Source organism: Ochotona princeps, chromosome 28, assembly GCF_030435755.1.
Source record: "Ochotona princeps isolate mOchPri1 chromosome 28, mOchPri1.hap1, whole genome shotgun sequence".
NCBI classification, from domain to species: Eukaryota; Metazoa; Chordata; class Mammalia; order Lagomorpha; family Ochotonidae; genus Ochotona; species Ochotona princeps.
The window spans coordinates 11,128,405-11,415,333 of record NC_080859.1 but is presented as its reverse complement, the minus strand read 5'-3'; the positions used below and the strand labels follow the sequence as shown (position 1 = coordinate 11,415,333).

The 286,929-nt window shown below is 43.7% G+C and overlaps 7 protein-coding genes, 1 non-coding gene and 1 pseudogene across 15 annotated transcripts; 2 read left to right on the top strand and 7 right to left on the bottom strand.

Moving 5' to 3' along the window:
- Positions 1-8,297: 8,297 nt before the first annotated feature.
- On the bottom strand, positions 8,298-45,467 carry RHOBTB3 (Rho related BTB domain containing 3). The gene is made up of 12 exons (XM_058656226.1): positions 45,072-45,467; positions 44,660-44,885; positions 40,390-40,576; positions 29,424-29,578; positions 28,867-28,978; positions 26,408-26,779; positions 22,466-22,578; positions 19,293-19,413; positions 15,466-15,639; positions 14,633-14,799; positions 11,130-11,226; positions 8,298-8,626 (listed from the first exon to the last, which is right to left on the bottom strand). Coding segments are annotated over exons 1-12 (1,842 nt in total). The 5' UTR covers positions 45,074-45,467; the 3' UTR covers positions 8,298-8,510.
- A 24,061-nt stretch (positions 45,468-69,528) lies between these two features.
- On the top strand, positions 69,529-89,104 carry SPATA9 (spermatogenesis associated 9). 3 transcript variants are annotated; one of them, XM_004586194.4, is made up of 5 exons: positions 69,532-69,730; positions 69,906-69,994; positions 76,886-77,113; positions 87,124-87,219; positions 88,619-89,104. In XM_004586194.4, the coding sequence occupies exons 1-5, from the start codon at positions 69,670-69,672 to the stop codon at positions 88,904-88,906; spliced, it is 762 nt and encodes a 253-aa protein (XP_004586251.2). In that variant the 5' UTR covers positions 69,532-69,669; the 3' UTR covers positions 88,907-89,104. The 3 variants fall into 3 exon arrangements, with proteins under 3 accessions (XP_058512210.1, XP_004586251.2, XP_012782763.2); XM_012927309.3 differs by having other exon boundaries at positions 69,548-69,705; XM_058656227.1 differs by lacking the exon at positions 69,906-69,994 and having other exon boundaries at positions 69,529-69,705.
- Positions 89,105-91,714: 2,610 nt separating this feature from the next.
- RFESD (Rieske Fe-S domain containing) lies at positions 91,715-96,985 on the bottom strand. Its single transcript, XM_058656228.1, has 4 exons — positions 96,856-96,985; positions 94,779-94,958; positions 94,645-94,679; positions 91,715-92,141 (listed from the first exon to the last, which is right to left on the bottom strand). The coding sequence occupies exons 2-4, from the start codon at positions 94,951-94,953 to the stop codon at positions 91,878-91,880; spliced, it is 474 nt and encodes a 157-aa protein (XP_058512211.1). The 5' UTR covers positions 94,954-94,958; positions 96,856-96,985; the 3' UTR covers positions 91,715-91,877.
- A 15,160-nt stretch (positions 96,986-112,145) lies between these two features.
- Positions 112,146-113,697, bottom strand: GPR150 (G protein-coupled receptor 150). The gene has a single exon (XM_004586196.2). The coding sequence runs from the start codon at positions 113,469-113,471 to the stop codon at positions 112,146-112,148; it is 1,326 nt and encodes a 441-aa protein (XP_004586253.2). The 5' UTR covers positions 113,472-113,697.
- A 6,817-nt stretch (positions 113,698-120,514) lies between these two features.
- ARSK (arylsulfatase family member K) lies at positions 120,515-143,967 on the bottom strand. The gene is made up of 8 exons (XM_058656423.1): positions 143,525-143,967; positions 139,182-139,311; positions 137,951-138,110; positions 129,157-129,439; positions 128,030-128,201; positions 126,539-126,763; positions 122,835-123,059; positions 120,515-120,865 (listed from the first exon to the last, which is right to left on the bottom strand). The coding sequence occupies exons 1-8, from the start codon at positions 143,822-143,824 to the stop codon at positions 120,567-120,569; spliced, it is 1,794 nt and encodes a 597-aa protein (XP_058512406.1). The 5' UTR covers positions 143,825-143,967; the 3' UTR covers positions 120,515-120,566.
- On the top strand, positions 143,896-214,417 carry SKIC3 (SKI3 subunit of superkiller complex). Of its 3 annotated transcripts, none has more exons than XM_058656421.1 (43): positions 143,896-143,983; positions 146,165-146,231; positions 147,618-147,751; positions 149,500-149,590; positions 152,388-152,531; positions 153,965-154,056; positions 154,470-154,545; positions 155,142-155,282; positions 156,816-156,914; positions 157,030-157,138; positions 157,461-157,601; positions 158,479-158,580; positions 160,428-160,567; positions 163,864-163,950; positions 164,046-164,149; positions 165,416-165,542; positions 166,366-166,545; positions 166,870-166,994; positions 168,992-169,245; positions 170,213-170,315; positions 173,058-173,234; positions 173,323-173,467; positions 173,637-173,712; positions 173,809-173,870; positions 173,979-174,035; positions 175,990-176,058; positions 177,181-177,255; positions 178,287-178,428; positions 180,759-180,852; positions 183,124-183,195; positions 184,332-184,456; positions 185,338-185,461; positions 188,684-188,905; positions 189,735-189,807; positions 192,821-192,874; positions 193,043-193,154; positions 195,344-195,472; positions 199,810-199,931; positions 201,977-202,135; positions 205,266-205,418; positions 209,951-210,081; positions 211,813-211,936; positions 213,897-214,417. In XM_058656421.1, exons 4-43 carry the CDS (start codon positions 149,501-149,503, stop codon positions 213,969-213,971), a joined length of 4,686 nt encoding a protein of 1,561 aa, XP_058512404.1. In that variant the 5' UTR covers positions 143,896-143,983; positions 146,165-146,231; positions 147,618-147,751; position 149,500; the 3' UTR covers positions 213,972-214,417. The 3 variants fall into 3 exon arrangements, with proteins under 3 accessions (XP_058512404.1, XP_004586254.2, XP_058512405.1); XM_004586197.4 differs by having other exon boundaries at positions 143,897-143,983; positions 173,637-173,715; XM_058656422.1 differs by lacking the exons at positions 143,896-143,983; positions 146,165-146,231; positions 147,618-147,751; positions 154,470-154,545 and having other exon boundaries at positions 152,392-152,531; positions 173,637-173,715.
- LOC118760367 (U6 spliceosomal RNA) lies at positions 202,959-203,065 on the bottom strand. The gene has a single exon (XR_004996742.1). It is a non-coding gene; the product is annotated as a U6 spliceosomal RNA (small nuclear RNA).
- Positions 214,418-221,054: 6,637 nt separating the features above from the next.
- On the bottom strand, positions 221,055-223,470 carry LOC131478155 (ubiquitin-conjugating enzyme E2 E3-like; annotated as a pseudogene).
- A 2,470-nt stretch (positions 223,471-225,940) lies between these two features.
- FAM81B (family with sequence similarity 81 member B) lies at positions 225,941-270,688 on the bottom strand. Of its 4 annotated transcripts, none has more exons than XM_058656370.1 (10): positions 270,538-270,688; positions 269,791-269,909; positions 266,736-266,800; positions 254,413-254,656; positions 252,179-252,297; positions 243,885-244,014; positions 237,300-237,406; positions 231,924-232,059; positions 228,707-228,902; positions 225,941-226,252 (listed from the first exon to the last, which is right to left on the bottom strand). In XM_058656370.1, the coding sequence occupies exons 1-10, from the start codon at positions 270,545-270,547 to the stop codon at positions 226,119-226,121; spliced, it is 1,260 nt and encodes a 419-aa protein (XP_058512353.1). In that variant the 5' UTR covers positions 270,548-270,688; the 3' UTR covers positions 225,941-226,118. The 4 variants fall into 4 exon arrangements, with proteins under 4 accessions (XP_058512353.1, XP_012782757.1, XP_058512354.1 ...); XM_012927303.3 differs by having other exon boundaries at positions 269,806-269,909; XM_058656371.1 differs by having other exon boundaries at positions 269,791-269,903; positions 270,538-270,681.
- Between the last annotated feature and the right edge of the window lie 16,241 nt (positions 270,689-286,929).

Sequence of the window (286,929 nt, the reverse complement as noted above, 5' to 3'; positions counted from 1 at the left end):
CCATTCAGTGCATTTTCTGCTACTGTAACAGGATAGCACAGACTGGGCAACTTTCTTCACGGAGCATGTTCTAGAAGTTAAGAGCCTCAGGCATGGAGCCTGTATTGTGGCCCAACAGGTTCAGCAGCCATTTGCCACGGCAGCACCCCATACCAGGGTGCTGATCCAAGTCCTGGCTACTCTGCTTCCAATCTAGCTGCCTGGCCAGGCACCTGAGTAGGCAATGAAAAGAGGACTCAAGGACTTGGGCCCCTGTCACCCATGTGGGAGATCTGGATGGAGTCCCAGGCTCCTGGCCTCAACTTAGCTCAGTCCTGGCTGTTGTGGCCATGTAGGGAGTGAATTAGTGCATGGAAGATCTTTCTTCTCTCTACTTGTCCCTTTCTCTGTATTCTGCCTTTTAGATCAATTAATCTTAAGAAAAAATAGTCACACGCTTTAGAAATGGAGGTGTGTTCCTCTTTTCCTTTCTCTCCCCTAATTCATGTTGGCATTGGCTGCAATGATTGGAATATCTGAGTCTCCAAAAACTTGTGCATTGGAACCCTAATCCAAGGTGAGGATGGAACTGGGCCTTCTGGAAGACAGCACCCTCGGGAGTGGGACGGGTCCCCTTTGGGAGAGGGCCCGGGGAGGGTGAGGCACTGAGCATGCCTCACCTGGTGCTGTCTGTGAAGCCGGAAGCAGGGCTCTAATCGTGGACTTCCCGGCCTCCAAGTCTTTAGACTTATTTTATTTGAAGTAGTGACACGGAGAGAGAGAAAGAAAACCTACCTGCCACCAGCTAACTCCCTAAATGGGTCTAAGCCTGGAGCCAGGAGCCAGGAGCCATCCTGGCCTCCATGAATCTCCCAGGGCCCAAGCATATGGACCATCTTCTGCTGCCTTCCCAGGCTGCTTTAGCAGAGAGCTGGATCAGAAGTGGAGCAGCCCGGATTTAAGACAGAGCTCCAACATGCGATGCCAACATCACAGGTGGTGGCTTAACTCACTGAGCCACAGTGCCGCCCAGTAAAACACACTGAATATGGTGTTTCATGAAAGCACCACAACAGATCAAGCCAGACCCTGCAGGTGCTCGTCACTGAGGTCTGGCATTCTCTCTGTGGCCATCCCTTCTGGCAGACTGACATCTTTTTAAGATTGATTTATTTATTTTTATTGGAAAGTTAGATTACAGAGAGAAGGAGAGACTGAAAGATCTTCCATCTGTTGATTTACTCCTCAAATGGCCGCAATGGCCCGAACTGAGCCAATCTGAAACCAAGAGCCAGGAGATTCCTTCGGGTCTCCCACACACGGGTACAGAATCCCAAGGCCTTGGGCCATCCTCTAGTGCTTTCCCAGAGCGCGAGCAGTGAGTTGGATGGGAAGTAGAGCAGCAGAGACATAAACTGGCACTCATATTTTCAGCTGACAACCTGTTATGAGTTCCAATGTTCTCTATAATGATTCAAGCTTCATCAAAGCCTCTCTCTTCCAGATCAGTTCAAGTGCCATGCTGACCCCAAGACTGTTTCAAGAGTTGTTAGTGTGGATGAATTGACGTAGGCCCAAGCAACTGGGAAATGGCATTCTTTAGACTGAATTGTCTTGCCTCTAACTGCCATAGGCCTGCCAGTGCCAAAACCACACACATGAAAGTCTTTACACCCACGCAGGATGGGAGGCAGACTCCCTCGGTCACAAGCATGCATTGTGGGGGGTCACGTGGAGGGTGAGTAAGAGATTCACGCAGGGCTGCGTGAAGAAGCAGTTTCCCACAAGCAAAAGGTTTCTTCTCCTCTAGTCCCGTTGGCCTTCGCTGAACCCCGTCAGCGGGTCCGCAGCGGCTGCCTAGTCAGGCAGACTTTGGAGTAGCACCCCACGCTCTTCCTCCTTCGGGTCTTGTTTCTCTCTCTTTTAAAAAAATATTTGAAGGAGAGACTTCTGCCATCCCTTAGTTTTCTTCCCAAAAGGCACATAATAGGCAGGGCTCGGCTGGGCCAAAGCTGGGAGCTGGAAACTCAGTTAGGGTGTCCCACACGGGGGTGAGGGTCTAACCACTCGAGCCATTCCTTGCTCCCAGGGTCTTGTTAGCTGGAAGCTGGAATCAGAGTCAGGGCCAGGAGCCGAACCCAGGTATCCGGTCAGGATTGTGAGTGTATTAACCACTAGACCAAGTGCCTGCTCCTTCCCTCTTTTTATACAACTTTATTAAGTCGTACTTTGAAGCACTAGTCATTCACTCATTTCAATGGTACAATTTAGGGCAGAAAGCAGCCCGAGAACCCTGAAATCACAGAATAGATTCTCACGGTGTGGAAGCCACAGGCACCAAACCCAGACCCTGGCTCGGCTATTTTTCTGGCTGTGTGAGTGCAGGCAGACAAATCTTTTCAGCTTGGGTTCTTACTATGAGAATTAAAATGAAATCAACTAATTAAGCTAAAATTGATTAAAACTAAAGAGGATTAGCTGACAAACCTCTCTCCCTGGCTCCCAGCTGAACAGGCCCTGCGGCCAGCCTATGTTCCTCCGCCCACTTGTCCCGGGGCCCACTGGCCACAGGTCTGTCTCCACAGACTCAACCAACATGGAGCGGAAGTATTTGAAAAATGCTATCTGCACTGAACAGACCTTTTTTCTTGTCACCATTCCTTACATAACACAGTATAACAACTGCTTCCACAGCATTTGCCTTGTATCACGTATATTAAGCAGTCTAGTGATTCTTTGAAGTGTATGGGAGGACACGCATTGATCTTTGTGTCTTCTAATATACAAAAATCTACCCTGTGGCCTGCAGCTGAGGCATAACAGGTTGAAACTCTGAGTGGGATGCTGGTACCTCTTATGAGCACTGGCTCATACATGGCTGCTCCACTTCCAGTTCAGCTAGCTGCCTGCTAATGCAACTTGGGAAAGCAGAAGATGGCCCGGTACTTGGCCCTTTGCACCCTCCTGGGAGACCTGGATAAAATGTATGGCCCCTGGCTTTGGCCTGGCCCAGCCCTGGCCGCTGCGGCCACTAAGGGAGTGAACCAATAGATCAAAGATCTCTCTTTCTCTCTCCTCCTCTGTCTGTAACTCTGCCTTTCAGAGAACTCAAAAAATAATAAATCTTTAAAATAATCTCTTGGAACAGCAATCTCAGGTCTGGGCAGGCTGAAGCCAGGAGCCAGGAACCCTGCTGTATCTTCCTTAGCCAGGAGACAGCTCACCTGCAGAGCTTGGTCTCCACATGCGGGGGGTGGGGGAAGGTGTGATATGTTGTTTACCCCGTGATCTGCTTCAGATTACTTGTCTCAACTAGGAACACAAGGTTGGTTCATGACCTTGGAACAGTTTCCTTGGTAAGGGGAGGGGAGGAAAGAGTTGGCATGAGACCAGGGGAGGGGACCGGCCTGGATGGTTCCTGGACTTTGAAATCAGCCTTGGCAAACCCACTGAGTGTGCCCGTCTCCCAGGGGCACGCCGGCATTGATTCCTCTCATGGCCGGAGGCAGCAGGTACAGGGCAGGCAGGTTGCAGGGTGCGCGGTGCAGGGTGCACTCTTGTTGGGAATGCTTGGAGTCGGGGAGTGGAGGAGGGCTGCTAGCTTGTTGGTGGAGCCTGCAGGCATTGGAGTCAGAGCAGAGCTCTTCCCAGCTCTGCCAATCACTGACCACGTGGCCATCAGCCCTTACTCAGGAGGTAGATGGCAACTGCTGTTGGCCGTGAGGGCCGCTGGGGTAACGGTCATGCCAGCGATGGCCGTGATCTGGGCACTGAGTCATTCTTCCCGTAAGGACACAGCCACGCTCTCAGCACTTCTGGCAATAGCCTCGTGCCCCTCCCCCAACCATACGAGGAGGTGGGTGTGTCCCCTAAGCCCATTTTTCAAGTCCAGAGGGCGACAGAGGCAACTTACACATCACATGAGGTGCAGCCAAGATGTGAATCAGCTGGGCCGTTTGGCATCATTGCCAGTCTGGCTGGGCCTCCCATGGGACACGGTATCTTCTAATGGAAATAGCACAGCAGGCGACTGGCATGCTGTAAGAACCCCATGAACGATAATGGTGAAATAAGAATGAGTAGGTCCATTTTCTCAACAGCTGTGCCTGTGAGATCTCCCCAAGTTATTCCTGGGGTGTCCTGAGTACTCCTGACTTGACACTTGCCCCTCCTTGCAGGCTCTGCTCTGCTCCTGGAGGCCCCCAGTGGGTGCAGTTTTCTCTGTCCCTGACAGTGCCGTCCCCTGCTCAGGCTCCCTGGGCCCCAACTGTCAGCACTGCGGACTCAGGAGCCAGGACATCTGGCACTGTCCCCGGCCTTCCCACCTGCTGGGGTTCCGCAGCACCCACTCCACCCTCAGAGGAAGTCACTGCAAACTGAGAAAGCCAACCCTGCTCATCTTCCACCTAAGGGGATAGAAGCTCTAAGAACCACGGCTGGCTTGGGGCCCAGGCCACAGTGAGGCAGGGTTTCTAGGGTGCTTTCCATTGTGCCACCAAATTTTAATTTTATGACAATGAGCCTGCAGACATTGCATTTGTTTCTGGGTGGCAAGGATCTAAACACTTGAGCCATCTTCTGTTGTCCCCAGGGTGAGTACCCACAGAAAGAAAGAACAGAAGCCACAGAGCCAGAACTCGAATCAGGAACTCCAACACAGCATGCAGGCAGGGTACCAAATGCCAACTTTTTTTTTAATCAGAAAATAAAATGAACAACTTGGATGGGGAGGGGGGTGGTGAGAATATGTTCTGAAATACTAGCAAACCCTATCATTGAAATAAAACTACCTGGGAAATCAAATTTCCTGTTCAAACCCCCTATTCAAGCATGCACACAGACGGGTCTAAGGCCTCTCAGAATCCAACTGTAATTCCATGAGAAGCCATGCCTTGCCCCATCAGCTGAGCAAAAAGCCAAAGACCTAGTGTGCCCAGTGTGACCCTGAGCTCCCTGCACCTGGAGGAGACGAGACAGTGAGGGGAGGATTGCAGGGAGTCCAGCCACCACCTCTTGATCAAGAGAAAACCTCAGGGGCCAGCCGAGTGACTCAACAGGTTAATTCTTTGACTTACAGTGCCAGTGTCCCATGTGGGTGCCAGTTCTAGTCCTGGCTGCTCCACGTCCTATCCAGTTCCTGTTTGTGGCCAGGCAGGGGAGTGGCATAGGATGCCTTAGGTGCTTGGATCCCTGTGTTCATGTGGGAGCCCCAGAAGAAGCTTCTGGTTCCAGGCTTTGGATTGGCTTAGCTCAAAAGCTCAGCTCCTATAAACCAGTGGACGGACAGAGGATCTTTGTCTCTCCTTCTCTCTATAAATCTGCCTTTCCAATAAAAAAATATCTTTAGAGAGAGACAGAATTCTCAGGTCTTCCCTGGCTGCTCCAGCGGTAGGGTTAGGGGAAGAACTTTGAGTCTTTTAGTTCAATGGTTGTAAAGTGCAGTAACCTAGCTGCTCAAGTCCTTGCCTTGCACGCGCCAGGATCCCATATGGGCACCAGTTCTAATCCCGGCAGCCCAGCTTCCCATCCAGCTCCCTGCTTGTAGCCTGGGAAAGCAGCAGAGGATGGCCCAAGGCCTTGGGATTCTGTACCCGTGTGTGGGAGACTCAGAGGAGACTCCTGGCTCCTGGCTTCAGATCGGCTCAGCTCTGGTCACTGCAGCCACTTAGGGAGTGAATCAGTGGATGGAAATCTTCCTCTCTCTCTCTCTCCTCCTCTCTGTACATCTGACTTTAGAGTAGTTTTTTTTCCTAAATAAAGGGAGTAATTTTGCTATGAAGAACCCTGATGGACTATTAAGGGTAACATAATTTAACTCATCACTTGAGCCATCTCCAATATGAACATTCTAAATATTTAACACACAATGGAAATTATGCTTGAGAAAGGTGACAGTATTCCTCAAATCATTTCAGCATTTCCATGGCCAAGGCAAAATAACCACAGAACACTTCCCTTAAACCTGTTTTAAGAAAGGTTTATTTGTTACAAAATGTTAAATACTAAAAGCTAAAAACATACAAATTTGGGTCAGGCTATATTAAAATACATACATACCCTTTCCAAAATTATTAAAGGTTGAATTAAACAGACACTTTAAATAAAATAAGGTACTCTTTAAGGACCCTTTTTTTTTTTTTTTTTTTTTTTGTCTAATAAGCTGTGTCACTGTAGTGTAGTGTCTAAGATGATAGTTGCCTTTACTTGTCTTGGAAGAACAATTCAGCCGACTCTCTAGTGCCTTCTGCTGCTAGCCGTGTGCAGCCTTCGTGCTGGCCTGGACAGAGCTCATTCCAGTTATGACAGTGAAAGTTCCAGATTACAAATCAGGTCTCCCATGATGGGAACATGGCATAATCAGACGGATATAAAGGGTTCAACAGGGAGAGCTGGCCTAGAGGGAAGAGGCCTGCGTTCTGCCACAGTCTCTTCCCCGGCACAAATGGCTGCAAAATATATGAGAGCAGAGATCTACACAAAGCACACATCCGTCACGAAGTCATGGTTCAATTACAAAAAAAAAAAAAAAAAACCTCAAAACCAGCATTCGTCGCTCCACTTCTAAATATTTTTAAATTTGTTATTTCAAATCAAGTTAATTCGAAGGGACTGAAGCAACACCCACCCAGGTGGGTTTAAAATCCCCCCATCCCCCAAGCCGAGTGGTCCAACTAGCCCTGGCCAGTGGTGACTGCTGGCTGGAGGCACTCACGCAGGTGGAGGGAACCGGGCATCACAGCGGCCACCTGCTCAGCGCCCACATGGCATCATCTTCCAAACCCAGCTGTGGCCAAACAGCTAGGAAGAACCGTCCCCATCCATCAGAATGACAGATAATGTCTTCAGGAAAATGTTTTGCTCTGCTGCTACAAAACATTTTGCTTTGTATTCCCTAGAGTTGGAGTGACTGAGAATTGAGAATGCCTAATACAGATGGGGCAAACAGGTGCTGTGGAGAGAGCAAAAGGCCAAGTTCTTGAATGGGACTGGAATTCTAGAAAACCACAATGGGTACATCTTCCCAAGGCTAATGCGAGCCAAATGGGAGTTGCCAACAGTTGGTTAACTCAAGTCACTAAAATACATAAAAAGCAAAAGGCAATCCAGTACTCTCTTACAGCCTCAGTAAACTCAGATCTCCTGGAATACATCTCTAGGGGATTCTTCGTTGTTTACCTGCAATAGTGTCCGTATACACATGAAGGCTAACTGGGTGTGGGATCCTAATACTAGAAGATTAAACTTATAACCCACCCTGTGAAAAGCTGGACAACCTACATGTATCCTCAAGTCAGTGGGAATTAAAAATACATTCCCATGTTGAATTATAGATGAAAAAAACACTGACAATACACAGTAACCTGTATTTCCATCTCTAGTTGTGTTGGCTTCTGATAGCATGATTTCTGAATATAGGAGATTCGGGAGAAACTAGAATACTGCCCTCTACCCACTGCCACTCTCTGTACATGTAACACATCTCTGATTTTAGCTTCTCTTTTAACTTTCTGTGCCACCTTGCAACACAAGCTTCATGCCATTCCGCACTAAATAACTGTGATGCTCAAAAAAACCATTCAATCCATGACATCCAAATTCCAAGCAAACATACTTGAAAAGTCTGGAGTCTTTCATAGCACATTCTCTAGAAAGCGTCTGTGCCTTGTGGTCCACCCATGATGGAGCAAGGACTGTGAGCCTTTTAAAAATAAAACAACACAACACACGCTTCTCTTGCCCCCAATGGTGGCGGAGGTCCCCAAAGGGAGCACCTTCTCTTGATCTCGGCCCCTTTCCTACTTTTAGGGGAAAACAATCTTGGAACAAGAAAATATGGTATATTTCCTGCCGAGAGATGCAAAGAAGGTAGTGGGAGCAAGGGGAGAGGACCCTTCTTCAAACAGGAACATTCCGAGATGCTGGTAACAAGAGTTGCAGCAAGCGTGCGGGCCTCGAGCGGTCCCGATCCCAACAGGCTGCACATTGACCAAGCAAGCCCTGCACAGGGTTCCCGCCTCGTCCCCGACCCTGGGAGCACGCGGGTGATTCGGCTGGCCTGTCTGGGTGAGATGCACAATTGTTGGGACGATTATTTGAACAGTTCACATCCCAAATCCTGGAAATTGCCTGTGGCACGACGAGTCTTCCCTTCGTCCCCAGTAGGAACAGTTAACGCTGAGTCTTGCAACGATCCTTCTTTTAAATAGAGCAATTCACCAGATAGGCCCTGAAATGAGCCTTGTGTGATAGTTTGAAAAGGCAGAAAGAATTCTTAACTGGGAGGGGGAGCAGCAGGTTATCCTAAGGGAAGGAGCTGCTTGGGAAGCCTTAGCCGTATCTACCTTATACACAGTTTGTTCCCTTTTAGATCACAATAATTGTTTTTTTCTTTTTCCAAAGAGAACTAGCAGATGCACTGAGCTGTGCAATTTTTGTTTTGGACACCTGCACTAGTTTCCATGGTAAGAATTTTCAGGAATTCAGTGGGTTCCCATTTTTCCTAACAGTAATAAAAGTAGTAAAACCCCCGGTTACATTATCAGGCAGCGACACTTCCGGGAGTGAATATACTTCCTGTATTCCGCAAGCTGCTTCAAGTACAGATTCGACGGCCATCTGTGCTTTTCCACAAAACTGCGCTCCTCCACTGCAATTGTAAGCAGAAGAATGTGAGTTGAATATATTTCATTTTGCATGAAAATGTGAACTACCCACTTTCCATTCAGTATGAGGGCACTTCAAAGAGCTGATGGAAAATGCAATGAAAAGAGAAGGTTGCATTGCTGAAAAAAAAAAAGAATCGAAGCAGTGTTTTGACAATACGGATTTACACGAACGTTCTGAAGATTCCTTTGTGTGAAATCCAAGCTGCTACACACCCACCACCATTTCAAAATCATCCAGCATAATTTTGATGAAATCAGTCAACAGGATTGATGCTGTGATGAACAATTATATTCACTCAGCACTGACTCATCAAGTAATGGTTGATTATTTTCTTTTTCTTTCTCAAGAAAACTGACTTTTCCTGCTGGTAACCGACCGGTTATTTCCATTGAGTTTTCTTTGTAGTCAACTCAACCTTCCAAAGTCTTTTTTTTTTCTAATTTACTTTATCTATTTGAGATACAGAGATGCAGAAAGCGCTTCCACCTGCTACTGCAGGCTCCACAGCCAGCGACAAGCATCAGAAACCAAAAACTCCATCCAGCTCCCTCCTGTGGGTGATAGAAGGTAATTTCTCCAGCCATCACTGCTGTCTCCCAGGGGCCATACTGGCAGGAAACTGGGACTGGCAGGGAACCTGAGACGCGACAAGCGATGGCCCCAGGTGCCCCCAAGGGGTGCCCAGTGCTCCCATCCTCTCTGATCTGTTTCAAGAAACAAAAGCCTCCGCCATCCCGTGATGATACAAAAGCAGCTGGCTGGTGTGCAAGTGTGCCCAACAGCCAACCAGATCAATGCTGTCAGCCCCATCCCTGCTTCTGCAACACCTGGCGCACCGAACTCTGGCTCTGGGGGAGTCAGCCGAGGTATCCCCGGCATCCCCTTCTGTGGGAGCAGAGGTCTCCTCCTGCTGCATCAGTGTCCACCTCTCCACACACTGTGTACCCTTGGCCTTGGCCGCAGGCCCAGGGTAGGAAGAAATGGGCCAGTTTGTACAGGAGCATGAAGTCCAGAGTTCCTGGAGAATACAGGGAACCCGAGGCGAACACCCTTGGGTGGGATAAAACACGCAGTGTGCATGGTGCCGTGGCACAACAGCCTCAGCTGCTGCTTGGGGTGCTGGCACCCCAATAAAAGAGTGGCTGCATCCTGGCTGTTCCCCTTCTGATCCAGCTTCCCATGAACGCATCTGGGAAAGCAACACAAGATGGCCTGGGTCCCTGACTGCCTTCGTGGGAGACCCGGATGGAGTGCTGGGCCCCCAGCTCTGGCCTAAGCCAGCCTGGACGATCACAGCCATTTGGTATGTGAACCAGCAGGTGGAAGTTCTCTCCCTTTCTCTCTCCTTGCCTGTCCACATTCTGAATAAATAAATCTTATGTGGGGAAAAAAAGAACCAACCAGAAAAGTTATTGCACTTGAGCTCTGGCAGCCAGCCAGCTAGCTACCTGCCTTCTCCCCCACCCCACAGAGAGACACAAGCTCTCATATGTAACACATAATACCAACTGGAGGTACATATTGTAAATGTATGTACAAAGAGCTCCACCTGCGTGCCAACGGCCCCTCTGCCAGGACATGCTGCCTTTCAGGGGGCACGCCCCTTCCCGAGAGCCCAGAAAGCCAGACCCCGAGGAGGGGCCATCTCTCTTCCTGGGGACACAGGGTGGGCGACAGAAGCATTTCCCGTCTCTCGCCCCTCCTCCCATACCCTTGACCCCAGGCATGTCCCACATGCACCTGTGAGCTCCTCGCCTGTTAAATACACTCGTTTTAAAAAGGAAAACTTTATGCAGAATTCTTTGTCTTCTTAGCTTAATTTTTTCTTGAATGCACACGAGGTAAACTCCAAGCCAGCTCCTGGACCTGACCTGTTCACTGTGACACAAATCCTTTCATTTGTGGTAAACTTTGTAATTTACCGGAGAAATCATTTTCCGTATACTCTACCCTTCACTCTGTCCAGCACAAGCTGTTACTCCAGTGTAATACGATGGACTCTGACACGTTTATACTCAACTACATATTTGGTAGAATAAAACCATAACAAATAACAGTAGTTAAATTCCCTTGTAAGAAAAAAAAAGTTTTAAAAATCTATACTGTTTAAACTTTGCTTCTGGCTCAGAGTCAAAACCAAGATTTCATTTGCCACAAATTAATGCCACCCGAAGACATACTTGGCCACCTTATCTACTTCTGATATTAAAAAAATACATTTAAATATGAATAGCTACAATAGAACAATGATTAGAAAATTTCCTGTGTTAACACAGTGCAGCTTAATACTGGAACACAAGGTGGCTGTAAGTTAAAGTCCTCAGTTACCACGCTGCATAATTTAGAAGGACGTATTACATGGACTCCGCTCATTTTGTTAAAACGCTCATTTCTGCCAACAAACCTCTGTAACCTGACAACCAAGAACATCCAAGTGTTTTTTTGTTAGTTTATTTTTTCCAGAAGAGAGACAGGCAGTGTACCTGACAGATCCTGAAATTCAGGCTTCTGGCTGAAGATGAGGTAGTTGGTGGCGATGAAATGAAGCAGCCAGGCCGACAGGCAGTCTGAGTGGTGGAACTGCAAGACAAGCAACAGGAGACACTGTATGGCCCCTTCCCGCCAGGAGCCGGGCCGGGCCGAAAGGGGCCGTCACTAGCAGGTCACAGTGCAACTGCCCCGGTCGGGGAGGAAGCCCCACCGACACAAGTACAAGCGCCCGCACGCACCACTGTGACCGCAGCGGCCCAAGGCCATAGGCCTGCGGCTGGCGGATGCAGTTCCTGAGGATTCGATTTTCTGCCCACACATCAGGGCCCTCCCTGACTGTACCTGTTCTCCGCACAAGCGGAAGAGTGGCATAAGCAGCATCTAAGCAGGTTAACCTAAAGACCAAACCAAACCCTGCCTGAAGAGGAAACACCAGCAACCCCAGGGGGATGCCTGACTATTTCTATGAGAATGTTCCGTCTGAATAGCTGTGCTTCGAGGGATACACTGTCACGCCTAGCAGGAGTCCCAACACAGCTCTGCATCTGAGTTCTGACACCTGCTGTTGGACAGGCACTTGGCAACTTGGCTGCTAACATAATTGCCTTGGTGCCAATCCCAGGACCCTGGCTGGCCCATCCAACTGCCAATTCAGAGCACAGAAACTTGTGGGCTGGAGAGCCTGGCGTGTGAGTGTGGCTCTTTGAGGATGGCTCTAACACATTAAATGGAACAAGACACTTACCATCTTCGCCGTCGATGAGCCTAATGGCATTACGCACGCTCGCATAAATGCTCAACCCAGCTGCTATCCATTGCCAGAACGGCTTTTATCACTCCAAAATGAAACTCTACATCCATTAAACAATAGCGCCCCCTTTCCCTTCTCCTAGCCCTTATAACCACTGTTTTACTTTCTCTCAATCTATTATTTAAGTGAAGTCATACATTATTTAACCTTTGCTACCTAGCCTTTTCTTTAAAAAAAAAAATTATTTTACAGAGGAGGAGAGAGACAGGGAGAATGATCTTCTGTCCACTGGTTCACTTCCCAAGTGTCTACAATGGCCAGAGCACAGCCAATTGGAAGCCAGGTACCAGGAGCTTCCTCCAGGTCTCCCACGTGGTTACAGGCAGAGGTTCCAGCTGGCAGGCCCTGATTACATTCTTTTACATTATTTCTTTTTATTATTTATTTCAGAGGCAGAGGCGGATGGAGAGAGATCTTCAACCTGCTGGCTCACTCCTCAGATGCCTGCAGCAGCCGGGCAGGAAGTGAGGAGCCCGCAGGACCTGCAGGTGCATGGCAGGGACCCACACACTTCAGGCGGCACCTGCTGCTTCCTCGGCGTGCATCGGCACGAGTCAGAAAGGAGATGGAGCAGAACCGCATGGCAGGATGCTGGTGCTCCAGGTGGATTTGAATGCCTGTGGCAAACGCCCACCCATGAATGACAACGTTTAGCCCGAGCGTGAATATGAGTTCACAGGAATTAGCCAAGTTTGGAAGAACAGGGTAGAAACGAGAGAAGGAAGTCCCACACCTCAGGCTGAGGGATGGATGGGATGAACTGATGTAAGCAGCCCCCCAGCCACCTGCCCACACTCCCGCCACCTCGACAGAAGTGGATGAGGCTGCAGGTGCACTCATGGTGGAGACGCAAGAACGCCCAGAGATGGAACCTGGGAGCTGCTCCCGGCACCCGGAAGGGCAGGAAGTGCAGAGAATGCTGATGACTCTGTGAAGATTCTGGAGTGAATTCTGCTGGCAGTTGGTGAGGGACAAGCCCACCAAAACCCACCCAGTAGGGGAAACCCTCGGTGAAGTGGAGCCATCAACTACAGACTTCTGGGGGAAGGTGGGAGAAAAGCTTTCCTGCTGTCTGGGAGTCCAAACTGCCAAATTCAGGTCACCAGGAAGAGAAGAGGCAGTAAATTTAAGCTTAATCAAAAGCAAATAATAATAATAATAATAATAATAATAATAATAAAAAAGATGTCAGAGACGAAGTGGGCATTGGGGAGCAGCAGCGACGCCTGCGTCCCACACGGGGGTGAGTGCGTCACTCCAAGGCTCGGTGCCACTTCTGATCCAGCTTCCTGCCAACATGCACTCAACGAGTCAGCAGGATGGCTCAGGTCCTGGGGTCCCTGCGACCCACGTGGCAGACCAGGGTTGAGTCCAGTGCCTGGCTTCAGGTGGACCCAGCCCCAGCAGTTGGTGGGGCATCTGAGGGGTGAGCCAGTGGGTGGAAGATCTCTGTGTGTCGCTTTGCCTTTCAAATAATAATAACACCAAGCTTTCAGAACCAAAATAACACAGAAAGAGCTGGTGTCCTAGAGGAAGGAAAGTTAGATGGTCACGTTGGAAGAAACCAGTCAGGTATATCTGAGTGGGCAGTGGCGAACACTCCTGATGAGAAACAGGTGGTCCCCAGCAGGGCGCATCACTGGGGCCAGGGCTGGGAGGGCAGGCTACACATGGTGGCATGGGAGAAACACGGCCATGTCTGACGGGGACTGCAGCTGGGGGTTGGAAGCAGACCTCCACGGAGCACGCCTAGCTTCTCCCCAGAGCTGGCCTAGCCTCCTGTGAGCTGCAGGCCCTAGGGCCTGGACACTGCCATTCCCCACAACCGTCTGTCTGTCCCCTAGAATGAGGCACATTCCAGTTCAGAAACAGAAAGAGGCACCAACTGGGAAGCCCAGAAGTGCAGGGTCTCCCGCAGATCCTGCCAAGCCACATTCTGAACCCAGTGACTCAGGCCTCCTAAGGGCGTTTTGCAAGCATTACTGAAATGCACCCACACCTGCTCCACCAACCAGAACTGCAGTGTGTTCACACAATGCAGATACGCTGAAGGAAGGAACAGCCGAGCCTAGCCAACTGTGTCTGTCTGTGCACACCAACCCTGTCACTTCCCATTCCTTTGGGGTGAGCTTAAGACCCTATGATGCCCACGGGAGCCAGGGCAGCACCACTGCCGGGGGTCACCACTAGGCGGAGACATTTCATGTCCGTGCAGCCTACCTCCTTAGGGACTGCAGAAAACCCCACCGCATCTCCTTCACACGTGGGAGCTAATGTGCCAAAAGAGGAGGGGAAAGGCGGTGACAGCAGAAGGGCGGAGGAAGAGACGCCTACACCTGTCACTTCTGCTGCAAACAAGGTGTTCTGTCAGATTTGGTCTTAAATATTTACCCAACACATTGATAGGAAGTATACAAGTATACGAGTAAAAATGAGCCTCTTATTGGAATGCTGTTCACAGCCCTTGCCTGTCTGCCTGCTGGGCTGGGGTCTCCTTACTTTTTATTTGGCCGACCTGTATGTAGTAGGGTCACTAAGATGTTGCCTATAATGTAAATTAACTAATGTTATCTCAGAATAAATAAGTAAATACATGAACAAATAAAAAGAACTGGAGATTGTCCTTGGGACTCTGTACTTGTGAGAACTCCGAACGGTGGCCGCCACCCCGGGAGGACCCCTCACCTTGGCCTTCTTGAGCAGGTCCACGATGTCGAGGTTCATGGAGGCCAGCTCACGGCTGGGCATGCTCTGAAGCTGCGTGATGATGAAGAGCTCACAGATGTGCTGCAGCCGGGACACCTGGTACATCTCGGCACAGATGAGCAGACACATGGCCTGGAAGATGCCAGCTGCCGGGTGGGGGGCAAACAGGGGCGAGAGTGTGAGGAGAGCCACAGCCAGCAGATTCACTCCCCAGATGCCTGCGACGCTATGGGCTGAACCCGGCTGCAGCGGGTGCCTAGGGGCATCTGTACCCAGTTCTCTCCCAGTGGGCGGCAGCAACGCAGGCGGTGCACATCAGCAGGAAGAGCTGCGATGGGGGCTGGAGCCTGCACTGGAACCCAGGACACTGCCTTCTGTTACCTGCTCAGGCTCCTGAGATCAGGCGGCTTGCGCTTGTGGAGGGCGCCACCTGGTGGCCATCACAGTGTGGAGCCCAATCAAAGGGCCTTCCGTGCCTCCCTTCCTGGCTGGGGGGGGGGGCGGTGTTCCCGCCTTTCTCCAAGGAGGTCCCTCACCGGGGCTCCCATCTATGGCTCCCAGTCAAACACAGTCCTGGGTCAGGGAGTTTGGAAGGAATTCCCCTCAGTGAACTGGGCTGCCACGTCTTAGGAAAAGTTCCCGAGAAGCCTGTGTGTAACACATGTCAACAAGCAATCAGATCAGACGCCTCCATTTCCGGGGTGCCCACAGGCACCGGCTGGGGCGTGGGGTCTCAGCACCCCTCCCGGGCTCCCAGCCTCACAGACAGCTGCTACAAGGACAGGCAGCAGGCCAGAGAGACCGGCGCTCACCTGGGCAGCACGAGTCTGTGTACAGGTACTCTAGGAACGACAGGAACGTCTCCTTGGAAACGCCATAAACAGGGATCAAGACGCTCTTGGCTTCCATGTAGTTACCATTGAACATGGCGGCCATCACCTCACACCGCGCCACCAGGATGGCCCTGTGGGCGGGCACCGTCGTACCTGCAGAGGGCACAAAAGGGACAAACAGCTGCTGGTGAGACATCCTGGCAGTGTGGTAACACAGACCCTTCTGGCGAGGCACAGCGTGGGGGCACCCGCACCAGACAGACAGGACCCTAACATGACCAGCCCCTCACACATGGTGGTGGGGATGGCACTGCAGCAGGCACTGGGGCACTGCCAAGCATGCTGTCCTGACCCCCAAGGAGACACCTGCTCCGGGGAAGAGCAGGCGGGCTCCCCTTTGACTGGCCAGGACATCGTGGCCCACGACCTACACGGAGTTCCTTAGGGCAAAGTGACTCTGGGCATGCGGAGCCCTCCAGTCCCCGCCCCACCGCACCAAGACAGCATCTGAGGATATGGGGACACAGTTCCCATGGCCCCCACGCCTCAGGCAATCTTACGTCCACCTGACATCCATGCAGCATGGTCTGTGCAGGGCTGGCAGGGCGTCACGAGGATGAGCAGGCGCAAGCTGGTAGTCACAGGTGGGATCCTGTGACCTGGCGGTAGGTGGGAGGGACAGGGAGGGCCAGCAGCAAAGCTGCAGCTCCAACCCAGGCACTCCCATAGCAAAGGAAGGTTTTCCAACCAGCCTCTTCACTGTTGGTCCGGACACCTGCACCAGCGTTACCTTTTTTTTTTTTTAAAGATTTATTTGATTTTTATTACAAAGTCAGATATACTGAGAGGAGGAGAGATAGAGAGGAAGTGGAGCTGCCGGGATTAGAACCAGCGGCCATATGGGATCAAGGCAAGGATCTTAGCCACTAGGCCACGCTGCCGAGCCCCAGCGTTACCTTTTAATTCCATTTTTCCATGAACTTTCTGTAATACCCTCCTAATTGCATATACTTAGTGTAATCTGACCCATAAAAGTAAAACAGGGTATCATTAAAAAAATTTTTAGAAAGAAAATAAAAAGCAAGAGCATGGTTTGACGAGATGGGTATTGTGGTCACTTGGGGACACTGGCTGTGGGCGCAAAGTGACTAGGTGCTAAGACAGCAATCCCCGTGGACCAAGCCAGCACACAGCAGAGCCTTCTCACTTCTGTGCCCATTTCAGGCACGGGTTTAGGGTGGAAAATCATAACAGTTCAGTTAGGAAAACGTCCACTTCTGCTTCTCCCTTCTGTCTACTGTTCTGGCGTCACCACCGTTCCACTGTGGAGCTAGCACAGCAGCTGCTACAGTCACATTCATACTGCATTTTCCACGTGCCGGAAGGACAAAGCGTGAGCACGCAGGGCAAGAACCAGGGGGATAAGACGCCGATTTTCCAGGCAGAAGATACTCCTGTTCTTTGAAAATGTCACGGCCAGGCCCCAGCCCTGGCCATGGGGTAATGGTTAAGTCACCAGCTGGGATGCTGGCATCCTGTATCCCATGGCCTCAGCTCTGGCTCCTGACTCCAGCTTGGAAGCAGCAGGTGGTGCCCACGTCACTGGATCCTTGCCATTCACCGGGATTGGGTTCCTGGTGAACCCCAGGCCATGGCAGGTATTTGGAGAGAGATGGATACAATCTCTCATCCTCTTTCTAGTATCAATCGAAAACATCAAAACACAAACTCTTTTTTATGTATTTGATATTATAATCGTGACTTATTTTAAGGAAAAAACTGTTACAGTGAAACCAAATTTAACGGCTCAAGTCTTCTAATCAATTAAAAGAGATTATCAAAGATCTTGGTTTTCAAACATTTCATACTTCTACGCCAGCCCTGCTGTGTTCATCATGCATTCCAGATTTCAAAAGTGCAAACATCTACAACTGTGTTTTGTTTCATCCCAAGAGAAGACAATTGTGCAACTGAGGAAGGCTCAGACAAGTAGACAGGAAAGCAATATCATTTTATAAGAGGAATTCTCCTGTAACACAAATTCAAGTCTCAAGGAAAACATCTATCTTTTCTTCCTTTTATTTTTAATCTATTTATTTGGGAGGCAGAGTTACATGGAGAGACAGAGGTCACTTTCCATCTGCCTGGCTCGCTCCCCAAATGGCCGCCATCACCACGGCGGGGCTAGCTGGAAGCCAGGCATTGCTTCCATGTCTCCCACCTGGGTGCAGGGGCCCAAGCACTTGGGTCATCTTCAGAGAGCTGGATCCCCACACGGGGTGTCGGTACCACACGTGGTGTCTTCACCCACTGCTGTACTGCATGGCCCAGCACCTATTTCTCTATACCACATACAGAGTTCCCAAGATTAATTTTAGAACTTCCATAGCAACTTGAAAAACAAAACCCAAACAAATTCTGATGGATGGTAATAGGATATCCACCAATGATAAGAATTATACACCATGCCAGGGTTTTATATCCCATGTCAACTCTTGCTGCTGATGGCCTGGAATATTTTTAAAGAAGGATCTGCCTAAGCAAGGAGGCACACCAAAATCTACTAGTGGTTGTCGCCGAGGGATATTTTTTCTTCCATCCTCCCTCCTCCCACGACTGTTCCGCAATGCGCACGGTGTGCTCTGACCCCCAGCCCCCGGCTTGTATTCTACAGAAGCCTGCTCTTCCCAACACAACCAGAGCCAAAGAGAACGGGCTTCATGGACAACACGGATTTTCCCCGAAATGGGACCATTCTGGACATGAGGTTATGTGAGTCCTATGTGACTTTCATAAATGCAGACCTGTCTACCTTTTGTTCATAGACCTGTATCTCCAGCGAGCTGTCACTCAAGGCAACAACTGCCTATGTCCCCTGACTGTTCCTTCCTTCAAAGGGCTTCTGTTCACTTTCTTCTCATATAAAAATACATGTCAAGGTCACCCCAGCTGTCCCATTTCAGTGTACCAGGCTCATTCTGTTTTGTACTGACCACAGCTTATCAGAGGGAACTTTGGAAAGTCTCCAACTTGCTCTCTTGGCAGGTGAGCAAAGTCAAAAGTAAAACAAATCTTGCTGGAGACAGAGAATAGTGTGACCCATTCAACACTTACACGAGACTTGCACCTTCCTCTCTTAAGAGCTGCCTTCCAAAGTTCTCCTTGATTGATCTGGAACCGAACTGACGGTCTCTGACAGGTCATTTTTAAGACCGTGTGTGTATCTACCCAAGTGAGAAGATGAAGCTTGGGAGGAAATGGGTGGCAGCTCCACCCCCTGCCCCCCACCCGGAGATAAGCAGCCACTCTGGCACTCCGGTGATGGCATTCAGAGTGCAGCGAAAACTAAACGCAGCAGGATGGGTGTCTGGTGCTGGCCGGGCACAGCCCCGACCAAGGCTCAGCTCCCTGTGCCCAAACTACTGGAGAGCAAGCTGAACACTACAAGCCAGAAGCCACGTGGCTTTCAGGGAACTGGTTTCAGAGCGAGATTAAGAACCAGAGCCATACAGATACAACACAAACAAACCTCCATAATCATGTCTCTGAGATCACCCATCCGTCAGTGGTACCTCCAAGTAAATGCAGCCCATAGTTCGAGCAGACGATGCTAAGGGCAATGTTAACTTGTTTTCTTATTATTCATTTCCCTGAAAGATCTGGTGTGAAATTTGGATAGTAGTAATGTATGTCCCCCAACAGAGAAGTTGTTTCTGTGTCCCAGATAATCCAAGCGGAAAGAAAGAATGAGAACAACAAGCTGGAATTAAGCACGAGCAATGACGGGCAGGAACGCGGAGCCATACCTTGTATTTCGAAGACCACGTCAGCGAGCATCGGTTTGTTGAGGAAAAACTTGAGGGAAGTGTTGTAGAACCACAGAGGCTTCTTGGCTTGATAGGTTTTGCAGTTCCGTAGGCAATTAATCTAGCAGGGAAACAGAAACATGATGGTAATGTACCCAGGGGCTGTTTGAGGACTTGGAGTCTAAAGGAATATTAAAGCTTTCCTGCTCTGGGGCCTCTCTGGACAGCTTTCACACTGACTCACCCAGCTGCTAAGATGCCCAAGAGCTACTCACGGCCGGCAAGCAGGGGGATCTGAGTGAACACTCAACCCTCCAGCGAGCAGCTGGAATGAGTAGTCAACCTCAGACAAATGCCTAATAACCCGTGTCTGCACATACGAGCTACTCTGTCCACTACAGAAAAGCACACAGGGCAGGTGAGGTCACTGCCCGTGAGCCTGCACCCCACGTCTGAGCGTGTGGTTGCAGGCCCAGCTATTCCGGTTCCCATGTGGCTGCCTGGGAAGCAGCAGGTAACAGCTCAGTGATCTGGGCCCCTGCCACCCGCATGCAGACCTGGACTGAGTTATGGCTTCCTGGCTTGGGTCTGGCCCAGCCCTCGCTGCTACAGTCATCAGTGGTAGCAAACAGAAGACCTCGCTCTACCTTTCAAGTAAAACGCATTTTAAAGGAAACTGCACAGACAACAACATCATCTGTAACCAAGAAAAAGGACATTTTCCCTTCTCATGTCATGCTCCTCCTGCTGCTGACTGGCTCAACATATTCTAAAGGAATGAGCATCTCAAAACCACCTCTCGGGAACAGGTGCTTTGCTGGAGTGGGTGAAGCCGCAGCCTCGGCCACCTGTAGCCCATCTCAGTTCCAGCTATGCTGCTTCTGATCCAGTTTCCCACTAACAGGTCTGGAAAAGCAGACGATGGCTCCAGGGTTTAGGCTCCTGCCACCCACCCGGGATGGAGTTCCTACTCATGATGTTGGCCTGGCCCAGTCCCTGCTGCTGTGGGCATATGGGGGAGTGAACCACAAGACACAAGATTCTGTTTTTCCTCCTCTCTCCCTCTCTTTCTGCACTCTGTCTTTCCAACAAAAGCAAAACCAAACAAATACTTTTCAAAATGAATAATACCCGTCTCTCTCCCTCCCAAATATACTTCTTTTAAGAATGTATTTTACTTGAAAGGCAGACTTACAGAGAGAAAGGAAGAGGTAGAAATAGATAAGTAGACAGATAGGCATACAGGCAGATGCAACACACATAGAGGTCTCTATCTACTGGTTCCCTTCCCTAAATGGCTACAACAGCTGGGTCTGGGCCAGGCTGGAGTCAGGAGCCAGGAACAAGGTCTCCTAGGTGACTCTCAGGGGCCCAGGCACTTGGACCATTCTCCGCTGCCCTCCCAGGCACATTAGCAGGAAGCCAGATCAGAGGCAGGGCAGCCAGGACTTGAACCCACGTTCATACAGGATACCTGCATCACAGCGACAGCTCCACCCGCTGCACCACAGGCCAGCCCCTGCCCATCCTTTCCTGGGCTTTTCAGATACTCTCTTGCTGGAACCCTAGCAGTCCAGCCAGCCTCCATTTCCTGCACCTCTGCCCACTTGGCTTCCTTTGTACTGCCCTAATTTGTGTGCAGTGGATATATTAAGACAAGCCTCAACAACATCTTCAGGCAGAGATGCTTAGAATATGAAAAATTCTACATCATTAAAAATACTAGGCTAGATTAGGACTGAAAGCTTCTATTATATGAATGTTGCTATACCTTCTCATTCCAACTGACTTAGGGCTTTTGTTGAAATCTTGCATTTTACTCATTGCTCGGGGCTCTGTCCCCTTGGCTCATGGGTCCTGGACAGAACCAGGACCCTCGCCCAACCTGCCAGACAACTCAGAAAGCTTTCGTCCTAAGAAATACACACAACATTAGCAGTCCGTCCCGAGAATCAACACCACCAGCATTTCACTCTGCGACACGCGTGACAGTGGGAAGCAGGCCACCCCAGGGAGAGGGAGTCAGCGCACAGGGTCACTTCTGGTTGGTCCTGGAGCCACCTGTACACGGTGCCGCCTTGCCAATCAAGTGGTCCTTGAAGGAGCTACTCCAGAACACAAAGACACCTGCTTTGGCAAAGAGAATGCAGGGAGAAGTACACCTTCACCAAAGGAAGGTTCGGCTGAATCAGACGGCCAGGGCGCTGCAGGCCTGCCGTCCGCACGGGCAGCTGACAGCTGCTCCAGCCCCTCTCCCCTGAAGCCTGGAAACTGTCCACCCCGTCAATGCCACGGCATGTTTTGTTTTTTTAAATCATTTGCTCTATTAAGGAAGAGTCAGCTCATGTGGCAAGGGGTATTTCGCCTTTTTAAATCACCTCTAGAACGAGGCTGGCGAGCTGGCCAAGTCATCAGTACAGAGAGATGGGAAAATATTTTTTCCTGACATTTCTGTTTTATGCTAAGCATTGCACACAACCTACTCTTTTTATCTGCCGCAGCCAATCTTTCTCATGGCATGTGAGACAAACACTGTCCAAGGCTTAAACTTTTTACCAAAAATTAACAAATCTACTTTTAAAGCCTTTCCCGGATATACACACAGATTAAGTCAGTGCAGCCTGAGTGTGTTGGAGTTTATGGGCACGGACACATCTGTATTTGCATAACCTTGAACCTCATCTCCACGGAGCCCTCGAGAAGGAGAGAAGCCTTCATTGTCCACCTGGTTACACAGGCTTCTCCCAAGTCTCACAAAAGGGCGGCTTCTGAGGGCGCCTCCTGAAAAACGGGACACAGAGCAGCAGCCTTGCTCCAGAAGAAGATGTGGGCCAAGACGGGGAGCCGCAAAAACACCCTTCCTGAGAAACCTAACTGCAGCTGGAAACATTACCCAGACTTCCATTCCTTGCATGGTGCGTGTCTCCTGGAACGTTCCAGAAGACAGCATTCACAAATAAACATTCTGAAGACACGACTCGCACGTATCTGAGCTCTTACATAAGTTAGACATAACACAAGCTGATGCTTAAAATATCCAAATGGCAGGGATACACTTCAGGCAGGCATTTCTACTCATATATCATACGGCTTCTGCAGGGGACTCAGCACCATATTCATCATAGCACAGGAGTTACAACTTACAGTCAACCGAAACTCATCTACTAACTCACCTTCCCTGGGGTTTTCAAAATGCATTTAACTTTCTCGATCACATTGGAAACGTCTCCAGAATCTTTCAACTTCTTCCTGATATCTTCCTCTAGTTCTTCCCACTGAAAAGCACCTGTAAACAAATGTGTGCATGTGAGACTGTTCTGCTAAGGCGAGAGGGGAGAGACGCAGACGCCATCAGATCTCCATGTTCCTCCCCCCCAGCCCTCCCCCATTTTTTTTTAGTATTTTCTATCAAATATATATCTCTCCAATCATGGTAAAATTTTCATAGCTCCCATATCTAAAAAGATTTTTTAAAAAACATTAGTAGACACATGCAAACTATACATATTTATGGGGTACCCTATGATTGGGGTAAACATACTTGCTAATTTAATTAATAATGTGAAACATTTAACATTCTTTATGATCGTAAAGTTCAATTTTTTTAAAAGATTTATTTATTTTTATTGGAAAGTCAGATATACACAGAGGAGAAGAGACAGAGAGGAAGATCTTCCGTCCGTTGGTTCACTCCCCAAGTGGCCGCAACGGCCAGAACTGAGCTGATCCGAAGCCAGAAGCCAGGAGACTCTTCCAGGTCTCCCACGCGGGTGCAGGGTCCCAAGGCTTTAGGCCGTCCTCAACTGCTTTCCCAGGCTACAAGCAGGGAGCTGGATGGAAAGTGGGGCTGCCGGGATTAGAACCGGTGCCTTTACGGGATCCCAGACTGTGCAAGGTGAGGATTTCGGCTGATAGGTTACCATGCCAGGCCCTGTAACTTGCTTTTTTTTTTTAAACCATTATCATTTGAAAAGCAAACAGACACAAAGTTCTATCTCCTGGGTCACTTCCCCAAATGCCTGCCACAGCCAGGACTGGGTCAGCCTGCAGCCAGGAACCCAGAACTCCTTCTGGGCCTCCCATGTGGGTGGCAGGAACCTCAGCCATCCCCAGATGCCTCCCCCAGTATGCATGGTGGCCCGAGACACCAGTACCCCCTACATGGTGGCAGGTGTGAGTCCTGGCTGCTCCACTTCCGATCCAGCTCCCTGGTAACGGCCTGGGAAGGGAGCGGAAGATGGTCCAAGAGCTTGGGTCCTTGTCATACATTTGGGAAACCCAAATGGAGATCCTTGTTGCTGGCTTCAGCTGGGGAGTCATTTAGGGCAATGAACCAGTCAATGGAAGGTTCTTTGAGAGAGAGAGAGAGAGAAAGAGAGAGAGTAAGGCTGAGCCAGGACTCAAACCTAGGCACTCTATTATGGGAAGTGGACCACCGCTCACCCCTAATGTCGAACACCTGACCCTGCTTCTCTCCAACTCCCCAAACTGTCTTTACTGTGTAAGTATATCTTCCACATCATCTTAAATATAACAAACAGAACTTCTGCTGGAGTCAGAGGTTACAATCTGCAAGGAATTAAAGAAAATTACTAGACCCCAGTAGGAACAGCTATTTCACATCCTCCTCAACCAGGAGCCATGGTTCCTGCAGCCCCTAGACCCTTGCTCACACCCGATACCACCTCCGGCCTGGGCTGTGACAGACAGGCAGGCATCAGAGCAGAAATGTGCCAATCTCGTGCCAGGCCTAGAGGTGTGGCCGTGAACTGCTCCCCGTGACCTGGAGAGGCTCTCGGTGCTGTCCTCCAATCTCTCCTCCCTGATTCACTGTAAGTTCCCACACAGGTCCTGAACCTCCATCATCCACAGGCCCTGACAGCCTTGGCTCTCAGCCCTGCACTTAACCCAATCTTGACTTTGTCCCCTCCCGGGCTTCTGCTTTGAAACCCAATAGCAGCAGCTGGTCCTCAGCTCTCATCATGGCGGTAATGCCACCCGGCAGAAGCAAAACTGCACACTCTCAGGCACACCACCAATAACAGCCCCAACAACGTGGGCTGCTTGCAGCTCGGGAAGGTCTAGGCGACAGATGGCCAACAGTGACAACCTCCCTGGCGTCCACAGGTCCAAAGTACCACGGCCTCCTTGTCGGATGTCTATCTAGCCTCCTCTGCCTGGCCCCAAGCATCGCTGCAGATGAGATTTCTGAAGCCCAGCATGACAGAGCTGGACCTTCCAGCACAGCCTGCAAGGACAGCAGGAGCAGAGACCACAGGCCAAGTTACGACAAGCCCCTGGAAAACAGCAACCACGCAGGGCGACCTTATAATCCCCAGGATAGGAGTATCCATGCAGCAGTTGCGGGGTAAATGCTTCAAGTACTTGTAAGAGGTGACTGAACTGGGGATGGGCCCGGAATGTGGGGGTACTTTTCTTTCCCAGCCCCTGTTCTTTCTATTAGTGTGCATTCATTATTCAATTAAAAAAAAATCATTGCTTATCAAGAACCGGGCAGCTTCAGTCCGTGGAGATACATCCAGCTATTTCACTGCCAGCACATTACAAAGGGTATAGCTGATTGCAGGATGTTTACGTACCTTTGAAAGTCCTCAATGGATGTTGTGGGAAACTCAATGAATAATTCAGATAATGTCAACAGTTAAAATCACTGCCAAGTCAAACATTCCCTTCCCATTCCAACGAATCACTGAAAACACAGTTTACTTTACTGTTTCCAAAATCAGGCTTGCATTTTGAATTGTGAGGCGTGTGTGATCCTCCACCACAGCGGGGGGAGGAAGCCACTGGAACACTCACAAAGTCTATGAGGGTGCCTGGAACTCACTCCTGGGCCTGCTCCCCCAGTTGGGGGAATGGTGGCTGTACGAACAAGCACAGAAATCACCTCTTATTAGGGAGGCGTAAATCAAAACTACAGGATACCGCCTCACACCCACTAAAGTGGCTACCAGTGAAACCCAGAGAGCAGCAACTGTCGGCAAGCATCTGGACAAAGGAGAAACTCGTGTACCGTTGGCAGAAACGTACCGTGGTGGAAACCATGAAAAACAACCCGGAAGCGCCTTTCCAAATCAGAATTAACCAGATGATCCAGAAAATCCACCTCTGAATGAACACCAAAAAACCTAGAAACAGGTGGGTGGGCCCGGCACCGTGGCCTAGCAGCTAAAGTCCTCACCTTGAACGCCCCAGGATCCCATATGGGAACCGGTTCTAATCCTGGCAGCTCCACTTCCCATCCAGCTCCCTGCTTGTGTCCTGGGAAAGCAGTGCAGGACAGTCCAAAGCTTTGGGACCCTGCACCCATGTGGGAGACCCTGAAGAGCTCCTGGTTCCTGGCTTTGGATGGGCTCAGTTCCGGCCGTTGCAGTCACTTGGGAAGTGAATCATCAGACGGAAGATATTTCTCTCTGTCTCTCCTCCTCTATATATATATCTAACTAAAAAAAAAAAAAAAAAAGAACTGGAAACAGGTTTTCAACACAGACTCTTGCGCCCAGGGTTATAGCAGCTCAATTCTCAACAGCTAACGGATGTCCACCAATGGATGAGTCACTAAACAAAAGGCAGGTCGGATACCCCAGGGCTGCAGCTCAGCCTGAGAGAAGGGATTCTAACAGGTGCCACATGAAACAAGCCTGCCTCAAAGAGACTGATTCTTTACGGCTACAACTCAGGTGTGGCACTCGGTCAAGATCACAGAGACAGAAACAAGAATGGCGATGGGCCGGGCTGGGGAACTGCCAGGAAGGACTGATGGCTACACAGATGCCGTCTGTAAGATCATAGAGTTATGGAGCGAGGCAGTGGTGCCAGCTGCCCACCATCAGGAATATATTCCTGCTGCTGAGGGCCTGGCAGACAAGTGGGCAAGACGGTTAACTGTTTAGTATGTATTTTTGACAGAATTTAAAAAAAAAAAAAAACTTGGACATGGGGTGGGAAAAGAACCAAGGTCAATCTGAAAGGAAGAGACGGAGTTGGGTCTAGTTTCAGGCATCGAGGAAGGCGGACTCCATCTCCTGCACCATGTTCATCTGCGAACAGCACTGCCCTTGCCCCACTCTCCCAGCGTCCCCCGCAGGAAGTACCCGAGTAAATGAAACGCAGGATGTCGGAGAGGCAAGAGCAGAAGAGGGCGTCCTTGACGTAGACGCGCAGCGGCGGGTTGCCGGCCGCCTCGTGGCCCGCGCTGCCCGAGAAGGGCGGCGTGTCCCGGGTGACCGCGAAGAGGTCCTGGGCAGTGCGCACGATGCTGGCATCCTGGATATCGGCGGGGCTCTTGACGTTGAAGAGCAGCATGAAGACGTGGCTCACGGCGCACAGCACAATCTTGTGCGCCTCCACGACGTCGCTCAGGTCCGGGTGGTAGAAGACCACGTCCACACACTGGCAGCACAGCCGCAGGCTGTTGAGGTCCGCGTTGTAGTGCGACGCCTCCGCCTTCAGGACCGGCATTTTCTCTGTTTGAGGAAAGAGAAGGGGGCCCTTGGTCAGTGACGCTCTGGGTCTACAGTCCCAGCAATTGCGGGGCGGTGTGGAACACAGAGAAGCGGTACTTTTTTAACATCAGGCTGATACGTGGCCAGTATCCGAGCATTTCTGATCTACCAAAACAGCCATCTTGTGCAACTGGACTTGACTGAACAGAGGTGCACGGGTCAGGAGCTGCAGAATTTCCCAGCATGGACGCCCGCCCTTTGCAGGAGTGCCAATGGAAAACAGCAGTTAACACCCTCTTCCCATGACTTGGACAGCACTATTTGGGTAGTCGTTATTTTACTCCTCAGCCAACAATCTTCACATCGGAAGTCCTCGCTGACCGGCCACCACGCCCAGCAGCAGCTGAGACGCCTCACCTCTTAGGGCACACAGACTGACATCCCACTATCCCAAACCATGTTATTTCTGTTTTATTGTTGCTGGTTTGGTTATCCATCAAGTGCACTCAGCCCTCAACCCATTGGAAACACCGACAGGGTCCAGTCCCTCCCTACAGATAGTGTCTGTCCAACGTCCCCAGGCTCAGCTTGGGGGATGTGGGGATAGCAAAGGGCACCTGAAGAACTGCAACCCTGCAAGTCCATGGAATTCAACTTCTAATTCTTAACTAAATCAAAAAGCAGCCTGTTGGACGGGTAACTACAGGAACACCTGGTGCCCAAAGTCATCCTCCCTCCCACTAGCCGTGGCGCCCAGCCACAGACCCCCAATGCTAGGAACACTCTGGAAACCAGAGCCAGGGATCCAGCCTGGTGCCAAGGCATCCCCGGAAGCAGCAGGCACCCAGGCGGCCTCATGCAGGCCCAGTGTGGAGTTTCGTGTCCTGCTCGCCGCTCGCTGGCAGGAGGCCACCCGAACAAGCCTGGGAAAGCTGAGCCACAATGGCAGAAGGGTCTCTTTGGACGGCCCGCCCCTCTCCCACCGGGTGTCCCCAGAAGAGCCACACAAGAACTCCCACGGTGAGTGCTGGGCGGTGCTGTGAAGTTCCCGCTTCCTCTGAGGAACTGCTGTGTGTTCTCTTCTGGATCCTTGTGGACTAAGGCCTACCAGCTGGCCCACGGGCTGTGTGGTCATTTCCCTCACAGCTTTCACTCTAGAAAGTATTTAAGGCCCCAGGGTTTGCTCCATAACAGGTCTTTGGGCTTTATACATCAGGAAGTTCAAAGCCAAGTGTGTGCCTTATTAATGGTCTCTGTGTGTATGTGCACACATATGCCTTTTTTAAATCTGGGAATGACCTCTGCTCTCATAAAATTCTCTTGATTTTTACTTATAGTCACTGATCCATCCCACACATATCTATCAAGTGCCTACTTTTTAGATAATCCTAACCAACTGATCCAAGATTCTACAACTTTTATGATCCAACTGTGCTCCAAATACTAAAAACACTGTTTCTATTTATCTGTAACCTTGTTTTTCTCTAACTTTGTGAACATTTTTAGATTAACAGAATGAATATACACACATTCTTCATTTAGATTCTGCAGTTACTAACATTTTAACATTTTTTTTTCCATATCTTTTGATATGCATACACAGAGACACACACACAGAGCTAAACTATTTAAAAGTAAGCCGCAGTCCTCATGGCACTTCAAATCGGAATGGTTTCAAATTCACCATTTAAGAAAACGGATATTTCTCTATGAGTCACCACACTTTATCACACATTAAAAAAAACAATCCTAGACTCTGCTTTACCTGAAGTGTCTCAAGAACATCCATCAGATTTTGTTGATCCAATATCTTATTGCGGTTCATGCATCACACCTAAAGTTACTGCTCCACTGGACTTTAATCCAGAACAGCTCCTATTATACCCACTAGGGGCCCAAACTCTTTAGAGACGCCTCAAACTATGGTCCAAGTCTCACTGGCAGTTCACTTAAGAAGTAAATTCCAGGTTCCATCGTGGGCTGAATGAATCAGAATGTCCAGGAATCTAGAACAGGCTGCAGTCTGAGAACCGCATCACTCTACGAGCAGTGAGAGAGGATGGGTAGCACACACCCGCGAATGTCTAGACACTGGTTAATAAACGGACCTGGCTGTTCAAGCTGAGGTGGTCTAATTCCGTGGAAGGAGCTGCTCATTTTTCTTTTCTTCATTTTCTCACTTGTCTTCTGATTCAAGGTTTGAATCATAAAATACTCCAACTGAAACAGGAATGAAATTTCAATTAAAGAGACAACACTATGAAATATCTGACATGACGATTGCACTCCACATCACATATGGCATATTTTTTTATGTCAGTGCTATGTATATGTATTAGCAAAATTTTCCTAGTTGAAAACATACCTGCTGGAACAGACTGTCCCTGTGCTCTCAAACTGCAAAAACACCATGACAATCTGTGTCACAGGTGTCACGGGTAAACATGCTTCTGGGGTGAACAACAGCCATTCACATTTATGCCACAGAATACCCAAAAATGCCACCAAATGACAAGCTCCAAAATGTCACACCGGACAGAAAAAAATCAAAAAGTATAACTCTACTCTGATACACCCGTGGCTACTTCCCTCTCATTCTGTGTCTCAAGTTGAAACTCATCATGTCCTTAAAATGAAAGCCAGCCTGGGTGCCACAGTGACTCACCACTCCCCCGAAGTACTTCCCGATGTAGAAGTCGTCGAGACTGTGCAGCTCGAGGTAGGTGGCTCCGAGCTCCTTAGCCAGCTGGATCCCCTCGGTGGTGGTGACGCAGCTGCCTCGGTCCGAGGTGCACAGCGGGCAGGTGCAAGGTAGTTCTTCTAGGGGAAAGAAGGTGAATGCAAAGGGCTTTGAAATTAAACAGGAAAGGAGAAGCATACACAGACGCTGTGAATGAGCGAGAGCCAGTGGGAAGCCGACACCAAGACCACTTGCCACACGGCTCAACAGAAACCAGCAACGGGCACAGGAGAGTCCCCGTGCACACCAGCTGTGACTGAGAGAACAATGAACGGCATCTGCGACAAGAGGGCACTATTAAGAGTGGGCAGGTGGGTATTACCTACACCACCAGTACAGGAATTAAGCAGCCTGCTTTTTAAAATCTAACGTTACCATGCTCTTATATATCATTATGTCTAGGCTAACAGAAAAGAACAGAAACTAAACATACTGATTCCTCATAGAATCCTGGCTGTAAAAACATTCCCCAGGGAGCTTGCCGAATTGCCCTCTTCAGCAGTGCCTTCCTTGGCTAGTCTGTTTCCATCACCACAACAGATGCACCCCTGGCCAAAAGGTGGCTGGCCTCAGGGGACAGTGAGCTCACACTGGCACAGCACACTGCTCAGGGCTAGGCCCCAGAAGGTCTCCGGGGGGCTCAGGGATGCAGGACTGAGCTCAGGAGAATCTGAACTACAATACAGCTGCTGCCAAGACCACAGCCTCTGACAAGGGGCACTGGAGTGGAGCTGGCCTTTGTATCCTAGGTCTAAATCCCCCAGGAAATAGGTGAGAGCTGTGCCTGTGGAGCAAACCTAACTATGGGCACAGCAGCATCCAGCGGCAAGGAGTCATACCTAGAAACAGATTTACCCATAAGCCCCACAGGCCTGGTCAGTGAGGGAACAGGTGCATGGCAGCATCTCCTGGCAGCCCACACGACAGACTTCCTCCCAAGGGGTTACCGAGAGATGGGGCACATGGAGGAGGTCCCCGTGGGCTGTGCTCTAAGGATGTGTCGTGTGTATGAATTCTCTGCGGGTCACAAGACATGTAACACTGCCCACATGTGCGTGCGTGCACACACACACACACACACACACTGTTTGGAGCTCAATCTTTATATTTCATTTTTATTCCTTTGGAAGCCAGGCAGACAGAGAGAGAGAGAGAGAGAGAGAGAGAGAGAGAGAGAGAGATCTTTCATTTATTCATGGTTCACTCCCCCAAATGCCTGGAACATCAGGCCATGGCCAGAAGCGTGGACCTCCATCTGGGCCTCCCACATGGGTGGGAAGCAATCCAAGTATTTAAGCCTCCTGGAATGGGCATTAGCAGGTATTCCTAAGTGGCTGTCCCAAGCCTTACCTTAAACCATTGTAGCTATCTGAGAATGCAGTAAAGCCAGCTACTCATACCCTTGGTTCACTGGGAGGAGAGTGAGGGGATCATGGAGGGGATGGGCCTGCACCAAAACTCTCTGTGAGTTCAAAATGCTACTGGCTCCACCTAGCAAAAGTAGCATCCAAAAAGAACATCAAAATTTAGTTTGGAGGATAGCATCGTAGCACAGCAAGTTAATCCACTGCCTGCAACACTGGCATCCCATAAGACCAGTTTGTGAATCCTGGCTGCTCCACTTCCAATCCAGCTCCCTGTTGATACACTTGGCACAAGATGGCCAAAGTCCTGGGCTCAGGCCCCAGCCACCCATGTGGGAGACCCTGATGAAGCTCCTGGCTCCTAGTCTTGGCCTGGTCCTGCCCTAGCTGTTGTAGCCATCTGGGGAATGAACCCTAGAAGGGAATGTCTCTCTCTGTCCCTGTCTCTATAATCCTGCCTTGAGTAAACAAATAAATCCTTAAATCATTGTTGGTCTGAGTAAAGAACCACTGATATCAGAGAAAACCGGCATTTACAGAGTTCAGTCTCGGCTCTGCACGATGCCTTCTGTCCCAAGCTGGGGTCTGTCTGCCATTACTGTCCAGATCATCTCCGGTTTGGAACCGAGCAGGTGCTCATGAGGATCCGGCCTATCTTGGAAGCAGCACACTGACAGCACATCCTCCGAGAACACAGCCTTGGCTTCTCCAGAGCAAAGGTCTCCTTGTGCCGACAGAATGGGGTGTGAAGGCAGACCGTCCCGGTGGACAGAAGCCGAGCCACGCCAGAAGCACTTCAAGGGAAAAATGAAGTGAACTTGATGCGGAACCATTTTCTAACAGACACTCTCGATTGGAGGGAAGGAGCAGGAGCACCGGCTTGAGGTTGCCGCCAGCCCGCTGGGCAGCCAGGGCCAGGAGCTGTGAGCATCTTCCCAACACCCGTGGCCAGCCCGCTGGGCAGCCAGGGCCAGGAGCTGTGAGCATCTTCCCAACACCCGTGGCCAGCCCGCCCGGCTTCCCCAGTCTTTCCGTCACCAAAGGAGGCTGCTTTGCGTTCACTCACAACCAGGGAAAAGAGCGCCTCCTATTGTCCGGCACAGTAGGCTGTTGTCAGCTGCCACGTGGCTACCCTACCTTTGCTCGAGATTCTAAGATAGTGTTTCTTTCTCTTTTTCTAAGATTTATATTATCTATTTGACAGGCAGAATCACCAACAGAAGGGACAGACAGAGAGCCATCTTCAATGGCAGGGGCCCAAGTATTCAGGCCACCTTTTTTCCACGTGGGTGCAGGGTTCTGAAGCTTCGGGCTGTCCTCCACTGCCTTCCCAGGCCACAGGCAGGGAACTGGAGGGGAAGTGGAGCAGCCAGGATTAGAATTGCTGCCCACATGGGATCCTGATGTGTGCAAGGCAAAGACTCCAGCTACTAGGCTACTGCGCTGGGCCCATTTTTTCCGAACTCCTAAAAATCTGAGAGACAGACAGCCATAACAGACATAAAGAGGGAGAGAGATTCACCAAGCCACTTGCAAAAGCTGGGGTTGCACTAGGTCAAAGCCAGGAGTCAAGAGCTGAAAGCAGGTGTCCCACGTGGGTGGGGAAGACTCAACTACTTGAGTCATGCCATGCTGCCCCGAGAGCTGCGTATCAGTCGAAAGCTGGAGAAGAGCTAAGATGTGGCTCCACTAACACCAGTTCCCTATGGACTTGTTAAAGCACCCTCATAGAACTCGGAGTCTGAGTAACAGCCCAACTTCTGATAATAGTAGGAGACCCAACAAAACATTACTGGATTCAATAGGTTGCGGCATAGCTTCCACCTGCAGTGCTGAAATCCCATATGGGGATCCATTTGAATTCGCGCTACGTCATTTCCGATTTAACTCTGTGCTGATGTGCCTGGCAAAGCAGCAAAAGATAGTGCAGTGCTTGGCCACGATGCCCAGGTGGGAGACCCAGAAGAGACCCTGACTGCTGGCCATGTGGCCATATGGGGAGTGGACCACAGGTGGAAATGATCTCTGTGGGTGTCTTTCCTTCTCTCTCTGTAATTCTGGCTTTCACATAAAAATAAATCAATCCTTCTTTTTTAAGCAGGGGGTGGAGCTGGGGACAGGTAGCACAGGGTAGAGGTTTGCCCTGTGATGCCAGAGTGCCGGCCTTGCCCTGTGGCACCAGCATCCAATGTGAATACTGGTTTACGTCCCAGCTGCTCTATATCCTTTAAAAAAAGATTTATTATTATTTTTTTATTGCAAAGTCAGATATACAGAGAGAAGAAGAGACAGAGAGGAAGATCTTCCATCCAATGATTCTCTCCCCCAAGTGCCACAATGGCCGGAGCTGCGCCACTCTCAAGCCAGGAGCCCGGAGCTTCTTCCAGGTCTCTCATGTGGGTGTAGGGTCCCAAGGCTTTGGGCCATCCTCGACTGCTTTCCCAGGCCACAGACTGGATGGGAAGTGGGGCTGCCAGGATTAGAACCAGAGCCCATATGGGATCCCGGACTTTAGCCACTAGGCTACCGTGCTGGGCCCACAACTGCTCTACTTCTTATCCATCTACCTGCTTATGGCCTGAGAAAGCAGCAGAGAATGGATCAATCCCCCTGGGCCCTGCCACCCATGTGGGAAACCTAGGAGAAGCTGCAGATTCCTGATTTTGGACTGACTCAGCTCTGGTCCTGGTGGCCATGTGGGGAGTGAACCAGCAGATCAAAGAGCTGTGCCTGTGTCCTCTCTTTCTGTAAAATCTGCCTTTCAAAGAAAAATAACTAAATCTTTTTGAAGAACAATGTTGTCAGGCCAGAGGACTCCTGACAGTCACTGTGGGCCCATGAATCCTGTGCAGACCACCCCACGCCCCTTCACATGTGGCCCTAGCATGTTATCTCACAATACCTGGAGTTTAAAACAATCAGACACAGGGTAGCTCTGGCATTCCTGTGAAGGGCATTTCCGTCAAAGCAGGCTGCAGCTGGCGAGCTGGGGTGGGAGGCGGGGGGTGGGCGGATGGGTAGGTGAGGGTACTGGCACAGGGTTACCATGGCTTGAAAGGTTAGAAATTCTTGTCCCAAATGCAAGCTGAGCAATGTACCCGGCACCCTCACAGCTTCAAAAATAACCCAGAGATAGGATATGCCTGTCTGTGGGAACAGGAGGATGTGAATTCATTTCTCATTTTAGGCAAGTTCTGGAAAAAGATCTCTGCTTTAAAGACAGATTCAATATTTAGTCACAGCCACTAATGTATTCGGAGCCAGGAACAATGAAGACATCCACACAGTCACGCTTGTCACCAACAGCTGTAACAAGGGAAGAGACGAGCGTGACAGTGCTGGCTGAACTAAGTCTAGAAGGAGTTCTAGAATCACCAGCACGCAGCACGGTCACGTAAGATGAGGGGCTGGCGAGGCGACAGTCAGGGTCCTCTAAGTAACAGCCACATTCAGCTCTGATGGCTTTTTGTAATCGCATCTGACTTGGTGTATTCATTTCATCTTATAAGTAAAATTATTTTTTTTCACGAGTTTAGATCATCCACAAAATCATTTCATTCACTTACAGAATGAAACATCCGCTGAGAGCCCACCACACATCCATAGCAGAACACTGCTGTCTATACTCCTAACAGGTGCACACAGAGGAAGTGAACTCCGCTGAGGCGGGATTAGGAAAGGCCTCACTGAAAAGGCCATGCCTTGGAGGGTGAGAGTGAAATGGATGGCAGCTGTGCCAAACAGACCTGGAACGCGAACAGACAGCCTGGGTGAAAAAAAAAAAAAAAAAAAAGCCCGCCTGCACGTCCGTTTTCCCGAGGGCTGGGCAGCAGTAGCCCGCGCTGCGGGCACCTGACCCTGCTGCATCTCAGAAACCAGGAGATCTCCTCAGGCCAGAGTTCAGCAAGAACACAGGCAGGGTCAGCAGCACCGGGACCAAAGGGCAGCCCGAAAGTGGCCACTCCTCAGCGCCCCACTGATGGGAGACCAGCAGGAGGGGCCCAGGGGCCACAGGCAGGACTGTAGACCCTGAGTGTGTTCCCACCCCCCTAGCCCAGGCCCCAGGGAGCAGTGGGCAGGGTTAAGTGAAGCCCCCACTCACCAGGCCAAGGAAAGTGGCCAAGTCGGCGAACTGGGGATTAGCCAGTGTTGAAGAAAGTGTCATCAAGTGGAAAGATCCAGAAGAATACTCAGACTGAATGGACCAATCAAAATACAACTATTAGGTGTCATTATCCGGGGGCAGGGTGAGTGGGGTAGGGTTGTTTTGTTTCATTTTTTTTTGGTGTTTGTACTCTAAGAGCAAGAAATAATGAAAGGAAATTATTAGCGCTCTTAGATAGGATAAAGTAATAAAATAACCAATTGAAGAAGGCAGAGCAGATAGAGCAGCACTCCTCTGTCAGCTGAGGAGGCAAGGCCGAGGGATTCTCCCACAATGCACCACAGATGAGTAGCAAACATCACAGAAATCCCAGAGGGTTGCAGAGCCCTGGGTATCAGCATGTGCCCTCTAAAGTGTCCCCAAAGGAGAAAACACAGAGCATGGAGGCCAAATGGCAGAGGGCTGAGACTTCCAGACCTAAGCGAAGACAGTAAGTCCTCCGTAGCTCGGTAGGACTGCTATCCAAGACATGGGGGACTGTGCCGACACGGTTCTACCAGACTTCGGGGGGCTGGGTCATGATGGATCCGGTATTTCAGGTAAGGCCTCTATCATGCGCAGTTATAGACATGACATGCACACACTGGACTGGAGTAAGGGTACATTAGTAGCCCAGGACTTAAAAAAATGCATCATCTCTGGCTCTATCCAACAGCAAGTTCTATCAGCAAGAACATAAAGCAACGGATACCCTGGAGAATCACATCTTGGTCTCTAACTAGCACTACCCACTCAAGCGATCCAGTGATCCAGGAGAAATGGCTGCCTCTTGGGCTGGGACGGGAAGAGTGTAAACTAAGCCTCCCATGACTTCCATCGGGAAGTAGGACAGAGCTTTGGAGCCGGCACTGGGCTTTTACGTTGCTATTGCAAATGCTGGCATCCAACACTGGAGCTCAGTTGGGAGATCTGCCTACTCTACTTCCGATCTAGCTTCCTGCTAAGATGGATTCTGGAAGTCAGTGGATGACGGTTCAAGTACTTGTGTTCCTGCCACCCACACAGAAGATTCAGATTGAGTTTCTGGCTCCTTGCTTTTGCCTGGCTCAAACCTGGATGCTGCAGACATTTGGGACGTGATCTAGTGATTGTACTGCCTTTGTCTCTTTCAAACAAAATGAAAAGGGACCGGCACTGTGGCACAGCACACGAAGATGCTGCCAGCAGTGCTGGAATGCCAAACGGGTGTCAATTCAAGCCCCAGCTGTTCCACTTCCAATCTAGCTCCCTGTAAAAGTGCCTGGGAAAGCAGAGGGTGGCCTAAGCCCTTGGGCCCCTGTACTGCAAGGGACATACAGAAGAAGCTCCTGGCTCCTGACTTCAACCTGACTCTCTGTGATTTCAAAGCCTGATTTCAAAGCCTGGTATTTGTGGCCATTTAGTAGTAAACCAGTGAATATATATCTGTCATCTCTCTCTTTTTAACTTTCCAAGTAAAAAAATCTTTGCTTAAAATACAAAATGAATCAAAATTTCTAAAAAGAAAACAAAGGAATACATTATAAAATGTAAAATTTTAAGAAGTAAATCCATGAATCAATGATTCTAAAAGCATCATCACAGACAACCCTCACTCCTCACCCTCTACCAGGAAATGTTCTGAACTAGAAGAGATTAGAGAGGCAGGATTACTAAATACATTGTATAAGCCTTTGTCTCATCCCGGACTGGAAAACAAAAATAGCTACACAGCACAACATGGGAACAAGCAAGCCGATGTGAACATGGGCCACATCATTAAGGGAAGTGTAGTGGATCCAAGGGGTGACCTTGAGGGTCTGGAGATCCACCAACAAGATGAGATTGCAAAGGACACACCCCAAAACCTCGGCCCCATCTTGACCTCAGATCTGATCATTAAGGGTGGATAATCCATTTGTATGGTTGTCAAGAATTTGGGTTGCAAAGATTTTGTGATGTTCCATGTCAATGTTCAGTAGAGAATAAATATATGTATATAGAAGCTTAGGTGGTTTTTTTTTTTTAGATTTACTTATTTTTTTTGAAAAGGCAGATATACAAGAGAAGCAGAGACAAAGATCTTCCATCTGATGTTTTACTCCCTAAATGGCTGCAACAGTCAGAGTTGAGCCAATCAGAAGCCAGGAGCTTCTTCCAGGTCTCCCATGCAGCTGCAGGTTCCCAAGTCTTTGGACCATCCTCTACGGCTTTCCCAGACCACAGCCAAGGAGCTGGTTGGGAAGTGGAGCAGCTGGGACATGAACTGGCACCCATATGGGATCCTCATGCATGCAAGGCAAGGACTTTAGCCACCAGGCTACCATGCCAGGCTGTGGAAGCTTAGTCTAGTCAACCACTTGGCAAGCAGTGTCCTAAGTAACGACTGCCCAGTGGCTATTAGAACAGGCAAAAATGATGAGGGGATGAGAAATCCCATACTGTGCAGAATTTAGTCTCCAGTAGTTCAGACCAAAAACCCACATGCATGTGTTTGTGCCTATGGGTGTGTGTTTATCAATTTTAGGGTTCAACATCCCATTCTCCTCGATTTTTCAAAGTTTGAAAGTCTTCAAACTACAACTTAGGAGACCAAGAGGAAAGTTTGTGAAGAACCCCCAAACTGCGGGGACCCTTATCTGGCTTGCTTTCCAGAATGATTCTTCTGAGAGAAATCTACTTCAGAAATAAGGGTTGACCTGGGATGGGAGACTTCAAGCCAGTGGACCACAAGGCTGGAAAGTTCCAGCGCCCAGGCTCCCTGTTCTGTGTGGGCCCTTTCCAAAGCTCGGGGATGGCTCGGTCATCTACTGTCTTGTACAGGCTTAGGCTTTTTCTATAAGGCACTTTCGCTCGACCTGGTTATGACACTGTCTCATGACACTGACACATGACTCATTTCACCTGGGTCAGGTAAGTTGGAAGTAACCAGGGGCATCCTGAGAATGCTGCTAAGGGGATTCTGGCCTGAAGGAGCCAGTGCCTGTGGTTTGCAGTCACTTCCTCATGCAGCTAAGCGCCTGGTAACTACCTTAGCCCAGGAACGACTTTCAGGAATGTTCCTGCTGCCCATGGTACAGACTGACCTGAGCTCAGGTCAAAGGATGCTGAGCTTGGACAACAACATGAGCCCTCTGCCTGGTACATGAGGCCAGCGACACCAGAGAGAGAGGCAACCTGCTGGGAGAACAGACAATCCTCCCCATCACTTGACCGAAAATGTGACAAAGTGGCTATCACATGATGACATCATCAAAGATGAAGCAGCCCGAGAGATAAAGTTACAGAAGGGCCTGACTGTTCTGTAACAAACATTCTGTCAATGTCGTGGTGCCTAACAGCTTCAAAAAATACCATGGAAAGGCAGATTACTAAGAAAAGTGCACATGGCTTTCAGAACTTTTTGCCCCTAGATAAGCTTATCAATTCCATTCTTCTACAAACTCTCTAAAGTTCCCCGATATGTACCTGTGATTGTATGATTTATTTTTTTCCTTGCAAAGAACCTCTACAGGCCTACATGGGCATGCATCACTCTCAACTATAAAAGCAATGCTCAAAAAAAAAATTAAAACCAAACAATAACAAAAGCAAAAATGAACCTCTAGAACTATGCAAGTTTGAGGCTCTACAAAATCTGAAACTGCCAAAAGGAATACCATTATGATCAACAACTAACTGATTAGGATCTGCAATCCAATGGCGATCCAGAGAAGGCACAGAGTTTGAAATGTACCTAAAATACGCATCCAAGAGAGTTTCTTCCTCAAGCGGACATGGCACATAGAAGAGAACAGCCTGGCCTGGGATGATTCCAATTGGATTCTGGTTGGATGATTCTGCATCATTTCCCAAAGCAGGGGACTGTGGCTATATGGGTCAGAAGAGAGAGCCAGACTGGAGAGTCATTGGGGTGTGAACCAGGGAGGTCAAGGTTGGCAGGTTCATGGTCTAGGTAAAGAGCAAGGGCGGGGTTTAATAATAACAACAACAAAAGCCTTGTGCTGTGAAACAACTTGTGCTGTGCCGAAAGGTGGAAGGAACCGTATGGCAGAGAATTCGAGAGCCGGCACAGGGAGTGTAGCTTTACAAAGAAAGGGCAGAGGCATGTCTGAGGCATCTCAAAGACAGCACTGTGACTGGAATATGCTATACCTGATTGACCAGGCTGGGTGTGTGTGAACTTGGGAGTCATTGTGAAAGTACAAGTCAGACCGAAGAATGACTAGGAAGTGGTTTCAGGCAGTATGGATAACGATTTCAAGAGCCATGACCAGAAATAAAACAGAGGGAAGCAGAGGGGATGTGGGGTCAAGGGTGGGTCAGGTTGACTTCATTTGTACTTACTAATGAGAAACACATACCTACCCTACCGTCCAATAGCCCAACTCCTGGGACACAACTCCTGGGACACAATCATCAAAAACAGAAGGGATAAATAACCAATGGCAAAGACACATGATGGAATAACACAGCAATCAAAAGGTAAACTAATGACAAGCGCAGCGTAGACAGATCTCAAAAGCATTGTGCTCCCTGAAATTAGCCAAACACAACATGCTACATATTGTGTAATTCAAGTGGCATGAGGTTCAAGAATGGGTAAAACCTCCCTTTGCTGCTCTAAATCATAGCAGTCACCCATAAGGAGAGGTGTTATTACCTGGGAAGAGGCCTGTGGGAGCCTTCTAGCATGCTGAGAAAGCTCCAGCCTTTGACGTGTGGCCAATGGATACTTGGACAAGTACATGTACATGTGCAAAGGGTATTAGGCTGTGTTCTTAACGACCTTGAGGTCCCTTCCTTAGCTCTGCCTCAACGACAAAGTCGGAAAAAAAGAATGAATAGAAGCAAACTTTTTAGGGCCGCTTTGTTGATGAGATACCACTACGATCTGTCAGAGAGTTCTGAGAAACTGACAGCCACAGACACAATGGCCAAAGCCAGATCCACCTGGCAGGCACGCGGCCAGCAGCTGCGGAGTCGGCACTCTGCCCTCGCTGAAGTCCTGCTCCCACGCCAACATCTCTGGGTGGCTAATGTCTTTCCTTCCCAACTGGGTGACCTTCAGACTGTCAGAAGGAGCTCTCTGGGGCACAGTGTCAGTCTGATAACTCACACGCATCAGACGCAAAGCTGCCGTGACCACCACACAACGCCAGAGAGATGACACACTGACACCCTCTGGCCTCGCAGCAGAATCCCACACCCTCTCCTTGCCCATCTCACCAGCACGTCAAACCAGGAGGCAATCCCAACCGCCACGCAAACCCACAGTCATTTTAGTTCCTAGAAACTACGACTGTTATCAATCATGAGTAAAGGTGTTCCATCCAAAATGAATACGGTAACTCCATGCTCATTACTAAGAAAAAGAAAGGAAGAAAGAAAATGAAATAGTTACCATTTTGCCTGGTGCCAACAGCAGCGATGATTACTGGAACCGAATTCAGTGCTCTTTTGATCACTGGAATATAATTATCTTTGACCTCATGGAACGAAAACTTGTCATTGACGTTGTACTTGATCACAATGATGTCAGCGGTCCCGATCAGATTGCGAGAGGTGTACCAGTCACTGTCGAAAATGTCCTATGCCAAAACGCAGACAGCAGGCTTGAGTCTTGGCCCTTCTGCTCAAGCGTGCCCTGAATAATGACATTTACATTTTTTGCTAGATCTGAATTTGGGTGTTGTCACGAGAAGAAACACACTTTTAAATGAATGACCACGTCCAGTTTAAAAGTCTGCCAACTCCATTTTTGAAGCGTCATTCACCTAGCCTAGGCAATCGTGCAGTGGTTTCACAAGCTGAAGAATCCTTGGGGGATGAAGAACTTCAGAAAATGACTGTCATTAAACGTAAGTCCTTTGTCTTCAACATGAACACATACACACACACAACGTGGCAAGAGGGCATTACATGCAAGCACACTGCTACAAATAACTCCCCAAAGAACTAGCTGTGATATGCATGCACACTGCAGGGCTTTGCCAGCATAGTTTGCATTCCACCCTTGAGGTCCAGGGAATTTTGCTTGTTTTACTCATATTTGCAAAATCCATACATCCTCCAGACAGTATGTGTGTGTGTGTGTGTGTGGCGGGTGGGGATTCCTTTGGAAAGATGCTGCATTTTAATTGCAAGGTGTTTTCATGCTCAGGAAGGGGTTTGCAGTTCATGTCATTTGCTCATATCCTTCCAGATCTGAGACCTTTGCTCCTGCGATGTCGGTAGCAATGTTTATATTCAGGATGAGGCCATAAGTAATCTGTCATATGAAATCTTCCTTAAAAAGTCAGTGCCCTTGTATTTTTTATAGTTTTTCAAAGTTTCTGTGTGAAGACCAGTATAAGGAAATTATGTGTCTTAATTCCATCACTAACTATGTACAAGTAGCCTTCTTCCCATATTCTAATAAACCATGAATCACCATTTGTCCTTTCATGCGGCCTTTGGCATGTATGTCTTGGATGTCATTAAACTGGGTTAAGGCAACAGATCGCTAGAGGTGGCAGGCACATCCAAAACTGCAGGATTATGGAAGGTTGCTCTTTGAAACAAGCTTACAATAGGGTTCACTGCATTGGAATCAACCCATGCAAATCTATGGGACAGGGCTGTTCCATTACGATGGGAGCATTCTGGAGTGCACAGCACACCTGTTCCCTGAGAGAGGGTTGCTCACCAGCATCCCTCCCACCATTCCCTGGAGCCTCCCAGTCCACTTGGTGTGCTCTGAGTGCCCAGAACTGCAGAGTTCAGGAGTACGAATAGCCTAGTGAAAAGTGGGAAGGCCAGAGTAATTTTGAAATAAATTTAAAACAGTCAAAAAGTGTGTGTGTGGAGAGAGGGGGGGGGACTACACATGCCAAAGGCAATGGCTTGAACTTGGTGGTGTGCATTAAGGAGATGGAGAAAAGGAGCGGAGTGGGAACAGTAGGAGACAAAGCAAGCACTTCGCAGCACAGCTGGGCCACTAATTCCCAAATCCCAAACCACAAAATTCATCCAGTCCCCGCAGTATCGGACAGAGCGCTCAAGTCCAGAGTTAAGAGAAGTACAACAGACTCTCACAAATACACAGTCGGATGAACCTAAATATAAGCAGGACAGCAAGCATGAATGCCAAGAAAATAAATCACAGGCAGCTGTTTTGTCTTGCAAATAGTTCAAAATTCCATACATAGTTCAAAATTCCAGAGTCCCTGGAGAGGTATGGGGCGGGGAGAGGGAAACAGAAACATTTAAGGAAAAGCACCATGAAAAAAACACATGTGAGCATCACTGTGTATGTGTGTGGGAGTGGGATGCGAAGAATACACATACTTTTTAATTTATAATACAAATCAGAGCTTCCCACCATACTGCACAAGAAAGTAACAAATGTATGACCTCACTGCTTTACAGAGAATAGTTCTGGTAAACAGGAAAAGAACTACAAGTGTGAAGTTCATATTGAGTAACTCCACAAAAATGTGGTGGGTAAGAGGCCCAAGGAAGGAGTTACTTCTACTACCTCTCAAGCACGTTTGTTTGACAAGTGCCAGCGACACACAACAAGGGACCAGGCTCTACAGAAACAAACCAGGATCGGGAAGCCAGATTTCCTTCATGGCCATCCATGGCCAGGACAACACATTCCACCTCAAGTTGTGTCAAAAGGCAAATGCCCCACTGATTTCCAGAATGATGAAGGAAATCAAATGCTCCCACTCCTTGCAAATCACTTCCAAGACTTCCTCTGGGAAATTGTGCAACACAAGGCTTGGAGCCACATTTGGAGAACTGAATTCATTTTTTTTAAAATCTGAATTTCTGCTTGATTGTAGGGCTGCAAATATGGTGCCTACTGAGTGCTAACATGTCCTAAGGCACCTTGAGCTTTGCTCAGTGTGACCTGCAGCAGGCCGGCCCCTACACTTAGAACCTGACTTTTCCTACTTCCTTTATAAGGCACAGTTCTAGGGAACAGGGTTCTCAATGACTGTCCAGATAGGAAAATTAAGACTGAAAGAAAGGAAACTAACATTGACCATGACCAACTAAGGTCTAGGAGGGATAAAATGGCTGCATGGTGACCCGAAATCATGTCCTCTTGGTATCAAAACCAGTGCTCCATGTGCTCTGTTATAAAAATCATTTTCTGATTCACAGCTGTTTGATAACATCAACTTTGGCTGTCTCTGATGGGTTACACTGGAATTACTCTGTAAATCTCATCTCCTATGTCAGAAAGCCATTACAACCAGAAAATCCCCCTGGGTTACAAACGTGGTGTCGCCAGCATCTAATCCAAGAAGGAGTGACCAGTGTCATGAGCCATGACACCGCAAGCACCCAGAGACACGAGTCCTATCTCCTCCACTGCAATGATTCCACCTCACCACACACTACGGGATCACAGAGCTCAAGGCCCACATACATGAAAGGGTTAACGGCTCAGCTTGGGGGGGAGGAGTCTTAAAATCTGAATTTAGCTGATAGCACTCCCCACTCCTTGCAACGTATTTACTCTAGTCACTGAATATTGGTCCAAGTGCACGGTAACCGTCCCATCTTTCACAATGACAGAAGGGTTGCATTTACTCAGTGGCAGCTGCCAGCCAGTGAGTTCCTCTTGCACGTTTGCTCTGAACAGCACGACCACTGGCACCACCAGCAGTGTGGGAGCATCCTTTCCACGTCAGAGGCCTGTTTTTGCTTTATTTGAGCAGATCACCATAACTTCTCTGCAACTGAAAGTTGTTCACAGGAAAGTAATCTTTTCCTTCCATAAGCTGGTATGTGCAATGTGTGCAAGCACATTCTACTCCTTTCTCAAGAAAGGTGTGTGAGCTCCCTATTGGCCTGGTCCAGTTTTACGTGTAAAATCTCACACCATCACTGGGACTTTCTGTTTCTGATACAAAATATTCTTTCATCAGAAACCGTGGTTTCTAGAAGAAATACAAGCAACTCCTCCTGTTCCAGTAAGATGAAAACACTAACCATCTAATGCTATTGTGAATTTTAAAAATGTCTGTGTTTGAGGAGCGGTAGGCCCCTTTCTCCTTTGATCCAGCTCTCACACATCAGGCTACAGTTGAAATTTCAACTTATTGATCCCAGATTCTAAAGATTAAAAAAAATAAATTCCCAGTGACAGTAATACCCTGTCTGGTGCCGGAGTCACCCCGACAGCAGATGGCTAAAGGATGAAGAGTATTTGCAATGACTAAGATTAAAAACAGCAGCGGGGAATGGCAGAAGTTGGGAGCGCTGGGGGAGAAAGGGCTATAATTAATTTCCCTCTCCCGCCCCTTGCCAGGGGTCCTATTTCTGAACCGTCCTGGGGCCAAGTATTTTTGCGTGGCGAGGGTTGTATTTTTAGAACACCGATATTATCCACAGCCCAGCGGGCTGGAGATGGCAATCACTGCCCTCTGTCGCTGCCCACACGGGGACCCCGTCTCCCGAGATGGGCTCGTCCCCAGTGGCAAAGCCATGGCTCGGGGTGCTCCCACCCCACCCCACCCGCTGAAACCAAGCCTCCCCCCTCCACATGCTTCCAAAGTGCAGCCTAGGAATGCAGACCCGCCGCCACAGTCACGCAAAGCAGAAAAAGAAAGGTGGGGGGGGGGGGGAGAAAAGAAGCCCCTAGGGCCTCAGCACGGGCAGCTGACTCCCCTTACCCAGACGGGGCAGTCGTGGACCACGAGCCTGACGTTCCCAAACGCGCTGGCCTGGTACTCGGTGAACACGGGACGCGCAACTGTGCCGGCAGCGTTCAGCAACAAGCTGCTTTCGTCCCCCGAGACCAGCGGGCTCCTCCCCAGGTAGGTGCGGATGAGCCCCGACGGCCGGTTGTCCTGGTGGAACGTGTCCCCCTCGTTCCCCAGCGCCACGATGTGGATGGACCTGCATGGGCAGAGCGGGCCGAGGGCAGAGAGGAAGCGGGGGGGTCAGCGTCCAGAGCCTCCTCCCCTCTAGGTCGTCCCCGGGAGCAGGAAGCGTGGGGCGCGGCCAGGATGGGTACGAGTCCCCCAGGGGCGCACGGCACGCGCGCCGGCAGAGACAATGGCAGGACGGCCACGCGCTACGTACATGATCTCCAGGCGCCGGGCAGGGCGGCGCAACGGGGAGAGGGGCGCGGCTGCTCACAGTGTCTCGGGGCCCGGTGGCGTGTTGACCCGCAGTCGGCTCATCCCCGCCGCGGCCCCTCGTGCACCGTCTCCACCGCGGGCGCGGCCGACGCAGAGCGGGCCCGCGCGGCGAGCCGCAGCCAGGGCCGGGGTTGGGGCGGGAGACGAGCGGGTCGGGGGTGTGCGGTGCGCGCGCAGCCCTCCGTCAGGAAGTGCCCGGGGACACCCCGGGCCAACAACGCCGCGAGTCACCTCCGCTACAGCCGCCGCCGGGTGCGGGCCGTTCTGGTGCCTGCAGTTGACCGCGCCTCCCGCGGGCTAGCTGCGCCGCCTCCTCCGCCTCCTCCTCCTCTCAGGCTGCTGCTCCGCCTCCTTTTCCTCCTCCTCCGGGCCAAGAGCTGGTAGGGAAGCCACCGGGGCCTCCGCCCCCTCAGGGCGCAGCGCGTGCCGGCCCCCGGGGGGTTGGGGTGAGGGGACACGCTCCCCGCCGCCAGCGCGCCCGCCTCAACTTGGCAGCCCTCGGACACCCAGAGGCCACCCCCCTCTTCCCGCCGTCCCGGGGACGCCAGGGACGCGCGCCCGTTGGCCCCGCCGGCCGCCAGTCCCCCCTGGTGGCCCGGCCCACAGGGTTTGACCACGTCGGCCGCTCGGTCGTTTGTCCACACGGACTACAGCTGTTTTCTAAAGTCACCCTGGTGGTGGTGGTGTGGGACGGGGGAATAAAAGCCACATTCAGGCGGTCGCAGAAAAGGGGCTCTTTGTTCCCACACTGATTAATTCTCTCCTGTGGCTGCAAGGAGATTAAGAACTGTTTCAAGCTACACTGGACAGATTTTTTTGGTGGTGGGGGGGAGGGATGAGATGCGCAGGGATTTGGAGCGTGATCGTTCCTCTGAAGGGCAGTGGCGCCGGAGCGGCTGCTGACAGGGAAGTTTGCCCGTGTTCCCCACCCCCACCCCTGCCCATGATAGTTCCGCAGAACCAAGAAGAAAGAGAAATAACTATCGTGTGAATGCGGGAGACTGTAGATTCCTCCGGAATAGCGCGCGGGACTGAAGGTTATGGAGTTCCCTGAGGGGCTTCAAGTTATCTCCAGCCAGTGAGCGCGGGGTGCCTGCTGAGGCCGGAAATCAGCTAGGAGCTCCCCAGGCTAGGGCTCAGCAGAGCCCTGAACAAGCCCATGCTTACCAGTTCTCTGGATTGGTGGAATTCTTGTGCATCCTTCTGTGTACCGGCTTTGTCCTCCTTTAAAATGAGGTCGTGTCTTTTCCACATAAAGCTACTCTGAGGGCATGACACAGGACGCACTGGGCTGGGTAGTGCCAAGACCAAGGTAAGAAGCTGTTGGAAATACAACAGTTTTTTCTTAGGGGCTCCTTGCTGTTCTGTGGAAAGTAGTGCCATGGTGTCTCATGCTCATATAGGGTGTGCTTCAATCCAGTAGAATCTCCACTGTCAGGAAGCTTGCAAGCCTCCTGGATCACCTTTGGAGTCAAGAGGAAACAAACATTTTCCCCCAATAACCTCCTCCAATAACCCCCAGGTCCAAAATAGAGACTCCAGAATGGGCTCAAGAATGCAGAGAAAAGGTGATGGATGCATTGTTATTTAAAACAGTTGGAGTTCTAGTTCATATGTTGTTACGATATTATTATGATATTATTACGCACAGCTAATTCCCTCAACCTGGTTCTTTACCATGAGCTGAAAACACCAGACGCAATGAGGTATCTTAGGAGGTTTATTTAAGCGGGGAAGGAACAGCACCGGATGGTGGTTAGGCGAGAAGGAAGGGGAGGAAGAGGGGGCAAGCAGGAAGGAGAAGAGAGACAGAGCCGCACCTGGGGGCCTGCAAGGTGTGGGGACGGGGATTGGGAGGGCTTGAGGGCAGGCCCCAGGGGATTGGTGCCTAAGAATGATTGGTAAGCAGGCGGAGCTAGGGAAGTGGCTGGAAGATTGGGGGTGGGATTCTCAGGTGAGATGCTGGGTTATATCTGATTGGTGGACGACTAGCCTGGCGCGAATTTCGTGAGCTGTGAGGAAGATGAAATGGCACCAGGTCCAGGGTGGGATATTCGATAACTCCTTACATGCATTAAATAGAATAGTAACCCGTTTTTAAAGACGGAAGTCTGCAACATGGAGGGAAACATTTCTGTGAAGTATTCCAGCCACACGAGACAGGTAAAATACTGCATGCTTCCATTTTGATGGCATGTTTAACATGGACACATGGCAGAAACAGGAAGTAGAAGAATGTTTGCTCTCAGGGGTCCCCGGAGAGAGAGGAAGAGGAGAGTTGTTCAGTGGTTATAGAGTTTGAGCTTTGCAAGATGAAAATGTTACAGAGATCTGTGGAATGTGTCTTACTACAATTTAAAAAAAAAAAAAAAAGCAAAGCTAGAAGACACCAGATGTGTGACAATGTGGCAGGGATGGGAAAGCAGAGAGCACCCATTGTTTCTCCGGGCCTCTGCTTAGCTAGGCAGGTCTGGAAGCCTCAGACCTCATCCGTGAGAATCTGGACTGTTCACAGTGACCAGGTGTGTAGGTGAACACACGCAGTCCGTGGAGTTGTACTACAGACTGCTGGACTCAGCAGTCGGGCTGTCACATAGTGCAAGCATGGAGTTCAAGGAAGGTGACAACACCTGTCTGCGTTCCCTGTCACCAGAGAGAAGTTCATGGAGGAAGTAAATATTGTCCTAGGTCTTTGAAGATGAGAAAGAGCTTGCTAGATTTGGAGAAAAGTGGGGGAGGGATTGGAAAAGAATTTTAACAAGAACTGGACAGACGTTGACATTCAAGCCACATGCCAGAGTATAAAGATGTGGAAGATGGTGACTTGTTCAAGGAACAGCAAGACGCAAAGCTAGAGCTGGTGTGCTCCTCCCATGAGGGCAGGCCGAGGAGCAGAGTGGGAGTCTTCCCAAGACTCTTCTAAAGTGGACCTGGGAATGCTGCGGCTGTGGCCTAAGCATGCCCTGTCCAGAGCCGTGAAACTGCTAACTGTGACAGAGCCTAACTGGATGCTCAGCAAGGCCAGTTTCTCTTTCCCAGATAGTCAGATCACATTCCCCGGACCATTTGCATGATGACAGGGCTCTTCCACTCTGGAATCTGATCCCCACTGGGCAGTTAGGAGAAGGCAGGTGTCCTCAGCTCTCCTGAATCCTCCCGCCTGGTGCCCTAGCTCCCGCACCCACTTCCCCTGCACGCCCCCCCCCCCCAGGGCCTCACCCGTGCACCAGGGCGACCTTGAAGCCCTGTCTTTGAAGATGGCAGCCCTGCAGGCTCACCTACTGCAGTGTGCTGTGAAAGGAGAGAGAAATGGATGTATCCTCTGGGAAGCCGGACATTTTGAGGTCAGTTCTTGCAGCAGCTAGTGTTCCTTGTCTTGGCCAGTCGAACATCCCCGAGGGTCCATTTCCTGGTGTTATCTTGATGCTGTCTCTGATTCTCTTAAGGCTACTTTTTAAATAGTTGATTCCCTTTCATTTCGTTTCATTTGTTTATGGGTTTCCGTATTCATAGAATTTACACTTTGTAATTGTTTTTTTTAAACAGATTCAATGTATTCCGTGCACACAATTCTAGGAATATAAAGGTATTCTCTTCTTTCCTCTCCCTGTTACTGCCGCTGTCTTCCCATCAGCCACACTCTTTAAAAACCATGACTTTCACCAGGACAAACGATAACAAACTAGCACATGGATTATCATTGTCCTCCAGGCTCAAGGTGACTGAGGAACATGCAGAAAGGCTTCTAAGCCAAACCATATATTAATATTTTTTCTACTTCAGTAGCTAAAACCCCACCATTGTAGATTCAGAGATGTTTTTATCCCAGAGTGAGATGCAGTGTCAGGGGCAGTGAGGTGGCACAGTGAGCTAACCTTGACCTGTCGATCCTGAAAACCCGCCTGCCAGTGTCTGCAGAACAAGCAGAGCCCCTAATGACTAGCAGAGGAAGCAGCTTTGCCAAGGCAGCCTGCAGAGCAAGGCCTGGCCTGAGGTTTTTCCAGCTGTGCACTTGGAGCCTGTTTCTAAAACCTCCAGGTTGGCACCAGGAACTAACAGAAAATGCCTATGAGGTGCAAAGGATCCATGACATTGGACTAAGGTCCGTGAAGTTTTACCCACAAGCATTTATCGTTACTAAAAGTTGGGGGGTGGGGGTTGTACATTGTGCTGCAGCAGGTAAAGCTGCCGCCTGGGATGCTGCATCCCTTATGGGCACAGGTTCATGTTCTGGCTGCTCTGCTTCTCATCCAGCTCCCTACTGATGGCCTGGGAAAAGCAGCAGAAAGCAACCCAGGTGTTTGGTCCCCTTTCGTGCACATGGTAGACCTGGAAGAAGTTCCTGGCTTTGACTCAGGCTGTCTATTTATGGGCAGTTGCACAGTGTTTGTGTTGGGTGGAAGGGCAGGAGACAGCACAGTGCACAGTGGTCGGGATTTCTTCCATGCACTAGTAACACACAGTGGCATGTTGCAACATCTGTATCTCATTAAGGATATTGTGTGAATGATCTTCAAGTGGGAGCGACAGGCATAAGATGGTGGGGATAGTGCTAAAAACACAAGAACAAGCCAACCTTACTGGCCAAGCTGACTCTTCAGGATTAGTTTATTTGGAAAGCAAAATGACAGAGAGTGAGGACCAAAATGACCAAGAGAGGAAGGGTGATATTCTCTGCATGGGCTTACTCTCAGCAACAGCCTCAACTAGGCAAAGCCAAAGCCGGAAGCCAGGAATTCCATCTGGTCTCCAGTGTGAGTGTCAGCAACCCCGGCACTCAGACTAACGTCTACTTCCTCCTGTGCACATTAGCAGGAAACTGAATGGAAAGTAAGGAGTAGCCAGGACTTGACCCAGCACGTCGATATGGGCTGCGAATGTCCTAAGCAGTGGCCTAACTTACTGTGCTACAGTGTCAGCTCCAATAACTTTTGCTAACATTGAGTTTACCCTAAGTACACATTGGTTAATAGATAATAAGATTGTAAGACTGTTCCAATTAGCTAATCACTTAAAAACTAAGCATTGAAACACGACGGCCAAACACGAGAATATTTCCAGCGTGTATAAGAATTGAAGTAGTCAGGGTCAATGCATTGACTCAAGTGGTTAATCCTCCACCTGTAAATGCCAGCATCACAAATGGACATCAGTTCCTGTCCCCGCTGCTCCACACCCCACCAGCTCCTTGCTTGTGGACTGGGAAAGCAGTTGAGGATGGCCCAAAGCCTTGGGACCCTGCACCCATGTGGGAGACCCCCAAAGAAAATTAGCTTGAGTCAGTGCAATCATCTGGGGAGTGAGTCAGTGGATGAAAGAGCTTTCTCATTGTCTTGCCTTTTCTCTGTAAAATCTGCCTTTCCAATAAGAAACAAGTAAGTATTTTTAAAAATGGAAATTAGAAAGCAGCCCTCAAGTGGGGAAACTGCCTTGTTTCTACCAAGATAGGAATGTGTGCCAGAATACAAACAAAAGAGCTGCTTCCGTCTTCAGTGAATACCTTGAGCTTAGGCCCGGAGCACACTGCTCGACACCCCAGGCATGGCTGATAAACAAGTCACATGGTGTGGGACGCTTGCTGTGAGGTTGAACTGGAATCACAGATGTTTTTAATGTGTTCTGCTTTATGGGGCCTGATCAGATCTCTCAGGGCAGTGTTTGCAAGATTATGTTTCAGTAGTACAGTCCATTTTGGAGTGACTTTTGTGAGCCACTCAAGGAAAACTTCCTGAAGGAGATAACTGTGCGCTTCTAACATCTTCCCACTGAACTGTAAATTTAAATTGACTTTTTTTTTTAAGATAAAATGTATAATTGATTTAGGCAAAGGTTTTGTAAGTGTAAGTCCACTGGTAGACTGTTTTAACCAAAATGATTTGTAAAAGTAAGGAAGGATCTCAAGCTAAGGTTACAGTAAGGGAGACCACGTGAAATTCATCCATGGCATATCTCAGAAGCAGTGTTTCCAGCTAGCAGCTGGAGCCTCAGCAGGTTGGTGTCAGTGTGGATGATCTTAAGGAAATGAGGCCTCTGATAGCCTCATTTTGTTTACTTTGTGAAGTGTAAAGCACAGAGAAAGCTACATAAAATCAATGCTTAAGGGCCGCCCCAGGGCCTCCCACGCTGGTGCTGGTTCCCAAGGTGTTGGGCCATCCTCCAATGCTTTCCCAGGCCAGGAGCAGGGAGCCGGATGGGAAGTGGGACTGCTGGGGTACAAGCCAGTGCCCATATGGGATCCCAGAGCGTGCAAGGTGAGGACTTTTAGCTGCTAGGCTACCACACTGGGCCCACTTGCTTTTGTTTTTAAAGTTTATGTATTTATTTAAAGTACAGTTAGAAAGAGAGAGACTCCATCTACTAGTTCATTCCCCAAATGGTCATGATGACTGGAATTAAGCTGATCCGAAGGCGAGAGCCAGAAGCTTTTTCCAGGGTGAGTGCAGGGACCCAAGCACTTGGGCCATCTTCCACTGCATTCCCAGGGGCGTGAGCAGGGAGCTGAATCAGAAGTGGAACAGCTGGAACTCAGATTGTTGCTCATAAGGGATGTCAGTGCCTCAGTGACTTCACTGCACCACTGGGGTTCCCTGGAAGGTTGTTGTAAGAGGAACAAGCCTGCCCCTCCTCCACCCGCCCTCTTACCCGCTCTCGCCTCCCATCCCCATCCTTGGGCTTTCCACTTACAATGTGACAACCTGGGTAACTTGCCCACAGCTCTCCAAGTAGTGAGTGAAAGAACCCGGATTGCAAATCACAGCTGGCCCCAAGTTCTGTGCGTTTAGACTATAGGGTATGGACTATATTATTTTCTTCATGATATTAGGTATATATATATATATATATATATATATATATATATATATATATATATATATATATAGTGTGGTTCAGAATTATGTATGCAACCCACAAAAACTCTTAACTTCTGACTCACTCAAGCATTTTCAAACTACAGTTTCAGTGGGTTTTGCAACCAGGTGCTGAAAACACAAAGATGAACTACACCTTCTGAGTAGTTTTCAGGAAAAAAAAAAATGAGCAACATTAGGCAAAAATAGAATGTATCCACAGATTTCAACCCAAACCTTTACGTAAGGGGTGATGGGGTTGAAACATTAGTATCCTGACTTAGGAAGCCAGCTCCTGACAGGGCCCAGCCCCTAAAGCAGCTCTTCCAAACATAGCCATTTCTCTTTGTGAGTTATTTTCAGAGAGCTTTGAAGTAAACTGAATATAAAAAAGGCATCTGCACTGTTGTATCTCAAAGACTTAGAGCAGTGACCAAAGCAGTTAGGAGGGATGGGTCTCTAATTAGACAGTTAGGTGCTGCACAGGATCCACATAGCAACAGGAAACACCTGCTTCAACTTCTGGCTCCACTTCTAATCCAACTTCCCATCGACAGGCACCTTAGGAGGCAGTCGCTAAATGGCTCAAGTTCTTGGGTACCTGCCGCTCCCTGGGAAGCTCAGACTGATTGCCTGGCTCCTCTGGCCTGCAGCTGCTGCGAACATTTAGGGGGTGAACCAAGGGGTGGAAGATCTCGTATATCTATCTTCCTTTCAAATAAAGTGAAGGTACATTTTTCATTAACAAATGTGGGGACTAGCCGCTGTGCTTTGGTCAGTACTCTGGTGGGCAGGCAGTGAAGGACACCATAGTGAAACTGTGCTTCCAGGAAGCAGAACCAGGCAGTAGGGCCGGCTCTCGGGTTCAGAGAGGCTGCCAGACAGGATGTGAGGAGGAGAGAGATGAAGACCACAAAGATTATGCATAGATGTACTTGCCTAGAAATTAGCTGTGCAGAAAGTGTGCTTGTTCCGTTCTGAATAATCTAATGAGAAAATTTGCCAATTTATACAAAAAATCAGAATATTCAGGCTCAGTTTGCTTGCTTTTTTTTTTTTTTTAACCATGAGCCTTGCATGTACTTCACATAGAGTTCAGTCACTCGTAAGGAGAGTTGGCTGAACTTGTCTTGTTAATGGGTGACTGTTCCCAGAGGAACAGACTGTGGTTGTTGTCTTTTGCCCCTGAATTATGGATCTCTTCCAAAATAACAAAGCTGCCACATTGTCACTTGAGTTTGGAGAAGCCAAAATGAGAATAACAGAATGCTATGTACGTGCAAAATCCAACTACGTGAAGCTCTCTCAAAAAAAGTCTAACACATTTGTGTCTTGGCCTATTCGAAAGTCTATTATCCACCCACCTCTATCACTGTACTCTGTGGTTTCCAAACAACTTTTCTGTTTTCCAGTTAAAATGTTACTTAAAAATCCCAGAACATATGTTCCTTTGAATCAGAACTGTGTGTTTCTGCCAACAGTTTTCAGAGTTGAACTTGGAAGAAATCGACTTGCTTGGCCTTGAATATGCCTGCTCTGTTGTTTAGTCCTTGAAATGCTGTGAGATGATTTGGACTTTAAAAATTTCCACCCCCAAGGATTTTTGTAAATACTAGCATCAATATCAAGGACTGTTGATTGTGTGTCATTTGTGTGTATGCAATAATTTTGTGGAGTTTTGCATTTGGAGCCATGTAGATATATAGGTGTTAGATTTAAAGGCAAATACACTGATAGGCCTTCTTTTCAGAGAATTCCTATATATTAAAAATAGATTTTTTTCCATATAATATTACTATACCCTGCTAAACTTTTTATGTTTATTTTTTTGAAAGGCTAAGTAACAGAAAGGAGATACAGAGAGAGAGAGAGAAGTCTTCCGTCTGCTTATTCATTCCCCAAAAGCCCATAACAGCTGGTGCTGGGTCAGGTTGGAGACAAGATCCAGGAAATCCATTCTAGTCTCCCACATGCGTGCAGGGACTCAGCACTTGAGCCATTACCCGCTGCCTCTCAAGCACATTAACAGGAAACTGGATCAGAAGCAGTGATGGAGGCAGATCTGTGTTCCAGGCATCCCAAGCGTGGGCTACCTCACTATGCTACAAATCCTTCCCCCACACTCTTGTTTCAGTGTATTCAAAGCTGTGTCATTTTGAATGGTAAGTTCCTGGGAAGACACTCACCTCTGCTGCTATCTTCCACTCCTTGAGTTTGAGGTTCCTGTGCTATTTATTTCACAAGTGTGCTTTCAAGTATTCTGCAGACATGGCCACCAACCTCTTTGCCTGACCTCTTCTCTGTCCCAGACAATTTCTGATCTTGATTTTTTTTCCCAGCATGATTTTCCCTTTCCAGTCCCAAATCTGTCATCCTGTCTACAGTTTAAAGTTCTACTTTCGAATGAGCATCCACTGACATTTTTCTTCAAGATCTTGTTCTCCAAAGAAAGCCCCCCCACTGCCATTACATGGAAGCCAGCACTGAGAGTCTTGGTGAACAGGCAGTGCCGTTGACATTTTGCCAGATCACCCAGCAGGGGCAGGTATGGTTTCAGCTCGTGTTAAAGACAGGCTTTCACTCTGTTGCTCTCTTTCTGGTCATCTCCTTGGGTAGTTCTTGCTGGCATTGATCTTCACCTTCCTCTTCAGAGCACATTCATCTCTTCAAGAAAGGAGGCTGAGGCTTCAGCGTTATCTTTGGTTGATACGCTCTCCTCTCTTAGCTTCAGGTTAAAACAACTGCACTTGGATAGTCATTGTCACCTCTCTAGTAATACTCTTCCCCTGACCCCAAGCCACTTGCCAACCAGCGAGTGCCAGTACTTCACACAGAACCAGAGCCATCACACCAAAGGAAGGGGCAACTCGGTGTTCTTCAGGAGGCTCCAGGCCCCAAGCCCTCCCTGGCTTCGGACCAGGGTTGGACAAGGGCAACGTCCACCTGTAGCAAGAGGCGTGCTAAGTGGGGGCAGCTGGCAACCCTATGGCAGAACTTATCCCAGTAGCAAACAGAGCTTGTCAGGCTTTTGCATCAAAATTTTCCCAAATAACGTACCTCCAACATCCCCATTCCAAATCTCTCACCCTAGTTGCCATGCAAGTTACACACTGCAATCCCAGACTTCTCTGAGACCCTTTTAAGCATAGCCTTGAAATCATCCTCATTGATTCAATATTAAAAAAACAAGGATCAAATTTCCCTTGGCACAATGAAGGGATATGCCAAACTTATTCTGTGATTTCCTCCCCCACTTCTACACACCTTGGTTTACTGCTGTGGAAATTGGCAAGTTGTAAGGAAAACTTACTAAAATTATGAGGGCCTAGAAAATTGTTTTCTCCTGGGTAAGTCTAACGGCAAATCACGAGAAATTGATATGACTGTTGAGGTATATCTTTTCGTACGTGAACAGAAACACAAGAATAATCCGTAACAGTCATATTAGAAAAAAAATTCTACTCTTGCTGATAATTATGATTAATTACTGGGGGGGGAGGAGGACTTATGAGACCATCTCTGAACAAAAAACAAAAGAAGCTCAGAAATGTGCCTCCTGCAGTGACGCAAGAAGCAGTGAAGTATAATGCAATAAAAGCAGAACAAAATAGAACTCCAAAGATTTGCTTACTTCTGCTTCAAAACATGTTATTTCAGTGCTTGCGGCTACAGCCTTAAAATGGATCAGTCCGATACTGAGAGGCTTCCCATGAATGTCTCCAAATTGTACTCTTAGGAACTCCGCACGCTAGACTCTAGAATTAGGAGGCCTTTTCCACCACTGTGTTTTATTAACTCACTATGATCTCATCAATTACACAGTCCTCTTGTATTAACGGGCAAGCACAACAGTGTTTTCACTAACGATCCTCACCATGATCTCAGAGAATTCTATTGTTGGAAGTCCAGTTGATATCGATAGAGATGCTGTTTTAAATAACCCAGCTAGACAAGGCCCGGGGAGAGGCCAGAAGGGTTGTGTGACTTGGCTTCAGTGAAGTCACATGTCCCCTGACTCCTTCCTTAGGTGTTTGCAAGTCCAGAAAGGTTATTTTGTCTCTATGCCCAAAGCTGATCACTTGTAGGCTATTAGGCCCGTGCAAACCCACTGCCTAAGTGGCCAGCATTCAAACCAGAATGGCAGTTTGCTCTTTTATCATGAGAAGGGAAACTATCAAAGGACCTAAAACTCAACAATAGGCAGCCAATATCGAATTTCCATGGTGGGCTGTTCCACCTGGGAAACCTGTTATTGTCTTTCCAGTTCAACAAGCATTTATGAATCCTCCCGGTATAGGACGTTTTTGACCATGAGCATGGTTTTGTGTATATGAACAGATTCATTAGAATTATACCCATGTTGGGCCCGGCGGCGTGGCCTAGCGGCTAAAGTCCTCACCTTGAACGCACCCGGGATCCCATATGGGCGCCGGTTCTAATCCCGGCAGCTCCACTTCCCATCCAGCTCCCTGCTTGTGGCCTGGGAAAGCAGTTGAGGACGGCCCAAAGCCTTGGGACACTGCACCCGCGTGGGAAACCCAGAAGAGGTTCCTGGTTCCCGGCTTCGGATCGGCGCGCATTGGCCCGTTGAGGCTCAGTTGGGGAGTGAAACATCGGATGGAAGATCTTCCTCTCTGTCTCTCCTCCTCTCTGTATATCCGGCTCCAATAATAATAAATAAACCTTAAAGAAAAAAAAGAATTATACCCATGTTGAGTTGTCATAGTGACATTATTTGGGGGACAGATTGTGTTCAGCCAATTTATGCCTTGCTCAAATCTCCCAAGCTTACTCATGAGCAGTTTTGGCCATTTAAGGAAGATTGGTCTCATTTGGGTTCAGTGCCACAGAGTAAAAGCAAGCAGGCAAGGGCACTTCCCACTAGAGTGTAGCCACCAGCATTCTTTTCCTCCTTATGTATTCACAGTGTATTCAGAAACCCAGGTCACCTTTAAGGCTGGCCCCCTGGGAGGGCTGTGTGTGCCTCTCAGTCTCCTGTATCCACTGTTTATCTCTCTCCTACTCTTTGCTATTCACATTGAAATCTATGCAAATCTGCTGCTATCATTCTTTGTTCCTAAACTGACCAAAAACACTGTTGTTGTTTTTTTTGTTCCAAGTTGTATACTTTTTTGTTTGCTTGTCAGGACTTGTGCCACTTTATAATGTGTGTTCTAGTGTTTTAGTCAGCTTTGAAATGCTAGAAACTTGTTCACCTGGAAAATTATTATGATTTTTAGAATTCAAGTATTAGACAGCCTATTATTGTTCAGCATTGTTTCTGCTTTAAAGTTTTACATTATGAAATATACAAAAGGTAAAAGATATAAACACGTACTTTAATGAATAATTATAGTGTTCTATAGTGGGTATTTGTTAACACCCACTGAGCTGTCTTTCAGATTCAGGAAATAACCTCTGCTGGATGTTATTGCCTAACTTGATTTTCTTACCTTCCTAGAAGTGACCACCATCCTGGACCTTGTGATAACAACTTCCCGGCTTTCTGTTGGGTTTAACTCTTTCTTTGGCTCTCCAGGCTTACTTTTTCCACCTGACTATGCATACTGGGAAGGTGGGGAGACTAGATGAGCTATACCAACAAACTCCTTTAGCTTCTGGCCTCCTGCTGGCTTTAGTTCATGGTGAGAACAGAGGGAGGAGAATGAGACAGGAGCTTTCCCTTCCCCGATTGCGCCTCTGCCAAGTCACCCAGGCCAGCTGTCACCTGTGCTAGTTGGAATCTCCAGAAGGCACAGTATACGTGCTGATGCAGAATCACTTTAAGGGATTGCTCACATGATGGGGAGACGCAAACAATCTGAACCCTGCAGGATGGACTGGTAGGCTGGACATGGAGGCAAGAATTGTAACTGGAGTGCAAAGGTTCTCTTCTGGTTGAATTCCTTCCTGCTGAGGGTCAGGTCAGTCTTTAATCTCTCAAGGCCTTTCAACATATTGAGCGATGCTGTCCCCTGTCACGGAGGTGTTCTTTCTTGACTACAAGTCTGTTGATTTGTGTGACAATCTCATGAAAAAAAAAATGCCTTTAATTAACTTTTAATCGAATATATGGATACCATGACCCAACGAAATTGACCAACAACATTAGCCACCAAGCAAAGGCAAGACCAAACCCACATTGACCTGCTGCCCAGGTAACTTGACAAGACTTGTCTATTGTCATCAGTAATCTTATTGTCTGTTTAACTGTGGAGCAGAAATATCAAGCAAAAAAATGTACTCTTTACATATAAGATGTGTGAGTGTGTGTGTGTGTATGTGTAACAAAATAAACACTACTGAAAGTTTATACTCAGAGCGTCTATTCAGATAAGACAGCAAAGCAGGGAGATGAAAAAACATACATTAAGATTTAAGGATTTATTTAAGTGAACCAGAAACCAAAGTAGCTTAATTTCCCTTTGTTTTGTAAAGCAGAACTACTGGACATTACCTGCTGGGTGGTCCTTCAGGACGATATGGAAGACTTCATACTTTCACAGCCTTACAGGGGTCCTCAGAGGAGCTCTTATTGATAAACCTCAGAGAAATTGTGGACACGGACTTCCCTTCCCCTCACTTACTTTTCCAGTTTTCTTTTTTGAAGGAGGTGGGAGGAGGTCTAAGGGTATGTTTCAGGACTTTCTGAGCTCCCCAACATTATAGGTAATATTTTGTCTTCCCTCCACTATTCTTTCCCTATATACTTTACTTTCTTTACAGAATTAGAAAAGTAAGCAGATATAAAACCAGTTCCTTTGGAGTAGCAGCAAAAGAAAATCTGTCATGGTTTCTGAGTAATAGAAACCCTAAACTGTTTGTAGAAATCATAGACAAACGGGCCCGGCGGCGTGGCCTAGCGGCTAAAGTCCTCGCCTTGAAAGCCTCGGGATCCCATATGGGTGCTGGTTCTAATCCCGGCAGCTCCACTTCCCATCCAGCTCCCTGCTTGTGGCCTGGGAAAGCAGTTGAGGACGGCCCAAAGCCTTGGGACCCTGTACCCGTATGGGAGACCTGGAAGAGGTTCCTGGTTCCTGGCATCTGATTGGCGCGCACTGGCCCGTTGTGGCTCACTTGGGGAGTGAATCATCGGACGGAAGATCTTCCTGTCTGTCTCTCCTCCTCTCTGTATATCTGACTTTGTAATAAAAATAAATCTTTAAAAAAAAAAAGAAATCATAGACAAACATAATAATGCTCTCAAGATAGGTTTGACCAGCTCTTGGTTGCATAAGATGCCAGTTAATGTTTGTGTGGTCCTTGTCAGTTGTTTAAAAAAAAATCATTCAAATGAAATGGCAAAAATAAGTAAAATTCTTTTAAAAAAAAGTATATCCTCTGCAAACTTTTAGTTAACTTTTAAAACAAAAATGATTTCTTTTTCTTGGAAAGGCAGATTTACAGAGAGAAGGAGTGACAGAGGGAAAAATCTTCCAACTACTGGTTCACTTCCCAAGTGGCCTCAACAGCCGAAGATGAGCCGATTCAAAGCCAGGAGTCAGAGCTTCTTCCAGCACAGGTGCAAGATCCCAAGGCTTTGGGCCATCCTCTATTGCTTTTCCAGGCCACAAGCTGGAAGAGCAGTGGAGCAGCTGGGATACAAACCGGTACCCATAATGGGATCCTGGCAGATGCAAAGCAAGGACTTTAGCCACTAGACTACTGTGCCAGGCCTGTCAGGTTACACCTCTGCCTGTTGTGCCACCATTCCATATACGCATCAGTTGGATTTCCAGTAGCTCCATTTCCAACCCAGCTCCTTGTCAATGGCCTGGGAGAGCATCTGAGGATGAGCCAAGTCCTTGGGCCCCTACACTCATGTGGGAGACCTGGAAGAGGCCCCAGGCTGCTGTTTTCAGCCTAGTTCGATTTGGCTGTTGTGACCATTTGGGAGGTGAACCATGAGGTAAGGGTCCCCCTCTCCATCTCATCTTTTACCTACAAAACTCTGATTTTTAAATAATAAATAAATAAATAAGTAAATCTATAAATGATTTTAAACTCATTTAAAGTTACATTGTAGAAATTCACTTCACAAACTCTATTACCAGCTGGCCTTAACTGAGTTTTTAAAGAAAAATCTTATCATTACGCTGTATAAACATTTATAAGCCTGAAGGATGTAAGCCTCAGAGAACTTGTCATTATCTCTGAACTGTTCAGACTCTTCGGAATGGCCACTGACATGGACTGACGTGGGCTCACTGCCTTTCCTGCATAAAGACAGTGTCCACTCCAGAACTCCCACGCAGCAGTGTGAAGAGATGTGAGCTTTGGGCTGGGATGCTGTGACAGCATTTTGCCCTCATGAATGGCATCGACTTGAGGTTGAGAGACATCCTTTCTTGACCTTCAGTCCCTCTGCCCAGGGAAGACACCACCTTCTTTGCCTCCCTTTGGAGGACCCAGCCCCGAGCATGTCATCTTGGAAGTAGACAGTAAGCCCTCATCACACACCAAGTACAGGGTCCTGATCTTGAACTTCCCAGCCTCCTGAACCCAGGAGCCAAGAGCAGGACAGCAAGCCATGGCTTGATCTGGTGCCCATAGGGGATGTTGGTATGAAGTGGCAACTTGACCCATTATGTTACAGGGCTGGCCTCTGTTTGGAACATATTGTAGGAGTTGCTCTTTATATCTTCTGTATACAATAAAATTAATCAATATCCACATTTTACATAAAACTTATTTCCTATACACAATATGTAGCCATCTACACGTGATTCTTGACAAAATAATTTTTTTAATTAAGTGAAAAAATTGCTCCTGCCTATTAACTATTTTGTGTTAATTTGTTTTAATAGGCAAGGCTCTGAACCATCTCCTCACAATGACATCTGCTGTGGCCACATGGCTGTTACCCGTTTCAGGGTCAGTCAGAGAGTTAGTTAGTTAGTTAGGGATGTGGGTATCCCAAATAGCAATTAATTACTGGGCTAGATACCCACCCTGAGAAATGTAAACTATTGAGAGACCAAGAAAACCATCATCAGCTCTTTGAGAAAAGTGCTTCCTGGGCCTCGTTCTGATGGGACTCCATGTGTTCCTGTGTGTTTCTGTGCCGGGTGCACGTATGTCTGCTGAGTAAAAGACCATCTCATGTCCATGTATTTGCATCTCAACATGCATGTCAGCTGTCAGGGACTGTGTATCTGTTGCATCTTGTGTGTAGGAAACAGAAATGACATTTTAGTGGCATAAGAGGAAGGAAAAATTTCACTTCTACTAAAATCCATCTTTCCTCTGCATAAGGGATGTATATGTTTATTATCAAAAATCTAGGCAATCAGGATAATTGAATAATTTCATCATCTATAGTTTTTTTTTAAAATTTCATTAGAAAATAAACACATGGTTATTGTTTTATAAATTTCAAATAAAACAATCTACCTCACACATTAATAATGGTTTGATATCCTTAAAATGTTCTGAGCTCGTATGCCTACAAATTTGTGCAAAATAAAGATAGGGCAAATTCTGTAACAGGCTGGCACGAAGTCAGTGATTATTTCATTCTGTCCCAAACACAACACAGTGCAGCGTGCATGGCAGACATTCAGAAAAAAATCTGCTTTCAGTAAGTGCAGAAATCCTATGGCTTATGCCTGGAGATGCTTTTGCTCCACCCCCTTTGGCATATTTGTGTGTTTATTTCTGAGAAATGGTTTTAAACCTCTACTAGATGTGATACAAATGCTTTTTTTTCCATATTTAGACTTAATTTGAGCTTTGCTTTACCAAAAGCATAGAATATCCTAGCATATAGTTTGATTCAATTGAAGAAAAAAGAGGGGATATTAGATTTAACGCAAACGGTGCTTTATAATGAATTTGTAAGAAATAAGTGGAGTAAGAAATGCTACCAGTGGGCGCTCTATTCACACCAACATTCAGGAGTCCGTTGTAGAGAGAAGTGCAGAATGCCCAAGAGGAGCCTGTTTGTGAGTCAGGTGGTTTCCTTCTCTCACTCCTGCCCCTCAGCAGCTGTGACTAGGGAAAGTCCGCTAATCCATCAGTGTCTGTGATGGGGAGAGATCAGAATCCATGCCAAAGTTAATGCCTGGGGGCACCCATGTGAACACCGCTGAGAGCAGCCATGTGAACACCACTGAGAGGGCCGCCTTCTTTTTTCATGTGTTTGAAGACGTCTATTTGTTTTTAAATACTTTCACATACTTGAAACACAGAGAAACAGGGAAAGGAGAGAGGGAGATCTTCCATCTAATGGTTCCCCCCACAGGTGCCTACAACATCCAGGGCTGATGCAAGCTGAAGCCAGAAGCCTGGAGTTCAGGTCAGCTGCTCCATGTGCAGGCAGAGGCATAAGCTCAGTCCAGGATGTTGGAAGGCAGTAGCCAGGATTTATAGCAGCATGCAGATGTGGGATACAGACATCCAGGGTCATGGCTTAACCCACGGCATCACAGTTCTTATCCCTGGAGGCATGTTCTTCAGTGTGAGGACAGGCAAGTTCTAGAGCCCAGTTTGGACTGAGATTCTATGCCAAAAATGTGGAGATAGCATTGAAAACAGAGTTCTGTTTCGGTTTTGCCAGTTTGGTTTTTTTTTACATCAGAGTTCTGTTGTATAATGTTTTATACTTCATGGAGGAAAGATTTATTTTTCTTTCTTCTTTTCTTTTTATGCTCCAGTTTGGTTGATTATAAGCAAGGATTAAATGATCTTCAGTGTTCCCCTGAGGACATTCTTGATCTCATGGAATGGAACTGCCAGTACAGCTTACAGGGGGACAGGCTCCTGGCCAGCCTTTTAAGTAGCTGAGTGTACTCCATTAGCTTCAGTTCAGTGAACGTAGCATCACCAAGTGCTTTAGTCCACTGTTGTTTTTCTAGAACATCCCTGGATTAGAGGTATGGCTTTATGGTTGCGTGTGTCACTGTCAAACAAATGAAGCCGCGTCAGGCTTTCTGCTGTTAACTGTTGTCCGAAGTCTCATGGCAACTTTCACCAACTGGTATTTTCTCAGCCTGCAAATATTTACTCTGTCACCGATCTTGCTTTCAGGGATCCTCGAACATTTTCTTCAAATGCAAAAGCTTTCACTGTTTTCATGAAATGAATGACAGGCCTTTTCAGAGGGGATCCAGTTTACAAATAGTGTTCCTGGCAATCAGCCTAATACTGGTTTCTCCCTAGGCAGAAATGCTTCCTCCTTGGCTAACCCAGATTAAAGTTTCACAAATTGTGATCTAATGGAGTAGGAGTGAAACTTAGTGGTTAATATGCTCTCGGTGCGGCCAAAACAGAAATGGGTCATGATGTTTCACTTAGCGAGGTACTAAAGACGGTAAGATAAACATGCTTGCATTCAAAGCCGGGGAGTTATTAGAACAATGACTGATGTATTTATTCTCCCATCACCTAAGGTGTGCAGTCCTTCTTGAGAAAAGCAGCTCCCACCCATCCCCACCCCACCCCCTATGGAAGCTGTGTTCTGCCGTCCAGGCTCCCAGGATGTTGTTTACGGCCATAAAACAGGGGCGGGCTGTGCCCTCACTGGCCCCGGCCTGATAAGGTAAGAAGCTGACCTTGATTCAAAGCATGAATGCAGCTGCCACAAGTCTCTGCCTTGTGTCAAAGACCAAGGGCCCTCAGAATAAGAATTCTAGAGATGTAGGATTTCAAGTTACAAAGCACTGTAGAAATCATAACTCACATTTTACTGGCAAGCCACTTTGGGAGCAGTGAGTGACCAGGGAGAGGTCTTGGAAGAAAATAGTTTAGTTTAGTTAATAGTGTAACTTATGTAACAGTTCCTGGGGCCATCTTCTACTGCCTTCCACAGCTCCCTAGCAAGGAGCTGGGATGTAAGTGGAGTAGCCTGAATAACTGATGCCCATGGGAAGTGCTGGTGTCCCCAGTCATGGCTTAACTATGGCATCAAGTTGCCACTCCCTTCAGTACATTTTTTAAACATTCAGCTTCCTTTTTTTTTTCTTCCTTCTTCTTTAATCTACTGTGTATTTTTAAGCAGTTAACTTTCTTCTCAAATATCTCTTCTATTTTGTTTCTGTAGCTACCACGGTGGCCTCATTTTGTTATTCAGTGCTTCTAATTTTTCTACCTGCTCCCCGTCTTGATTCACCTTCAGTCCGTCTTGCAGGATAATGCTTGAAAATTTTTCCCAAAGTCTTGTTTTTGCCGGGTCATTAGACCTAGCGTGATCACAACGGTCATTGTCACTGTCTCCGTCACTGAGTGCTTGCTGTAGACCAGGCACTGTGCTATTGCATGGGCTTTACCTCATGGGCTTTTAGCAGCTCTGTGAAACAGGCATCATCCACCCCCATTACACAGATGAGGAAACAGAGTCAGATTCACAATGTGTCAGATTTTTCAAGTAGCAGAACTGGGATATGAACTTTGGCTAGCCTGCTTCCAGTCACTGTAAAATGTCAGTCTGCTGAACATACTCAGCAGAATTTCAGCCTAGGAAACACAGAAGGTGCTCAACAGATAGTAGTTATCATAAGTACTTGATTAAAGGAGTTGAGATGAGCAGGATACTTGCAAAAGTCACAGTGCTTTTTCTCCATCGCTGCCCTGCAACCTTGTGCTGCTGATGTGTCCCAGCCAACAGTGATCTTCTTCCACCCGTTTGATATCTCGGGTGAATTTGGTAGTTTGGTGGTTACTCCCAGTTAATAAGTGCTTTTTGTATTTGAAAGGCAGAACAACAGAGACAGAAGGAGAGGGGAAAGAAAGAAAGAAAGAGACAGATACATCTTCTGTCTGCTGGTTCATCCTCCACATCATTGCCACAGCCAGCTGTGGCCCAAGCTGAGGCCAGCAGCCAGGAATTCCAAGTCTCCCAGATCAACAGGAGTTCAAGCCCCTGGACCAGGCACTTGAGCTGAACGCTGAATTGGAAGTAATGTTGGTGGAACTCAAACAAGCACTCCGATATTGGATGCCAGCATTGTAGGCAATGGCTTAAATTGCTGTGCCACTCAATGTCCCCTGATTCGTGTTTTTACAGAAACTATAGTCCCTTGGTGACAAATGATGTAGCAGTTAAGTCTCTGTTTGGGACATATGTATTCCGTTTTAGAGTGCCTGGTTCAAGTCCCAGCTCCCCTGCTTCTAATGCCAGCTTTCTGCTGGCACATTGTCTTAACAGCAAATAATGGCTCATGTGCTTGTGTCCCAGTCACCCCGTTGGGAGATGCTAATGAAGTCCCTGGCTCCTGCCTTTGATCTGACAAGCACAGACATTTGGGGAGTGAATCAGCAGACAGAGGACCTCTTCATCTCTGCCTCCCCTTCAAATAAAATGAAAATGAATGAAGGCATGAGTGAGTGAATAGATGAATAAGGAAATAGAGTCCCATTCATGTAATAACAAGCTCCAGTCCCCTTCAGAGCCCTTCCCAGCTGAGTTTTGTTCCAGGCTTGGGAGTCGTCAATGGCGGACGCAGGATGTTTTCCTCAGCTGCTTTTCTTCTTCTAAGCAGCATCTGTGACTGCTTTGGGCCTTCGCAAAGCTAATAGAGGGGTGATGGTAAGGACAGGTGCACAGCTCTTCCTTAGTCCCAGGCTTGCAATTGACCCTGGCGCCCTTCTGGCTGGCAAGAAGCCCAAGGTGACTGTCTCATGAGAACCTGCTGGAAATTGCTACTGCATTTCTGATTTTCTGGTGTTTTTTTTCTTTCATATTTACTTATTTTTATTTGCTAGGCAGAGTAACAGAGAGGTAAGGATAGACAGGGATCTTCCATCCATTGAGTCACTCCCCCTGTGCCTGCATCAGCCAAAGCTAACCGTAGCTGAAGCGGGGTTGGGAACTCAGTCCCATCTCCTATGTGGATGGCTACTTGAGCTGTTTACCACTGCTGCTGAGGAGGTGACACTGGGGTCTGGAGCTGTGACTCACACCCAGGCACTTGCACAGAACACAGCCTCACAACTGGAGACCCAAAAATTAGGCCAAATGGCTGTCCCCAAATGTTCACTTTATTTTCTTTTGTTTTGTTGTGTTTTGTGGGGGAGAAGGAGGAGGAAGGACTTGTTATATAATCGTGTCAATCATATACCTCTATAGCTCAGAAGACCAGAGTTATCCAAATAATCAAAGCATTATGTTACGAAACCATGTAAAAGAGCCATGCAAAGGGCAAGATAGATCAAGGCACTTTAGTTAAATTAGAATCCCACTAAGTCTGAAAAGTTTATTTATATGGCTTCACATTTAAGACACTGCCTCAGGTTGAATGCTGAGATAGGGTCAGAGAATAATTTTCACATTTATGTAGAAAGCCTGTTAAAATACTCCTTTCTTTTATAGCTATATATCTGTTCAAGACAGGATGTTATTTTTGTATTTCCTACAAAACACCACACTTACTGCAACAGATTAAATTTAGAAAGCAGGTGTGAGAAACTAAATTTCTTCTGTGAAACAAGACAGTAAAGAGATAAGGAAAAATAGGGCCTGGTATGATGGCTCAATGAGCTAATCCTTCCCTTGCAAGCCCTGGCATCACACAGGGATGCTGGTTCATGTCCTGGCTGCTCCACTTCCCATCCAGCTCCCTGTTTATGGCCTGGGAAAGCAATAGAGGACAGCCCAAAGCCTTGGGACTGTGCACCCACATGGGAGACCTGGAAGAAGCTCCTGGCTCCTGGCTTCAGATCAGTTCAGCCCTGGGTCTTGCGCCCACTTGAGGAATGAACCAGCAGATGGAAGATCTTTCTTTCTGTCCCTCCTTCTCTCTGTAAATCTGCCTTTCCAATAAAAAAATTTTTTAATATTTTTATTGCATTTTTGAATTAATTTATACATTAATTACATTGTATTACGTGACAGTTTCATAGGTACTGGGATTTTCCCCACCCTTCCCCAAACCCTCCCCCCATGGTGGATTTTTCCACCCAGTTGCATAACCACAGCTCAAGTTCATTTGGGATTCCCTCATTGCCAGCATATAATAAACATATAGTCCAGCGTCCCATTGTCCAGTCAAGTTCAACATTCAATAAAAATTTTTAAATCTTTAAAAAAGAGAGAAATTGGGAAAATAATCACAATATCACTGTGTTCACTACAGTTTTTCATTTTGTAAAACATTGTTATTTTTCATAGAAAATACAATTGTAAGTTTTAATAGATTAGGAACAGGTTGTTATGTGCATATTACCCCCAAAGCTGAGATCTTAAAAGTAATAGCGTCCTCTGGCCCATTCTGTGGGTCAGGAATCCAGGTGCAGCATAGCTGGCTACCTTGACGCAGGGTCCCTTGCCAGCAGCGTTGGTGTTGGTGGGCGGGTCCTCTGAGGGCCCAGTTAAGGGAGGTCCCGCCTCTGAGCTCTTGGCAGGTCCTCACTGCTATTGGCCAGACATTGGTTCTTGCCACATCTCTTTAACAGGCAAAGAGACAGACACACACAGAAAGTTCCTATCTGCTCTTTCACTCCTTAAATACTCCAAACAACCAGAGCTGGGATCAAGCCAAAGCCAGGAACTTGGAACTTCATCCAGGTCTCCTATTGTGGTTTTTAGGGACCTAAGTACTTGCCATTACTTGCTATCTGCCAGAATGTATTATCAGGAAACTGGAGTTAAGAACTGGAGCTCAGACTCAGACCTGGTACTGGAATGTTAAACACAAGTGCATTAACTGGCATCTTAACTCTAAGGCGAAATGCCTTCTTCTGTTGCCTTCTTTGTGGAGGGAGTCAGTTCCCTGCCAAGTGTGCTGGAATGCTGGATTCAGTTCCCAGTTTCCAGCTCCCAGCTCCAGGCCTGGCCTGGACCAGCCCAGGCTGTTTGGAGCATTTTGAGGAGTGAGCCAGTTGATGGGTGCTCTCCCCCTGTCTGACTGTTCTTATAGCCATGTCTGTGTTTCTCTACTTCACAAATAAAAGCAAAAAAAAAAAAAAAAAAAAAGTCCAGAAATAGTTCCCTGTATTTATGAACGTATGTATTAGATTTGCAAACATACGTAAAGACAAAAATGGCATTACATGTCAACATGAAAAAAATTAGTTTAATCAAGAGTAGTAAAGCAATTGGGTATTCATATGGGTGAAAATAAAACCCATTGATGCGAAGCATAAATGGCTTGACAAGTTTAAAATAATTATCCTTTTTAAAAAGTAAATATTTGGGGGAGTCTCCGGGGGCATCTCATTATCAGGAAAATCCTTGATCATCACCATCTTTTTTTGTTTTGAATCACCCCTTTCCTGGGAGGGGTTCATTATGGAAGAGAGGACAAAAGAATTTTTGAAGTGCATATCTCAAGTCACTTTTAAGTGTGCCAGCTATTAGCTTGAAAAGCATTTTTCCTTTATTAGTTTTTTTTTAACTTATTAAAAGGCTAAAGATCCAGATGACGCTAAATGTTATTATGCTCCATCCACTGATTCACTTCCCCCAGTGCCTACAATGACGACAGCGGGGCCCAAGTCAAAGCTGGGGACTCATACATGAGCCATCACCACTGCCTCCCAGCTTAACATCAGCAGGGAGCTGGAGTCAGGAGCAGAAGCAGGAACTTGAACCCAGGCTCTTGGACATGAAGCACAGGCATCCCAACTGGCTCTTAACTTCTAACCTACATGCTTGATAGCGTAGGACACATAGGTGGGAGAGAAGAAAACTGAACCAAACAATAGGTAGTGAGGACATCCAAGTGTGCTGACAGACCAAATGGACTTAGGGTGAGTGGGAGACCAGATAATCCTCAAGGCCGACTCCGATGGCCAAATGTCCTGAAAGGGCAAAGAGTGGATCCAGCCTTACAGGCTCCGTGTTTGTGTGTGTGTGTGTGTGTGTGTGTGCGCTCAGACCTGTGTAACAGATTTTTTTTCTGGCAATAGGTTGCACTTTCACAGTGTGAAGGGCGTATTAACTTGTGGGGTCTTGGTGGAGGAAGCAGGAAGCTGGAAGACACAAACAGCTACAAACCCAAGCACTCTGATGTGGGATACAGTCATCTTAGTAAAAATGAGATTTTAGCTGATCCAATCTTGACTCCCACATACTAAAACATTAACCAGGCAGTCCATCAAACGCATGTACTACCAAGTTTTTCCCAAGTTGCTACAGGGGACAACATGGTCCTTTGAAGTGGGGAGATGGTTGGACTAGGAAAGCAAAAGAGGAAGAAAATGGTTTATAGTCAAAGGAAACAAAGGAAAGACCTGACAGTTTTGCCTGGGCCTGACGTGGTGGACCTCACTTAGGCAAAGGGGGAAGCAATGTGCTCAGAAATCTTCCTGAATGAACCTCCCACTTGGCATCGTGTGTGAAGCATTTCTCTTCAAGCACTCCCTAGCTCTTGTTCAAGGGACGCTTTGTTCTCAGTAGATCCGATCATTGCAGTCTCCCTGTAGAATTTGGGACAAAATTCAGCTTTTCCCTCTCCCCCCTCCTTTTTTTTTATGCAGAACTCCTTAGTGCGGCTCAATTCTCAATCCCTTCCTTCCTCCCTTGATGCCGCTAAGCACACTCTTTGGCTATCACTCCAGTAGGATTCCAGCAGATTCTACAGCTGGTTCTCAGAAGCCCATTGTGCAGTCACGGAGAGTTCCTTGCAGTCTTTGCAGCTCTGGGTTCCACGCCTGCCCACTCTCATGGGCGGAAAGGCTCCGGGCACCGCCACCCACAGCCTTGCCCAGGACTGAGTGGCTGCCGAACACTGGAAAACCACACTGAAACTCATCATGCCCATCAAGCCTGTTGGGTGGATATGTGGGCAGGTGCTGAAGAACTTTTCTGGAAGAAGTACACACAGTCTTGTTGTAAAGGGAATATGGGTGTGGGAACACGGGGGGTCAGTTCCTGAGGGTCTGTCTGCTCTCCTCTTCACCTAGGCACTGGACTTGCTGTGCTGCGTTCCTCTTTAATCACACAGAGGATATTTCTTAAGTTTTTCTTCTTCTCCTAACCTCTTTCTTAGTCGAGGGAATCCAAAAAGTAATCATGGACCTTGTAGATGAGTTTAAAGATGATTTCCCAGCCATCCTCAGAATGTCGCAGTCCAATCAGGTATGTGGCTTCATAATGTCCAACAGGAATTCAAAAAAGATGTTGCAGCACTGCAGTAACTTCATGGTTGATTTCTTTTGTTTGTTATTGTTTAGTGTTTGTTACTCAGAGGTGAACAGCTCTTTATGAGAATGAGTGACTCAGCAGTTTGGACCACAGTTAGAACAGGTCAGGCTGTGCAGAACACAGCACAGTGACGGTTTGGAAAACATGCTTTAGGCACAACTGCATGATGTACTGGGCTTAAACATGGAAGCAAACAAAGAAGCACTCTAACACAGTAATTGTGCAGTCGTATAATTCATTCCAAAGGAGAGATATTAGAGGTACCTTAAGTATTGCTCCCAATACCCAGTCACTAGCCACTGACTAAATGCCTCAGTATTCCTTGGAATTAGGAAGAGGGAATATAGTGACCAACTAGATGTGATCTAATGGAAATAGTTCAACTAGTATTGGTGCTAAATGTGCAAAGTGGTAGAGCTACATCCGGGTTAGCCAAGTGAGTAACTCTGCATAGGCTGGGAGAGAAGGCATCGGGAAGGAACGGGGCATAGATCAGGTCTCGGAGGACCAACTAATCATGATTGATTTGAGTGTGGAAATGACATGTAATTGGCACTTACTGGTAAGGAAGGCTGACCAGATGCCGAGGGTCTGAGAAGAATCTATTAAAATGACAGACAAAAACAAGAACATTAACAATGAAGACAGCATATGTTGGATGCAAGAGTTACTGAGCAGAGTTTGAAACTGACGGGGTAGAAAGAAAGGAATGTGCAGGAGCTGAGGAAGACCGTGGTTACTTGAGTGGCTAAAAGAGACACGATCCTATCATCTAGGATGGAGGACAGTATGAAGGAGAACAGGCTTACAGATCATCTAACTGGGTCATGGTTTAAGACATGGAGTTGAGTTGCAAACTGTATATGTAGATGTGAAGTTCAGAAGAAGTCTGGGATGAAGGTGTATGCTTAGGAGTCATGGGTGTGTTGTGTAGGTAACTGTGAATATGTAACTCCAGCACATAGTTAAATCTGAGAAATATTATTGCTTGCCATGTAGGAGAAATACTGGACACAGCAGTTAAGACACTGTTTGGAAAGCCTGTGTTGCAGGGTGTGAGAGAGATCACACTGGACCCAAGGGTAGGATGTTAGGAGTAGTCTTTACTTCCCAAGCTTGGTGGCAGCAGCTCCCGCTGCACTCCAGGAGCCACGGCAGCAAGTAGCAAAAATCAGGGGTTTTTAAGCTCTCATCTTCCAATCAGATTGAGAGACACACAGTACAAAGAGTTTCAGGCAGGAAGGAAGTTACCAGAGTTTAAAGTCTTCTTTATAGTCTTCTTATAGTTAACTAACGTAATACAACAGGAGGCAGGAGGGGCCAGGTGTGCGGAACCTCCAAAGTAATTTCCGCAATGTCAGTTATTCTGAATGGTGTGGAAGGCAGGAGTGGCAGTGGGATTTTTGCACCTTCAGTTAACTTGAATGGCATGAGAAGAGGTAGGAAGGGCATGTGGAAACCCTTGTTTCCGCGTCCTGTCCACTGTTGGGCGGGTGCAAGCCACCAATGGCTGCACCCCATAACAGCCTGCATGCCCTCCTAGGTGCCTGGGGTCTGGTCCTACCCAGCTTTGTTCTTACTAACCAATCATGCTGTTGTCTTCAAACTCATACTGAGCAAATACATGTATATATATATATACACACACACACACATATATACCATATAATATAAATACCTTATATAACATATACACATTTAAATACCTTATATAACATATATACATTTATATGTGATATATTTTATATTATATGAATTTATATTTAATATACAATTATATAAAACATATATATATAGTTTTTTATCTGAATAGTGGCTGATGCCTGTATATGTCAGTGATTGAATGTATTAAATCCATACATTTCTGAACGCGAATGGACAGGCATGGCTGTCTATCATTGACTCACGTGTGAGTTTAACTGTGAGGACTTGCAGAACCGACTCTTGGAAGACCCCAGCAGCATGTCAGCTGGGGACTGACAACTGTGTCATTGTACAAGTGAATTCCCTGATTGTTTCGAAGAGAGATAGACTTCGCTGGAGCTAATGAGGGGAGAATACTGGTGGACCTCTAAGATAATACTTCTAACGTGACACACATTCACGCTGTCACTTATCATTTGAAAGAGGCAGGACACAGAGGAAAAGGAAAAAGGCTGGCATGATACAGGTAGGGGAGTAAACTCTTTGTTGTTGTTGTTGTAACACCCTCTCTCAGGTCTCAACACTGAGCAAGAGCAGAGCTGAAGTGTAGGCATAGTGGTGAGATGATGGCGTTAAATGGTGGTCAGCTGAGAGGCAGAGGCTAAGGAGGGATCCAGAGGGGATGCTGAGTTTTCTAGGTCCACGTCTTGCATTTGGGGTCTAATTGGTTCTCTGTTTTTGTGTTCCCCTGGCTTGGTACCCTGGAGACTTTCCTTGGCTATGTTCTGGAGTAGGGGAAAGAGAACAAGGGGCCAGGTCTAATCTAGGATGTCACGTGGTTAAGGGCAACACAGTGGCGGCAGGAATGACAGCAAAATCCTCGAGGAGGATTCTGAGTAGCCAAAGGCAGGCCTGGCAAGTCCACAAATCCCTTCCAAGTTGTGATTCTCCCACCATGGTGGAGGTTAGGAAAGCCTGGCTTTTGTTTAACCTAAGAAGTTGCAGCTTTTTTTTACAGTTCCCTTCATCTCTTTGTACTCATCATCAACAGGGGTTCTGGAGAAATAGATTGGCTGAATGATACCTGAGGAACTCTGAGTTTTTATTTCCAACTCACTGAAGCCATTGGCTGTTAACAGCTTTATATCATTCAGAGAAGAGCATAAACATAATTAAGGTTATTTTATCATTTTGAAAACAATTACATTTGCCTTTTCCCACCATTTACTTTGAAGAATGTGTTGCTGAGATTGGCAAGAAATCTGAGTAGTCTGGAGATATTATCATGCATTTGAAGTCATTTGCTCTTCAAGGGGAAATTATGCAGAAAATGTTATTATTTATTAGTCATTAACTAGATAAATTTTTGTAAAGGCCAAATTGTAAGTTCTGCAGTGTTTTAAAACATTTCTATAGGTAGGTTCCTAGTTATGTAACGCTCTGAAAGGAATGGTTTTAAAAATACTTAGGAATACTTAGAGGGATTTCTTCATTGGATTAAATTTTAAGTCTTTAAGTTTTGTGATTTGCATTGAAGTCTTTTCCCCTCCCCCCAGGCACTTAATTATTCAACAAGAGGCTGTCTTGCTAAGCCTGCAACAAAGAACTATTTGCTGGGAACGATGAGGAATTTTTATAGAGGAATATTTCAGAATAATGACTATTGAGTAATTCTCTTCATAGATGAAGGTTTTAAATGAAATGTCCTTTTTGAGGCTGGGGAGGTTAATTTTGGCATCTTGGATGGAAACTGTGGCCTCCACAATCCAGACCTTTAAGCTGCTCTGTCCCAGCCAGCCCAGACCCCAATGTACTCCATTTCTTTACTGAAGAGTAACTTTTTTTTTCACAGCTAACACTTGCAAATTACAAATGATTTCCATGTGAGAGCTTTTGAAAATAATAAAACTTTCATCTGAGCAAAGAAATGTGTACTACAACTAGCAAATTACTTAATCTGATCTGCACCTAGACTGAGAGTCACATTTTGTGAAAATTATGGTGCGCTTTCCCACTGAAACTACACGAGTGTCGGTAACCAGGGGCTCCGAGACGTGGTCAAATCCTGGCACTCTGCAGAGAAAACAATTGAGTAAGATTTGCTGACAGGCCGGCTTTACGGATGGAGGATAGTAAAAAGCTGAGGCCATAACAATTGGGAGTTGAGCATTAAAACTGCTGATGACAAAGAAATGAGTGTGGCTCTAGGAAAAAAGAAACGGAAAGGAAAAATAGAATAGTATATACTTCAAGAGTGATTTCAAATGGAGAAACCTGAGGTAGGATACTAGACCCAACTTTATAAACTGATGCTCTTTTTGTCAAGACTTCTAAGTTTCCTTCTGGTGCCCTTAAGTTTTGGAGAAAGGAGCTGGAATATCTTTTCTGACGATGATATCTGCCCCCCTCCCAAAAAATGATTATCCAGATTTGCACAGTTGGCAGCCAGTTCCAGGATGTTCAGGCTAAGAATCAAAAAACAAAAAAATAAAAAGAAGAAGAAGAAGAAAAAGAAGTGAGATCAACATCAGGATGCACACAGTTGGTTTGATAAGAAAACATACAGGGCAGCCAGTAAACAAAAGGGAGACACTGACAGCTCAAGGAAACCTTTAACGACGTTTCACTAGGGCTGATTGAGAAATCCACTTACTAAGAATGAGTTAAAATCATTACAGCGAGGCAACTGTCCTGGAAAAGCGTAGGCTCGTTCTGCATCGAGAGGATCACAGTTGTTTCTCCTCAGTTGTCACCTGCCCATCGCCTTAGCCGCAGAGAACTCCTGAAAACAAAGCCCAGGGCCTGGGTTTACCATTCTTACTCTGTCCTCAGGAGCAAAGAGGGGACCTTCTCAGGAAAGACTTGAATCCCTGGTTAGTGGCCGGGAAAAAGCAAGGTGATCAGAAACACCTGGTTGTCAGAAATAGCCCTTCCTTTGCTGGCGTTATCAAGAGAGTAAAGCACTGGAAAAGCCTTGAGGGGAAGGACGGGGATCTGATGGTAGCAGGGCGAGCACCGAAGGAAAACAGCTGATACGATGGCTCTAGTCCCAAAGAGCCGCGCGCTCACAATGCCACCAACATGGGAAAAAAACAGGAGGCACACGGAACATTAGTGTAATGCACACTAGAATTTTAAAAATATCATTTATAGCAAATGGCCGTGTGCGTGCTCAAGTGTTATGAACTCCACATGAGGCGTAACAGATGATAAAAAACAACCTTACTATTTTTAGAAGTACAGTATTTGGACAATGTCAAAGAGAGAAAGTGGAATGCATTCGTGTACTGTAGGTTTGAGGAAGCAATTCAGGCTGGTTAGTACGAAGAGATGGGTGACGGCCGCTGATGAATCCAGCATAATGTGTACGGGACGCCAAGAATTTGTAAAGAAAAACTAGAAAATAAACAAGGGGAAACTACAGAATGTTTACAATTTTGCAACTGCAAAAGTGAGAATTCCCCCAAACACAGAATCCTGAACCAATAGACAAGGCTTTAGAAAACATGAAACTGCATCTTAACCCACTTCCTGTTTGCTGTGGCATTGTGAATCCTCTCTTCATGGTAAATATCGAAGAGAGAAAAACACTCGCCAATTGCAGTCAGGTGCTGAGTCAATCTTATTCCACCCCGGGAGTTGGAGTCCGATAGAGATGGCCTTGGATGTGCAGGGGCTGCTGATACTGTGGGCGATTCGCAGCTGGGATAGACAGAGCAAATGGTTGCACCTGCCTCTTATTTTCTGTGTGCTGCCTGCGAATGAACAGCTGGCAGGATTGCGCTCCTGTTATCATGACTTGGACCTGTAGCCAGTGCAACAGCTCACAGTCGGATGGTATTCTACTGTGTTAGCTAAGGCAAGGGTGGCATGGCTAATGGACTTTCTCAGTAAAGCGCACTGAGTAAACCACAGCAGAACACCAAATGCAGCAGAAATAATCCTGCTTGGCAGTTCAGAACAACTGTGCTTTTCTCCAGCGCCAAGCACCTAACAGTAACAGAAGTGCTGAACTTGGAGGACGAAACAGCAGCCATGAGGTGATCTCAGGGTGAAGACAATGCATTTGAAATACGTATGCAGTGTGTTCGATCTTAAGACAAATACACAGTATTCATCATTGGCAAAACATCCACTTTGAAGTTATTTTGGATTTACATATTTCGATGAAATGACTATGTAGAGCTACAGAGTTGCTCATTCGTGTTATTAGCCAGGACTTCTCCCCAAGGTGTATAGGGAAAGGCCTGGAGAGCCTGTAAAATCACCTCTGTGCTTCAGGGGAAGCACACTGCCTGGTGCCTGGAATGTGGTCTGACCGCATTGTGGGTAGTTTTGCCTTTGTTCCTTTTCTGATGGAGCAGAGAAAGACCTGCAGGTCACGGGTGTGGGTAATGCCACGTGTTTCCCCTCCACCACCGTAAAAAACCAATCGTGTTTCTGGCCTTTTGAAATAAAAACCTCTTCAGCTTGTTCAGTAGTATATGAGATATTTGTATTCTTTTCTCAAAAGAATGTATTTTGTGGCTATGCTCTTGTGTTCTATTTAATGTAAAAAAATTGAAGTTTTTATGCAATTGAAAATAATAATGCAAATGATCCTGGCTGTGCCAATGGATTTTCGTTCAGTAAAAAAATATAAATCTCTGTAGGTCACATTCTGTAATGAGACCATTTTAACTTCTTACTGGTTTCCTCATTAATTGATAACTACAATAGGACCTTTGACAGCATTTTTGACTCGGGTTCTGTTTGATTTTACAGGAGTCACGATTTTACTGTTTTGGAAATCATAGTTTAATATTTGCCTACTTTTATAATAGTGAGTGTTAAAAAGTAATAAAACATTTTTTTTAAACAGAAAAATTCTAAAGTAAACTGAATATATGTGTTATTGTTGGGGTAAGAAGTTTTTACTAAATTCTGAAAGTGCTCTTTGAAAATCAAGGGAAAGGACACAAATCCAGGGGAAAGTCTCAAGCACATTTACCCTTGGCCAGTCACTTCAGTTCTGGAGATTTACCCTAAGGGAATAAATGCCACATAAAGGTGTTAGTGCTGAATACATACGCACAGCCCCACGCACCATGAAGTTCAAGGGCAGCAGTCTCTGCCAGAGGGGACTTTAATGAACACATCAGATGAGCGCGCCAGTGACTCTTCCAAAACTTGTTTTTTCAGAAAAGAGAGCCTGTGCAGAAAACATCCAGAATCCGAATGGCGCTGGCGTTAGCTAGGATCAATCGGGGGACGTTGATCCGAGGCCTGAGCAGCCTCTCCAGATCCTCCAAGTCCCTGGCCAGGCTCCTGCAGCCTCAACTCACCTGCCGAATTGTGGAGCTGAGAACGCTCGCCCGCCGGCTGCTGCGGGAGGTGAACCTGCCCCGGCATCCCCTCTACCACACTCAGGTACGCGAGCACTGTCTCTATACACAATGTGAACACTGAAAGGACACTTTTAAGTTTGCAGGTTGTGGAAAATAATGATGCAATGAACTGGGTTGACCCACATGTAAAATAGATAAACTTGGGTAAGAGAAATGAGTGGTGGGACCTTAACCAATATAGTGTATTAGCAGGCTTGAATAACTCTGAAAAGTGGAAGTCATGGGGACTTTGCTTCTACCTGATTAGTATTTTTTAAACATTTATTTGAGGAGCAGAGAGACAGGTGGGCACAGAAATCTTCCTTCCGTTGGTTCACTCTGCACGAGCTGGACACTGAGTCTGGTCTTCCCCATGGGCGGCAGGGGCCGAGGACTTGAGCCATTACTGGCTCCTGCCTGGCATGGCAGCTGAGCTTCAACAGCAGGGGTTCCAGCGTAGGATGCGGGTGTCCTTGGCCATGCCTCTGCTGGCATCTACCTCACTGAATTACACCAGGTAGTCAGTGTCGCAGGGTTCCACCTAAACATAAGCGTGCAAATTGCCATGCAAATCAAACAAAAAAAGAAATTTCACAAAGAATCCTAGAGGTCCTTTTATTCCTTTCTCCCCATGACTTTGTAACGCTTCCGTGATAATCTTTGCTTGACATAATGTGAGTGTTCTCAGCTGTAAATCCATTAGATGGACCCATCAATAACTTGGCATGTTTTGGATTACGTCTTCTGTGTTGTTTCCCTGAGACTCAGCTATGTTTAGTTTGGTTGTTTTGTTTTGTTTAATTCTTTTTTAGTTATATTTAGTTAAGGACAGCAGCTCTCGAGACACTTTTAGAACTGATTTTGTTTTTGTTTTTCTGTTCCAAATGTTATGGTACAAAACTCTGGGCTGTCTCTGCCTCCTAACTTTTCATGACAAAGCATTCAGAAATCTGGCAGGTCTGCCTTCGAAAACCCAGTGACTCCATTTGCATTCTTTTATTGGAGAGAAGGAAAACCAGGCTTAATCTGGAGCTCAGAAAGCAGAGCTTCCCTGTCTGATGTAAGCTGGCAGAGCTGTTAGGGGTAAGGACAGGTCCTCAGGTGGTGTCGTCTGGCTCCTGGTGCTTTTTCTCCATCACTTGTTTCCACTTCCCCAGGCTGGCTCATATGGCAGGTTTATTTGCAATTTTCCAAGCACTCTCCATACGGATTTCCACAATGATTGTAAAGCTCTCAAATTCTGTGATATTCTTTGATGTGTGACTTTAAATTATTACTTCAGTCTTATTACATGCCATGTGTCTGTTTTAGATTGTATGTGTCTTCTTAGATTTAATCTTGGTAGCTTGTGTATATCCAGGAATTTATCAATTTCTTATAGGTTTTCAATTTGTTAGCACACAGTTTTTCATAGTGATGTTTTAGGAACCTTTGTAATGTGTTTTTAGGAATCTTTGTAAAGTGTGTATTTAATTGGAAAAGCAGATTTACAGAAAGAAAGAGAGAGAAATGCCTTTCATCCTTGGTTCACTCCCAAAATGGCTACAGTGGCCAGAGCCGAACTGGTCTGAATCCAGGAGCCAGGGCTTTCTTATTGGATCTCCCACATGGGTGCAGGGTCCCAAGACTCTGGACCATCCTCCGCTACTTTCCCAGGTCACAGGCAGGGAGCTGGATGGGAAGCAGAGTAGTCGGGACACAAACTGGTGCCCATATGGAATGCTAGCACTCTTAGGTGGAGCACTGGTCAATCGAGCCATGCTGCATTTCAATGAATTTCCTTAAGATCATTATTTTAGATGTGTTTTGGGCATTTCAATGACATTCTGCAGATACTTCAGGTATCTATTTCTGGAGACTTCCTTGCCTCTGATCCTCTGGGCTATATATCGATGTCAACAGCTGCTCACGAGCCCTCAGCAGCAGACAGAACGTCCCCACCAGGCATCACAGAGCATGTGACTTGGGCACAGTTATTCCTCGGCTGCAGGTGCCAAGGGGCCTGCTTACTGCCTGCTAAAGAACCCTGGCTCTCGCTCCAAGTAATCCTAGGAGCCACAGAGCTGCTTCCTGTTCTCTAAGAAGCAGCAGCAACTCAGGCTTTAGAGGTAGACGGAGGCAGCATGGATTCCTTTGGAAGAGCAGCATTGTCTCTTGGACCTTCGGACCTCAGTCGGATTTCTGATTCAATGCCAGTGAAGACTGTGGGATTCTCCTGTGGTTAGGGCTGCCAGGATGCAGTGATGGTGGACATTATGGGAACTTAGCACTTGCTTTCCCAACAAGACAGTGTCCCCAACCAGCCAGCAGGGGCAGGAGCTGTACCCTGCTTTCTTCCTCTCTTTCTCTCTTTGCTGCTTTTGGAGCCTCTGCGTTGTCACTCCGTTACTGAGTGTCCGCCTGGTTTGTCTCCTGGTAATGTGGTCCTCCCTTTCAGGCTCTGGTTCTCCTTGGCGGGTGGAGGCAAGCAGAGGCTCTGACTGCTCGGCCGGCTTTGATCTTGTCCGCCATGTGATCTCCCCAGCAACTGTTCTTTGCAATGTTGCAGGGATGCTATTGTTCCTGACAATGGTAGTCTGTTTTGCATCTCTCCTTGTGGGTAATTGACTTGTTTTGCTTAATATATATATATATTTGTTTACTTGCTTGAAAGGTAGAGTAACTGACCAAGATGAAGATATTCCATCCATAGGCTCAGTGGCCACAACAACCTGAGCTGGGCCAAGCTGGAGCCAGGAGCTCCATCCGGGTCTCCCACAAAAATTTACTGAGAAGCTGATCTGTGAGAGCCCAGCTTAGCCCTGGAGTTGTAGGGCTCATGAATAAAGAAGCAAATGGTGTCAGTGATTTGAAGCAACTACACGAAGTGTGCAAAAGCACATGGAAGCACCATGAAGTGGCGCGTAAGTCCAAAGAATTGGGGCTGCGCTTAAAACACCACTTGCAATGTCCGCACCCCCTGATCAGAATGCTTTGATTCCTGGCTCCACTTCCGATGTCAGGCTTCCTGCGGGCAGCAGGTGATGGCTCAAGTGATTGGGTTCCGCCAGTCACCTGGGAGGTCCACTTGTACTTCAGTCTTTTCGTCCTCTGCCTGGCCCAGTCCCTGCTATTGTGGATATTTATGGAAGGACTCAATGGATGGTTGCTATTGCTGTCTGTCTTTTTATCTTTCAAACAGAGGAATGCAAACTAAGACTCCCAAGAGGAGTCAGCGGTGGCTTTCTAGCTGTAGCCCAGATTGAGGGGCAGGGAACCGACCCAGTGAAGGTATGGGGGAATCCTTCAAGAAAGGGAATGCCACATGTTAAGAAACAGATGGGAGCCTGTCAGTTGTTTCATGTGACTGCAGTGAGACATGTGGAGGCTGGGCCAGAGGTCCCCGGGTCACCATGGGCTGAGGAGAAGATACGTAGCACCTTGCCTAGTAGACAGTACCTGGGGCGGAGAATCTGAGCTGCCGTGGGGAGGAAACCAGGACACAGCAAGGGCGAAAGCAACACACGTCAGAGCTGCAGGGCTCAGTGAGAAAGAAGACATAGCTGACTATCAAGACACAGGCCAGGCCTGAGCTAGTGTTCTGGCACTGTGGGTTAAGTTGCTACCTACCACACTGGTATCTCCTACCAGTGCAGCTCGTGTTCCAGCTGCTCTGCTTCCAGTCTAGCTCCCTGCTGCTGGCCTGGGAAAAGCAGCTGAATATGGCTCAAGGTGGCCATGTGCGTGGGCCTTGCATCCACATGGAAGACTTTGAAGAAGCTCCTGGGTTTGCTGTGGCCCAGCCTGGCCATTGAGGCCATTTGGGGAGTGAATTAGCAGATGGAAGATCTCTCTGTCCCTCTCTCTCTCTTTCTGTAACTCTGCCTTTCAAATAAATAAAGTTCAAACAACAAAAATACTTGGGCCCAAAAAGTCAACCCCGGGGCTGGAGTGCAGGCGCAGTACTACCAGCATGCTATGGCTCCTGGGAGCTGAGGGGTGGGCATCACATCCCCGAGAAGGGATGGCTGAGGGATGCTTCCCAGAGTGCATTTCAGGAGGCCAGGCTACCCTGGTCAAGGTGCACTTTGTGGCATGGGTGCAACAAGAGGGGTGAAAACAAGACTGTGATCACATGCTGGATGTGATGGTGGCTATGTGGCAGGTATTGCCGTAACTGTGGGGAGCTAAGGGGCCGGTCTGGAGGCATGAAGCAGGTTAACCCGGTTCCCAGCTCCTCTTGGCATGCTGTCATGTGTCACAGCTCTGGGGCTGATGAACATTGGAATGACACATTGCTACCTGAGGCATTGGAAGAGGTCCCAGCCCAAATGCTCTCTGATGATTTTGTGATATCATCATAGTTCTGCTGTCTTCTCACTTGCCTCAGGGTAGGGGAGGCACACAGCTTCCGCCAAGGATAGGGGAACAGAGGAGCATGGCTGTAGGACCCCGGACGACAATGTTGGCTTCTGACATGGGGGCGTCTGAGATTAAGCATGTAGTTGGTGGTGGGCACAGGAAGGTCAGGCCACAGCAGATGCTGGGCCCCTCGGGGGCTCCCTGGACAAGGCTGGCCCTTTCTGGGTACACCCTCAGCTCCAGAGCACTCCCATGCCACACACATTGGAAAGGTGCCGAGAATGTACTACCCTAACCCTGCCGTCGCCATTGGACACCCGTCATCCACAGAGATTCCGGCCACCCCTGGTGCAGGGGCCCAGAACTCCACTGGCCAGCCTGCAGCCTGAGAGGCCCTTGGCAGCTGCTGACTCAGGCTGCTCCCCATGCCTCCCTGCGCGAGCCGCTGGGGCCTCAGCAGGGCTGAGGCGGCTGTTATGGAATCAGAAGCACCTTCTAGGAGAGGCCTCAGTCCTGGGAAGCCGAGTGAGTTGTGTTGGCAGATGGCTTCACACCCTGGCAATACTGCACACTCACAGAGCAGTGCCTGTACTCAGCCCTGCGCGCCGCCTGGCCAGCTGAGTGCAGCCTGCAGCTGCCATCCCTGCCCTACATCATGGGCTGTGGGGCCCAGCTCCAGCCAAGACACGTCAGCTCCCAGACAGGCTTGTTGATTCTGGCAGATCACGTTGGGCCATAGGATCCAAGGCGCTTCCTGTGATGGGCTCACAGCCCTACACTCGCACACATCAGGAATGCAGACTGGCCCTCAGTGGCTGTCTCAAGGTTAATTTGGGAGAAGTGGACATTTCCTAGAAAGTGGACACCCTGGGATGTCCTCTTTGGCTAAGATCTGGGGATGACCCGATGAGAGGCTTTTTCATGAATACCTAGGATGTTAGTGTAGGGGTTACTAACAAGCAAGCAAACAGCCCAATGGTTTTCCTATGTATTCGTATAAGTGCAAAGACAAGGTTGTGTAGCTCTTACAGAAGCATAGGGAGGACTTGTGTGAGCAGCTTACCACACTTCTTTGTGGATCATGGAGTTAGGTGCCCCCTGGGACTCCCTGCTAGCCCTCCTGCCCTCGGTGTATGGGACAACATGCCTCCTAGTTGACCTCATATTTCCCCAACCCTCAGGTCATGAAAAAAGGTTCTTCCAGACGTCTGTGGGAAATGGAGTGAAAAGGTGTAAAGGTGAAAAGGTGTATTTTGGTGTAAAACAATTTCTGGAACCCATGCATGTTTTTTAATAGGTGTTTTTTAAGAATCCCCATATGCATAGATTTCCAAATTTGCACTGAAATAAATTTATATTTTCATTGTATTCTCCACAAAGGTTTTGAAATCTTTTTTGTTTTGTTGTTGTTGTTGTTGTTTTAAAAAGATTCATTTATTTTTATTGGGACAGCATATTTACAGAGAGAGGGGGAGAGGCAGAGAAAAGGATCTTCTGCCTGCTGGTTCACTCCCCAAGTAGCCACAAGAGCCGGAGCTGAGCCGATCCGAAGCCTGGAGCCAGGAGCTTCTTCCAAGACTCCCACGCGGGTGCAGGGTCCCAAGGCTTTGGGCTGTCCTCTGTTGCTTTCCCAGGCCACAAGCAGGGAGGATGTGAACTGACACCCATATGGTGGACGCAAAGGGAGGAGGATTGCTTAGTTTGCTGACCCAAGGTGCCAGACCCTGAGGTATCCTTCTGTAAGCAACTCTTTTTTTTTTTTTTCTGAACTATCATGGTTGACTTTTTGTGATATATTTTCATTAATGAAAAAAAAAATGAACACAGCAACTTATTTTATCAGATGAGGCAGTTAAAATTGTGTGGGAGTTTAGCTAAAGGTTGGAATGTTTTTAATCTTCACATAGCCATATATTTTATCAGTTAACATTACCAAATTAAAAAAAAAACTACATGGATGTAACATTGAGACCAAGGCATTTCCAACTCAGACGTGCAAATAAATTAAAATTAATAAAATAAGGTTAAGTCAAGGTTTTTGAAATAGGCCAAGACAATCTAAATAAAGACCCTCATTTACATTTCTCTGATTTAATCTGTTTTTTTTTTTTTAACTGCACAAGAGTCCCACTCAAAGAGAGCCAGAAATGAAACAGGGTGGCTTTTAATATGAAAAACATGGATTGCAAGTTCGTCATAAAATGGAAAGATGGCTACTTGCCAGTAACCACATAAATTTTGGAAGTGGTATATTTTCTACCAGGATAATTTGTTACAGGAATAGAAAGTGTTTACTAAAAGCATTTAAAAAATAGTGAGAAAGTATCCCCTTAGGCAATAGATGGTCTAATTATTCAGATGCATAACATGAATCAAACACACAGGCTTTGAAATTCATCAGTTTTAGTGGCTTTCAGGCCAAGGACAAAATCTGAGAAAGAAATGTGGGGGGTAGAAACAGTGTATTTTCTCACGCCGGCAAGCCTTTCGTTTGTCCGTGTGGCCTGGCCTGCCAAGGCCCTAGGCCTGGGTGCCTCCAGCGACTCAACAACCTTGTCACTCTGGGCAGTACCTGCCTCTCCTCCCTCCCCACCTTTGCCAATAGCAGGATCTAATGGCACACAATGGTTTCCATTCTTCCAGCCAAGAAGGCATTAAAAAAAAAAAAAAAAAAAAAAAAGCAGCGGCTCCATTTCCTGGAAGCGCTTTCTAGAAGCCAAGAACTCTAGGAAATTTTCCAGGTTAACTTAATGGAGGGATTGGGGTTAAACCTGCCCACGACCACGACGTGGAGCAGTTGGGATGGCCGGAAAAGGAACGGAGGAGAGAGGAGACACCAGCCAGCACGCCCATCCTTGCCGCCCCGCGAGCCCGGCCCCCAAGCCTGGCTCCTAGCTGCCCTCAGCTCGTTGGCCAAGCCATCCCCTGGGTTTCAGCTTCTCATCAGTAGGTTAGCATGGGAAAACGCCTAGTTAAGCAAGAAGTTAAACGGAGCTGACTGCCCTACACTCTGGTCTTCAAATGTTGTTTAGGAAACACGCCTCACGCTCTCTCCACTGACCTGGGAAAGCAGAGAAAACAAGCAAGAATTTCATCTCCCTGAACCCAACATAGGTTTGTTAGAAGATAAAAGGAAACCGTGTTAATTAAGCCATTAGAATAGAATTTAGCTTGTAACGAGTATCCTATGTTATTGATGCAAAGCCTTATAGGTCTGTATATGTCAGCCATACAAATCTCTTGTACTTTCAGTGGATTTTTGTCCAAACTTTTTCCTATAGAGTGGTATGTTTGTGTCAATCATAAGAACACTGGACATAAAACATTTTCTTTACAAAATGAAGCATGAAGAACAGCACATAGATTTAGTGTACAGCTCAATACATTTTCTCTTTTAAAAAGATTAATTTATTTTAACTGAAAGAGTTACAGAAAGAGAAAGATTGCAGAGAGAGATTCTGCCTCCATCCGTTGGTGCACCGCTGAATTGGCCACAACCGTAGGAGCTGGGCGGGTCTGAAGCTGGGAACCAAGGGCTTCCTCCAGGCCCAAGGCCTTGGACCATCCTCCACCACTGTTCCAGGCCATCAACAAGAAGCTGGAGCAGAAGCGGAACAGCCAGGACTCAAACTAGAGCCCCTATGGGATGCTGGCTCTGTAGGCAGCAGATTAGCCAGCCACGCAGCTCTCAGTTCAGTACGTTTTCAAAGATTGAACACACTTCAAATTCTCCTCGAGGTGCCTTCTAGTCACCAGTCCCATTTTTGCCAGGACGCTCATTTTGTCACCTTCCACTGGTATTACTTTAGTTGGTCCCCTGCATGCAATGGGAATTGCTATGCTCACAGTTTTGAATCTTGTTCTTTCTCACATGTAGTAGAGTACTAATAATGCTGCCATGTACCGCCATCCTCTTAAGCACTTTACCAGAACTTTCTGATTTATATTCCTGGCAAACCTATGAGATAAATAAGATAGCAGCCATTACAGCACTTCCTCTGTTGTTCCTTCTCCAGAGTGTAGTCCGAGGCAAGACAGTATCATGGTCAGGTGAAACACTTCGCCCTGATGTGTATGGCCCCGGGTTTAATTCTCACTTTGCTACTGTCCCTTGTATTTCCATGGGCAAGTTACCTGTTTCACCTTTTCCTTTTCTCCAATGTAGAATGGGGATAATAACAATAGCAGTGTCATGAATGTCTTAAGAAAGAAGTGTGGTGGTTGGCACCAGGGTGTGCTAAGTTTGGCCTCTGCCTGCAGTGCCAGGATCCCATATGTGTGCTAGTTCGAGTCCTGTTTACTCCACTTCCAATCCAGCTCCCTGCTAATGTGCCTGGGAAAGTGCTTGGGCCCCTGCACCCACCTGGGAGACTTGGAGGAAGCTCTAGGCTTCTAGTTTCAGCTCAGCTCAGCTCCTGCCATTGCAACCACATGGAGAGTGAACCAGGGAATGGAAGATCTCTCTCTGTCTCTCCTCTCTGTAACTCGCCTTGCAAATAAAAATAAATAAATCTTTAGAGAAGAGAATGAGGTGAGAATGTTGATAAAAGCACAGAGAACCAAGCTGGGCCAGAATGGCAGGGCAGCGTTTATTCAAGGATCAGATTTTGAAATGTTGTTCAGGTTGCGTCATCAGCCACTGGCAGTCGGGGCCCCGTTTTCCCAACTTCTCTCTTGTTGACTGTTGGTGTTTCAGTGTTGTAAACAGCGTCCTAGGAAATGTGCAGGGCTGTGTACGTGATTGAGTCTGCCCTCACACGACTCCATTAGCTTTAGCCCGTACCTCCTTGAAGTCCACTGGAGCCATTGAGTGGCTGGCTGTTCTTTCAGAGCAGCGGGGCTCCGTGCCACCCACCTTCCTGCCCAGTAGGGAAGAGGTGTTGCCTTGGCGTCTCCAGTTCACCCATGCCAGGCCACCAGGGTGGTGCTTGTAGGCCAGGATGGTTCCCTTAAAACTGAGGCTGCACCTGGAGACAACATCTGTGATCAGCAACCAGAAGCCACTCTGAGGCCAATCCTCTTTGTCTGAAAAGCAGGGCCTGAAACTGCATGTGCACCTAAGGTGACCTCTGGCCTGCAGCAGCCTCATGCTTAACATTCCCAGCAGGCGTTAATCTCCAGGACACGCTTAGCCTTCAGATGGCTGTTTGCTTCACTGAGGTTGTGAATAATTTAGGAAAGAATCAATACCTGAATTTGTGAAGTTTTTCTCATGCGCACAGCAGCCCCTCCTAGTGGACACGGTTGGCAGCTGGAGAAAACAAGTTCTAGTAGTTTGAATTTGTGAATGCTTTTCTACAAGGGGACTTGGGAAGTTTTCTGGAAAGTGAAATTAGAAGGTTAATTTATTTTGGTGCAAGAGAATTTTGAAATCCATGCATCTTGTTCATAGTTCGTATGTCCATGAACTTTTTTAAGCCTTCACACTCCGCCCCCCAACCTTGGGTGCATGGATTTCCAAATTTTTCCATCAAGACAAACATCTAATTCCATTTTCCATAAACTTTTCGAAGTGCTGCTTTAGATTTGGGTGCAAGTTTTCATGAGCGAAAGAAGATGTCTTCTTGTTAAAAGCAGAAAATTAAGCCAGTTCATTTCCACAGTGTACAGGGAGCAAAGCATTTAAATTCTTATGCTACAACAAAATTGTAAAATACCAAAGAAATTCTGGACATTTTTGTTTTGTTGAAACAATCTCTTCTGTGCTTGCAGGCCCGGAACAGTTCTCTCTTTGAAATCCTTTCCTTTCCAGCAAAGACAGCGCTAACCAGCATAATGTACGCCTCCTATGCAGCCCTCATTTATCTGGTAAGTTGGGGAAATTGCTAGCATCTACATAGGAATTTCTTTTTCTAATGTGAGTGATGACACTGTGCAGTGGTGTGCTGTACAGTTGTTAATACCACGCACAAGTGAGGGTATTATTCTCCGGTTACCTTCGTCTTCAACACATACCCTTCTGAAAAGCCAAGTAGGCCCACAAAAGAAATTTGTAAATGACAATTTTTTATATTTGATCGCAGGATTTTCCAGGCGCTGGTATGAGCAGGGTGGGGCCTCTGCTAGAACCCCCCACCCCCCGATTAGGATCTGTGCCCTGTGTGTGGCCCCAGAGAGCTGCACCATCCCTGCCACACCTCAGGAGGACACAAGTGGAAGTGTCCGCTAAGAGACCAAAAAGCTGGCCGCCCCAGGAGCCAGGTGTGCCACTGTCTCGGGCTTCGTGGCCTCCAGCGCCAGGGAAACACAGATCCGTGCCTTGGACACTGCTCCGCAGTGGCATGGTAGTAACGCAGCCTGCAGGAAGTGAAGACCTGGGGCCTTCCCAGAGTTTTCTTCTGCAAACTTGGTCTGAGTCCCTCACACTGGTCACTGCACCGGTCCCATTGTCCCACTGGCCCCAAGCAGTGCCTTTGTCCTTGTGCAGGGAGAACGACTTGTGCAAGCTTTCTCCCTGACCTCCTCCCCCTTGGCACATGAACCATTCATTGCCTGGGCACGCTCACTGCACACTCCGTAGCCAGAGGCAGGTGGGAGAGGAGGGCAGGAGGAGCAGGTGCAGCAGCTGAGGCCGATGGAGCGCTAGACTCCGCATCCTTTTACTGGAAACCCCTCAAGTGTGCACAGGCCATAATTACTTGAAATATCGCTTTTGTAAAAAATTTTCATGGACTTGTCTTAAACACGTTGTGTCCCAAATACGTACACAGTGAGTTTAATAAAGTCATGTTTCTATTTTGACACTCTTCTCCTGTTCTATTGAACAGTGTTGGGTGGGGGAGTGGATCACATGTTTGCTTAGCAGTTCTCCATCTACTGGTTTCTCAAAATCTTAACCTAAAGCGATTACTACATCCTTCCCATTGTGCACTGGGGTGTAAGCCAACTCCCAGGGAGAGGCAATTGAAAGCCGAAACTCGCTTTCAGATATTGATATTTTGGGGGGCAAATCTCACTACTCAGAAAAGGGTTTGTTTAATCAAGCCAGGTGAATGAAGATGTAAGCCTTGTGTAAAAACACATCTTTACTAATACATGTGAGGTTTTTGAGTTACTCTCTCGGTCGTGTCATATTAGAACCAGGAACCAATCTCCAGTGTGCATCAGGAGTGCTACCTCCATGCCATGATACCCAGCACTGCATGGCTCATCTGTAGTTAGGAGCTTAAAGGGAAACTTGACTTCCGGTAACTTTTCTGTTACCCAGGCAGTCTGTGTTAACGCTGTGCTGGAGAAGGTGAAGACCATTTTCCAAGAAGAAGAGTCCTTCAGGGAAACCAGAGAGCAAGAGGAACGTTCTAGAAGAGCCTTTTCCGAGCCCACACTCACAGAACCTGGGTTTTCTGAAAGTGGAATCAAACTGAAACCTTACAGGTCACTGCCGGAGAATCCAGACCACATCGCACCTCGCCCCAAGCTTCCTGCTAGCAAGCAGAATAACAAGATCCAGGTCTTACATTCGGTGTTCGACCAGGCGGCTGAACTGGACGAGTGAGCTGGTCTGAGCAAAGATACCCCTCCGCAGAGCCCAGGGCTTGTCCATCGAGTGGCACCCTTCACCTGCCGGAACTCCAAGGTGGGTCTGCATTCACTGAGTGCTCTCCCATTTACCACGAGAGGCTGGGGAGCGGGAAGAGCATCATTCTCTAGTGTTTATATAGTAGAGAAAATAAACTGAAGTTGATGCAGAATATACATATGTATGGCTGTATGATTTATCAAGAAGGAAAGTCACCCTATTGTGGGTTTCACGGTTGTTTATAAAAAGGGTGTGTTTACGTTTTTATTAAAGACCTGTTTCACTTATCTATTATTTGGGAGGAAGAAAAAAATCCTATTAAAAATTATATATCTTTATAGGAAATTAAAAAAACAGGATACATATGCAGTTTGAAGGCCTGTTGAAAAGGAAACGTAGTAATTCGTGGCTAGGGGCTCAGCCAGCACAGCTTTCCCGTTCCATTGCTCATCCACTCACTGTCTTTTTGCAAACCCAAAGGGGAGGGTTTCCAGGCGGGGGTCTTAGAACCCTCAGTCTAAGGTGTACATTCTTTCATAAACTCCTGTGCTACTGAGATGACTGTACGTTGGCACCAGGGTTTCCATCTTGACCGACAGCTCTTCTCTGAATTCTAAGTTTATGTTCACCCTATTTGTTTCTGGTGCTGTTTAGTCTTTGAACATAAGCTGCTGAGGGTCTTTATTTATTTTTTTAACAATTTGAGGTGTTTTAAAAATTTTTATTTATTTTTATTGCAAAATCAGATATACAAAGAGACAGAGAGGAAGATCCTCTGTCCGATGATTCACTCCCCAGCTGACTGCAACGGCTGGAGCTGAGCTGATCTGAAGTCAGGAGCTTCTTGTGGGTCTCCCACAAGAGTGCAGGATCCCAAGGCTTTGGGCCATCCTCGATTGCTTTCCCAGGCCACAAGCAGGGAGCTGAATGGGAAACAGGGTTGCCAGGATTAGAACTGGCATCCATATAGGATCCCCGCCCATTCAAGGTGAGGACTTTAGCCACTAGGCCACTGCACCGGGCCCTTATTGAGATCTTTTATCCACTGGTCCACTTCTGAAATAGCCACAAGACAAGGCTGGATAGTTTAGGCCAAAGCATAGGATTCCAGCTAGTCTCCCACATGGGTGACAGGGTCCCAAGCACGTGGGCCATCTTCTGATGCCTTCCCAGGTGTATCAGCAAGGAGTAGGGTCAACAGCCAAGCAGCTGGGACTGGAGCCAGTGCTCTGATGAGGGGTGCCGGCATTACAAACAGAGGCTTAACTTGTTGTGCTGCTGGGTTTTGCATGACCTGTACCCAGCACAGTAATCTAGGTACTTAACGACAAATACAGCTAATGTGGGCATCAGGCAACCAGAACCATGCTAGCCATAAATAATTGGCATGGTAAAACCAGCTGAACCAAGTGAGCATCCACCCTGCCCATCAACTCTTAAGGTTGAAAACCCCAGCTCTCCTCTCAGTAACCTTGGTGGGGAACTCAGCTGTGCACACATGAACAGAGTTGTCTAAAAACGTTTTTAAAAACGTCTTGACACTTGCACATTGAAACCCAAGCTGCTTGGCTGTATGAGACTTTGCCATCTCGCAAGGCTAGGCAGCCGCTGTGTGCAGCGTCTCAACATCTGGGATGTGCGTTGGCCACAGACACTGAGCCAGCCTTTGGGTTTCACGTCTAGCATACTGGTCAGGATCTCACTTCTGAGGCTTTTTCTTTTTTTTTAATCTGAGAGGCAGAGACAAAGGTGATTTTATAAACATGAAAAGTCTGTTATATGTTTAGGAAAACTGGGTCAATAAAATTTGAGCACCTGAACTGTATAAGAATAATGTCAAGGGCCTGGCGTAATGATCCAACTGGCTAATCCTCTGGGATCCCATATGGGCACAGGTTCGTGTCCCAGCTGTTCCACTTCCCATCCAGCTCCCTGCTTGTGGCCTGGGAAAGCAGTGGAAGATGACCCAAAGCCTTGGGACCCTGCACCCTCGTGGGAGACCTGGAGGAAGCTCCTGGCTCCTGAGTGGTTCAGCTCTGGCCGTTGTGGTCACTTGAATGAACCAGCAGATGAAGCATCTTTCTGTCTCTGTGAATCTGCCTTTCCAATAAAAATAGATCTTGAAAAAAAGTTCTTCCTACTAAATCTTTCTTCTCCCTACTACTCAACTTACTTTTCTCTAAAACCAGACAGCCCAAACCCTCAGGTTCTATTTGGCTCAGAGAACTGCAGGAGATGTATTCTGTGGATCCTGATCATCTTTATGATGTGGGATAAATAGGCAGGCAGTTAGTTAGGTCTGTGGAGCTGAAAGTAACAAGCCACCCTAAACTCCCACCCCCGGTCCATGTCCATGCCTATTTGTTAATCATGGTGCCTGCCTTGCCAGGATGCATCTGTTGCATCTGGGTCATGCGAGGTAAAAGGAAGCAGGGGATAGGAGGGCACCTCCCCCAACCCCTGGACCTTGCTTGGTGGTACTGTGCCAAGATTCCAGGGGCTCAGATGTTGCTTTTGCACTTTCCCACCTTGCCTCCTTGAACACGCCTTCCCAACCACAGGAACTACAATATGGGCAGCTCTTCGGCCCACCACTGTTGTGTGTTTCTCTGTACAGGCTGGCTCCCACACACATGTGAATGTATGTTGATCCCCCCACTGCCAAGTAACCTTTCTTCCTATTTGCACACAATTCCGGTTTGTGCTTAGTGTTTTCAATCTGAGGGGTACAAGACCCTGGATTAAAAATTACTCCATTCATGGCTCACCATCACTCACATCACACCAAGTACCCAAGCACTTTACTATCTCTGTTTTCTGTGATTTTTTTTAAAAAGTAAGTTACAGTTGTGCCTATGTTGGAAAAAAAGAACTCTGGTGTTGAAACAAAGTAATCCTAACATTTCAAACATACACATTTCTCCTTGTCACACTTTTTTTTTTTTAATCAGGAAGAGCTCCGAATTACTTTGAAATCTCCAGTGGCATAAAAGTCAGAGTCACATTTAAAAGGTTCCTTGGAAAGTGTCACATAAATCTTCCCCTGGTCCACCGTCACCAGGTGAATCCTCTGCTTTATTCCTTTGGAGCACCACTTGGGTTTAGCTGTGGGATCTTTGGGGTTTATCGACTGGTACAGTCCTTCTCCTGTTGCCAGAGTGATCTTGTATTTATGCCAGGGACAGACTATGCATGGTCGCCCGTCAAAGTCCTGCAGGGGGAGAGAGATGCTTTAGGAGTTGGAATTTCGAATGTTCATGACAAACCTCAGACTCAGAATCGACTGTGGAAGAACCAGGTCTGAGAAAGTGGCCTCTCCTGTCCCCTCCCCCCTGCAAAGTCCTCCGTGCCAAGTGGAGCTCAGTCTGAGGACAGCCAGCTCCAGCCCTCTTAGCAGCCCTCGAAGACATGGCAACCACACGGGATGACTGTGGCTGTGCTGCAATCTGTTGTAATGTCACTTGCTTGACAGAAGTGGGGCAAGGGCTGCAGGTGCCGCTCAGGGAAAGCTGAGCTCCAGGTACAAAGTCTGCAGCAATTACTAAAGGCGCCAGTGTCTACATTAATGGAAGAGCAAACTTTTTTTTTTAAAGATATTTATTTTACTTGAAAATAAGATACTGAGAGAGGGAGGGAGAGACAGATGCATTCCCTAAACAGTTGCTACAGCCCAGAGCTGGGCAGGTCTGGAGCTGGGAGCCAGGAGCTTCTGGGTCTACCATGAAGGTGCACAAGCCCAAAGACGTGGGCCATCCCCTACTGCTATGCCAGGTGCATCAGCAGGGAGCTGGATTGGAAATGGAGTGACCAGGACTGGAACCGGTGTCCATAAGGCACGCTGGAGCCACAGGCTGAGGGTTAGCCTGCAACCAGAGCCACCACGGAGGGGGGTTGGGGCGTGAGGGCAGTACCAAACTGTTATTTTAACTGTGTTAATGAAGTGCTTCAGAAAGTTTATTTATTTATTTTAAACAGCAGAACCTCGGGGCATATTTTAAAATGCAAACCTGTTTTAACTCAGTAAAGGCCAACTGCAGAGGAAGGCAGGGATGGAGGGGAAGGGGAGAAAAGAAATGGGGTGGGGGATGGGGAGGTGACAGGTGGTCTAGGAGTCTGTCAGTCTGAGAAGCTCCCCAAGACACTCAGGCTGCTGATCTAAGGACCCCACTTTGCGCACTGCGGGCCCAAAGCTCTCCTTATGGACCAGAATGGGGCAAGTCTGTGACCCCATCATCAGCCGGTACTGGCATTCTCCCTCCACACCAGGGGCACAGCACAAGCCCTGACATCTTCATAACTCATACACGTCCCCCAACAGAAGGGTGGGGGTGGAAACCAGCAGATGTCAAGTAGGAAGAGAATGAAATGCCAACTTCAAGCCTTGTACTTCCCAGCTAAGCAGGAGGAGAGAGGAATGGGGGGAAGAAAGAAGGGCAAGAGGTGAGGGGGCAGAGAGGGATCAATGTCTAGTTCTGGCCATTGGCCATCCGTTCTCAGGTAAGACGTCAAAGTGTGGCTTCTTTCTTCAAAAGTATATTGACATTTTTATTAAAATGTAGACTCGTTATAAAAATGAAAATTGGGCCCGGCGGCATGGCCTAGCGGCTAAAGTCCTCGCCTTGAATGCACCCGGGATCCCATATGGGCGCCGGTTCTAATCCTGGCAGCTCCACTTCCCATCCAGCTCCCTGCTTGTGGCCTGGGAAAGCAGTCGAGGACAGCCCAAAGCCTTGGGACACTGCACCCGCGTGGGAGACCCGGAAGAGGTTCCAGGTTCCCGGCTTCGGATTGGCGCGTACCGGCCCATTGCGGCTCAGTTGGGGAGTGAAACATCGGACGGAAGATCTTCCTCTCTGTCTCTCCTCCTCTGTGTATATCTGGCTGTAATAAAATGAATAAATCTTTAAAAAAAAATGAAAATTATGCAATGTGTTCAAAATAAAATTGTGTTGTTTGATGCCAAGATGGAATCTCATTAGCACTCTTATTCTTGATCTGTTTCTTCCACTCATAGATACGTGGCTGCCATCCCTCCATCCCAGCACCCATGTCCCACCACACAGACATTCAGGTCGGGCTGGCATTGTGGTACAGTGGGTTAGGATTCTGCCTGTGGTGGTGACACTCTGTCACAGCACCAGCTTGAGTCCTGGCTGCCTGGCTTCTGATCCAGTTCCCTGCTAACGCACCTGGGAGAACAGCAAAGGATGGCCCAAGTGGTTGGGTGCTAGGCAATCATGTCAGAGACCAGGATGGAGTTCCCGGCTCCTGGCTCTGGCCTGGCTGTGGTAGGCATTTGAGGAATGAACCAGCAGATGGAAGACAATCTTTCTCACTCTCATTCTTTCTTCCTCTAAAATAATGTTGCCTCATTTTGCCTCTAAAATAAATATGTATTTTTTTTAAAATGTAGGTTGCCTTCAAGTTTCCTTCTAATGAACAATGCTACAACAAATCATTCCTATACATATTAAGTATTTGTGCAACTGTATCCATAGGCTACACATCTAGTCAAAAGACATAAATATTCTTATATTTATCTATACAGTGGTTTTTCTTTCTCTTTTATAAGGCTATAAAGAACACTGGCAATTGTATTCGGAACCAATAAAATATAGCTGCTAAACCTAAACAAAAATTATTTTTGAGACAAGAGTAAAAGAACTTAAGCAGGAAGCATCGAGCTGGTTGGGAATGAGGGTGAAGGCACGTACCTCTATGTCCCCCAAGTGCAGAGGCCCTCCTGAATCTGAAAGGGAACGCAACACCACATCCGTCACCGAGGGCACTGAGAGGGGAGCCGCCTGCAGGGGAGGAACACAGCTCTATGGGAACAGTAAGGCCTTACGGTAGCAGCGAATGTCCATGGCGTGGTACTCTCCTTTGTGGTAGAAAATGACCACCTCCCTGTCATGGACGACAGCCGTCATCCGTTCCCGTCTCTGGAGGTCGACTTCTGTGCCCACGCAGACGGGCGAGGACTCCGTCTGTTCGGGACCTTGCTCAGTGCCATCAGGATCCATGCTGGCTGAACAAACAGGAAAAGAAAATGGTTCAGCTACACACTGAATGTGATCAAGCAGGCATGATCACAAGGGCAGGCTGGATGTCCTGAGATGAATGGATGTGAGTTTCTGTAGCTGGAGCAAATACAACGTTTATAAACACTGGACTGTTGGCATTACCTTGTGTTCCAGGTGCTTAAAGCCTGCCCAAATCAGGACCAATTCCCCATGCTTCAGGCAGGGCATGTCCTAGATTCATTTACAGGCGTAAGATGGAAATGTGTGAATTTCTGAGGCAATCCATTGTCCCACACTAGACATAGGCCAGAAAATACACACAGGTGGCCAGCAGACATGCTCAAGAAGAGTCACAGCAGCAGAAGACACGGACAGCTCAGAACACAGCAGCAGAGCAGAGGACTGGGAGGTCTGGCGGCATGGTCACTGGGAAATGCTTCACTATATCAAGTTGCATTTGTTCAAAAACAGAAACAAAACCCAGCTTCCTGGGCCAGGCCTTCATCCTGGAGGCAACGATGCTGTTTGGGACACGCTCATGCTACATCCCGAGGTCTGGGCTGTCTCCCAGCGGGGCTCCGCATTCCTGCCACCTGCCCGGGTGCACCCAGGGGCAGCAGGTGGCAGCCCAAGGAGTCAAGGCTCTGATGGGCACCCCGGAGGCCGGGATTCAGTTCTCTGGCTGGCCAAGCCCCAGCAGTTGTGGCCATTTGAGACTAAACCTGAAGAAAGGTTTTTCTCTCTCCCTCTCCAGAAAGAAGGAATAATAATAATAAAACACCACAATGTAGCTTTAAATGAAAAAGATTTCAAAAGAATTCAAAGTATGCTTTTTTTTCCCAGTGCAAAAACAGGCAAACCAAACACCATGAATATATGTCCACAGCATAAATGAGTGTAGAAAAGATGACAGGAAATATGACATTTCTTAAGTATCTCAAAATACCTAGTTCATTCTTATATTTAAAATTGCTCTTTTCAATATTTTACTTTCAGTAAAAGTATTAGCTTCTAAGTTGCATCTTACTTTACAATCATGCAGCAAAGGATCCAAAACTCCAGAAAAAGAGATGCAATTGCACTTTCTATCAGCAAATGTGCCTACGTAGAGATCCTGAATGAGCTCCCTGAGAACCGGGTATGGCAACTCCAAACCTGGCATTCAAGGAGGAAGAGATAAATAGCTCTGTTTTCCCTCTGCGGTCAATTAGACTCATGGCAAGCAAGTAACAAAACAGAGGAGGCACAGACTAACACTGAAACTCATTAACCTCTCCCAACTCCCACACAGAAACCAAATTCAGTCCTTCCTCAGAGTTCAGCCTCCTACCGAGAGAGCCTGGAACCCCTGAAGGGGCTGATAAGAAGTGACCAGGGCAGGTTGGGCTCAGCGATAGAGCTCAGACAGCGCTGGCCATGGCCCTGCCTTTTGCTGTGGAACATACTATCTCACCCTTCCAAGGCCCGTGCCGCCACGCCCCCCACACGGCACTGTTTGTGCTATTTGGTGACTATTCCCAATTCAACTGGGGATGTTACAGTTCTTTCCGACTTGGCCACATGGCGCATTGTAACGACTGCATCTTTGGTGAATTACCCATACACTCCCACACATGTCCTCTGTATGAGTACAATCTTTTAAAAAAAAGTTGTTAACACTGACAGATAAAATGGTAGGCATTTACAGTGTGCACATGATGCTTTCAAATACACACACAGGAGACGTGAGTAAGTCCAGCTGAACAGCCTATGCTTCCCTCACCGAGGGGAATTTTCTGCGGTGAGTACACTTGATAAACGTCCCGGGCACTTTTCAGGAACACGCGTGATTGTAAGTTTTACAACAGCTTGAGACCAGCAGAAGCTTAAGAAAAATGGAAACAGACAAACAAAAAAACTTACCTGGTTTGGGGATTAGATGAAAACTTTCTCCTGAAAATGTCAGTTGTTCTGTTCCACAACTGTCTTCCAGAAAAACGTCTATTCTATCCCTGAAGTTTCATAAAGAATTTATTCCACGAAAACTATAAATGAGCAGATTCGGGCACTACCAGATACTTATCCAACACGGACTGAATTAAAAAAAAAAAGACCCCATTATTGGAACTCAGTGGAGTTTCTGTAAGACACTGGACAGAACAGATACGAAATTAAAGGTACTTACACGGTTCTCCCCTTGAGCAATGACTGAGGCGCTCTGACTAGGTTTCAGGACTGCGCCTGGGCATTATCACAACGCTTATCTGCAGGGTGACAGTGTCCCATTTAGTTTCCGGAACAGAAACAGCCTCACAAGTACCAGTTCTTGTTTAGCTGTGGAAATAATAATAATAAATAAAAGTGATTTAAAAATAAGTAGTAACAGCTAACAGTAGCTGTCAGATGAGATACTAATGGGACCCATTTCATCTATTAGCTTATTAATCTTCATAAGAACCATCACGGACGAAGCCAGTCCGTTCACACACTGAGCTTATAAGAACAGGTGGCCCCAAGCCAACCATCCTGAAGACACAGCCACCTGCTAGCAAGCAATGGCACAGGCGATGGCCTGCGACATCTACGCTGGTGTGTACCAATCTGTCAGACAGGGGGCCCTCGATATTTTTGCAAAGAACACTCATGTGCATAAGTTGTATCCACAGATATTTAAAATTGGATACTTGCCGAATATCTTAAAAACAATCACGGAGCTGTCCTGAAAACCGTCATCATGGCCTGATTATAAAAGTTCCGTGGTCACTGGAGGGAGTGCCACCTGGGCTCGATTCCCGGCTTTGTGCGACTTGGGAGAAACAGCTTCATTTCTGAGCCGCAGGTCTCTACCAAGGGTCTGCCACCCTGGTGTGCTGGGGAGGCAACGCGTGGGACTCGCTCCCACCAGGGTCGCCGTCACCCCAGGTGACCCCTGGCAGGTTCCAGGGCCCTGAGGGACCGCGCGTTCGTTAACGGGACAGATCCAACTTAGCCGAGCAGGTGGCGGCCGAAGCTCCACGGTGGAAGCATCGCTGGACACGCGCCCGGGAGCGCAGAGCCGCTCCCAGCACCTCAGGCACAAGCTGGGAGACCACAGCCACCCAAAGTGCCCGCCACCGCCGGAAGCCCGGCCTGCCACTCGGCAGGAAGCGGCTGGCGCCGAGAGCCCGCCCCCCACTCCCGGCTGGCCAATCGTACGCGATGAAAAGGCAATTTTACCGTTCTCGAGTTCTCGCTCCGCCTCCGGTGCCCGCCCACCGCGGCCTCCGGTTGCTGCGGCTGCGCGAACCAGGGAGCCCAGGGGAACTTCCGAGGGGCGGGGCGGAGTGGAACACGTGACCGTGTAACCCCGCCCACCCAGCTGCCCCTGCGCGAACCAGGACGGCGTTCCGCGAGGGGCCTTCGAGGGGCGGAGCACGTGACCGTATACCCCGCCCCCTATTCCCGCCCACCGTGCCCTTCATAGCTGCGGCTGCGCGAACTAGGAGGATGGTGCCGCGGTGTGCCTCTGGTGGGCGGAGCGGAGCGGAGCACGTGACCGTATACCCCGCCCCCGGCGTCCGTCTCTCAGGCTCTGGTGACCCGCCGTGACGCTGACCCTGTGTCCGCTGCGTTCTTGTGGCCTCTCGGAATTGGTTGATTTAACGGTGGGTTTGACAAAATATAGTTGTTAAGAGTGTCATAATGCACAGAATCCCTTATACAGAAACATCTGTGGCGAGGAAACGCTGAAATAATGGCTGGAAGGACCCTCAGCACGGGCCGGGTTCGAGAGCGAACTACCGAGCAAGCGTGAGGGGCCCCAGTGGACACCGAGGTTTGAGTCTTAAAAGGCACGATGTAGGATGAGGTACCCGGTGTGCTCGCTGCAGTGTGAACCCACAGTATTCCTGCAGCTAGAGATGTGCATTAAGTTTTTCTTTAAAAATCTGGTGGAACCTCACAGCAGCTCTTTTAAGAAGAGTGAGGGCTTTAACTTTCTAATTTTTCTTCCTCTTTATAACTCCTTGAAATAAAAAAAAAACAAATCCTTCATACTTATGTTCAGAGCTCAAAGTATGTGATTGTCATGAGTTTTAGCAGATATGTATTTGTTTATTTGAGAGTGAAGGGGCCCAGCGCAGTAGGCTAGTAGCTAAACCCTCACCTTGCATATGCTGGGATCCCATATGGGTGCTGGTTCCTGTCCTGGCAGCCCCACTTCCCATCCAGCTCCCTGCCTGTGTCCTGGGAAAGCAGTCGAGGTCGGCCCAAAGCGTTGGGACCCTGCACCCGCGTGGGAGACCTGGAAGAAGCTCCTGGCTTCTGATTGGCTCAGCTCTGGCGATTGTGGCCACTTGGGGAGTGAACCAACAGATAAAAGATCTCCCTCTGTCTCTCCTCTCTGAATCTGACTTTCCAATAAAATAAATGTTAAAATAAAAAAAAATAAGGTGGGAGAGCAGTCTTAGCCCAGTGGGTCTTAGAGAGAGGGAGAGAGACTCATCTGTTACAAGCACCTGGCGAGAGCCTGGAGCCTGGGCCTCACTCTGGGGCGCCCACTGGGATGGCAGGGCCCCAAGCATTTGAGCCATCGCCACTGCCGGCTAGGGTCTGCATTAGCAGGGTGCTGCAGTCAGAATGTGCGTGGCTGGGGTCAAACCCAGATCCTCCGATGTGGATACAGGCATGCTAACAGGCAAGCCAAACACATAGGTTGAAAGGTTTTTGAAGTTTACCGTCTTCTTTTTTTTTTTTTAAGATCTATTTTTATTACAAAGTTAGACATACAGAGAGGAGGAGAGACAGAGAGGAAGATCCTCCGTCCGATGATTCACTCCCCAAGTGAGCCGCAACGGCCAGTGCTGTGCCGATCCGAAGCCGGGAACCAGGAACCTCCTCCGGGTCTCCCACGCAACGGCCAGTGCTGTGCTGATCCGAAGCCAGGAGCCAGGAACCTCTTCCAGGTCTCCCACACGGGTGCAGGGTCCCAAAGCATTGGGCCGTCCTCAACTGCTTTCCAAGGCCACAAGCAGGGAGCTGGACGGGAAGTGGAGCTGCCGGGACTAGAACCGGCGCCCATATGGGATCCCGGGGCGTTCAAAGCGAGGACTTTAGCCGCTAGGCCACGCCGCCGGGCCCGAAGTTTACCGTCTTCTAACAGTAACTTTCCAGGCTAATCCAGCCCTGGTTCCCTGTGGAATCATGACAGAAGTCATGATCCCAGTGCCACAGCAGTGAAGGGACCTATTGGAGCGGGGAAGGAGGGCGACTCTTCTGTCCCGAGGAGTTCCGGTGTGAACCTCACGTGGCAAACTGCAGTGTTGTTGAGTGGATTTCAGGGTCCCAGGCGACCCACAGACCCCGGGCAGCTGGAGCCCAGGAGCTTTGCCCATTGGCTCATGGTGCCTTCACATGGAAGACATTGGGAAGCTTCATGGAAAGTGGATTTGCCTCCAGTTATAAGTCATATATATAATTATAGCAGTGAGCGAGCTTCCATCTACCGGTTCACTCCCCAGATGATCACTAATGGCCACAACTGGATCAATTCAAAGCCAGGAGCCAGGAGCTTCTTCGGGGTCTCCCTCATGCGTACAGGACCCCAAGGGTTTGGGCCATCCTCCGCTGCTTTCCCAGGCCACAAGCAGGGAGCTGGGTGGGAAGTGGAGTGGCTGAGATTCAGAGCAGACCTTATGGGGGGGTGTTGGCATGAAGGGCTAGTGGTTCAACCCACGGTACCACAGGGCCAGCCCCGCCCTTTGACTGTTTCACAGACGAACCAGCTGCCCCGCTCCGCTGGCTGGTTGCCCCTACGCAAACGCATGGAGCCGCAGAGGCATGCCGGGTAACAGAAAGAACTCTGTAGTTTGGGGGTTGGTACGGTTCAGACTAAAACTCATGATTCCCACTGCTGCTGCTTGTGTTCTTTACTGTCTTTTAAATAAAACAGGCTGCTTGGGCAGTACTGCCACCAGGACCTGCTTGTAGTCATCTCAGGGCAGTTTCTTGTCTTCTCTCCTCAACAACCCAACTGCATCTTGGTCCTTTACTGCTTTCTTGTGCTGTTCCTTTCCCGGGCTTCTAACCTTGACCTACCAGCGACACTTAGCGGTAGCAATGGCATGCTGCAGTTGCAGCTGTGTTTTCTGGATCTTTTCACGCTTGCCAGTGCAGCTTCTTACCAATGTGTGCACAGCCTGTCAGCTCTATCTGGCCTTTCAAGAACCTGTCCCTTCCTGTAAGAGATTTAAAAAAAAAACAAACCTGGAGATCCAGAGAAGACACCTGTGTGCTGCTAGGTTCCCTGAACAAGGTAGACACTTGGGTTTTACACAGATAGGATAGCGATGATGGCATTATCTTTGGGATGCCTCTGGGATTCAGGTCAGAGAAAGTGAGGGTGACTGGGAACTCTCAGTGGGTGTCCCCAGCCACTGTACTGTGAGTGGTGAACATGTCTAGTCATCTCCACCTGGATAGTATGGTGTTCCCCAAGCATGTTCCCTGCTGCCCCATGCTTTTCAGCCCTGCTTCCTTTCTTGAGGCCACATGGGTGTTTCTGGTCCATCAGGTCATGGGTGAAAATGCAATGAGTCACTCCTAAGTGGATACATCAAAGAACAGGCCACACTTTTTTTTTCCTGTGGCAGGAGTTCACAGTGTTCTCAAATTGACGTCCTGGGCAAGGATTCCTCCCAAACGAGTCTACCCTTGCAGGTAGCAGAATCAGAGTCCTCAATAGCAGGGGCTGCTGAGGAGACAACATGGCCTGGAGGTTGCTCTGGGGACAGGGAATCGGTTGCTTCCTGACTTCAGTAGGTGGATGAGAAATCCATGATGTCACAATGTTCGGATTCTTCCTTAGACTTGGAACTCTTGGCATAAGGCTCATGAGGAAATGGAACCTGGACAGACTGAGCCTCAGAGCTCCTAAAGGACTGACCTGTGCCAGAGAGAGACAGGAAGAAGGCGAGGCTGGCAGGGCCCATCACCCGTGTTTCAGGACCCTTCTGCAGCTGCGACTGTGCATGGTCAGAAGTTGGGAAGAGCTTCAATGTCTTTTTCATAGAAGGGCCAAAACTTCTGAATTTCCAAGTTGGGTTCTCTAGATTCTAATATCTTTGAGTTTAGCCTTGCAAGATAATCTCTGAACCTCATTTTCATTCTAGACATGGATTTAGAACCTGGGTATGGAGAAGGTGTGGGGTGTGTGTGTGTGTGTGTGTGTGTGTGTGTTGGTGGTGGTGATGGTCTTTACTTAGGACCCTCCATCCTCAGCAGCGGTGGGTGTGTGAGTCTAACTGAAGTCCCTTGGGGTGAAGCCCATGTGGCATGCTGCTATGGCAGGTGATTCTGGCACGGGTGGGCTCTGTAATGGAGGGCCCAGATCTCCACATCTCTTTGGGCAGCCCTTTCAGGCTGGAACACCGTGGCTGCCTTCCTGTCCAGCTGTGGGATCCTTTAGGCTCAGGGGCCCCAGCTGCTAGAAATGACTCCCCAGGACTGTTGATGCTTACTCCACCTCGGCCACACCTCCTATGGTGCCGTTGACACTCCTGGATCTCAGGGAGCTTGAGTAGCCTCAGATCTTAGGGAGCAACTGCCATTCTGCCACATGCTCTTATTTGTAATAGTTTTATATTAAGTTTTTACTGGTTTGATAGACGGACATGCACACATACAGAGGAAGGGAGCTGGGAGACTATCTCCCATCTCCTGGTTTACTCTCAAATGCCTGGGGCACACCCACGTCAGGAGTCCCATGTGGGTGGCCAGAGCCCGGTACTGTTGTTGGGCAGCTAGAGTTGGAAACACAGCTGGAGTTTGAACCCAGTCTGTGATAAGGAGAGGAAGGTCTTGCTCCGTATGCACACAGGTCCCGTGTTTCTGTGACAGAATGGATCTGTGGTGCTGTGGTTTCCTCTGCCGCACTTCTGGTCCTTCCAGGCAGACATGACTAACTGGGCTTCTCTCAGTGTAGCTGGCTCCAGGCAGTGGCCCTTCTCTGCCACATGCACTGTGCATCAAAGCTGAGTGTCATTTTCTTTCCTTTTACTTCTTTTTTGAATTATTAAAAAAGACTTGTTGATTTGAAAGGCAGAGTTAAAGAGAGAGTAGGTGAAACAGAGAGATCTTCCATCCCCTAGTTCACTCCCCAAAAGCCCACAATCACCAAAGCTGGGCCAGGAAGAAGCCAGGAGCCTGGAAATCTCTCTCTCTTTTTTAAAAGATTTATTTTATTTTTATTAGAAAGTCAGATGTACAGAGAAGAAGATCTTCTGTCCAATTATTCACTCCCCAGTGGTTACAACTGCCAGAGCTATGCTAATCCAAAGCCAGGAGCCAGGATCTTGTTCTGGGTCTCCCTCGTGGGTGCAGGGTCCCAAAGCTTTCGGCCATCTTCCACTGCTTTCCCAGGCCACAAGTAGGGATCTGGATGGGAAGCAGGGCTTCCGGGATTAGAATCGGCACCCATATGAGATCCCAGTATGTGTAAGGTGAGAACTTTAGTTGCTAGGCTACAATACTGCACCCAAGAGCTGGAAACTCTGTCCAGAAATCCCACATAGATGACACGGACTCAAGTTCTTGGGCACCATCTGATGCCTTCCCAGTTATATTAGCAGGGAGCTGAGTGAAAGCAGATGTCTGGGACTCAAAGTGGTGCTTATCTATGGCATTCCAAGCAGTGGTTTAACCTGTTGTAGCCTAACACTGGACACAGGAGCTTCACTAAGGAAAGGGTTACTAGGAAGACAGCAGAGGTTCCTAAAAGGTGTCTTCTTGAGAGGTACTTCCAAAGAGATCCTGTTCAGAAGGCGTTAGAAGATACCGTGAAGAAATACTCGGAAGTACAGAGTACTGGCTTGGGCTCCTTAAAAAGTACAAAATTGTTTTTAAAGTGGCCTGGGAGACCATTTTAGGATTCCAGGAGACCACAGAGACATCAGTCAATGTGACAAAGGAGCTGCAATTAGATATTGGTTCAAAAGGATAAGTCTACATGCGTTGTATTGACAACAAAGGGACAGTTTGGAATGTGATGGGGTGTGAGAGGTGGCTAGGGAAACATTGTTAATTCTCTTAAATGTTGAGACTTGGCTGGTTATGTAAGAGGCTTTTAGGAGGTGTTTGTACAAGTGTTTAGAGGTGAATCCTGATGACTTTCAAATTATTCGCTGCCAGCAACAATACACATAGAAAAGCAAAGGTGGTAAAAATGTTAACAACTGTCGTATTTTCAAGATGAATATGTGGGTGGGTTTTTTTTTTTTTGTATTATCCTTTCAGCCTTTTCTGTGTAGTTTATAATACAAAGTGGAGAAAAGAAAGAAGCCTATTTAACCTAGTGTTCCAAACATTTGAGTGTGAACCTTATTTTTTTTCCTCTCGTACTAACAGCATCTGCTGCCTCGCGGGGTAGCTCTGCAAGCTGCTTGCCCAGGAGACGCTCCTAGAGGCTATGTTAAAAATATATGCAACAGTGGGAGACGTTCTGTGAAAAAAAAAAATCTTTTTAGAAATCATAATGTGCTGCTCTTAATACAGTGGTGGGGTGGTTGGGAGGGAATGTGTGGGCTACGGGGATCAAGTTCAAAGCTTGTGTAGTGACTTGGAGCATCTAGAGCGCAGCGTCCAATTCCCGTCTCTGGGACGGTGAATCAGTCTGCATTTCCGATTCTCTGTACTCATCTGTGCTAAGTCATGGATCTGGCTCTGTCCGAAGCTGCTTGATAGTCCCAGACTTTTTAGTTTCCTGGACTTTGGATGTCCTTTGGGTCAAGCCAGTTTAAGTGAATTTCTCTGTCCATGACAACTCAACAGTGGGTCATCAGCATCTTTTTTTTTTTTTTTATTAAGATTTATTTAGAGAGAAGGAGAAACACAAAAAGAGTGGTTCTTGGTTCACTCCCCAGATGGCTCCAAGGTTCGAACTGGACCCATCTGGAGCCAGGAGCCAGGAGCTGCTTCTGGGTCTCCCATGCACAATAGCAGGAAGATGGACAGGGAGTGGAGCAGCTGGAACTTGAACTGGTGTCCATGGGAGGTACTGGCACTGCAGGTGGAGGCTAACCTGATATGCCATGGTGCCAGCCCCTAACCTTGGATCATCGTCTTACCTGCCTCTGTTTTCCCTTCCTTAGGATGAACTTGGCATCCTCACTGCCTGGAGTTTGGCAGTTGAAGGCGTTCCTCCACGTGGGAAAACGTGGTTCACTGTGGACGCTTACTGTCTAGTGACATGGACCTTGTACTGAGTGCTGTCTTGTTTCAGTGCTGGTGTGAAAGCTCGTCAGGTTGCATACTACGCAGCTAAGCATTCAGCAAGTCCTTGGAGACCAGAATTCAAGTCACTCTAAAGCTTGGGTTTCTGTTTTTAATTTTTAATACATCCAATACCATTTTATCTGCCTAATCCCTATCTGTGAAACCGATCAGCCCAAAACTCAATACCTGTGCCTATAATAAGGGCTAGACATCTGTGAGGTCCATTCAAATGGTGGATCTTTAATGAATGTTACAAACAAATGCCTTTAGAAATGAAGAAGTTATCAATAGAGCTTGCAAATAATGCTTTCTAACAGTTAAACTGCAGATTGAAGTTTCTCAAAAAAGTGTTTGCTGTAAAAGTGTTAGTTCTTTGGGCCTGGCAAGGTAGCCTAGTGGCTAAAGTCTTTGCTTTGGATGTGCCAGAGTCCCTTATGGGTGCCGGTTTGTATCCTGGCTGTTCCACTTCCCATCCAGCTCTCTGCTGGTGGCCTGAGAAAGCAGTCGTGGATGGCCCAAAGCCTTGGGACCCTGCATGGGAGACCTGGAAGAAGCTCCTGGCTCCTGGCTTTGGATCAGCTCAGCTCTGGTCATTGCAGTCATTTGGGGAGTGAACCAGCAGATGGAAGATCTTCTCTGTCTCTCTTTCTATAAATCTCTGTAACTCTGACTTTCCAACAAAAAATAAATAAAATTTTAGAAAAAGTGATAGTCCTTTATGGAATATGTTTTTTTTTAAGCATGAGTTACTACATGGACTTTCTCTGATTTATCCCACTGTGCCAGATACAGAGTCCAGGAGTGTCCCTCAGCACATATTGGTTAATGGGCTAAATGGAAATGCACTCGAAATGGTCTGATTTCTTTGATGCAGAACATATGTCATTATGTAATAGACTAAAACAGGATTGTCCTTTCACTGCCAAACTTCTTCAGAGACTGTTTGCTGCTGCAAATACCAGAAAACTCAAGTGTTTGAAGCAATTAGAAAACATATTGGCTTATGTACCAGGGCATGCCGTGACCAGGCTTTGGTGGTGTTCCGTCTGACAGCTTGGAAAGGTCTTTAGGGCCTGGGTTCTTCTCATCTCCCTAGCCTCCCAGGGCCATGGTGTGGGCTACAGCTTAATGTTGACGCCTGTCATGGCAGAGGTGGCCGCCCAGAGCCGTGGGAGCCACCTGCTCCCTCATTTGCTGTCAGTGTAAGGGAGACAGAGCCTGCTGACTCCCAGTGCTCCCCAAAGGGGTAAGAGCTTCCTTCCCTGATGCCCACCCAAAATCTCTCCTCACTCTGTTGGCCTTAATTGGGTCCTCTGAGCTCTGTGGGGAAGATATGACAGTGGGGACATGGAATACCTTCAATGGGCTTGAGCTCACCCAGTCCCGGTGGTGGAGGGCGCCAGGGATTCTCTCAAAGCCGCCGAGAGACAGAGATGGCCCAGTGAGACTCAGAGGACTGCTACAGAAGGGGAAACACATGCTGGGAAGGCAGGGGGCAAGGCCATTCCCCTGTCCCTAAGCCACCATGATGGCTCCCTGGAGCTTTTTGTTTCCTTTCATAGTTTGTCCCTCAACTGGGCTTCTAGCTCTCACAGCCCAGGGTTAAACAATCACAGTAGCTATCATGTATGGGAGGAATATAGAGAGATAAATCAGCAAGTATTCTCCTATCCCAATCCAATAAAGAAATTAATATCTGTTCATTTCAAGAAGGAGGTATGGATGATGAAACTAGGACTTAGAAATAGGGACTGGTACAGTAGCTCAATTAACTAATTCTTCACCTGCGAACACCGGCATCTATTTGGAACCAATCCTGGATGCTCCACTTCTCTTCTGGCTCCCTGCTTGTGGCCTGGGAAAGCAGTGAAGGACAGCCCAAATCCTTGGGAACCTGTACCTGTGTGGGAGACCTGAAAGAGGCTCCAGGCTTTGGATTGGCTCAGTTCAGCTGTTGTGGCCATTTGGGGGAATGAACCAGCAGATGGAATATCTTTCTTCATTTCTGTCCTTCTCTTTGTAAAATCTGCCTTTCCATTAACATTTTTTAATAAAAAAGAAAAATAGCAAATTGCTGAAGTCCCACCACCACTACATATAGAGATGAGGGTCACGTTCAGCTCTCTAGACTCTGAAGTCTGCAAGTCTCACTCTGTTACACAGCCTCCCAACAAAACAGATGTTTAGTTGTAACCAGAAACTTTCACTTTATTTTAATATTTCACCTCTGATCAAGTCAGAGCATTTTTTGAAATGGAAACTTCTGTATTTCCTAGGAAGTGACTTAGGAAAAAGAAAAATGCAGTCTAGTCTTCCGCAAACAAGCTGGGCTATGCTATTTTTAGTATATGATTTGCAGTTAGTCACTAGTTGTGGCTTACTGAGCTATGTTCTTGGCTGTTTCCTATATGTTTGCTGTCCCAAATTACATCATAGATCATGCCGACTTAGTTTAGCTGTTTCTTAGTGGACAGGTAATTTTTTTAAAGCTATATGATTATTTGTGTGTAGCCTTTAAAGGCCTACTGAAATGGGGACTGCCATGCTGCTTGCCTTTGGTGTTCCCAGGCTCCCCTCTAGAGTGCCCCCGGAGTCCTGCATGGTTAACATCCACCCCAAGGTGAGTGCACTGTGCGCAGGGGGTCAGTGTTTCTCTTTTCCAAGGACCCTTTTGCTTCTTTCCAAACCGCAGCTCTGCAGGGCTTGGCCTGTCCTCTGGTCATTGCCTATTTGTGGGGAGGGGTCACCTAGAAGCCAGAGTCCCCACTGGTTTGTCCTGGCTGTGTATCCTTCTCCAGCAAGGAGCTGCATCTAAGTGAATGCAAGGCCCTCCCTGACTGGGGTCCAGCTTGATCTGTGGATTGCCCTGAGGTGCATGGATTCCTGGGAGCAATACCAACAGGGTGACCCATCCGAGGGGATGCTTCAAATTTCCTATCCATGACATCAGAGATGGAAACCAAGTCATTTAGCTCTACTTCATATTTCATATCTAGTTAAAACAGTGACAGAAGCATTTCTGCAATTGGCTTACCTAAATCTTCACAAAAACTATTTGAAAGGGACTGTTAGAGAGAAAGAGGAAGAGACAAAAAAGAGGGCTCTTTCATCTGCTGATTTGCTTCCCAAATGCCTGTCATAGTCAGACGCTGGGCCAGTCTGAGACCAGAAGCCTGGAACTCCATCCAGGTCTCCTATCTAAGTGGCAGGGGCCTAAGCACCTGGGCCATCCTCTGATGACTTTCCCACGCACTATAGCAGGGATCTGGGTCAGACGTGGAGCATCTGTGACTCAAACCAGTATTCATACCAGGTGCAGGCTTTGCAGGCAGTGGCTTAACCCTCCATGCCACAGTGCCAGCTCTCTGAGACAACTTCATGAGGTGGTATTTAGTGTTTCCAATGTAGCTGGAGATTTCCCGAAGCGCCAAGCTGTCAGTCAGCTGAAAAGCCCATTAATGGAGGAAAATCAGTCTCTTGGGCACTTTGGCAGCTTCTGAAAGGTGGGGGTTCAGCCTTGCCTAGAAGAATTTCCTCTTGTTTCTGTCCTGTGGAGCCTCATGTTTCCCAGTTTGTCCCCTTGCCACCCCAGTCACTTCATGTCTGCAGGTCCATGTCTAAGCTAATCATGGTGGCTCCATTTCCCTTACAATATCTGGTTCAGACATGGACGAATGGGACTATCTGGTCAATGAATACTGTAGGAAAAAAAAATCAGCTGGGAATTTGTGAGAAATGCTTCCTCACTCTTATGAAAAGTATAAAAAGAAGACAATGTGCTCCTTCCTGGACATTGATTGTGATGCAGCAATCATTTTGTGATCTCGTAGAGAACAGGCCTGAAGGTCAAATGTAGCCACCAGGATGGTAGACTAGAAACATACAATGGACCCGAATCTCTGTACTGGTCACCAATCGTTAATACGCAGATGTCAGAGGACACCCAGTATGGGAACTGGTGTGTGCTGTTAGGCAGGCTGACAAGCCTCACAAAGCTGGTGGCCCAAATCAGTCCCAGCCCAAAGAAGGCCTGAACAGCAGGCTGGGGAGCTGAGACGCTGGTGCTGAGAACAGAACACAAAAACCCAAGGGCAGGAGAAGATGGGTGTTCCTGCTGAAGCAGAGAGAGTAGCATCACTCCCTTGGCCTTTGGGCGTGCCCTGGAGGATGCATGCCACCACTGGGGGGCATCTTCTTGACATGGTCTGCTGACATGTGAGCATCTGCTGGAAATACCCTCACAAGAACCCCAGGGGTAACATTTTCCCAACTATCTGGGCATCAACTTCACACAGTCAAGTTGATCCCCCAAAATTACTCATCACAGCCCTTGAACTAGGAAGTTGAGCTAATCCATTGAACAGTTGTGGGACCTTCCCAGCACTGAACTTCTTGTTAGGTAAAAGAGTAAATTTCAGCAAGCTAAGTTTGCCTGTTAAGGTGACCTCAACTACACCTAAGAGAAAGCCCAACTCAGCTGGCTCCAATCTTCCTTGTCAGTGGCAAGCATCCCAAGTGGGCCAGTATTGCCAACACTATCCTGAGGGCTCTCTGAGCATCTGCCTTGGTTCCTACCTCTTGGCACTCTCACCCTTTCAATCCATTGCTTCTTCATGTCATGGTTAAGATGACCTCTCCAAGCTTCACACTTGATCTTGTTAGCACTCTGATCAAACCAAAGGCTACATCCTGGTTGTGTGTTGGCCTGGCTCAGAAACCGTTCTTCCCTGACCCATGGGCCCCCCAGGAACCCTGATGCTAGGCATCTCAGCTGATGGCATTGCTTGACTACCATGTCTTCTGGCGCCTATATGTTTTCTAAGTGCAGTGGTGTTCTCCTGGCTTCCCCTCCCCATGAGTCACACCCAATGTGAACTCTTCTGAGTTCCCCCATGGGTAGCTTAGCATCTCCAATGCCTTGCATTTAAAAGCTGGCAAAAAAAAAAAAATAAGCATGCAATCAGTGTTTATTAATGAATAAAATAATACACTCACCCAGACAAGAGTTCACTTTCTTTGTCTGACTTATTAATTCTTGGTGTTTTGCAGGCCATAGTATCTTCAGCAGGGAAGTGGGGAAGCAAAGGTAAGAAGGAAACCTTGTAACTCTATCTGTTGCCAAAATCATGGTGGATGGTAAGTCACACTTGGAGTTCCTCTTGTCTGTCTGTATTCTACCCACACCTGATAGATGTGCTGACCCATGCAATGAGCAGTTCAACAAGTATGTGTGGAGTTCGTATATCAAGCACTGCTTAAGCATTCAAGACATACCAACTGAACAGAGCAGAGAGCTCTGGTTCTGCCAGTAAGCTCGAATCTGCCTGCATCCCAGTCCTGTTCTTTTTGTGTGTGTGACCAGGAAACCCTAGGATGCACAGCCTCAGATCCTTAGATAAAAGCCTTTGGTCAGCATCTGGTTATATCATCTGTAAATACTGCTGCCTTGGAAAATCAACCTATTCATTATTGCTGCCACTTCTTTCTAGGACCAAGGGCAGTTAAGAGGACATCACAGATCCCCTCTGCCTCCTTAGCTTTGTTCTCAGCCACTCACACCAACAGGCATCAAATTCATTTCCTAGATGGGAGTGCCAGGTCAGCATGCATGTGCCCAGGTCCCGCCTTGCTACGCGTGTCTCACAGGCTGCACACTGGATGGGGAGTCTCCACCCAGGGCTTCCCCTGCCGCGGTCTGTGCACTGACCAGGTACAACTTGGCACCGTTGGATGTTGTGGACTGGGCAGTGGAACAGCTTCCTACAGAGATCAGGCATTTCAGAGGAATTAAAGGCAGCTTTCATGTTGCCTTCTTTTTTTTTTTTTTTAAAGATTTATTTTTATTGCAAAGTCAGATATACAGAGAGAGGAGGAGAGACAGAGAGGAAGATCTTCCGTCCGATGATTCACTCCCCAAGTGAGCCGCAACGGGCCGATACGATGCCGGGAACCAGGAACCTCTTCCAGGTCTCCCACGCGGGTGCAGTGTCCCAAAACATTGGGCCGTCCTCAACTGCTTTCCCAGGCCACAAGCAGGGAGCTGGATGGGAAGTGGAGCTGCCGAGATTAGAACCGGCGCCCATATGGGATCCCGGGGCTTTCAAGGCGAGGACTTTAGCTGCTAGGCCACGCCACCGGGCCCCATGTTGGCTTCTTAATCCCGCCCCCTCCCAGCTTCTTCCCAAGTGGAAGCTAGACTGGAAAGAAAGACCACTGAGACTTTTTTTTTTCTGAAAAAACATATCCTGATTTTTTAAAAAGATGCAAATTGCTGCGTGGGAAATGTTTTTATTTTACAAAAACCGTGTGTGTGCAGTGACAGCATGATTACATTTCTGAAAGCATTTACTGGAAGGGCTCCCCGTCTCTCCTGGGAGAGCAAAGTGAGGACTTTCCTCCTGGAAACAGCCTGGCTGTCTCTGCAGGTCCGCTGGCGTTCAGCAAGAGGTGGCAGCAGCAGAAAATCAAAGGCTGGCAGTTTCACTCCAATAAGTGGTCCTATTCAGGACCCCGTGGGCACCTGAAGAACTGCAGAAGTAATAACTCTTTTTTTTTTTTAAAGATTTATTTGATTTTTATTACAAAGTCAGATATACTGAGAGGAGGAGAGATAGAGAGGAAGTGGAGCTGCCGGGATTAGAACCACCAGCCATATGGGATCAAGGCGAGGACCTTAGCCACTAGGCCACACTGCCAAGCCCAGAAGTAATAACTCTTAAGTTCCACTGTTACAGCTTCCCCCTGGGGGGAGTCTCGCTTGCTCGCGTTCTTTAACTGGAAATGGGTATGAACACGGAAACATCACAAGAAACAGAAGGGGAGCGCTGAGCAAGGAGCAAGGAGCACAGGGCAGGGGGGAGGGTGGGGTGGGTAAAACGGGATGGAGTTCCAGTGTCCCTGCCCACCCACCCCCGCCCACAGTGACCGCGACAGCCCCCTGCGGCTTCGAGTCCATGTGCCTGGCGCTAGAAGGCGCTTTCGCAGGAGCAGGGCAGCGGCCTGGGGCGCGGCGGGGGTGGGCGGCCGCAGCCCTCGTCCGCCTGCGCCCGGCGGGCGTGGTGATAGTGCGGGTGCGGCCAGCGGTGGCGGTGGAGTGCCTGGTGACCGTGGGCATCCTCGCTCCCCTCCAAGACGGCTTCCCGTGCGCCGCAGACGGCGCCCAGGCGTCTCCGCAGCCGCCGCCGGAGCTGGCCGTCCTCTGCCTGGAAGAAGAGGTAGACGAAGGGATTGAGGGCACTAGTGGCCGCTCCCAGGACGCGCAGCGTCGCCGCCAGACCCTCTCCCTCCCAGTCTCCGGCGGGTTGGGCCGACCAAGCGGCCGCAAGCCGGGCTGCGAAGTAGGGCAGCTCGCAGCCGGCGAACAGCAGCGCCAATGCCAGGCTCATCTTCAGGCTCTGCACCTTGGCGCGGGGCAGTGTGTTGGGTACGGGGACTCGGGCCGGGCTCGCTGACCAGGGCACTGCCGCCGCCGCTGCTGCCGGGGCCTGGGGCTGGCGCTGTCGCCAGATGTGGAGCAGGCGGCCGCAGGCGACGCCCATAACCGCGACGGGCGCCACGAAGCCCACGACAGCCTCATAGAGGGCGTAAACCTGCAGGTGCCAGCGTGGCAGTACCGTGAAGATGCCGTGGCAACGATGCACTCCGATCCGGGCATGGGTGTCTGGGGACTCCGAGGGCGGTGGCCTGGGCGAGGGGTCGCCCGCGCGCACCACGAAGGCCGCGGGCAGTGCCAGCAGCAGCGCCAGCAGCCAGCCCAGGATGGTGAAGGCTCGTGCGGCCAGTGGCGGACCCTGTGGATGGCGCACGGCGCGCTGGCGCTCGAGGGCGATGAGGGCCACGAGGTGGGCCGAGGCGCCGCGGCCGGACGCCTGCAGCAGGTGCACGAAGCGGCAGGGCAGGTCTCCGGTGGTCGGGCGGGGACCGCCCAGTAGTTCCCAGACCAGCCGCGCCAGCACTGCACCCCCGCACGCGTACAGGTCGGCCAGGGCCAGTTGCACCAGCAAGAAGTCCATCTTGCGGCGCTTGGGACCCACCCAGGGACCGCTGCCGCCACCGCACAGGCGCCACAGCACCGTGCTGTTACCGGCCACTGCCACCACCAGAATGGCTCCCAGCAAGACTAGGCGGACGCGGCGGCTGGAGATTCCGGGCGTTGGAGGTGGTGTTGGCGGTGGTGGCCCCGGAGCTGGGGCCGCCTGCCCGGCCGTCAGGTTGAGAGCCCAGTCCGGCGAATTGGGCACGGAGAGGTTGGGTGCTGGCGGCAGAGTGGAGGGAAGGAAAGGGTTCTCCATCCTTGGTTCGGCCGAGGTGCTGTGGGCGGGGGACCAGCCCAAGTGGCGACGAGGTGGCGCGGGGTCCAAGAGTTCTCAAAGTTAGTTGGAAAGGCGCTGGCGTGGAGAGGGAGACGAGTTCGAACACTCAGTTGTTCTTGTAGTTGGCGTTCGTCGTCTGTCACTCAAACGTGGGTTGTACACTCGAGGAGCACGCGCGATCCCCATTCTCCACCTCCGTGTCTTGCCTGCGGATCCCGGTCAATCTCCTTTCCATAGCCGCCGTCGCTTCTGCCACCGGTGTGGCCGTACCCCAGGCTGCCAGAGAGCGAGTAGTGGTTTTCGGGTCTGGCCGCCTCACGCGCAGAGCGCAGAGGCGGGCAACTAGTCGGTTCGCTGGGCCGTTTGGAAAGGCTCGTATCGTCCCTGCGTCGCTGCGCGCCAACGCACGGGAGGATCGCCAGGAGCAAAACTCGCGAAGATGCTAGTTTTGACTTTAAGTAAATAAAAAGTTTGAGATGTTAGGGATCAGCCCTTTCGTAAGACAGACAGATCCCGGGAACCCTAATTTCGAAGTGAACCGAGAGAAAGACCAGGCTGGAGCTTGGGGGTGGCGGCGCCTTGCAGGTTGTTTTGGGTAGATGATGGGGTCTCTGTAGGTTCGCTGTATTGTTCGTTTCTCCCCTCACATTCTTACCTGGGGAGGGGAGATTGTGCTATCAAGGCCCCTCCTGCTGCTGCTTCTGTTTTCCAGCAGATGGGAGGCTGCGAGGAGCCACGACGCCTCCAATCAGCCTTGAGAACAGGTGACTAAGACCGTGATGACGGCCAACTTTTTATTTTTTAAAGTAAAAAAACCCAAGTCGCTGGAAATGGCTTTAATGAAATTCTTCTGCTTTTGTTGTAGTCCTGCCTCCTCACAGACATATTTTGGTTTTCCTGTTGGGAGCATCAATTTACCTTTTATGCACTACCCCCCTACAAACACCCACACCTCACGCGCACCCCATACAGCATAAGTGAAGATAAAGGTAGAATTTGCTCTGCTTCCTGGAAGTGTGGCAGCGTCTGCAGGGTTCCCACCTACTGAAGGCGTGGCCTCTGCAGGGTTCCCACCCCTGGAAGGCTGGGTGCCTTCTGAGTCACTCCCCCAGGAGGTGTGGCATCTGTTGGAGCTCACACACCCAGGCCTAGGAAACATTTGGAACTTCAGTTGCCTGGTATAAGAGGTTTGAGGGGTACAGATGTTTACCCTGCTGGTTGCTGTTAGGATCCCATTTTCCCTGTTGTTGTCTTTTTACCATGACTGTTGGCATTTTCTTCTTCCTCTTCACCATCCTGGTTGTCATCATCTTTATTATTATCATCATATCTCCAGTGCTGCGTACTAGGCCTGATACATGGTAATTGATTCCGTGAATTAATTACTGTATGATACATTTCAAATAATGTAGTGAGAAATTCCCAATTTGACTATACAACCATCATCTAAGAAAAATGGACCAGGAGTCATTCAATGATTCTCCTAGCCAATATCAACTCAGTAGTCTCAAAACAATTCTACAGTTTGTCTCAGATTTGTTAAAATGCTTCTGTGTGTTACAAAGCAAAAAAAATCTACCAGCGAAATGACATTCTATAAAACCTACAGTAAGCTTTACTAATGCCTGATAAAACTTTGATTTGACAACTAATTCTAATCAAAAGTGATACCTGCCCACAGTTTTGAAAGGCAAACAGAACTAGAAGGCTGAGTGTAGATCACGCCTTGTTCCACAGGTGTCTTCTGCATTTAGATTCAATTTGCAGGCTTTCTGACATTCATTTAATTCCGCAATTGTCAGAACTATTCATTAATTCAGCAGCCTTACCAGGGAAAGGTCTGGCTGTTAACACCTTTGTCTCCTTTCCCATCCTGTATGTATGTGAATCCTGTAATTTTTGGATACATCTATATTCAGTAGTTACATTATTATGAATCAAAGTATTCTCTGCTCAGTGTTGTGTTATGAATATTATTTTCTTTTCTTTTTAAAAGTTAATAGTTGCCTTTTCTTAATTTTCATTGTTACTGTAGCTAATTCTTTCCTCCAGATGGTCTTCCTGTACAATTTCTATAAGGCCAGTTTCACAATACAGTCTAGCCTCTGATTTTTTTTTCTTAGAAATCTCCTTACCAAATAACTCCATTTTTTTTCTGTTTTAAGCCAGTTTTTCTCCAGGCCTGCTGCCTAATTATCCTCTGTTTATATTTTGGGCAAAAGTTTTCTACAGCTTACTTTATAAATAACTCTGTAGCGGATAGCTCTTCACATACATCCTAGCGTACAGATAATGATTATTCTCTTCCAAAAAAGTCCTCCATTTAGAATAGCTACAGCAGGGATGCAGTGGCTAGTCCCCAGCCTGCAGGCTAATCCTCCTCCTGCAGTACTGGCGTTCAATATGGGTACCATTTCAAGTCCCAGCAACTCTACTTCTAACCCAGTTCCCTACTTAGGCCTGGGAAAGCAGCAGAAGATGGTCTAAGTCTTTGGGCTGCTGCACCTGCATAGGCAGTCTGGAGAGAAGCTCCTGGCTGTGGATCAGCTCAGCTCAGCTCCACTCACTGCGGCCATTTGGGGAGTGAACCAGCAGACAGAAGGTCTTTCTCAGTGTCTCCTCTCTCCATACCCATTCCCTTCTCCTCCTACTGCCTAGAACCACTACTTTCACTCTGGATTTGCTTATTCTGCACATTTAATAAAACAAAATCATGCAAATCTTGTGTGTGATTGTGTTTATAAATGTGTGTGTCTGCCCTCTCATAGAATACTATATTTTTAAAAATATATTTTTTTATTGAAAGAGTGAGAAAGAGAGATCTTCCTTTGACTTGTTAACTCCCTAAGTGACCGCAGTGGCTAAGACTGAGTCAGGCTGGAGCCAGGAGCCAGGAACTACACTCTGATCTCCCATGTGGGTGATTGGGGCCCAAGTACTGCTGCTGCTTTCCCAGGAGTGCTAACAGGAAGACCGAATGGGAGCCAAGCAGCTAGGATTGAATAGGATTTCTGACATGGTGGGATGCAGGTGTTATGCTAACCCACTGAGCCACCATTCTGGTTCCAGTGTGTTTTTAAAGTTCATCTGTAGCGTGGCATTGCTGTTTGTAGCTAGCTATTAATTCCATTGCTGCCTCAGCCATCTGGGGGAGTGAACCAGTGGAAGAAAGATGTTTCTCTATTTCTCCTTTTCTGTTACTCTGCCTTTCAAATCAATAAAAACATAGACCTTTTAAAAAGTCAAGTTTTTTTTTGAAAAATGTCCATTTCCTATATTCAAGTCCACCAGTTCATCTTCTGTGTTATTTTAATAGGGCAATTAAATTCTTCATCTACAAAAGCATTTCTAGTAGATTTGTTTATTCTTTTCTGTAATCTTTATTGCTGTATCTGTGAGTATACATTGTTCATGTTTTCCTCTAGATTCCTAAACTATTTAGTAGCTTGATTTTTTTACAGAGAAAGATGAAGAGTGATAGCTCATTCTCCAGCTCTTTTGTAAAAGCAAGCTTCTGCTTAAAATTCTGGAAAGCTCAGTGTTTTAAGAGCTACTCCCCTTTCCTCCCTCCCCACGGCCTGATGTGTTGGTTTACTCCATCAGTGGGAAATCTAAAATCTCTATTTCCCAATTAATTCATTAAACATGTATTTATTAAACTTCAGGTGGATACCAGGTACTTCCAGGGAGCAAAATGTACAAAAGGCCATGCCTTATTGAAGTGTCTGCTGTGGGGATGAGAGAGAGAGAGAGAGAATATTGGATTGTTGTTTATTTTTTAAAAAGATGTATTTCATTTTTTTTTTTTATTGAGAAGGCAGATTTACAGAGAAGGAGAGGCAGAGAGAAAGACCTTTCATTCACTGGTCCACTCCCTAAGTGGTTGCAACGACCAGAGCTGAGCTGAGCCAAAGCCAGGAGCCAGGAGCTTCTTCCAGATCTGTCATGTGGGTACAGGGTCCCAAAGCCTTGGGCCATCCTCTACTGCCCTCGCAGGCCACCAGCAGGAAGCTGGATGGGAAATGGAGCAGTTCCATATTGGAACCTGGCACATGCAAGGCAAGGATTTAGCCACTAGGCTATTGTGCCAGGCCCTGCTGTTCTGCTTCTGATCAAGCTCCTTGCTAGTATGACTAGGAAAGCAGTGGAAAATGGCTCAAGTGCTTATGTCCTTGGACCTTTTGTATTGCAGACATGGACGGAATTCTTGGCTCGTGGCTTTGGGTTGGCCCAGACTCATGGCTGTTATGGCCATTTGGGGAGTGAACCAATGGGGGAAAGATTTTTTTTTTCCGTCACTCTGCCTTTCAAATAAATAAGTATCGTGTAAAAATCCAAAGATAGTAAGGATGCTTGGCAGGTTCTTGAGGCTTTGGGTAGAAAAGGGTGATTATATTTATCTCCCAAAAGCTGTGTTTTCAGAAGCATACTATCATTATTGCCTTTTTAACCTTATTTGATGACAACAAGCTAGCAGGTAGAATGAAGGACTCACTTAAATGACAACTACAGGGCTCGGCAGCGTGGCCTAGTGGCTAAGGTCCTCACCTTGGTCCCATATGGCCGCTGGTTCTAATCCCGGCAGCTCCACTTCCTCTCTGTCTCTCCTCCTCTCAGTATATCTGACTTTGTAATAAAAATAAAATAAATCTAAAAAAAAAAAAAAAGATGTAATCAAAAAAAAAAAAAATGACAACTACAAGAAAGGACAAACCAACAGGGAACAAAGTCACCTGGCACTGCACCCGGGCTCATTGGCTGGAGGGCTCACAAAGGCCATGGTGAAGCTGGCCCAAGCGCCTTCCTGCAAATTCTAATCCTCTTAGAGTGCAATGGGACCTAGGTGGGATTTTTTTTTAAACCAGCCTTACTTTGCAGAAGTCTCTAGGGAGGAGCTGGGGGGAAGAAAAAGGCTTGAACAGAGAGCAGCAGACTGTGTTCTTTGGAATAAGGAATTTGAGTCTCTCTAAATGAGGCTGTAAGTGTAATGATTTCATAGAAAAGACTAAGGATTTTTCATTTTTATACCAAGATACACTTTATATTTGTATTGTAAAAAGAACAAGAATAGCTAGGGCTAATTGTGAAAAAGCAAGCTCTTGTCTCAGGACAAGTCCTACCAGAAAACTGATAACCAAATTAATAAATCAAATAGTACAGAAAAATTCCCAGAAAAGGGTAGAACTTTTGGGTAAATGACAAAATGGAGGAAAGGATAATTTATTCAACCAAAGGGGCCATGTAACTAAATGACATTTTTAACCACTGGGACAAGACAGTTCTTAAGAAAGTGTCAGTAAGGTAGCCATTTAAAAAACACGCTATAGTTATATGTCTGATGTGTGAACTGTTTCAGTTACACCCAAGTTTGAAGGGTGAAAATCAAAACTCTAGAGGAAAATGAGTGGGAGGGACCAGTCCAAATAAGACACAATGCCAAAGCTACAAAAGAATACAACATGTAGGTTTTTTTTTATTAATATTGTGTAAATTCACAAATCATAATTGAATATGAGGGTAGTTCAGAAAGTTCATGAAAAGTGTGCACTATCTTTTAATTCCATTTTTTCTTTGAACTTTATAAAACTTCCATGTATACTTTTGGGGTACAAAGATTCATAAATTTGAATAGATGAAAATATAAATTTCTGTATGTTAAAAACCAGCAGGACAAAGTCAAAGGAAAAATGACAGTGACAGGCCAGGAAAAATATTTACAAGATCTCTTTTTAAACATTTTCTTTTGTTATAATTATTATTTTTTGATACAGTTCCATAGGCTCCTGGATTTCCCCTATAGGATCTCTTATAAACAGTTAATATCTAAGGCATGCCTATAATTTTAAAAAGATCAATAATCATCAGGAAAATAGGCAAGGACTAGAACCAGAAAGGGCAAATTCCTGTAACTGTGAAGTGTGTGCAGGGTCTATGGTACTCATGATAAAAAGAAGAGCTTTTATTGATTATTCTGGGGTAGGATGTGAGGACAGGTGCTGCTGGTGAAATACCAATGAGTACCACTTCTGTGGAGGTCCTTGGGAGGGTCCTGAGCAAGCCTGAGTTCTAGGTGTCTACTCATGAGTGAGAGTAAGCAGCAGCCACAGATGGAGAGCAGTGTGGTTGGCACGCTCCCTTCTGTGTGCGGGGAAGTACCGACACCTCTGTGGTTTGCAGAGGGTGTGGCCAGTTTCTAGAGGGATACTGGAGAAGGTACCTTCTGGAATCGTCTGTCAGAAGAGCAGTTGGGTGGCAGGAGAATGGGAAGAAGGGAGACTTCCTGCTGGTAACGCCTCTGTTCTGTTGGCAGTCTTTACCTTGTGCCTGCATTATCTGCCTTTTAAAAACAGAAATGAAATGTTCCAAAATCTTCCATCAGAACATGTAAATGGTCCCAGCAGCTCCTAGTAACTCACCAGACACCATAAGAACTATTTTATAGCTCCTAAGTAATGAAATAGTGTATATTCTGGCCTGGTGCAGTGCTTAGTAGCTAAACCTTGCACACACCGGGATCCCATATCGGCGCTGGTTCTAATCCCGGCAGCCCAGCTTCCCATCCAGCTCCCTGCTTGTGGCCTGGGAAAGCAGTTGAGGATGGCCCAAAGCCTTGGGATCCTGCACCCATGTAGGAGACCCAGAAGAGCTCCTGGCTCCTGGCTTCGGATCGGTGCAGCACAGCTCTGGCCATTGCAGCCACTTGGGGAGTGATTTAGCAAATGAAAGATCTTCTCTGTCTCTCCTTCTCTCTGTATGTCTGACTTTACAATAAAAAAATAATCTTTTTAAAAATAGTTTATATTCTGTATTATTCAGGGAACACAACCTTTATATTGTAGGATTTGTTCTGATTCTCTCTGTGCCTCCATGAACTTGATGGAACTTGGTGACAATCGGTCTTAATAACAATTTTTTTGTTGAAAATATGTGATTAATCATGGGCATTTTGAAGCATAAAAGCAAAAAAGCATAAAAGATCCTAAATGCAGTAATTATTGAAAATGCTTCAAATAAAATATAAAAAAAGTCATGATATCTTAACATATTTCCATGCAGGTCTGGAACATTATTTTCTCAATTTTGTTTCAGGGGCTTTTGGGTTGCTGTGGGTTTCAGCCACCGGTCGATTGCACGTTCATACTTCCTCGGTTTTTTCAGCCAGTCCTGGTGCCACCTGAGGTTAGCTATCACGGCTGAGTAATTCTGCCCTACGCTCTGCTTCCACCGGATAAACTGCTCTTTGTTGTACTGGTGGACTGAAGCAGAAACTCTGGGGTAGTTGAGGATGGAACGAAGCTTCTGATCCAAAGAAGAAGTGATTTCTGGAAATTTTGTAGCTACATTGGTTAGTTCATCGGGATCCGAGGAGAGATCTGAAAGAAGAACATGTGCAAATAGTTACCTGCTCTAAAGGTCTTTTAGGATATCATTCGATCAGTGCCATTTATATGAGAGATGATATATCTCTCTATGTCTGTATCTATCTATCTATCTATATATGGGGGGGAGAGAAAGAGACATATTCATGTGCTGGTTCATTCTTCAAGTGGCTGCAATAACCAGCGAGGGACCAGGCTGAAACCAGGGACTAGAACTCCATCCAGGTTTCCCACATGGGTGACAGGGACACAAATAGTTGGGCCATTGTCCACTGCCTTCCTGGGCACGTTAAGGGGAAGCAGAATTGGCAGCAGATGAGCTGGGTCTGACTGGGAACTCCAACACGGGATGTGGGCATCCCAGGCAGCGCCTTAATCCGCTGCACTACTGTTGTTATGCTCCCAGATTTTATTTCTATTCCTGTTTCTTATAGTAAACTGAAGAATAGAATGTGTGATAAACTAATATAATTATACCAAAAGTCAGTGCTTGTTTTGGCAGTACATACAGTAAAACTGGAACAAGACCTAAAGCTAATAATAGTATTTATATACAGTATATTTACGTAAAGCTAATATAGAGTATATATAAAAAAATAATATAGTGATGCCCCAAATTAAACAGCCCTGAAATGTATGCCCAAATTATCCTCTTACTGTCATTAACAAATCTTAGATGTTAGAAACAATGAAATCTCCACATTAAGAAGCTGGTTTGGACCTAATTCTTCCCGTTTTTGATGCCTTGCCATTTCCATAGCCCTAAATCCTCCAGCATTAAGAATTTTGTGTGCAGACACGTCATGTTCTGGCAACTTCACAGAACCCTGGTTTTCTTTGTGCATGGACACCTTCTGCTTAGAGTTTTGAATGTTAGCATCAGTGTTAGAATTCATTTGAGCAGCCAGCCGTCCTTGGAAATACAAACATGTCAATCACTCATAGGAAAAAAACAGTGATAAGTATCTCAGATCTAAACCCAAACTTTCACGCGTGGAGTGGGAAGACAGGATGTGCCTGGGTGGCAATCGGCTGGGAAAAGCAGCAGCTCAACAATCTTGTGACAGTCACCTGCAGAGCAACAGTGAGCTCCATGTGTGGAGGGAGCCCCGCTCTGGGCCAGGATGAGGGCACTGGCCGGAGGCCTCTGCAGAAGGACACAGTGTGGAGTGTGAGTGAAAAGGCCCGGAGATACAGGAAAGGGCTGGCTCTTTCCCTGAACTTGGCCAGTCACCTCTGCTTTTGGCAGAACCCAGTGGACACATTCAATTGAAAGACTGAACTGGCCATTACTTAGTGGGCCATGAGTGAGTAACATCTCATGGAAAGGCTTAGAAAAGGGCTCTGATGAGCTGACCGTGGAGGCGGGCTTTATAGCAGAAAGAGGCTGAAGGATGAAGCCAAGTGGCTGGGCCATTGCAGTCACTTTCCCAATGATCGCGTTTTAAGAGAGGGTATTTGGATGATATGGCAGCACAGGCATCCTGGGCCCCTTCTGATTAGTCACGGGGAATCCTGACTTTTGGGCAACTGGTGTGTTGGAAGGCTCAGCTTCCACAGGCAGTGCCTGGCATGAGTGACAAAGTTCTGCTGTGGTCTGTTCTGCTAGGTGCAGTGCACACAATGGCTCCCACATATTTCACATGTTGCTGACAGCTGATCAGGAAAGATGACCATGGACAAGCACAGACACTTTATCAGAGAAAACAGTTGTCTCAACCACGAGACCTGGACCAAAAAGGCCTGTCATACTTCAAAGTCCACACCATTGGGCCCGGCGCCATGGCCTAGTGGCTAAAATCCACACCATAGCCAGGAAGTTAGCTGCTCATGTGGGCAACCTTTTGCAAACCCTTCCCCAGCATGAAAAGCAGCAGGTAAGCCCTGGGATAACTTGAGTAAGGCCACGCCAGTGAGCTCATTACACAAAGCGTCACACCCAACACCAGATGGACCCACTTACCAAAGAGCTGAGGCAACACTGCCACCCCGTCAGCATAGGCGATGTACTTCCACTGGTTGGTTCGAAGCATGTAGGTGGAAGCGTTCACGTTACAGCCGTGGAACTCGCTCAGAATCCAGGGTGGACGCAGGGGTCCGCACCCGCCGTTGTTCCTTGGTGTCTCGGATGATAACGGCAGCAAAGAGTATCCGCTCAGATTCTGAGACAGAGGTAGGCCGGCAATATCTGCAGCACAAAGCAAGCACCTGTTCACAGTTGGACATTCGTAATGACATCAAGTATGTTTCCCTCTATCAGTAACGGTGCAGGGACTACCGATGGCACTTGGGTTCTAGAAAGACTACCAGACTCAAATGCTTCTTGGAGCAAGGTATTAACTTCTCTAAACTTCATCTGCCTTGATCTCACAGGTTCATTTCAGGCATAAATAAGATAACTTGTGTAAAATCTTGAGCTTGCACTGCTTGGCCCATAAGACTGTTCATCCAATATTAGTTCACATCAGTTCTTCTTGTCCTCAATATTTAAATAATCATAGTTGTTACTCAACATTTGTTCCATTTAAAATTTTAAATTTCAACACACTGTTGATAAGTAGGTATAGTGAAGTAGGAATCCCAATTGGTTTTCCAAGCCAGTGAGGGGTTTTGGAGTCACCATCTTTGCTGTGGTATTTTAAAGACCCAGGGAGTGGAAAGGAAAAGGAAGCCTGGCCAGGGGCTGTGATTTGAGAAGTTTAATCTGATGTTCTGTGTATAAATTGAATTTATACCAAATAAACAGCCACAGGTAAGCTGATGTGAAGAGACTTGTACTTTTACACATAGGTCATGGTTCACATCTATTTTGAATTCCTAATTGGCTAGAAGAATCATAAAATAAGGCTTTTCTTTGTAGATATTTTTTTCCCATTTTTAAATATCATTATCATTTTATGATACAGTTCCACAGGCCCTGGGATTTCCCTTAACCCTCCTGAAAACCCCTCCCTATACTCTTTTCCAACTAGGCAGCCATTTGGTAAGTGGAGGTGCAATAGAACCCAGCGCCCACAGGTGGCGCTGTAGAGTTCCAGGGTCATAGACTCACACACCTTCTGAGGATATTGGTACTTAAGTCACAGTTTGGGTTTAGTTTATAAACAGAGGTGAGCTAATCACCACTGAAGCAGCAGTAAGCTCTCCCAGAACGAAGGGACTTCATTGAAAAAGGATAAATTAAACGGTAAATTAAACATGGACCATGAAAGCATTATGTTTGCTGGGTTGGCCAGTGCTGTTAAGGCAACAGATTGACATACGCCAGTGAGTCCTGGTGTAACTGTTGACAGTGTTCTTTTATTGTGATCAAGAGCACTCATGGGAAGTTAGACGGATACCCTATCATAACACACAAGCAAAACCAAAAAAAGTCATAATGACAACACGTACATTTTCTTAATAATACATATGGACTATTTGCAGGCATTAGTTAAACTTTTAAAAAATAGAATTCATTATTATTTACCCAAGCAATTACAAGTGCACATTCATGTTGCTTCTAACTCTTTAGTTTTACAATAACTGTCCATGGAGGTAAATGATGATATTAATAGGTTATTTCCTGCAGTTAGAATTTCTCAGTCAAAATGTATGCATATTTTAAAGAAATATGGCCTCCAGATTCCTTAGAACACAGGTGCCTTAGAATACAGCATTTAATTTTTAAATACCAATGTTTAAAGTGCTCAGCTACATTAGAAATTGGCAGTTGGTTGCATATAATTTTCTCTGAATGTGATGATGTTATTATTCTGGTATCTTCAAATACAATCAAATACAAGTTAACCTAAATCCAAAGGTTGCTTTTCTAGTCCTGCGGCTACGCTTGTAGGCATGAAGAAGCTACTAAAGCAAACACACAGCACTCTTTTTTTTTTTTTTTTGCGAGATCTTAACCACCTTCTGTGACCACCTCATTGACATTTCAATTTTAGTTTATACACAACATATAACATACATAACATGTTATACATAACATCATATCATCTTAAATTAAGGGAAACGTGGTATTTAACCTTTTGGGATTGGCTCATTTCCCTTAGCATTATGGATTCCAGTTTGGCCCATTTGGCCACAAAGAACTGCATTTTGTTTTTTTTAATAGCTGAGTAGTATTCCATGGAGTAGATGAACCATAGCTTTCTTATCCAATCCTCTGCTGAGGGGCATTTTGGCTGCTTCCATGTTTTTGCAATTACTGATTGTGCTGCTATGAACATAGGAGTGCATGTTGGTTTCTCATAAAACAAGTGTTCTGGATATATTCCTAGGAATGCTGTTGCCGGATCATACGGTGTGTTGATTTTGAGTTGTTTGAATATTCTCCATACTGATTTCCATAGAGGCTGTACCAACCTGCAGCCCCACCAGCAGTGGAGTAGGTTTCCCTTTTCCCTGCAACCTCACCAGCAAGTGTTGTTGGTGCTTTTATTCATGTGGGCCAGTCTTACTGGCGTTAGGTGGTACCTCATTGATGTTTTAATTTGGATTTCCCTTATTGCCAGGGAACTTGAGCATTTTTTCATGTTTATTTGCCATTTGGGTTTGTTCCTTTGTGAAGTGTCTGACCATTTCCCGTGCCCATTTCTTGAGTGGCTTGTTTGTTTTGACATTTTGGCTGTTTTGTAGTTCTTTGTTCTTGGAGATTAGCCCTCTATCACCTACGTAGTGTGCGAAGATCTTCTCCCATTCTGTGGGTTGCTTTTTTACTTTGTTGATTATTTCCCTTGCTGTACAGAAGCTTCTTAGTTTGATGAGGTCCCATTTGTTTATTCTGGTCTTGATTGCTATTGCCTCTGGTGTCCTTTTTAGGAAGTCGGAACCTACCACTAGATCTAATAATACACAGAGTATTTCCAACATTTTCTTCCAAAAGTTTGAGAGTTTCTGGATGTAGGTTTAGATCTGTTATCCATTTAGATTTGATCTTGGTGTATGGTGAGAGATGTGGGTCTGTCTGTTTGTTTCTGCAGGCTATTAACCAGTTGTCCCAACAGCATTTATTGAACAGACCTTCCCATTTGCCTAGATTGTTGTTTGTCTTTTTGTCAAAGATTATTTGGCTGTATCTGTGTGGGTTCCCTTCTGGTGTTTCTGTTCTGCTCCATTGATCTTTCTCTCTATCTTTGTGCCAGTACCAGGCTGTTTTGATAACCACTGCCCTATAATATGTCCAGAGGTCCGGAACTGTGATTCCCCCTGCTAACTTCCTGTTCTTCAGGATGGTTCTAGCTATTCGTGGTTTTTTGAAACACACAGCACTCTTGAAAGGAGATTATGTTCATACGATCAGTTTAAAGGAGTTGGATTCTAACACTGACATAAGTTAGTAGTTTCAGAGTAGACAGATTAATCCAGAAAGTCAACATTTCTATTTTAGGGAGGTGGTGGTAGAGAATCAAATGACGTACAAATAATTTCTGGAAACCAATGAGCTTATCTTAGGTGATTTACTTGATAATCACATCCTGATTGTTGAGTCTTTGGAAGGGGACATGCTGGTGCTAAATGAAAGCCACAGGAGGGTGGGGAGGAGTCTATGTGTTTTTCAGAATATGGGTTGACTCACAGTTAAAAGAATCGCTCAGTTATTGGTCAGTTAGCAGGACCTGTGATTCCTTTGCTTGTTCATTCTCCAGCAGTACCACAAATCACAGTACTTACCCAGCATGGTAGGGTAAATATCCACAAGGGAAACCACATCTTTGACTTGGAGGTTGGCCTGAATTCCCGGTCCCATGATCAAAAGTGGCACATGGGCGCTGGCTTCATACATGCTCATTTTGTAAAACTGTCGATGTTCCATGGCCAGTTCCCCATGGTCTGAGGTATAGATCACGATAGTTTTCTGAAGAAGGTCTAACTGGGCAAGAGCCAAAATAATTTTACCTGCAGTAGAAACCAAGAGAGATCTTGTAGCGTTTTTTTTTTTTCATTTTTTTTCATTTCATTTTTTCATTTTTTCCTTTTATTTTTGACAATCTTTACATAGTTAATTAGGGCACAAAGATTCAAGGGCTACAGGAAAGTGGGTAAGACTATTATTTCCACATTTTTTTTCTGTATCTGGGGTGAAGGCGGAGATAAAGGGAGAAGCCCCACCCAGACTCCCACCCATCTCAGGTCCCCAATGTGGGGCATTGCATGATGTTTTATTCTATTGCATGAGTATATAACAACTCTACCCTACAGAAGTTCATCTTAACATCTGAATATTATCAAGCTTCATATCCATGCTTGCCAGTTGACAATGGAGAGAAGAGAAAATGCACTATCCCGGGGGATGCTGGCACCTCTGGGGAGCATGCTTTATATGCTCTGTCTTTACAACAGTGTGTCGGGATGTCTTCTGCCCAAGTCAGGTTTGACCTTCCACCTTATGCATGTCTCCAGTGCTACAAAGACTGGAGCACAGTCTCCGTGCAACAGCAGATGGAAAGAGCAGGCCTAGTCGCCACCAGAGCTCATGCACTTGGCTGAGGGGTATGGGAATTCTACCCTGGGAGCTGGGCTGCAGGCAGGGTAGAGACTACGAGAGGGTGATTGGGCACATTCTTGGCTACAGAGTAACTGGATAGTCAAGTTCCTCTGACCAGTCCCTGACTCTGTCTCCAGATTTGCTCCCCACTGTAATGACGAGAGGCCCAGTAGAGCACAGTCCAGTTTGGCTTGCACCTTGGGTGCCAGTCTTTATTGGTTTAGGAAACCCAGTGGATTCTGAGTCTTGTGAAAACCTGACAGCCACTGCTCTGTGGAATGAGTCATGGATGTGGGACCACTGAGGCCTTCCAACTGGACAACTGCAATTGCTTCCTAACTGGTCTTCTCGTGCCTCGTCCCTTTCCTCTCCACAGCATCCTTGTAGCACACTAGTAGCCTCACTTGCTAAAATATCATATATTTGAACAAATATGAGCACTTAGAAATATGAGCCTTAATAACTAAGAAAGGGTACTGTATTCTGCTAATACCGTAAGCTACCTACTTTTAGACATGTCCAGATTCTGAAAGACTTCTAACTCTGAAGCATTTAAGCCGCTGTTGCAAGGGGGTATTGAGTTTGCTCATGCAAGTCACCAACAAGCACAAACACAGTTTGTTGGTGAAAGAGGATCTGTTTTTTTCAGGTAATGGCTTATTAGTTAGACCACGTACCAAGCATGGCGTCTGCTTCAGCACACATAGCGTAATAAAATGCTCGAATGTTCCTTATTTCCTTCTCGGTAAACTTCCCGGTGCAGTTTTTTGTGTAGGAAGAATAATAGTCTACAGGGTGCATTTCTGACAGGGGCGGCCACTTTGGGATTTTGATGGCGTCATGATATACCTACAAAGGGAGAACAAACTTAGTTATTTTAGCAAATCAGAAATATTCTTCGGCTTCTCCCACGTACGCACAGTGAAATATATATATGGTTTAATTACTTAGAGCGATAGGAAAAAGTATACATGTCACTGAACAGTGTGAGCTGTGTTAGTCCTGCAGTCCAGGAAAGCCGGAACCAGTCCAAGCTCGCCTTCTCTATGAGAATTCATTCCTTCAGGAGAGTGGGGCACTGTAACACAAGGGTGTGTGCCCGATTCAGAACCTCAAAGTCAACAGCCCAAGAAGTTGAACTCCCTTAGCACAGTATTACATTAGCAAAAATGGCAGTATCTAACCACCTTGCCAACTGACTGTTAGAAACAAATATAACTTGGAGATCTATCTATCTATCTATCTATCTATCTATCTATCTATCTACAGTGTTGACAAAATATTTGAGACTAGATCTTTGATTATATATATATTATATACACACACACACACACACACACACACACACACACACACACACACATATACACTTTAGGATCTATTTAAAGAGAGAGAGAGAGATCCACTGGTTTACTCCCCAAATGGCCAGGAGGCAGGAGCTTCTTCAGGATCTCCCACATGACAGTAGAGACCCAAGTACTCGGGCGATCGCCCCCTGCTTTCCCAGGCAGGAAAGACTGCATAGCAAGGAATCCCTGTATCACCGAAAGAATGGCTCTCATCTTCACTTCCTAGATACATCACATACATTTTAGTCAGTTCAGAAGCATGTGTCTGCGTCTTAACATTTATTTTAGTTTTCTAAAACTGCCACTTTAACCAAACCTGTCTGTTATTGGCCAACTTTGAATATAAAATTTTTAGATTTTCTTTAAAAGTGATAATAAAGAAATGAATTCATACCAGAAACACACACACACACACAATGTTAACCTGCATGTTGGAGCACACATACCACACTTACTTTTTCAAGCCAATAAAGGGATGTGCGAAATGTTGAAGCTCCAAAATTTTCTCCTGAAGACGGCGAAGGGTAAGGGTGTGGTAAGTTCAAGCCCAGGTAAAGAACGAAGGGGTGAGTGTGGTTGACAGCCTCCCTTCTTAACCAGTCTACTGCTCTGTCTGTTGTCTTCCAGTCCTTGTCCATCACTCTTACTCTAGTCTTGTCAGCTATGAGGTTAACCATGGGCCTGCCTTCCTGTCTGAGTAAGAAAGCGACATCTCTTGTCCAGGCTTCCACACGATTACTGAAGGGGGAAAAAGACAGGAGGACTGTAAGGTGATCAGAATGGTGTGAAAACACATTAATTTTTAAATTCAATAATTTAGTTTATTTTTACTTAGAGGAAAGAGAGAAAGGAGAGAGACCTTCACCCATCTACTCCTTCACTTCCCAGATGTGTTCAACAACCAGGCTGAAGCTAGGAGCCAGGAACTCAATCGGGTCTCCCTCCTGGATGGCAGGACCACCTTTCCTTACAAAAGGATGTTTAGTGAAAGAATGTTTCTTTTCTAGCCTTTCCCCTTAGAAGAAAACAATGTTTCTAACCAAAGCTGCCACAATCTCCTTTTGCTTCTAAATGTTTATATTTTGAAGATCCTACTTCTCTTGTATACTTTGTAGTTCTGCAGTCTCAGGTATTACATTGTTTCCAGCTTTTTTTTTTTTCTCATTGAAAGAACCATTTTCACTATAAGTTACCTAAGTTACAGCTGCTAATTTCTTCTTCAATTGTAAATGAGAGACACCTTCTTTTTATTAGAGGATTCGCAAGCTAAATGAATTAATTCAAGTCTCTCAATCTTTTTTTTAAACACTTATTTTTATTTGAAATAAAGAGAGCAGAAGAGGGAGAACTCTTCCATCTGCTAGTTCACCCCCCACCCTACTTCCTTGTCCAAGCATTTTCTTTTTTCCTCCATGAGTAATGGCTACAACTTCCTCCAAATGTAAGCTTTCTAACTGATCACTGCGGATATATCTATATCTATATCTATATCTATATCTATATCTATATCTATATCTATATCTATATCTATATCTATATCTATATATCTATATCTATATCTATATATCTGTATCTATGTCTGTCTATCTATCTATCTATCTATCTATCTATATAAAAGGCAGTTTTACAGAGAGAAGGAGAGAAAGATCTTCCATCCACTGGTTCACTCCCCAAGTGGCCGTAACAGCTGGAGCTGAGCTGATCCAAACCAGGAGCTAGGAGCTTCTTCTGGGTCTCCCACACAAGTGCAGGGTCCCAAGGCTTTGGGCTGTCCTCTACTGCTTTCCCAGGCCACAAGTACGGAGCTGGAAGGGAAGTGGAGCAGCTGTGATATGATCCAGCACCCATATGGGACCATGGCACATGCAAGGCGAGGACTTTAGTCACTAGGCTATCATGCCAGGCCTGACTGGGGGATATTTTGAACTCATTTCTTTCTATTTTATTTTTATGTGTTTAGTGAAGATTATACTTTTAATCAGACTATTAAAAAGAGCTTGGGCCTGGTGTAATGACTGAATTGGCTAATCCAGTTCTGAAAAGTGGCCTTGTGAATTTCAGTCCTGGCCTAATACAAATTTGAGAGTACACACACATACTCATCTTCATTAAATGTTCTTTTCTCAAAGTTGTGAGAAACAATACTATTTTTATACAGACATGCAAGGCTGTCAGCTGCTTTCGCTGTGTCTGATCACTCATGGAAACAGTCTGATCACTCATGGAAACAGTCTGTTTTAGTTGAATGAGTCACAGAATGCTGAAAAACTCAGGTTGGAACATCACTGTTCAACATACACTTCATTATGTGTTCACTACACATCTTATTTTAATCATTAATGTTATTAGTTCAAACTATTTTTTTTGTGGAATTATAGTAGCTTCTACTACTCAATCTTTTTTACTCATAGATTTCTTTATAGATGTGAAAATTATGATTGATCTCCACTGAACAGTAATAATAAATTAGATAATACATTTTACTGATGGTATAATCACAGTATTAATAATGTAGATATTTCACATATAGGTTGAAAAGGCAGGTCAGAGATTTACAGAGAGAAGAAAAGACAGAAGAAGATCTTCATTTCCATCTGCGTGTTCACTCCCCAGATGGCCACAATGGCCATTGCTGAGCTGACCTGAAGCTAGGAGCCTTCTGGGTCTCCCACACAAGTGCAGGGTCCCAAGGCTTTGGGCCATTCTTTACTGCTTTCCCAGGCCATAAGTAAGAAGCTGGATGGGAAGTAGGACAGCTGGGACACAAACCGGTGCCCATATGGGATCCCTGCACTTGCAAGGTGAGGATTTAACCACTGGGCTATCGTACTAGGCCCAATTTTTCATTTTCTTTTAAGACCTAATACTTACAAGTAATTTTAACAGTCTAACAAAACAGGTTTGTCATGTTCTTTAGGGGAAAAGATACTTTTAAATGTCTAGAAAACATGTGAGGAGAAGACTGATTTATAAAAGGCATACTTTTGAGGCCAGTATTGTAGCACAGAGGTTAAAGTGTCATATGGAGCATCTGCATTCCCCATGTTGCAGTGCCTGGGGTTGAAGCTTGCCTCTGCTTCAGACCCACCTTCCTGCCGGCGTGCTGGGCAGGCAGTGCGTGGTAGCTTGGGACTTGGATTCCTGCTGCTGATGTGGCAGATTGGGATGAAACTGCTCCTTCCTGGCTTTGGCGTGGCACAATCCTGGCTGTTGCAGGCATTTGGGGAGTGAACCAGCAACTGGAAGAGATCACGCTCTCTCTTTGCCTGTGTCTCTTCCTCTGTCACTGCTTTTTCAGATAAATAAGTAAATTAACTTTACAAAAAAAAGGTATATCTTCAGATTTAGAAAAGACTAGATTATACTTAAAATTTTCATACACACAAAAGAAAGTACTATGCATGGCAATGAGAATTCTAGTAAAAAAAATACATGAATTTCTGAGTATAAGCAGATATTACAAAAATTTCAAGTTGGGGGGTAAACAGTTAAAGAGACTTTAAAATTCAAAAATTCATAATTATGGATATTTTATAGCTGAAGGCTTGGTTTCTCAATATTTCACATTTTCCATTTTGTTCTTTAGTAATCATAACTGATTATTAGCTTTCAAAATTTCATAGAAATAACATCTGATTCAATTCCCATAGGAAGTCAAGTCTCATCCAGGTTTGATTATAAAAATTAAATGTTCTGGTCCATGAAACAGACACTTTCAGATCTATTTATAGGCCAACATTAAAGTCTAAATTCCACCTTATATAGTCTTCCAACTGCCCACACTGGGTCTCTTTTTAAGGTCATAGAAAGCTGTTTCTCCAGTCTGTTCTGAACAAATTTATTATTACCATAATCTTCCCTGCTCCATATTTTTAAAAGATTTATTTCTTTTTGTTTTTGGAAAGAGTTACATACCAAGAGAGAGGTAGAGACATAGAGAAAGACCTTCCATCTGTTTGTTCCGCATCTCCCACACAGGTTCAGGGATCCAAGGACCTGGGCCATCCTCTACTGTCCTCCCACGCCACAAGCAGGGAATTGGGTGAGAAGTGCAGTAGTCACAACACGAACCGGCACCTGTATGGGATGCTGGTGCCACAGGCCAAGGATTAGTATGCTACACCATTGTGCTGACCTCCCGATTTGATTTTTTTTTTTTTTTATTGGAAAGGCAGATATACAGAGGAGGAGAGACAGAGAGAAAGCTCTTCCATCCGCTGATTAACTTCCCAAGTGGCCACAATGGGCGGAGCTGAGCTGATCGAAAGCCAGGAGTCAGGAGCCTCCTCTGGGTCTCCCATACGGGTGCAGAAACCCAAGGCTTTGGGTCACCCTTGACTGCTTTCCCAGGCCACAAACAGGGAGCTGGATGGCAAGCGGGGCTGCCAGGATTAGAACTGGCGCTCATCTGGGATCCTGGCATGTTCGAGGCGAGGACTTTAGCTGCTAGGCTAGTACACCAAGCCCCTGGCAGCAGTGCTGGCTCAAGTCATTGGATTCCTGACACCTGTGTGGGAGACCTGGCTCAGCTCCTACCTGGATCCTGGCTCAGCTCCTACCTGGATCCTTGCTCAGCACCTGCCTGGATCCTGGCTCAGCTCCTACCTGGATCCTGGCTCAGCACCAGCTGTTGAAAGCACAGGGGTATCTCTGCCTCTCAATTTAAAGAAAAAAAGAAAAGGATGGAATTAAGAAAAAGTTGTTCAAACTGTGATACAATTTTTAAAAAATTGCTTGTAAGATGCATAAGTAGGTGAGACACTTCATTATACACAGCTGAACTCAATTTATTTTAAATCTCAGTAAGTAATGAAAAAAGAATCCAAGAATTGGAATGAGAGGCTGCAGGCTCAGAATTGTCACTGGACTGTTTTGAGAAACCGATGTTAATAATTGCGGTTGAGAGCAATCCACAGATGTCCCCAGGGGCTGCTCTGGTTAACCAAACCAAACAAAAATGGTGCAAGCTCTCCTACTATCATCAAAAATCATGCTGAGAAGGGAGTCAGAATAATGCTGGCTATTCCTAGATACTATCAATCAAGACAATAAGAAGGTGAGATATAAAAAAGTTACCAATCATATCTTACATTATAAAGTGACTGTGGATAGGAGTAATATTAACAGAGGCCTATGAGGCTGCACAGGGCGAGGCTCTGGGAGAGGACTCCAGGGTCTCTGCTCTAAGTTCTGCTGGTCCTCGCCTCATCACTCTGGTTCTCTCTAGAACTGTGCTGGTGGCATGGAGGCCCGATGGGTGACTAGGAGGAGTTGTGTTGGCAGCCCTTGCTTTGTTTCCCCTTTGCTGTCTGCCACAAGGCACAACTCAAGGCTATCAAGAGCAAGTCTCTTGTTTTGGAAGTGGGCTTTTTGATTTCATCATTTGTTTCGGAGGATTTAAAATTGCCTGTCGTGACTTGGCTCAAAGGAACAACAAGCTCCAGGAGCTGAGAACATAAAGTAATTGCAAGGGTAAGATGAAATGCTGGGGGATTTGATTTTAGGTTTTAGATTTTCAGTAGCGAAAAACAAGGCAGCTGTTTGTTTCAATTCATTTTGATAGCATTAGAATGCAAGTGGCATGTCATTAGAGAATTTTGTGTTTTGATTACTGTTATATTCACACCATCAAAAACAGTGTCTGGCACACAGGAGGTTGCTCAGTAAACACTAGCTGAACAGATACTACAAATACTTGATGTTATATTTTTAACTTAAGTAAGGATCATACTTTAGTCATAACATTTTAAAAAACACTACCCAGTACAATGGCTTAATGGCTAAACCCTCAGCTTGCAAGCACCAGGATCACATATGGGGTGCTAGTTCCTGTCCTGGCTGCTCCACTTCCTATCCAGTTTCCTGCTTGTGGCCTGGGAAAGCAGTAGAGGATGGCCCAAAGCCTTGGGATCCTATACCCACATGGGAGACCTGAAGGAGGCTACTGGCTCCTGACTTCGAAATGGTTCAGCTCTGGCTCTGATGGCTATTTGGATGGAAGATCTTTCTTTTCTACAAATATGACTTGCCTTTCCAATTAAAAAATAAATTTAAAAAATTGTGCTGTTAAAATTTTTCTGTATAAAATTAGGTATCTCCTAATTGTGTATACCTCTAAATTAAAATCCTGCTTGACATACTAATGTCAAATGGATTTTTTTTAGTTTATTTATTTGAAAGGCAGAATGATAGAGGAGAGACAAAGAAATCTTCCATCCACTAGTTCACTCCTCATTGGCTATAATAGCCGGGTCTCAGCCAGGATGAAGCCAGGATCCAGGAACTCCATCTTGGTCTCCAGCAGGGGCCCAAGTACTTGGACCATCTTCTGCCTTCCCGAGTTCGTTAGCAGGAAGCTGGATCAGAGGCGAAGCAGCTGGGACTCCAATTCTGCTACTCTCATCTGAGATGTGAGTATTCCAAGCAGTGGCTTAACTTGCTTTGGCACAATGCTGGCCTCTTTACAATGGATCTGATTCCATGCTGGGGCCAAGTGTCAGTCTGATTCCTTAGGATATAGAAGAGCAAAGAGTATTTAAAGCGCAAGCAAGTGCTTTAAGTGTGACATTTCTGAGAGCATGCTGGTGAGAGCAATAAATCATATCATTCTACACTTGGCTTCTCAATCTCTGTATTTCTGACATTGAGGCTTGGTGGTTCTCCTCAGGTGGTCTCCACCTGTGTGCTGCAGGCCATTCAGCAGCAACTCTGCTCTCCAGACACCAGCAGGAGCCCCCCACAGTGTCAGGACAAATGCCTTCAGACTTTGCCAAATGTCCTTTGGAGGAAGGGGCACCCATCCTGTCTTTGACTAACAACTACCATTGTAGGGTATTGGGAATACACTGGCAAAACAGATTCATAAGAAAGCAAAAATGGTTAAAATATTGCATGCATTAAGTATGATTTTTTAAAACAACTGATGAGAAGATATAACAAATTTGAACCTAAGCCTCTTATATGCATAAACTATATAAGGTAAAGGGGGCAGGTGGATGTCAGGAATTTATAAACCACTCAATTGCATTGTCATCATAGTTTTCAGAGTGGAAGAACTTTTAAAATCATCTAGTTTTAGAAACATTAGGTGAAACCAGGGTTCTTAGTAAATAAGTAATTTCCCATGGCCTTAATGTTGGAATGTGGCATTTTTTATGAATAGTATTATCAATATCTGTTTGACAGTTCTCTGGGAGAAACAAATGTTGAGCCACGGAGAACCCAGTATGGTGCTTTATATTTTGTATAGTACGGGGCTCATGGATGTGACTGACATACCCAGACTGGTACAAGAAGACCATCATTTGATACTCTGAAAAGACAGAAGAGAGAATTAAAAGACTTGAGCTCATAATTGTGATGACTCCCACAGCTGCTAGGATATGCAGTCAACCCAGATGTCTATCAAATGATGACTAGATGAAGAAATTGTGCTATATATACACAATGGTGTACTACTCAGCTGTAAAAAAGAATAAAAATCTCTGGCAACAAAATGGATACAACTGAAGATCATTATGCTCAGTGACATAAGCCAGTACCCAAAAGACAAATAGCAGGTTTTTCCTGATTGGTGGTACTGAATACACAGAGTACACAGAAAAAGTAATATACCAAAGAGTGAAATTGACCTTTTGAGATTTCATTATTGTTCGTGGCCCTTATCTAGACGCTTGAGGAATAATGTTCTGTTCTATTTACTACTTGTTGAAGTCCTTATTTAGTGGAGGGTTAAGCCTGTGATTGCAAAGTAAATTGAAAGAAAAACAAACAAAAAAAGATGTATCAGTGTACGGCATCCACAGTGAAGTGGCAAAGGGAGAAAGTGGGTGGCAGGCTGTGTCCAGAGGAAATTGGACACAAGCTTTCAAGTAGAGCTGCAAAGGACACATGTAATGAATCCTTCCAGGATCAGATTGAGATCATACCTGTGAAATGCTATCTTCACTCATCAGATGCTCAGTAGCCAAATTTTTATGAGGTATGGATCATGGAGGAACATCCTGCCTCGCACATATCCACATTCCAGATTCCCAAAGGCAGGCAGGTGTCCAGCACCAGGCACAGAGCAGAAGCAGTTCAGGCACATGGCAGGGCTCCCTCATCAGGTGGGCAATGGTGGCAACACTCAGAATCCAAGCTCCTGGGACCCAGCCAAGGACCACCCTTGCAAGCCAGCCTTTCCATGGACAAGTCTCAGGCCTGCTACACTAGTTAACTTTGACACACATTTCATATAATAGTTGTAACAAAGAACATAAAGTTCAGTTAGCTTACATGGTACACACCTATGAGGTTAGTAATAAAGGAGAAACTAGTATTTAAAAGTAGGAAATCTGTTTCTAGACCTTGCATATATTTTTTTAAAGATTTATTTAGGGCCCGGCGGCGTGGCCTAGCGGCTAAAGTCCTCGCCTTTGAACGCCACGGGATCCCATATGGGTGCCGGTTCTAATCCCGGCAGCTCCACTTCCCATCCAGCTCCCTGCTTGTGGCCTGGGAAAGCAGTTGAGGACGGCCCAATGCATTGGGACACTGCACCAGTGTGGGAGACCTGGAAGAGGTTCCAGGTTCCCGGCTTCGGATCGGTGCGCACCGGCCGTTGCGGCTCACTTGGGGAGTGAATCATCGCCGATCCGAAGCCGGGAACCTGGAACCTCTTCCGGGTCTCCCACACTGGTGCAGTGTCCCAATGCATTGGGCCGTCCTCAACTGCTTTCCCAGGCCACAAGCAGGGAGCTGGATGGGAAGTGGAGCTGCCGGGATTAGAACTGGCACTCATATGGTATCCCGGGACATTCAAGGTGAGGACTTTAGCTGCTAGGCCACGCCGCCGGGCCCATAGACCTTGCACATTAATCACCATGTCTGGCTGCCTGGTTTTTGAGGAGTCAGTGAAGTGGAAGGAAGAACAATGTTCAACAGACTAATGTTGGAGAGAATTGAAAAAGGCAGGTGAGCAGAACATGATGGTTTAAAGAACAGACTGTAAAAGGAAGAATAAAATAGCCCTGATAAAATGGAGCCTTCATTACATTGAATCATGGGTTAAACATATTACAAACACTATTTCAAGATCTTCAAAGTTTAAAAGAAACAAAATTACCAGTAGATTAGCAACTTTAATATTTTAAGAAGATTAAAGAAAGCTGGAGTTTTAACCAAATTAGACCAAGGATTAAGAGATTTACTTTCACCCTCTGTGGGGAAACACAAAATAAGAGTCTATGCGTATACTTAATAATTTACCTAAGTGAGTGATGTCCTGAAGTATAGTCTAGCTTCCCAAATTTCTGTGTTCGGTAGCCATGATTCTCCATAATGTCCATCCATGTTGTATAATTTGGATCTAGACCCTTAAAGTTATTCCAAGATTCTGTTAAGTGAGTGAAGAGCCCACTCCACATGGCTGTGTGGAGAAACAAGTTGTGATTAAAACGAAGCTTAACAATTTGCTTTAACTAGTAAGACAACAATACTGGGAGCATCATCTACTATGAGCTAATGCTTTGGAGTAAGACCCACAACCTGTCTTTGGTGCTTGACCTAATAATTCTGATTTTGGATAGATGTGAACTGCCATGGAAGACAAAGGGATAGTGTGATCTGACACGTTGTGGAAAGACCCAGAAAGCTCCAGCTACTCTGTGGCATATGTGATGTTCCAGACAGTTCTTCCTATGCTTTTACTGAACCACTTCGTTGGAAACAAATTTAGTAAGTCTGAGTTCTTCCTCCCTTGCTCCCATAGACACCATTCTAAATGACAAGATACTTATTCTAACAACACCAATACACAATATGTATAATAAGATACATGATCTCTGGGCCCGGCGCGGTGGCCTAGCAGCTAAAGTCCTTGCCTTGCATGTGCTGGAATCTTATAAGGGTGCCGGTTCTAATCCCGGCAGCCCTGCTTCCCATCCAGCTCCCTGCTTGTGGCCTGGGAAAGCAGTTGAGGATGGCCCCAAAGCCTTGGGTCCCTGCTTTTACATGGGAAACCTAGAGGAGGCTCTGGGCTCCTGGCTTGGGATTGGCTAAACTCCAGTTGTTGTGGCTGCTCTAGGAGTGAATCAGTGGACAGAAGATCTTCCTCTCTGTCTTTCCTCCTCTCTGTATATCTGACTTACCAATAAAAATAAAATAAAACTTAAAAATTACATTATTTCTGATGTTAGAATTTTTATTAGGTTCCAAATATAAATTACTATCCTACTTTTGGTTATAATCTTTTATTTTTGTTTGCTTTGTTTTTTATTCTAATTTTTAATTAACATGTAACAGATTCAATGTGATTGTAGATGCAATTCTTTTGTGTGTGTGTGTGTGTAGATACAATTCTAAGAACACAATGCCATTTCCCTTTTCCCTCCCTACCCTTTTTTTCCCTCCTCCCTTTCTCTTTTTTGTTATAATGCTTTAAACTGTGAACATTCTTCAACCTGTAGCCATTTTCTGGGGTTAATAAGTATATTCATACCTGCTCGTGACGGACAACAGATTGGAGAGTTGGTGTAGGCATTTAGAAAGGAAGTGCCATGTTTTTTCATGAAATTGATAAAAGGAAGTTTCAACACCTGACTTCCTGGATGAAATGTTAACCTTCCGTCCTGGAACAGAGAGATTTAGCATTGACTATATATTTTTTGAAGATTTTTATTCATTTTATTAGAAACACAGATCAGATTTTACAGAGAGAAGGAGAGATGGAGAAAGATGCTCCATCTGTTAGTTCACCTCCCAAGTGGCCACAAAGGCTGGAGCTGGAGCTGAGCTGAGCCAGGAGCTTCTTCCGGGTCTCCCACACACATGCAGGGTCCCAGGCTTTGGGCTGTCCTCTACTGCTTTCCCAGGCCACAAGCAGGGAGCTGGAAGGGAGGGAAGTGGAGCTGCCGGGATATGAACCAGCACCCACATGGGATCCCAGTGCTTACAAGGTTAGGATTTAGCCATTGAGCCATCATGCAGGCTCTAACATTGACTATATTATAAAAACATTATTATTTACCTCCATTTTCTGAAAGGTGGAGCAACAAAGGGAGAAAGAGAGACAGATCTTCTATCTGCTAGTTCATTCCTTAATGCCCACAGCAGCCAGGGCTGGGCAAGGCCAAGGCCAGGAGCCAGGAACTCCGTATGGATCTCACACACAGGGGCAGGAACCCAAGTGCTTGCGCCATCATCTGCTGTCTCAAGATGCACTAACAGGAAGCTGGGTCAGAAATGGAGTAGCTGGGACTCAAACTGGCACTCTGACAGGGAGTGTGGGCATCCCAAGTAGTGACTTAATGTGCTTCACCACAACACCCACCCTTTTGTTGAACTTTCATCATAAAATTCACAACAGCAAAAGACTTCATTATAAGAAACCTCAAAAGGAAAAATATCAAGGACAGAGGGTGCTACTGATATTTAATGCATAAATATCTACAATTCAATGCTTCAATTCACTTGTACTCATGTGAATATGGTCAACAAAGGACTTCTTGCCAGTTCTTCTGCAGCATGATGGACCAATGGAACATAAATATATGCTATGGGGCAGGGCTTATGCAAGTGCTGAAGATACAGTGGGGTACAGAGTCCCTGCTCCCATGAAGCTTTCCATCTAGCTGGAGCAGCACATAATATATGGGCTTAAAAAAAGGCTGGGATAAGCATGGCGAGTGCTTTGAAACAAACAAGGCATACAGAAGTACCGCAGAGGGCTGCTTCAGATAGAGTGGAGGGGTAAGACTTCCCTGGGATGCGCGAAAGCTCTAGGAAAAGCAGCATCCAGCCATGCTTAGGATTTAAGAGACATTAAGATTTGAAACACTAAAGATGTCACTGGGCAGCTGGATAAATGAGTCTGAAAATTCGATGTTAGGGTTAGAGATATGAATTGAGATTGCACAACTTTCCTTAGTAAAAATAAAAGAAAAAAGAATATCCCACTCCTGGAGTTATATCTACTGTATATTTTCAAAATGTATAATAATACATTCATTGTAAGATAACAAAACAACCAATCCCGAGTAGGGGATATTCATAGACTTTTGAGATGTCTTGAGACTTCAAAGTGAAGCAAAGGTGTAGGCTGTTAGGGAGACTGGAGTTTGGAGGTCAGAGAAGTTGATCTGGGTAAACTAAGCTGTAGCAAATTCATGTCCTGGAAATTGTGAGACTGAAGGTAGTCTGATAAGGAGAAAGAGAAAGGACAGGAAAAACATGAATTCAGACAAGGTTGTGAGAGGCCCTGGCAGTTGCAGCCTTCTGGGGAATGACCCAGCAGATGAAAGATCTCTTACTTGTCTCTCCTTCTCACACTATAACTCTGACTTTCAAATAACTAACTAATAATAAATCTTTTTTTAAAAAGGTTACACTTCAGGGGTCAATGATGTGGCATAGTGGGTAAACCCACCGCCTGCTGCACTGGCATCCCATATGGGCAGTGGTTCATGTCCTGTCTGCTCCACTCCCTTCCACCTCCTGGCTAACGGCCCAAATATGTGTGCCCCTTTCACCCGTGTGGGAGGCCTGGATGAAGCTACAGGCTGCTGGCTGCAGTCTGGCTCAGCCGTGGCTGACACAGCCATCTGGGGAGTGAACCAGGGGATGGAGAACCTCTCTGTCTCTCCCTCTCTCTGTAACTCTTGAAAAAAAATTGTTAAAAAGGTTAGATTTATTCCCAAGTATTTCATTGCTACTTTAAATGAAATGCTTAATTTTAATTTGATTATCAATTAGAAAAATAGAAATATGCATGATTTTTGTATATTTATTTTGTATCCTGTAGCCTTACTTGGTAAGCAGTTCATAAGTTTGATAGTTTTATGGTAAATTTCTTATTTTTCCACAAACAAGATTATTGTAAGTACAGATATTTTTACTTATTTCTTGCTTTTCTAGGTGTATTTCTTTTCTTTCTTTTTAAAAATATTTATTTATTTTTATTGAAAGTCACATCTGCAGAGAGAAGGAGAGGAAGACTCTCCATCTGTTGATTTACTCCCCAAGTGGCTGCAATGGCCGGAGCTGTGCTAATCCCAAGCCAGGAGCCAGGAGCCTCCTCCGGATCTCCCACACGGGTGCAGAAACCCAAGGCTTTGGGCCGTCCTCAACTGCTTTCCCAGGCCACATGCAGGGAGCTGGATGGGAAGCAGGGCTGTCGAGATTAGAACTGGAACCCATATGGGATCCCAGTGCATGAAGGTGAGGATTTTATCCGCCAGGCTATCGTACTGGGCCCTGATTTTAATAATTTATTGGCTCAACTGCTTAGCTTGCTAGAGCTGCAGAAGTGATAAATCCTGTATGCCATGATTTATCTTACTGTATACCAAATTGTTATAGAGAGATGAATTATTACAAATTAGTTTAAATATCAGTATTTTGATTATCAATTTGAAGATAGGTAAAATAAAAAACTACAAAGAAGCAGTAAACTGCATTTGGAACTATTATTAGTTGTCATTATATTGTCATCCTATTTTCAAATACTTTAATACATGGGCACATGCACACAAGCAGGGATATGTTTAGATGAGGCAAATAATTATATTATTTGGCTCAGACACTTCAGCCATTTTGGAAAAGTCTTTGGAAATTTCGAGAAAGCTGTGATGTCCTTTTAGGAATAAACGAGCATGCTGAGGAGAGCTGCCTTGCCAAGGTCATGCCCTATGCCTGTGCCATCCAGCAGTAGGGTATGCAGGCTGTTGAGCTCACCTCAGCTGGAAACAGCTGTGTGGGTTCACAGAGCTGGAGAACTGCCCAGAAAGAACAGTGAAGCGGCCCGGCGCCGTGGCCTAGTGGCTAAGTCCTTGCCTGGAATGCGCTGGGATTTCTTAGGGGTGCCAGTTCTAATCCCGGCAGCCCTGCTTCCCATCCAGCTCTCTGCTTGTGTCCTGGGAAAGCAGTAGAGGACGGCCCAAAGCCTTGGGACCCTGCACCTATGTGGGAGACCAGGAAGAGCTCCTGGCTTCGGATTGGCCAGCTCTGGCTGTTGTGGTCACATGTGGAGTGAATCATAGGATGGAAGATCTTCCTCTCTGTCTCTCCTCCTCTCTCTATATATTTGACTTTGCAATAAAAAATTAAATCTTTTTTTTTAAAAGAACAATAAAAACAACTTCTCCCTCTGCACAACCCACTTTATTTCACTTCCCTTTCATTTCGGGAGTGCTCTCCTATCTTTCTTGTTCATTTCCAACACTGCCCACTCTCTAAATTTGAAGATCGCCTAAGTAATACTTTCAACAAATCTTCTAGGCAAATCCAGACGATGTAACTTCGATCATTTTAGGTTAATCAAGAGAAAGGCAAATCAACATAGGAATTAAGAACATTCTCCGTGGGGTGGGCATTCCACACAAGGGTTAGGACTATTTGGGATGTCACATCCCATACTGGAGTGTCAGGGTTTGAGTCCCAACCCTGCTTTTTAGCTAGCTTCCCATTGATGGGCACCCTGGCATGTGGCAGGTGCTTGGAACCTTGCCATTAGTGCAAGACGGGCTTGATGCTTATTAAAGGATAGCAAAAAAAAAAAAAAAAAAAAAAAAAAAACCCAGGAGAATGGCATCTGTTCATGGAAAGCGAAATGAAAACGTAAGCTGAGTTTTGGTGTAAAAAAAAAATGTTGAAATCCACTCATAGGAAAGGTCTTCGATGAGCCCATGGGAAATATGCATTATGAAAAAAACACTATGCATGGATTTCAATACTTTTTGCACCAAAATAGGCTCTCTTCATTTCCTCTTTCACCAGTGCGGTGTACAAGTGTAACCTGGGATCTCGCAGACTCTGCTGCCCGCTCCCTGCCCTCCGGGTACTTACGAAGGAGTCGCTCACGACCAGCACCACGTTGGGTGCTTGGCCGGCTCCCCGCCTCTGCCCACCTGCCGGGGCCGCCAGCGCCGAGGCTGCCGCCACCGACACCCACAGCAGCCGCAGCAGCATCGCGGGGCGCGGTTCTGACAGCCGGCGGACGGGCTTGCCTCCTCTTCCTGGCAGAAGAGAAGAGGGCAGGGACACCCACCAATTGGTCCCGGAGTGGGCAGCTGGGCGTCTACATACTGCAGTTAACTCCGGAGCGGGGGCAGAACTACAACTCCCGTCAGGCTTAGAGTTGCGCATGCGTATGGGAGGACTCTTGCCGCCAGTTTGGCCACCAGGCACGTCCTGTCATGTGGGCAAGGCCTGGGAAATGCGCATGCGCTCTCGCCCCAGTCTCGAGCCCTTCTTTTGGGAGGGGTGAGGTGGGGCGGGTGTGTAGTACAGCCGCATTTGTTCCTGGTGAGTTCGGGTCTTGGTCTCTCTTGCAGAGTTTGGAGTGTGGTTGACATGGGACTTTAGAGCGAGAAGGGAGTGGCGGCGGGCTCGGAGCGGGCGGCGATGCAGTGGCGGCGGGTCTGTCACCTCAGCCGGGTGGGGTGGGTCCCTGTGGGGCCTCGGGCGGCGCAGTCCAAGGTGCGACGTGGACGTGAGGAGGCCCCTCCGGTCACTTTCCCTCAGGACGGCTCCGGCCTGTCTGCTGGTCTTGCCCGCGCGCGTTGTTGCGCTCCGGCGAGGCGAGGAGCGGGCCCGAGTCAGAAGTTTGGAGGTGCTCCTCGGAGCAGAGCCTGGCGGGGTTAGTGGCCTTCGGAGGGCCAGGGAGGCACACGGAACGGGGTCTTAGGAGGGAAAAAAAGAGAAAATACTGTGCTTTGTGACGTGCTCAGAACTCCACTGTTTGGCCTCAGAATGATCGCTGAGTCCTTCTGAACTCCTCTGGAGAATTCCAGAAGCAGCTTTAGGACCTGGAGCCAGATGTCTATTTCTTTATCGGGTTTCAGGTATCCCATTTGTACATCAGCTTAATCCTTCTGACGTTTAGATAGGAAAAGGAGGAGTTGTGCCACTAGAAGTATTTAACATAGAATCAACTCTAAGTGCTGATAACGGCCAGTGATTTTTTTCCCCCTATTGCAAGAAGTAAATTTAAGGAAAGGCATTTGGCCTGCCTGGGGTCCTGCCATCCCCGGAGGGAGGCAGAAGGCCATCAGTGAAGTTCTTGGGTCCCTGCTGTGCACCTGGGACACCTGCCTTCAGTCACCCGCCCCTGACTTCCGCCTGCCAGAGCACCAGCTGTTGCAGGCTTTGGGGGGAGTGGACTAGCAGTTGGGAGCTTTCTCCTCTCTCTGTCACTGTGCCTGTCATAGGAAGTTTTAAAATTACAGTAAGGGGACAGACCTTATTAAACACCCACATAGTACTTTTACCGAGCATTTACGGAGCGCCTACTATATGCCAAGTGCTTTTGTATTGAATATAAGTTTCCTTAATCCTCACTTTCACCACTTTGGCTGCAGGAAAACTGGCTGGAGAGGTTCTAAGTGGCTTGACCCGGCTTGTGTAAGCAGTGCAATTGAGCAGGACTGGAAGCAGCAGTCTGCCTTAGTCCACTAAATGTTGTGGCTCCAGTACAAAATGTCATGTAGTGAAGTATGTTTGTTCTGCAGCGTGATGAACGCCTTTGAGACCATGTAAAAATATAGATAATAGTTTTGCTTTGCAAGGAACTTATGTGCTCGGGAAACAAAACCTCACACACATGCACAACACACACACGCACACGTAATCGCTTAATATTGGGTCAAAAGGAGTCTCCCCTATAGACAGGAGATTTTTTTGATATTAGCCAATTTATTAACATATAATTCATGAGTCACTATAATTATAGTTAATTTCATTTGAAAGACCGAGATCTTCCATTTATAATTAATTTCATTTGAAAGACCGAGATCTTCCATTTTGCTGGTTCGCTCCCCAAAATGCCCACAAGAATCAGGACTGAGCAAGACCAAAGCCAGGAGCCCACAGCTCAGTCCCTGTTTCCTGTTGTTCTCAGGGACCTGAGTACTGGCACCATCCACCTGTCTCCCTGGGTTGCTCATTAGTAGGAAGCTGGAATTGGAAGAAGAGCTGATCTCTACACTCAGGCACCCTAATGTGGGATATGGGAGACTTTGTTACTGTACTAAGCACCTTGGCCAGGATGTGGGCAACTTTTTATACTACATGATTGCAATTCTCTCATGACTTGGAACAAGATTCACATCAGTGTAGCAAGGTTACATTTGAGAAGAAGTACCTTATTTCCTTGGTTGCTTAGTCTCAAAATGATAGCATAGAAGTAACTGATATTCTTTTGTTGACTCAATTGTTTCTATCAACATCAATATATTTTGAGTTTGTTTTTTTTTCTCAGTCTTTCTGATCTATTAACTAATGGAAGCTTCTTTGTAGACTAATACAGAAATTTGGAGATTATGACTAGTGCCTCTTTGGGAGGGAAAAAAACTAAAATTAAACATAGTTATTTCTCATGTTTAATAAGTTATGCAAATGGAGTATAAATCTGAAGTGTTAACTGATTCAGAAGATTTAGAGTTGTGGCTCTCATCCCTTTCTCCTATTTGTTTTTACTTGATTTAGATGGAAATGGGACAGGAGTGTGAATTCAGTTTGGAAAGAAGACAGAGGTGGTGCTAATAGATGAGAGGTAAGCATCTCAAATACTACGTAACACCTGAGTGGAACCTGTTTTCACTTACTCGTTTTTGCCAGTTCCTTCCAGAAAAAAGATTCAGTGACATTGATTTTTTTTTATATCAGACTATAGGTTATCACAAAATACCCTCAGATTTTTAAGAGAATTTTTTCTCCTCTTCTATACTTCCATTGTCATTACTGTTACTGATTATTTTTGCTGTTGTTTTGTCTTGAGGAGCCTTTGTAGAGCACAGTGGAAGGTTATGCTGAATTTGTGCCATGCCAGACGGGGCTGGAGGAGACATCCAGCCGTTCATTGCCTTTTTTTCTTTTTAACATGACTGTCCTTAACTTTGGAAAGTATGGTTATTGCTTCTTTTTATTAAGACAGCTTTATAATGGATATAAAAACCTTAAGCTTGCAGCTAGTGGCCTTTAATCTATTTAGAAGTTTTTAATGGCTATCTAATTGCATCTGTGTGTAAATCTCAACTTGTCTGACTTGGAAGGTCTCTTGTTACCTTGGGCTCAATTTCACCCAACAAACCTATCTTTTTTTATGTTCTTCACTAAATTCCTCCTGATCGTTTTAGTCCAATTTTCTTGTTGTTTCTTGCACTTGCTGGTTCACTCTGTGGATGCCTGCAACAGTTGTTACTGGGAAGACAGAACCCAACCTGGGTCTCCCGTGTGGGTGGCAGTCATCAGCTGCTGCTTCCCAGGGTCTGTTGTACTAAGGGCTGGAGTGAAGCTAGGACTCAAACCCAGACATGCCAGTATGAAATACTGCTGTCTCAAGTAGTGTTTTAACTGCAGCACAAAATGCCTGCCTCTTCCTCCAGTTGTGTCTTGTCCATCTAATGGCTATTAATGATTTCATGCCACTTACTTTTTTCTTTTCAGAAATCCTGTCACACTTCCATTCATTCTCATGTTGTGTGAGATTCTGTGATGACTTAAGTATGTCTTGGGCCTGTCTCTTGGCTTTTATCCTTTGAGCAGGAGCTTCTTTTCTTTTCTTCTCTTTTCTTTCCTTTCCTTTCCTTTTCTTTCCTTTCCTTTTCTCTTCTCTTTTTTTTTTTTTTTTTTTTTTTTTGGAGCTTTCCTGTTTCTTTGATGTTGTGTGCAGTAACTAGTGTGGAAGCATATGGTCATGATGCTGTTTCGTTCTACCTTGCCTGTAGTTGCTCCTCCTTAAATGTTGAGTCATAGAAAGTCGGTGGTCTTTGTCTTGAGACGGTTACAGTCTTCTGTTTGGTTTTATTCATTTAGGTGTATCTTTAAATTGTTGTTTATTCCTTTTTAATTTGGAGATTTCTTAATTTTTAAGTTGCATATATTTTCATTGTATTAGAGCAATTATTCTTGTCATTAAAGTTCTATTTTTCGTGTACAGGTTATTTCTAATCAAAATCACTGGTTTGAGAAAACTTAATGTAATATCAGTATTGGTATTACCCACTCTAATCAAGATTTGTAGACTGCAACAAAATCCTTCCATCTGTAAATTAATACCAAGATAATTTCAAGGTAAGATGTTAGGTTCTAAAAGCAAGTAGGTGAAATGTGTTGGCATATATCTTGGCTTTTGTATCATTTTGTTTACTAACATTCTTTAAGTCAAAAGGATTATTTTTTTAAATCTCTAATCTCCAAAGTCTCTTTGATCTTGTACCTGTGGCTCTTCATTGGATCAAGAAGAGTGTTAGTGTACATGTTAGTGATGTGTCTTTTTGGTTCATTTTACTGCTTTGAACATTAAGTTTCTAACAACTCAATACTGTATTTACCCAGCTTTTTTCTTTAACATTCTGATGGAGTTGGAAGAATAAGTTGTGAAATCTTAATGTATGCTAGTCTGTTTAAAATTAATACATTTTAGTATTGAATGAGGGAATACTTATCTACCAGTCTGTGTTTTTGGGTTAATGTTAGTGTATGGTTCTGTCATGCATTCATCATTTTCACTCACTGCATCTGTGTAGAAAAGGCAAAAATTCTGTAGAAACTTGCATTAAAACAGAATGTTTTCTTAAATCCCTTCATCATATTTGAAATTATTTCATTCCTGACTTAGGTTGAGATTGGCATGAGTTTTGAGTTCTTAATCTCTAAGATCGTCTGTGTTTTAGGCAAGTAAGTGGAGAGTGGGGATGGTTTGAAGCACAGCTCGGTTTTATCATGTATCTATTTCTCATCTGTAATTTGGCAGATAATAGGTCCTGGGGATACTTTAGTAGAAAAAAAAAGAAACAAAAATTCCTACCTACCAGGCATGTAATGTTCAGGTGGCAAATACACAAGGGTCTTTGCAGAAGCGTAAGGCCCTTCCTTAAGCCTTTGGTGACTCTCTCTCTCTCTCCTTTCAAGAGGCAACCCCTCCCAGCTCTCTCTCTGGAGGTGCTGTCCCCTCACCTCTTTCCCTGCTCACCTGATCACTTCGCAGATAAACTTCTCTGTCCACAAAACAAAACAAAAAGCAACATCAATAAAAGGAAAATTGAGTAGAATGAAAAAAAAAACACTGTGTGGATTAAAAAGCGGTTGGTGCCAATATAAACATACTGATCTTTAAAAATATATATTTATTTATTTACTTGAATGGCTGAATGACAGGGAGGAGGTGAAGGGGGCAGGGAAAGAGAGAGAGAAAAAAAGAGAGATTGATTTTCTTCCCCCTGCTTCCTTAGATAGCTGCACCAGCCATATGTGGGCCAGGCTCAGGTCAGGAGTCAGGGACTCCGTCTGGTCTTCCTAAATGGGTAGCAGGGCCATGGCCATCATTTGCTGCCTGCTCAGGCTCAGGAGAAGGAAGCTGGATGAGAAGCAGAACAGCCGAGACTTGAACTGGAAGCTCCAGTTTGTGATGCTGGCATCGCAAGTAGCAGCTTCGCTTGTTATGCCACAACACACACCTTTAAACAATTTATCTTGGAGTTTCACTTTTGCACATACTTTTTCATGTACTCTCATAAGTGGAATATGTAGTGCATTAGATGTGATAAAGGCTATGAAGAAAAATGAAGCAGAGGAAGAAGGCAAGGGATTATTTTGGGATTGTAGGGAGGGAGATAGAAGGATGAAAATTTTAGATAGTGTGTCCTGGGAAGTTTCATTGAGGAAGTGACACCTTAGTAAGCACCTGAAGAGATGAGGGAATAAGCTGTGTACTTATTGGACGAGAGATGTTCCAGAAAAAAGAAATCATGGATGCCTTGTTCAGCACCGTTCCGGTTGGGTCGATCACATGTGTTCACTCCGTGTTTTTGCCTTGACAGAATGTCCAGCAAGGAAGTGAAGACGGCTCTGAAAAGTGCCAGAGATGCAATCAAGAACAAAGAGTACAAAGAAGCTTTGAAGCATTGTAAGGTAAACAGTGTTTTTTTTTCTTCCACAATAAATTCATGTTTACCCATTGGCAAACATTACTAATTTGCCATGTATGAATCATGTACTGTTCAAATTCAACAAAAGTGATTAAGCCAAAGTACGGGAACCATTCGAATAATCGGATGAATAACCCACAATTTGTGATAGAAGCTACTACCACCTCACTGAATTTTTGTCTTCATATTGGTAACTTAACAAAGCCAAGTTCTCAAACCAAATGTGTTCTTTGTCTGATTTTATTATAGAATGTTAGTGTATATTGAAGTTCTCATTCTTTAATGATATGTTGACATTCTAATCCTGTTGAGGAGTCAGGCGTCAGTTCTATTCATGCTTCTTTGTGTGATCATCGAGGAGAAACTGAATGTGTTCGAAGATAAAGAGCAGTGGTCGAGTGAAGTTCTTGGGAAGGTGAGAGAGGATGAGAGAAGAGCTTGAGAAGGGAACCTCTAGCCCTCTTCCGCCTCCTCGGAAGATAGGTACAGGCCCTTGCAGTGTGGAGTTCACAGATTGGCAGTGTGAAGGTCAGAGCATTCTCCTCAATTGCTTCTGTATTTTCGATGAGAGACTAAGTAACTGAAAGGTCCCAGTGTTCAATGGGACATCTTACAAGAAATATAGGAATGGAGGCTGATGTTGTTACATAGCAGAGTAAGTCGCTGCTTGCGTTGCTGACATCCCATGGGGGCCGGTTCATCCTGGCTGCTTCCCTGCTGATTCAGCTCTCTGCTGATGTGCCTGGGAAAGCAGTGGAAGATGGCCTAAGTACTAGAGCCCCTGCTACCCATGTGGAAGCCTTGGAGGAAGGTCCTAGGAACTGAGTTCAGCCTGATCCAGCCCTGGGATGGAAGGCATCTCTCTGACTGTCTTCCTCTCCCTAACTCTGCCTTTCAAATCCATACAGGAGTTAAGGCGGGGGGAATAGGTAGAATTTATTGAAGGATAAGAGGAGTCTAAGAGATTGGTAGATGGAAAGAATATGAAGAATATTTTGGTGATGTGGCTGGAGCCTGGTCCTCAAATGTAAGGTTTTTCAAAGAGGGAGAAGAAGAGTGTTGCTGATAGTGTGAGCAAGGACAGTGCCTCCCTCACCTCCTGGTCCTATGGTTTGTAAGACAAGAGAAGTCAGTGGCAGCATATAAGATTTATAGAGCAATGTCCGAGCTTCAGTTGAGACAGAGCATGGTATGGTTAGAAGAAAAGTTGAGAAGACAGATTGGGAGTTGAAAAAGCACCAAGAAGAGTTTGAGAGTGATGGAAGGGAGTCCGGCAAGGGCGGAGGAAAGACACAGCTTATGGGGGTGTGAGTCTGTAGGGCAGAGGATGCCCTTGGTGGGGTGTGTGTGTGATTTCTAGTGGTGACTGAGCCCAGGTGGGCATGTGAGGCTATGCTGCTTCTAATCCTGAACGAGGAGGTGGTGGCCTATCTGTCCACACTGAGGGCAGAGTGAGGGGAGGAGAGGAAGGACGTGAGCGAGGCTGTTACCTTAAACATCAGGCTTCACTGAGGCACATCTGTTCACTGTTTCTGGTCTTGCACAGAGCAGCACACAGCCTTCTCTGTCTGCAGGTTTTCATCCAGCTAGCAATTCTGCCGAATAGTTCATAGAAAGACCCAACCACACAAAATAGGTGGAAGTGCCCAGCTGCTTATGTGTAGTAACTTACAGTGTTGCCTGAGACTGGGTTTTAAACTCAGGAAGTACTGTGTCTTGGTATATTCACTGTGGGTTTGTCTGCTCAGCCGCTTGTCTGCTTGCAAGGCTTTGCAGCTTGGTCCAAGCATCCCTTTAGCGGGGAAGCCTGCTATGGCTTGTGCATATGACTTGGAACCTCAAACCTGGTTTCAACATAGTGTTATAATTCCTTAAAAATCCGATTCAGATTCTAGAAACATGGTGATTGGGCAAATGGTTGGTCATGCCTGGTTACTGATGGACCAAGGTGTTTATCATTTGGTCAGCAGCTGTGTGCCATTTGGTGCTGGGTGCCTGAGCATGGGTGAGGCCCAGCATTTTGAGCTTCCCTTTGGTAGTTACTCCTTGTGGGGATTTTTGGGAGGCAGTGTTATTGGAAAGAAAGAAGAGTGTGCTTTCCTGGAATGTTGTGTGGATGTACATCAGTCCAGTGACTGGAGTGGTTCTTATTTTTCTGCAAAGTGGAAGTCCCTAAGAAGCTAATTTCATTTTAGCAACTAGTTTCTGTTTCTGCTTCCCTAGAACATGTCTGCTTTCTGTTTCAAGCTAGTTTATATTTTACCTTATCTGTGGCTGTTATTTCTGAAAATGCTATCTCCACATTGTAACTTTTAGTCTGGTTGGCAAGTGGGGCTCAAACATTCACCATTATTTTGAACATACTTGATATTGTCATGTTGAGGTGAATTCACTTTTCTATCCTGTGATTTCTTCCTGCCCGAAAGATTATTTGGGTGGAGACAAAAATCTGTCTAAACCATCAGCATAAGAAAAACGTGAAGGTTGGAAGAATGTGGGGTAGTTGCTGTTCCTTTATGCCTGGTATCCTCTGAGAATGGTGATGGCGGCTGTGAGGGTCACGTGGACGGCTTTTAGAAAACCCGTGGTAGTCCTTGATGCAGCCCACCTGTCTTGCTGTCCCGGGAGCCAGACAACACAGAGGCTGTGCAGTGGCCCCGTTAGGGATCCACCCAGCCTCCCTGACTTTTCAGCAGAGCTTTGTTGTGTGGTGTTCGTGTTCTTTAGCTTCCAAAATGTGATAACCTACTCCTTTTTTGTTTGTTTATTTTTTAAATCAGACAGTGTTGAAACAAGAGAAAAATAACTATAATGCCTGGGTTTTTATTGGGCTTGCCGCAGCTGAGCTGGAACAGCCTGACCAGGCTCTGGGCGCCTATAGGAAAGCTGCTGAGCTAGAACCAGACCAGTTGCTTGCATGGCAGGTATGTAGACTCGCCTCTCCATTTTTGCAGGCATGGATGTTTTTGTGAATTTCAAATACAGCTAACAGTATTAAAATAGGCACTAGAACCTCCCTTGTTGCAAGGGAAAGAAAATTAAATCTATTGCTCTTCTAAACCTGGAAGCTAATATTAAAAAAAAAAAGTATGGGGCTGATGTGATGGCTCAGTGAACTAAACCTCCACTGGCAAGCGCCAGCATCCCATATGGGTACCAGTTCATGTCCTGGCTGCTTCACTTTGTATCTGCCTCCTGTTTATGGGCTGGAAAAGCAGTAGAGGTTGGCCCAAGTCCTTATATAAATCTTCAGTTCAATGAAGTGTGCACATAAAAGACGGTTGTAGAATGTGGAATCTTTATGTTTATTAAATGAATGTTTTCTAAAATTAAAATACTATAAGATTTTAAAATTCTATATCTGAATAGAAGTTAATTTTTTCTTCCTTATTTCTCTTAATCTTTTTAGTTGGATTCTCCAATTTTGTTCCTTTTTTATTACTTTTCTGCATATCTCGATGGTAACTTTGAAAGGAAGGTGTGGATATGTCTCAGATTCACTAAATGTGAACTTGGTTTGGGTAACAGGAAACAGAAGTGGCTGCTTTTATAAGTGGTTAGGCTAGCTGGTCTTTGAAGTAGAAGTGACACTGTCCAGATGACTTGGATTTTTTGTGGTTGTTTGTCATAAAAGTAGTGTCATGTCAAATGGATCTTAAGTTAATTCTTACCACACACAGATGCATACATACAAAATGGCAACTGTGTAGAAATAATGTATTAATTGCCTTGATTATGGTGATCATTTTGCATTGTGTGCATACAATAAAACAGCTGTTTATATAACATTTATGATTTCATAATAAAGCTCTTTTTTTTTTTTTTTTAAAGATTTATTTTATTTTTATTACAAAGTCAGATATACTGAGAGGAGGAGAGAGAGAGAGGAAGTGGAGCTGCCGGGATTAGAACCAGCAGCCATATGGGATCAAGGCAAGGACCTTAGCCACTAGGCCACGCTGCCAAGCCCAATAAAGCTCTTTTTAAAAACTTAATGCTGAAAACATTTTTAAGGTAGTATCACAAGGTAACAGAGCTTATGAGTGTAGAAAATTCATGAAGAATTTCTTTTCTTGTGAAACACTTGAAATGTATTCTCAAAAAAAGTTGTGTGATGGGTGCTTTTGTGCCTGTCATTCAGGTTCCACTGGAGGCCAGCAGTTTTCATCTGTATTTTTGACTTAATCTTTTCCACGCCCATTATCTGGAGGCAGATTCCTGGTACATAATTTCATCTGCAAATCAGGACATTCTTTTATCACAAGTTTTCTTTGGAGATGATCACATTGTTTGGCAAAATAAATGGGACATCATTAAATATTTTGGGGAGAATAATCACTATGACTTCCTTTTTCAGGGATTAGCAAGTTTGTATGAGAAAAGTAATCACATAAATGCTAAGGATGACTTACCCAGGGTTTACCAGAAGCTTCTGGATCTTTATGAAAGGTAATGAATGTTTGGGAAAGACTTGGATTAAAAAGCTTGGATTGGAATAAACTGTCTAAAAATTGTACAGAAATAGAAGCAATCTAAACATTTCCTTAGGATTACAATTGACTTTTTGTTATGGAATCCCTTGATTGTGACTGGAATAAAACCAAAATACCATTACTTGGAAAAGGATGATTGGTTTTGGGACTTTGATATTATTTTCAGTCAAATAATGGAAGACAGTATTTCTAAATTTGTTTTACAAAAAGCTTGTTTTGCAAAATTTGCTGTAGTATGCAAGAGACTATGTTCTAATTTGAAATAGTGTCTGATAATATTAGGATGTTTTTATTTTAGCGTTTTGAGTACGCAGTTATTTTTGTTAATAAAGTCCAAATCTTTTTTATTGTTACTGTTTTTGTTTTAAGTGCTAATAAGGAGAAGTGGTGTGATGTGTGTAAGAAACTTGTGGATCTATATCACCAAGAAAAGAAACATCTGGAGGTTGGTTGAAGATTTCTGAGGTCCTCATTTGTTTAAATAAAGCTGTTATGAACAGAGGCTGGTGCAGTCAGAATGGGAGGGAAATAGAGTGGGGAGGATCACTCTGCTAATAAATCTGTATTGTGAAACATGAAATTTGTTCACTTTAAGTTTTTCTTAAAGTTAATATACTGTATGGTATTTAGAAAGTTGAAAAAAAAAATAATACAATTACTGTGCTGGGAAGGTTGTAAATTAGAATTCAGATTTAAAGTAACATAACATCTGAGCTTTTCTGAAACTGGGCAGAGCTGAGTGACGTCCCTCGGAGGGTTGGGTGAGGCATTTTGGTGTCGTGTTTGCCAAGCTGGGGCTCTAGGTTTTGAGAATTGTGCATGTGGCCATCATCCCTGTATCTGCTGTGCCGTTCTGTTCTAAGGGCTCTGTGGACATGCCCAGTCAGCTCATTGTTTGTGGAGTTCATGATAGATGGAGTTCTGTGCTTTGTCTGTTTTTATGTTTTAGCTGATAAAAATGTTTTTGTTTACACATTTTACATGTTTAGTTGGCACTCTGAGTAATTGAAAAAACACCGTTTTAATTGTCCTGTGTTGCAGGTGGCTCGAACATGGCACAGACTGATCAAGACACGGCAGGAAGATGGTGCAGACAACAAGGAGCTCCATCAGCTGTGGCGGAAGCTGACCCAGCTGCTGGCAGAGAGCACCCAGGACCAGAACAACGAGACCCAGCAGTTGGTACAGACTCAATTGTTCCTCATAGCATGTCATGAACATCCATCCTGTAACTGAATTTAGAAAATGGAGGCATAATGTAATAATATAGCAAAGTACGATAGATCAGATGAGCTATCTTGTGAATACATAGTTTTAAATTCATAAAGCTTTTCCTGATAAGGACAGAATTACTGGCCTGCAGCTTCTCTTAAAGTCTAGATGAAGAGTCTGCATGAGGTGGAGTTGGTGCTCAAGGGGTTCAAGGTTCATTCTCTTCTAGTCCTGAGAGTCCATCACCAATCAATGAAAAAATTGTAGCAAAAAAAGATACTGTAAAAATTGGTTTTCACAAAGCCATTAGAATTCCTAAAAAACTTTCCATGATATGTTTCCTTATGCTTACACAGGGTTTAATTACTTTGAGACTTAACTTTAGCTGGAATTTAGAATATGTTCATTAGATTTTTTTATATTAAGAAAGCATTCCTTTTTAGCGTGTGGATTTTCAATCATTGAATTGTTCTGATTAAGAAAATATTGGTTTGGAGCTATAATTGGAAAACATCCATCATTCTTTTTTATCCCCTCTTGCAAATTTAAAAATCAACTTAATTTCTTATGATAAATAGCTACTCAATGTGTATTTGTTGAATTGAGTGGACTTTTTCTTAACTTAAGTAAGTATGGACTATATATAGGAGGAAAGTTCATTTGTGTGTATGTCTATTGATTCATTCACATATTTATTTTGTAATTCAGAAAACAGTTACAGAGAATCTACTATGTTTTGGTTAGTGTGTTTAGAATTGGGCTAAAAATGTGATAGTAAGTTTCTGTTGTATGATAATGGTGGCTTATCTGTGCATAGGTTTGGTTATGGAAGAAATTGAATATTCTGAATTGCTGCTGATCTCACCACTCCAAGCACAAAGAAGTCTCCAGAATCCACTGGCTGACATAGTCCACCTTAGAGTCTCTGTTTGCTTAGATTTTCACTGCCAGCACTTGGCTGGGGAAGTTGATCAATGTGTTCTATTCTCCCTTTTCTGTTATGGTACCATGCTTCAGTATTTAAAAAAATATATTATGGGTTGCCGAAATATCAAACACGTACCCAAATAAGTAAAATGTCTTGAGCCTGCCAAAATGAAGTCGTAAGTCAATCCTGTTTGAATAGACATTCCCCAGTTGGAATAAGAAAGCCTTAACATCTCAGGCACTTTCCAAAAGCCAATGTCTTGTTCAAGCACTTCGCACTGTCACTTTTAACAGGGAAATTTCTGTTTTAATGAAACTGGCACACCTACCAAAATAGATAGATAGATAGATAGATAAATAAATAAATAAATAAGTAAATAAAACAAACGTCTTTTTCAATTGACTATACTGTATTCCTTCACAAAGAATAATTATAATTGTAGGAATTAACTTTTAACTGTTGGGAATGCTGGCACACAGAGCTGGGCTACCAACACAGGGAAGTCATGTGCATTTAACCATTTGTCACTTTTGTCATTTAAGTATGCTGTAGCTTTATTTGTGTTCTTGTTTCAGCTTTTAACTGCATTTGAGAATGCACTGGACTTGTCAGAGAAGATTCCGAGTGAGGATCACCAAATGCTTTATAAACATTTCATCCACTGTTTATCCAAAGTAAGTAGTTTTTCAAAAACTCCCATTTGACCTTTCTGTATTTCTAATCAGGAGAGATTCAAAAATATACTTTACAACTGTTGGAGTTTAGTTATCTTGCTGTTATATTTTCAAGTGTCCTCATGAGTCGGCCCGGTTGAAGGCGGCCTGTGAAGGAATGATAGACGTCTATCCCACGGTGCAGTATCCATTGGAAGTGCTTTGCTTGCATTTGATTCAGTCAGGTAATTTATCACATTGAGTGTTCTTGAGCTGTGTGATTGTATGAAAATGATGTTGCCATGAATCAAAAAATGTTTTAGTACTATGTGTAGGGTATTGTTTCAGAGTTTCTAAACTTGAAGGGAATATTAAAGAAGATGAAAGGGCATCCTTTTCTTTTTGAAATATTAACATTGTCTGCATTTGCTGATCTCTGGGAGTTTTGCAGTTGCTTGAATCAAAATGTGCTGGCAGAGGTATAAAGTGGCTCTTAGATTGAAGGCTGTAGATTATGGCACCAGAAAGCTGCATGTCTGTGCTAGTTGTGGTTTCTTTTAATTCCAGGATGTCTTACTGAGGAGGGACAGCAATACTGTTGCAGACTGTTAGAAATGGATTCAAAAAGTGGTCCAGGCCTTATCGGATTAGGTGTCAAAGCACTGCAAGACAAGAAGTATGAAGCTGCTATTCAGAACCTATCAGAAGGTAATTGTATGGTGTACAGCATGCACCATTCAGTGTGTCTGATATTCGTTCGGTGGACATTTTTCTTTGACTTTCACTTTAACAAGTGCCTATCTGTGGTCAGTTTATTAGGGAGCTAATTAAGTTTGATTTCCAGCTCTGCCACTGACTAATCTCAAGACCTCAGAAAAGTTTAACTTTGTGTCTTGGTGTTTTTGTTTTTATTTGTAAAAAATAGGGATAATTTTAGGAAGCCTTAGGAAGGTTTTCACTTAATCTCATTAGTTACAGTATTTCTGGATAAATTCAAGTTGAAATATGAATGACAGGTTTCATTCAGCCTGGCAAGTGGCTGAAAGGAATTATTGGAAGAGATGTTTAAAGCCAAAAGCTGGCTCTGTGAAGTAGCCTAGAACAAGAGGAAATATTTTGTTCAGAGAACTGTGGCAGGTTAATCAAGATTTAAGATGAGGTGTGAGTACAGAAACAGGCAGGAAGTACGGTCAGAGAAGGCCTTTTAAGCTTTGTTAAGAAGCTTGCACATTATCCAGAGGGGGAACAATGAATCCTTCAAAAGTTTTTTTGGGGGAAAATTCTGACATCCTATAGTATTTTAAAAAATATTCTGGCTACAGTGAAGTGAGTCATTGGGGATGCAAGCACTCGAGAGACCTGGGATATAGATCCTTGAAGTCTGAATTGAAGTGGCTTGGTGTTGAAGTTGAAGAAAATTATGTGCAGAAAAAGTTTGCCACATGGAATTAGTGTGACTTTGTGGCTGATGCAACAGGAGAAATGAAGAAGAGGGAGAAGCCTGATTTAGAGAGTAGATAGTGGGACCATTCACATACGCAGTCATAGAAACCTTGACTTGTATGATTCTTTCTAATCCTTTTAGGATTAAGGGAGAGCCCTCTCTGCACAACTGGATGGTATCATCTGGCAGAAGCCCAAGTCAAAATTCATAAGCCCAAGGAAGCTGTTCTTTCATGCAATGAAGGTATTTGTGACATCTGGGTTTCCATACGAACATGACCAGCCCTGTTTATTTTCAATTTAAAAGACAAAGAATGGTAGTTTCCATACCCTAGATGCTGCATTTTGTATTTTTTGTTGTTCTCATAAACGATTTATTCATTTATTTGAAAGGCAGAGTTATAGAGTGAGGAGAGACAGAGAGAGAAAGACATGTATCTGTTGGTTCACTCCCCAAATGGCTGCACTGGTCAGGGCTGAGTCAGGCCACAGCCAGGAGGCTGGAGTCAGTCAGGGTCTCCCATGTGACTGACAGGGGCTCCAGTCCATGGACTGTTTCCTGCTGCTTCTCCAGGTGCATTAGCAAGGAGCTGGATAGGAAGTGGAGGAACTGGGATGCGAAGCAGTGTTCTTAAGGGATGCCATTTTTGCACACAGTGGCTTAGCATGCTGTGTCACAGTATTGGCCCTGCATTTTGTATTTTACATTCCTGGGTAATTTGAACTTTGTTAAGGAGGTTCAATAAAGTCCAAACTAATGCACATCTATTAGTGTATCATTTTTTTTATGCGGCCTGAGTAATCAAGGTTTCCCATGATTGGGTTTATGACACATTAGGCTCAGGTGGAGGTGTTCTGCTTTTTCACAATGGCGTTTCTGTTGTGTCCAAGCTTTTCATCTATCTGAGATTTCCTTCGATGATGGGTAAGAGGAAAGTCTTAGGCATCTTGGAGCTTGCATCATTGTGATGGGGTGAGGCGTCATGGTAAGAAATCAGGAGAAGTGTTTTGCTGTTCCTACCCCAGCTCAGCCTAGCCTCTCTCATGGAGACACAGTTTGCTCTGGTCCATTCCAGTTCAGACTCTTTCCCAATCCGGTGTCCTTCATTGGCCGTGTTTGCTAAGAAGCTTTGGCTAAGGGCTGGCTTTGTATTTCAGCAGCTTTGGAAAGTAATCATTGTGCTTCAAGATAGTCAGTGTATGTCATGTGAAGATACAGACTTTTTTTTTTTTTAAAGATTTATTCATTTTATTACAGCCAGATATACACAGAGGAGGAGAGACAGAGAGGAAGATCTTCCATCCGATGATTCACTCACCAAGTGAGCCGCAATGGGCCGATGCGCACCGATCCGAAGCTGGGAACCTGGAACCTCTTCCGGGTCTCCCACGCGGGTGCAGTGTCCCAATGCATTGGGCCGTCCTCGACTGCTTTCCCAGGCCACAAACAGGGAGCTGGATGGGAAGTGGAGCTGCCGGGATTAGAACCGGCGCCCATATGGGATCCCGTGGCTTTCAAGGCGAGGACCTTAGCCGCTAGGCCACGCCGCCGGGCCCCAGACTTTTTAAAATATATTTATTTTTATTTGAAATGCAGCTTTTACAGAGTGAGAAGGAAAGACAGAGAGAGGGCTGTCATCCACTGGTTCACTCTCCAAATGGCTACAATGATTGGAGCTGAGCCGGTCAGGAGCTAGGAGCCAGGAGTTTCTCCTCGTCTCCCATGTAGGTACGGGATCCCATCCTCCACTGCTTTCCCAGGCCATAAGCAGAGAGCTGGATTAGAAGCAGAGCAGTTGGGGCTGGAACTGGTGCCCATATGGGATCCCAGTGCCACAGGTGGAGGATTAACAATCTGGGCCACCAGCCACCCCCAAAGATACAGTATTTGGATTCTAATATGTCCTGTTTCACACCAAATCTTTCTATAGGGAGTTCAGAGAAGCATTCATGTTTAGCTTTAAAGTATTTTTCATGTACAGTTTTTGGAAATTTATGCTTCTTGTATCTGCATTTTGTTATATTTCATCCTTAAATAAGTAAAGTGATCTGGTTCTCCTCATTCACTCAGCCTTCACTTTATTTTGTCAGCGTTGAAGCATGTAGAGAAGCTTGGTGCATCTGGGAGCAGTCTGCAGCAGAAGAATCTGTGTCTGCGTTTGAAAGCAGAGGCGTTGATTCAAGCCGCAGACTGTGACTCTGCCGAGGAAGCAGTTCGCACGCTGGACCAGGTAGGCTCAGCATCTCTTCTTTCCCTTAGACTGTATTTTGCAATAGCCACTTGCCCTCCAGCACACACATTTACTTACGTTTTAAGTGTGCATTTGTTCTGTTTGTACCTTATTTTATGTATTTGAAAAACAGAGACCAAGAGATAGACATGCAGAGATCTCCCACCTGTTAATTTTCTCCCCAGCTATTCACATCACCTGAGCAGGGGCCAGGCCAGAACTCAACCCACATCTCCTCTGAGTGGCTGGGACCCAACTCTGGGAACCACCACCTGCTGCCTCTTAGTTAGTGGGTTAGCAGGATCCTGGAACTGGGCGAGTTGAGCCAGGGCTCACACCCAGGCACTGCAGTATGGAATGTGTGTATCCCAAGTGGTGTCTTAACAGCTGAGTGGACCATTCACCCTACATGTCTGTGTGTGGATCACGCATTTCCACATTTATGAATTCTGACGTTGTTCGCCTCTTGGTTAAGTACTGACTTCATGTGAGGCAATTTTTTTTTTTCAGTTTTTATTCTTCCTTCTTCTTGTAGCCCTCTTAGATTATTGCTGCTTGATTGCTACTTATTTTAAATTTAAAGCTTTTCCTTCAGGAAAATATTTATGGTTGATTGATAAGAATAATTAAGGATACTTGTAATCTCCTAGAACAGTATATTGTTTGCTTCTTTCATTCAAAGAAAGACTTATCTTTTAAAGAATGAATTTGATTTCCTAATGTGTGTGGTTCAAACAATTGAAATTTCTGTAGTCATCGATTATGACAACATATACCTGTCTTGCATGATTGTGTTGATGTAACAAATTACCTTATGCAAGTAATATATAAAGGACAGTTTATTGGGCTTAGGATTCTGGTAACTGGGCAGTTCAAGCAGCATGGCATTGGCTTCTGGTGAGAGTCCTTGCCTGAATTGAATCATGGCCCTTGGCATCATGTGATGGAAGCACTTGAGAGAGAAATTGGGAAAGAGAGAGACAAAGATTACATGGTAAGAGAGGAGGCAAGACTGTGAGCTGAAACAATTGAACTCACTTTACAGCGATCCATTCTCAGGGAAAGTAATTCAGTCCGTGAGACCTTGCCCACTGCCCAGAGAAGACACAATCCCTTCTGTTAGTTGTACCCTGTGACCTACTCACCTTCCAGTAGACTCTGTCTCTTTAAGGATCCACCACCTCTCAATATCATTGCAGTGTGGACTGAATTTGTAGTATGTGAACCTGTAAGGTAGCAATAGGGAACTTTTTCTGCCATGGGAAATTGGATATTTATAACATGATTTGTCTCATCATCTTCAAAATTAGCCTCCCTTAGGTATGTTAAGTTTCAGATCCCACCATTGGCTGTCCTGGAAGGACCAGATCAAATGATTTCAAGGGTCTTTCACAGCCAGATGTTCCCACCCCAGATTAAGGGGTGAACTATCCAGGTCATGTGATACCTCCAAGATTTTTGTGAAGTAAAGAATATTTTTGATCTAAAATTAAAATTATAGCATAAAATACAGTGTGCTTTTTCAGAATAGTTGTCAGCATCCTGTAAGAATAAATATCTACTCTCTATAAAATTATTCTGGTATATTTCTGCTTGCCTTCCAACCATTAATATGCATTAATGCTTTAGAGGGACCTTTCCAACCACTTTTTCACAAAAATAAATACAGAAAATGTTTCTTAGACACCTGGAAGAGTTCAAGTCTGAGAGAGAAAGTTTACAGAGGAGTCCGGGACAGCTTTCTGGAAGGCAAGGAAGTGAAAAGGCTGCTGTAAACATGTCAGAAGAGCTCAGGAGCTGGCATACAATGATTTCTCTTTAAAGTTTATATTTTACTTGAAAGGCAGAATTACAGAGAGAGAAAGGGAGAGACAGAGAGAGGGATCTTCTATCCATTGCTTCACGTCTCAGATGGCCACAATTGCTGGACTGGGCCAGTCGAAAGCCAGGGGTCAGAAGCTTCAGCTGGGTCTCACAGTTGGGATCAGGGCCTTACACTTCATCTTCTGTCTTCCACTACTTTGCCAGGTGCATTAGCAGGGGACTGGACTGGAATTGGAAAACTGGGGACTCAAACCAGCTCTCCTATGGGATGCAGGTGCCACAGGTGGCAGCTTTACTCACTGCCACAGAGCAGGCCCCATAGAAAGATTCTTACTGCCTGAAGAGAAGGCTGTGGTATCTGTGAAATGTGTTGAAACCTGTGTATCTGTGATGATGCAACTGGAAAAAAATCGAAGCTTTTGTTTTGCCTTGCTAATTTGAACTGCTCTTTAGGGTAGCCCTAAGATAAGAGATAATTTGAGGAGGAGATGATTCTTTTTGTTCAAGTATTCCATCTAAAAGAGAAGAAGGAATAAGAAAATTGGGAAATCACCATTTTGCAACTCCTGAATTTTTAATAGATCTGGTCCTTGATGATCAGTGGCTGCCATCACAAAAAGAAAGACTGCTAGACACAGTCAGCTGCAAGGGCATAGGGAGTCTTCTTCCCAACACATTAAAACCAAGTGAGATCAATTTCTAGATTATTTAGCTACTACCATATAGAAAATATGGGTGATCATGGGACATGGTAAACACCATAAAAATATATTCAGCAGCATCCACACCATGAAATTATGACAAATGCACCACAGTTTTCAGTAGTTAAATTTTAAGCAAGGTTGGCGGGGGGTGAGGAGAGGGTGGAAAGAGGTAGCAGGGAACCCTGTAGTTATAAATTGGAGATTGAAAAAGGTAGATCAGTCTATTGAAATGTAGGCACCATAGCAGGGTTTTTATTAAAGTAGATACATTTTCAAATATTTTGTGAGGCAACTGGAAAATCTGATGATATTAAAGATGTATATACTGTTGGGTTTGTTTAAGTATAATAGTGGTAATGTGTATATCATTTAGAAATAAACTCAGCTTTTAGGTACAGACACTGAAATGATCGCGGATAAAAAAGACAACATTGGAATGTGTTTCAAAATAATCCACAAAGACGAGGGTGATGAAATGGATGGAGGGATAGATAAAAAAAAGATTGCCTTCTATTGTGTGATAGCTGGATGGTGGGTACGTGTGAGTCTATTATTCTAGTGTAGTCTTATTACTTTTTTTGTATGTACTTAAAATTTTCTACAATATTGAGGTTATGAAGAATGTACTGTTAATAGTGGTAGAAGTTCTGGACCTCCGTGTCTTGATCATTTAGTTTCCTGCTCTCTGTGATCATTCTTGAATTAGAACAAGCATTGCTGTGGGATACTGAAGGAAACCTGGAACAATTCCTTATGATTGTTTTCTAGGTTTCCGATGCAAATAATGTCCCAGAACTTCTGGTTCTCAAAGGCTTGGCCTATCTGAACAAAGGCTCATTAGATGAAGCTACAAAGGTTGGTTTTTTTTTTTTTTAAACTCCAACTGAGTATTTTCTAAAAATTAAGTCCTGTCTGTGTGGATATGGAACTAACAGGTGTCTGGTTTATAGATTATGGAAGACCTTCTCTCTTCTTATCCTGACCTAGCTGCAGTCCATGCCCTGGAAGCTTTAATTCATTTTACCAGAAAGGACTACCTCCAAGCAGAAAAATGGTAAGACTACACTTGGATCCAGTCACCTCTTACTTTAATAGACTTCTCAAATTGAAAATGAGTGGGCTTTAGGAAGATCTGACTTGGTGCAAATTTGATTTTTGTAGGCTTGAATTTTTACTATTTTTAGAAAATGTACTTAGCATGTGGCTATAAAAATTCTCAGATTTTGAATCAAATTAGCTGATCATTGTGTTCAGTAAACAAGGGCATTGTTTATTTTATGCTGTGAACATTTTGCACATGGTAGTACTAAAATACCAGTGTGCTTTTTAAAGATCTTCTTCAAAAACATTTTTTTCTCCTTATCTAAATCCAAAAGGAATGGTTTATTTCTAGTTTGATATCCTTGACCCTGAAATTTTGTTTCAATTCACAGTCTAAGTTTTATACATTATCGACACATGCATATGCACACATATACACACAATATGAGATAATTTATGAAAACCATTTACATATGAGTTTGTGTATTTTATATTACTTTTTGTCCTGTCTCATGTTTATTTGTACAAACAGCACAGGAGACTAGCAGCCCAAGGGTCATACCAGTTCTTCTGTTTCTGCAGTGGCTCTCAGAGGCTGTCACTACTGAGCCTTCATGAGGGGCAGAGCACCTTTAGGAGCAGGCTGAGCTGGAGCAGGTGCTGCAGGTGCAGCCTGGGCTGTGGCTTTGGGCTGGATCTGGGCCTTGGCCTTGCCCTTGGTCTGAGGCTTGGTCTTGGCCTTTGCCCAGGCCAGCCTGACAGCATTGGCCATGCAGGCATGAGCAAACTCCCCGAGCTTGGGGTGGGTGATATGGGCAAATCAATCAAGCTTTTGGCTGACTTCCTTGAGGATGGTGGGCTTCATTTACTTGGCTTTGACCATGGTCTTGATGGCTTCAGCCTGGGCACTCATGGCCTTGGCATTGTTGGCCTGCACCTTCTTCAGGCCCTTCTTGTGTCCACCCCTGTAAGAGACTCGTATCTTTGTAATCAGGGCTTCTTGATGCCATTCCTGTGCCACTTTCGAGACTGGTTGTGTGTGGTGTGGTTCTTGGACTTGGCCATGTCTACACCTCTTGAGGATCGAAGAGCTGCACCTCCATCCTGTGGCTTCTACTCCCTGCAGCCACACAGTGGGTCTGCCTACCCTCCCCATGGCCCGTGGTTCACAGCCCATGCCCTGCCACCAACCGTCAGCTGTGGATGGCATCGTATGCCACGGCCCCTATTTTATATTATGTTAAAAATACATTCCCTTTGCTCTCCTTTGGTGACTTAGTTTTCAGGCAGCAGTGGAGAAGGCTGCTGATGTTGCTGAATATCATTACCAACTTGGGCTAACATATTGGTTCATGAGTGAAGAAACAAGAAAAGATAAAGCAAAGGCTCTTACCTACTTTCTAAAGGTAAGACAAATGCCCTTCTTCAGTTTTTAGTTGAAATGGATTAACCATAAAATCATACATCATGATCATTTAAGTTAGGTACTTGAAGTGACTTCACTAAACTGTTTTTGTGTTTCAGTTGACACATAAAAGGTTTAATGAGAAAATTGTGGAGATTTTAATGATGAAATTAAATGTGAAAGTTGATTTTTAAAATTATATATGTTAGGAAATGAAACATTTATCTTTAGAAATTGTTTTTTAAAGGTGATTTATGCTGCACTTTTGTTGGCACATGAGTTTAGATGTTTAAATGCTTTTTAGATGTTAAACATCTACATGTCTTACATTCTTATCTGAATTCATATGAGTGGGTTAATTTATTAATAGTTCTAGTCATATTTCCCATACAAAAGAAATAATATTTTCATAGTGTGCTTAAGCAATGAGGGCCAGATTAGATTTCATGTCTTTTATATCAGAATGTTTTGGCAAATTTCTATATGTTTAATAAAATTGTCCCTTTTGGTCTATATTCTGTATTTTTTTAATCTATCATTTGTGCACTTTATCTTTTTTGAAAAAGTTATTAATTTTACCAAGTGAAAAATTCATGACAATTATCATAACATGGGGGGAAGTATATAAATTGTCTTTTATGCAGTTGAGTCGATGAAGCAGTCTTGACAACTGTACACGGAGTGATATGACTTCCATACAATTTTTATATCCTATGCTAATTTCCACAGAAAGAGAAAATATGTGATGTTTGTCATTTTGACACTGGCTTTATTACTCATTCAGATGAATTCTCAACATTTTGTTATCAATACTTATTTCTAAGGCCGCAAAACTGGATACATACATGGGCAAGGCTTTCTGCTATTTGGGTCATTATTACCGAGACGTGGTTGGAGATAAAAACAGAGCCCGCGGATGTTACAGGAAAGCTTTTGAATTAGACAAAGCGGATAGTGAAGCGGGAGCTGCTGCAGTTGACCTGAGTGTGGAGCTTGAAGACATGGTAACCACATTTGCCTTTTTGTCTTTTATCCTTAAAGATTAGAAAGGTCCTTTGTATGAACAGTTGTTGGCATTACCATTAGTTTTCACTTTTCTTTGTAGTCACAATAAGAATTTTGTTTTTTACCACTCTTTTTGGAGTCAATTTTCTTTTTTATTATAGATAATAAATTACTCGTCATTTAATACTGAAACTATGGATTGATGTTTACAAGTTGAGGTTTAAAAACATCAGAAGTGGGAAATGAAGCTGTGCTTGGGTACTTAATGTTCTGGATTTTTATGACCTTCAGTGTCTGTAACATTAGTGTTTTGCTGTTCTCAGGAAACGGCCCTAGCTATCCTAACAGCAGTAACTCAGAAAGCAGGTGCTGGAACAGCGAAGTGGGCCTGGCTTAGGCGTGGACTGTACTATTTGAGAGCGGGTCAACATTCTCAAGCAGTGGCTGAGTAAGGCAACGTATTATATTTAAACTCTTCTTGACAGTGTAATGGTGGAATAAATTAGATTTCATTTATACTCAAAATGAGCTATAAAAGTTTCTCTTAACAGGCTATAACAGAAGAAGAAAAGCAAAATTTATTTGTGGTTGAATAGAGCTTATTGTCTGGAATTACAAAAAGCAGTGGAATTGTACAGATGGATTAAAACATGTCCTGTTGTTGAGGAGATAGACAGTTGAGGGAAGACTTTTTGAACTGAAGCCTTGTTAGTTCCCATAGCACGTTCTCAGTAGAAAATTATTTCTAAAGATTCTTTTTTCTTTCAAAGGCAAGTTACAAAGAGAGAGGGAGAGGAGAGAGAGAGATCTTCCATACACTGGTTCATTCTTCAAAAGGCCATAACGGCTGGGCCTGGGCCAGTCCAGAGCCAGAAACCAGGAACTCCTTGCAGACCTCCCACATGGGTGCAGTGGCCCAAGGACTTGGTCCATCCTCCTCCACATTCCCAGGCTATTAGCAGGGAGCTGTATTGGAAGTGGAGCTGCTAGGACTTGAACTGGCACCCATATCGATGCTTGCCCTACAGGTGGAGGCTTAGCTTGCTATGCCACGGTACTGGCCCCTCTTGGTAGAAAATTAAGCAAAGATAAAAAGCTGAGGCATGTGTCTTCATATCACTGACATGCATTCTTTTTGGCAAGGAAAATGTTTGGCAGCTTGAAGGGCATTTTGAGGAGCTCGTGTATGAATAATTGTGGTCATTTAGTTTGGACTGTGTATTTAAGTGTAAATAAAATATATTTCAAGGTAGTGTTACTTCTGATACATGTTACTATCTGGAATATAGACATTTGGAAAATTTTTTTGAAAGTGGAATTTCATCAGAAATTTAGGATACCTGTTACTCTTGTTTTTTTTAAAGACATTGTTTTAAAAAGTTTTATTTATTTAAGATCCAGCACAATGGCTTAGTGATCAAGTGCTTCCTTGCCTTGCATGCACCAGGATCCCTATAGGTGCTGGTTTATGTGTTGGCTGCTCCACTTCCCAACTAGCTTCCTGCTTGTGGCCTGGGAAAGCAGTAGAGGATGGCCCAAGGTCTTGGGACCCAGCACCTGTGTGGGAGACCAGAAGAAGCTCCTGGCTCCCTCCTGGTTTTGGATTGGCTCAGCTCTGGCCATTGCAGCCACTTGGGGAGTAAACCCATGGATGGAAGATCTTTCTGTATCTTCCTCTTTCTGTAAAATCTGTCTTTCCAATAAAAATAAATACATCTTTTAAAAGAGAAGTTTATCTATTTGAAAATGACAGGGAAAGGCAGAGAGAGAAAGAGAGAGATCTTCTATCTGCTATTTCACTCCATAAATGGCTACAACAACCAAGGTTGGGCCAGCTAAAGCCAGTAGCCTAGAACTCCATCCTGGTGTCTCACTTGGGAGGCAGGGAACCAGATTCTTGGGTCGTCATCTCCTGCTTCCCTAGGCACAATAGCAGAAAGCTGGATCTGAAGGACAGCAGCCAGGAATCCAATTGGCATTCCAGCACAGGGTGCTCGTGTCAGAAAGTAGCAGCTCAGCTGGCACTGCACCACAGCACTGCCCCTGATACCTGTCATTGCTGTATTTGAGCTGTGATGCTTTTGTTTGGTAGAAGGAGTGGAGCTTTGTAAACCAGTGAAGCAGCATAGGTAGGTATGTGGACACATACCTATGTCAACACAAAGGAAAACTGGAGTTCTGGATAATCAAGGGAGAAAAACTCTGTTCATCACTTTTCCAAATGAGTATTTTGTTCTAATTTATCCTGAAGTTGTTATAACATGTCTTAGTATTAAAAATTTTTTCTTCATAAGAGGAAAAGGTACACCCATTTTTTGTAACGCTTCAATAAGTAGAAGTAGCCATGAATCTGTGTGATTCAGTTAAATGATTTATGTAGAAGTATCAGTTGTGAAACATGGTTCTGTTTTTTCCAGATCTCTTACTGTTTCTCAAACTTTTTAGTTTACAGGCAGCATTAAGGGCAGACCCAAAGGACTTTAATTGTTGGGAGTCATTAGGAGAAGCATACTTAAGCAGAGGGAGCTATACGACGGCCTTGAAATCCTTCACAAAAGCCAGTGAGCTGAACCCAGAATCCGTATACAGTGTGTTTAAGGTTGCAGCAATACAACAAATCCTAGGCAGATACAAGGAGGCTATAGCTCAATACCAGCTGATCATTAAAAGGAAAGAAGATTATGTGCCTGCTTTGAAAGGTAATTTGATGTTAATAGCTTCTTTGACTTTTGTAAAATTGAGCTGTAAATTGCCTGAGTCAGTTTCCTACCTAAATGTGTTGAATAATGTGAAACAGATTTCTTTAGTTAATAGCAAGCATCCAGTCTGAACCTTTTATAGTATAGCTTATGGAGATTTGAATATAAAAGATCAAATCCATAAGTTAATGAAAAGTAGTAGACAAATAATATGATCGCTATGAATCTAAAAGTTTTCCTTCATCTTACATTGATAATTCACTAAATTGCTAGAATATCTTCATTATTTTCTAACTATTGTAAGATATGGAATAACACTTAAAATATTGATGCATACTGAAGTATTGTATGCATATTAAATTTTTTAAATCTATAAGCAGCTTGCATTATTTTCTAGTTATGTAAGTTGATTTCAGTTCCTCCTAGAGATATCTAGATTCCTTCTTAATGAATTCTTTTTAGTGATATAAAGTAAAATATCACCAACCATATGTAGCTACATTGTTTATGACTATGTCTGACTATATATTATATAGGTCTTTCCTCAAGAACAAGAGAACTCTAACTTATGAAATGTTTACTAGGTATTTGCATTTGATTTCATTTAATTCTTACAATTTGCTATGCAGATTTTAATTAAAAAGATCAAATTTTGCTTCACAGCAATTTCATAAATAGTAATATGATAAAGAGTAACATTTAGGTAATATTTCCATTTTCAGAAATGAGGTTTTAGAAAGTAAACAGCTTTTTATAACTTTCAGTCCGTGTTTACTCCAAAAGAACCCTGACATTTCAATTACTTACAAGGTGCATGGAAGATCATACTTAAAAAAAAAATTAATTACTGTTAGGATTTTTTTCCTCAGAGATCCCTTTAAAATAACATCAGTAGATTTATGTGAAATAAATTTTAAGTATTTGTTTTATATGTTTTAATGGCAACTGCAAACTGACCTGTTTGTAGGTTTGGGCGAATGCCATCTCCTGATGGCCAGAGCAGCTCTCGTGGATTTTCTTGATGGAAAAGCTGTGGACCACATAGAAAAAGCACTGGAATATTTCACTTGGTAAGTGTTATTCTTTCTGTGTTTATTATCTTATTTCAATAAGCTACATTTAGAAAGTTACCTTATGACTATTCTGGTGAACATGTGGCTGTTTAGAAGGTCAGGCCAGAAGAACTAGCCAAGTAATGTAACATCCTTGTTGTGTTCATTCTCCACCTGTGCTCTTGCAGTGGCTGGTGTGCTGGGTGTCCAGGAAGAGCAGGAAGAAGCGGGCTGTTGGGGAGCAGTAGTGTGAAAATGCATGTTAGTGTTGCCTTCCAGGAGGCCCCGAAATGGGATGGATTAAGAACCTGGACTGCAGCTACACAGTGTGCTTTCCATTTAGTCGTCAGGGCCTGTATGTGGTTTACTGGTGAATCTCAAGAGTAGGGGACGTGAGCGGTCTTGAGTGTGTCTGGAGAGAGATTGTGTAGGAGAGAGTGCTGTGTCTAATAAGAAAGAAGTCAGAAGATTGTGAGTAGATTTGATACATATATACATATATTCATTAATTATTACAGACATTTTATTTATACTAAATTATTTGAAAAATGCGCCAAGGTTACACAGAATACTTGGATTTTTTGGCCTGGAAATATCTTTCTTGTTCTTCTCTTCCTTTCTTCTGTTGTCCTCATTTTCTTTCTTTTTTTTTTTTTTATTAAATTTATTCATTAATTACATTGTGTTGTAATTACATAGACTCTGGGATTCTCCCCCCCACCCTCCCCCCATGGTGGGTTCCTCCACCCCGCTGCATAACCATAGTTCAAGTTCAGTTGAAATTCCCTCCCTGCAAGTATTTGCCAAGCATAGAGCCCAACATCCCATAATCCAGACAAGTCCAACTACTTATTGGGTAGACCCTCTCTGGTCTGAGGGCAGAGTCAGCAGAGTATCTTCCCGGTCAAATAAAAGCACTAATATACCATCTGCAACAATTAACATCGTTATGGAATTAATTGACATGGTATTGAGCAGTCAACATGTTAAAAATAAATGCGATTTCTTAACCACTTTCTGTGACCCCCCAGTCACAGTTCAATTTTAGTTTATATACTACAAATGTGTTGTCCTCATTTTCTGCATCCTATTTAATTTGATTGCTCCAGAATAGCTTTTCTTCTTAATAAGATATGGAATGGTTAAAAACTTAACTTTTTTTAAATCTCATTTTAATTCCTGACTTTCAGATCTCATATGATTCTTTCCACAGGGGAAGTTATTGTGAAGGGGCATGTTTTGTTTGAACTGATATTTAAAAGTAAATGGGAACCTGTGGTGTCAGTCCCATGTTGCTGAGCCTAGGAAATTTTATTTTGAAGTTTATAAGCACTTCTGACCAATTAGAACTTGCTGTATCATATTTTTTTAAATTTTGTTCCTTAGTTTATATTTAGCTTTAAAGTTAAAAGGAATTCATACTATCAGAATTTTTATATAAGCACAGACAAGTTATTTTACCCCACAATTTTTGCTGTTGTTGTTTCTGTGTTTATATTCTTATTTGAAACTCAAGACAGAGGGAGAGATCTTTGATGTGCTAGTTTACTCCCTAACTACCAGTCTGAAACCGAGGGCTCAGAAACCCATTTGAGTGTTCCACGTGAGTAGCAAGGACCCAAGTATTTGGGTCATCATTGCTAGATGTGTGTTAACAGGAAGCTGGAATCAGAAGCAGAGCCAGGCATTACAGCCAGAAGAGATAAAGGATTCCTGAGTGGTGTCTCTACCACTACAAAAAGGGTCTCCCTCCATAATTTAATGTTACACTAAACTTAAATAAAGTAGGCTTATTTAAATTATCCTTTTTTTTTTTTTCATTTCTTCTTTACACAGTGAACTTTTTGTTATTTCGGCAAAGGAGCTCCAAATAGTATTGTACTTCTTCCTGATTCTTCACCGTGGACTTTCAGTCACGAGTGTAGTAATTAACATTGCTTCTCAGGAAGACATTGCAAGATGATTTTTGGCAATATTCCTGGAATGAAAGAGACTATGAAAAATGTTCCATCTGCTTGTTCATCTGCCAGTAACATAGCCATTTGTGACTGGCTTAGATGAAATTGTTGTGTTTTATTTATAAAATCTTAAGAAGCAAAAAATAGTAAAGAATAGCTGAGATTTTTCTGATTCTAAGTGTCCTCTATATTAATTAATTAAAGCTATTTGTTTTGGAGCATTTATGTTCACTCAGCTATTCCCTCTGTAAATGTGTCTTCATACTTTCGTGTTTAGAGTGCTAAAAACATGTAGCTCATCAAATATGTTTGATACATTTACTGATCTGTTTAAGGGAAGGTCTAAAAGCAAAATACAGAGTTTATCATATTCAGTTAAATAGGAGTTATCAAGTTTGTTGTAATAGTTGTTGCTTAAACAAAAATAACATAGTTTAAAAAATTAAAAAGTTTTTATTTATTAATTATGCTGAGTAATTTGTTGATTTATTTGGTTTCTACTGATTCTAACAAAAATGTTGAAAAGTACCACTCCAGATCTGCAAAATTTCTGGAACTCAGGTTAAGATAGCCAATTTCCCTCTTCTCCCTTCCTGTTGTCTTAGTTTCCTGTTAGGGTGTTGATAGCAGGGAAGGTAGGAGAAGGTTAGTATGAAACTTTCAGAGTGCCTTACTGAGGAAATAGGTCTTCATTTGGGTTAAACCTACAATTATTCTGATTCCTTTGTAAGTAGTGAGGAGAGAAATGAACTTTATCTTGAATGGACATAAGTTGTGAGATCCACCCTGTTCCTTCTTGTAGGGCCCTGCAGCACCGAGCTGATGTGTCCTGCCTTTGGAAGCTGATCGGTGATGCCTGCACCTGCCTGCATGCTGTCTCCCCATCCAAAGTGAACGTCCGTGTCTTGGGAGTGCTACTAGGTCAGAAGGAAGGAAAGCAAGCACTAAAGAAAAGTGAGCTCCTGCATCTGGGAGGAAGGTAGTGTATGAAAACGAGCAGTTAATGACATGCAAATTGAGTTAGGACATTAAAAAGAAATGTGACATTCACATTTATATTTGCATAGGTGTTATGGTCGTGCACTGAAGCTAATGTCTACTTCTAATACATGGTGTGATCTTGGGATCAATTACTATCGCCAAGTACAGCACCTTGCAGAAACAGGCAGCAATGAAAGTGATCTTCAAGAGTTGCTGGAGAAATCTCTACATGTATGATTTCCAGAAATTATCTTTATAAATTTAAAAAACCAAATACTTTTCTGAAAAATATTTTTGATGAAATGAATGCTTATGCTTTTTCCCCCTAAAACCACATTTATCTTGATCTAAATGCAAGCACTCCATAAACAAAAATCAATGTGGTTTCATTTCTTTGCAGTGTCTGAAGAAGGCGGTGAGACTCGACAGTAGTAATCACGTGTACTGGAATGCTCTCGGTGTGGTGGCCTGTTACAGTGGTGAGAACTGAGTACAACTTACTCCAATATTTTTAGAAGAGTACATGTTTCAGGTAACACATTTCAGTGTCTTCCAATTCTATTATTTTTCAGGTATTGGAAATTATGCCCTTGCTCAGCATTGCTTCATCAAATCAATCCAGTCAGAACAAATCGTGAGTGTTCTCTGTGGAAGTAGAGCTTAGAATTTAGCGTTACTAATGTTTTAAGACTTCCAGGAAAACAGGACATGTGTGTATCTATGTGCATGTGTTGTTTTCCAGAATGCTGTTGCATGGACCAACTTGGGAGTGTTGTACCTGGCAAACGAGCACATTGAGGTAAATGGAGTGTCTATGTTGTCATGTTAAGTACAACGCCGAATGATAGCATCTGAATGGCAGTATACTGTTTGTCTAGAACCTGTTTATCTAACTAGGATCCTTTCCAGTCTGTTAATGAATGAATTTAATTTAGTTATTATGAATAATGAACATGTAAGAGTTATTTTTCTTGACACTCATGGAACTTCCAGTTTTACAGTTATATTAATTTTTATATTAAAATGAAAGCAATTTTATTGTGACCTTGTTTGGTGGGTTTTTCTTAATATCTGTACACAAAATAATTCCTTATGTAGATTGTTGGAAATGGATAGATGAAGACAATGAAGATAGCTATTCCCTTCTAAGAGCTCAATTTTAACTTATGTTTGAATGATTTAGATCTGGCTTTAGTGGATATTTATCCCTTTAAATAGCAGTGTAGTCTGTCACATTTGAGCAGGTATACATTAGAGAACTGGAACAGAACTGGTAACCTTTTAATTTCATCTACCTGTCTGTTTTTGAGAGGGTGACAGTACTTCCATCTGGTTCACTCCTCCAGTGCCTGCAGTGGCTGGGACGGGGCCGGGGATGGACCAGGTGTTATGAATATAACCCAAGGCTCCCAAGTTGGTGTGCAGAGACACAGTCATTTGAACTCCTGCCTTCCTAGGTCTGCTTTGGTGGGAACCTAGAGTCAGAGGATAGAGCCAGGAATTGAACCCAGGCGCTCTGATGGTGGGAGATGTAGATCTTGACCTCTGTGCTGAATGCTCACACTCTGAAGTGTGTTTATAAGCCTTTTTTGGAGTGTTTCTGCAGATCTGCTGAGAAAGCCACATCTGTACTTTCTGTGTTTCAGCCAGTGCATTGAATCTCATTCTTTTTTTTTTTTTTTTAATTTTTAAAATTTTATTGGAAAGCCAGGTCTACAGAGAGAAGGAGAGACAGAGAGAAAGATCTTCTGTCTGCTGGTTCACTCCCCAGGTGACTGCAACAGCTGAAGTTGAGCCAACCTGAAGCCAGAAGCCAGGAGCTTCTTTTGGGTTTCCCATGTGGGTGCAGGGTCCCAGGGCCTTGGGCCGTCCTCCACTGCTTTCCTAGGCCACAGGCAGGGAGCTGGAAGGGAAGTGGGGCTGCTGAGATTAGAACTGGCACCCATATGGGATCCTGGTTCATGCAAGGTGAGAACTTAACCCACTAGGCTACCATGCCGGGCCAGAATCTCATTCTTTTAAAATAGTCATAATATTCTCAGCAATCCATGAACTCATCTCAAAGCACGCTGGTGTTAGAATATTGAAAATATAAAATTTTATGTGAATGTATTTTAAAACATTTCACATGAAAATGTTGCCATAATTAATGAGGTATGAGTGTGCTTTATTATAGCATGGCTCAGCTGTTGCCCATGAATTTAAATTTTTACAGAAAAAAATGAGTATTTCCACCATACATACATGATTGAAAAAGCAATATAAAGCAATATGTAATGAGTTATTTTTTCTGGCAGGAAAAAAAAGCACATCTTAGTGAAGTGTCTTCCCAGCTTTGTGGCTGTTTAGTGCAGATGTTTGTTATTGGTTGCTGTTTCTTCATGAGCAAGTTCATGTCTCAGACTGTTTTGGGGTTCCCATTCTGCAGTCATAAAGAGAGACCACCTTGTGATTTCTTCAAATTATAGCTAGCAGACATTCATGTGTTTGCTTTCCAATGGTGCACAGATCTGTTTATAGCCCCCTTGCTGGGGGTCAGAACTGCCTAAGCTATCGGAGAAGTCACTGGCACCAGGAGTACTCCAGGACTGTGTCGCTGCATCACTGCATGTGTGTGAAGGGCCAGGTTCATATGTGCTTATGATGATAGGCTTGACTTTTGTTATTCTTTTATTTTGTGCTTTTTAAGCAGAAGTGATTTAGTAGTGATTAATAAGTTGACATGATGTTTTTCTTACCTTTTTTTCCATTAGCAAGCTCATGAAGCTTTCAAAATGGCTCAGTCCCTTGATCCATCTTACTTAATATGCTGGATTGGACAAGTAAGATACAATATATTACTAATGAACCTGTTGGTATGAATAGCCCATTAATAGAAATTGACAAAAACAAAACATTAGCACATGTGATAATGAGGGCAAGTAACATTTGAGGACATACTCTACCATTCCCTGTGCTTAGCTCTTCATGTACATTATTGCCGTCAGTCTTTCCAGATTTGGTTGTTATACTCTTCATAGATGTGGGACTTGAAGCTCAGATAAGGTAATGAATACATCCAAGGTCATACAGCCTACAGTTATTAAGCTTTGCCTTGAATGACTTTGAACCCCATCAGTCTAATCATAAGACATTGGGCTTGAACAGCTTTGCATCCCATCAGTCTAAATACTTTGCCTAAAAAATAAACTCAGAGCTGTATTAACTCATGATTATTGAGGAGCTGCACATTTATACATAACCATTTTGATTATCATGCTTTCTTCCTTTCTGTGAAAATCTTGTTTGGTCATTGTTCATGAGTCTTCTCTCCTCCAAGCTGAGTTTTGTACTGCCACTTAGGAATCAGTATCCTTAGTAACTGGGTTCAGTCTGTCACTGACTTTTTTTTCTCTGACCTTAACATACCATTTCTTTGAGTTTTAGTTTTCTCACCTCAAAGAGAAGGGAACTGAACTAAGTGGCTTCCCTTGACTTGTTTAGTTGAAAAATTATCATGAATTATTAAACAGCTGTTTTGATTAGAGAATATTAGGGGCGTCAATCCTATTAGAAGGTTGTTTATCTGAGTTTGGTATCCTTTATGATGCATTTGACCCCAGAGTCTAATTCTAGTTCATTGGTAAAGCAAGCTCCCTCAAAGCTATTACTGTGTCAACATGTGTGTTACTTTGTAAAAACAGTCCAAAGGATACAATTCTAACTGCTTCCAGAGGATGAGGCCAAGGCTGGTCCAGGAACCTCACTTGGAGCAGTTATTTTAGATACATACAGATTATCTCTTAAAGATGTTTTGTTAAAAATGATTTATTTCAGGCAATAATTGGTAAATTTGATTAAAATGTTAGTATTAGTAAAATTTAACTTTGCTTTTAGGCAAATCAATAAACTTTTGGTTCTTCTCTTTGATTACATATACTAAGAACCACTCTGGCCTTTTGCAGGCTCTTATTGCAGAGGCAGTTGGAAGTTATGATACCATGGATCTCTTCAGGCACACCACAGAGCTCAGTATGCACGTAAGGAAGCCAAACATTCTTCTTGACTCATTGGCTAATCCAATATTATCCTTGTTAAGGACATGGGTAGATGGGAGTACAGGATTTGAATGACATCAGTAGTCTCTGCTCTTCATTCTGGCTTAGAAACAAACCACCTTTTTTTTTTATTATTACTAATTATTTTGCATTATGTGACAGTTTCATAGGCTCTGGGAATCCCCCCTCACGCCCCTCCCCCTTGGTGGATTCCTCCACCTTGATGTAGTATTACAGTTCAAATTCAATCAAGATTCTTTCCTTGCATACGTATACCAAGCATAGAGTCCAGCTACTTGTTGTCCAGATGGGTTGAACAGTTTCTTGGGGAGACCATTTCTGGTCCGAAGTAAGAGCTGGTAGAATATCATCCCAGTCAATTAAGAGTCCCAATATAACATCAACAGCAGACAAACCACCTTTTTAAAGCCACCAGGAATGCTTTCTAATTATCATTTGCAACTAGAACTGTAATCAGAAAGAAATTTTGTATTTTTGTATGACTTGATTGTGTGCAATTTTATATAACAGGTCCTGTTTTACAAATAAATTTTGTTTTACTAAAAAAAAAAGAGAATTTCTGGTTTCATCTCTCTATCATCTCATGAAACTGGAGAAATGACATTGAGATTCAAGTTACATTAACAGTCACATAGAATAGAAGCTGAAACTAGGAGTAAAAATAGACTTGAGCTCAAAGTCACACTCAGGTGACACTGTAGAGTTTTTGTGAAAATACTTTAGGATTCTTTGGTTTGACCTACAAAGGAATGGTGCTGAGAAGGGGGAGCCCATCTAGTAGGGCTCTGTTTTCTGCCCTTTGCTTATCCCATTTGATTCTTCTACTGTATTCTTATCTGTGTTTTCTCATAGTGATCTTTCATTTTAAGGCAGTTAAAATTGTCTTTAAGAAGACCAAGATGTGATATTTAATGTATTGAAATACATTCCTTCTGAGTTTTGATTGGCATAATTCTTACCCTGTGTCCATTTTGTAACTTTGGCGTATGAAGACGGAGGGAGCCATAGGTTATGCATACTGGGTGTGCACAACACTGCAAGATAAGAGCAACCGAGAGACGGAGTTGTACCAGTACAACATTCTCCAGATGAATGCTATCCCAGCAGCACAGGTTGTCTTGTGCAAATACATAGGTAAGGTACCTGTTATGTAATTGGAAAAATATTTGAATAATTTTTGCAATTGTTAAATAATTTTAATAATTAGTTCATTACAAATTATTAGTGCACTTTACTACATGATTTTGTCATTTTCCTAAACTTGCCAAGTGATGAAAATGGATTTAACTTGATGGTTAAAGTGCTTTCCTTGTCAGAGTGAGAAATATTTTGGAGTCTCATGGGCTTGAGGTGTTGGTGCCTGGCTGCACCATTGTACCATTCTGTGATCTCACGCAAAAATATTTTACCTCCTTTGCCTTCTTTTCACTCTTTGGAAGATGTGAAAACTAGGGCCCCAGCTGTAGAGTTATGTAAATGAGTTAATGTCCAGGAAGCGTCACACCCAGTGCATTTAACCTCTGATTTTCACACCTGGTTTATCTTCAGGATGCTGGAACAAAATTTTAGATTTAGGAAGTTGGCAGAATGATAAAATTTCATTAACTTTCTATTATAATCATTTTCTGTCTTTAATGAAACTGCCATTGGTTCTGTCCCACCACTTGGTAGCCACAATTTTAAAAATCTTGGGCATAATACAAAATTGAATTATAGACTTTTCATCTATAGCACAGTAACTGGAAGTATCTATTGCTTTGAGTTTAGGAAAGATGGTTTTTACAAAATGATACTCTGAGAGCCAGGAATATTCTAGATACTCAAGAAATGTTGGTTTTATTGGCTTTTGACCACATTTCTAAAATAGAAATACATTATTAAAAAGCAGCTAATAGTGACCTTAATGTGAAGTTGAATAGTATGAAAAATCACATAAACTGGAAAGACAGGAAGGAGCATACCTCATCATGGACATGGAGGGCTCTGGGAACTGTGATGCTCCTTGTGTTTTTGGCTTGGAGCACTGCAATACGAGGAAGTTAATTACAAACATGGGCCTGTATACCAAATGCTGAGAACTGATAAAGGATTTGGTTAGAAATCTTGGAGAGGGATTTCCTTACAGAACAAAGAATGTTTGTAAGTATTTATATAAAAAGGTCAACTGTTAGCTTTCAGCAAAATTCAGATCCCTAAGACAGTGAACAAACCATTTTTTACCCACTAATTCATCGCTGACTTTTACCTCTACAATGGAGTTATGTACACATTTAACAAATTCAGCTGTATTCATTAAAAAAAAAAAAAAGAAGGAACATTGGAAGCGCAAAAGAGAAAGGGGATGAGAGAGACAGAGAGAATCATCTTGTCTGTCCTTAGCCTTGGGGGTTTGTGTGCCTTGTCAAGCGTGGAGCTCCTCCTGCCCCCTTGACTCAGTTTTTGTGAATTTCTCTAGGTATGTGGACTAGAAATCAAGAGTAACTGTGGTTTTCATTTCATAGTATGACATTAAAATTTATCACATAAGACATTGCACTATACTTTGTTAGACAAGTTAAAGATCTTCAAGATTTATTTCTAATTCACTTTAAGCAGATCAGATCAGATGTGCTTCTCTTCTAAAAACTCATTGTTTTGTTACATTAAATTTTTGAAATGCTTTTTTCAAAGTGTGTAGACCGTCTTTTGGTTTTTGAATACAGTACTAAATTTTCTTGTGAATGCATGAACATTGGGCCCAGCGTAATGGCTCATGTTGTCTAATCCTCTCCCTGAAAGTGCCAGAATCCTTTGGGACTGTTTTGGGTCCTGGCCATTCTTTTCCCATCCATTTACTTGCCTGTGGCCTGGTAAAGCAGAGGAGAATGGTCCAAAGTCTTGGAACCTGGCACCCATGTGGGAGACCTGGAAGAAACTCCTGGCTCCTAGCTTCAGGTGGGCTTAGCTTTCTTTGGTCATTGCAGCCATTTGGAGAATGAACCAGTGGATGGAAGATCTTTCTCTCTGTCTCTCCTTCTCTGTAAACCTGCCTTTCCAGTAAAAGTAAAGAAAAATTTTTAAAAAATGGATGTTTAAAAAGAACTAAGAGTAATTGTTGCTGAAGTTAATCTGGAAGGCTGATGTGTAACTGGTTAGCAAGTAACTGAATTTCCCTATTAATCTCATATCTAATTTTAACAGGAGAAACGATCTCAAAAGATTAGACTTAAAAAATGGTTTATAAATTTAAAAAAACAGCTAGCAACCACATATGTTTAGTATTTTTCAGTAACTTAAAAGTTATAATAAAATTATCATATATTGTATAATATTGCATATTATATTCCAAATAAAATCAAATCATTATTCTTAACAGTATGAATAATCTGGTGTTTCAGATACTGAAAAGAATTGTAAATTAAACTAATGTTTTGGGAACACAACCAGTATGTACATGTAAAATGAAAGTATTACTGAATTTTCAGAAAGAATTCAGAATTATGCTCCAGCTTTCACAATGTTGGGTTACCTAAATGAACACCTACAATTGAAGAAGCAAGCAGCAGATGCCTACCAAAGGTAAGCTACATTTCATGGAAGTGCAATCATTGTCTTCCACCAATCTGTTTAAATTTAGTCTTATTCTCTGAAAGGCAGTACTAAATAAATGTTCTGACTCCTTTCCTGATCATCATTGTATATTATAATTACAATATATTAGAAGATAAAAGGATACAACCCTCAGTTTTCAGCAATGCTTTGGTTTCTGTTGAGGGGGACAAGTAAGAGCGATAGAATGAGAGAAGGTGGAGGGAGGGGGGGATTCAAAGGAAAGAATAAATTGAAAGAGACAAATACTTCAGAATCTTTTAGAAAAATCTATTTCTCTAAGAACTTACCTAGCTTTACTAAATACATGTGTTTCATCAGACAAACTCAGCATTATACTATATTTGCTCGAATCACCTTACTGTCTATTTATTTATTCAGTGACTTTTTCTTAACTACTGTGTGCCTCACTGGATACTTGCACTAGTGATTGTGAATACTATGTAGGCTGTCTTACGGAGTACACATCTGGTGGTGGGAAGACATGTGATGAGCTGTGAAAGATCTGTGATAATAGTGATTACTAAGAAAATCAAAGTAGGGGGACATGCCTTGCAGGGCTTGCAGAGGTAGGAAGTAACATTTCTCAGTGGGTTTAAGAAGGATGGCTTTGTTCAAGAGATAGTTGAGGCCTGACTTGTATGGACTGAGCTGTTTAGTTGACTTCAGATGAAGTTTCTTTGGGAATCCCCCCAACTGAACCTTTGGACTCCAAGTTCCAACTATGGAAAAAATTGAAAAAATTGAAAAAAAATGGAAAAAATTCCATGGTCTGACCATGGAATGAATGTGTCAGAGCTGTGCCTCCTCAGTGGCTTAGATAGAGCAGTGGACAGCATATCCAGGTGTGCATGGAGAATTTGGCAGTACACTGGAGTCTATAGAGGACATCTGGTACCATAACAGAGGATGAAGGACAGAACAAATCGGTCAACTTCCCCAGCCAAGAGTTGGCAGTCAATAGCTCGGCAAATGGAGACTCTAAGGTGAACTATGTCAGCCAGTGGAGTCTGGAGAGATTTCATCATGCTTGGTGTGGCAAGATAGATAACAATACAGAACTGTTGAATTATCAAAACCACTTTAGCAGTACCCTTGGAGGAAGCCCCACACTGGGGAACCTGGGTTGATTGGGAGGTTGGGTGTGGCTTCTCCCCTCTCTCTCCCCTCACCCCAGATACAGGAAGGAAGAGAGAATGTGGAAAACAATGGTCTCACCCACTTTCCTCTAGCCCCTGGCTCTTTGCACCCTAATCAATTATGTAAAAATTACCAAAAATAAAATTTATGCAATTAAAAAAAGGATGTATTTTTCCAGGTGTATGTGAAGAGTTTATTAAAAGACAATAATTTTGTTCTGTATGTTTTAATAAACTCACAAGTCAGCATGCTGTATGATGCAATCAGCAGTGAACATGGGTTTTCAAGAAAGAAAGTGAGGCGGTGTTAGTGTGCATGCTTCTGTTATATGGACCCTGTAGTGAGCGCAGATGCATGCTGTGCGTCCCACACCGCCTGCACCTCAGGCTTGAAATGGCAGCTCCAGGCTCACCTGAGCACTGCACTGTGGTGCTTTGTCTGCCCTAAATAAGTAGTTGAGGTTTCAATCTCTGTCACATTGTCTTTTAGGTTTCTCTAAGTGTGTTTGTGTGTGTTTTATCATAGCACGGTTGGTAAAAAGCTGTTGTTTGTATTTAAAGAAAATTCCAAAAGCTTAATAAATGTACAGATTTCTGTCTGATAAAGTTTTTTTTTTTTCTTTTGTCCTGCCCCTGGGCCTTGTGCACCAGAAGGCTTCCCTTGTCCCCAGCGCCCTTCCGATGACTATACCCTGCCCCCAAGTCACTGTCTGTTAAATGTTACTCCACACACACAGGCAAGGGCCCATGAAAGCACTTAATTTCCTGTCTTCCTAACTCATATGATTGACTATCAGTATTTTTATAAGTGTTTTCTATATATTTCAAATATGTCAAAATGTAAAACTGTAACATACTCTCTTGTACTTAAAGTTTTGAGAATATTTAGAACTCAGAGTTAGTTTTACTGTGATAATTTTCCTGATGAAATCTAAATTTTAGTTTTGTAGTACCTGCTTAACAAAATATGAGTCAGCACTACTTAGCACTAAAGCATTCATAGGATTAACTGAAGAGAACAAAACGTATAGATCCAGCTGAAGAGGAAGGGTTAAAGAATACATCAATACATCAGTTGAAGCATTCTGTTCTTTTGTTTCAGAGCAGTTTTGCTGTCTGTGGAAGACAAAGATACATACAATGCTACAGTAAGACATTATGGCAGATTGTTATGGTAAGCAAAAATATATATATTTTCCCATTTACGTGTTTCTTTTCTGATGATAGCTAGGGATTGGCACAGTGATGACAAGTTTCTAGAACAGTGGGACTTGAGGACCCGTCATTGCGATGCTCCCAGCCTGTGCTGCTCACAGCCTTGGGTGACACCTTGCTCCGGTATGCCTTCTATGGAGCAGGTTTGAGCTCGTCATTTGTGGGCTGGAGAACTCTGGGAGATAGAGACTTGCTCTTTAACAGTAGAAACCTTGTGAGTGGAGGAGGAATTGTGTCATTCCTAATTTGCTATATAGACTTATTAGTGGTTTAAAATGTATGTATAGAAATGTGTGTGTGTGTGTATTGTGGGACAGAGAGGGAGTTGTATCTCTTTCCACAGACTGCCAGTGATTTATGGTTAAAAACCATTTGTGGTAGAGCGTAGAACTAGAAACAGAGAATGCAAGTATTTAAGGAAGCAGGTTTTGATTGAGAAAAGGGAGACCTTACATTTTGAGCTACCCCTGAAATTGAGTGACTGAAACCGATCAAAATTATACCAATCTAAGATAACTTGTTTCCGTCATCAAAATATTTGTCAATATTTGAATTTATTGATTTTACAAATTCTTTAACCTTTGTATAATAATCTTAGAAATGAAAGTTCCTATTTTTTATGGATTTTTGGTGTGTCTGTATTGCTTTCCATAAAACTGGGTGTCAGACAGTTTATCCAAGGCTAAGTTTGATGCTGACAAGATATTTTATGATCTGATAAGCTTGTCAAAGATGCTAGAGCCATACTAATAGAATCATAATGAACTAAATAAGCTTAGAAAGTAGGGTTCTATATCAAAGTCACGTTGGATTTTTTTAATTGGGAATTTGATTAAAACTTACTAGAAAAGATACTTTGTAGTTTAGGTGAACTTGTTATTCTCACATGTAATTCAAAACAAGCAGCATGTACATCCTGATAGTGATATCTTTTACAGCTTTAATGCTAATAGGTTATCATTTGCTGAATCTCCACCATAAAAAAGGAACTACACAAAGTTATTAAAATAACCTTAGTGTAATTGTATCTCTATTTTGCTATCACAAGGCAAAGTTATTCTTGGTATTAAAAGTAAGTTCTGTTTTACTTCTTAGTTCCATTGGTGAATATGATAAAGCTATCCAGGCTTTTAAGTCTACGCCACTGGAAGAGTTAGAAGACATCGTAGGTTTTGCATTGGCTTTATTTATGAAGGGGCTGTATATAGAGAGCGGCAAAGGTAAGACTAGTGCTTGAGGCAGAAGCACGTGTTTCCAAAGCTGAGGAGAATTTAATTTTGAGAAGCTCACATCTAGAAGGGTGAACTGGTATAGAGAGGGGCTGAAATGCTTATTGAAATATGACTAGAATTAGTTATTTGGAAGACAAAACAAGAGAAGGATTTCCTAGCTTATTCACTCCTCAAATGACCATAACAGCTGGCACTAGATACGTCTTGCCATATATGTACCATCTTCCACTGCCTTCCCAGGTGCTGAACAGGAAGCAAGACAGCCTCAGGACTCAAAATGGCACTCACAAATAGGATTTTGGTGTTGGAAAAGGCACCTTAACTGCTACCCCTAAACATAGATCCTTGTGAGTTAGCTTTTCAAAGCACATGTTCACAAGACTACACTGCTTAACTGAAAAATGTAACCACTGTTAGTAGTAATAAATCTCAATTTCTCTAAAAACTTTAAGTTTTCACATACCTTGGTCCAGCCCATGCACGAGCAGTTCAGTTACATACATTCTGCTTAATGGAGTTGGTGGTCTGCACAAGTGTGTTGCAGTGGTACCACAGTTCTTGCAGGCCTCCACTTCTGCTCCAGGCTGGCTCTTACTCATAACCATTGTGACCTCCCTCTGGACTCAAAAGGGGGAAATGGGGGATTGTTTTTTTTTATATATATATTTCTTTTGAAATTGGGGATTGTTAACGTAATAGTCCCAGGATTAGATTTTAACAAGTTTTCACTCTGTCATTTAGAAAACAAGGAATAAAAATAAGATATAGTTTTAGTTAGATTTTTTTTAAAAATGAGATTAGGAAATGAAAAATCCCACACTTTATCAGGGTACATTTTCAATATTGTGTTTTGTTTCCATTTTGAACAGCTTATGAGAAAGCCTTGTCTGTTGTTGAATCAGAGCAAGACAAAGCCCATATCTTAACAGCCCTGGCAATCACGGAGTATAAACAAGGGAAACTGGATGCAGCTAAGACACTGCTGTTCAAATGGTATGTACAGTTGATAGCAACACTTAACACTACCAGGTAATCAAATATGTGGAGCAACAGAAAGCAAAATTTTTAATTTGTAAGGGATTTTTGAGTGAACAAAGATTGGCCTCACATGATTCTAAATTCAAGAGGAGCTGGGGCTCATAGCTTAATTCTTAGTCTAGAAAATCCCCCCACCCTTCAAAGCTGTGTGTTGTTATTGTGAATTAAACAACATTTGATTACTTGATATAATGACCTTAAAATTTTATGAAGGCAATTTTAATGGGCTAATTTTTTGTTTGGCTTCTTTGATTCCCAAAGAGATTTTTTTTTTCAGTTGTTGTTTCTTTTTGTTTTTTAACTCACTAAAAAACTCATTTAAAGGTGAATCTTTAAAAAAAAATATCATGTTAGTAGAACTTGTAGCTATTCCTGTTCTTTTGGAATAAGTTAATAAAACAACAGCTTATCCATCTGTTTATTTCTGTAGTGATTTTTATTTATTAGAGTTTTTCTTTTAAATATTCATTCGAGACAAAGAGATGGACAGAGAGAGCTGCCATCCCTACTCAGTACCTAAATGCCTGTATCCCCACTATATATCCTTGTAACATTTATGTGTGACTGTATGTTATAGATTCACAGACCCCAAATTTGCACATGGCCTGCTGGCATGAATCATACATGCAAATGAGTACTGCAGTCATCCAAAGCAAAAATATCCCAAAGTTAGTCATAATTGGTTAGTCTTTTGTTATTTCAGCACAGTCAGTTTGAGTATTGGTGGATCTGGGAAAAAGTATTTTTTTCTTTTCCATGGTGAGAAGAACTTTACCCTTCCGTTTTGTCTTGTTGAACCCAGGGCGGGATATGTCTTAGGATTCATGTTGCTGATTGTGGTTTTGGTCCTCTGTTTGTCGTCATGTGACCTTAACACCACTCTTCTCATCCCCAGCCCTTGGCAGCCTCTGCTTTGATGTTCTTTGCGTAGAAATTGCGATGTTGTCTACTCTTTAATGATTCTTTTGGATGCTCTGATGTTGGCAAATGAATAGTGTCTGAAAAATGCTTAAATGCAGGCAATAGTTTACTACATAATAGGGAAAAAAGGTTTGATACCCAACTTCATAGACTTTACAGAAAGAAACCACATGTAAAATCCCCTTCTGAATGCTGGAGCACAGTCATTTAATTTATACATTTAGATTTTTATATGTTAGTAAGTATTAGAATAGGTAGGGTTTCTTTCCATATGTGCCAAGGCACAAACTAAAATTTCTTCTTCTGTTATTATTATTGGAATTTTTATTTTCTGTCTTGCTTTTTTATGCTTTCTTACTTTCACCAACTGACAGTGTAGGTTATTAACAGACATTGCACTGATTGAAGTATTTTCACATTTGAACTTCCACATCTGTGAAACTCTTACTGTTAATGGGCACTTTAAGATGTTTTCTCCAGAGATATTTTGTGGTTATTTTGTGTCTCTTTGTCAAAATTAATAACAAAACATTTAATTCCCATTTCCAAAATAATTGTTCAGAATATAGTGGTCGATATGTGATCTTTTGTAATGAGATAAGTATTTGTTCTATTTTAATGATTTTTGGTTTGAAAGCTTTGAAAAATTCCAGTTTTATCATAGTATCAGATTGAAATATTTGGAAGTATTAAGCTTGTAGAGCCAAGTGTTCCTCATCTAAATTAGCAAGAAATTTTATGTGTTATTGATTATCACCTGTGTAAGGCTAAATTATATTTCACAGTTAAAGGGGAAAAATGCTGTTTGTGTACATATGGAAGTTAAATCCTCATAATAAAAATACTAACTTGGCATATAGTGGATATAGTTTACATATTATATAAAATGGTGATTTCATTTATATATATATATTTATTATTATTTTTCATGATACAGTTCCCTAGGCACAGGGATTTCCCCCTCCACTTTCCCTTTCACTCCCCCACTGTTTCCCCCATATTACAGTAGTATGGTCCTTCAGCCACTTAGTGTATCATGGGATTGCAGGTAGAGACAGTGGTAGATGATCTAGTATCCAATTGTCCAGGTAAATTCAACAGTTTCATTGGCAGTTCTCCTTTTATTCAGGAGTGGAGCTGCGCACTGCGATGCGTCACGTCTTCCCAGTGCGTTCACGAGGACAAAGCTCCATCGAAAGGATGAAAGTCAGATGTTACATTAAAATTGTTTTTATTATTTATATTCCTAGGATTTTATTAAAATTGATTTTTAGAAAAATTGTTCTCATTATTTATCTCTGGTTGATACCCACCGAGGCTAATTTATGTTTGTTACTGAACCTCAGGCAAGATGAGCAAGGAAAAACCGTAACTGTTGTTGCCTTCTGAAAGGCCATTGGTGCTTTTTTTTTTTTTAAAGGTTTATTCATCATTTTTATTGGAAAGCCGGATATACAGAGAGGAGGAGAGACAGAGAGGAAGATCTTCCATCCGATGTTTCACTCCCCAAGTGAGCCGCAATGGCTGGTGCTGTGCCAATCCGATGCCGGGAACCAGGAAACTCTTCCAGGTCTCCCACGCGGGTGCAGGGTCCCAAGGCTTTGGGCCATCCTCGACTGCTTTCCCAGGCCACAAGCAGGGAGCTGGATGGGAAGTGGAGCTGCTGGGATTAGAACTGGCGCCCATATGGGATCCCGGGGCATTCGAGACGAGGACTTAAGCCGCTAGGCCATGCCGCCGGGCCCGCTTTTTTTTTTTTTTTTTAAGATTTATTTATTTTTATTGTTAAGTCAGATATACAGACAGGAGGAGAGACAGAGAGGAAGATCTTCCATCTGAAGATTCACTTCCCAAGTAGCCAAAAAGACCAGAGCTTGGCCGATCTGAAGCCAGGAGCTTCCTTCAGGTTTCCTACCTGTGTGCAGGATCCCAAGGCTTTGGGTCATCCTCGACTGCTTCCCCAGGCCACAAGTAGGTAACTGGATGGGAAGTGGGCCACCAGGATTAGAATTGGTGCCCATATGAGATCCTGGTGCATTCAAGGCGAGAACTTTGCCATTGGTGATTTAAGCTGCGTCAGCCATGGGAACTGCTGTCCCCAAAAGCCAGGGAATTTTCTCTTTTATATTAATCTTAAAGATGGGCTTAGTTTTGCTGAATTTTTAAAAATCCTGGATGTCCATTGTGTTTTAATAGTCCCTGATAAAGAGAATGCTGTACTCATGGTTAATAGGCTATTTAAAAATATGTTTATAGCTCTATCTTAAAGGAACAAACTCCAGAGAGCCTCCAAGCACTGTGTGCTCTGGGCTTGGCCATGCAGGACGCCACGCTGTCGAAAGCAGCCCTTAATGAGTTACTGAAGCACAGCCAGCACAAAGGCAGTGGTTACCAGAGGTGCCTTCTGACCTCAGCCATCCACGCCCTGCAAGGCCGCAGCGTGGCGGTGCAACGGCAGATGTCCAAGGCCGTCCACAGGTGAGTCCTGTACCTGTGTGTGGGGCCTAAAAATCGGACAGACTGATGTGGTTATGTTTAATTTGTACTCTACCAAGACTGTACAGGGAGGTAAGCATATGTATGTGAAAGCCCAGCTCTGGCTTCGTGAAGTTGTAAGTGGGACTAGCTAATGATCCACATTATTTCACCTAGTAGGACTTTTTAAAAGTCAGTTGATAAGAGTGTGCTTACTCTAATTAAGGCCCAAACCTTATTTGAATCTGTTGTTATGATTCTGTCCATGATAATAGTTTCAGGAGTTGTTGCCTACATAAATATTAATTGGTATCTTCAAAATTTGGAAACTAGAATGCTGTCCGTAATAACAGTGATTGTTCCTTCAATTTTCTGCAGTGAAATGTGATATATACAGTTTGTTGTTATTCCTCCTTATTAGCAATACTTGTGGGTTATTTTTTAATTAAATTATTTTAATTTAAGCCTATTCATTATAGTGTGATTTCTTTTAGAAGACATTCTCCCACTATACAGTGTTACTTCTCCTGAAACTTTTAATCTCTGTGGGTTCTTTGAACACAGGGTGTTAGTTTTCTTAAGTATTCTTAATTATCTTGCAACTTTGTAATTATCTTGTTGCTGTTTTTTTCTTATTTGTGTAAGGACTCAGTGTACACTGGAAATAGAGTCTGTTTTCTAAAAGTCAAGACACTTTCCACTTACCATGAGCAGTTAATATAAAACTTTTATTGATACTTAATGAGCTTTTAAAACTAATAAGACGCTAGCTGCCCTTTTTGTGGTTGAAGCATCTCCCGTCTCTAAGTCTTCTCTTTGATGATCTCTGTAGTAATCCTGCTGACCCTGCGCTTTGGTCTCTGTTGTCCCGTGTTGTTGCTCAGCATGCCCAACGAAATGCAAAGGTGAGTCATATTATGAGTTCTGGCTAAATGAGAAAATAATTTGATTCGGTAAATGGGATAATTTTTTAAGGTAGTATTGTTTTTCTGGAAGATAATTGTCTTCATTGGACAAGTACCAGCCTGAGTGTCCTCCACATCCTACTGTACTGTTTGGGGGTGGTGCGTCACAGAGAGGACAAGGACCATCCCGAACACATACAAAGTACGTTAATGACTGTGTGAGAAAAGCATGCTGACAGTATTGTTGTACAAAGTGCATTGGCTGTTGTAATTTTGAATCCCACAAGATTAATACTATTTAAATTTTCTTAAGGATAAGATGATAATTTCTGTAATATTGTAAATGTCCAAAAATGTACATATAAAGTCATTGATATTCTATAAAAGATTGCACACTAACTATATTCTTATTTATAATAGCCAGATATTTTCAAGAATTTTTTTTCTATTTAATATCTGTGATTAATATGTTCATTCATAGTTCACTTAAACTAACTGGTAAATATGAGTGTAATAGGTAACGTGTTTTGAGCATTTTCCATGCTTGGTAATTTCAGTATCTAGAATTTCTATGGGTTCTGTTTTTTTTATTACTGCGAGTTTTTATTTTACTATTATTACATTAGCTTTGTTTCTCTATTTACCTACTTGTGTATATATAGGTATGTATGAAAAAAATTCTTGAATAAATTTTGTGTATGAGAATTAAGATTCTTTTCTCTAGCAGAAAGTTTTACTTGCTTCTGACAGATGCTTGAAACTACCAGTCTGGGGCCACTATTAACAAGATTTAAAGCTTGAGGTTTCAAGGTTATTTGAGATGTGGCTTATTTATTTCTGATTCAGTTAGAACCTGAGGTGTTAGGTTTCTCTGATGTGGGTTTTTAGTACACTCCCCACTTTGCATGAGCCCTGCATGTTAAATTCCAAACAGCCCCAAGAGTCCTTCAAGATAAAAAAAATAAGATTTATTAGGGTCTACAAGTGGAAGAAGTAGCTTCTCTGCCCACCCGTTGCTTCAGATTCCAGCTTTGACTCTAAATTTTGGCTTGGCAAGTTTTTAATATCTTCTCAGTTCTTCAGGGCTTTTAAGAATCAGTTTTTAAATATTTTTTTTTTAAATACCGTTATTCAAGGGTTCCTTTTTTTTTTTTAAGATTTATTTATTTTTATTGTTAAGTCAGATATACAGACAGGAGGAGAGACAGAGAGGAAGATCTTCCATCCGATGATTCACTCCCCAAGTGACCATAATGGCCTGTGCTGCGCCGATCCGAAGCTGGAAACCAGGAACATCTTCCGGGTCTCCCATGCGGGTGCAGTGTCCCAATGCATTGGGCCGTCCTCGACTGCTTTCCCAGGCCACAAGCAGGGAGCTGGATGGGAAGTGGAGCTGCTGGGATTAGAACCGGCGCCCATATGGGATCCCAGCGTGTTCAAGCGAGGACGTTAGCTGCCAGGCCATGCTGCTGGGCCCAGTTTTTAAATATTTTATCACAATACTGCATACACTTTAATATTCAGTGGGAGTCACCTACTGACCTGTCCAAATACAAATTCAGATCAGTAGTGTGTGTGTGTGTGTGTGTGTGGTTTGTAACCACCTTTCAGGGAGTGCCAGTGCTCTTGACGGCTAAGACATTACTGAGCAGGGCTCTCACTCTCATGTTTAGACTGAATGGATAGCTTAGCTCAGAGGATCCAGCACTGCATCAGACCACAGAGTGAAGTCCTTACTATCTGTCTACCACTATGCTTTGCCTTTTCATGTATTTTGTCATTAAATCTCAGCAACCATGTGAAGTGGGAGAAATTATCATCCCTAAAAGGAGAATGAATCCTGAGACAGGAGGCTGCATAACTTGGGCCCACCGAGAGTAGATGCTGCAGGAATGGGATTCATTCCCAGATCTAACTCTTTCGCCTTCCTTCTTTTTAGTCCATCTTCTCTTTGTTTTACATTGACATACTTTTTAGTTTAAGGTACTAGCACTCTTTATACACTGAGTACAATTTTGAAAGCATTTCTGATACATGTCTGATATGAAATGAAAGGTGTATTTCTGATATAAAAACTAAATCATTCTTGCAATTCACTTTTTTTTGCAAATAAAATGCCTCATAATTAAGTTTTTAAAAGACTTATTTATTTTCATCAGAAAGTCAGATTTACACAGAGGGAGAGACAGAGTGAGCCGCTGGTTCACCTGCCTCATGGCTGCAATAGTTGGAGCTGAGCCAATCTGAAGCCAGGAGTCTTGGGCTTCTTCTAGGTCTCCTATCTGCCAGATCTTTGGGTCTTCCGGGTCTCCCATGTGGGTGCAGGATCTCAAGGCATTGGGCCATCCTTGACTGCTTTCCCAGGCCACAAACAGGGACCTGGAAAGGAAGTGGAGCAGCTGGAATACGAACCAGTGCACATATAGGAACCTGGAGCATGCAAGGCAAAGACTTTAGCTACTAGGCTATCACACCCAGCCCAAAAAAATTTTTTGTTATTACAGATTTCAAGTTGGCCTTATGAAAACCTGGTGATATTGTAGTACCTGTTTTTCTTATTTTGATATTGAGTTTATTTTTGAAGCAATGATCAGCTTCTTGGTGCCATATATTCATTTTACTAGCGAATATAGAACATTTAAAAATACTATGTGTTTTCGTGAACTAAAACCGTCTTAATATATCTTTTCAATCTCTATTTCTGTGTATATAACTTTCTGTTACAATCTGTTTCATTGTTGGAAAATGCTGGATGGAATTGTAAAAATCATGTAACTTTTGATTCAGTATGACCATTTTAAAAACAGAATTAAAATGGTCTTGATGGAAAAGATTTTCACAAAAAAACCTGATCATTTAAAACCGTACTGGTAACCAGATACTTGAGTCTTGAAGTTATTACTATGATAAAACTGTTCCTTTCAAATGATGTAATAGAAAGATTTTGCCTTAAAACTTTACTATTTTACTACAGTTCATACGCTTGTGTAAGCATCACATATTTCTGTTACAGGGAGGTGCTGTGGCTGGAACTGTGGCTCATATTCTCGACTCAAATCATGGGAAGGTTAGTTTGTTCTTGCACAAATTAATTGAATAACACTGATGAAAGAGCAAAACCACTTTTCCCAGTGGCTTTAGGGATTCCGTATCAAGCATAGCTCGCCTCTTAGTCAGTTTGAAAGACAGAGGTCTGTGAAAAGAATTGGTTAACACAGTCTTCTTCCCTGTGTAGAAGGCACTACTGTACACTGCGGTCAACCAGTTGGCGATGGGAAGCAGGTCAGCAGAAGATGAGAGAAATATTGCTCTGAAGACCATTCAGAAAGCAGCCCTTCTTGCTCCAGGTGATGATAATTTAATCAGGCCATCAACTTCTGTCAATCCTACATTTGTGATTTACAGGAGCAAAGTTCATATTTCCATGAAGTAAGACAAAAGTAAATTTAGGAAAATGTCTTTAAGATTTTACATGTTATTTAGTTATCTCTGTATTTTCATAATTAAGAGAGCACTAGTTATAGTAACAGGTTAAAAGGAATGTCTGCTTCAAATTGTATCATTTATTGGAAAATATGAAATTTATGACCCAAATCTGATATAGAAACACAAGCAGGTGATAGGCTAAGCTAGTTAGGAATGTATTGCTTCGTCTTGGGTTTTGTTACTTTTTGCTTTTTTTTTTTTTTTTCCTTAAGAATTCTCAGGGGGTTGATATTGGAAACTTGTTTCTTACATGCCTTGACTTGATTTACTTTTGTAAATATTGTTGGCAAAACAAATTAGTATAGCTCTGAAACCTGCAGTGCCTATCTGCTGTGTGTTCACAGATGATTTAGTTCTATATAGCTGAATCAGTTGCAATTTTCATTGTATTTATCCATAGGCACTGAACCTATATGTCTGTCTTGTCCTCAAGGCTGAACTAATTTGGTATATAATTCAGAAGCATTCACTGTGGTTTTTCTCCTGTCCTAATGTATTTTCCTAGATATCTGGCAGGATAAGATTTATTGCTCCATGAGTATTTATGTTGAAACAGCAACACATATTTGTTCCTAAAGTAAACTGAACTCTGTTTTCCTTAAGCCAATAAAAAAAAAAATTGTATCATTAGCTATTACTGAGAATCCAAATTATATATTTTCAAAAAGTAGTTTTTTCCATTTTGTATCAATCATATTTAATGAGACTTAACTATGGCTGCTAAAGTATTTACTGAGCTGTTTATTTATTTCTCTGTGCAATTAATTCCTTGAAGAGACAGAAGGATATGGCATATGTGGTCGCTGTTAGAATTGTCAAGGTCATGGTTTCTCCTGAGCTGGCTATTTTTAGTTCTAACCAGCTGTGTCATGGGTATGGTGTTGATCATGGGATTATGAGGACTGCATATTACTGCTTCCATTTCTATGACTAGAAAAATGCCTTAAAAATCTGAAATGTCTGTCAATGTAGGATCACCAAGTATGTTTTTACAAAATGTTATTTAAATAGGAAATGAGGCATTGAACAATTTCTTTACCTAGAATACTTGAGAACAATGACTAGAATAGAGTGCTATTGGTTTCAGCCAAACCAGAAAATTTCAGTTCACGTCACTCGGTCTCCCACGGGTGGCAGAGGCCTAAGCACTTGGGCCATCTTCTCCTTACTCAGGCCATTAGCAGGAACTTGGACCAGAAATGGAGCAGCTAGGGTATAGCAACTATACCCTAAGCATTTGTCTTTTTTAAGGATTGTGAGATTATAACAAAATTAATTCTTGAAGTTAACTGCAAAATAAAATTTTTAATTAATAAAATACCTAACAAATGACGAAAACAAAAGAAAACCAATTCTCTCGCAACTTTTTTTCCACAACTTTCTTACAGGGAGGAGTCTATGTGTGTCATCTGTTAATTACCTCTTCAGCTCATTGAAGTCAGGCTCCCCCGCCCCCCGCCTAGCTGCTGCTGTTAGGGTGTGAGAGAAGGAAAGAGCCAGTGAATGAAGGGAGAGAGAGAGAGTGTGTGTGTGAGATCATACAGATGGGTGAGACACTGACTGTCAGGCTTTCTTGTTACAACACAAATAAAAGCCTCAGTAATTTTTTTAACTAAACTTTTCTTGAGGATAAATACTGTGTTAGCTTGCTTATCCTGTGACTAAGCCTTTGAAGGAGGGAGTGGTTGATCAAGATGAGTGGATCTTTGAGATTTGCCCTTGGTGTCTGGTGAAAGCAGGTAGTAATTGTTGTTTTCCTTAGTAATGCAGTGCTGTAGGCAACTGAGCTAACCAACCACAGAAGAAGAGTTTAGCGGCACATTGCACTTCCTCTGGTGTGTATGGTTATAAAAATAAAGCAAATCTCAGAGGGTGAGTGTAGTAATATGTCTTCTGAAAGCAAATATAATTTAGTTTTCCTATAAATAAGATTTTTCTGGAGATACAATTAATATCCTTTTCCAGGTGGGTACTTAGTAAGCTCTCACTTTGGGAGTTTTTCAGTAACATCTTGAAATTAACAAACCTCCTGCCCATTTCCTCCATGTAGGTGACCCTGCTGTCTGGGCTGGGCTCATGGCAGCATGTCATGCCGATGATAAACTGGCTTTGGTGAACAACACTCCCCCGAAGAGGATGGATTTATATTTGGCCCTGCTGTCTGCTGTTTCTGCTTCAAGTAAGTTTAAAATGCGTTTTTTATTGATGATGTCCTTCAGACTCCTTAAACAGTTAACTCAGGAACACAACTTCTACATACAAAAATGCATTTATTCATGAAAGAATTCATAGGTAGGATATCTGTACCAAAATGTGATATACATCCTGTGAATGCATACTTTCTTATAGAACTTAAGTATCCAGTAGGTTCTGTTTTTTTTTTTTTTTTTTTTTTTTTTTTTTTAAAGATTTATTCATTTTATTACAGCCAGATATATACAGAGGAGAGACAGAGAGGAAGATCTTCCGTCCGATGTTTCACTCCCCAAGTGAGCCGCAACGGGCTGATGCGCGCCGATCCGAAGCCGGGAACCTGGAACCTCTTCCGGGTCTCCCACGCGGGTGCAGTGTCCCAATGCATTGGGCCGTCCTCAACTGCTTTCCCAGGCCACAGGCAGGGAGCTGGATGGGAAGTGGAGCTGCCGGGATTAGAACCGGCGCCCATATGGGATCCCGGGGCTTTCAAGGCGAGGACTTTAGCCGCTAGACCACGCCGCCGGGCCCATCAGTAGGTTCTGTTAACTGAAACTTTTGCTTTATACTGTTTGCTTGCTTTGAGACCTGTCCAGTGTTTTGCATAGCGGTAACCTGAAAGGATTTCTTTATTGAAATCAGCACTAAATCTTTCAGGCATCTTCCAGGCCAGAGCAGTAGTTAAATCAAATTTAGTTAATGTTGTCTTGAAAATCTGTAAATCTCTTCATTGAAAAATGATCTAATAGTATCATAAATAGGTTAGCTTATTCTTACCTTTCCTCAGATAAATTTTGGACTGCCAGCTACCTTTTCATAGCTGCTAGGCATCATTACCATCTGGCTTTTATAGATTACTAGGGAAAACTTTAAAAAATTGTGCCCTTTCTATATAACATGATGTTAAAGTATATTTTAAACATGTAAAGTTTTAAGCAAAAGAACTTATTTTCAGTGGTAAATCATACGAACAGTTACATATAAGCCGTGCTGTTCAGATTATAGAAAAAAAAAACATAACCCACTTATTTTAAGATGTTTATTTCATTTTCATCTGTTTGAAAGGCGAAACATTAGAGAGAGAGAAGGATGGCAGGGGTCCGGGCGCTTGAGCCATCATCTACTGCATCTCAGAATGTGTTAGCAGGAAGCATAATTGAAAGCAAAGGATCTGGAACTGCAATAGCCCTTGATATGGAATACAGGCATCTGAAGTGGTGGCTTAACTTGTTATGTCAATACCATTGCTGTTTTTGTGTTTGATCCAGTTGGACAAACCCAAACTTTATAACCACTGCATTTGGACCAACTTGTAGTTGACCCATGGGGATTTCTATTGAAATAGCCTCAGATTCAGAGATGATTTCCTTAGCTGTCACCAGTCTTCCAATAAGCCCATCGATGGCATTCTTCATTCTGTCACAGTGTTTTTGATGTCTAGCATGTTTGTGTTTCTTACAGTCTTGGTTTCTCTTTGCACATACCTATCTGTTGTTGCACGCCATCTTCTTTATCTATTTGAGTCTTTGGTATGTTAGTCATAGTTGTTTAAAATTCCAAGTCTGATAATTCCAGCATCTCTTCCATATCTGAATCTCCTTTTTCTTTCAAATATGTATTTGTATATTGAAATTTGTATATTGAAAGGCAAATAATAGAGAGAAGAGGGAGAGACAGATATCATCCATGTGGTGCTTCATTCCTTAAATGCAGCAAGAACCAGAAATTCTATCTGGTTCTCCCACATGGGTGGCAGGGCTCCAAATACTAGGGCCATTGTCTACCACTTTCACAGGTGCATTAGCAGGAAGCTAGGTTGAAAGTAGAAGAGTCAAGATTCAAACCTGCACTCTGATATGGGACACCAGCATGGAAAATGGTAGCTTACTGTGCTATGCCGTGACACCAGCTCCCGAAGTCTATTTCTGGTATTTTGTTCTTTCTCTTCAAACTGTATTTTGCCTTTTATTGTCTTTGTAGTTGTCCTGGATATCTGGGCATGATTTGTTGATAGTAAAGGGGTGCTATGGAAGCATCTTAAGTCCTACGAGTCAGTCTTGATCTGTCAGTGACCTCTGTCTCTGAACTGGAAACTTCCCGATGCTTCTTGGTCCACCCTCTCTCCACATCGGTGGGCCAGGCTGGCTAAGTGGGTTTGGGTAGACTGTTTCTCTGCTTCGACATGGAAGCCTTCGGTGTCAGGCTAGTTGAGCACATTATCTTTCTGCAGAGCTGTCTTGATACTTTATCCAATACTGTGTGAGTTTCAAGTTTTTGTTCACCCTGGCTGTCAGAAAAACTGCTTGCAGTGTTGTGTAAACTCTGAAGATTACTGCTTCTGATGCTCTTTTTGGGTCCTTTTCTTGCTACGGGTGATTTCCTCACTCATGTACTGGCTGAACAGGCTGAGTTTGGAACCCTCTGTGCCATTTTTTCCTCTCTGGTGCTCTGCCCTGGAACTTGAGCCACCCTGGCTTGCCTTCCTAGGTTTCCTTCACTGAGTTTGCTGGGCCCTCCTTATGTCTCCTTCCCTGAACTGTCACTTGCAGTCTGTCTTTGGACATTGGGCTTACCTCAATGGGTTTCCTCTCCCTTTGGGAGCATTTGTACAGAAGTCTGTACGTGAATAGAGCAGTTAGAAACAAAGTGAATAGAGATATCATGAAGACTTAAATAAGTTTGTCAACTCATTTCACCTGGTAGACATGCATGACTCTTCTTGCTTCTAATAGCAGCAGAAAGGGCTGTTTTCGAATTCATACAAAACATTTACCCAGATAGAGCATAGTCTAGGTCATTAAACTGGTTTCAATAAGTTTAAAAAAGAATCAAACGTGCGAAGCTTATTATCTCAGTACAACAATTAAATTAAAAGTCAATAACAAAAGTATCTGGGAAATTCTGAAGTATTTGGGAACAAAATCACATACCTTTACATAATCCAGTCAAAAAAAAACACATCAAAAAGTAAACTAAAAATGATTTTGAAGTGAAAACAAAAGCACAGCCTCTCAGCTTAGCAGTGTCACCAAAGCCCTGCTGAGCGGAAGTTGACAGCACTGAATGTCTGCAGTAGAAAAGAAGGCCTTCCTCATGTCAATGACATCAGCTTCTAACTGAAGGAACTAGCAAAAGGAAACGGAAATTAAAAAGCTAGGAAACCATAAGGAATAGGCGTCTATGAAATGGAAGACAGAAAATCAACAGAGAAAAATCAATGAAACCAAAACCTGATTCTTTAAGGGGAAAAAAACTGATAAATTTCTAGCTGGGTGGATCAGGAAAAAGAGAGTGCTTGTGCTGGAAATGCAAGAAAGTGCATCATGACAGCCGTTCGAAAGGCTGCTGAGAATATCGTGGGCATCTTTCTGCCATGGAGACTGACAACCTGGGTAAAGTAGACAGTTTCCTTAGAAGACAAAGGCTTGCTCAAGAGGAATACACTGAATAACTGTTAAACACATGGGATTTGCAGTTCAACATCCTCCCACAAAGAAAACATCTGGGCCTGATGACTTCACTGATAGACTCTACCAGACAATCAGGAAAGGAAGTGTGCGGTTTTCACATATCTCTCCCACCCCCAATTCCAGAGATTGTAATACTTCCTTCTGTTCTTTGTGAGGCAGACAGGGGGACAAGCAAAGAACACTACTAAAGAGCATCACTTTTGATTAGGCAGAGATGCTCCTAGCAAGACTTCAGCCATTCAAGTCTAGCAACACATAATAAAGATGTTGGTGCGTCATGGTCACATGGGGTTAAACCTGGGAATTTGAAAGTAAATTGAATTTGCTTTGTTAACACTGTTGAAAGATGCCAGTAAGTGTGTATGCACTATTTTGATTACATTTATAGGAAAGTTTAGAAAATGCAAACTGACCTACTAGAACAGAAAATGTTTAGGGGTTGCTTGAAGACAGAGAGGGTAAAGGGGGGATCAAGTAGGTTTGGGACAGAAGTGGTCACAAGGAGGAGACTTTAGATAAGGGTGTGTATGACCGTGGTGATGAACCCGTGATATGTAATTATTATGTCAAAACTCAGCACATCGTACAGTCTGAATATATGCAGTTCATTTTCTCTATTATATTACAGTAAGTCTTTACATTTTCAGGATTCATGTAGAGATTATATTTTGGATGTAAGTCGCAAGAGTAGCAGTATCTCACCATGAAACCTCCCAGAAACTTGTGTGCTGTTAGAACAGTCTATGATAGTCCAGTGATACATGTCAGATCTGAAACAGTTGTACTTCCTTTCAACCTACTCTGTGAACACGTACATTATAGAAGATAGTAATATAGCATTTATTGTTTACAGTTAAAGACAAAGAATTCCTTGAAAATTACAAGCAGTCTCTTGAAAAGTGGTCCCTATCACAGGCTGTCACTGGTCTAGTCGACGCTGGAAGAACAGCTGAGGCCGAAGCTCTCTGCACAAAGGTTGGTGACAGCATTGTACGCTGAGAAGCATGAATTATTACCTTCTTTGAACATAGCTTCCATGATGGAGTACAGGATGTTTAAAGAACACAGCCTCAAGCCAGTCACTGCATTGAATACTCGCTATTGAAACTTTACCATAGACCTGTGATGTAGGTATTGATTAATATTCCTTTTATCTCACAGCTAGAAGTGGATAGACTTGCCATTTGAACTAGTGTTTGTCTCACTCCAGGACTTGAACTCTTAGCACTTGTTTAAAAAGGCTGATTTTTGTTTGCTCGAAAAGCAAAGGAGGAAAGAAAGCGGTCTTCCATGCACTGGTTCACTCCTCAAATGGCCACAGTGGCCAGGGCTGTACCAGGTTGAAGCCAGGAATCCAAAACTTCTTCCAGATCTCTCTCATTGGTGAAGGGTCCCAGGACTTGGGCCGTCATCTGCTGCTTTCCCAGGCCATCCGCATTGAGCTGAATCTTGAAACAGTACCCGCATGGGGTGCTGACATCACAGGTGGTAGCTTTACCCACTGCGTCATACTGCTGTCCCCCTAAGCTCCTAGAATTTAATTTTTTTGTTTGTTTTTGCATTCCTTCTTATCTGCGGTGGAACTCTGCACCACGTAGGATGACTGGTCAGTGGTCACTCACCAGTAGTCACTTTCTCAGGCCAGGATTATAGGCTGTGGGCCTGCAGGCTGTTTGTTCTGAGTGCCTTGCTTAAGCGCACGGTAGGGACTTAATAAATATTTGTTAAATAAACAAATCTGTTTCATAGACTTAAGAATAATTTTATACTTAAGGAAAGTCTTAAGTGTGGCTTTCCCTGAATGATGTTTCACAAGTGCCAACCAGGGAGATTGTATTACTTCTTAGAAATGTGTTTTGGAGGAGTAGTATAAATTTTACAGAGAAGAAGAAATGGACTTGGAAGATCCCTTTAGTCTTTAAATTCTCTGGAAACAGAGTAATAATTTTTGCTTCATTGAGGGATGCTGAGGACAGGCTGCTATCCAGTGGGTGTTTAGTAAACATAGTCAATGGCTAGCTGCTGTCTGCAAAGGAATACGTTATAAACCTTTCCTTGTCGCACTGCTGTTCCTGGCATCAGAAGAGAGCAGTTGAATACATTTTAAAAGAAGCTTAAGTCTATGAACTAATAAACAAAAGATAGAGAAACAATATTGGGAGGACTTGTTTAGGGAAATTTATTCTTTAACTTCTTTCATATGAATGTGAAAGAAGATGCACATGGAGCATTTGTGACTATATGTGTTTTGAGGTATAAACATCAGCTTAAGGAAATGGGAAAATGAGTCATTTCTCCTATTCTTAGTGCCTGAAATGTTTGTTGGAAGAAAAGCACACAATGTCTTTGTTGAGACCCTGGACTAGAGATAGCCTTCACTCTTAGTTCTTTTTATTTACATTGAGAAATGAAGCTTTTCAACACATTATCTGAAAATAAACCAAGTCAAACAGACATACTCATTTTAAAATAAATGAGTTACAAACTGCATTGATAACATTGCTGGCTTTTTTTCCCCCAAAGATTTATTTTTATGTGAAAGGCAGAGTTAACTAGACAAGGGGAGAGAATGACAGAGATCCTCAGTTTGCTGGTTCACTCCCCATATGGTTGCAGTGGCTGGAGCTGGGCTGATCAGAGGCGAGCCGGGAGCGTCTTTCAGGTCTTCCACATGAGTGCAGGTTTCCAAGGCTTTCCACGGATTCTGCAGGCCATAAGTAGGGAGCTGGATTGGAACTGGAGCAGCTAGGACATGAACCAGCACCCATATTGGATGCTGGCTCCGCAGGTAGAGGCTTGGCTTACTATCCCACAATGCTTGCCCCCAGCATCACTGGCTTCTAAAACTAGTAAATAAATTCTTGGCTTGGTATTTTCAAGTTCTTATTATCCACGTGTTTATATTATATAGTTGTGTATCCTTTGATATGACAAAGCTAAATATAATATACATTTTTTAACTAACATAGCAATTGTTAAGAACCTGTTTTGATATGTTCATATTTGGCTTTAATTTTCAGAATTTGAAAAGTAATCCTGATCAGCCAGCTGTTGTTTTGCTTTTGAGACAAGTTCAATGTAAACCTCTCCTGGAGTCCGAGAAGCTTCTTCCAGATGCTGTCCTGGAAGAACTGCAGAAGACAGTGATGTCCAACTCGGCCTCTGTTCCAGCGTGGCAGGTGAGTGCTCACCTTGCTGGCTTCAGTGTCATGATTTTAGCTCAAATCAGGAGTGTCATTCATCTGGCTGTATCTCACTCACTTTTTTTTTTTTTTAATAAGATTTACTTATTTACTTGAAAGTGTGACAGAGAGAGAGAGATTGTCTATCTGCTGGCTCACTTCCCAAATGGCCAAAATAGCCAAGTCTGGCCCAAGCCAAAGTCAAGTGCCAGAAAGTTCATCCAGGTCTCCCGTAAATGGGCAGTAGTCCAAGTACTTGGAGCAGCTTCCTGAGCCTCCCTATGCATTTTAGCAGGTGCTGACCCAGAAGCACAGTAGCCAGGACACAAATCCAGGTTTTTGTTTGGGATGCTGGAATTTCAGGCAGTAGTTTAACTAGCTCTGCCACAACAAAGACCCCGCAAATTTGAATATTTTTATTGTAAATAATTGTTTCACATCTGTGATTTGCTTCAACATTTTCTTTATGTTATTTTTTTTTGAGGAATAGTTGTTAATTTTAATGATGTATAATTCATCATCTGTGGGATCTTCTATTTGAGAATTTTGCTTATTTTGGTTTATGAAGACTTTTTAAAATGTTTTGTTTTAGGATTTTATTGTCTTACCTTTCACATTTAGTCTTTGGTTTAACCTAGGTTAAATTATGTGAATATTACCAAGGTCAAAATTCTTGTTTTTCCTCAATGGATATTTAATAGACCTAATGCCAGTTTTTGAAAAAAGTCTATAGTCCCCATGAATTCTTGGTGATGACTTGGTCAAACTCTGGGGGATCCCTCTTCTTTTCCTTTGCTCATTGATTCTTTCTTTTTTTAAAAAAACTTTGGAATGCTTCATGACTTTGTGTGTCATCCTTGTGCAGGGGCCATGCTAATCTTCTCTGTATCATTCCAGTTTTAGTATATGTGCTGCCAAAGCGAGCACCATTGATTCTTTCTTATAGCTTTGTAGTTAGTGTTGGTGTTTGATAGCATTAAGGCCACCTGCCTTTTGGTCTTATTCAAGTTTGTCTTATTCATATTAAATCTTGCACATTTCCATATTAAAATTAATTCGTGTACATGCACACAGAAAGCTTTTCTCAAATCTTGGTTGAGATTGGAATCTGAAGTTTAATTTGAGAAGTTAAAATAATGTTCTGCTAATTTTTCTAGCCAAGAATGTAACATGTTTGAAATTTCAGCAGTGCTTTGCAGTTTTCACCTGAAAGGTCTTTTATAGTTTTGGTTTTACCAGCAGTCACTTTCTGCAGGCTAGGGTTGTAGGACTGTGGGTCTACAGGCTGTTTAGGCAATTCTGAAGGCCTTGCCTGACACATGGCAGGTTTATTTTGGGGTATCTAAGTGTTTGCAGGTTGTTTCTGGTTTGTTCGTATATGCATATATACATGTATATATGTGTGTAGAATGTTTGAAACAGTTAGAAAGATAGTTGCATTTTATATATTGGTCTGCCAATAACCTTGCATAAATAAGTACATTTATTTTCTGAAATAGTAGTTGGATAAATAATTGTAGTAGTTTTACATAGATATTTATATCATTTGCTAATAATAAGTCAACACTCCAGTGTTATTTTTACTTTATGGGGACAACACTCATTATTTCAGTATTATCGTTTGCCATATATTTTTCGTTTGTTTGTTTTACTTTGCTTGAACGCCAGAGTTACTGAAAGAGGGTGCTTCCCACTGATTCCCTCCTCATAAGGCTGCAACAGCCAGCCCAGGGCCAATCCGAAGACAAGAGCAGGAGCTTCTTCCGGGTTCCCATGTGGATTCAGGGGCCCAAAGATTTAGGCCATCCTCTGTCACTCTCCCAGGCCTTCAGAAGGGGGCTGGTTAGGAACCAGAGCAACCAAGACGAACTGGTGCCCATGTGGGCGACCAGGGCTGCAGGCTCAGGATTAGCTTGCTACATCACTGTGTTAGCACCTGCAGTAGATTTTGATATAGGTAAATCAAATTAAGGAAGTTTCTTCTAAAATTTTTTAAACTCTTGAATTATATATTTTTTTATTTTTTATTTTTTGCTTACACTTGTTAGAATGAACTATTTCTGTATTACATTGACTTTCACATGTTAAGACAGCTTTACACTCTTGCAATAAATCTTAGTTGGTTGTCATATACTATTTTTATGTTTGGCTGCTATCAGTTTGCTAATATCTTGCTTAGAATTTTTGTGTCTGTCTTTTTGAGAGAAGTTAGCCTGCAAAGTATTATTCCTAAAGCATCTTTGTCAGGACTTCACATCTGTTACTATTTCTTTTGTTTTTTACTTTCTGAAAGGATGTGTATAATGGTAGCATTGTTTATTTCTAAACTGAGAGAATTCATTGTTGAAGTCATTTAGGTCTGGAGTCTTACGGGAAGTTTTAAAATTACAGACTACATTTATTTGAGACCTTTCTTATTATGTAATTTTCATTACTTGGCCACAGAACTTAATGATTTTCTAAATTTAGAAGTTAAAAGATTATTTAATTACGTAAATAAAAGCCAATGAGATAGACTGAGCTCTGCCTTATGCTGGCTCACTCCACAAGCCATCAGCCATCAAGGACTGGCCAGGTGATGCCAGGAGCCCAGAACTCAGTCCAGGCCTCCCACACGGAAGGCAGGGACATGGGGACTTGATCATTACCTGCTGCTTCAAGGATGCTCATTAGCAGGAAGTTGGATTAAGAAGTGGAGCTGGCCCTGTTCAAATTCTTTGGAAAACCTGCCGCACATGGCCCAAATTAGTCAGGCCCATGCTGCCCACATGAGAGAGACGTGGATGAAGCTTTTGGCTCCTGGCTTCAGCCTGGCCTGACTTGGCTCTTGTGGCCACTTGGGAAGAGAATTACCAAATGAGAGATCTCTGCAACTCTGCCTTCCCGTTAAGTGAAGAACATCTTAAGAAACAAAACAAAACAAACAAGCTAACAAACACAACCAGTGGAGCTGGGACTGAAACCCAGGCACTCTAGTATGGGGTATGGGCATCCAAAGGGCTCTTGACTACTGTGCCACTCACCACTGAATACAGCTGCTCACTTCATCAGGGCTGCCTGTGTTGGCAGTGGGATACCGACAGATACTGAACTTTAATCCTCTGCTTCCTTCTGTTCCGCTCCTCAGTGGCTGGCTCATGTCTATCAGTCACAGGGAATGATGGGTGCTGCCGAGATGTGCTACAGGAAGAGTCTCCAAGTGGCCTCGCAGCAGGGCAGCTGGAGCGGGAAGCTCTCGAGTCTGCTGAGACTCGCCCTGCTTGCCCTTGAAGTCTGCAGGGTAAGGTCCTGTCTGAGTGGTGATTGTGAGTGCCTAACTATTTTACCCTCCTTTAACACTTTGTTGGGTTCTCTGGTTTATTGTTTTATAATATGGACTCTTCATAGATTTTGTATTTTGGGTTCTTAATGAACATAAAAGTAACATAAATCATAGGCTACAGCAGCACATTGTTAATATTTGGTGAAAAAAATAAAGATTGGTATAGTAAATGTTGTATTGTTTAGTCTTTGGTGATTGAAGTTAGAATGAAACCCAGCTACTTGTCCACAGATGACATGCCAGTGTTTAACAAAAGTTCAGTCATTTCTGAGTTCAAGTTGACATTCTCTGAGAGAGACTTCTGCTAACTTATAATTTGACATCCTGTTTTGTGATACCAGTTTACATATTGTTAATCTGAAAGTCTTTGTGCGGGGAGGTGAGGGGAAAGAACATTATAGGACAGGGTCTATGCTGTGATCCCCTCTGGGGCTTGTATATGTGGTATATATGTGTACAGATTTGTATCTCAAATATATCATGTGGGTTTGTATGCACATGAGAGAGAGAAAATTATCTGGAAATGTAGATAAACAGTGGCAGGCACTTTAGACAAAGGGAGTGAAGGTTTTAAAGAACGATAGAGATCGCTTCTCAGCCTTTTGACTACGATCATGTGTAACGAATGATAGAGCATTTTTCATTTCATATGGTGCTTTTTAGTCTTACCTGAGTTACTTTTATAATTAAAATTAATTGTCATTCTTAACTGTTATACATGGTTAGGAGAGGTTGTTCTACACAGGCCTAAATCAGCTCTTGCTTTTGCTGTAGTTGCCCACATAAGTGTAATTTATTCATTTTAAACAAGCATTTTCACAAAGAAACGTAAGCAGTGGGAAAGTTTGTTTTTTTTTTTTAAAGATTTTATTTTTTATTTTTATTATAAAGTCAGATATACTGAGAGGAGGAGAGATAGAGAGGAAGTGGAGCTGCCGGGATTAGAACCAGCAGCCATATGGGATCAAGGCGAGGACCTTAGCCACTAGGCCACACTGCTGAGCCCAAGCAGTGGGAAAGTTTTTCAGCTTTCGTGCAATTACTCTCGAGCACACAGAAGTGCTACTTAGGACAGGGTCCATGTTTTGTTCATCCTTGCCTTTTCATGCTGCCTTGTACTTTTTATGATGAATAGGCAAATAATACTGTGCTCCAATTTGTGGTGATTTGGGTGGGAAGAAATAGTAATAATGGTAGTGTAGGTCAACAGCCATTTTGTTTGTCTGCCAGTTACATTTAGCAAAAAGGTCTTTCTGACCTTGGTAGCTGGGAAGCTGTGAACCTAAGCTGCATCCATGTAACATGCTTTTCAATATGTGAATGGGAGAAGTGGACACTCATGGTGCCTGACTTACTCTTTTGGTTATAAATACCACGTTCTTAATGCTGGGAAATTAAATCTGACCTGGAAGAAAACAAAGTGATAATAGCAAACACATCTATCCCTTAAAGTCTGTTCTAGGTGCTGTTGTAAGTGCCTTTCACATTTAATAGTCTCAGTAATTCTGTTTTAGAGATGGAGAGATTAGCCTGTAGTGCAGGAAAACCCAGGTTTACTGCTCACTGCCCACTGTATCTTGCTCATGGCCAGCGTTGTGATTCTCCCCCTGTGAATCCTGCCACCAGTGTGGTTGATGTGCAGGGCCCTTTTCCTTGTTTGTAATAGTGGAGATAACCGTCTTTGCCATCTTGGGTTTTTATCAAATAAAGTAACATTTACACATGCCTTTTTGATCTTTAAACACTATCCAAATCTAATATATTCTTGTTGAATATTTGATACCCAAATTTATTTTTTCTTATACTGTTTTTTTTTTTAATTTTTTTGTCATTTGATTTGAGAAACACAAAGGTAGACATGGAGAGATGTTTATCTGCCAGTTTACTTCCCGGATACCCACAACAGATGAGATGAGGCCAGGGTGAAGCGAGGGGCCAGGAGCTCAGTTCCTCCCCCATGTGAGGAACAGGGACGAAGGAACCTGAGTGTATATGTTAACAAAAATATGAAATTGGGAATGGACCTGGAGCATGATCCTAGGCACTCCAATATGGGATGCAGGGGTCCCAAGGAACATCTTAATCGTTGTACCAAATGCCTACCCCCATTTCTTGTTATAAAGAAATAAAGAAAGTGCTATATTTGTACCATAAACATCTGGCAATGTGGGGAAGATAGATATATTAAAATTAATCTGTTGAATGGATTGCTGCTTAACGTATAAGAATATGTGAGAGACATTAAGCTGCAAGTTTACTTAAATTGTTACAGAACCAAAACAAGATACCAGATGAAGATTCCTACTTTTAAAAATTATGTTTTCATTAGAGAAATAGACAGACAATGATCTTGTCTCTACTGATTGATTATCCAAATGCTAAGAGGGCTGGGACTGGGCTAGGCAGAAGCTGGCAGCCAGGAACTCAGTCTGGGTTTCCCATGTGGGCAGCAGAAACTGAAGTTCTTGAGACATCACCTGCTTCCGTCGAAGGTGGGCATTAACAGGAAGCTGCAATCAGAAGTGGAGCCAGGACTTAACCCTCAGGCACTCTGATTGGGATCAGATATCCCGATTGGCTTCTTTACCACCATACTACGTGCCCACCCCCAAGAGAGAGCTTTGCATGGGTAGAATCTTCACCTCCAAGAAAAAAAAAATGTGTTAACAGTGGTCTTGCCCACTTTCCCTTGACTCTTCCCACCCTGATCAACTATGAAGCATCATCAAAAAATTTTTAAAAAAGAAAAAAAAAGATAGTGGGAGACAAAAAAAAAAAATGCATGCTGATCCCTCTGTTCCGTTTTCCAGACACATGAAGTTAGTACTGACTTAGAGAAAAACTTTCCTGTGATTTCTTGGAATTTAGAATATGTTATTGGCAACACCCAGTGAAGAGTTTTGTGTTACTGACTTTTTTTGGTTTATTGTTTGTTTTGTTTTATTTTGTTTTGTTGAAGAGAGCACACTCTGTTGTTTCTTCTTATAAGATTTATTTATTTTTATTTGAAAGGTAAATTTACAGAGAGATAGAGACAGAAAGGGATATCTTCCATGCACTGGTTCACTCCCCAAATAGCTGCAGTGGCCAGAGCAGAGCTGATCCGAAGCCGGGAGCCAAAAGTTTCTTCTGGGTCTCCTGTGTGTGTGCAGGGGCACAAAGACTTGGGACATCCCCGCTGCTTTCCCAGGTCGTTATTAGCAGGGAGGAAGTTGGAAGTGGGGCAGCCAGGATGAGAGCCGACACCCATATGGGCTGCTGACACAGCAGATAGAGCATTTTCATGCTATGCCACCATGCCAGCCCAGTGTTGCTGGTTTTTAAATAGGTTTTAGAAATACTTTGCTTCATGTATGTATTGTATCGTTTACTTGGTCAGATGTATCCATAGTCCCGGTGCTCCCGTATTTATAGAAGATGCCTTATAACTTCTATTCTCTATTTTTAAACTCAGTATGTTTATAGTTTCCTCATCTTATCTGTATAAATTGCCATTGTCTGCACTAAAAGTTTATTGCTCTAACATTTTTTTCTTAGAATTTAGTGTTTGAAATGAACTACATATTAACTCATTCATGACTGCATTAAAATGTGTACAATTTTATTTTTAATGAAAAAAAATGTAATGTGATTTTCCTTATGTAATTCAGTAGAGTGCTTATTTTATTTTTAGTTATTAAGAAATACTTATATATGGTATTTCTGCATGAGTATATTTCATAAAGCTAAGTCTTATAATCCAACTAATGAATGAATACATTAACATTTCTCTCATAAAATGAGGCCTTTTAAAATATTTACCATATTGCATACTTTGATATCTGAAAGACTCAGAGAGATCTAATACATGGATTCAAATGCCTGTAACAGCCTGGAATGGCCCAGGTTGAAGCCAGGGATGCTGATCTCCATCGGGTATTCCACAGGAGTGACAGCAACACAGTCCTTGAACCATCATTGTTTGCGACCTCCATCATCTGGATTGAAAGTGGCACCAGGACCCTATTCCCTCTGACACGGGGTGTGAACAACCCACGTGGTGTCATACCTAAACGTTCTGCCCAAAATCGTCTCTGATTTAGGTTTTTAAATTCCTGATCTGTTTGGTGCTTTGTTTCTTTATTGCAATTTTATTTTTAAAAATCCTAGCCTTTTCTGTCTTAGAAAATTTTTTTAATGTGGAACTTTATCATTAACAGTTGAAGAATTTTTTGATGTCAACTTAAGGGTTTTTATGTTTGATAATTCAAAGGCTTGCTAATCCTTCAATTTTATTCACCTGTGTAGAATGACACATTTTTCTCTTAACAAATAACTTGGTATTTTGTAAATGATGTCTCCTGTCTGAGACCCGTCATTGTGGCCTGCACACTGCGGCTCGTTAAGGGAAGGAATTGGGTCCTCTGTAATTTTTAGTATGTTCTGTGTAGCATTTGTATGGACAACTAAGTGTTCAATACATGAGAGCTGATCTGTGTTATATCTTACAGGCTGATGTTTCCAGTGACCACTGGCCATCGTTGGTTCAAGAGGCTACCACCGAAGCCATGAAACTTTGTTTTTGTCCATTGGCTGTTCTTTTACAAGCCTTGTTACAGTTCAGTCGCAAAATGGGGGCAAGGTATGGAGATTTTTTTGCTCATTGTTTCTCTTTTTTTCTTTTTTCTTTTCATTGCTTCTTCTTTTTCAGTCCACCTAGGAAACTGTTGAAGAAGGATTTCTAATCAGTTCAACAGACTTTAAGGTTATTCTTTAGGTTTAAAAAACAATTTGGTGCACAGATACAAACCATAAGAGGGTTAGCCATGACTGTATTTCAAGTGAAGAAGATTTTGGAGTTTTTGTTTTCCGCACAGTAAACAGTAATAAATGAGTTTAAAAAACAGATACATTGCTTACAAATAGTGTTTTAATAGTGTCATTGTATGTCTAAAAATTTCAAAAGCTGCTCAGATTAAAATATAAAAATTCAGGCCATATTTTTTCTAATGGGTAGTAGGGATAGAACAAGTATAAATGAGAAGAAAATTACGTAAAAGTCATGTAGATGAAAGGGATAGTTAATAGCGCTCTGAAATCTGAAACTAATGTGCCGCTCTAACATCTGTCGCACATAATACAGAAGGCTGTAAAGAAAATGATTTTTAGGAACCAACATTTCTGGAATGTGGTAGGTGCTGTAGAAAAGGAGCTTAATGAGGGTATGTGGCAGAAGACATCCAAAACCGGGAAGGGGGAGAAGTAGGACCCTGCAGCTAATCATCATTTCCAGCACTATGCATTAATATTTCTTCAGATTTGGCTGCATATGTTTGAAATTAGTTTCACTAGGCTATAATTCATACTTTTTTTTAAAGATTTATTCACTTTATTACAGCCAGATATACACAGAGGAGGAGAGACAGAGAGGAAGATCTTCCATCCGATGATTCACTCCCCAAGTGAGCCTCAACGGGCCGATGTGCACTGATGCGAAGCCAGGAACCTGGAACCTCTTCCGGGTCTCCCACACGGGTGCAGGGTCCCAATGCATTGGGCCGTCCTCAACTGCTTTCCCAGGCCACAAGCAGGGAGCTGGATGGGAAGTGGAGCTGCCGGGATTAGAACCGGCGCCCATATGGGATCCCGGGGCTTTCAAGGCAAGGACTTTAGCCGCAAGGCCACGCCGCCGGGCCCTATAATTCATACTTTTAAATGAACTTTTATATTTGATGCTCATTGTGAATGACTTAGAGGACACTGACTCCTTTGCCCCTGAAATCTTGTTAACACCACTCTTATTTTTACCCTCTCTTAAAATCAGCCCAAATAAATACATCACCTAAGCAAAAAATATGCCTACTATTTGATTCCTGTGCAAAAACTTCAAAAACTGGAAGGCAAGTTCTTACAGTTCTTGCTTCAAGCTAATCTCTGCTTATAAGATGCTTCTACTTCGCAGTTTTAAAATTACTGCTGTTTATGTTGTTTCTACCAGTTCAGAAATTCTGGGTTCACACATGGTAGTAAATTAAAAAAACAAAAAGAAATTAAATATAACTGCACATTAGTTTGTTGTTACAATGGGTTCACACACTGTATTTCCTTGGAAATGTACATTGAAAGCTTAATATTGAGCCTAAAGTTTGCTAGGATCTCATCTAGGAGCTGATTCGAGTCCTGAAAGCTGTGCTGCTTATCCACTTGCTGCCCTCCTGTGGGAAATCCCAAGGGAGCTCCCGGCTCCTGGCCTTGATCCAGCCCGGTTCCAGCTGTTGAGGCCATTTAGGGAGTGAGCCCATAGGTGGAGGATCTATACTGTATGGAATGATAATGTACTTGCTTTAGACTACATGTAGCTTCTTTCTTGCAGAGACACACGGCGACTGCTGGAGAGAGTGGTCTATCAACCTGGATACCCCCAGTCTGTGGTATCAGCTGCGCGTTGGTATCTGCTGCGACACCTGCATGCCAAAAATGACTATGAGCTCATTGACGTAAGGCACTGGTTTTATTTCAGATATTTGATCCTGAAGCTAGGGAGTGTTAATGTTATTTTTCAAAATTACCCTAGAGTTATGATTGAATTTTTACAAAATAAGCATATAATTCTTTGGCCAACAAAAGAATATGTCTATTGTGGCACCTATTGAAATATAGGAAAACATTTATGCGTATAGCTTAAAGGTTAAATATTTAGCTTATATTTTACCATATGTTAGTTATGAACTTCCCATTTCAATATTACAAATTGCAAGATCCATGTTGTTGGAGATAAGTAACAGGACAAAGATGTGTTTAGAAATAGTTTATACAAGTATACCTGTATCAAAAATCACATGGTACCCCATAAATATGTCTAATTTTAATTTTTAACTAAAAATTGAATAAATAAATAAAGAATAAGATTGTATAATATAGATTGAACCTGTGTGTGCAAGATGCCTTACAGGCAATCTGTGGCTAGGTTTTTCTTTGACTGTAATTATTTGAAGCCAGAATCCAAATCAATAATAAATACCGAGGCCTAAGACATAATTTTAAAACCTTGTGGTTCTTATTGGTTGTGAAGTATGCAAGTGGTTGGATCCTAGCCATAGGTAGCATAGTGTTTTACTTTTATATATGTGTGTATATATATATATATATATATAAATATAAAGAAATATAGCAGATTCATGGCTGTCTTTATATAATTCTCTGACAATGAATTCTTGTAAATTTTCTTAATAAGAGTGAGAAAAGGACAGGTAGTACTTTGTCTATGAACACATGAGAAAATTGTAAGTTCAAATCATTCATCAAATGTTCTGAGGTTTATAAAAAGTTGAAAACTGCTGATCTGAAGCCCTTATTTAAAAGTGAAAGTGGTAGTGCTGCAAATGCCATCTGAACTTAACCTGAAGCACTGCCAAGAGCCAGTCTTTCCTTCTCCTTTCCTCCTCTCCCTCCCTCCCGCCTGCCTGCTTTCTTTCCTTTCTTCCCCCTGCCTGCCAGGCTTCTTTCCTCTCTTCCTTCCATCTCTCCCTCCTTCCTTCTTCCCTGTGTATTTCTGTATTGCTCTTTTTTCATCCTTTCATCCAGAAAGGAATGCCTTAGCTGCACTCCTATTTATTACTTGCTACTTCATTAGAAGTGAATGAACTGGGGCGAGCAGCAGGGTAATCCTCTGCCAGTGGCTCAGCGTATGGACATCGATTCTATTCCCAACTGCTCCGCTTCCTGTCCAGTTTCCTGCCATGGCCTGGGAAAGCAGAGGAGGATGACTGAATCTTAGATTCCTGTACCCAAAAGGGAGAGCTGAAAGAAGCTTCTGGCTCCCAGCTTCGTACCAGCCCAGTTCTGGACATTACAGGCATTTGGAAGATGGAAGATTTTTCTGTCTTTCTTTATCATTTTTCTCTATAAATGCCTTTCCGATACAAATAAATCTTTTAGAAAAGAAAAAGAAATGCATGAATAATATGGTTTAGCAAAAGGTAAATCTAATTAAAAAGGAAAAGAAGAAAGCCAGAGGAGGAAGCTGGCGTGTGAATTGCTGTTGGTCTTGTGTTAACACTACCAAAAAATGGCATTATTTCTATAAGAAGCTGGGAATAGGGGGTGAATCTGGGACCCAGACCATGAACTCCTATCTGAAATGTGGGCAGCCCAAGAGGTTTTTTACCTACCATTGCAAGTGCCTGAGTAGTTTTCAATTTTTATTCAGTGTTGTCAGTGGCAGCAATAAAAATGCTGTCATCCATGCTACCAAGGCTTGCCTCTCTTTGATATTAGCTTTGGCTGGACAGTTTATTTCAGTAAGGGACAGATTGCATATAGTCACTTTATTCAGTGTAGTCTGGTGTTGCATTTTCAAGACTACTGCTCTTTGGCATACTTGGCTTCTATGCATTTAGATGTAGATACTGTTAATAAGCAAAACTCTTAATAGTTCTGTATGTGATTTTCCCACAGGTGCTGATCAAGAACGCAGAAACCCACAGCGATACAAGGGCATTGGAACTGAATCAGAAATTATCCTCACAATAGCAGTGGGTTATTTTACAGTAAAGAAGCGTAGAAATAACCGTGCATCTTAAACAATGAATCAAGACCTCCCAAAGCACCATTTTGTTAAAAACTATAGTCATCTATTTGTTTTCTTACTTTTTAATCTAAAGAGCTTGAAGTTCTTAAGTTAGGGATGTAGCTTTCCATTCACTCCTTACCTAATTTTAAACTGAAAGGCACAATGCGAGGAAATCCACCCCCCCCCCCCCGGGTTGCATACCAGTTATCTGTAAACATGGCTGTGTGCTTCTTGCATGGTGCACGATTGGGTACCTTGGTTTTTTTTAAGCCCTTACAATAAAGCCTTAATAGCCATTCTCTAAATAATCTGCAAAAGCAGATTAGCACAATGCAGAATTTTAGTTTGTAAAAAAAAATTCAGTTAGTTTTTCCTGTAGAGTTCAGTCCAACTCATCATAAAATCCTATTTTGCTAGTCGTTCATTTATCTCTGATTCTGTCGAAGAAACATAGGCGTTCAGAACACTCAGGTGTGCAGATACATTCAAAACCGTTAATGGAAAATCATGCTGTCAGTGTTTACTCAATCATGCATTTCCTTCAGTTATGATGAAAAACTTGAATTTTCTGAAATAAAGAGAAATGTAGCATCCTTCTTTACAGTATCAGTTTGAGACACACTCCTAGATTTCAAATTTTAAACTTGAAAGCATAGTTTTTTTTTTCATAAAAGTTTTCACATACTTAAACAATATGCTGCTTATGTCAGATTGATGGCTTTAAAAATGTTTGTGGACATTTATTTTTTATTTATCATATAAAAATACGAGGCTATATAATCTGTGTTATGGTTTTTCCGAAGCTGTAGGTTTACAGTGTTACTTTGTGAGCTAATACAAATTGATAAGCCATGATTGTACTTCAAAGGTTAGTCTATTGAGAACTCTAATCTGAAGTTACCCAAAATTGGCTAAACCTAATCATCGCCCAGTAATCAGGCTCTTTAGGGATGAGAGCACCTAGGACTCTGCATTTCAAAGGCATGCCTAAGACATCCTAACATTCATTCAGATTTGTGAGGCGTCGGTTAATGCAGTGATTCCTCCCTTTCTTTATGTAACGAGGTGAGGCACACTCCATTCTCCATCTGCTTCTCCTGCACCCCCATAACTGAGTGTTCTCGTGGGCCTGGCCCTTGGGCTGGGGTGCACCGTGCACAGGACTGCGTGTGCTCCCTGGTTCCCAGAGCACAGGCCAGTTCCATTCACTCCATGCCTCAAATTTTCCCGTCCTCCGTCTGCTTTCTGATGGTTTGCCAGGGCAGTATGGCCTTTATTAACCTTAGCCCCTGGTTCCTAATCAAGAGGTAACCTTTAGACTTCTTTCCAAGTTCTCACTTCCAGGCTCCTCCTACCCAGGCTGTGTAGAAAGGAGTGTTGGGAAAACACCTGCATGAAAACCATCTCAGGTCATTCTTTGCCGGGTTGTGTGCACTTATCCTTTCTTTTTTTTTTTTTAATTAATTGATTACTTTTTTTGACAATCTTGACATAATTAGGGTAAAAAGGTTCAAGCACTACAGGAAGATGGGCAAAACAATTAGTTCCATATTGTTTCCTTAATATATCTGATGTAAAAGGGGATTTTAAGGGAGAAGCCCCACCCAGTCTCCTACCTACCCCAGGTCCCAGATGTGGGGCACGCTCCGAGGATCTTGCTCAAGTGGTTTTGATAGTTCAACAGTTCTGAATTGCTGCCACTCTCATCACTCCAAGCACGATGAGTTCACTGGAGAATCCACTGATTGACATAGTCCATCACTGAGTCTCCGTTTGCCCAGTATTTTCATTGCCAACATATAGCTGAGGTGATTGATTTACTTGTTCTGTCCTCTGTCTTTTGATGGTTAGGGTTCTGAGTACAGAAGCTCGATTGGTGGGATCCACAAAGAAACTTTGTATGAGGTGTTCCCAGACCAGATTCTTGTATGTACTAGCAAACACAGGGCCCGGCACAGTCCATTGCCCCGAACACTTATCCTTTCTTAATTCCTGCTTGTTGTCGGCTCTTCAGATTGCTGCTGGGTTACTATGAGCTTCACATCATTCCAGTTCATGTTTTTGTAGAGTTTACTTTGTGCCAGACTAGGCTCAGTGTACGTAACATTGTCACCTGATGCTGGTTCATCAAGGAGAATGGTGCTAAACAATAGTTTAAACCAGAAGAAATTTGAAATGAATCCATATCACTGGATTCTAGAAACTCTGAAAAGTGGCCAGCATTTTCCTGCATGGTTTAAAAGATGTAAGTTTCATCAGAAGGATTCAATTAAAATTTACTTCCTGAAGAACCAATAACAAGCATTCATACTATTTTATTGTGTTGTATCTTATTTAGGAATGGTGATGTATTTTCTGCTCTTTTTTAGCCACTTCTTGGCTGTTCCTGGCTAGATGTATGGTTAGTTGTTAGATATATGATAAAAACATTTCAGGTCACAAGTAAACTTCCAGGAACATCATCTGTTTGCTTGGGTGTGCTTGTCATATTTCTTGAGTTCTCTTTTAGTCATTTTAGTTGAGTAGAAGATAGGGCAGGGGAACCTAGTTTAAAATGCCAACCTCTTTTTTCACTTTACAAAATAAGCAGTTGACAAATTGCTTTTTAATATCAGTTTCTGCTACAAATAGGATTGAATGGAAATACCCAGGTTGTACAACAAGGGAATAGGAAGATGTGATTGCTTAAGACAGTGTGAAACGTTAGGCAAATACCTGTGGTAGCACACTGGTGGACAGAATTGAAGCATGCTTTGGGACAGGAGGCAGGAGACTTGCAGATTCATTTTTGTGTTGTACATGGGAAAATGTTGGCACTTTGGGCAAGCTTACCTCTTGTCTTTCCACAGATCTTTTCTGATTTCAGTTACAAATAGGAAATTCTAAGGCTTCCAGGCTGTGTGTTACAAGGCACTCGGCAGCAGGCTTCAACAGACCTGGAATTTGTTTTTGTTTTGCTTTGGCTTGGCACTTTAAAAACAACATTTGTATATCCTGCAAGTCCAAAACATTTTCATATATGAAGATTTTCTGTATAAATGAAATAAAAAGTCAGGACACTCTTAGATAGTGTGTACCCCATATTTAGTTGAGCAAATGTATTCACTTCGACCTGTCTCCGGGACTTCAAGGGGTGTTCCTTTCTTTGTCTGATTCTGAACTTTCTGAGGAACAGTAATTTCAATTATCTTATTGTTATTTGGGAAGTTTATTTATTGGAAAGTCAGAATTAACAGAAAGAGTCTTCCATCCTGTATCACATGCCTTCCTTGTCCCCACAAATGAATTGACCCAGGCCAAAGGCAGGAGGCAGGAGCTTCTCTAGGTCTCCAATCTGGATGCAGGGGCCCAAGGACTTGAGCCATCCTCCACTGCCTTTCCAGGCACATTAACAGGGGACTGAATCAGAAGTATAGCAGCTGGAGCATGAAGTGGCACCCTTGTGGAATGCCAGCGTTGCAGCTGGTAGCTTTACCCACTGAAGTCATGATGCTGGTGCCAGTATTTTCAATTTTAAACACACACTTGTATCTCTTCAACAAATAGGTCTTAGAAAACATTTGAAATGTTTTCTTATTAGTTTTAAACGTGAAATTGCCTCTTTGTTTTAGTGAAGGGATGTGGTGGCAGAAGAGGGTTAATTATAATTGAAGAATATATTGAAAAAGATTGGGTTTTATATTATATCTTTGCACTACAGAAATAATTTAGGCATTTCGATCTCTTCTGAGTTTGTCAGTCAAGCAGTCCATTTGGGCTTCTTCATTACATAATTTTCATGCATTTAAAACTTATAAAATCAATTTTAAACAATATAATTATTGTTTTTTTCTGCTGATAACATAGGTAATGAGAATTTACCTTGCTTCGTGCTTGTGGTAGGCAGCATAATAGCTGCCAAACATATTCACACCCTCATTGCGAGAACTTGTGAAGCCAGGACAAAAGAAAATTCTCTCATGTGATTGGTAAGTGTAGAACTTGAGATTGAGAGTGTGAAGGGGAACAGGTGGAACCAACTCAACCACAGTTTAAAAGTGAAGAGTCTTTTTGAGAGAGATGTGACCAGGGAAACTTGGAGAGATGGGATACTGCTGGCTTAGAAGATGGAGGAAGGACCAGGCACCATGGGAGGAGGTGGCTTTCTGGAAAGCAAGGAAACATTGTCCTATGGAACCCTGGAAAAGAGCCCGGTGGACATCATTGATGGGAGCCTGGGAGACCAATGTCCAACTTTAACCTATTGTTAAGAAAAGGAAAGTGATCAAGTACATATAAGTTGTTTAAAATGTTTACTCACTGTGAAAATACAAATGCCAAAAGAATCTTAAGAATGTACGTGTTCGTGTCTGTAGTTAATATCTGAATTTTCCAATGCCACTATGAAGCAATTCATTCTTAAAGTATTTCATGTCTTGAAAGAAACTGCGAGATTATTCTCCCACAACCTAAGTGGTGTGTCTCCAACTAGTTTTGGTACTGAATGGGTGGCTTGGGTGTTTGAATAGCAGTGAAGGCAGCACTTACAAGTACCTGGGTTCAAGTCCCAGCCCTGTTGTTATAGCTATTTGGGCAGTGACCCAGAAGGTGGGAAATCTTTTAATACACACATACATACACACACACACACGTATATGATGATCATGTGACTAAATAAGTCAGATTGGGTTTTAGCTGTTCAATGGTGACATTCTCTTTTAGGATCACCAGTTTTCCAAGTCAGAAGGGAGCTGAAACAAGCTGCTTGGTGCTGTACCATGGAACAGCCAGCCACTCTGCCATCCACTAGGCAGAGAGAACCCTTAAGTCACACACTCTAATGTAGAACCCCCAGTAGGAGACCCATACAGTACAACACAGACTTTGATGCTATTCCCTGTGCTTCAGTCATGCAAAATGTGATCGTTTATTAATCTCTGTGAAGATGAAAAATCCTTCAGGTTAGTTTCAGGAAATCAGGAACTTTTCTGGAAAATCGCTATATATACTGGTTTTAAAATCGTAGTCTGAGGCTGGTGGTGTGGTGCAGTGTTAAGCGACTGCCTACAAAGTTGGCATCCTGTGTCAGAATGATCATTTGGGTCTGGCTTCTCCCCTTATAATCCTGCTCCCTGCTAATGCACCTGGGAAGTCAGCAGAAGATGCTTCAAATACCTCGGCCCTGCCATTCTATGGGTGAGCTGGTTGGAGTTCCAGGCTCCTGGCTTCAAGCTGGTCTGGTCCAAGCTGTTGTGGCCATTTGGGGAATGAATCAGCAGATGGAAATTCCTTTCTCTAACTGTGCATTTCAAAAAGGAATTTTTTTAAGAAAAAACAGAATACGCATATCACACATTTTACAAGTCTTAATTATTCTATTCAATTGAATAGATACAAAATATTCTACAAATAATTTTTATAGGCATGCTTAACTCCTGAAGTTCAGAAGTTACCTTGGGAGTAGGGGTCAAGTGATGCAGCAAAAAAGATGGCCTGGGTTTTATCTTTGCAGATGGTCACATGTTTACTTGCCCATGTGTGTACCTGGCAGTTTGGGACACAGATGTCTCTGGGTACAAGAGAAAAGCCAGATGGAACTAATTTGTGTGTGTGTAGAAAGAAGTTAGGCAGACAGAGCAGTGCTGAGAAGGCAAATTTATATTGCAATTAGCATCTTTTTAAAGGTGAAATACATATAAGGCACTTTAGAAAGTCACAGAAAATGGAGTTCAAAGATACATTTATTTTGGTTCAAAAGACAGGAAATTCATGCATAGTTTTCTTGATGTGTGTTTTCCAAGAACTTTTTGAAGACCTCTTGTATACATGGATTTCAAATGTTGTTGCACCCAATCAAAATGACTTAATTCAATTTCCTGGGAACTTTTTAAGTTCCTTCAAGTGTTCGGGTTGCCTTATGCCAGCCTACTCGTGGCCCAGAACCAGGGCTGTGCCTGTGGATGGAAAACTTACAAGACAGGTTTAGAACCATTTTATTATCCCCTCACACACCCCAGATTTGTAGTAAGCACTGGGGAATAATTTGCAAATATTGGGAAATATGGAAGCAGCAACAAGCTTTTGGGCTCAATCAGGCAGCTACTGGAATAAATATCTCAAGTAAGATAACACATTGCAAAGGCTCTTGACAGCATATGGGGTGGCAATCACTACCCACTGGAGCTTTGGCAACCACAGGCTAACAAGAGAGGCACAGAGTGCAATGAATGCCTACCCTGGGCCAGGCTCTTGATACTGTTGCCACATTGTAGTCTCACATGTTTTTATTATAGTAGATGTCATTTTATAGGCAAAAGGAGGGGGAAAGGAGGCCTCAGAGAGACTGATTCATAAAATTTTATACTCCTAGGAAAACTGAATCTAGACCCATAGATTACTTCTGAAATAACTGTCAGATTTGGACAATAATTGCTGTCAGCTCAAAGAAATATGAGAATTGAGGTATGTGTCTTTGCGATCTATCACACTATAATGAGATGCTATCACTTTTCATTTGCATTTCTTAATTCTAGGAAGGAAGCTTGGGAGAATTCTGCATTTCTGAGGCTATGTGATGATAAGGAGTGTTCCACTTGTTAGATTTTGTGTGTGTGTCTTCAGGAGCTTGTTTATTATGCTGAAATAATACATTAGGGGCTTTCTGAGTGATAACTGGGAAAAGGAAATCCTCTCCTTATAAACAAAGGTAAAAGAAAACATTTTTCACAGTAGCATGAACCACATACTTAGTAGATCTGGTTTAATAAAAATGCCAGAATGCCTAATTATCTATACAACTACTTTTATAACTTTATACAGATGGCACATTGGGTAAAAATGCACTATCATATTTGGTAGACTTCAGGATCAGTATCCTTAGTGCATCACTAAATACACTTTGGTAAAGCAAAGGAGAAAGACTTGCAACTAGGCTTTTTAAACATAACACAGTGACAGCTACAGAGTTCTGGTTCTTTTCTCTTTTGGGGAGTTTCTTGGTCTGCAAAGGATAAAAGCCAAGAGTAGAGTCTGTGTAACATGTACACAGAGGTCTGTATGACAGACTATGAAGACTGCAACACAGGGGAAAGATGCCTTCTGCTCCTTTGCACTGCACATCTCTCGGTCCACTGTCTGTCTGTCCTGTCGTCCTGGCACTCTGTTGGTCAGGTGTTGAGTGGCTAGGCTTCCAACAAGAGGATCCACAGGATTGCAGTCCATTGGAACAAAGAGCAAAACCTTTGAAACAGACAAAGCAGGATTCCACTGTAAGAATGTCCAAACACATGACTCTGAATGTTAACGTGGCCATGATAGATTCTGGTGTGGAAACTAATCTATCTGATGAGACTAGTATCAGAAAACACACACCACCTTCATACACAGAACCTGGTGAACCAAGTCTAGTCAATTTCCACTTATAAATGTTAGTTCCTTTAGGTCCAGCAATCCAGTCAAGAGGAGGAGCAAGGGTTATTTCAGCTAGCTTCTCATGATTCCTTTTAGCACTAGTGAAGAACTAAGCTATAGAGTTACTTTTCTTCTACTGGGTGGCGAAGGGTTTCTTTGTCAAGACTGCGGAGTGACCGGGTTTCACTGGTCCACATCTGAGCTGTCACTTGTGGTGCTGGAGCTCTCATTGTCAGAGCGCTGCCTATCACCGTACAGCTTGATGCAGTGACCTCTTGGAAAACTTGGTCCCCTGCTCAGCCCATTTGTACCCTGCTACAGTGTGGATTTTGAACTTGATATAAACCAAGGCCAACATAAACAAAGTGTTTCATTTTTTAAAAGAAGATTTATTTATTATTGGAAAGTCGGATTTAGAGAGAGAAAGAGCTTCCATCCACCGATTCACTCCCCAAGTGGCTGCAATGGCTGGAGCTGGGCCAATCCAAAGCCAGGAGTCAGGAGCTTCTTCTAGGTCTCTCAAATGAATGCAGGGTCCCAAGGCTTTGGGCTATCCTCGACTGCTTTTCTTTTTTTTATTTTTTATTTATTTATTTTTTTCTTGACTGCTTTTCTAAGCCACAGGCAGGGAGCTGGAAGGGAAGTGGAGCAGCTAGTACATGAACTGGTACCCATATGGGATCCTGGCGCATGCAAGGTGAGGACTTTAGCCACTAGGCTACTGTGCCAGGCCCTGATTGTTTTATTTATCGTTGATGACAGCACAAGTTCCACTTTTTTTTTTTTTTTTTTTAACCTTCTCCAGCTTCTGCTCCCAGAATCCACCAACTGTCCTTTGGTCCTCCTGGTCCTCCCATGTCTTAGACACAGATTAGTTTAGATGGAGGGATCTTTATTTACCAACTCATTCTTGCAGAAACTTTGATTCAAGCTCACCTATGCCACGCTTTTTTTTTTTTTTTTAAGATTTTGTCTTATAGTCAATGCATAGAAGTCCTAGGTGCTAAGTGATGGAATTTAGGCTGAAACTTGATAGGTTCTTGGTTATGGAAGTTGCTTTCAGTTGCACAGGGTATGAGTTTGTCCAGTACCGTGTAGGCCCTGCTTATCTGAAGCCCAGCCCTGAATACTGGCCTGTGGATAAAGCAGGACTGCTGTGGAGAAGCACCTGCCACTTGAGTCCTATTACCCTTCCCCAGTTGTAGTGGCTGCGGGGCTTTCCTGGATGGACAGGTCCTCAGGAGAAAGTACGTTTCACTGGACACTGTAGTCAGCATCTGGTGCCCTGCCAGGTGACATCCATCATGTTTCTCTGGCTGTTGGCCTCCCACTCCAGAGACAATCGAAAGAAATGCTTTTCAAATAGGACAGTAGCTCATCATGAAGATGTTGTTCCAGGAGAAATCTATATTTTGTGCTTCTCTCTATGTTTGTGCCTTGTTAGAATTATTGCAAGCCCAAGGTGGGCTTTTTTTTCTTACGTATTAGTAGTAAGAAACTATAAATGCAAGTATTTTTACATAGTGATTTGAATCAGAATTGTGTCAGAGTATTATGGAATTATTCTTTCTTCCCCACAAAAGCAGAAAGTTGTACTTTTTAACCAATACTGTTTATCCAGTATAGTACCTGCTGTACATTAGAAGTTACTAGTAGAGAGTGCACACATGGATAAATGGTGTAACCTATTTTTCAGAGTAAGTTCTCTGGACTGGCCAGCTGGAATCTTGGTTCTTTTCTTACTGACCCTGTGATCTCATGTCAGTTTCCCAAACTCGCTGTGTGCCTTGTTTGGTAGAGTGAATTAATTCCCCTGTCTGTACTCCTTTGAACAGCTTCTAGGAGCTGGTGAAAATTCTATCAGTGCATCTCTTAATTATTTCAATAACTTCCATAGCAGGTGCGGTCAAGTAGTCATCCCCATTTTAAGAAACTGGGAATGTAAAGTTAAGGAACCCAGCCTGAGTCACACACAGAGCAGTTGCTGGGTTTAGACGGGTCAGATCTTAAGATCCCTCAAGATTTCCCAGCACAAAAGTGAGACTTATTTGCCTGTTTTCTCACTTGCATCTTTTACGACTGTGGAAGAGGGCCCGGTTTATGACCTGGTGGTGGGTCCATTAGTTATTTCCGACTAATGACATATATATGTCATTATGTATATTATATAATATATGTAATATATGTTATATGTATTGTATATATAATCTAAAAATGAGATAACAGAACTTTAGCAAGGAATAGAGGGTTATGGAAATTTCGCCCATAGAGTTGGAACCTTTCTTGGCTATGTAATAAGACAAAGCTCTAATATGTTTTTTTTTCCACCATATCAGACACAGTTTTTATTTTTCCTCTTTTTGAAAAATATATTTGTTTTAAACAGCTAGATTTACAGAGAAAGGAGAGGAGAGAGAGAAAAGAGAGAGTTCTTCCATCTGTTATTCACTCCCCAAATGGCCACAATGGCCAGATACAATACAGTCTGAAGCCAGGAGCCAGGAGCTTCCTCCAGGTCTTGCGTCTGGGTGCAAGGGCCCGAGCACTTGAGCCATCCTCTGCTTCTTTTCCAGGCCATAGGTAGGGAGCTGGATCAGAAGTGAAGTAGCAGGGACGTGAACTGGCATCCATGTGGGATATCAACACTGCAGACAGAGGATTCGTCTGATAAACCATTATGCCAGCCCACAGACATGGTTTTTTTTCTTTTTTTTTTGTGTTTTTTTTTAAATTAATTATTTTGCATTATGTGACAGTTTCATAGGCACTGGGAATCCCCCCACCCCTTCCTCTCCCCTCCCCCCTGGTGGATTCCTCCACCTGGATGCAGTATTACAGTTCAAATTCAATCAAGATTCTTTCCTTGCAAAAACATATACCAAGCATAGAGCCCAGCTACTTATTGTCCAGATGGGTTGAACAGTTTCTTGGGGAGACCATTTCTGGTCCGAAGTTAGAGCTGGTAGAATATCATCACAGTCAATTAAGAGTCCCAATATAACATCAACAGCAATTTGCAATATTATGGAATTGACATGGTTTTGAGTAACCAGTATGTTAAAAAAAAAAAAAAGCAAGTCCTAACCACAACCTATGATTAGCTCATTGACATTTCAATTTTAGTTTATGTACAGGACTGGCTGCTATATACCTTTAAATGGCTATAAGGTACCATTCAGCTGTCTCGTGTCTATTTCATTTTAAAGCTCTAATATGTTAAACCCTTTCCACAGACTTGTGTGTCTACTCCTGGAGAGGGAAGTGGCTAGCTGGCTAGGGACCAAAAGCAGCCTGTTTTCTGGCAGCAATCTTACCTCTTTCCAGGAGGGCCCACCACCCTCTCTCTGAGAAGAAACCATACATTTTATTTTTATGGCATTTAAGAAGAATCAGGAAAGTATTTGCAACCGTTCCCTATTGAGCCGTTAGCCACACAGTGTTCCAGCTTGCCTCACAGCACAGGGTCTTCACTCCAGTGGATAGAGAGCTGGTATTAAATCAATACCAGTAGCACAGTAAGCCACACCACCTGCCACCAGGGACTCTTAAATCCTTTCAATGACATGCCCTTCCCCACTTCACTGTCTTCTCCACTCTGTCAGCCAGGACACCTGCAAGTTCCCTTGGTGTTAGATGTCCTCAGGTGACTCCCCCTCCATGTGGCCCTCATGCCTCCACACCCAACCTCACCCACTTCACTCTAGGAATCCCTCATCTGTCTTGCCCACAACTATGTCTCTGCTGGTGACATCCACAGGGAACTCCCATGTTCCAGGCCCATCTCCCTGAACCACCAAGCACCTCCACCCAGATGTCCCATACATTCCTGGAAATCATTTTATTGGAAACTGAGCTCATGATCTGCACTGCGGCACTGTCTGCCTCCTAATTGATTATAATAGCCAGGGCTGGGCCAGATCAATGCCAAGAGCTGGAAACTCCATCTTGGTCTCCCACGTGTATGGCAGACACCAAGACCAAGGGCCATCTTGTGCTGCCCTCCCAGGCACTTTAGAAGGGAGTTACATTGGAAGCGATGCTGTGTTCTTTATACAATGCTGGCATTCTAAGCAGCAGCTTAACTTGCTGCACTATAATAGTGGCCCCTAAAACTTTCAGCCCGGTCCCAGCAGAGTCATTGGAACCATTTGGGGAATGGACCAGAGACAAAATGAACCAAGACGGATTCTCTTTCTGTAAACTGTGCTTTTAAAATAAATCTTCATAAAAATGATTTGAATGGCTTCAATTGCTGAAAACTAGAGACATTCCTAATAATATATTGAAATCGGACTAAAGGGATGTTCAGTGATGAACTGGACCTACAGAGTGGCTCTCATTTTTAGGGTGGGTCAGTCATTTCCAATTTGTCACAGTTTCTGCCATTCTTTAATGTCTTGTGCCTGGTATACCTTAATCATTCAGCACTTTTATGTTGACTGGCCTCCTCACCCTTTTATTTGTAAATAAATAGGAATATAAAAATAAAGTTATAGGAAGTAATTCCCTGTTTTTTTTCATTCACAGTTGGGAGACACTGTTAATTTTCTTTGCTTTATTGTTTTTTCCTGGTGCATTCACACCCTTAACAGGTGGTGAGAAGTAAAGACACATCCGAACTCCTCACTTCCCACTCAGAGATAGAAGCTCTCCTCTGTGCATGTTCTCATGCATCCACTCCATGGGCTGGTGCAAAAGACGATGGCGATGGGAAGGGTTTATATTTCCTGGAGCTCCACGATCTTACGCTGCAATTTCTTCAGGTCTTTCTGCACTTTATATTTCTCTAAATCCATCTTTGTCTTCTGTATTTGTTGGAGGGAGGTGAGAGAGTCGTGAATTGATTTAAATCCTGTGGGGAGAGAGGCAGAGAGAAGAGGTATGCTAAAGCAACACATCAGAATACATAAATATTTCACGAAATGATGATCAGCAGCTCTGCCATGATTGAGCCTCATTTAATTCCAAGCACACCAAGTTCCATTGGGACCAGTCTAAATGCTTACCAGCCCTTCCCTGTGTCATGAAGATGCATTAGCAATGGTGTTTTCCCTGATATTATCATGAACACTTAACTCCTCTCCTTCCTCTCCCTGCAAACATATTACATGATGAAGGGACTCTATATTTCAACAGACCTGACATGATATTTGTACAATCTCTTAACCTTTTGAAGAAAATTCTTGTTACCACACTGACGGTAAAGACCACACGAGATTTTAAAAGTTCCCTGGATACTGGCATTGTGGTATTGTGAGTTAAGTTACTGTCTGCAGTGCTGGCAGTGCTGATTCGAGTCCTGGCTGCTCCAAATCTGCTGCGGCTCTCTGTTAATGCTCCTGGAAAGGTAGAGGAAGATGGCCCAGGTGCTTGGGCACCTGTACCATATGGAAGGCTCAGAAGAAGCTCTGACTTCTGGCATTGACCTGACCCAACGTTGGCTATCATGGCCACTTGGGGAGTGAACCAGCTGATGGAAGCTTTCTCCTTGTGTTGTTCTCTCTACCTCTCTCTTTGTATTCTCTAACTCTGCCTTTCAAGAAAAAAAATCTTTAAAAATATTTAAGAATAAAGCTGCTATATATGTTCTTGCAAAAAAAATTTAACAAGCTCTCTGAAGTGGCTGACAGACCTAGAGTAGCCACCTGCTGCCCTTTTCCTGCCATGCTCCACCTCCTGGGGTCTCTCTACAGGCCAGCATGGCATTCCTTAACACTGCTGGTCACTGGTGACCGCAGGCCCACCAGGGCTTGGGCTGCCTGGGGCACTACTCATTCCCTGTGCTGTGGTCCTTTTTTTCTTTTTTAAAAATTTATTGTTATTGGAAAGTCGGATATACAGAGAGGAGGCGAGACAAAGAGGAAGACCTTCCATCTGTTAATTCACTCCCCAAGTGGCCACAATGGCCGGAGCTGAGCCAATCCGAAGCCAGGAGCCCATAGCCTCTTCCAGGTCTCCCATGTGGGCGCAGGGTTCCAAGCAGGGAGCTGGACGGGAAGCTGGGTCACTGGGATTAGAACCAGCACCCATATGGGAACCTGAGGAGAGGTTCCCATAAGGAGGAGAGGTTCCTAAAGGAGAGGACTTTAACTGCTAGACGACCGTGCCGGGCCCCTGTAGTCCTTTCTTTAATGCATCACTATGACAGGCACAAAGGAGCTGACAGTACCTGGAGCCCCCCTTGTCTGGGATTTCCAGTTAGCAAAAGGCAGGAGCCTGTAGAAGGTGAGCTCCTCTCCCACTCACCTGAGGCTGTGCTGAAGAAAGGAGTCAAACCCCACCTCAGTAACAGGTCCCATGAAAGAACTGCCCATGAAGCCTGAGAACTCATCCCGACTCATTTGGATATGGGGGTAGCAGGTGGCAGTTGTGGGCAACAGATTCTACTGCTGTGCCAAGAACACCTGCAGAATGAGACCATGCTGTCTTCCCTAGGAACCTGTTCCAAGGTAGAACTTGGGAGGATTTATCTGCATGTGTTTCTAAGATCTAGAGGACGGAAAGTAGGTTGTGGCTTTCTCTAACTTACAGGAACCCCTCTGACTCCTGGTAATTCCGTTAGAATTGTCGCTCCAGGCAGATGGCTGCTCCCCTGTGCCTATCCCATGTCCTGCCCTTTGACAAATTAGATGAGCCTTTCAAATTAATCCTCTTTGATGCTAGCTCGGTTTGACACTGCTGCTGTTAGCCTTGGAAGAAGGAGAGCAATCAGCATGCCAGCCTCTGCTAATTCATTTTTCTCACTTCTAAAGATTGAGTCTGCAGTCTGACATCTGTCCAGATTCATTGCCCACAGTTCATTGCCATCAGCTCACCTGATGGAGGCTCCTCATTTCCTGACATACCCACAAGGCAAGTCTCTTTGACCGCTGAGGAATTTCCAAGTCAAACTATTCTGTGGTTCTCTGGTCACAGAGAATTTAAAAATCTGACAGCCACAACAGGCTTATGACACAGCAAAGTGTGAATGAACAAAGTTAACTTATTTTATACCTTCCAATAGAAGGCTGGCCTGGTAGAGGTGGGGAACCTGTTTTCTGTCTAAGGTCATATAAAATTATCAACTTAAAAATTAGACTTTTATAGGTAATAGATATATTGGATTTCTAGGTCTGCCTGTGGTTGCCTTGGCAAGGCTGGGCCAAATGATTTTACAGGCCTCACGCAGCCCACTAGCCTGATGTTACACTGTGCATGTGATAGGATATTTTGAAAAGTTCGATTAAATTCATGAATGACAAGGTTGACCCCTGATCATTATCTCTTAGTCAAAAACTTGGAGAAATTCTTGACTTAATAAAGTCACCTGATTGATATTCAGTCTGCATTTTCTCCAACTCCTCCCAGATCTGCTTTTCCACATGGCTCATCCTTTTGGACAATTTGTTTTCTATGTGCTTTGCTTTGTTGAGTTCCGCTTCCTGCTTGTGTGTGTTAATGAAATTCTCCACTTTGCTTGAAAGCTGCAGCAGTCTTTCTTCCATTTTCATTTCAGATTTTTCCTGCAACAGAGAGCACATGATGAAATCTGTAGAAAAGGGAACTCAGGTAGACGGCCTATTCATGGTTTCCCGGTAAGCATCAAAATTCCAGCCTTCATCCGTTGTATCTGAAACTGTGATCACATGTGTGAGAGAGAACCTCTGTGTTTGAGCAGACTTGTTTATAGGTGTTACAGAAGAGGGGCATGTCTTGCTATGATGCCTTGAGGGATGGGATGTTCATGTAGTGTTGGTGAAGCTATTTTATTTTATTTTATTTATTTTTTTTTTTTTTATTGTTAATTATTTTGCATTATGTGACAGTTTCATAGGCTCTGGGAATCCCCCCCTCCCTCCCCCTCCCCTCCCCCCGGTGGATTCCTCCACCTTGATGCAGTATTACAGTTCAAATTCAATCAAGATTCTTTCATTGCAAACATATACCAAGCATAGAGTCCAGCTACTTATTGTCCAGATTGGTTGAACAGTTTCTTGGGGAGACCTTTTCTGGTCTGAAGTTTGAGCTGGCAGAATATCATCACAGTCAATTAAGAGTCCCAATATAACATCAACAGCAATTTGCAATGTTATGGAATTGACATGGTTTTGAGTAACCAGTGTATTAAAAAGAAAAAAAAAAAAAAAAAAAAAAGGAAAACAAGTCCTAGCCACAACCTATGATTAGCTCATTGACATTTCAATTTAGTTCATATACAGGACCGGCTGCTCTATACCTTAAAATGGCCATAAGGCACCATTCAGCTGTTTCGTGTCCATTTCATCTTAGTATTTAGCCAGTTGTTGTGTTGAAGTAAAATTTTGCTGATCTTGGCAGATTTTAGGATAATCCAGACTGGCTTGTAACTCTAACAAGATATATGTCAACATTTTAGGTGCAGAACATTTTTTTTTTTTTTTTTTTTTTTGGGGGGGGTGTGCAGGAAAATCCTCAGCACCATGGTGAGGAGTAAAACTAATCTTTGTGACCCACCCAGCGAGGCATGAGCCAATCCATGCCAGCTGTGGTGAAGCTATTTTAGATCCTGCTTTCCCCGAGTTCCTGGGACATGGCCCTTAGGTGTGAGACATTCTTATTCCCTGGGATGCTCTATCTTCATGTGGGTTCACTTCAGCCAGAAGAGAGACCTTCACATCACCTGATGTTACAGGCACCTGGAACACCTTGCAAAATTCAGATTAATGGGTTTATGTTGGAATCCAGAAACCGACGTCACTTGAAATGTCTCGAGAAACCGCTTGGGATGCCAGCATCCCACTTTGAAGGGCTGGGGCTGGAATCCTGGCTCACTCCCCAACTTCAGCCTTCTAATATTGGCACACTCTGGGAGACAGCAGGTGGTGGCTCAAGCACCCATGTCCTTTTCACCAGAGTGGGAGATCTAGACTGAGTTCTTGCCTCCTGGTTCCAACCTGTCTCATCCCAGCTTCTGTAGGCATTTGGGGAGTGAATGAGCAAATGGGAGTGCTCTCTTCTCTTGCAACAACAACAACAGCAGCAGCAGCAGCAGCAAAAACAAAAAGGCGGGGTCGGAGAGGCGGAACTCTGTAGGTGTTTCTAATGTGCAGCTGGGAGGGCATCCCAGAGGTAGCCTCCCACTTCGTAGCTTTTCTGCCGAGGGAGCTGGGGAGCAGATTGCCTGACTTAGGCATTCTGTTTCTTTGCCTTGTGGTGGGAGGTCCTGCCAGCAGGGGTTCCCATGCTCATCTGGCCCTACCTTTACTAACAGACAGGTCTGTCTAATTAAGGCTTGAGGACTAGCAGACCCACTGGGACATTCCCCTGATCACATGTGCTCCAAATGTCCAGTCACTGTCAGATAAGTTACACCAATCTTCAGCTGGGGCTCCTGACTCTACAGCAGGCATTTGTGCACACAGGTGGAGCTGGAAGTGTTGTTTTCTGAGCTGCCAGAGGCCCCTCTTCCTAAGTTTTCCAAACACATTATTTCACTCATCTGCAGGGCTGACAGCCCCCCACCACGCTAATGGTCCACTGCTGTCCCACCTAAACCCTGCACTGGGTCCGATGTGGGAGTTGCAACGGGAGAATGGGGTTCCTGAACTAAATGCATTTCTCATACACTTTGGTAGTCTCACTCCAAAGCCTGTGGTTTCTTTTACATAATCCAATTGGAAAAGGGGTTTTGAAAGCCTCTGCTCTGCTAACAGCTGTCTGGGAAAGTTAGGCGACTTATCAAAGCACAAGTTTATAAGCTGCTATCATCCTAAACGTCAACCAGGAAGTCTTCCTATAGCCACTGACTCAACAATTGTTTCAGGGTATTTGATCCAGGAAGGACACCCTCAGAAAAGGAGATTTGCAAAGTTGGGGAGCAGCAAACAAGACAGAAAAAAATCTAAATTGCTCATGCAAGGACAATGACTCCACATTCAACCTGCTGTGATGTGGGGTGAACAGGCAATCCCCTACCTTAGATCTAAGTGAGCAGAAAGTCCTCGCAAGCCACAACATGCTAACCCCCCTCCATACCTGTCAGTCAAAATGTCCCCTTTCCCCAGGATGTACTGTTTCATTCAGGACCTAGAAGGTGGGAGGTGGAGAAGGAGTGCCATGAAAACGTAAAAATTAAGCTCCACCTGGAATTTATGGAGGGATCCTAAGATTTCCAGGTGACTTCATGCATGTAGAGGCACCATCCCCTACCTTGTGAAATGGGTCCGAAGTGGGACAGAGTGCTGTCTCTGTTTCCTTCCCCAGGCTGCAGGTACTTACTCAGGTGTTCTCTTTCTCTCCCTCCCCCACTTCTCCCTTTGGAAGATGCTCTGACTCACTCTTAACAGGTGTGTCTTCGCATGGGCCAGCCCTCACTCAAGTGTGAGTATGTGTTCACTTTCTCACTTTAAAAATAAATCTTGCCGTGACTTTGTGCAGCTTATACATGTGTCAGCTTAGAATGGACAGCTGTGTGTGAGACCAGGGCCTGGCAAAGGATGAGACTGTGCCCACATCCATGCTAACGCCCAGGCAGTCTAATGACATCCCAGGACCTCCTCCCTCACCAATTTCTGCTGTAGAACGTTCAGGCAGTCGGTGATATGACATAGGTGGTCTTTTCTATATTTGATGAACTGGTTTTCTGTCCACTTTTGATGGTTTGCAACTTCTTCATATAGATTATTTGAAAGGGAATTGAATCTGAAAAAGGAAGAGATTTTGTTAAGATTTTAATGAGTGAATTTAAACTCTAAATACAACTTTAGTGTTGGAAAAATCTGCAGTGCTGGAGGATGTTAAGGTCCAGTGTGCTTAGCTCAGTACTTGGGATGTGACGGGAGAGGAGCAAGGGAAGTGTGAGAAAAATTTCAAGCCAAATGCAGAAATGGAGTTGAAAGGTACATTCTTTTTCATGCATTTTTGGAGGGAAATGCAAATCTATATACAAGAGGTCTTCAAAAAGTTCATGGAAAGTGTGTGTTATGAAAAAGTTGTGTGTGGACTTCGAAGTTTGCACAACAATACTTGTCTTTTAATTCCAGTTTTCCATGAACTTTTTGAAGTATTGGCATGTGATCTATTTGTGGTAAGATGCAAATTTTAAAATTTCCTTTTGGAATAGGCAGTTGTGGGCCATAGCCTTCTTGAACCCATGAACCTCTAGTGTCGACTCTGGAGGAGGGTGAAGGGAAGTGGGATACACCCGTGGCTTATGTCTTTGAGTTGATAGCTTTGTGGAACACTGGAGAACATACCCGTGAACCAATTAAGCTTGTGTCCTAGTTAACACTGTGCACTTTGGCCAGATGAGGCAAATATTGCCAGCCAGTGTCACGCTCAGTCAATCCCATCGGTAGATTAAGCCCCTGTCTCTCCCAGTTGGACTTTCGGACTAGTTTCTTTGGAAGTAATGAGTATCTAGGTGAGCCCTCTTGAGCTCTGAGTTGTAGTGTGATAAAAAAAAAAAATGCTAGATGGGCAAGAACAAGCCATGTTGTTGGCTATTAAAAAATCTTCAGATGTGGTTAGAATATGTGGTACTCACAAGAAATAATTGCTCAGTCAACTTCAGACAAAGTTATAGGCAGACAAGTTAGTCTGTGGTATTTACTATTGCAAAGTGCTTATCCCGGAGTGGACATGGACTGCAACCACATCCCTCTCCTCTGCCTGGGAAAATATTGGGATGAATCACTGGGAAAATCATATGTGCTTCTATTTAGACCTATGCCTCTCAGCTGGGGATGTTACTCCTCCCAGGGGACATTGCATGGGTTCTGGAAATGTTTTTGTTTGTCCCTTGTGGCAGTGAGTGGAGAGAGATCAGCCGTGCCAATAAACATGTGGAATGCACAGGACCCAAGAGCTGTGCTGGGATTCCCATACTGCCTAAGGGAAATCCTCACTCATGAAACACAGGCACTGACAGAGGAACTTGGCTTTCCACAGTTCTTCAAGGTACAATGTAATAGCTAAACTTGGACCTCACATCATTTTTGACCCAGGGAGGGATACTTTTCACAAGGAAAGCACATCTTAATTCAGAAGAGTTCCTTAATGTAGAAGAAGCCAAGACTGACTTCTCTCTCTGCTCTGTGTCATGGTTTCCTCTCACCTGGTGGCTCTTGGGGCTCGGACATAGAAAACCATAAACCAGTAGGTGGGCAACCTCATTGCAGCCAATTATTTGTTCTGATTTGAATAATAGTCCTCAGAAAACTCATTTGCTCCTGCCCTTATCTTATTCTGATTTGTGTTCAAGTATCACCTTCAACACAAGGTGATCATAGAAAACTTTATGTAATATCCTAAAAACAGGAACCCCTTTCATCATATGATACCCCTTGTTCTTTTCTCTGATTTATTTATTTTGCAAGTTTCTTCCCATATGGTGTGTCTAACTTGTGTGCCATCTCCTCCACTAGAAACCGCTGCATAAATAGTTGTTGACAAAATACCTTTTGTGAGGACCACTGACAAACAACAAACTGTAAATTTATCAGGCAAGGTAGAAATGTAGTTTGCTTCAATTGTCATCTTCCATTCCCTGTGTCCTGTGGATGTCTTAATTAATACTAATGAGACAAGGGGACAGTCAATCAATTCCCAGACAACCAAGAGATAGCTTAAAATTGAGAATCTATAAATATGAGCATTTACTCTTTTGTCACTGCAAAAATATTAACATTCTATTAAGGTCAACAAGCCATTAAATGTGCCACATTATAGTAAAGGCATCCAGGCAAGTGAAATACTGAAATTAAAGCAAAGCACACACTCACTGCGTGTGATCCTTTCATTGCAAGGTTTGCCTGAAATGGGAGACTCACTTCCTTGCTAACAGTCAGAAGTTGGACCTATCTATTGGTAGTGTATTAAAATGTGAAAACCTTGTAAGAGACCCTTTTCATTGAAAGGCAGATAAAGTGAACGTTTATGGAAACCTTTTCTTTGCTTAAATTTGTTCCCTCACATAATGGACATGATTTTCTCTAATTCTGTTAATGATAGAGCTTCTAATTCAAATGTCAACATCTTGAATGAGATTGACATTTGAGTTTCCATCTATTATGCTGAATGTAGGTATATTTCTATCAGAAGTAGAGAAGTAAGTATATATCTGTATGTAGGTGGCCAGGTAGGTTGGTAGGAAGATGAAAGCCTTTTTTTTTTACTATTCATAAAAATATAAAAGTCATGCTTAAAATTCAGTCATAGTTTACTAGATCTATATTTAACCATGACCTTCTCATAGAAGCCTTTCTGTTTTTTGAACACTCAAATTTAGCTTTTGAATTTATTTTTTTTGTTATCTTTTATACTGATGGAATCGGGTTATTATAATCCTTACCCTGGACAGTTATGACAGAGGAAGTTAGAAAAGGAAATGGAAGCCTTAGTGGGATTCTGTAGACCCAGTGAACTCAGGGTGGAGAACTAGGATGAGGGTAAATGGTCGAGACAGTGTCATGGTCACGGTTAACATACTTAACACAGCTCCAGTCAATGCCAGTCTTACTGGGTATCCTGTGCTTCACACCCAACGTCTTGTATTAAATAAATGTTTGAATGAACTTTTTTTTTAGAAGATGGGAAAGAGTGAATTCTTGCATACTGTTAGAATGATCAGATTCTCAAGATTTTGAAGAGTAGCTGTGATCAAGTTGTTATCATATTTGGAAGAAGAGCATATATGTTAGATCATGTGCTATTATTTCACTGGAAAATGAGTGTCAGATTTTAAATTTCAAGCAAGAAATTAATCCCAAGAAATACTGCTGTCCTATTAAATTTTTACCCATTGGGACATCCCTCTTAAGCTAATTACTTCTTATTGTTTGATGATTTCCAATTAGTGGTACTGAGAAGTAATTCCAGCTCCACTCTCTTAGGAAGATTTGTTTCTTGGTCACTACAAATTGTTCTTGAACTTAAATCCCAATACATTCAAAGCCTGGGCACCCCAGCAAATACATCCTTTCCCTTCCCTGAACTTCTGTACCACAGTTTATTAAGAGGTACAACTGCCCAAGCTTTGGAGCCACTTTGCAGCTGTGTGACTTTGGGCACCTTGCTTAATCTTCATGATGATCAATGTCCTCCTATTTCAAATGCAAGAAGACTGGTAACCTTGGTCAATTTGAGCAATTCACGATTGATAGGTATTTATAAAATAACAATTACTATGTTTTTTTCTGCCTACTGACATATCTCCTTTAAAGGTGTCTTAACTTTTGACTTGTGTTTAGCTCTTCACTCAGTCATCTGCTCTTTCCCCAACTATATGAGGCTAGGATTCTGTCTTTGGATATTTCCAAATACAACCTACATTGTACAGGTTCTTGAAAAAACCCCACTCATTCATTGGCTTCTGTTTGTGTTTGAAGACATTATGTGCTTAAAAAAAAAAGATTGAGAAGACATAGCTCTGACTTGAATAGCTTTTAAACTCTCTGCTGTGGCAGCATTTCAAAGATGGCTGATTTGAGTCTATGCATTGGCTTCTTTGACTCAACATTTTTCTTCTCTTATAAACCACTAACTATTAAACAACATCAGCATCTCTAGGAATGACTGGCAGGTGCAGCCTGCCAAGTCCTTGTTGGAAGATGGCTATATTACAGATCTGAGACTCTGTCTATGTGAGCACAAAGTTGATAACGTAGGACATGAATTTGCTGAACACCTAAATCTCTTCTGGAAGGAAGAGGATGAGTAGTGGAGTGAAACATAAATCTTTTTTGTCAGGTGAATGATCAACACTGGAGCCTCAGGAACTCAGAAGAAAACCCTCAGGTGATGATGTGGTTTCTAGGCTTGAAAAAAAAAAAAGATTCATATAAAAAAAGTTGAACACTAAACTTGAATTTGTTAGTGTTTCTGACTGGGAACTTGCTTAATTAAACTCAACTTTAATGTTATTAAAATGTTTTTAACAAGCCATTTGTTCAGAGACAATAAGGAAATCCACTCTAATTTAAAATTGACGTGTATCACAAAATTGCAATATTAGCATTCATTTGTACACTTTTGGAAACTACTTGATATATAAGGGCAATCTCACAAAAAGCTTAAATTCTACATACCCACATGTGGCTATGTAGAATTTTTACATATTAAAAGAGAAATGCTTATTTTCAGTTTTTTTTGGAGCAAAACACATTTGTAAAACGCATCTCAGTCAAGATGCTAGCATTCCTAATATGAAAAGATCCTACATTTGATAGGAACATAGTAAAAATCTCAACACTAACATGGACACACGATAAGAACAGGCCATTCATAAAAAAGGAAAGTAAAGTGGAGAAAGGAATGCCCACTGATGGTCTGAATTGAGATGTAGGGACGAGGCGTGGTAAGGTGGCATGCTTTGTGGCCTTGGAGCTTCTCTTTACCTACCTGGACCTTGAGGAATAGTGGCCAGTTAAGCAGACAGACAGATTTGAGAGTAAGGGACCAGTGAACTGACTGCATGTAGAGCCTTGTGTATTTTACCTTGAACTAGGGGGAAACTGTTTAGTTTAAGAAGGGATAGAGACAAGTTTAAAAAGGGATAATGTGGAAGAGATTTAAAAAAAAAGGTTTTAAAATCAAAATTGCTTTTAAAGATAGTTGAATTTTTTTCAGAACCAGAATTTTAGTAGTGTTTTACAGTAAGATGCTTTAGTGTACAATGGCAGTGAGTTAACATTGCAATGGCTACATCACTTCAGCTGAGAGATATTGTTCAAAGAATGATACAGTTAATACTGATGTTTTCTTTTTTGTTAGATATACTATCCATGTTGCTTTGGCACAGAATATTGTCAATATCCATTTGCTGCTGTATTTCTTGGCCACACTGAAATTCCTGGGATAGGTTTTTACACATGCCAGTGCTGTTGTGAGGCAAAACTCTTTGAAATAAATTTAACAGAATTCACAATCTTTCATTCACTTACTTGAATCCCATAAGGTCCATTTCATGTTGAAAATCTCCCTGGACCATCTTTAAATGTGACATCTGCTCCGAACTGGAGGAGTCTATCTTTCCTAAGAGCTGCATTACCTAATGAAAACAAAAGAGTGAAGAAAACCACCAGCACTTACATTAATTGTATCTTACTCCTAAAGGAGTCAGCCAGTGCACTCCAGCCTACAGCGTATCTGCCTTTGGAGATGGTTGTTTTTAAGGAGTCTGACTCACACCGTGACGACGCAATTTTCAGGAAAAGAATCATAGGGATTGTTTCATTTTGCTCTCTACAATGTTTTTCAGACATTGTGCTTCCTAGAGCAAAGACATGATGGCCATTGGTTTTCATTTGATGATTTCTTTGGCACCTCCCCAGCTTTAATGTAAGTCACTATATCTTATCATTGCTGTATCCTCAGCACACATTTGGCTACTCATAAGTGCTCAAAAACTACTTTGCACTGATCTGTTATGTTTACATGTACCGTTAGGTTCTGTGGATAACACATCCATGTCTGGCCAAAGATTTGTCCTTAAGGATATCCAGGAGCTCTCTGACAAGAGCACAAATAAACCACAGTGAAATGATTTAGGACCTAAAAACAATAAGTGTAAATGAGTTCCTGTTTTGGGGGGAAGGTCAGCATGCCTCTCACATGGCCAAGAGCATTTAGAAAATTAAGTAGATTAAAACAGAGTTGCAGAATTGTAGAGTGTATTTATGTCTGCACTAATCACTGTCCTAGAATAAACCTACATGGTTGGCTTTGGTCAAATGGAATTCAGCTGCTAAAATGGTTGGTCATTGGGAAGAGCACTCTCAGAAAGGAAAGAGATTAATAACAGAGAAGTTTGAAGTGGTAAATGTAGTGGACAACTAGTAATACCTGAATGGTATTTACTGGTAATAGTCTTACATCAAGCTAGTGGAAAACATGTAAAAAATGAAATAATAGACTAACATATATCCAATAAAGAAAGCAGGAAGAGCTGTATTAATTGTGGATGCTGTGTTATTGAAAACAAAAATGTGTTAGAGTATAGGACAAAGGTGGTTACCTTTATACATTAAGAATAAAGATGCACAACGAAAAACAGCTCTGAAACCTTAGTCACTTTATATATGAGACTGAAAAACAATAGCTTTTTAGGAAAAATGAATGGCATGTTAGTTAATTTAAATGCCTTTCTTGATGCATTCCTAGTCATGTAAGTAACACAGAAAAATAAGGATATAGGAAAATACTAAAGATACAAAACCATATATACATGTGTATATCTATCTATATATATATACAATAGATCAAGCCATATATCTTGCAAATGGCAAGTATTTTTTGTTATCGAATGCTCACGAGCATTGGCTACAACATAGGTGATTGTGGAGGAAATCTCAAATTATTTCCCAAAGCAGAAAAAATACAGACAGTAACTCTATGCTAAACTACAAATGATTCAGAAAAGTATAAAGAGACAAATTCCAGTCACTAGACCTAAAGCAACTGTTTTAATTCTAGCGTCTGATTCTAGTGATTCTTGTGAACAGGCACTCAGCTCTTGAGCCAGGAGCGCTGATTGGCCAGGGGTTCTGACTGCTATGCTCTAAATGTCCAAGTGTGCCGACTGCGTTTTACGTGGGCTGCTTCCAGGAGTAGCGGTCACTTTGGCTCAAAGATCTTAATGGAACATTTTTAGAATGGTTCTGCAGTTGAAGGCCTTCCTTCCTGGTCTTCATCTAACGCAGGCACATCTTATTCCTGGGTGTCTGTTTCTTAAACGATCTGGATTCATACAAGCGTCAAAGAGCAAATCAACATGGCAATGACAATGAACTTAGGAAATGATCTTCAAAACGTTACCTATCCAAAAGGCACAACCAAATTGATAATCAGATAAATAGGTAGCATTATCTGTGTTCATGGTTAAATGAGAAAGACTAAAATTCCATTAGCTAATTGCTTCACAAAATTTAGAACAGTAAATCTTACCAAAGGAAAACAGGATTAAAAAATTAGGCTGAGGTAAGCAGAGAATGGCCACAACGATGTCTATATCCCTATTTCTGTAAGCTATTAGTAGGTTATGTTCCATGGCAAGAGAGGCTTGTAGCTATGAATTTAATTAAGGTTATCTATTTCTTAATAGCATGTTACTCTGGATTCCTCAAATGGGTTCAGTGGAATCACATGAGGTCTGAAAAAGCAGAGATTTTATACAGGTGGAGTTGGGGGTGTGGCAGAAGATGAAGTCAGAATGACTTGGAGCACAAGATGGACTGGCTGTGGCTAAACAGGCCACTTGGAAAACTTGAGAAAGCAGGGAGGAGGTGGAGCAAAGAGCATCCTTCAGCAGCCAGCCAGCAAGGACTGCAGTCTCTTCAAAGACTCAGCTAAACCCAGGATAGAATCATCTCCCAGGCCTTCCCAAGGGAACACCCCCCACCTGCAGCTCCACCCACAGGGAGAGCTCCATTTTTGCCTTGTAAGACTCTTAAGCAGAGGATCTAGTCTAGCCCACCCAGACTTTCAGCTCACAGAAATGATCAGATAACACATTTATGTTATCTCACTATGTTTTTGGCAACTTGTTATGGAAAATGAATTCACAAACACAACCTTAATAAAAAAGACAGAAAAAAAAATACTAGAGTGATAAACAAAAATGAAGACTGTTCTTTAAAAAGCTCATAGACATAGTTTGTCCTAGAGTATGCATAAAGAAAAAGAATATAAATACTGGGTCCAGCAGTGTGGCCTAGTGGCTAAAGTCCTCGCCTTGAAAGCCCCGGGATCCCATATGGGCGCTGGTTCTAATCCTGGCAGCTCCACTTTCCATCCAGCTCCCTGCCTGTGGCCTGGGAAAGCAGTCGAGGACGGCCCAATGCATTGGGACCCTGCACCCGTGTGGGAGACCTGGAGGAGGTTCCTGGCTCCTGGCTCCAGATCGGCGCAGCACCGGCCGTTGCACTCACTTGGGGAGTGAATCTTCAGATGGAAGATCTTCCTCTCTGTCTCTCCTCCTCTCTATATATCTGACTTTGTAATAAAAATAAATAAATCTTAAAAAAAGGAAAAAGAATATAAATACTAAAATTAGGGGTGAAAAAGACAGTAGTTATAAAAATCTGTTAACCAAATAAAGTAGTAAAAACACCTTGAGAGCTGAAATTATAGGTAATGTGTCAATAATTATGGAAGATTTAATTAAGCTCTTTCAATCTGAGAGTTAGACCAAAAATTAGAGACAAAGAAGATTAACCAGGAGGCCAATTCTTTTGTGTGTGTATGTGAACTAAGTTTTGTGTCTTAAAAATAAAGAATACACATTCTTTTAGAGCACATAAAAAAATTAACTTCCAGTTAACCAAAAACCCTCAAAATATTCCAGAAACTAAAGGGGATATACACATGGACATTTACTAACAATAAGATAAAACTGAAAATTAACACCAGCATAACAAAACAAAATCTTTAATGGGAAAAAAAACCAATTGTACTTAACTATTTAATATAAAGAAAAATATGGGGGCCCGGCGGCATGGCCTAGCGGCTAAAGCCGTCGCCTTGAAAGCCCCGGGATCCCATATGGGCGCCTGTTCTAACCCCGGCAGCTCCACTTCCCATCCAGCTCCCTGCTTGTGGCCTGGGAAAGCAGTTGAGGACGGCCCAAACCTTTGGGACCCTGCACCCGTGTGGGAGACCCGGAAGAGGTTCCTGGTTCCCGGCTTCGGATCGGCGCGCACCGGCCATTGCGGCTCACTTGGGGAGTGAATCATCGGATGGAAGATCTTCCTCTCTGTCTCTCCTTCTCTCTGTATATCCGGCTTTCCAATAATAATAAATCTTTGAAAAAAAAAAAGAAAAATATGGTACACAACCATAGATTTGCTATGATTTGCAATGGGAACACTGTATATCAAGCCCTGGGTGATATAGGGATAAAAGAGAAAACTGATTCTTAAAGAAAACTCAGTCACAAAAATATACACACATGATTTAAGTTAGAAAATGGACAGCCAAACACTATAGCGAAGGAAAGTAATCAATGAAAGCTAAAGTTGGTGAGTTTAATAGGAAGCAGCACGACAGAGAAGACAGAAGAACATTATTAAGCTTCAACTAACAGTGGAAAGGAAAGAAAGTCACAAACACACAACATAATAAAACAAGCAAGCTGAGATATGCAAAAGCAGAGTGAATTAAAAGGATCCTGAAAGTGCTTTGTAAGAACTATATTCAAGTGAATTTCAAAATCTGGGATGAAAATAGATATTTTTCCAAGTAAAATAATTGACTAAAACTGACCCCTAAAGAGGTAAAAATGTTTAACAGATTAATTTATAGGAAAAAAACGGAGCAAAACTATCAAAGGAATTGGTTTTAGAAGCTAACCATTTAAATAATTATAATGCTTCAATGAACAAGGATGTTACATTCACCTACAGAGAACATGTGCATGTCAAACTCAAAAGATTAGTGACAAACTGGGAAAACATGTTCACAGCTCATGTCAGAAATGAAGAAGATACGAAGAGCTCCTAGAAATTGACAAGAAAACACAGCCCAATAGAAACGTGATCACATCACTGACAAAGGAAGCTCTTCGTTGTGTGAAGACACCCTCATTCATAAGAATCAGAGTGAATGAAGACATACAACTGCTTTTTCTTCTGCCTGTAGGAATGACAAATTCAAAAGTTGTACAACATTCCATCCATGAGGCAACTGACAAATAGAGCATTTGACATATTGGCAGTGGGTGTGCACCACGCTAGAGGTCTTATAGAAAGCAATTCGGCAACAATAACAAGCACTTGTTTCTGTTTTATTTTCCAAATAACAAACACTTGTTCCTTTGACCCAGCAGTTCCACTTCTGGGTGTTCAGCCTACAGATGTACCCACTCCTGTATTCACAGAGTTTCAGAAGTACAGGGTTGCAGATTGCAGTATCCTTTAAGAGAGATAAACACTAAAACCCCGATGTCCATCTATGAAAGACTGGCTAAATGTACTATTACACAGAGAAAAATAGCATGCAGGTAAAAAAATACTGATTGTAATAAACATTAGTTAGAAAGGTCCTTCAGGATATTAAGTTTGAAGCAAAAGGTCCATAAAAACATCATGTGGTATTTGATCCAACAAATGCAGAAATGAGAATAGGCCTTTGCTTGCATCTGCACTGGAGACATTGAAAAGATCCACAACATCAATAATAAGAATGTTTGCCTAAGGGGGGCATGAAAAAGTATGAATGTTGAAAGAGGCATGAATAAAATTTTTCAGAGTATAGTTTTAATTTTTGAGCCAATATAGACTCATTACATTGAAATATTTTAGAGGTAGGAGATCTATAGTATGTTTTCAACAATGTCAATATGGACTTAGATGCAAAATCAAGCACTGACTTATTATAAATAGGCAAGAGTGTTTCAGTATTGGGGAATGTGTTCATAGTCTATCAGAAATTCAAAGATGAATACAAATAAAGGAATCAAACCCCAGAGAGCTGGTACAAGTTACTGTGGGCATTTGATATCTAAAAAAGCATGCCTTCCTTGAGATGATTAGAAATACATCAAACCCAAAGTAGTCTCAAGTAACAAAGACATTCCCCAATATAATCAGGAGTCAGCCAAACTGTATTCATTGGCTGCATTTATTTGTTCTAGACATTTTGGTCCATGGTCTTAAGAAAATGGATGATATCAGAAAATCAGAGATAACATTGTTAGAAATAGCTTCTTATACGATTGATACCTTGAAAACAAAGAAATTAGCTTAAAAGAAACTACTAGAACTTAGGTGAGTAGGAGGGTGGATAAGGGGAACCAGATGGGGTTGCAATAAACTCTATATTTCCTGTCACATGTGCTTTAGATGATCCTATAAGAACAAATCAAGTGTTAAACTTCTGTGCCTCCCACTTTGATGACTTCAGAGATGTGCCTGTTTTACAGAAGTTCTGTAACCATGAAGGGTACTGTAAACTTTGCACTTGACTCTGCAGCAGTTAAACTGGTGACAGAGAAAACACATTTCAGGAGGAAGGAGCACAGATGATATCTTGGTGTGAGGGAGTAGCTGCAGCTAGCTCAGTATTAATGGGCTTGGGTATTAAGGAGGGACCAGTGCAGACAGTGTCTTCGAAATGTAGACCAAAGGACTAATATGCTGTTTTGTAAGGGATGTTACCAATTGCAGGGTTTTAAGCAGGGATGTGACATAATCAACCCCTATCTGTGTTGGACCTTTGGTAATATTAGCTTCCATATTGTTGGTCCATAGTCTTTGAGGGCAAAAAGAAGGGAATAATAGCAATGGTGGAATTGAACAGTATGTGTTTATCAACACAGGATGGCTGTGTTGGACCGTAGGAGGTCCTCAATGAACACTCGTTGATTGGGTTGATTACCCATGGTGACTATGAACGAGTTGACACAGTTATTAAGCTTTTGAAAGAAAGTTCTTTCAAAGAATTGCCACCTGCCTGGGCATTTTGATAAGCTATAACGAGCATCGTTGTGGCAGTAACTCATGATGTGAGAAATGCCATCTCTTTTCTCCTACCTTTATATCCAAGTTCTTGGAAAGAGCTTCTAGAGCAGACACCAGGTCTTGGATTGCCTTCTCAGTTTGCTGATAGTCATGCCTGATGTAATGAATGTCGCTGGAAAGCTTCATAATGCTTGAGTCACATCTAGTGGCAAGATGGAAACTGGGGTGAGATCAACAGGCTGATGGTATTTTTAACACCAGAGTAGAACCTGTGTAGCACTTGGTGTCAAAGATCTCAACATTCTGGGGATGTAGCATGAACAGAAACCACATTCCTTTTTCTCTTCTCTTCTTGATGTGGGAGAACCTAGGTTAAACATATTGACCCGAGAAGAGCACCAACTTGGGATCGTGTATAGGGAAACACTAGGGGAGTTTAACACTTTCAGCTTTGCATTAACTCAGTTCTAGAAGTTACAATGGTTTTGGGTGTTATACTTTGCTACCTCTAGGCAAAATTCAGTTTTTTACACTTGTATGCCATGTTCTGATTCCACTTCCCTCCGAGTTTTGTCTCATTCCATGCCCCCAAGATGGTTACTTCTCCTTTGTTTCGAAAAGATGTCCTAGCCATTGAGATAGTCTCAGTCCATCTTATAGAAAGCAGTTTCTCACCTTCTTAGCCCAAGTCAACACTACTGGAGTGTTAGTCAGGTGTTGCTTTAGGATGAAAGGAATGCACATCAAGGTAACAATGAAGGTTTGACCCTTAAGGAGCTGTCGGCAGCTCTTGGTATTTTTGGGTAGGACTTCTGGGCAACTGGATAACAGGAGAGTCGCCATCTTCCTTCCAATGAAGTCAAGGAAGGAAAAATCCAGAAGCCCACCATTCTGGGTTTTATGTAATCACATGTGGCCCTGCTTGGCCCTGAGCAAGTTTTACTGTAGCAGTGAGGAGTTCCAGCCCACTCTCATGTATGCATGAAATACGGGACACAGAGTACGGAGCCATCAGCTTCCATCTGTCTGAGTCATAAGAGATGGCTTGGACCTTGTCATGTTATAAAATAGCTGCTTTCATTGACATCACATAGTATTTGTGAGCAACCACATTTTCACGTTGGCATGCTGAGTGCATTAAGTGATATTTGCTTTATGGTTGTCAACATCTTTTAGGATCCAGAAATGAATTTTTTTCATGTAATATATTTTGAGCCGGAGGAGAATTAAAGAAGGGACACAAGGGGATGGGATGAAAAGAGCAATTGAGGGTTCATCTGCTTAAGAACGAGAGAGGATGGGATGCACCAAGGTCATTGTCAAAGCCATTTTCTATGTTCATATTATGGGAACTTTGACTAGGACGGTGCCTTTGTTGTTGGTTCAGTAGCATGTCCTTGTCTGAGTCCATATGGAGATTCTCAAAAACTTTAGAGGAGTGGCTGCTGCTATGACCACTTCAGCCACTTGTCTCCACCCCTCTTCCTTGTTCCTGACCCAGCAGCTGATTTGTGCAGCGGAAGTTACCACAATCAGGGAACTAGGCTTTGGGGCATTGTGCTCTGCTGCTGCTGCTACTTAGGTTTGTGATCTGGGGCAAGTTGGGTTACATCTGCATTTCAGTTTTTGTCTGCTGAAGAACGGAGTGAATGCTGCCAGTGTCACTATAGATACTGCCCATCTGTCCACTATACCACTGTAGGGGGTTCTCTGACACATGGATGACCATATGAGGAGTGTTGTCTCCTGCTGTACTGTGTACTCAGCCTTCAAACCCATGAAGGCTCCGGTGAACATGCTACTTGATGATGTCATTAAAGATGGAAGGGGTGAAGGGTGCTAAGTCCCAGCCACAGTAACATTAGGGAGCACTGAAGAGGAGGAGGAGCAGCTACTGTTCACTCTTTCATCACCGCCCATTCATTCTCATATGCCAAGCCCCTTTCTCCATCCGATCCTAACCCAAGGAAGGCTGGTCAGTTTTGCAAAGCCACACTGCATAGTGTAAAAGGAAGTTTCTCTTCCTCCCCTTCCCTTGGAATGACTTTATTGATTATGCTAAAATAGTGCATGCTCCTTATTTTAAAATTCCCCTGATACATAAATAACATTGCTAATATTTGGTTATTGTTTGTGATTGCATACTTCCAATACACTTAATTTTACCTTAAGGAAAGACCAAACTGTGTTGAACAATGGCAAAATTGCAGAATTTCAGACACATGAGTATTTCTTCACTACAAAACACAATTGCTTCTAGAAAATAGAATAGAAAGTTGCCACAGATCCAAAATGTTGTATTTTATGTAACTACCACCCCTCAACTTTGAATCTGATCTACTGACCATATGCCAAAACACAAGGAAAATAGTATGTTTATACATTTGTTCCTTCAACAGTTTTTGTTGGCATTTTGCTATTTTGAAAATGTCAAATTTTATGACATACGCATTGTGTTTTTTTTAAGACTTGTTTATTTTTATTTGAAAGAATTACAGAGAGAGTAGGAGAGACAGAAAGTTCCTCCATCTGCTGGTTTCATTCCCCAGATGGCTGCAATGGCCCGAGCTGGGCCAATCTGAAGGCAGGAGCTTCTTCCAAGTCTCCCACATGGGAGTACTTGGCCATCTTCTGGTGCTTTCCCAGGCCGTAGATAAGGAGTTGGATCAGAAGTAAAGCTGCTGGGACACAAACTGGGACTCATATGGAATGCTGGTATTGTCAGTGGAGGCTTAGTGAGCTGTACCACAGCATTGGACCTCTGTATTGTTATATAACAACAATTCCTATAGCTATAAATCTCTATTACATATTTAGATTCTTTAATTGTTAATGGTTCTTTTAAACCATGATTTTTTTTGTGAGATCCTTATTTTGATTTATTCTTTAGTTGGCCAAATTTTGTCATCCAGCCAGGAGAAATTAAGAGCGCTAAAATTCAGGAATACCTGTTTATTCTCTTAAACTCAAAGGGTAACTTGCTTAGGATTATATTGTTTTCTTTCATTTAGAAAGGATAGGTGTCCATCATCTGTCCTTTTCAGGCACTGGCTGAGGTGCAAAAGCCTCATGTGACTACATTATTTTTTTGATGTTATTTGTTTGGTCTACTTGTATGCTCAATGATTGTGTATCCTTGATATTCAGTAACTTCAACTAAGCTACCTTGGTTTAATTTTTCTTATGTCATTTTTCTGTGGTCATAGTTTTATCTTTTCATCTATAGAGTCACATTTCTGTTCTGTGAAACTTTTCTTATATACATGAATTTTTTTCCCAAAGGTTTTTCCTTTTCTTCAGGGACTCCTATTATATCTATGTTGAAAGAATTTTTATTGTCTGTCAATTATATAATTTATACATAAACATTTTTATACTAAAAAGCATTTTGCTCCTGCTTTTCACATTTAAACTTTGTTTTATATTGTATTTATTTGTGGGCTTCTACAGTGCATTTAATCTCTGTAGTAATTTGATTTCTACTTTATCCACTTCCAGTTTCTCTGTCTTCTTTTGTTACTTGGTTATCTAACTTGGTTGGAAATCATTCTGTGCAGTCCATTTTCTGACAGTGACCCACAATGAAACTGGAGGCTTTATAAAAAGGTTTACTTGGCTCATGATTCCAGAAGTCTGAGAGTGCTGGCATCTGCTTGGCTTCTGTTGGAAGCCATGTGCTTTTCCACACATTGCAGGAAAGCACGTGTATGCACAGAGATGGAAGACAAAGGGGGGGGTTTGCTTTACGCCTCCTCCCTTTTACAACAGTGACCCACTAGCACTAGACTAATCCCTTCTTAAAGATCAGTTCCTCCTGATCAAATATAGCTAGGAAAGACACCATCAACTCTCATGTTGGAGACCCAGTCCACATTTCAGTATTCATCCATACTCATACTCTTAAGTTTTCCTAAACATGCTTATTATTTTAAAAATGAAAAGCAAAATGCTATGTTCCTGGCACTACCTCTCCCTCAAGGCAAATGCCTGAAGCTGCCTGAGAATTCTTTGGTACAAAATCTGAGCCTTCTCAGCCAATCCTAGGTCTTTAAGATTGGTAGTAAATCCTTCACTTTCTCCCCCTCCACCATTGTAATCAATGTTTGGGGAATGGCTTGAGGACATCCTGAAAGCCTGATCCACAGTGTGGCAATATTGAGAAATGATGAGACCTTTAAGAGATGGGAACCAATTGGCTATCAAGAATGTCAAGAGATTAATGTAGCTCTCATGTGACTCAACGCCAGCCCACACGCCGAGCCTCTGCCTGTCCCCTGCTACACGTGGCCATTTCCCTTTCCACTTGTTTTGAGGTGCATCTGGGGTCCTCACCAGAGGCTGGGCAGATTGTGCTGCCCTCTTGGACTTTCAGCCTCCAAAACTGTTAGCCAAGTTAACCTTTTTACTTTCTAAAGCATCCAACATCAGATATTCTCTTATGGCATCAAGAAAATGGATTAAGACAGTGATTGTGGCAACTTCCATGTTGCATTAAAACTAGACTTCTTGCTTTTAGTATTTTCCCCCACTGGCATTGAAATGTCTGAAGTAAGAAGAGTGGAGTACAATATTGGTTTTTATTCTCTTCTTCTAAAAGTATCTCTGTTTTTAGGAAGCCATCATGGTCTCTCTCTAAAGACATGATTTGTGCTTTTCATCACATGTTAGCACAGTGTGTCATTTTTTAACACACAGGTTTGCCTTGGAGTCCCAAAGAGCCAAGTATGGTGAGTAGGTTGAGGTTGCTTCTGGCTGCGGCTACAAATAAATCCCATCCACATCTACGGGGTGCCTTTTGCACAATCCCCTTTTCTGTTTTTGCACTTCAGACCTATCTATAAAAGAGAGTGGGTCAAAGGCAGGTTGAGCAACCTTGAGAGCCTCATTGGAGGTACTTGCTTTTAAATTGGAATAGGAGATTATGATGAAAAAACCCAAAGTATATTGCAGTTATTAAATATTGAGCCTGCCTGATGAAGCAGTAAAATATTTGCTAGGGATTATATTAAAAGAATCAACATAATTTTGCTTGTGCCAAAATGACTATTGGTATTAAGGTCACTACGCGTGGGAGACCAGTGATCAATCTGCCTTAGCGTGTCCATTAGTCATTTGTCTGGCAGCAGCACAGAGAAGAACCCAGAAAGAGGAAGGGTGAATTTTAAGTCTCATGGATTACTGCCAGTTTCTGTCTCAGATTTCCAAATAGATTTCAGAAATTTTCCATAAAAGGGGACATTTCAAGGAAAAACAAGACCTTGTCCTAAAGTCACTGCATAAGATTGAAGAGGAAGGGAAGACAGAGATGAGAGCAGAGAAAGAATTGCGCTCATCTTTCATCGATCTTTCCAGTGGCTTTAGAATGAATCCATTTGTTCTTTGTCTTGTGTAGAAAACCAGACTGACAAAAGTAAAATAATATGTTTAAAAGTGGTTTACAAGAAAGAATACACGACAAAAACATCTTCAGTACGCCACCAAGATGGATTTGATCGTATTGTATTTAAAACAGGAATTTGGTGTTTATCTTTGCAAGGAGCTAGATCTGCTGGCATTTATTTTTTATGTATTGCTTAATAACTTTAAACATTTGATGTGTATGAAATGTAGGAGTAAGTATTAAATAAGACATTTCATTTGTTTACATATAAAATTATATATATAGTTCCCCCCGGATTGTCAATTATTTTAGCCATAAGAGTTTTCTAACTGTGAGTATTATTTCCTAGATGGTATGTTTCTTTTTTATTATCTATTTGTTTGAAAGGCAGAGTGATGCAGAGAGGGAAACAGGAGGGAAAGGGAGAGAGAGAAATCTTCCATCTACTGGTCACCTCCCAAACGCCCACCACAGCTGGGGCTGGGCGAGGCTGGAACCAGGAGCCTGGGACTCCATTCAGGTCCCCCACAGGGATGTCAGGGGCTCATCTCTCTCCTGGAGCCTCTCTGGTGAATTGCAGGAAGCTTCATAGGAAGGCTGAGTTAGGGCTTCCTCCTGCCTACTCTGATGTGAAATACGGCATCCCAAGTAGATGCTCATGCAGCTAGCCACATGCCTGCTTCAGTATCTTATTTTTTTTAGGGGCATACAGCCACATTCCAGAACTATTAAATCTTTCCCAGAGCCACTGAATCATTAATGTTATGGACCCACTAGACCCCTGTAAGCTCACTTTCCTACAGGCATAGACAGCTCTACCACTTTGACCTTCATACTTAAAGATCCCATAGACTGCTCATACACACCATGGTACAATCATACACTTTGTTGGTCTCCATTTCACTAGCCACTCCTTTACCCAGACTGTTCATTTCTGGGTTCTGTCTCAAAGAGATACTTAACCAGTTCCTAATCCAGAAGCGTTGCTGGTTACCCTCGCCTCTCCCTCGCACTTCATCTTCCATGCTTGTTTGTGTACTTATCTTGTTTTTTTTTGTTGTTGTTTTTTTTTTTTTTTTTTAAAGATTTATTTTATTTTTATTACAAAGTCAGATATACTGAGAGGAGGAGAGATAGAGAGGAAGTGAAGCTGCCGGGACTAGAACCAGCGGCCATATGGGATCAAGGCAAGGACCTTAGCCACTAGGCCACGCTGCCGAGCCCTGTGTACTTATCTTGTAAGCACTGTGCCTTCCAGGCTGTGTGGTCTGTCGTACTGGGGAGGTCCATGAGCAGTGCTTAGCTTGGGCCCTTGTCCTCTTTGGAATTGCTGCACTCACCATTCTCTGACCATCATGCTGCCTTTCTGTCCCCGACTAATTCAGCTATTACCAATGTCACTAGACAGGACAGCTCTCCTCTTACTCCAAGTCATCCCATGACCATTCACAAGGCTGGACCCTTTACGTAAGCCCACAGAGTCCCTCTCATCTGCCAACTTGGGACCTCTTGCTACCTTCATCTCTTCTTAAATGCATACTCTGAGACACCATTACTCGAATACTAGTCTCACAGGTGCAACCTTGAAACTGATTGCAATCCTTTCCTAAATTCTCCACATTACTCTTGCCACGTGAAGAAGTCTGGAACAAACGCTCAGAGCTTTATTTCTTAGGAAAGCCTCAGTGTGGTCCCATCTGATTGGACCTTCTCATATCTCCCTGGACTCTCAGGGTAACCATCAGCTTCCTACTTCTGGGTGCAGCTTGAATTAGTTGGGGAGACTGTGAACAGCCTTGGAAAGGGGATCAGGTGCCTGAATCCTGGCAAATTGCCTGGCCTGTGGTAAGGGCTTCCATCACTGTTGCTGAGTTAATGCAATGAGCACTCTCCATGGTTCAGGTGATGCCAACGTGGTGATGTCTAATTACCTTTACGAGGTACTTTAGGTCTTAATTAGGCCTTGAGGGTTCCTCCTGCTGCAGTGGGATAAGGCCCATATAAAGGCTCCGCAGGATCTGGGCAGTCTGCCTTTGCAGAGCTCTCTTGCTGCTCTGGGAGGATGCAGTGTTTTTTCCCCTCAAGAAGTTGGGTCCCTCACTAGACCAAGGAACCTGCTGACCCCTTGATCTTGAACTTCAAGGCTCCAGAACGGTGAGAAAACAAAATGTTTTTTCTTAGCTGTGTCCTATTCTCATGTGTTTGGTTATAGCAGCACAAGTGGACTAAGAGGGGAGTGGGGGTTGGCTTGGGTGTTAATCACGGAGATCTCATTTGAAGGTTAACACTTCAGAGAGGTGTGACAAGACGGACGTGGAGGGGAGAGTAGAGGGGTTATGGCAGGAGATGTAGATGGGGGGGTTGTTGAACCGCTTGAGGCATCTATGACACAAGGGTCAGACAGGGGCTATCATTGTCACACCTACAGACTGATTCCGAAATGCATTGCATTAACTTTCTTGATTCAGAAAAATGCATCCCAAAGATGTCATTTGAGACTTTTTCCATATGCTAGTCAATCCCTTTTCCTGGACTTAAGCATGTGATCTTTGCCTAAGTGTACTCATTAGAATTTGACAGGCCTGCAGAAATAAATGTGGTGAGGGTGTGTTTCTCTGAGGATGTTGACATGTGAGCAGGAAGGGTATATCAAAAGGATTCTGGCCACTTCTCTACTGCAAGCTGGACATTGCACTGGATTCACTGGCATTGTGAGGCTTTTCACAGTTCTATGGGGTGCTACCTCAACTACTGTCTCACTAGATCCAATAGCTTATATACTAGGTAATATCCTCACTATGGATGGAAGATGGAATTAAAACGTGAGTTTATTTTGGTGTAAAATCAACTTCTCAGAATCCATGTATGTTTTTTTCATAACGTGCATTTTCCATGCACTTTCTGAAGATTCCCTATAGAAAACTTGTTTAGGAATGAGATTTCAGTGGCTAGGAACTGGACATGCATTGATGTTACGTCTTCTCACCTGGCCACTCTTCCTCGAAGATCTCCAACTCCGTGAACGTGTTTGATGTTCAGATCGTGGACTGCAAAATTGGCTCCTTGGGTCACCTGATCTCGAACTCGTATTTGGTCTTCTAAAATCTGTAATGGTGAGTGACAATTTCCATTAATTTCCCGTGACTTGGACAAGAAAACACCAGGTAAAGCAGACATTAACAAATTGAATGTGTGTGCTAGGCAGGCTGAGGGTGTAAATGAGTGGGAACAGCTGACTCAGAGGAGCCCCCTGCTCTGTGTTGAAGGAGGCAGCAGGTGGGGGCAGCTGTGTGCAATGCGAGCTAGAAATACAGGATTCCTGTGTGTTCTCCCAGTGTGAAAATATGGGCAGCAGCTTGTTTGCAATCTTCCCTAATTGATATGTGAGCCAGGGAGAATGCAGCGATTGGGCTCAAGTGGTCCTGAGTTGCCATTTGGTTTTCATTCTGGAACAGCTTCTCATACAAAGCCTATTTCACAATTGGCAGTTGGTTTAGCAAAAGGGATGTTTCAATTTGGTATCAGGCAGGGTTCTTTGCGGATTGATTCAGAATTGCCAAGAAGCTAATAACCAAGAAAAGGAAATGGAAATCAACCGGTTTCCTACAGGTGGCATGGAAGGGCTGTATCATCTTAGACTGTCTAGAAAACGAGAGAAGGAACTACTACTACGGCTCACGTGTGGTCCGGGTGTGGTCCTGTGTAATCCAGCTTTGTGTTTGAGTGTTGCTGCTCATATCTTAAACTTTTGATGTTTTCGAATGGTGGTTTTTAATTTCTATAAATCCCAAATGAAACAGTATTTATAATTATTTTTAATGATACATTCATTTATAATTAATGATAAATGCATTTATAATGATAAATTTAGAAAAAATTCTGTATTCATAGAACGTTGTATTTGACTTGACATGCAAGCAAATTTCAGTGATGACAGGTAAAAACAATGTGTGTTTACTAAAAAAGGTGAGGGTATGGAATTGCAGAAAACAACAATTTATGATGCGTAGTGTGGAGTGTATAGTGATCATACGTGACAAAGGCCTGGAGTATGTTTGAATGATCTTTGCAAGGCTTACAAGGCAGAGAGTGATTTTTCTGATAATTTCAGAGTATGTGCAGATTTTGCCAATGTGACTGGCAGGTTGAAAGAACTAAGAGCAAATAAAGCCTTAATTGAAGATAATAGTTGGAGTTTTTGTGTTTTTGATATATATAAGTGTTTTTCCTTCCTGCATGGTGAAGAAAGGGAACTTGTGCTAGGTACTCAAACATCTCAAAGATGTTTGGAATCAGTGTAGCAGGGATGTAGCACCAAGCAACCCTGAGAAATGGAACAAAGACACTGACCTGCATGAGAAAGGGTTACGCTGTTTATTAGGAGTGTCATGTATCAGCGAGGGGAGAGACAAAAGTAGATTCCACACCCTTGGTCAACCCGATGTGTCATTTCCATCCCATCAAATTAGAAAAGGTTAAAACAATAAATCTCAATGCTGGCAAAAGCACAGTGAAAAAAACATCCTCATAGTGCTAATGGAAGTGTATAAATTTGTACAAACTGTCTTAAAACCAATTTGACAGTATCTCCAGGGTTTTCAGTGTCTACACCCCAGTGACTTTACTTTTAGAAATGGACTGTAGAAGCAATTCGAATGTGGACCCAGAGTTATGCACAAGTAATTCATCATTAACAGGGTCATTAAACAGGTCAGGGTGTATGGTTCATGCAAAGAGTTTTTAGTGACACGAAAGGCTTTATGTAATATTTAAAACTCTGCTGACAGACATAATCTTAGGCTAGAATATTTGCAAAGACTAGAAAGAACTACACCCTAGGGTTTAGTGAATGAGTTCAGAGGAACAGATTTTCACTGGCCTATGCACAAGCATACTGAAGCATGATGAAAGCATCCAAATAAGATGATTAGTAGAATCTTACAGATCTAGACTAACACGAGCAGCTGAGCATGATGTCTAACATAATGTTGAGTAGTTGCCATTGCTGTCAGAAAGCAGATGTACAAAGCAGGCTTTTTGCATGTGAGTGTCTTGTGATATGGGAAATTCGTGGGCAGTCAAAACCCTGAAAAACTGTTTCAGTTGGGGCAGCGAAACTCTGACTGGTTAAACAAAGGCAACATATTTCTCTGGTCGGACCGTGGCCTTGGTGGTTGCTGGTCTTAATCTGTGATGCCAACAGAGGGGGAATTTAGTTACCTCGATGTTCTGGCTGAGTTTCTTGACAATGCTGGTGATGGTCTGGATGTGGCTTTCCAGTAACTTCCTGGCCAGCGATTCCTCCTTTTTGAAGCCGTGGGAGCCCTGGAGACAAGCAGAGATGTCCTCTTTGATGCGGAAGGCTTGCTCAAGGAGGAAAGTGATGGTGCGCTCCTGGTTGCTCAATCGTTCTTCCAGCTGGCTTGTCTGAGGGTTTGCAATGATGGGAAGGAAAGCAGGACCCCTATTCAGGAAAGGGAACATCACAGCTGTTAGAGGAGCTGGAGGAGTCTGGAACCAGATGGGAAGTCTCACCTATACTACTTTATTTTTTACCCCGTGAGAGTGGGACCACATCCTCATTTGCATGGTGAGAATCTTGGTTTATGTCTAAGAAGCTAATCTAACTGACTTGATCTAGTATGATGTACTTTTTCTCCTTCCCAAGCAAGAATTGGTCTTTTATACAATGATGGGACATTCTCAAGGCAAACTGGTTGTAGTGGGAAAGTGGTGATGATTTGTGAAGGAATATGCTGCTAGAAACCTTCGGAGACACTTACCTTTATATTCATCCTCTCACTTTTTGCATAAATAATTCTACTTTAACCTAGAAAATATTCAAGTTCATATGTCTTAGAAGTGACTGTTAGGGAGGGACCTTTTCAAATTGCATACTTTGAAATTAGGAAGAGAGCTCATTAACAAGAACTGACTGGTCAAATTTGGAAAACACTGCCTATTTTGTTTTCTTGGAGATTTTCATTATGTGTCATCAGATATCTAATAGTGTTTTTTTATAGGTGAGAAAATAGTTCAGAGTAGTCAAATTATATCCTCCAAGGCCCAGGTGCTAAAGCACTTTGAAAGTGGGCTGCACTTGGACAAAGCTCTGATTTCTGTACACACCAGCATGACAATATACCACTACATCTATGGATCTGAGAACTGTTCACTATAGAAGTGTCTGGAATACTTCTAAACTTCCTCTTTGTCTTCCTAACCTAGGAGCCAGTGGGGCTTGGTTTCTTGAACTTGGAGCTTTCATTTGAAGACCAATTTCAAGGTCACAGAACTGTTGGTTTCACAGAGCCAGGATGATACCCACACACATCCTGCAACCTTACCAGGGATCCCTCCTATAAGACACCTATGAGTGTAGCAAAGTATTGCATGTGGGTAACTGGAAGGAGACATCATCAACTTAGAGGAGATTCCACCTTGGCTGAGGCTGTGAAGTAAAATAAGTCAAAGCTGCCTTCCTCTAGGAGATGACTATTTAGATCTATGTTCGTCGATGGAAGTAGCATATGTCTTTAAAAGATTGCTGTCCTACTTGCTGGCTCATAATAAAAAAAAAAAGGCCCAAGAATTCATCCTTGTTCCCTTTGCAGAAGCCAAAGGAGCTATTTGTTGTGATTTGCTTGGAAGTGAGAATTCCTTGGGGACAGCAAGCTTTAGGGAAGATCACAAACGTGAGTTTTTTGCAGAGCTATATTTAGTGATGTGCGACAGAAGTCCAGACAGTGACCTAACCAAGGAGGCTTGTTTGGTTATGGAACAAGAGGGCTATAGAACAAAATCAAGACCTAGAATAATGAGCAGATGTCCAAGGTCACCCAGTGAGCAGTCATGCCGCTCCCAGGTGCCTTTAGACTTGCTGGTTCACTCTCAGTGTGTGACCTTTAACCTTAGAGATTCACGGTTTCTGTTCCCCTGTGAAATATTGTGCCCATTTCCCAGATGGGAAAAATTGAGGGTCGAGACTATATAACCCAGCTGAGTTTGTCACCACCTCTCCCAGTTCCATTGGAGAAAAAGATACTCTAGAAGTTTTCCCATGGTATTCTGAGTCTATGAGAAGGCTGAGCTGGATATTTTACATAATGTGCCATTTTGTGGGACCTCTTGAAGACTTCTCTAGGCTAAAATTTCTAGCTGTTTTGTACCATAATAAGTTTTTATAAACTCAATTTTAATATTTTTTTAAAGATTTATTCATTTTTTTATTACAGCCAGATATACACAGAGGAGGAGAGACAGAGAGGAAGATCTTCCATCCGATGATTCACTCCCCAAGTGAGCTGCAATGGGCCGACGCGCGCCGATCCGAAGCCAGGAACCTGGAACCTCTTCCGGGTCTCCCACGTGGGTGCAGGGTCCCAATGCATTGGGCCGTCCTCGACTGCTTTCCCAGGCCACAAGCAGGGAGCTGGATGGGAAGTGGAGCTGCCGGGATTAGAACTGGCGCCCATATGGGATCCAGGGGCGTTCAAGGCGAGGACTTTAGCCGCTAGGCTATGCTGCCGGGCCCAATTTTAATATTTTTTTATAGCCCAGCGCAGTAGCCTACTGGTTAAAGTCCTTGCCTTGAATGTGCCAGGAACCCATATGGGCACTGGTACTAAACACGGTGGCACTGCTTCCCATCCACTTTCCTGCCTATGGCCTGGGAAAGCAGTCAAAGATGGCTCAAGTCCTTGGGCCCGTGTACCTGTGTAGGAGACCTGGAAGAAGCTCCTGGCTCCTGGCTTTGGATTGGCTCAATTCTGACCATTGTGGTCACTTGGAGATGGAAGATCTTCCCCCTGTCTCCTCCTCTCTGTATATCTGAGTTTGCAATAAAAATATTTAAAAAAAATCTTTATTCATTTGAAAGGTGGAGTTGGAGAGAAAGGGAGAGAGAGATCTTCATTAGCTGGTGCACTCCTGAAAAGGATGCAATGAACAATGCTTGGGCAGGCTGAAGCCAGGAGCCAGGAGTTTCATCTGGATCTCTCACTGGGTGTCAGGGGCCCAAGCACTTGGGCCATTTTCTGTTGCTTTCCTGCCAGGAGCCGGATTGGAAGTAGAACAGCAGTAGTGGAATCAGCCTTCACTGCTACACTCTCTGAGGGCTGGGCTGCATCACCCTCTTAGAAGGGGCTCTGCATCCTTCACCTTCAAGTCACCCTTGCAAAGCTCGTGCTCTTGTACTGCAGTCTCACTAGCCAAGTTGCATGGTTTCAGAGCTACGTGAACTTCATCTGACCATTCAAGACTCAGAAGAAGGCTACTTACTAACAATTGCCTTAAGACAAAGATGAACAAAGTCAGAATTTCAGTGAACAGAGAGCAAGGTCAGTTAGGCAAAAGGAGAGGGCTATTTAGTGTAAGGGCAAAGGGCACATAAATGCTGACAGCTCCGAGTAGCATTAGGGCCTCGCTCCCTGGCTTATAGGGAAACCTCTAGAAGGACCAAGCTACTCCTGTTGTGCTTCTTGCTGTCTGTAGCATGCCCCGCCCCATGATGATTGGCTTCCTTCAATGTGTATGCTCTCCTCCCCACTCTCCTTACTGATTCTGGGTGAATCCTGCCTGGCTGAACAGTGCTGTGGGGATCTTACAACAGGAGTATCGGGTGGGAGTGGAGTGTGGTGGGAGCAAGGTGTGCCAGCCCCAACCAGCGAGGCCTGGAGACGCCTCCGGCACTAGCTGACAACTTAAATGAGAGTTCCTGAAATCCAGAGTTGAAGGGACCCATGTGGTAAGCCATAATTCAGTCCCTGAGCCATAGAAACTGAGACAAATATTTATTACACTGACTTTTGGGGATACTTTGCCACACATGAATAGATAAGGAATACAATCATCTCTGAGGCAGGTGTCTGGCACAGCAGTGAACATACCACATGCAACACCTGTTGGAGTGCATGTGTTTAAGTCCCAGTTGTGCTCCAAATTCTAGCTTCCCACGAATGCTCACCAGCTTGTGACTTGAGTAGTTAGATCTCTATGTGGGAGGCAGCAGGTGATCTCAAGTAGTTGAATCTCTGCCATTTTCCATCTGCTGGTTCACTCCCCAAATGCTGCACTTGTGGATCGGAACCAATCTGAGGCTGGGAGCTTCTCCCTGGCAGGATCCCAGGAACCTGGGCCATTCTGCACTGCCCTCCCAGGCCATAAGCAGGGAGCTGGATCAGAAGTAGAACAACTGGGGTGTGACCTGGTACCCACATGGGATGCCAGTGCTTGAAGGCAGAGTATTAGCCTTTTGAACCACACATATTTTTGCACTTCCATAAGGGAAGATTGTTTTCTGATTAACTCTCCGAATGCAAAACTGAAGAACACATGAACATTGTGATTTTCTAAGAGAAACTCCTAATGATAGCATTAATCAAACTATGAGGCTATCCAAAAGATTAACAACCATGGCCTGTGGCTGGCATTGTGATTGAGCCATGCCGGGGACACTGGAATTCCATGTGCATACCTGTTTGAGTGCTGCTGGTTCCACTTCCCACTCAGCTCCCTGCTGATGTGCCTGGGAAAGCAGCTGAAGCTGGCTCAAGAACTTTTTCCCCCATAGGAGACCCAGTGGAGTTGCAGGCTCCTAGCTTTGATCTGATCACACCCCTGTTATTGTGGCCATCTGGGGAGTGAACCAGTGAATGGAAGATTTCTTTGTCTCTGCTTGCAACTCCACCTTTCAAATACATAATATTAAAACAAAACCCAAGACCTTTCATGGAAACCAGATGTAGGTACCTATATGGTTTAAGGAAACCAGTACATTTTTTTTTTTTTTAGAGAGAGAAAAAACTTTTATCAGTAATGTTATACCAATGGACTCTCTAAATTTAACTGCGAGAGAAAGAAATAACTGAATATTTCTGACTAGTCCAGATGGAGTTCCCTAACTACAGGAGGGAACATTTCTAGGCCTTGCAGAGAGATGTCAGCTGTACCAAGACCCAGGGTCGTGTTGCAGACAGCTGCATCTGAACAGATTTTGCAGAAACTCTGAGTCCTCTCTCTTTGTGTGCAGCTCGGTGTGAGGTATGGCAGCTGTGCTCTTGCTGGCAGCGCCATCAGTACACGGAGCCTTGTGCTCCTCTGCCTGTTCTGTTCTTGTGAATTCAGCGCTAAATTTACTTTGGAAATTCTGATCACTGATTTGGTAGCCTAAAATTTGCAGAGACAGAGATGTGAAAATGTAAGCCCATCTCTGGGACCACTGGGTGTCCCTGAAGGCCACCATTTGTCCTTCTATTGACTGATGGCTTGCCTTCTGAGTGCTGAGTCCTGTACAACATTATGGAGTGAGATTTTAGAGATCCTTTTGATGTCTCCCCAAAATAATCTGAGTGTGAGCGGTGAAGGTGATGAAACAATTTGCTGCGATTTCTCCACTGCCTTTTATGACATCTTCCTGGCAGGTATATACAGCGGCGCAGAAGGCTGCAGCTCAGTGTGTGACAAGTACAGAATGCTCAGACGGGACCAGGGAGACAGGTCAGGCTTTGGTGGAAAGAGTGTAGGAAAATACAAACCAATGACAGTGGGGTTGGGACAGAGAGGCCCCCAGACAGTACCACAGCCAGGAAGAGACGGGGCCATCTGAGACTTGCTTGTGAATCCTTTCCAGAGAAAGGCTATGCACACTCCTTCCTGTTCAGTAGCATTTTGGATCTGATTGCAAAGATTCTGAACCCAGACCCCGGGTGAATGAGGGCAGGGTGTAACTGGGGCACAGGTGTGGGTCAAATGTGTGGAATGTGCAGCAGCACATTGTTAAACTACTGATTAGAATGCCCATGGCATTTGCTAGCTATGCTGGGGTGCTTCCCCATGTTGCCTGGTTCCTTTTGGGGAGACAGATAATGTGTTTTTATCTGAGACTCCCAGGGAAAGAACAGCAGGAGACCTGGATTACGTTGTCTTTGCCACTTATTTTCTTTAAAGTGATTTTAAAATATCAACTGTTTTCCTTTTTTAAAACTAATTTGAGAGGTAGAGGTTTAGCAACTGCAGGTCCATGTTGCTGCTTCATTCCCCAAACACTTGGAATGTTGGGCCTGGGACAGAGACAAAGCTTGGATCTGAGAATTCAGTTGAGGCTTTTCCCAGCGGTGCCAGGACCTCCTTGGATCATCACTGCTGCCTCCCAAGGTCTGCTGCACTCATGGGAAGCTGAGGTCAAGTCAGAGCCAGGAGTCAAATCTACTCACTCTGATGAGGGCTGCTGGAGTCTCAGTCATTAGCCCAAGCAGCCACTCCCACTCACTGCATTGAACCTTAGTTTTGCCCAGGGAAGGCTTTCTCCTCTGTCCCATGGAGAGAGAGACTCCTGCCCTGCTCAACTGGCAGAGGGGATCATTTTAAAGAATGTACCGGAAATGCTTTGAGACGTCAACAAGAGCCATATGTTTATGTTCTTCTGACCATTGCTAAATGAGATAGGGCTATGGATTGAGCTGTGTGACAAGAAGATAGGCTGTTTGGACCAGAAATGGTCTCCCCAAGAAACTGTTCGACCCATCTGGACAATAAGTAGCTGGACTCTATGTTTGGTATATGTTTGCAAGGAAAGAATCTTGATTGAATTTGAACTGTAATACTACATCAAGGTGGAGGAATCCACCAGGGGGGAGGGGCGTGGGGAGGGGTGGGGGGATGCCCAGAGCCTATGAAACTGTCACATAATGCATAATAATTAATAAAAAAAAAGTAAAAAAAAAGAAGATAGGCTGACATCTTAAAGTCCAGCTCCTGGGAATGTGAACTTATTTGTAAGGAGTCACAGCAGATGTGAACACCACAGGTGAGGTCAAACTGGAGGAAGTGGGTGGTAGATTAGTATCCTTACAGATGGCCCTAAGAGAACAGAGCCTTGGGGAAAACATGAGGAAGGAGGCAGAGAATACATGGATGCATTTGTAAGCCAGGAACACCAAGGTTCAACAGAGGTCCTTGGGAGAGCAGAGGCATGGACAGGAAGCAGGTGCCCCTGAGAGTCTGCAGAAGGAATCGGTCCTGGGGATACCTTGACTTTTAGACTTCTCCTGCTTTGTGAGACAATAAATTTCTGGTTTAACCCACTCAGTTGGTGTTATGGAAACCCTGGAAATTAATAAGTAGTTTGAGGCATATTCCTATTTCAGAAGAAAAGATATTATGTTACCTTGTTTCCATTGAGTGCTTAGTCAGCACATCACTTCCATACACACCATCCCATTACTGTGATATTATGTGGCATATGTAAATTCTTTTTTTTAATTAGGAAGAAATTGAGGCTTAGATATCATCAGTGACTCCATGGGACACTTCTTAGTGTTCTTCTTGTCTGTCCTTAGTTAATACAGTTAGTGGCCCTTGCTTTTATATTCGCCTTTTTCTCAGAGGAATAAGAAGTGTTTATTCTTCTGCTTCGTTAATCTTTAGGGGATGGTTGAGCCTCTACTTGCCAGCATTAGCATCTCATGTAGGTACTGGTTGGAGCCCTGGCTGCTCTATTTCGGAATCAGCTTCCTGCTCGTGTGTCTGGGAAAGTGGCAGATCATGACCCAAGTGCTTGGACCCTGTACCCATGTGGAGGCCCTGAACCTCCAGAACATTGTCTTCAGACTGGCCCAAACGCTGGCCTTTGCAGCCATTTGGGAAATAAACCAGCAGATGAAAGATTTTCATATTCTCTCTGTCTATCCTCCTCTCTGTGAATCTGCTTTAAAGAATTCTTTAAAAACAGATTCAATTAAGAACTAGAAATAGCTTCCACATGTTGGTCTACTCCTCAGTGCCCACAGTAGCTGGGTCTGGGTCAGCCTGAAGCCAGGAAATGGGTTCTCAATCCAGGTCTCCCAACTGCATGAGGGGCTCAACTGTTTCAGCCATCTACCACCTCCTAGTCTGCATTAGCAGGAAGCTGAAATCAGGAATGAAGCTGGGACTTGAACTCAGATACTCTGTGGTGGGACATGGCGTTTTACTTTTTGTTGTAACACTAGGCTAAACACCCTGTCCTGCTTGATATCTAATATGCTTCCAACATCATAATTTTTCATCTTCTGTCACCTTTTCTTGCTTGGCTCACATCTCTCCATGGAATTTTCATGTCCTCCCTATGTGTAGGGACCTGTGAAATCGGGGGCCCCTATATGTGTGGGGCACTGAGAGGCACATCTTAATGGGGTTCTTATGCTTGAGCAGAAACTCAGATGTAACAAGACTCAAGGGGCCTGTGGGATGGGAAGTGGTCAAGTATCAGTTGGGTGGCTCTTGCTCAGACTGATATGGGTACCACTGTGGGTAGTGATCCCCAGTACTGGTGGGCGGCAGAAAGAAGACAAAAGAAAAGAATGTAGTATGTTGAAGGTAGTGCCATCCAACCAGCCATGCCTGTCCATGAACACTCAACTGGCTTCTGCCATGTGTTGCAATGTGAAATGTCTGTCTTTATCAGCCAGCAAATGAAATCCCATATCACAGCATCAGCCACGATGCTCAGAAAGCCTTGAGATGAATACTTTTAAGGCCATTTTCTCTCAAGGAGAAATCATAAAGCATTTATTCTATTCATTTGACCTGTGGAAAGTTTCCATACTTATATGGAAATACTCTTTGGCTCTTAGCCAGATGCTCATCTTCCCACAACATACCCCTGAGAGATTTCAGAGACAGATATCAACTTGGGAAAATCCTCAGTACACAATAACATCAGTTTGGCTGGATTCCTTTTGGTTCAGGAAACTTAGAACTACCCACCTGGGCAGAGATCACTTCCATCCAGAGATGTTCAAGTCCAAGGCTAGATGCTATTGTCCTTCAGGCTTGTACTCATTCTTTTTTTAGCCCTACTCGCCCCCTTTCTGCTCCTGCCGCACCGCAGGAATGTTCCTGCCTCAGAAGTTTTGCTCTTCCCCCAGATGTTTCTGGGGCCAAAATCCCTCAGGTGCTGGCCTTTACTTGGAGGTCAACTTCTCGTTGAACCCCTCCCTGTCCAATGACCTATCTCTCCTTCCAGAAACATCATGAGATCACTAATCTTTGTCTAATTCACTGACTCTCCATGTGTCTAGCATGGGCCCCTGGCATATGACAGGTGCTTAATACATATTTGTTGCCAATATTTGCACTCACCAGCTTTTGAAAACCTCAGTGATATTTGATTTTGTGATGAGACCTTATCACCTTCAACCCACATAGGAGAGTCAATTAAAAGAAAATGAAAATAGATGAATAGGAAGAAATTAGTTTTCCATTCAAAATTAAGTTCTATGTATGTTGTTAAATCTTAACCCTCTGCTTTATTATATAGAAGAATGATGTGAGACCATGGGTTTAGTTAGAGTAGCAAGTGGAGGCAATCCATACAGCATATACAGGAATTGGATTCCCAAACACGTACAGGTGGTTAAGCCCAAAGTTAGGTTAGCAGTCAATGGATTAATGCTAATGGTTGATCGACTAAGCTGGAGTCTTGACCTAATCTGGAAACCAGGAGGTGAGACCAGTGGGAGGTATTTAGGTGATTGAGTTCCTTCTAGGAAGATGGTCCTCATAGAGGGTTATTTAATCTGAGTTTGACCTAGTTTCTTCGCTTCCTGATTATGCCTCTTCAAGTTTGGCCATGACCCATTTCCACTGAACTTCAGACTAATGAGGCTGCCCCATCCTGAACTCTGAACCTCTGGACAGAAGGCAACATTAATCTTCTCCTTCCCAAGAGGTCACAAAGAGCTAATATGGCAACATTCTTATCTGTGTCCTGGAAAGGAAATCTAGATCTTACTTCCAGCACAGATAAACCTTGGGACACAGACTCCTCGTCTCAGATCCTTGGAACCTCCCAGCCCACTTCTAGAGGATGGAGAGATTGTCCAGGAAAGAAAACAAATTTTCACTTTCCCAAGGTCAACACATAGCAGAGTCAGATCCAAGAGGAGATCAAAGGTAACCTGGGCTCCATTAGTGTTCCTTCTACCAGTGGAAGAAAAAGAACAAGAGAAAAAAATGGCTTTGATTTTCTATTCAATTAAGCTTAGAGGAGAATTGGCTCTACTGTCAGAGTCAGCAGATGTCCACTCCTCTGCTCCTCATGGATCAATGAACAAATGCAGAAATCAGAATTGATTGCATTTAGTATAATGTCACATTTGTCCTGTCAATGACTGCAAGGCCTCTCCCGTCCCTGCTCCATGCATTATTAATAGGATCTAACGTATAAAAAATTGTGATATGTATGCATGTGGCTCCAGGAAGGGTCCTGTGAAAAACAGTGTATAACATGGGTATTTATAGCCCAACTTCTCCATACCATATGTATTACCGTTTTTTGCCCTGGAAATTTATTATTGTTTGTATTACCTATAAGTGCAGATGTGTATGTGCACATGCACACAAACACAAGGGTACTTCAAAAGGTTCAACAGAATGGAGTTAAAAGCTCAGTTTATTTTGGTATAAAAACTCTTGACTTGTGTGGGCAATCTTTATAATATGCATTGTCCATGAACCTTTCTTGAGGTACCCTCATATTTTAAGTCTACACCTGATATAGTCAAATAGTTTAATGAATTAATAATGACTTTTACTACTCTAAGAGCCCTATTTGCGTAATAACTTTTTCATAGTATTCCTTGGAAATCAATAATCTAAAAAATGTAATTATTTTTAAACTATTTATTTTGAGAGATTAAATATTTCCATTAAAAATCTCTGCACTGATATGCCCAAATGCCATTTTGCTTTTCCAGTTAGGGCTCTGTTTATAGCAGATTTAGTGAGTAGCTAATAATTCAATTGTTCTACCATTAATAGTCATTAAATCTGTCAGCTTCAGTTCATTAAGAATCCACATTCAGTACACCATGATAGACTACAGTGGGGATTTCAAAAAGCACACAACCACGCAACCTCTGCTTTTAGGGAACTCAGTCAGTTGTAGGAGATAAATGGGGAAACCGAGAACTGCCTCTGCGTAGCTGGTTCTCTATGCACGGTTTAGACAGTGAGACAGGGCAGTGCTTAAGGTAGAAACGAATGCCGGGTCCACATCATCATCATGCTTTTGCCTTGAATTCTAGATTGCTTTCATCTTTGGCCTCTTATTTGTTGTTGCTTTTTGTTTATCTGGAATCTAAGAAATCTTTAAAAAAAAGTTGTGGATTTCCTCAGTTTACGCTTGTCTGCTGGAATGCAGATCACAACCTGAGCTAAATAAAATCAGCACAAGCTCATATTGGAAATGGATGGATCAGAAGAAAAATGCCTTTTTCCATTTGCTATATAAAGTTGTGTAGGAGCAAATCTTTTTCTCCTTGATGGTTAATATGGCCATTTATAATTATTTTTTGGGTATGCCACATTCATTGTCCTTAACTGAGAAAATTTTCATTCAAATTATTAAACACTAATAATTTTAATGATATTTGGTTTCTTTATCTTAATTATGAACTCAGTCATATAAGCAATTTCAAGTTATAAGGTGCATGAAAGGAGGGTCAAACTGAGCTGTTTGGACAAGTTTAACTGGCTTAGGGACAAGGAGGTTCTTAGTTGTGCAGATTTTACAAATAAGAAAATCAGAATTGAAAAATGTTATCTTTGTTAAAGACACGCTTTGAAATCAGTCTAGTATTTAGATCTTTTTGTTCATATTAACTCATTTGTTTATCTTTTTTTCTCTGGTCATTGATGTATGTTTTGCAATCTGGATTACTTAAAAGATGAAATAGACCCTGCAGAACTTCTAGTTGAACCTCTTCATTTTGTAAATGAAAGAGCTAAAGTCTAGAGACTGAGGAACAACTAAAATCAATAATCTTAGAAGTAATGTGGTAAACTAGAATTCTAGGGTCTTTTGGACAATCGCCTCATCTGTCAGTGATAGGATATTGTATTTCTGAGTGTACAAAAGTGTCTTTTGTAGACATTATTTAGTCAACAGAAACAAGATAGTCTGATTAACTCATTTCAAATTCTCCTGAATTTTAAAATTATGGAATATTAACAGATTTGATTTCTTTGCAAAATCAGTTTGGTGTTGTCATATGCCATTTATTGCCTATGTTGTATTATTTTACTTATAGTATTGAAAAGCCATAAGGCTTATAACAAATTATTTAAAGAAGCTACTTAGGAAGAAGGTTTGCTTCATGAAGCCCATGGTTGGAGGGTCAGCTTTTAGGGTCCCATGGGTCTGCTGTCTGAAGAGGACAGTGAATGGTGGAACAGAAAGGGCCAAGGAGTGTCTTTGTTCTTCATTTCCTCTGATCGCTCTCAGTGAAAACATTGTGCTTTGATCATGCAGGCTCCACCCTAGGAAGTTGATCCAATTTAACTCATTATTGACCTCAGGCATTACAACTGTATTAGTTCTTTACACTTAATCCATTAACCTGCATACAGCAAAATCTTGCTCTGTAAGGAACAGTATGGCTGAATCTCTTCTGAAAGCAGATAACTAATTTGGAGGAACTCTGAAGTCTCCTTAGGCACTTTTATCTCTGAATAATCAGATACAAAAATTTTTGTTAAAATGAGTTGTAATTCAGACTTACTTGTCAACATATTCAACTAGATCTGTAGAGTTCTTGGTTGACATTTTGGTTGGAGATAATCTTACCTAAAACAAAGGTCATTGATTTAAAATATATCATCTCCTACTTGACAGGCTTGTCTGATGTATTTTATGCTTTTTATGTTTTTATTTTGAATAAAGTAGATGCCGTAAATGATACAGAATCTGTCCAGTTAATCTTGCTCATGCCTCATGTGTATGGCCATAAAGCTGAAGAATAAAATCAAAATAAATTCTGCTGAGATAGTACAGAACTGCATTTTATAGGTATGAAATTACAGTCAGAAAAAAACATTTTGGAAAAGCCAAAATCCTCTATTCCTACATAATTCATAAACAAAATAGCCAATGATTATTGGCTGAGTTATCAAAGACATTCTCACAGAATGAGTTACTGATGACATATTGATTTTTCAGGAGGTCAGTTAAGATTCAAATATGAAGCCCAGAACTAGAAAACTAGTCTTGGTAATTTTATTTTGTAGCAGAGGGATATTAAGCTTATTGAATGAAATCAATGAGAAATAAAAGCACAAAGTTTAGCTTTATACGTACTTTATTACTATTAAGTGTAGTGGGTTTTATAAGTACTTAACTGATAATATTTAGTCCAATAAAATTATACTACTTACAAAGTTCTTTCTACATGTAAATTGGTAACTTGGCAGCATTTCTCTGAGGAAAGAGGATATCGAATGTGTTTGCTATTTTACATATGCTGAAAATGCTTTAAACTCCTAAGGTTTTGTTTTTCAGTTAAGTGTAAGAATTAGGCTACATTTTATGTTAATTTTAGTTAATTTGTATAGCCTATCCCTGAACTGAATTCAGCCAGAAAAGTATGAGTGGTATTTTATCTAGTTCAGAAAACTAAACCAAATAAATCCCTAGGGTGTTTTTTCTTGGTTTATGTTACTAAGTATCATATGGGCAACATGTCTGAAGGCATACATGGAAATCCTTCGTTTTGCAAATATCTGAACCACCTCTTTTTAATTGATAGCCAAAAAACCATTAGAAAGTTTCCTCTTAGACACACAGCAGTAACAGCAACCCAAAATCAGATTTGGTAAGTCGGTTATCAAGGCAGTAAACAAAGGCCAGGTGTCCGGTGCACCTGACTGAGCCCAATAAGATTATGGCTGCTCAGAACGGAGTCCTTGACTCTCAGGTACTGGGCTGTCCCTTACTGTGGAATGGGGTCTGATGCTGGATGGCCCAGCCTTCATGGAGAAAATGGCCCTGCTGCTCTACTCAGTATCCCAGTGTCCATGTGATGACAGCCATTCTAACTCCCTGGAGGACTTGACGGATCTTCTGCCTTGGTGCCCGTCCAGTCTCCTGCTTCCTTCTGGAAGCATGGTGGACCCTGGGTTTCCCCCTACTTCTGTGATCTCGTTTCTCCTGCATCTTCACTGCTCCCTTGGCCAGTGGGAGTCCATCTTTGGTAGTTCAACAACTGGTTGGTCTCGGTGGTTTGGCTTTTCCTACCCCTCTGTAAGTATTTGTGCATTGTGAAATAGTGCCACAAATGATGTGTCCAAGGTTGCTAAGTCACTGGATTTTTGTCCTTCCTCCTGCTGGAGTGTAACTCTTGGATATTTCTGTTATTTTTCTCCTGATTATTTTTTATGTCTTATTTGAAAGACCACAAGTAGCATTCCTTTAAAAACATACCCAGGACACACTTTCTAAGTGACCAGTGTTGAGCATAATGGAGGGGAAATTTGTAAAAATACAAAAAAGTAAAATCCAGATTAAAAACAGCCTTGCTTGAAATTCTACCACCTATTGCTGCTAACACTGTAATATAATTATTTTCTTGTTTTAATACATTTTTATGTAACTGAGACAGTATTTACATTCTTTTCTTTGCAAATTAACATAGTTCTGATATATCCCATACCCACTGCTAGGTTGTAAATATCAACACTAACTTTTTCACGAAAAGCTTGATGATTGGTAGGGTTTTTTTCTTAATGAATTTTCACTAATTTCATAATAATACTTGGAAATACTATAATCCCTTTTGGCTCTGTGGACCATAAACATTTAAAAAATATTGCACAATTTCTTCTAATTCCATTAAGGTGAAAAATGGGATTAAAAGATAAGTCTATTGGTGTGTAAAATTTTAAAATCCATGTGTAATTTCTTTCATAGAATGCATTATTCCATGAACTTTGGAGGATTGCTCTTGTGATTTCAATAGTTTTTTCTTTTTTTCCCCAAATAAGCTTTTAATTCCATTTTCCAGGAGCTTTCTGACATATTCCTGTATTTCACTTTATGAATGACATTTGTAACCTTCTGTAACTGAAACCCTCCCTTAATTACAGGTGAGAAAGCAAAGGCTCCAGGAAGGTAATGGACTTGCTCCAGATCAGGCAGATTTCAAAGACTGTAGTGACTGGGCTCTGCCTACCTGCTCAGCCCGTTACCAAAGTGAGTTACTCACCTCGCAATGACTGCAGGGTAGGTCTAATTAATTCATTTTGGAGAAGAGGAAACAGTCTGACACAACTACTCAACCTCCCAGGGCTGTGCAGTACTTGCATTAGGCAACCCAGAGGCTGCATCCACAAGTCGGGTGTTTTGAGAAATTACAAAGCATTGTCTGAAAACACTGCTTGTTTTGAATGTCCACTTTAGTTCATGAAAAAGGTACAGCAAGTACTAATGAAGAAGCTATTCTACGTAACCATTGTTTTTTCTGTTAGAGATTAAGTCTGCACCCGGAGGTTATCAGGGTTTCTTTTGATCTTTATTTAGAGCATCATGATCAAATTTTTAAAAACCCTTAGGTCAGCATAGTAAAAACCAGCCCAAATAATGTGTAGACCAATTGAGATCCTTTTCTTCCTTCCTCTTTTTTTTGCTTATTAGTGGCATTCTCAGCTGCTTGATCATGGCAGAACAAGCTAGGGATATGGCCAGAGTGAAAGGAGAAACCATTCTGCCAGGACCCCGTGAAATTTCCTAAGCCACCCTCCACTCTAAGGAAGCTGAGTAAAGATTCCATTTTGGGGCTGAACTTCTAAAGTACTTGCTTTCTGTTCTTGGTCAGCGGCTGAGTCGGAAGCTGGGCCATCAGGTTCATCAGGCAGCTGCTGTTCCTCCGCAGTCGGGGAGACACTGTTGTTGACAACTGTATCTAGGCAACCAGAATGCTGAGTTAGATTAGGAACTCTGGCAAATGAACTTGTGACAGGGTGGATTTCCTTCTTTCTTTTATTTTTTATTTTCTATTTTTTTTTTTTTTTTAGTATGGACAGTGGTTTTTGAACCTGTGGTGGAACCTCAAGGGAAATCTACAATTTGTTTTACTTTTGCCCTCTTCCATCCCCTACTTTGACTGTATTCCCCCAGGATCCAAAAAGTGTAGAGTTGGTCCGATGACCATAACTTGCAAGCATTTATATAAGCAGAAGCTTTAGAGGGCTGGCATTGTGGTGTAACTGATTAAGCTGCTATCTGCCACACCAGCATTGCATATGGGGGCCTACTGGTGTCTTTAATGCTCCACTTCCCATCCCTTAACACTGGCATCCCATATGGCCTTTGGCTGTTAATGTTCCCAGGAAGGTGACAGATGACTCCACCTGGTACCCAAGTGGGAGACCAAGAGGATTCCTGCTTTCTGGGATCAGCCTGGCCATTATTAGGGAAGTGCCCAGTTGATGGAAGATCTCTCTATCTCATTTAGACCCTCATTTATCTCATTTATCTCTCTGTATTTCAAATAAATAAATGTGACCTTGTATACTTCAGGGAATAAATACCTGAGCTCATGACCTTGATTTCCCAACTCTGTTTTCAGTTGATTTGGTGGTTCTGGTTTGTTTTCTTCTCTTTCTCAGAAAGTTGAAGCACTAAGGAGTCTTGGTTATGTTCTAGCAAAAGTCTTCCTTTGGCATCTTCCTGACAGTTACTCAGCGGCATTGTGACTGCACAAAGCATTTGTGACGTAGGTGGAGTTGACACTCATGTTCTATGTCTTTGGCTCTGGTGCCTTAGGTGCATCCAGAGATTTCCTCAATGCTCCTTATAAAAGTCCCTGGGTCTTCACTTCTTTAGCTCCTTGAGTGGGAAGTAGCTCTTATGAAACCAATGGCTCACACCCTTCTCCTGATTCCTTCTTTGAGGTTGGTTATGAGAGCAGTTTCCACCAATCAAATTAGAATGAGAAATGCTTCAGCATGGCCCAGTTTTTCTCCAGGGACACTAGGTGAGGAACCAACACATCCAGCCATCCACCAGGGACACTAGGTGAGGAACCAACACATCCAGCCAGAGGGAAGAGGCTCACAAATAACGCGCAGCAGTGGATGTGGATCAGGGTAGAATTCAAAGAAGATTGTGAACTTTTTCTATGAAAGTTTTATTCAGTCACTTGGCTTAAAAGGAGGGGATTGTTTAAGATGTAAAATGTTCTAAGTTAGGAAATTAGAATTTCCAGGTTCTATAATTTGCAGTTCAGATGCAGAAATAATGCAGTTGGCGAAGTTATATCCCAGTCACATGGTGTTGAATTTGCTTTACTCTATCAACCCCTGGTGTTCAAGGTGACAAATGCCAAGCTTGTATCAGGCAGATAAAGAGCACTGTGGTTTGGGCTTCAGGGGTATAACCTGCAGCATCCCAAGGCTTTGGGCCATCCTCAGCTGTTGTCCCAGGCCACAAGCAAGGAGCTGGATGGGAAATGGAGCAGCCAGGATATGAACTGGCGCCAAAATGGTATCCCAGTGTGTGCAAGGCAAGGACTTTAGCCACTAGGCTTCCAGACTGGGCCCCCCAGAAACGTCTTAGGTAGGCATCTGTTACCATGGTTGTCAGTCAATACTTCAATTAAATTAATCAAGTCCACAAAAAGTGGAAACTTCTCAGGTGAAGTTAGAACAGCTGATCTTACCCTGGGGTCAAGTGGATGAGTGTTGCTCAAACTGGAGGAGCTGGAACTGTACTGAAACCTTGAAAATGTGCAGGCTGGAGACCCCAGGTGAATGAATGGGATTCAGGGATGTCTGGCTTGCCCTTTCCTTCCGAATAGTCCTAAGCATGTCCCTGGGCCTCCTACTGCCTGCCAACTGATACCCAGACAGAAGTCCTCTCTATCAAATACTCCTTGTATTGTTCTCTTCTTGTTTGTCAGGCATCAGTCAGAAAGGATCTGACCAGTCCAGGGTGGCCTTCACATCTGGCTGGGGAAAGGGGACATAGTACAGGCATGTCAAACATGTGAATGTAAGTATTGACTTGGAGAGCATTCCTGGTAGATTCCTAAAGACAAGCCTCTGTTCCCACGTTAGCTACCTTTAATTCCCATCACCACTTGTTTGGTTTTGGCTGACACCAGCCACACAAAAGGGCTCACCCTGTTGAAAAGTACAGTGCAGTGAAATACAGTGACTGATACTTTTCAACAAAATAAAATGTCAAGGAAAAACTATACTCAGGAAATGTACCAGTTTGTCACATAACATTCACACATGTAGAGAACAGAACACAAACCTAAAATTCCATAAAAACCTATCTGACTGCAAAAGCCATCTAAAGGCAAGTTAGCTAAGGTTTCGAAGACAAGGAATACACCAGTGGCTGTTTACCGTGTTGCCACCAGGTTCAGGGACCATTGGCCTTGGTGAGGTTCTAAGAGCCTGTGTGTAGTGTTCTGCTTTACAGGGCTGCCTTGGTCTATTTTCTGTTCCTAATACCACAATAATGCAGGCTGGGTAGTGGATGAGGAGATATATTTTGGCTCATGGTTTTGGTCCAAAGCCAAGGGATGACATCTGGTGATGGTCTTGCTGGATGAGACTTGAGGCAGTGCAGGTGCTCACACAATGAGAGATAGGGAGTGCCTGAGAGAGCCAGAATTTGGAACTGGTTTCCCTAACAGAATCGCCCTCAAGGTAACCATTAACTCATGCATGTGATTGTGACAGCAGAGTGCTAGTCACCTGTCACAAGTTCCCACCTGTTTCTAACTCTGATTACCTCATCATTGGGGTGATATCTCAGTGCATTGCCAGAGGTGACAGCCCTGAGGCAAACTGTAGCCCTGGATTTCTGGAACACTGGCAGTGGGAATGCCAAATTTCTGGCTGCCAAAATCTCTTTTGCTTTGCGGTAATCTCTTGCTTTGCCACAGAGGTTTCTGAGGCAGGCTCTTGGATTCAGCAGTCTCCTGAGAGAGCCTTGGTTCAATATTACTGCAAGTGGCCAGCCACCAGACACAGGCTGGGGTTAGGCAGCAGCCCTGTCCCAGCTGCTGGCTCTAATGGCCTCAGGGATCCTATTTGTGTTGTGGAGTGAGCTCCCTGTCCCCATCCAACCAGCCTAAAGCAAGTACCAGTGCTTCAAGGTGACCAGAAATGTCTGGAAAGTGCGTAAATTTCAATCCCAGAATCAATGGATGTGTTTTTGGCCTTAGACTTCTATGTATTTAGCCAAATGGCTCTAGGACAGAATTTAATGTGTTTTGTCTCAGTAATAGGAAGGATAATGACAGAGGCAAGAAGTTTTCCTGGGCTCTGGGATTACCCTAGGTCCCACCAGGAACAAGTAGGTGATTCTGTTCCTTATAAAACTTACCTGAGTGACTTGGTTCTTCTGCAGAAAGGCCTGTCAGTGTGGGCTACACACCTTCATGGCCTTATGGCTGTGAAGTCCAACCTTGTAAGTGTTTGGCCTGCTTTCAGTAGCCTATGGAAGCCACCAAGTATGATTTATCTTTCATAAGAAATGTTTCATTTATTTGAAAAACAGAAAGATAAGGATGGAGATCTTGCCTCTGTTGGTTTACTCACCAAATGCCTATAGGGGCCAGAATGAGGTCATACCAAATCCAGGAGCCCAGAGCTCAGTCCAGGTCTTGCACACGGTGTGGTAGGGACCCAAGTACTTGATACATCTTCTGTTGTCTCCCAGGATGCACTTGACGGGGAAGTTGGAACTAGAAGCAGAACTGGGACTCAAACCTAAGACTGATAAGGAATGTGGCGCTCTTGAGCACAATCTTACTGCCAGCACCCAGTGTCTAACCTGTGACTTAGCTCCTTAGGAATCCAGGAAAAGGGCAGGCATTTTGGTGGTGTGGTAGGTCAAGTCATGAGCAAAATCAAAGTCAAGATCTAAAACAATTGTCTTGTGAGTGGGCCTGCTATGATAGCTCAACTTGCTAATCTACCTCCAAGTGCTGGTATCCCATATGTTTACCTGATTATGTCCCAGCTCCACTTACCATGCAGCTCCCCGCTTGTGGCTTGGGAAAGGAACATAAGATGGCCCAAAGCTTTGGGACTCTGCAACTGTGTGGGAGACCTGGAAGAAAGTTCTGGCTCCTGGCTTCTGATTGGCTCAGTTCGGGCTGTAGTGGTATACTTGGGGAGTGAGCCAGTGAATGGAAGATCTTTTTCTGTCTCTGCTACTCTCTGGATATCTGCCTTTTCAATAAAAAAAAAATACATTTAAAAAATATCTTGTGAGAATTTAAATATTTCTGTAAATTTTATTTGGAAGGAGAGGGAGCAATGGAGTAGGAGAGAGCGCGTGCACTCCAGGAGGTAGGAACACAGTGCAGGTTTCTTGTGTGGCTGGCAGAACAAACGCTGAGCCATTACTACTGTCTCCCAGGAATCCACATTAGCAGGAAGCTGGATACAGGCATTGGAGTCATTGGAGTCATTTAAGTGTTGTGATAAATACTGTGGGTATTATTTTTTTTAAAAAAAGAATTATTTTTATTCATTTATTCATTCATTTTTAGGATACCCATGCTGTGGATATTCTACACTTGATCTTAGCCGAGAAGTGATAGCTGTGCGCATTCTAACCAGCATCTTAACCACTAGAGTGACACATGTGTGTTAGTATACATACACACACATATGATTTATTTTTATTGGAAAGGTAGACCAGATTTATGAAGAGAAGGAAAGACAGAAAAAGATCTTGCATCCACTGATTCACTCCCCAAATGGCCACAATGGCAGAAGCTGAAGTAATCCAAAGCCAGGAGCCAGGAGTTTCTTCTGGATCTTATATTTGAGCATTTGAATTGTGGCCAATTTTTATGTAATGGAAACAATACTGCAATAATATTGTAAATACCAAGGAAATGATGGATCAAAGGACAGGAATATTTGAGGATATTGAGGTGCACAAGCCAAATTTCTCTAAAAAGAGATTATTATGTTTTTGCAAAGAAAATTGAAAATATGCAAAATGAGACAAAATTTGTATGCTCCTATGCAGTAATTGCACATTTGAAACAACCTAGGGAAACATTGTGAAATACAGAAAATGTCTTACATATAAATGTGTTTGACAGTGCTGTGATGACCCAAAAACTGGAACCTGCTTAATAGTCCAACACTGGAGAACACTAGAAGTTTTACTTCTGAGGGGTTTATAAGAACCATTTAAAAGTGTTTTTTGGTAGCTCATTAGGAAATGCAAAATGTGTATGTTGCAACAGTAAATGGGAACTTAGGACACAAAATGTTCTATTTTGTTATGTTTTATTGATGTGAGTTGTATGGTTTTGTTTGAAAGGTAGTTACGTCCCATCTGCTGACTCATGCCCACAGCTGCCCTTAGCTCAAGTCAAAGCTGGGAACCTGAAACCCTGCCCAGGGGTGGAGGGACCCAACTGCCTGGGCCATCAGCTGTTGCCTCCCAGGGTACACTTCAAGGAAATGTGATCAGGAGCAGAGCTGGGCCTATAACCCTGGTTTTGTTATAGGAGATGGAACAACCCATGTGACATCTTCACCTCTGTAATCAAATACCTACCCCTATTTTTAATTTTAAAATCTGACCAGTGAAATATTTATTTTGCTGTACAACTATCTTTTTTCTAGATTTCCTCACTTATATTTGAATAGGATTGCAGTCCTATTTTCATTTTTTAATGGTGTGTACCTGCTATTGCACTTTATTACAAAGTCATAATAGAAATGTAATTTTCTAACAGTATGGTGAGAGTTCTTACTAATCTCACACTCTTTCAGAGGACAAAGATGGATGTGGTTTTAGGATTGGGAATCTGGTTGGGTCCTTGACTTTTCCAGTTCTCTGCATCTCTTACAAAGTAGCCGTAGGCAAAGTTCTTGTGTGTTCCATTATCGGCCCATGGGGAGGAAGGTGGGGGCAGGAGACGGGAGTTTAGGCAGAAGAATGCATAGCACCAGCCTGAGAAAGCACTTTTCTCACCAAATCTCATTCTGTATTTCCATTAGTCAATGCTAAGCTTTGGGTTTTAGTCTCATTATTTTTTAAGATGGAAGAGAGAATTATTTCAGATTCTGTAAGCCAAGAAATATTTTGAAAGGATTTCAATAGGCAAATGCAGGAAGTTTTGTAAAAATCGGAGTGTCTTTTTAAGATATTTTAATACTTAAGATATTATGTGATTTCTATAAATAAGGAACTTTCATTTCATTTTTCCATTAACTTTTTAAAGATCTTATGCATATAAGAAGTGTAGGTACATTATATTGTGTCCATGAGAGGATTTTAAATATTCATGCTAAATGCATGTTATGGCTTTCCAAATTCACTTGCTTAAAAAGATTTGTAATTCACTTTTTGAATTATCCTTATATTTCTGTGCATATAATTTTGCATGAGTGTTTTTGGATTTGGTTTCTCTTTCCCCTCAGCCCTCTGCCCTCTGTTATTGACAGAAGCTTGCCTATGAAGCAGATGTCTTCTACCCAACCTCTGGCACTGTGAGAACCTGCCTGCTCATTTAACTTGACTCTTCCCTCCTCATAGGAAGCAAAGCATAGACCATGCTTCCTATTGGACGAAGCCATCACTGTTTGAACATAAATGTGAGAGAGGGAATCAAATGGTGCAGAAAAGTCTGATTATGCGTGGGAATGACACCCAAGGAAATACATGAGCAGATAAAATAATGCCAGGGAGCAAAGCAGAGTGATACTGACCTTTTGAAGTTTTGCACGGATTATCAGACAGAAGTCTTTCACTATAGGAGAGGGTTTCCAACACATGGGCAAGCACTTGTTGATGTGAATATTCGCCCATGGCAGGTGACACAATGTGGAATGGGCCAGGAAAAGACTGTTCAGGTGAAAAGGAGTAAGGGAAAGTTGGGATGGAGTGAGACCTAGAAGATAGTTTTCTTCTAAAGGTGCTGTATTGTGGCTTGAATCCATTAGGATGCTCAATATTTTTCTTGAAAGAGGAGTTCATGGTCAAATCTGTTGAGGAATGTGTGCCCAAGACGACAACGCAAAATGATAGTTCAATGCAAAAATTAAAGACTTCCAACACTAAACACAGCTGGAATTATTTATAAAATTTGAATGGAAAAATATTATTTGGATAAGAGGCCATTGGGAAAAAATTTTGCTGTGGAGTTGGAGAAATGGTTGAAATGGCAAAACACTGTCCCCACCCAAACACTGTTTTCACAGTTATAAACCTATCCAAAGGGCAAAATATAAAATTGCTCTATAAATATTTTATAAGTAGAGAACATTTTAGCTGAGCAGCCTAAACATAGCCTTTTATGTTGGAGGCAGCATACTCTTTTGGCTCCAGGTTTTAAAATGCCTCGACTCCAGCCGTTGTGGCCATTTGAGGAGTGAAGCAATGGATGGAAGGTTGTGTGTGTGTGTGTGTCTTTATTTTTATTTGAAATACAGATTTACAATCTTATGTAAAAACAGGAAACAATGGGAGGCTGTCATCACATGGATTTGTGGAAATTTGAATCAGACATCTCATCTCAGAGTAAAGGCAACTAAACTTAGGTTATATGTATATTGTCTTTTCTCATAAAATTTGATCACTGGATGTCTACTGTGGAGGGCATTAGCTTTCCTGAATTTCATGGATATTGATTTTTAAGTTCCATACTAGATTATGCTATATAGAGAAACTTCATTTTTTTTTCCTTTTTGAATATTTCTTTTTGAGAGGCAGAGTGAAAGACATCTTTGATCTGCTGGTTCACTCCACAAATGACCACAGTTGCCTTGGTGGCCAGGACAAGGCCAAGAAGCCTAGAATTCCATCCATGACACCTGCCACTCCAGTCCAGTGAGAACTAAATACTTGGGCAAACTTCCACTGCTTTCCCAGGCACATTAGCAGGAATCTAGATTAGAAATAGAGCAGGCGGGGGACAGTGCTATGGTATAGAAGGCTGAGTCTCTGCCTACAATGTTGGTATCCCATATAGGCTGTGGTTCATGTCCCAGTGGCTCTACTTCAGATCCAGCTCCCTGCTTATGGCCTGGAAAAGCAACAAAGGATGATTCAAGTCCTTGGGCTCCTAGCTCCAGCTGTTGGCAACCATTTGGGGAGTGAACCAGTGGATGGAAGATTTCACTCGCTCTTTTCTTTTCTCTGTAACTCTCTTTCAAATGAAAATGAAATAAATCTTAAAACAATGAAGTGGAGCATCTGAGTCTAAAACCAGTGTTTATATAGAATGTGGCATGGCAGATGGTGGCTTAACACACTGGGCCATCACACCAGCCCCAGAAACCTCATTTCTTACAGTGTTCATCACAGAAAACTGTTTTTCTTGGGAAGTTCATTTAACCATAGGAGGCCAAGTGTTGATAATAATTGACCACTGGTATCATTAATGTAGGTCAAATGAACTAGGAAAAAAGAACTAGTATTTTTGAACCATAAGGAGCGTAACTGAGGTTTTCCTTGTGGTATTTGTTCATAGTTGAGTAATCTAATTTAGGACATGTTGAGAGTCTTGGTTTTTTCCTATAGCTCTTAGTAACCTGTATCCCTACTTACTCAACCCGGTCTTCCTTTGTAACTTGGGAAGCCACAGATGTGATCCTGAAAACCAGAGAACTATGACTCATTTGGGCCTCTCCACTGAAGCACTTTCAGAACCCTTTTTGTTGCAATTTACAATCCATATAAACATGATTCCAGCTACAGAGCTCAGCTCCCATAACTATGAAGGTTCACAGTAGACATTTCAGCATGTTCCAGTGACCTGAGGCTGTCACAAGCACTGGTTCTGTCAGCCCTCATGTGGACTTCATCCTCCGGCAGCTTCTCAATCTGCTCAGACAGCCACTAGCTACTGCAGCCTGCAGCTGAGCAATCCCAGGGGCAAGAGAATTGCATCGCCAATGCCTATAGCAAAATGTCCTGAAACTGGTGCTCCATGGTCCTGACAGTCATTATTGCAGAAGGATGCAGTGCTCTTGCTGCCTGAGCCTGGGTTGCATCTCTCCTCCTGAATAGCAGGATGCAGACCTGTCAGTCACATAGAGCCAGCATGCAATGTAGCTTTAGTAAGACCGAGATGCTTGTGTGTTGTATACACTCTCTCGTCAGGTTTGTCCTTGTATTCCTTTTTCCTGGTTACAGCCTGTGGTTGTCCCAGACTGGGCCATACACATCATGCCTGCCCCTCACCATCTTCATTTATTCTCTGGATCCTCCGACTTATAACCTTGACTCCACGCTGGAAGTCATGTGGGACATTTTAACTTTAGAAATGAACACTACCCAGGGCATTGTTTCAATCAGCTTAAGGTAGAGGGCCCTGACTGTTGTCCTGTATGAATGTCCTCAAAGGTTTTTACAGGCAGGGAAGTTGAGAAGAGCCTTGAGCTTGACTTGTTGCAGGGGATGGGAGTAGGGGGCCCTGGCCACCTTTCATGCAGCGGAAGAACAAGTGTCAGTGCTAACTTTTTGGGAGAATGAGCTTTGTAACCAGATCTGACCCTCAGGTGAAAGGAGCAAAGCACCAGTGACATTTTGGTCTTTTCCAAGGACAGAGAAGGTGTTTGGAGAACTACCAGGGCCTTCTCAAATCCCGAGATTATGTCAGAAGCATTTCCTGGCCGTGCCCTTGCTTGTAGTCAACTCTGTAGCCATTTATTGACTTTTATTAACTTTTAGACCTGAGAGATGTTTCTAAGTGCAGGCATGTGCATGTATGTATATCTTTACCAAAAAGAAAGTCTTCCATACCACTGGATTTTTTTTTGCATTTTTTTTCTGTCTCAGGACTGAGTTGTTGCCAGAATCACTGTGTATTTTCTACTGTGTGAATCATGGTAAACAGTAGCTTTTGAAAGTCACTCGAGGGCCAGTAATTACCCTGATGAAACAGGAGACTGCCTTCCAAGTGAGGTTAATTTTAGCAGAAGTCAGATCAAAATGTTGTCAACGCACCAGCAAATGTGCTGGCGGGGGTGCCCAAGTCACTGATGGCAGAGGCTGGATGTTGAGGCTGCGCAGTTCCCAGGATCATTGCAGGGAGCAGACTGGATCCTCATCCAACCCCTGGCAGTCCCAAGTGCCTTTCGAAGCTCAGGCAGATGCATGGAGGTGATTAGGGAGCAACTCTGAGGAATTACAAGTGAAAAGTCATTCCGTTAGAAGTGAAAGCAAGAATAGAGAATGCTGATGGTGTGTGTGTGTGTGTGTGTGTGTGTGTGTGTGCGTGTGTGCGCTTGCTGAGAGCATACACATGCCAGAGAGCTTAAAGGTTTGTGGACCTAGATGGCCCAGAACTATTCTGTAACAAGAAATCATAATCTTTTTCTCCATTCAGGGAGAGTCATTCAGTGCTTTGATGAATTTGTGTTTAAATACTGCTCAGAATTCTATTTCTGGTGAAGAATACAATCCCTATTCCTAACTAGGATCCTCATGCAGTTTACAGAAATGATAGTTACTATTTAATTGCCCTAGTCTTTCTGGGAAGAATTAAGAGGCAGACACTGTGCCACCTAGGACATCCACAATCCAAATAAAAGTGCTGGCTTTACAAGTCCCCACCACTCTGCTTCTGATCCAGCTCCCTGCTAATGTACCTGGGAGGTAGCTAGAGGATGGCTTAATCCTCGAGTCCCCGCCTCTCAATTGGGGCAATGAGTTCCTGGCTCTCAATCCAGCCTTGCCCAACCTAACTGTTGTGGCCATTTGGGGAATGAACCAGCGGATGAAAGTGCTTTCTCTCTGCTTTTCAAATGAATTAATACATAAATCTTTTAAAAAAATATTAAGTGCAAAGCTCTAAATTAGCTTTGTAAATCAATTTTCCATGGAAGAAGACTTTAAGGAGTTCAAAACTTAAAAGTGAAGAGCTTCAAAGAAACTCAGTTTGTCTTTGGAGAATACAAAGGTACAAACCCATTACAAATATGATCACTACAGGGATGTTATCGAGTATTCTGATTTTCCTAAACAAGGTCTCTGTTACTCAGAGGAACCAAAAGGGTTGATAAGACCACTTTTCCTTAGCCAGGTATTTTAACAAAGGAAGGGATGAAACCATTAAGAAATCATCATTTTACAACTCTTACTAGATTAGTGGAGCTCTGGGTTTGTCAGCACTTTTCTATCATCATGGGGAAAAGGGCAGTGCCCAAATGGCTTGAACACAGTACCTCTCATCAAGTAGTGTGGCCAAAAAAAAAAAAAAAAGGCACAGAAATACCTGCTGCTGTATCAGGTGATAGAGCAATCTATCCATCCACTGTCAATGCAGCCAAGCTTTTAGATATTGCTGTCAATGTACAGGAAATAAAAAGGCTGGGGAATAGACTAAAAAGTCCCATTGCGAATGCACACAGCACAAGTCAGATTACGGGAAATGCCACGAGAAAGACAACTCGGTGTCTCTGGGAACAAAACAGCCAGGGAAAGACACTATGTTGTGGAACCAGTGGGTTGCTGCAGATGTATGTCATGTTAAGTGACAGTGTTGTGGTGTTATGAATTCCAATTTTGGCTGAACACTTTTAGAAATCTTAAGCCAATTATACAATTGAGCACAGAATGGGTATTGGAAACAAAGCACAACTGCTGACTTTTAAAAGTATTTCACTGAAGGTGATGTACAGTGAGAATTAATGAATGAAATGCTTAATGCTTGGAATTTGCCTCAAGCTAATGTAATTGGAAATGGGAACAAGTTAAGAAACAGAAAGTTACATGACCCACATGATAATTTCTGAAGCTACTGGCAGGGACCTTGAGTTCAACATGACTCACAAGGGATGCAATTCTTTTAAACTTTTTATTTGAAAGAGAATGATGTGGAAAGTGAATGGGGAATCTCCATCACTGGAATGAGGCCAGACTGAAGCTCGCAGCCCGGAACTCAGCTCGGGTCTGCCATGGGGGTGATGGGTGTCACAGTTGTGTTGCTGTTCACAATGCACCAGCTGCTGTAAGGATACCCCTTGGTCAAAGCTCAGGAGAGCAACCCAGTGCTTTTTCAGAAAGCAAGCCAGGCTGAGACACAAGAGGCAGGTGAGATGAATGATAAGAAAACCATGACCCTGACTCAACCCACACATTCATTACTCTTACGGATTTCTGCCTTCTTTCTGACAAATTTTAAGATGGCTTTGTATGCACTGAAGACTTCAGTAGTAAAAGTAACCCCAGGCTGAAAGCTGAGGTTTGGACTCCTGGTACCCATGTGGTGGTTCTGAATTTAGTCTCTGGCTCCTGGTTCTGGCCTGGGACTCAGTCTTAACTGGTGCAGACATCTGTGGAATGAACCAGCAGATGGAATGTCTGTTACGTTAATTGGGTGGATAGATAGACTGAGAAACCGAGCAATGGTCATTGAAGTTGCTGTAGATGCCAGAGCTTCTGCCTCCCTCTGACCAAACCCTCTGATGTGGTCCTTGAACTTGAGCAGTTCCAGTGGCACACAGACCATTCCCTCCCCTGAGTCAGGAAGGAATAAAGCTGTCAGGTGCCTTAGAATTACTGTTCTTTGGGCCCAGCATGGTAGCCTAGTGGCTAAAGTCCTCACTTTGCACGTGCTGGGATCCCATATTGGAACTGGTTTGTGTCCCAGCCACCCCCTTCCCATCCAGCTCCCTGATTGTGGCCTGGGAAAACAGTTGAGGACAGCCCAAAGTCTTGGGACCCTGCACCTGTGTGGGAGACCTGGAGGAGGCTCCTGGTTCCTGGCTTTGGATAGTTGTAGCCACTTGGGAAGTGAATCATTGGATGGAACATCTTTCTTACTGTCTCTCTTCTCTGTATATGACTTTCCAATAAAAATAAGTCTTTTTCTAAAAAAATAATTATTAACAAGAATGCAGAGAATGTATCAAGTCCAATTTTCTTTCTCTGAAGAATAGCCAGCCATTAGATTGTGAATAGCAAATGGTGCCACTAAGTGTGAGTATCTGAAATTTTGTGAGTTTCCAGTGTTTGCCACAACATTTCAGGGCGGGCATTCTAGACTTTCTAGTGAGTGAAAAGCACCTATTATTCTCAATTTGAGATTACCACAAAATCAGGACAGGAATTTTCAGAACTCTGAGTTTTGGAGGGGCTGCTACAATGGCTCAATTGGCTAATTCTCCAGGTGCCAGTTTGCATCAAGGCTGCTCCAGTTTTGATCACCCTCTCTGCTTGTGGTTTGGGGAAGAAGTGGAGGATGGGCCAAAGCCTTGGGACCCTGCAGCCATGTGGGAGATGAGGAGGAAGCTCCTGGCTTCGTATTGGCTCAGCCCTGGTTATTGTGGCCATTTTGGGGAGCAAACCAGTGTATGGAAGACCTTTCCCTCTGTTTCTCCTTCTCTCTGTAAATATGCTTTTTCAATAAAAATGTTTTTTTAAAGCAGGATTTTAGAAGTTACCATTCACTGCTTTTCTGTCTCACTAGGGACACCAGGGAGCCTTTGGAGAGAAGGTCAAGTTGAAATTTTATTAGTAGGTGTTGATTTAAAGTGCGTGAATCTGAGTTTCCTCTCACCAGAGGGGGCAGTGCTCAGGCCATGGTTCTCCTGAAGCCCCTAGTAGTAGGCAAAGCAGTGTGGATGTGATGGAATGGGTACCAGATGGTCTTGGGAAGTTGACATAGTACCCCCTCTACACCTGCTGTGTCTCCGGGGTGGGAAGTGGTTAGTGGGTATTCCTCTGCTTCCCTGAAGAACAAACTTCATTAACAAGGATCAGGAAAACAGTATCTGCTTTTGTTGATGTGCCATGTAGGTTATATGTGTGTTTGCACTTTATTCTCAGAACAAACCAGATGTGTAGTTATCCTTTAGTTGATTAGAAAAGTGTGGTTGGAGGAAGTACATGTGTTACCTATGGTTTTGATGCTGGGGAATGGGATCCTGTAATGTGTATTTTGTCTGCTGGAAGTCAAAGTCCCTCTTCCGGGTCAGTGCCCCATTGTGCTCCTGCAGGGAGCCTCTGCTGTCATGGATCTGGGGCAAAGCTGGAGCTGAAGTTCATTTCTTCTGCTGTGCCTGGCTTCCTCCTGGCCTTGTGCCTCTCAGGGAGCAGATGGAGCTGACGCCAGATCGTGCTGAGCTCAAAGAGGCCGCCAAGGCCTGCTCCATCAGTCTCTCTCACATGACATTTCGTTAGACAAACTGAAATGTTATTAAAACCGGGGCACCAACAGTCCAAGAGAAGCACAGCCTGGCTCAGTAGCTGTGTGCCGAGAGAGGCTGCTTGTTAGGATATTGAAAGTAAGGTGGATTGTTTTTGTGTCTCTAAAATACTGGCCAGCTCCACACAACGTGTGTGTGTGTGTGTTTCTTTAAATAGGGCCAACATTTTCTATCCAGATTTTCTGACTGGGATGGTTTCTTGGCAGCTAACCTGGCATTTGAGGTGTATTAACTCTTGGTGACCATTGATGTGGTAATAGATGTTTTTCCTATGTGGACGGAAAATGTTTTGTTGCTCTTCCTGAAGGGTTAAAGACAAGACTCATTCAGACAACTCAAAATTACCTAACCATATATGGAAAATAAGTCCTTGTTAAGTCTAGCAGTGATGAAGTAGAAAACAATGCATTCAGTCTCTCTGTTGGGCACAGCTGTGACCGCAGTGATGGCTGAGAATGACCCGGCCATGCTGGCTGCCTTTCCCCATCGCAGCCACTGGGCATTTGCGTGTGATCCCTTGGCCTGGAAGGCTTCCCCAACCCAGCTCCTTGGCTGTAGTGCCTGGAGTTTTGGGGAGATCCATAAAGATAGAGTATTCAGCAAGTTCAAGGAAAAAAATGGGATTATAAGTAAGTTTATTTTGTTAAAAGAAACTTTAAAATTCAAGCATAAGTGGCATCTTTGAAGTGTTAGTTGGAAAGGTATATTATGAAAAAACTATGCATGGACTTCCAGGTGTTTGCACCAAAATAGATTGATTATGGAATCAATTTTTTGAAGTAGCTTTATATTCAAGAAATTAATGATCAGCTATGCTTTGGTATTTGGTGATGATTTAACATGTCAAACCTATTTATATTAAAAAGCTGGAAACTGTCTACCAGGTTGATCTTCCTCTCAATAGTTGGTTTTCAGAAGAGAAGTTGACAAGCATAATGCATTGGAAATAACAAGTAGATATATGAAAGTGTGTTTTAATTTTTTTTTAATTTTCAAGAGAGACAGACGAGAAGAAGTGTTCCCACCCATACATCCACTGCTCAATGCTTGGAACAATTTTGGCTAAGCTAGGCCTAAAACTGGGAGCCAGATACTCAATCCAGGTCTCCCCTGTAGTGGCGGGAGTCCAATTTCCTGAGCCACAGTTGCCAGCTACCAGGGTCTACATTAGCAGGAAGTTGGATTCTGGAGCCAGCACTAGATTTGAACCCTGACAGTCTACTGTGAGATAGGGGTATCAGAGTGTTAGCCATAAGAGTAAATGCCCCTTTCTTTTGGAAAGGAAAATTAAAAATTATTGTGGATGTTCCATAGAGACTGAGGGCAGAGACAGTCTTGAAGTGGTAATGGGCTTGCCTGGCCTCTACTTGCCTGAGTGGGAGGAGTATGGGCAGAAAACACCGGAAGCAAGCTAAATCTAGGATTCCGCTGAGAGTTCATGAACATGGGAGACTCGTGGCTTAGCCTGGCCCAGCCATGGCTGTCGTGACCATTTTGGAAGTTAAATGGATGGATGAGGACACATTTTCTTTGAAGTATGTTGTCTGAGTATTCATTTTTTTTTCCTTTCAAGGTAGTCATTGAAAACCCCATTTCCTCTCACACTTTTAGAGAGCACTGCAGAGCTGGCAGAATGCTTGTTGATGTCTGCAGCAATATTGTGGTGCCCAGCATGAGGCAGCCTCGTGCCTCTTCTGGGGAAGCCATCCCAGGATGTGGCCAGGAATGGTCCCAAGCTCATCCCATCCTGTGGGGAGATGGAGATAGGAGGCTTCCCATGCTTTGGGAGCGCCTGACTTCAGTGTGTCCATTGATCTTGGTTTGAGTGGAAAGTTGCCTGTCAGAGTTTCCATGTTGGTTTCCTTACCAATGACTGCCTAGGATAGTTACCAAACACTCCTGGTGAAATGGGAGCGATCAGGCTTAAGTAAAGCTCTTTGTAAGAGCTGGCATCTCCAGGGCCCAGTGCAGTAGCCTAGTGGTTAAAGTCCTCATTTTGCACATGCTGGGATCCCATATGGGCACCAGTTCGTGTCCTGGCAGACCCTCTTCCCATCCAGCTCCCTGCTTGTGGCCTGGGAAAGCTGTTGAGGATGGCCCAAAGCCTTGGAACCCTGCACCCGTGTGGGAGACCTGGAAGAAGCTCCTGGCTTCAGATTGGCACAGCTCCAGCTGTTGCAGCCACTTGGGGAGTGAATCATCAGCTGGAAGATCTTCCTCTCTCTCTGTCTTCCTCCTCTGTGTATCTGTCTTTCCAAAAATAAATAAATAAATCTTTATAAGGATAAGAGTTAGCATCTCCATTTGAAGCACTGCTCGTATTTCTCTTACATTTTTTTTACGTTAAACTGTCCTTTCTTGGTGATAGTAGATGGTACTTTTCAAAGCATCCATCTTTGGAATGTCAGTTCTGGCAATTACAGCTGCTCTAATCACCACATACCAATGAAGTGACATAATAAATTCTGTCTTCCTTAAATACATTGTAACTCCACGGTGCACCCTTTATGCTTACTGTGAATCTAGGCTGGTTCTCTTTTGGGCTTCTACCCTCTCTTAGGTCACCATATCCTCTTTTCAGCCTCCATGCAGGAAGAGAAAGGACTCATAAGAGATTTTGATTGGCCAAGCCAGAGATGGAGAATAATTGCTTCTATTTCTGTTTCATTACTAACAACTCACACTGCGGCCAAATCTACCAGCGAATGATTCTGGGACGTTCATTTAGCAGTATGCCTGGGAGAAAAAAGAAGCAGAGTTAGTGGCAAATTAGCC

Bases quoted from the DNA above. Each gene is read 5' to 3' on its own strand.
- RHOBTB3 (XM_058656226.1), bottom strand. The intron at 22,579-26,407 runs GTACTTCCTGCG...ATTTGTTTACAG, and splicing joins CCTGCGTTTCATTTACTCGG to GTGCTTTTCAGTGGGAAGAA. The intron at 15,640-19,292 runs GTATGGCTCCGC...TGCCCTCTGCAG, and splicing joins CGTGGTCTTCGAAATACAAG to GTACGACGGTGCCCGCCCAC.
- SPATA9 (XM_004586194.4), top strand. From the start codon at position 69,670: ATGCCCATCAAGCCTGTTGGGTGGATATGTGGGCAGGTGCTGAAGAAC. The intron at 69,731-69,905 runs GTACACACAGTC...CCTCTTTCTTAG, and splicing joins GAAGAACTTTTCTGGAAGAA to TCGAGGGAATCCAAAAAGTA. The intron at 87,220-88,618 runs GTAAGTTGGGGA...TCTGTTACCCAG, and splicing joins ATGCAGCCCTCATTTATCTG to GCAGTCTGTGTTAACGCTGT.
- RFESD (XM_058656228.1), bottom strand. From the start codon at position 94,953: ATGGATCCTGATGGCACTGAGCAAGGTCCCGAACAGACGGAGTCCTCG. The intron at 94,680-94,778 runs GTAAGGCCTTAC...GTTCCCTTTCAG, and splicing joins CATGGACATTCGCTGCTACC to ATTCAGGAGGGCCTCTGCAC. The intron at 92,142-94,644 runs GTACGTGCCTTC...CTCCCCCTGCAG, and splicing joins TGCACTTGGGGGACATAGAG to GACTTTGACGGGCGACCATG.
- GPR150 (XM_004586196.2), bottom strand. From the start codon at position 113,471: ATGGAGAACCCTTTCCTTCCCTCCACTCTGCCGCCAGCACCCAACCTC.
- ARSK (XM_058656423.1), bottom strand. From the start codon at position 143,824: ATGCGCAACTCTAAGCCTGACGGGAGTTGTAGTTCTGCCCCCGCTCCG. The intron at 139,312-143,524 runs GTAAGTACCCGG...TCTCTGTTCCAG, and splicing joins TGGTCGTGAGCGACTCCTTC to GACGGAAGGTTAACATTTCA. The intron at 120,866-122,834 runs GTAAGTGGGTCC...TTCTTCTTTCAG, and splicing joins AGTGTTGCCTCAGCTCTTTG to ATCTCTCCTCGGATCCCGAT.
- SKIC3 (XM_004586197.4), top strand. From the start codon at position 149,501: ATGTCCAGCAAGGAAGTGAAGACGGCTCTGAAAAGTGCCAGAGATGCA. The intron at 210,082-211,812 runs GTATGGAGATTT...TCTTTCTTGCAG, and splicing joins AGTCGCAAAATGGGGGCAAG to AGACACACGGCGACTGCTGG. The intron at 211,937-213,896 runs GTAAGGCACTGG...ATTTTCCCACAG, and splicing joins ATGACTATGAGCTCATTGAC to GTGCTGATCAAGAACGCAGA.
- FAM81B (XM_058656370.1), bottom strand. The intron at 266,801-269,790 runs GTTCAGCCCCAA...CCTTTGTTTTAG, and splicing joins AGAAAGCAAGTACTTTAGAA to GTAAGATTATCTCCAACCAA. The intron at 232,060-237,299 runs GTAAGTGAATGA...TTCCTTTTTCAG, and splicing joins ATGGACCTTATGGGATTCAA to ATTCAATTCCCTTTCAAATA.